Source organism: Giraffa tippelskirchi, chromosome 9 (assembly GCF_054371585.1).
Source record: "Giraffa tippelskirchi isolate mGirTip1 chromosome 9, T2T-mGirTip1v1.2.pri, whole genome shotgun sequence".
Taxonomy (NCBI): domain Eukaryota; kingdom Metazoa; phylum Chordata; class Mammalia; order Artiodactyla; family Giraffidae; genus Giraffa; species Giraffa tippelskirchi.
Window position 1 is genome coordinate 105,619,673 of NC_137283.1, and position 234,900 is coordinate 105,854,572.

The 234,900-nt window shown below is 43.8% G+C and overlaps 1 protein-coding gene across 27 annotated transcripts; it reads left to right on the forward strand.

The window, feature by feature from the left end:
- The first annotated feature begins 370 nt into the window (after positions 1–370).
- FYN (FYN proto-oncogene, Src family tyrosine kinase) lies at positions 371–209,786 on the forward strand. Of its 27 annotated transcripts, none has more exons than XM_081530554.1 (17): positions 371–822; positions 19,434–19,532; positions 29,059–29,098; positions 92,858–92,940; positions 93,975–94,145; positions 96,379–96,448; positions 156,182–156,439; positions 158,263–158,359; positions 165,470–165,568; positions 168,233–168,336; positions 169,337–169,486; positions 172,084–172,248; positions 175,603–175,782; positions 177,985–178,061; positions 178,146–178,299; positions 197,068–197,199; positions 209,119–209,786. In XM_081530554.1, exons 7-17 carry the CDS (start codon positions 156,193–156,195, stop codon positions 209,325–209,327), a joined length of 1,614 nt encoding a protein of 537 aa, XP_081386680.1. In that variant the 5' UTR covers positions 371–822; positions 19,434–19,532; positions 29,059–29,098; positions 92,858–92,940; positions 93,975–94,145; positions 96,379–96,448; positions 156,182–156,192; the 3' UTR covers positions 209,328–209,786. The 27 variants fall into 27 exon arrangements, with proteins under 27 accessions (XP_081386680.1, XP_081386695.1, XP_081386696.1 ...); XM_081530569.1 differs by lacking the exon at positions 172,084–172,248 and adding an exon at positions 172,626–172,781; XM_081530570.1 differs by lacking the exons at positions 92,858–92,940; positions 93,975–94,145; positions 172,084–172,248 and adding exons at positions 52,179–52,387; positions 172,626–172,781.
- The last annotated feature ends 25,114 nt before the right edge of the window (positions 209,787–234,900 follow it).

The following is a 234,900-nucleotide window of genomic DNA, read 5'->3' on the forward strand; positions in this document are numbered from 1 at the left end:
TGGCAGATGCCTTTCTGCAGTAGCGGCTGCAACCTTCTCCAAAGCAGAAACTGCAGCTCACACTCTTCTTTTCTTTCCTTACCCTAACCCACTACCTCAAGTCTACGTAAACCTTAAAAAACACACACGCACAACTCCTCCAATCTAGCATCCCCTCTCACACCCTTACACCGCACGCACGCCAGGATGCCCAAAGCCACGGGAACGTTCTGCCCACTCGGTGGCCCCACCCATCGCCGCCCCGCCCCCGCTCCAACCACCAATGGTCGCCGCCTGCTGCTCCCGAGGGGCTCGTTGATAGGACAGCGGAACCTGCCACTCTCGCAGTGCCTCCCGCCCTCCCTCACTCCCCGCTGGGGCTGGAGGGGCTGGAGCATCAGCGCGAGTAGCTCGGAGCAGCCGCGGCAGCGGCGGCGCGTCTTTGCAGTTGCGCCATCTGTCAGGAGCGGAGCCGGCGGGGAGGGGGCTGCCGCGGGAGAGAAGGAGGGGTCGCCGCGAGCCAAAGGCCGCCGAGACCCGCCCGCCGACCGGCCGCGGGAGCAGAGGAGAGGCTGCCCTCGGAGTCGCGCGTCCATCACCGCCCGGGCGCGCGGCGCTTCACCCCGGGCTCCGAGGGCTCCCCAGGCGCATACAAAGCCGCCGCCCGCGCCTGGGAGGGATCCGGTCGCCGGGCCGGGGACACCCGGCGCCGCCCCCTGGGCACTCTCAGAAGGCCCACCGGCTCCCGGGCCCGCCGAGCAACCACCGGAGCCGCTTCGGCCGCGCCGGAGGAGGCGGGGAGTGGACCATGTGAATGGGCTCCGGAGCCTGAGCGCAGCGCAGGTAAGCGGCCGGGGATGCGCCGCGGGGCCGCGGGGATGCTGCGGAGATGCGGGCCGCGGGCTCCTAGCTCAGCGCCGCCCCCGCCGCGGGGCCCGGCGCTGCAGTCTCTTGGCCATCGCCGCCTCTGGGGCTCCCCACGGGGCTGCCGGGGAATTGGCCTCGCTTGGAGTCTTCCTGTGGTCGCTCCGGAGGACACCCTTGCGGGCTGCAGCCCCGAGGTAGCGCAGGGCTGGGGGGGTCCATGTCCTCGGAGTGTGAATAGGAATTGGCTTGGGGGATGGCTAGGCTGGCCCAGACTCCGCCTCCGCCCTCTTTTCGGGGCCCCCCGCGGGGACCCGGGCTGTGTGTGTTGTTTTAATGTCAGGGATGATGTAATCACTTAATAATTGATGCCCCATGCTGCTTCCCTCCCCACCCCACTCCACCCCTGCCCCACTCCTCCACCTCTCGGCCTCCTCCTCCTGTGGCCGTCGCCTTCCCCATCGCATCCTCTAGCTTATTTCTGGCACCTCCCTTGCACTTCCCCCACCCTCCCCTCCACTCTTCCTGTGCCACCACCCACCCTTCTTCAGTTCCCCGAGCTGAAGCCTTAGCTCCTCTTCCTCTGACCCCTCCACCCTTCCAGCTCCCTCAGGCTCCTTTCTCCTCCCTTCTCAGCTCGCTGGATTTCCTTTCTACTTCCCTAGATCGATGACTGTTTTTGTTTGGTCGCCTCCCCTCTCTTATCTCTGCGGCCACAGGCGGAGGGGACTGAACCAGAAAGAGGCCACCAGACTTGGGCCCCGGCGGAGATTTGCTGGGACTGAGTGAGAAGAGGCATAATAAAATCACCCTTCTTGCCCCTCCTCCGACCAATAAATCACACAGACTCGCCGGGTATGTGTGTGTGTGTGTGTGTGTGTGTGTGTGTGTGACACAAAGAGCCCTTTCAGTGCACAGAGAGGAGACGCACAAAGTGCCCAAGGATGGGCGCGATGCTTCTTGTTTCTCTTCCCTCGGGCTTCCCTTTTGCTCAGATAAAGCAGTTGATCTTCTCTCTGAGAGTCTTTCCTGCCACATTTACCAAAAAATAAAAGGCCCCAGATGCAGGGTGGCAGGTGCTGGTGTTTTGCTGTATTCATGGACCGGTAGTGTTGACTGGCGGCTGCAGTACTTCTTAGATTTAAGGGGGAATTGATTTCTGCTGTCTGAAGAGTTGCTTTACTCTCAGGGTAGCACTTTCCCCTGCCCAGTTTTAACTCCCTTTCATGGTAGGGGGTAGGATACATGGATGTGTGAGAGGAAGAATTTTGTTTCCAAAAGAGAGTTACATTGATGTTTGCTAGGAGTGAGGCAGCCTAACTTGCTTCTCTCAAGTCTAAGGAGGACTGAAGTCATTTGAAATGAAGTCTTGTCTGCCCAGGGATTGTTGTTTCACCCTTGTATTTAAACAAGCTCCTGGGGACATTGCTAACACAGCATTAAGTTGGTATTTGGAAGACCACTGGGGACTGTGTCTCTCTTCCCTGCTTCAGGGTAGCCTTCAGACGGCCACATCCTTCCTCTCACCACCAAGCCACTGCCGTACTTACCACCCTTTGTACTTTCTCCCAAGTCCCTGCCCCTCTGCCCCTCAGGTCCTGTGCTTTCAGATGAAGGGACTCACAGATTTTTGGAGGAAGTGGTTTTGTTAACTGTCTCAGGTGTTGGAGGCACTTAGCTATGAGTGAAGGATGTAGAGAATCTTTTGCCTGATCTCTTAAACCATCTGCTTGATGTTCCTCTTGAAAAGGAAATATAAATGTAAATCTGGGGGCTTAATGTTCCATTCTGTAAGCCAGTGACGGTTACATGCTAAATCAATAATGTCAAAACTTAGGTCGAACCCATTGATTCCTAAGAGCATGGCTCTTTGACTATTATAAGTAATAGAACCATCTCAAGTTCTTCACGAATTTTATTAGAGAAGAATTGTTATGGTTCATTAAACATTTACTTCTGCACTTCCTAAGGATATTCATCTTGGAACTTTTTATATTAAAAAAAAAGCAAAAGGGTTATTGAGGGTAGTGTTAAAAACAAAACAAAACAAAGCGTTGTTTGTTTGATGCCAAACCCAGGAAAGAAAGTCAGTGCACAATAAGCTCACACTCTGTTGACCAAGTTCAAGAGAGTGATGAGGTTGAATGTGAACAAATGTGCATTCTGCTTTCTGTACTTTTATTCTCTGCTTTCTCCTGGGTCTGAAATCTCCTAACCCCATCTGATTTGCTTGAGTTCTGTTAAACCTAGGGCCCAGCTCAAAAGTCTCCTACTCTGGGAAGCTTTCTCCTCTTTTCCCCTTCAAGCAAATCACCATGCCTCCAATTTTGTTTTCACACTTCAGCAGCTGGCATTATGGTTGGCGCGTGTCTATTTCCATCATTAGTTGATCAGCACATTGAAAGAAGGAACCTGGTCTTGTTTCAACAAATGTGTTAGGTCTTTGGTATGTGCTAAGCACCTGGCTTAATTAGGCTAATATTAGCAGCTATAACAAATAGGCCTGAAAAAATATAATGACTCAAAAGTAATAGATGTTTATTATTCCTCATGTAATAGTTCAAAGTGGGTATTTCTGATCAGTGGGTGACTTTCCTCCATGCAGTGATTCTAGGCTCCAAATTCCACCATGCCTTGGCGTTCCATTGTAATCTGCTTTCAGCAGGCAGAAGCACAAAAGAGAGAGTAGAGGGGATGCACCCACTTTTTGATTGCCTTGGCCTGGAAATGACACCCATCACTTTTGCTTACATCCTTTACTTGAGGGCTAGTTAAATGGCCACATTAAACTGCAAGGGATCCTGGGAAATAGTTATCATATGACCAGAAAAAAAGTCAAGAAGATATATATTTGGGGCCAGCAACTTTGCTATATGCCACAACTCAGGTGGTGCGAGTGGGAAAGAATCTGCCTGCCATTGCAGAAGATGCAAGAGATTGAACCTGAGCTCAAACTCTGGGTCGGGAAGATCCCCTGGAGAAGGAAATGGCAACCCACTCCAGTATTCTTGCCAGGAAAATTCCACGAACAGAGGAGCCTGGTGGGCTACAGTCCATGGGTCGCAAAAAGTCAGAGCACACACACACACAACTTTGCTATATTGTGCTGCTCAACAAGGCATAGTCATTGCCTTCAAGGACTTTGTAGGTTGATGAGAATTAAATGGAAACCTAGAGCCTTTACCCATTATTGCCTTCATTCTTTTGATTTTACAAGTTCAGACCTTCACATTTTAAACATGTTTCCCAAAACCTTGGTTTTTTGTCAATTCTAGTAGCCACTTCCCACCCAGTTATTCCTTGTAATACAGTGATCTGATGGCTACGGTACTGACTTTGATGTGGCTCTCCAGTACCACTTTTGTTGGCCTAGATTGTTGTCTGCTGATTTTATAGACTTCCCGAATGGCCAGGAGAGTCTTTAGAAATCAGTCCTATTTTCTCTAATTGGAAGAGGAAATGAAAGAGACTCTAGAGGAGAAATTTCTTGCCCCAGGCCATGTTCATGGGAATGGAGCCTCACCTGCTCAGCTCTTCAGTCCTGACAGGGTCCCCTGCAACCCGCAGATGTCTTGAGTGGGTAGGTGACTGTGAGCCATGCATCTTCCATGGAATTGAGCTCCCAGAGCCAGGTGAATCACTAGTGTTTTGGATAGCCCCTGTTCTCCACAGACCTCCCTAGGAGCAGTTCTGTCCGTACTAGTCATCAGACTTAGTAATGCACATACTTTTGCTATGTTGTGGTTTAGTCACTAAATCGTGTCCGACTCTTTGGGACCCCATGAACTGTAGCCTGCCAGGCTCCTCTCTCCATGGAGTTTCCCAGGCAAGAATACTGGAGTGGGTTGCCATTTCCTTCTCCAGTTTTTTTTTTTTTCTCCCCTGTTTGTGTGCTATAAATAGTTCATTATATTCATCAGTTCTGTAGACATTAGCCCAATATCTTGTTGTGTGCAAGGCACTGGAAGATAGGATTGTGAAAATGAATACTTCTGCTGTCCTTGCTGTTTAGGAGCTTAGTCTCCTAGAGGAGATAAAAATAATACATAATAGCTAGTTTTATTGAGCATTTACTATATGCCAAACACTGTTTAAGCTCTAATCTTAAAAATAATGGTATGAACAGCTGAAACTAATATAATATCATAAATCAACTATTGCTGCTGTTGTTTAGTCGCTAAGTTGTGTCCAGCTGTCTTGAGACCCCCTGGACTGTAGCCTGCCAGGCTCCTCTGTCTATGAGATTTTCTAGGCAAGAATACTGGCGCAGGTTGCTATTTTCTACTCCAGGGGATCTTCCCAACCCAGGGAATGAACCTGTGTCTCCTGCATTGGCAGGGAGATTCTTTATCACTGAGCCACTTGGAAGCCTAACTATACTTCAGGCTTTTGTTTTTGTTTTTTTAAGAAAAAAAGATAACGATATGAAGTAGTTTTGCTTATAATCTCCATTTTGCATATGGAAAGTTAAGCAAAGGAGGTTAAATAACTCAAGATCATACACAGCTGGTAAGCAGTAGAGTCAGGATTCAGGTCCGAATACTGCCTCTTAGCCACGAGGCAATATGCAAGATAATACATATGGACATAATGATGATATTGATTAAAATGTGTTACATGCCATAAAGGAGGGTGGCATAAATACTTTGGAAATGGATTCTTTTGGTTGTTGGGAAACATAAGTTTATGTTTAAATAAAAAGAAGCTATCAATTCCTATTGCCATTCTTTCCATTTTAGACCCTTGTGCTAACCTAGGAAATAAAAAATATATATATATAAAAATGGGAAAGCAAAGCATGTTGATTCTGAAACTACTTTTACTCTGCGTGAATCTCTATTTTACGATGGATCCTTCTGTGGCCCACAGATAGGTCTGTAAGAGTTTGTGAATCGTCCTACATATTTAGTCATCAAGCAACATTCATTCATTGTATCTACCATTTGCCAGACATTGAACTAGATGCCTCAGGGACAGAGTTGTAATCCTGCCTAAGGAACTGCCTGAGGAAGGCTCTGACCACAGTGATAACTGCCATGATTCTGGGTCTACAAGGCAGCATGAACTCCACAGGAAGATGGAAAATTGAGGTGGCCAGGCAGAGAAAGCCAGAGGAGGAACTGGCCATTTGAGTGTTGTGTGAAGGCCATTGGCCTGGAAGGAGAAGCCAAGGATGCAGGTGCACAGACTTTAAGAAAGTGAAAGTGAAAGTCAATCAGTCATGTCCAACTCTTTGCACCCCCAAGGAATTCTCCAGGCCAAAATAGTGGGTAGCCTTTCCCTTCTCCAGGGGATCTTCCCAACTCAGGGATCAAACCCAGGTCTCCCACATTGCAGGCGGAGCCACAATGGCTCATTACCAGCTGAGCCACCAGGGAAGCCCAAGAATACTGGAGTGGGTTAGCCTATCCCTTCTCCGAGGGGTCTTCCCAACCCAGGAATCGAACTGGAGTCTCCTGCATTGCAGGCGGATTCTTTACCAACTGAGCTATCAGGGAAGCCTGACTTTTTAGGTAACTGCAAGTAATTTAAGGTGGGTGGGGGTGGTAGAGGGAGAAGATGAGACTGGTGGAAAAATTGAGAACGTTCTTAAAAGTACTTTGTCCAGAAATGCTGTTTAAGAGTTGCAAGTAGAGATGCCTCTTTGGTCTGATTTATTTTATGAAGATCTGTTTGGCCACAGTGTGGGCTGTTGACCAGAGGTGGTCAACGTCTATGCAGCTAAGGTAGTTATGGAAACTCAGATGAGCCATAGATGAAGTGCTGCACAGAATTGGGGATGGAACAAGAAAGACAGGATAAGAGAGGGTGAGACAGTATCTTGTGGGGCTGTGGAGAGGCAGAAGGGGGGTCCTTGAGAGTAGGTGGAGAAAGACCTGCAGACAAGCAGTGCAGTAAGAACAGGCAGCGGGTGTTTAAATGATGACTTTTATCATGGACACTTTGGACTTTCAGGTCAAAGTATCTTGTAGGCAGTTGAATAGATGGGTTTGGATTGAGGAGTAAGATATAAATCAGATAAAATCTATTAGCAGCATATTACAAAATACTGGGAGCTGTGGATATGGACAGTATCAGTGAGCAAGAGTGTGTTGAATGGAAGAGAGAGCTGGGGGAGCAGAGGCCCCCAGGCCCTGAATGAGAGAGGTGCCCCCAAAGGATTGGGCTGGCCAAGGAGGGAGGGGGCCCTGATCCACAGGAGGGGAGGTTAAGCAGGATTGAGAATGAAAAGTGCAGTTGGGTGTTGTATCCAGCCAGAGCAGTGTGACCATAGAAATCTAAAACTCTGCTGTTCCCCAGACTAAGGTAGAAACATGTTAGCAAAACCCAAAGAACATAGAACCATAAGGGACATAGAGATCATGTAGTCCAGCTTGTCCATTTCACTTGTGAGGGAAAATGCGAACCCAGAGTGGCTGACTGACTTGTCCAAGATGGCGAAGTCATCACTTAAAGCCAGGTTTCAGCCCTTTCAGCCCAGGTGAGGGGTGTTGGCCTGGTGCAACCCCTTCCAGCTGGGCCCAGTTACCTAAGCTATTTGTGCTTCCCTTTCTTCACCTTTAAAATGAGTTCCTACTTCAGAGGCTTGTTGGGAGGGGTCAACGAGTTGATCCATGTAAAGCACTAAGAACGGTATCCCACACATAGAAAAGCAATGTGTATGCTGCTGTTAATACCTATATAGATGTATATATCTATACAACTATGCATACACATATGTATATCTATACATACACATAACTCATGTACATCTAACTCATATGTCCCTTAGAGAAGGGATGAAAATGTATTGTGTACAGAAAAGGAGATTTTGAACATTTTAGAAAGATTTGAGTGATTGTCAGTTCTGAGTCAAGAATTATTGGAAAACATAGGAAACTGAAATAGTATGATGGGAAAACGGCATTTTTAGTAAGTCTTCTTAAGAAATGCAAAGCCTTTCTATTGTTGAGAATAAAAAACATAAAAGTGCTTTGAAGTTAGCCCTATAAAGGAATGTCTTTGTTTTAGTCAGATAACCAGAATTTTGCCCTATCGACAATATACAGGTGTGTCCCTTGAGTTTGACTGTAGAAGTCACCGTGACTTTCTGAAGGTAGAATAAACTTCAGAGTAGGAAAAAATCCCATGAGTTATGAATTTCATGCACTTGGTTCCTATGAAAAAAGGGTGATTTGGGTTATTTAGAGAAATATAATTTGTTTTTCAGTGATTCTAGTTGAGCAGATCTAATTTTTAGCTACTAAAACACACGAGAAGCCTGAACAGTATTATCCAAATGGACTTGGGTGACATGGAGTTCAGACAGCTTCCAAATAAGTGGCGCTCTGGACTTGATTAGAACACAGTAATCCTAGAAGGGTATAAATTGAATGGATTTATGGTCTAATAAAAACGTGGGAAGAAAAGATAATGCTTACTGACTCATGAAACTTTAACAGTGTTTGTAAGACTCTGAGTTGTAATATTTGGATGAGAGTGTTTTCCCATCTGTCTTGGCCTGCTTCCTGAATGACCTGCGTCATGCCTCACTCAGGGCGTGAAACAGACGCAGGAGATCTCGGGTGCAGAGGTCATCATTACCTGTTCTGCCCTGTCCCCCCGTGTCCTCAGGCTGCACCCTTTGGTTTAAGCAAATGTGTATTGAGCACCCATTAACTGTAAGTTTGAGGGAGGAAAAAAGAAGGTGTGGGAAAGTTTTAGCCTGTCGCTAATTTCAATTCAGAAGGCCTTTTCTGAGAACTGTGTTTTTCTGATCTGTATTCCTATCTCTGTGATAATATAAAAAAGCACACAGCACCCCACCACCACTCACCCTTCCCTAAATACACCAGAATAATAATCCTACCTGCCTTTAGTATTGAATCCCGGAGGCCTGAAATGCTTTACATACAGTAATTGACTTAGTCATCACAACTAGATGAGGCAGGTATTACCCCCATTGGTCAAATGGGAAGATTGAGGCTCAGAAAAGTAATTTGCCCATTGTCACACAGATAATTACTAGAGAAGCCAGGTCTGTCTGGCTCCTAAATTCACATCTGCTTTTGCTCCAAAACTATCCCTTGTTCCCTGTGTACTTTCAAACCTCATTGCTTTTGTCTTGCAGTTACTTCTGCATTAGGTTTTGGGAGATAGGAAAAGTACCTTTGCCCTCAGGGAAGCCCCGCTTCTTCTGATGACTCCATGAAGATTTACCTTCCGGGAAGCCCCTGTTGGTCCTATTTTGGGGCTCCGTGGCACTTGGTTACCACATCATCATCACCCTTGTCACAGCCTGACTTATAAAGCAGAGTGGGTCAGCTGGGTTGGACAGTAGGAAGATAACTGGCCTTTTTTCCAGCCTTGGGAGCTCTTTGGAAGTCAGAGTGTGTTTTGTTCGTGATTGACTTGCCAGCTTAACACCCAGCACAATTTCATGATGAACTAATATTATTCCCACTTAACAGATAGGGAAACTGAGGCCTGGAGGTGTGGGGATTTGGTCAGGGTCACACAACTAGTTAGCAGTGCTGGGCTCTGAACCCAGGCAGTCAGTCTGATCCAGAACCAATGTTCTTAATGCTAAATTTGTTCCATCTCTCCAAAGAGATTACAAACTGTGAGGCTAGAGGCAGCACCCACCACCTCCTAGCCCAGTACTTCACAGCTCATACACAGTAAAGATAGGCACTTTTCTTTCTTCCATCCACCCTGGCAGGGAGACAAACAGGAAACGTCAACCCAGGGCTTATCAAAAGGAAAGGGCTTTGGGTCATGGTTGCATGACTGTTCTCTGAGAATCTTGGAGGATGCATAGTCCCAGGCCCGGTTCTGACTCAGTAGGTATGTGGGGGTGAGCAGGGTTAACTCTGACATCTTTTCTATATATGAGAATGGCCCTGAGGATGGAACCCATCAGGGAGGCAGCTTCTGAAAGACGAGGAACGAAGAAGCAGAGTGACTCTGAGCCGCAGTGGTGGTAGCTGGCTGCTGAAGGGGTAGAAAATCATCCATCAGAGGCAGAGGGAAGTGAGCCCAGGGGAGGCTGGGGATCAGAAATCCACCACAGAAAGATTTCTTACCTTGTGTTTTTAAGATTTCTAAGTACCTGCTCCTTTTGAATGTGCTGGTAGGATTTCATCTGATGCAGTCAGTTTCATTTTCTTCAGAGCTTCCATCTTTGAGGTACCCAAAAATAGTAGGCTTTTCATGGAGTTGTATAAGGATTCCATCTGCTTTATACTGAAAAGTAGGGCTTTAATGGAAAATTAAAAATGAGTCAGATCGCCTTTCCCACAACAAAGCTCAGGGCGCTTTTCCCAACCTTTTCTTCTTCTAATCCCCAGAAAAAGTTACTGAATCTATATTTCTGTGACATTCTGCCCAATTTAAATTCTACTGAAAAGGCAAATAAACACCAGTGAGTTCCTTCATTGCCACACATTGTAGTATCTGTTTGGAAGCAATAACAATGTTGTCACGTATAAAATTTGATTTTTATTTTGGTTTCAATTTTATTCCAGAAATCGTGTGATATGTTGCACACGCACGCAAGGATATTTGAAAAACACTAATTTATGTTAAAGGTTTCTCTTGTTTGCTCTCAGGGTTTGGAGGGGTTCACCTTATTATTGTCTAGTTTATTGTCTGATCTCCTAGAAATATAAACAGCCCCTCCTCATCTTCAGATACAGGGCCTGAGTTGTCACACTCTGTCTTTCTGTATCTTTTATCACTGTTTCCTGCTTGAAAACGCCACTTCTGTGGCTTTATTTTGTGTGCACCTTTGCCCGATCGATATTCTCTTGATATGTCCTTCACTGTCTCCTGTGGTTTGCAAATAATGATTCCAGCTGCTTCATCCTATGCTTTCTAGTTGAGGAGGTGTCCCTGATGTGAGGAATCCAAGGAGGTGAGAATTTTTGTGACTTGCCCACGGTCAGTACATCCAGTTCCTCCTTTAGTTTAGACTAGAATCCAGGTCTCGCAGAAATCTGTATATGTGGGTCCCATCTTCTCAACAGACCATGGCCTCATGTGATGGGGTTTTTTGGTCCCCCTTTAGCTTGTAGCACACTGTCATTCATAGTGTAGATGCTCAGCAGGTGTCTATTCAGACAGACTCGGGGGCAGGGCACTGGAATCTGTAGCTAGTTTCCTGGCCATCTGCTGGCATCTTCTTGGACATTGAGCTTCTGTAGCCTCTGATGGCATCAGGTTCACTCTCTATGAACCCATGTGACTTAGGTTTGGGACTGTGCTATACTGTTTTAGGAACCACCACTGTCTTCTGAGAATGGTGTGTGTTTAAAGCTCTTTTGTCCATAATCTTTAGCTTTTTGTTAAAAATTTAGAGTGGTCAGGAAGACAGTTACTTCCTTGCTCTGTCATCGGGTTTTCATCAACAGGATTTTCACTAAAAAAAAAAAAAGGATGTTACCAACAGTGCACAATGACGTCCAAGACCAGGGGAAAATGCAGAATGTTTCAAAATCTGGAGGAAACTGGAAAAATACGACAGTGAGTGATGGAAGAGGAAAGAGGGGCAGAATGGACTACAGGGCTAGGCCTGAAAGTCTCTGGGGCCCAGGGGAAGGGGAGGACGTAGGCTCACTACTGTGCACCTGCCCGCATAAACCTGGACTTCTCACAGCAGCACTGAGCAGAGCTCCTCGGCTGCATGAAACTCAGCGCTGGCTTCGTGGGTGCCATCTCTCTATGCATTCATTTTGTTCACTTGGCATAGCTGAAGAATCTCTTTAGCTGGGAAGGAGGGTTCCATCTTAGACTTTAGATCCTGCAGAGTAATGATTTAACACTCTATCCCAACCACAGCCTCTGTATATCCTTCAAAAGAGTGATTGACAATAAGCCTTACAAAATGTTTTCCATGGTTGCGGGGAGCGATTGCTTGAGTCATTTCTGTAACATAAGACACAACAGCACAACAGGCGATGTTTGTCAGCCCCGCATTAAGAGTCTTCTCAGCTCCCTGTGAAAAGCTCTCTGTGATTCCTCATTAAAGGCTTCCCCTGCCTAGCCCTCACCTGAATGCCAGGTTTAATGTATCTGAGGGAGAGAGAGCCTTAAAAACACATTCTGTGGATATGGACCACTGCTGCAGCAAAGAGGGGAAGGGGCGGACCCCATGCTTCACTGTTGTTTGAAATGCCATTATGGTCTTTGGAAAGCTGTAGTGAACTTTTTTTCCTTCCTTCGCTATGTGCTATCTATGATTTCAGAGCTTTTCCTGCCCGCCTCTCCACTGCCACAACCACCACCTTAAATGTCGGAGATCACATACCACTAACAAAATGCACTTTCCCCTTGGCGAGCCTGTAATGTCACCACTTCATGTATTTATCCGGTTTGTTCATGTTTAGTCACTCTGGTACATGTCAGTGTCAATATTGTCTATTTTCAGTAGCAAGCTTCTAGAAGGCTGAAAGCACACCTCATTTAATTTGCTTTGTGCCATGAAACACTACACGGAACTGTGCATTTATTAAGTGCTTGTTGATTTTGATTCTCTGCTTCAAGTCTGGTAGGTCTTACAAATGTTCTCAGTACTTCTGGAATGAGATGTGTCTTGAGTAAATTTTCTTCTTGCAGATAACACATCATATCCAATGCATCCGTAGATCCTCAGAGTCCTGTGTTAGAATCCAGATTTGGGTTGCGCATAATGTTTTAGGTTCCATCTTTTATTTTACTGCCTTGGGTGAAGATGCAGTGATCCCAGTTTCTAATTCTGTTAGCAGGTGAGGGCCAAAGCACAGATAGTATGCCATACTACACCCTTCTTTTCATAGAAGTGTGGTTGACCATATAATTCTCAGTGTCTTATGGTTATTATTTCAACAGATTCTTGATTTTAAACTGCTGAGAGTTGGAGGTGGTTCTCTTTGGGGCTGGAAACTGCTCAGTGAAGGCTGATGAGGTGTGATTTAAGAACCTACAAGGACTATAGTGTCAGGAGAAGAACCACATACCTCTGTGGGTGTCAGTAGCTCCTGGGAGGTTTTGGTCAGTTTATGCATGCTTGTGTGCTCAGTTGCTTCAGTCGTGTCTGACTCTTTGTGACCCCATGGACTGTAGCCCACCAGGCTTCTCTGTCCATGGGATTCTCCAGGCAAGAATACTGGAGTGGGTTGTCAATCCCTCCTCCAGGGGATCTCCCTGACCCAGGGATCAAACCTGCGTCTCCTGTGTCTCCTGCGTTGCAGGTGGATTCTTTACTGCTGAGCCACCAAGGAACTGTGGTGTTGGAGAAGACTCTGGAGAGTCCCTTGGACTGCAAGGAGATCAAACCAGCCAGTCCTAAAGGAAATCAATCCTAAATATTCATTGGAAAGACTAATGCTGAAGCTGAAGCTCCAGTACTTTGCGAAGAGCCAACTCATTAGAAAAGATCCTGGTACTGGGAAAGATTGAAGGCAGGAGGAAAAGGGGATGACAGAGGACAAGATGGTTGGATGGCATCACTGACTTAATGGACATAAGTTTGAACAAGCTCCGGGAGATGGTGAAGGACAGGGAAGCCTGGTGTGCTGCAATCCATGGGGTCACAAAGAGTCGAACATGACTGAGTGACTGAACAACAGCAATCACCACCAGGGACGCCCCCCTGGTCAGTTTATACCTGAATGTAATACAGGGAAGATTGGCGCTTGGAAAATTACAGCCCCAAACGTTCTCTGATTGTACCTCAGTCCACCTATGCCACAGGAAGAAGAGTCCAGTGTAGCAAAGTATTAAGAGTCACCCATTTAGAGTGGCCCAAGGAGAGCCCCAGTACCCTCTCTTGATCTCACATCCCTGTTTGTGACAGACGTCATTTCCAGGGGTGAAAGACCCCAGCCTCCACCCCCACGGCAAGGTGCCCATGCACTTGAGATACAGAACGGTCACTGTGGGAGGAACCTTGCTTGTGCTCCCCACCAGGACTCTCGACCGGTCTCTCGGTGCCTCCTGGATGAGCCAGAACTTGCAGAAATGATCCACTAGAGAGGACCATTAAGCAGAGAAGGAGCCCTTGTATTAATTTCCTGTGGCTGCCATAACAATGTACCATGACCATGTACCGGGTGACTTAAAACAGTAGAATGTTTCCTCTATCAGTTCTGGGGGCCAGAGGTCTTGAAATTAAGGTGTCAGCAGGGAGACTCCGAGGAAGACTCTGAGTCCCATGCCTCTTTCCTAGCTCCCAGTGGCTGCCAGCAACTCTTGACTTTCTTTGGCTTGTAGACCCATTAGTACACTTTTTACCCTCATCTTCACATAGCTTCTCCTCTCTGTGTCTTTATGTGGCCTTCTCTTGTAAATAGGACACTTGTCACTAGTTTAGGTTCTACCCTAATCCAGGATGATCTCATCTAGAGATCCTTACCTTAATTACATCTCAAAGACCCTTTTCCCATATAAGGACACATTCCCAGGTTTCAGGTGGACATATTTTGGAGGCCATCATTCAACCCACCATAGCCCTCAAAGGGACAACTATTAGCAGTAACCTGGGAGGAGAAAGAAAGATAAGAAAGATATTGCAAGTTTGAATGCCTGCAAAAGAATAGGCACAGTACTTTACGTGTGTGATTTTAAACTATTGTTGTAAGATGGGTGAAGCTAACAGTGAAATTTTTTATGTGAAAAGAAGTTCAAAAGCTTGGAGTGTCCTGAAAAACTTTTCAGTAAAATTGAAGGCTGAGCCATCATCCAAGGTTGGAAGATTTGGAGATGGGAGGGAGACTTGGAGAATACAGAAAAAACCCAAACAGCCAGGAAAATATAGGATAAAGTGTTAATAGATTAAAAAGTATTGCAGAGAAGTAGGGAAGCCCCTTTGGAATTTGTGTTTTTAATGGATCCTTTTAGCCCAGTTTTATGACTTTGCTTAGTAGTACTTGTCACTTGGGAATGGAAAGTCTGACCTTGTGGTGACCTAGAGTTGAGAGTTGGTTTGAATAGTCAAATGAGGAGATTGCTGGAAGAGATTAAAGAAAGCGTCAGTTGAATTAGCTGAAAGGGCTTCCCAGGTGGTGCTAGTGGTAAAGAATCTGCCTGCCAAAGGAGGTGATGCAGAAGACATGGGTTCGATCTCTGGGTCGGGAAGATCCCCTGCAGTAGGAAATGGCAACTGCTCCAGTATTCTTGCCCGGAAAATTTCATGGACAAAGGAGCCTGGCGAACTACAGTCCATGGGGCTGCAAAGAGTTAGACGTAACTGAGCACCCAGAGAAGGTAATGGCTGGATAGGGGAGTCAGCTGGAACTGGGATGATGGATAAAGCAAGGAAGGGTCCAGGATTTTAGGGATGGGTGAACACAGTGGATATGGAGGAGATGCAAGGGCCTTCTCACCCTGGGAAGAAGAAACCTAGGAGGTGGAGAGTTCCGAATGATGCTGAACCAGGTGGCCTCCTGTTGAATGAATCTATTCAACAGTAGAATAGAGAGTAAGGACAATAACCCTTATATAAAGAATTTAAGAAAATGAAAGTCATAGTCCCCTTTTTGCCCTTGCTTCAAATTATGTATAAATGGTATCTCTAGAGAAATGGCATGTCAGTCTGTTGCACTTTTAACAAATCCTGGATGAGTGTTCTGGGACCCCTGAGACCTTGCATTATGACCAGCCGGCTTAGTGGGGATAATATTTTGAACTAGTATTCAATTTACTTTCCCTTCCTTTTAATTCTTGTTGCCCTGGGAGTCTCCCCCATTGAGCTGAAGGATTCCATTACTTCAGGGGGAGGACAGAGTATGGCCTAAGACAAAGAAGACATTGTTCGGCTTCTGACTTCCAAAACAGGACCTTGAAGCCTGTTTCAGCGACCAGTTAGCCCAGGCCTTCGTTTAAGAGAGGCAAGCTTTGTTAGCAGAAAATGATTTGTGGATTCCAAGGAGCCGGGTCTCAGAAGACGTGGCGTGTATTGTACAGAGGGGCTACCGGCAGGAGGATGGAGGTGGCAGAGGTTTGGAGGAGACTCGATGTCCCCCGCTTCAGGAGACTCTGCAGGGAGAGAGCACGTGTACCCTGCGCCCCTACCTGGAACTCTGGAAGGAAGCCACAATGGAGTGGACCCTGCCCTGGGGCACACTTAGGCAGAAACAGCCCTGAGCTGATACCCCTTCTCCCTGTTTCCCAAAGCTTGTACATGATGTAGGAGAAATCCCAACAATCCTTGGACAGCTGTGGAGGTGCTGTGAGAGCTGGGCGAGGGAGTCCCGGGGTCAGGACGAAGAGGGCACAGAATAAACTGGGTCAGTCCCACTGCTGAGGACTGGCTGGCATTGGGGCAGCAGATTTCCACCAATCATGTCAGCAGAACCAGGCCAGCATGCAGAACAAAGGGATGAGACATCCCAGGGTGGCCAATGAGGGCTTGGAGGGCAGGGGCGAGACCGGGTCCTCACCCCATCATGTAGGGGTCTGTAATCAGCCCCTCGGGGAAGGAGGGAAAGGGAAGGAACACAGCCCTGAGAGGCAGTCTGAGATGAGCTCAATTTGACTAATTACCCTGAAGGAGTGAAATTTTTAAATCTGAAGAGCAAGTTGTCTTGCAGTAGCAAGATGGTTGGTTTTTTTTTTTTTTTTTTCCCCTATGGTAAGCAGAAATGCAGTGGTCATGATCAAGTTGAAATCAACTATGAAAAATGTGCACAGCTGGGTAGTAATTATGAATTTCAAACCTTGCATATTGCATTTGAGCTATGTTTTAACAGGATGATGGTGGTGATGATGGTGACAATGGTGATGGTGGCAAATTTGCCTACTTGTATTCTTGTAGTATACTTTTCCCTTTGTGTAAATTGTGGCTTAGTCTACCTGTACTTGGTTCATTCTGGGCAAGAAGTGGAAAGATCTGTGCTCTCAAGGACAATCAGAGTTGTCCACTGGGTATTCCAAAGTTTAGTGAAGATTTGGACTTCCCGTGGTTTAACTAGTGGCACTTCTTCTCAGGGTCCAGGATGGAAGGGCCTCGGTTGCCATGGAGTCAGGTCAGTGGAAAGTATTAGAATTTCAGGCCTTTCTCGCATGAACTCGGCGGTGATGCTGGAGACTAGAAGATCATTTTTACTGGGTGTGATCCTTCATATCTTAAAGGTGTCAAGGTGAATACTGGAAATTACACTCTCTGACTGACTATAATGGGAGAAGCTCTTCATTTTTATTCAATCCTCATGTACTAAATAAAGCATGAGTTTATAAAGGGATTCATTTCCAAGTATAATTCATAAGTAGTTATCAGAACACTCAAATGAGGTGGGGGGGGCCAGTTAGCTCTTTTTAAATACATTTTAATCTCTCTTTGACATTCATAAGAGGATGATGCTGCATTTAAGAAGATGTTTTAAAACCTGCTGTTTCTTGAAATGCTTAGTAATTTTGGAAGGGAAAGCTTTAGTCTTGCTTTAAAAAGCATATGTTTGGTGGGGTGGAGTGAGGTGGGAAGTTGCCTGTTAAGATGCTGCTTATGTATTTTCCTACTCGAAAATCATGGTGACATATAAATACATCTCACATTTCCCTCATCTGTCAGGCGTTGCCAAGGGAGCAAGAGATGGGGAACTATAGCCACTTTTTGACAGGAGTCACTAAAATAGTTTAAATTATAGAACTTAAAAAAATGTTGATTGATTAACTGATACCATTTTCATAATATTTTTGACCTATGAAATAGTTTCCTTCAAAATCTCAAAATAGAATTTTTAAAAATTAAAAACATGTCCCAGATGTTAGAGAAAAAAAAAACTTTTTATACCGTTTATATAAACAACAAAAAGAACATAAGGCAGTAAACTATTCTTCGTACATGGGGCTTTCCAGGTGGCACAGTGGTAAAGAATATGCTTGCCAGTGCAGGAGACATGGGTTCGATCCCTGGGTCAGAAAGATTTCCTGGAAGAGGGCATGGCAATATCCTTTAAAGTTGTGTTTTATAGTTAATATTTGAAACTGTTGCTATCTTCAATTGGCATTTACGTATACATAATATTTTTAACAGAAAATAGCATTTTCTACAGATGCACGTAAGCTCAGAGCAAATTCTGCTAAATGGAGGCTTTTCTCAGAATAGCATTTTTCCCCCATACTGAAATGTGTAAGTATTTTAGCCCAAATATTTTCACAAGTCTTTTATCCCCATTCAGGATTCTTATCATCAATAAATATTTGTTATAAGGCAAAACTCATGAAAATATATTCCTCTATGGTACTTTTAAATGCTTTATCACATTTAGATGACACAAAATTATAGATCATTCCTAATTTCACTTCGTTGTAGTACAGAATATAAATGTATCTAATTAAAACCAGAAACATCATCAAAATATTGCCATAAGTTTAGATGCTCCAAAACGTCCATAACCCTATTTTAGAATTAAAGCTTGGACACTGAATTCTCTAATATGGTTAGTGCCTTCCTTTGCTCTTGTTGGGATAAATTTTAACATCTTCCTATTTGTAAGCCTTGTTTTCAGTAACTGCACTTGGTTAAAAGCTTTTTAAAATCTGAAAGTTTTGGCACTTTATTCCCTACTTTGAGCAAAGATTTCCAACTGTTTCAGAATAGAACACACCCCAACTTCACAGCATTCATCCACATACCGTCACAACACACTTAGGTTGATTTAGAGAATCATTTCTCAAACATTTCTAAAGCCTAGTTGATGGTGACAGGTAGCAAAATAGAATGTGTGTACTTATAATGCCGCAGTGTTTTTTGGATTCACAAAAACACTTGATCACAAAAATTTCATAGTTCAGCTTTTCTGTTTGCAAGAGAATCTGTAAATGTAACAATTGCAGTTTGTTAGGATATAGCCACTTGTTGAATGCAGTTATGAACTAGGTGTATGCCATACCCACTTCAAATAACTTTCTGCCCATAGGTTTCTTGATTTAGTAAGGACAATTATTTATAGCATCACAAAATTTGTATTCTGCAAAAACCACTTCATCTTGTGTTAAACTTTTGACCAGTTAACAGTTGTATTCACACTAGCATGAAATATTCCACCTGTGACAGAATGAACTTCTGCAAGCTTTATTTTGATCCCAGGAAATAGATAGGGGGAAAAAAATCAAACCATAATCGAAATTAATGGATTTTTCTGTTTAAAACACCTGTTAATACTAAGTTACCACTGGAATCATTTGTATATGTTTTTTTCTTCTGCTAATGAAGCCAACAAATTAAAGGTATCACTTCACTTTTCCAATGTGCATAAAAAAAAAAAAAAACTGAACTCAAAAATAAGCAGAATCAACATAGAATAGCAGGCCTTTGATCCAAAGGAAAAGTCATGCTTCCTAAAGTGCTATCAGTGAGCCTTCCATAGCTGTCTGTGTTAAATTGTCATCCTTGGGCACAGTCGTATTACAATAACTGTTATGTTAACATTTGAGGTAGTTACTGATGCTTCCTTAGCATCTGTATATTGTATTAGTATATATGGACTTGTAGAGTGTATAATATCAGTGAGGCTCCCATGCTAGATAATACCAGAGAACATTTTGTGCAAGCTCACATTCATCATCAACTTTCTTAAAAAAGCAAAAATGTGGTAAGTTTTCATTTAATTTGCTTTTTTTTTCTTTTTCAGCCCATTGTTGCTGAAGAGGATATTGCAAAGTAAAATGGAATAACAATCAATAAATGACAAAAACACTGTCATGAGCACGTTCACATCATTTTTGAAAAGGTCTGTTTCCTGCAAATATTTCACATACACCTAACCTGTAATTTTCTGTTTCCCATGGACGCTTCTGACCAGCGTTTTGTGCATCTGTGGCCGCAGCGTGGTTACCACAGCTGGTCAGTGCATCCGGTATGTGGAGGGGCTCTGCCAGGGGAGAGTGCAAGGAGTTAGCTGCTCTGGCTGCTCATGTCCAGGTGCTTTTTATTTTATTGGTGAGCATCCTACCTGTTTTCCTTGAAAGAGAGGTATTTACTGCAGCCAAGACTGGAAAAGGACAGGAAAACAGATGGATTGTCATTGGTTACCATTCCAACTTAATCACTTTAGGATGAAAATTCTCTTCCCCATGCAATTGTCTCATCACTGGTAGGCAAGACCATGGCTGAAGCTGGAAGAGCAAAGTGGAGGCTGCGTGCTCAGTCACGTCTGATTCTTTGTGACCCCATGGACTGCAGCCTGCCAGGCTCTTCTGTCCATAGGATTTTCCAGGCAAGAATACTGGAGTGGGTTGCCATTTCCTAGTTCAGGGGATCTTCCTGACCCAGGAATCGAACCTGCATCTCTTGGGTCTCCTGCATTGGCAGGTGGATTCTTTACCACTGTGCCACCAAAGTGGAAGGCAGGGCCTTCCAATCTTGGCACCCAATCTTGGTGCCTTTTAATGCAACTCTTAATAACAGTCCTTGGTTTAAACAAATGAAACATCTGGACAAAGCTTCATCTGATGGGCTGCAGGGGCAATGGTTATAATCTAGTGCTTTCACAAATAAGCCAGAACCTAAGGTCACCCGGGCTTCCTGATGGTTCAGTCAGTAAAGAGTCTGCCTGCAATGCAGAAGACTGCCTGCAATGCAGGAGGCCACCTACAATGCCGGAGACCTGGGTTTGATCCCTGGGTTGGGAAGATGACCTGGAGAAGGATATGGCAACCCACTGCAGTATTCTTGCCTGGGAAATCCCACGAACAGAGGAGCCTGGTGGGCTACAGTCCATGGGGTCGCGAAAAGTTGGACACGACTGAGCAACTAAACCACCTCAAGTCATCCTAGTCAGAGATCACATTTGTCAGTCTGTTTCATACTGTTCTCTTTTGGCCAGACTGTTCTGATAAGCCTGCCGCTCTGCCCTCCTGTATTGCTAGCTTCCAATCCCACTGCTGAGTGAGCTTTTAAAAGTCCTTGTGAGACCACGCTGCTGGGTAACACCCCTCAGTATTGTCCTCTTGAGCTGGAATAGTTGAACTCTTCACCGTGGCCCAGGGAGCCTCTTAAGCATCCACCCACCCCACTGGCCCTGTAGATTTTAAGTTTCCAGGTGCCACGTACCTTGCCTGTCTGTTCTCTTCGCCAGGGTGATTCGTGAGAGCCACTCAATACACTTTCTTGAAGGAGTGAATATGATTTGAGTCGATGAAAGGAAAACAGAGGAAGCGTCTTGCTAATCCATGGGGATAATGAATGCAAGTCTAAATCTCTACGACCTAAATATTATTTCTATCTCTGATAACAGAGTTGGACAGCAGAATGTAACAGGACTTCATCCTTCTCCTTCTCCACCATCAGAGGTGTTATGATGCCTACAAACCATTCTGATTCAGTCTCCCATCCCCCTCCTACCCCCTCTTCCGACCCAGGGAGAAAAGTGTGAATTCTAGTGCGTCTATTGTTTCCTCCAGCATTAGGCCAGAGATTTTGTTTGGCGTATACTTGGTGTATGTGGCAAGGAAAGGTGCTTTTCTGATTGATTTGGGGAAAACAGGGCCACATGATGGTGGTGGTGGAGGAGTACTTTGAAATCACAATTTTGAGATCTTGTGTTCTTACATGACTGCTTTCTGTTGGATCTCTTTTTAAAACATGCTGCCGTTCAGTTTCATCATGAATGCCTTTCCAAGGACAGTAAATGGTTTTACACACTATGACATCGTTTCCATGGCAACTAATGTATTTTAGCAAAGAGAGAGACTCTGCTAGAAGTAGGCTAAAAAGGACAAATACAGAAATGGCACAGTGTAAAATGTGGGACAATGTGTGTTGTAGTAAAGATTTTTTTTTCTGCCTTCTTGTTTAGGAAAACCTGTGTAAGTAGATCTTGGTTTCTTAACTCTTAGTAGTAAAATGTTTACTGCACCCAACATTATCTAGTATTCTGCTGACACATTATTTAGTACTTGGATTTTTTTTTTTTTGCTTGCTTGTCTGTTTGCTTTAACATGTTGTTTGTTCCATTAACATACAAACATTTGTAATTTCACCCATTTTTAAATGGTGAAACTTCATCTTCACCTTGAGTTCTCCTGCGGTAGCCACCTCACATCTCTGCTGTCCTTAATGACAGAGTCTCTGTGGAGGGCTGTCTCCACTACCTGCCTCCACATAGCATCTGTTAATAAAAAGAATCAAAGTCATTCCAAGCAAGATTTTACCCCACCACTTGCTCCAGTTACTCACCTCTCATCCTCTAAGGTTAAGACAATTTAGCTCTTGGATTTTTCAGAAGCTAACATGTAAGTATGACTGACTGACAGTCGCTCAGTTGTGTCTGACTCTTTGCAACCCCATGGACTGTAGCCCATCAGGCTCCTCCATCCATGTGATTTTCCAGGCAAGAACACTGGAGTGGGTTACCATTTCCTTCTCCAAGGGATCTTCCCAACCCAGGTATCAAACCCAGGTCTCCTGCACTGCAGGCAGACTCTTTATCATTTGAGCCACAGGGGTTATAAGTATACATTTCAAATAATTCCACAAAGCATCAAGCCCCATGTGTGAGCCTTTGTGTAAACCTCATTTTAAAAAAGTAAGGGATTGGGTTATCCTGCTTTGTGCACCTGAATGTACTTGGATTTTTTGTTATATGATAACAAAATGCTCCTAAGTAAACCCCAAATGGTGGGCAGGTAGCAGTCAGTTTCCTATTTAACAGAAAAAGAAGCCAAGGGAACGCTTTTATGACTTAGAAAGATAGCAAACCAGTCTCTGGGCTGGATGAGGGATGATGCCCTCATTTATCTTTTGTTGGACCACATGGTGCATTTAAAAAATTCAAATCAACATTTAAAAATTGAGCACTTTTGTATAAAAACTGAGATTTCCAGCTTCTCTTGAAAAAAAAAAAAAGGGAGGTCTGGCCAAGCCTGCCTTCCGTCCTGACAACAGCCTGCCCAGGCAGCATTGCAGCTGTCCTCTTGGAATGGAGCAGGGTTCTTCCGCTCACCCCAGCCCATCTCACATGTTCCATTCATTCCTTTTACCTGTCTGGCTGCTGTGGGTTGTGTAATATATGACTGTTACTGTACCCTCTCCTTTTGCCCAATCACAAAGCAAATAAATAGCAGAGCTAGGAGCAGAACTTGGTTTCCAAGCCAACTGCTTCCTCCCTGGCTGTGTACCAAAATTCTGTGAGTTGGAGCGTAATTCGTAGTTAGTGGTGAGAGGGATCATTGGGAAGCAGAGTCTATGCCTTGCACCTTACTGCTTGCAATCGAGCCTGTGGTTAATTGTACTAGGCACATTGTTCATATTTGGGGGGCTGTCCCCTTCTGTTTCTCTCTGAAGATTGTATGTGCTGTTGGTTGTGATGGGCAAGATGGCGGTGCTCCACTAGTGTTAACATTTCTGTGTGCATAGAAACATAGGCAAGAGGGGGAGAGCTCCCACATCATAACAGCCGTCCCAGAGTTTCTAGATTTTTCAATGAGGTGAGTGTATATTTATATAAAAGAAATAATAAGTGTGTCTGACATTGGCCAAGGATCATGACATCTTCCCAATGTGGGAGGTGCAAGGGTGTCCCCAGCCACCATTGCTGTCCTCTTCCAGACTCGCCTTTTCCTTTGAATTCCTTCTGGGTCCCCTTGATTTCAGGGAGCTGAAGACGCCCTTGAGGGTGGCATCCACTTGTCCCCAAGCTCTTCACTGCCCTATGCCCCTCACCACTTTGAACACACACTCATCACTATGCCCTTTCTAGGGGTGGGTAAGATGGGAGAAGAGTTGCAGGTGCCACCACCTCGAACCTTCTTAGAAGGTTCATGTGTGCAGGAAGACACAGGAGGAGAATGAGCTTGTCTGGGACTAGAAAGAATGGCCAGGGGGGGGAAATTTTTTTTTCCTGGGGAAATGGGGTAATGAGGAATACCCCACAACGAAAGGCGTTGTCTGAGCAGGGTCCTGTCCTGGGGCCAGCCCCAGCTGGGGGTTGCACAGCAGAGCAGGGTGCCCTTGCATGTCTGCGTGCAGCTGTGGAGGCCCTGGGCGCCCACTGTGAGAGTGGGCCTGTTCCTGGGTTGCAGGCAGGGAGCCAGGGACTGCCCCCTCGCCAGAGAACATTGAGGCGCTTCTGTGTGCACTCTGTATGTGTCTCAGCTTTCTTTGGAATTGTGGCAGAGTCTGGCCCTGCCTGGTCTTTTTTGTGCCTTGGATCCTAAGTTAAGAATAACCGAAGGAACACTGCCCCTGTTGACACGCTTGATATGGAAGCTGCTATCAAATGGCCATTTTATCCTTGGTGGCCACTGACATCATACCACGTACAGCTCTGAGTTCTCACTTGAGTTCTGATTGAATAGAGCTGTGATCGTTGGAGCAGAAAGAAGCCATTCAGACGTGAATATGTGGAGACGTGTCTAGTAACGTGCAGATGTTTTTTGGCAGGTCAATAAATATTTTAAGTCTTTTGCAAGTACTGAAAAGGGTTGAATTGGGAATAGAGGAGATTCTGTGGCAAGAGAAAAATATACCTCGTTTCTCTCAATCTTCCATTTCTTAAAATAATCAAACAAAAGCCCAAGCCACAGTTTAAGTCTTGGCTGCATCATGGCCCTTCCTTACATTGTTTCTTATTCAAGACGTGATTATGATTCTAATGTATTGAATCTTGGTTTCTCAGTCACATTTTTCAAGTAAAAAGGAAACACTGGGTAACGTTAAAAGTAACAGCCGAATCTTCAGATTGGATATTTGTCACTTATTTATAGCTAAAGACATGGGACTAAATTTAAAGAACAGGTCATCTTCTGGGTACATGAGTGTGTGTGGTATGTGGGTACACCCTGGATTTATAACCCCCTTCCTTCCCTAGCACCCTCCCAGCTCCTACGTGCAGGAGGTGGTGGGTCGGCCTGATTCAGTGCAGTTTCATTTCCTTCGTTTCCATTGTTGAGTTCTTCATTAGTCACCCTGCCCCTCTCCACCCTTCACGCCTCCATCCACAGAGATGGCACAGGTCCCCTCTGTGTTGCCGGCACGGTACTTACTCACTGCCATTCTGGCTGCAGACAAGCTGGTTGTTCCATTGGAGAGGCAGGGACCAAGTCCTACTTGAAGTGCTGTAGGCACACGGAGGAGAGGAAATCCAATTCTTCATAGAAGCGGGGCCAGAGGGAAACAGGAGCGGAAAGATGGTTCTGTCCTGAGCCCTGAAGGCCAATCAGGAGAGGATGCTACTTACCCAGCAGAGTGAGTGAGACTGGAATGAGGATCCTTAGTCCAGTGCCAGGAATATGCTGGGAGCTCTGTTTTTCTGCCCTTTCCTGTGAGAGAGGCGGGTTGAAAGTATACTGGTGGGTGCAGATGTGTGCCCCTCACTGCCCGACTTCTAAGCTGGTATACGCTGTCTCTCACCACCTGGCCTCTGCCTTAGCTTCCCACCTTTCTCCCTCTAGTCTCCCACTGTCTGCAGCTACCCCATGCCCTGTGCACTGTCAAGCCTCTTGCCATTCTTCAAACATGTGGCCAGTGTCCCTTTGCCAGGTCAGGGTATTCCTCTGCTGGCACTGTCCTCTCACAGGGTATACCGTAGGTGCCCATGGGAGAGGTCCCCTGGCATCTGAAATAGGAGAGCAGGAGGGGTGGGGCGGGGGTGGCTGTATCAAGAAGTAGCTCGAAGTTGAGGGCTTCTCAGTATTATTTTTGGAGTTTCCTCTAAAAATAAAAATCTTTGTATATTCCCCCAATGATGGAGGACTTGAGCTGATCTAGAGAGTGAGGAGGATTCATTTTGGGTCCAGGCCTCATCCTTCAGCTTCCTTTCCTGCAGTTGATCACACATTTGCAGAATTTATGGATCTGCCTTTTCCGCTAGGGGAATCTGGGTCACTTCAGTCATGTTCTCAAACAAAGTATCAGTACTGCTTCAGCAGGAAGAACAAAAGCATGGATCATGCCCTAATGCCCACAAGCCCACGACTGAATACATTTACATGGAAATAGTCAACTATTTGGGCTTCCCTGGTGGCTCAGATGGTAAAGAATCTGCCTGCAATGCTGGAGACCTGGGTTTGATCCCTGGGTCAGGAAGATCCCCTGGAGAAGGGAATGGCAACCCACTCCAATATTCTTGCCTGGAGAATTCCATGGACAGAGGAGCCTGGCAGGCTATATAGCCTGTGGGGTCGCAAAGAGTCAGACACGATTGAGCGAATAAGCCCAAAGGTGAATAATTAGTCAGTTTTTTAATGTGAAAGTGAAAGTGTTAGTTGCTCAGTCCTGTCTGACCCTGCAACTCCCTGGACTATAGCCCGCCATACTCCTCTGTCCATGTAATTCTCCAGGCAAGAATATTGGATGGGTTGCCATTTCCTTCTCCAGGGAATCTTCCCTACCCAGGGATTGAACCCGAGAGTCTCTGGCATTGCAGGCAGATTCTTTACCATCTGAGCTACCAGGGAAGCCCTTTTTAAATATAGGAGTCATTGAAATAAAATATTATCTCTATTTCATCTAAGTATTTGATGACCAAAATTTATTTGTTCTCTGCTTTTCAGAAACAGCCTTTATTTAACAGCGGTATAACTGGTTTTAAAAAAGCTAAAGCTACTCTTCATTCAAGATGGGTTGCCATATGAATTTTACTTTCAGGCAATTCTATTTCATCCACCCGTATTCTGTTTGAAACAATGGAGCTGGTGCCTAAAAATATCTCAGGCCGTGTGTGCTTGCTGTGAGTCTTTGAAGTTGACGCTGTGACATCCTTCTGGTTTCTGGCTGCGGGATGGTGCATATATGTATTGTCTTTGTTAATTAACTCCGTCTGTTTAGTAAGCCTGAAAAAGAAATTGGATGATGTCGCATGTATGTACGTATGGGTAAGATTCTTTGTGTAGTACTGAGCCAGCAGCTGCAAGTGGGTTTTCAGTTTTCCTTTTAGTACTGATTGTTAAAGAGCTGTGGAGTGAAGGCTCATTCTTTCAGAGCATGTTGCTGAACTTGGTACCCTCTGAGGTTGCTGTTTATGCTGTGTACATGGAAGAGGCCAAGTTTCCTCACTGCTTTGGACGAGGGTAATGATTCTCCACCTGCTTTTTCTGTGGCAGATGAAGGCAGCCCTCACCTGGCAAATTAGAACATTCTACTTTATAAATCAGAATGCTGCTGCTGTTGCTGCTGAGTCGCTTCAGTTGTGTCCAACTCTTTGCAACTCCATGGACCGTAGCCCACCAGGCTTCTCTGTCCATGAGATTCTCCAGGCAAGAATATTGGAGTGGGTTGCCATTCCCTTCTCCAGGGGATCGTCCCAACCCAGGGATCAAACCCTTGTCTCTTAGGTCTCCTGCTTTGGCAGGCAAGTTCTTTATCCCAGCACCACCTGGGAAGTCCATATATCAGAATGACCGCCTTCCTAAACCTCTTTGTAAGTATTTAAGAATGGAAGTCAGTGTTCTCTGTATAGATGTTCCCTTTGGTGAAAAGTTCTTATAGTACTGACTGACTGTTTGCAGGTTATAGAGAGGCCAGTTGAAATTTCAAGAAAGAGAGAATTCCCTTTTCTTTTTTCTTTAACAGCTCAACACTGTCTAGATCCCCAGTAGGGGAGCCAGAAGAGAAGGCTTGTATTGCCTAGTGGCGTTTGGTAGGATAACACAGCGTGTCTCAGAAGCCAGGAAGAGATGGGGCTGTGGGTTGCCCAGGCACGGAGTGTGGCGAGCTCATTAGCACGTTCTCTCCCTCCAGCCTCTGTGTGGCTTCTCTTGCGTGTCTGCAGTGAGTTCATGATTTGAATGCCCATCTGCAGAAGACAATATATCAGTTTCTAATTCTCTTCCCCATGGTCATTTTTTCTTCCCTTCATTCTGAGTCATCTTTGATTAAACAAAACAAAGATGTGACTGTAATTATGTAGTTTTCCAAATAGTGTAAAAATTCTCTTGTGTGTGTATGAAGGGGGGATGGTTTTGATGGGGTTGATAATTTATGATGGGGGTATTTTAAACCATGGGCCAGAAAGAAAGATGCTAAGAATCATACTAAAAGCAAGTTTGAGTCTCTACTAAGATAGGAAAAATTGTTTCTGCTTTTTTTTCCCCCAGATTTTTCAAACCTTTTACTTTCTACCCTGACATATTGTTGTCAACATAATTTCATTCAACTATTTTTATTGTTCTTTTTAGGCACCTTATTAAAACAGAAGCTTTGTTCAAGCAGCTAGAATCACAAAGAATAAATGAGGTATTGGAATACAGTATTGGCAGGTTGTAGGCAGAGTACTGATAAAGAATTCACCTGCAAAGCAGGAGACCCTGGTTTGATTCCTGGGTCGGGAAGATGCCCTGGAGAAGGGATAGGCTAACCCACTCCAGTATTCTTGGGCTTCCCTGTTGGCTCAGATGGTAAAGAACCCCCCTGCAATGCAGGAAACCTCAGTTTGATCCCTGGTTTGGAAGATCCCCTGGAGGAGGGCATGGCAACCCATTCCAGTATTCTTGCCTAGACAATCGCCATGGACAGAGGAGCCTGGTGGATTGCAGTCCATGGGGTCGCAAAGAGTCAGACAAGACTGAGTGGCTAAGCAGCAGCAGCAGACAGAGAGCATGAGAAATCTGGAGGTCCTGATCCTGGTATTTTAAAGATTCGTATGAAGTGGGCATGGGTGCCATCAGTCAGCATCAGCTGCGCCCAGGACTTCACACAAGGTTCTAAGGTGATCTCAGGACTAAGTTTCCATGCACAAGTTGTGCAGGCTGGTAGGTTGGCAAAGACTCTTGGAGAGGGTCTCCCAAGCTGATGGGAAAGCAGGCCCATGCCAAGAAGCCTATTTCTACAGTGAGGCTTGCCCACAGTCAGACAGGAAGTAGGACAGATAGGGTCTGGGGACTAAGGGGAAATTTAAGCCAAGAGGTACGTTGAACAAGACCTCGGGGACACATTTTTAACATGTCCCAGCTATGGATGACTTACAGGCACTCTGAAGAAGGAGTGTGTGTGTGTGTGTGTGTGTGTGTGTGAGTGTGTGTGTGCACGTGCGTGCTTGCACGCGCGCACATACTCAAGACCTCCATCCCTATTTTTCCTGGCTCTGGAAACTTAAGATCTCATGCTGGCTTCCTTTGGTTGTATAGGCCCAGGTCTTTGCAGTTGCAGGCAGGTATTTGTAGCAACTGTGACTTCACAACGATTGTGTGAACAACAAAAAAAATTGTGGGCAAATCGATTGTCTGCAGCAAATGAAAATTCTATGGTGGTACTTTGTGGGTGGTTTACAGGTGAAGAATGCTCAGTTCCTGTCTAATGATTTTTTTTTTCTTCTACAGTTTTTTGAAGAAGCAGGATGCTGATCTAGACGTGGAAGAAGTAAGTTGACAAGTTTTGCACTAAAAGCACGTGCCTTGTAAATTAGAAAGGGTTGTCCACCAGGAATCGGTCCACTTTGAACTTGGAATTGTGACTTTGAGCCCATGGGTTTCTGAGAGTGAGGTTGAATTGGAGGTGGAGCTGGTGTATGATATAGAAAGCCTTAGCTTTCTTAGGTGAACCTGTTACTTGCCCTTCTCCCCTTATTTGTAACACTCAATTTTGACAATTATGGGAACATATGTTTTAGCTCTAAGATACATCTCCCCAGCCCAGAAATAGAACAGAACAGCTGTCCTGTGGCTGCTGAGTCTTCAAGGGCTGGTGGGGGATGAGCAGCCTTCCAACTTCTGGTTAAGACTGGTTAAGGGAAGGTTCATTCATTGTTGGGTTTTCCTCTACTCTCAGATGGCTGCTGTTTACCGTTGCCCTAGTTGTACCTTCCTATTGCAGTCACTGTGTGACAGGTCATGCTTTCATTCACTTAACAATTTTTTGGTGCCCATTGGGTGCTGGACACCTTGCTAGACTCTGCCGAGACAAAAATTAAAAAGACAATACACAGATAATTATTGTACAGTCTGATAAAGCTGTGCAGAAAGGGTTCTGGAAGCTCCAGCTGAGGGCTGGGCATCCAGAGAAGCTGCTGAAGGGAGGGGACGTGTGAAGGAACCATGTGCTCATTCTTTCTGCAGACTGGGTGGGTCTTCTCTGCCTGTGCTTCCCTTGCCTCCCAGACCCCTTGGGTTCCCAGCAAAGGCTAGACTTACACAGGTCTCACCAGCCAGCTATAGGATCCTTTAATGCCCCAGACTCCGCTGACCAGTCACATGGCCTTGAGTGTAATCTTCTATTGGATCCCTGGTCAGTCAGGGACTGCCATCTCATCATTCTATAATGACTTAGATGTTATTTCTTATTTTGAATTCATGTGCAAGAGAGGTTCTTCTCCTGAACTAGAGCCATTCTGTCTGCAGACAGTGCACTTTTATTTTCGAGTCGAGGAAATACAACTCTCTTGAAACCTTGTTTGAGAACAATTATGAGTAACCCCAGATCTTTGACCCCGTGCAAACTCCCCAGCTTCTCCAGAATGATCTGTGATCTCCTTTCAACCTGGCCTTTTTAGCTCATACAAACCAAGGGACTCAAGGAAGTAAAAAGGCTCTAGTCAGGGCCAGCAGAAGGGAGCCTTTGTAGAAACCCCATGGGTTAGGTCTTGACTGTGGAGGCCAGAAGTCAGCAGGGACATCCCTATGGGGGTGAACCCTGTGGCCCTCCTGGGTCAGGCCAGACCCCCAGCAGCCAGAGTCTCTGGGTGTCAGGAGCCACCCCAGGGTGGTGTAGCATAGAACAGCAGAACACCCAGCAGAGATGGGGGCGGGGAGAGGGTCCAAGAAGTGCCTGGTGGTGCTCCAGGCTACAGAGCCTGCCTGGCCTCATGCAGCCCAGGCCACAGTGAATCCCACAACCACAAGGCTGGGAGATCCAACTTATGGATGGGGTGCATCTGTCTGTGCAAGCCCACAGGCAGACCAGAGGGCTTGGCAAATGGAGTGAGGAGCCCCGAGTGGAATGAATTAAATTTTTGCTTCAGCTCTGCTGTTCACGTGCTCTAAGATCTTAGGCAAATCTCTTTTCCTTTCTGAGCCTCATTTTTCTCATCAGTAGAGAGAAAATTCCTTTTCCAGGACCAAGTAAAATTCTTCATTTTTTAACTTAAAAACACAAAACATATTTTTTTATTGTTGTTTTTTAACTTGAGCCTTGTATCAAAAAGGAAAAGTGGTTGTTGGCCATAGTCTAAAGAAGACTTAATAAGGCTGGCCATGGGCTGAGAGCTCCTTGCAGGTGGAGCCCGATTGATCGTCCTGGCAGCAAGGTGTGTCTAACAGTGGGATGAACTGTGTGACTGACCCTGTTTTGTGCTTTGGACGTTTGTTAGTACTGAGGGAATTTAGACTAGAAGAAGCTATACCTGGGGTGGGAAATGCTTCTTGGGCCGAGTGAATTTGGGCTCCTCTGAAGGGTTCTGCCCACACCCTCTCAGTCAAGTAGTTAGTGACCTGAAAAACACTTAACCACTGGAGGGGAGTTCACTATTTCAAAAGCTCTGATTCAAAAGCTTCAATCCCAGAATCTTTTTCTAATGCTCAGAGAAGGCTACTGGGTACAGATATGCCAAATAATCTTTTTACCTGTGTTTATATACCTGCCAGGAAGAATCGAGTACAGGGTGTACCTCCATTGTTTAAGTAAATGATACCTGTTAGCCAACCCAAGTGAAAAAAATTCACTGATGTCAGAATGTCTTTGTTTCCTAATGGATTTTTGAGTTTTCTCTTTTAGTTGAATATTTTTGTAAGGATAGAATGAGGAAAGGAAATTAGCTTTGTTTTGACATGTCAAAACTCAGAGATACATCAGCATATATTCTATTATTATTGTCTGTAGTTTACTGGATTTCCACTACTTACTGAGTGCTTTTTATGTATGCTGCATTTCACCATTACAGCAATCTTGTGAGGTGACCATGTCCCTTACCATGAGTTGCTCAAGACACCATAGTAGTAGCAAGGATTCTAGTCATAGTTATCCAGTCCAAAGCCTTCTCTATCCCGTTCCCCATCTTACCTTGGAATTGATATAGTGTTCAATGTATCTTTTAATGTTTTCTATTGTGATAAAAGTCACATAATATAAAACATTACTATTTTAACTTATGTTTAACTATATAGTTCAGTGACACTAAGTACAACTCTCACCATCATCCATTTCCCAAATTTTTCACCTTCCTAAAATGAACTCTGTTCGCATTAAATACTAACTCCCCATCCTCTCTCCCCACCTCACTTCCATCCCCCAGATTCTGACATCTACCGGTATACTTCCAATTCTATGAATTTGACTATTGAGACAGTATATTTGTGTTATCTCCTTTTTAAAAGTTTTATGAGTAAGTAGAGAAAAGCAATGTTACTTTCTAGAGAAGTCTTCCTTGACTCTCAGTCTGGCTGGAGCCATAGTTGTTTGTACAGTAGCCATCTAATATCTGTTTCCTGCTGGAATGTAACTTTTGGTCTGAATTCTTCATGTATTAAGCCTAGAGCCTGCACCTAGTATGCCTTCTTAAGGTGTTGAATGCCACATGACCAAATTGAGGGGTAATGAGACCCAATGAAAGCTACCTTGGTAGGTAGAAAAGTTAAAAACTTTATTGTATACCCCAGAAACCATGTTTCTCTTCTCCAGCTATGGGTTTTATCTGTGGAAGTCATGCTTGTTAATAGCATTATATGGAGATAGGATGATCATTCCCTGACTTTCTCCCCAAAAGTACAGTTTCAAGCAGACAAACAAATAGATAATTCTTAGAATGAAGTCATCTGGGCAAGTAAAGCAAGTCTAAAGGGAGGAGCTGTAAGAACACAAGGGAAACATTAAACTTTTTTTTTTTTCCCACAGAATCTTATAGAATTATTGAGGAATATACTTCTGAGTATAGTTTCCATAAATCACTAATTTAAATATATAAGGTGTGTCTTCTAAAAGTGAAACCCATCCTCAAGTGAATTTTAAAGAATATGTAATTTGCTGGGAAAAATTGAAGGCGGGAGGAGAAGGGGACAACAGAGGATGAGATGGTTGGGTGGCATCACCAACTCAATGGACATGAGTTTGGGTAAACTCTGGGAGTTGGTGATGGACAGGGAAGCCTGGTATGCTGCAGTCCATGGGGTTGCAAAGAGTCGGACATGACTGAGCGACTGAACTGACTGAATGAATTTTGTTTTTATGTCAGAAAAACAAAAATGCACTTTTTAAAATAAAAAGCTGGTAAAATTGAGTCAACTTACTTAGTAATTTAAACCTTGATTTAAATGAATTTGATTAACATCTCTTTGGTCATAACTGCTCTCAAAGTTCTGAGGAGAGAGGTTTGATTTTCATGTACCCTACATGGCCTTGGTCCAACATGATTAAAGTGTTTTGGCGTCTGCCTTGAGAGAGGCCCCTGTTATATCTGTAGTTCCAGTGAGACCAAGAATTCCTTTACTGCTATTCCAGCTGTTTGCAGGGCTTAGATAGCTCCCTTCAGGCCTCAAATACGGCCAAAATACTACTCTCTTTGGTAGTAGGCCACCTCAACTAAAATCATCCTTGAGAAAGAAAAGTAAATTAAAAAATTACCTCCTGCTTTAGAGTTGTTTCCTTTCTCTCAGTGAATTCCCTTTTCTCAGTGAATAACTGAAAAATGGAGTAACTTCTGTGTTCATCTGTAAATGTAGAATGCACATAGAAGTTACTCCATTTTTCAGTCTGTCTTTTGTTTTAATAAGTCCCCAAAGAAATGATAAAAAAAAAAAAAATCCTAGATTCTTATTGTGAGGCAAATTGTCTTGTGGAAAAAAAAGATCTCTTTCTAAACAGTGAATGGTTCAAAATTCAAGACTGCATTAGAAAATAAGTTTTAAAGTCATGTATGATTCCTACACAGCCGGTTGAAAAGAGAAAAAAAATTAATTCGAATTTTTCTTTGCATGTGTGCCAAGTCTCTTCGGTCGTGTTTGACTCTTTGTGATCCAACGGACTGTATCCCGCCAGGCTTTTCTGTTCATTGGATTCTCCGGGCAAGAATACTGGAGTGGGTTGCCATGCCTTTCTCCAGGGAATCTTCCCAATCCAGGGATCAAACCCGTGTCTCCTGTGTTGTAGGCGGATTCTTTACCACTGAACCATCAGGGAAGCCTTTAGTGGGGGTAATATAATTTCCAGGGGTCAGAGGATCATCAGGACTTATATGGAATGTTCAAAGGCTTAAGAATGCTGGTCAGTGGGAAGGCATGTGGCTGTGTCTCCATGGGCATGTGGGGGGTTTGGTGTTGGGGGTACCACCTCCCTGGGTACACTGTTTGGTCTAAAGAGAAGGAGAGAGAGAGAAGAGGAGGAACAGAATGAGTATAATGCTCTGCTGTCTGTGGAAGCTGCTCTTCCTGAACGGAGGGAGAGGGCTCCCCGAGTGCTGTGGGTCCCTTAGGCCCTCTGACACATGTGCGTAGAATATTGCCAACTCCAGGACCTGTGAGATGCCCAGTTAGCTTCCTTTCTCCATGCCCTTGGCCCCAACCTCACACACAGACTGACCTAATCTACTGGTGACTGATCATCGGGAAAGACCAGCCTCTGTTTCACTTAGTGGAGGCCAAGTGTGACACAGCCTGCTCTCCTGGTGATTAGGGATCAAGAAAAAGGAATGGCTTTTGGTTGGGGATGGGGGAATGTCTGTGTTTAGGAGCAAGGAACGTTCACAGAATTCTGTTTTAGATTGAAGAGCAAACTTTTTAAAGTCCTGGACCAAATATTTTTGTTACGCATCACCCATAATAACTGACCAACTTTCTTTTACATAAATCTCTAGATTGTAAAACTAAGCACCACCACTGTCCAAGGAGAAAAAACATGCCCTCTGCCAATTTGAATTTCCAAGATAATAAGCGATCCCTCTTCCTAGATATTATAAACTCGGGCAGATATTGATGGCAGTTGGGAGAACTGCAGGTAACAGTATTAGATTGTGATTCAAGGAAAGAGCTGAAAGGTTGGGATGGATTGTCTGCTCCTGGATGCAGAAGAGTTCATTTATCCTTTCCTCAAACATTGACGAACTCAGGCAGGCCAACCACTGTGTAGACCACATGTCATCTTATTCAGTTGTCCTGTTTTGCATGTGGGGAAAATGAAGCTCAACAGAAATGAAGTGATTTACCCAAGGACTTGAGTCTAGGAAGCAGCAAGATCTAAATTAGGTCTCGGTCTCTTTCCACTCCATGGTGGAGATTCTGTCCTGAGGTTCTCTTGAGCAGAAGACAAATGAATCATCATCAGCCTCATGTCATCAAACTAGTAGTTTTATATGTACCTTTCATTTTCCCTTCCTTGATTTTAAAAGGACTTTCTCCCTTATGGTGTGGTTTTTTAAATAGTAAGATGTTTTTATCAGGGAGATGTTAGAAACTCAAAACGGGAACCATGTCCTGCAACCTGACCTGGTGCTACCAGACGGTCCCCTGGGTGACTTGGAGAGTTGACTTGGAGAGATGGTGGTGGTGGGAGTCTGGGCAGGCCTTTGAGACCTTCCTCCTCTTTCCGAGGCTGGTTCCTAGGCTGGAGGATCATGCTGTTGTATTGCTCATCTCAGCAGCATTCATCATTCTCCAAAGGCTGGATGTCGCCAGGCGAGGGTGGGGAGAAATGCTGCCCACATCACCACAGACAATCAAGACACGATCCTGCCTACGCTGGAGGCTCTCTCCGCCCATGTGTGCAGGCAGATTGCTGGATCATCTCCTCCGCAGCAGTGGAGAGGCCTGCTGGGTAGAGGTTAAATCAACTGGTTGTCTGCCCTGCTTGGACTTACTGTCTGCTGAATTTGTATGTGAAACAGAGAGTATTAGTAAAATGTGCACTCAGAATGGCTTAAAAGATGCCTTTTATCACTATCCCAAAACACTTTTAAAAGCAGAGCCGTACTTATTCTAAGTCTGGTTTGAAATAGGCCATAAAAACACATAGAGATTCAAACTTCTCCCTTGAAGAAGGTTATTCCTGCCCACTTTTGGCCCCAGCAAAATTTAACTAATCAGAAAACCTTCCTTTTAGTTTACTGTGACTGTCATCACAAATGAGTACAAACATGGTGTCTTAAAACAACAGAGATTTGGTCTCTCATGCTTTTGGAGTCTGAATCCATTGTTAAGGTATCAGCAGGAATACATGCCTTTTGGAGGCTTTCGTTGTTGGGGGAGAATCTCGGGGGAGATTCTTGGGGGAGAAATCAGTTGCTTGTTTCTTCTTTCCCAGTTTTTGGGGGCTCCAGATGCTCTGTGACTTATGGCCTCATCTCTCCAGTCCCTGCCTCTGCCTTCAGGTTACCTTCTTCCCTGTTCATCTCCGTCTCATCTCCCTCTGCAGCCCTCTTATAAGGATGCCTGTGATGGCTTTGAGCACCTGCTGGATAATCTAGAATCTCCTCCTCCTGTGGACATTCTTAGCTTTATCATATCACAGCATGCCATGTCAGATCATATTCACAGATTGCAGGAATTCAGAAGGGACTATCTTAGGGAGGGGGAGACATTTTTCTGTCTCTCATACCTTCTCTTGGGGGAATGTCTGTGTTTTTCATTTCCTGAAGCATAAAGCCTGTCACCATTTATTTTGCAAGTTACTTGACTGAATTTGATCTTCCTGGAAGCAACCGCTTGGAAGACCTAGGAACCAACCTGTCTCCCAGGCCTCACTCAGAAAAGGCAAGGCCAGGCCTGTATTCATGCTCAGATTGGGATTAATGTGAGAATGAAGAATTAGGGGCTCTGAGAGCAGGGAGGGGCCTAGGAAATCAGATCTTCCAGTCTGAGAGAGAAACGGGCTACAGAGACAGGGTTATGGAGACAAGGAGCGGAATGGGATGAGCAGTCACTGCATCAGCCCCTCTTCTAGTCTGTTCCTGCAGGCCCTCAAGCTGTTGCTCATCAGATGAGCCTCTTGGTCTTCCTTCAGATGAGAGCTCTTAACCTGAAAAACCATTCCCGCAAATCCATCTTTTCTCAGCCAACAGCCCTGGTTCTTACAAATCTTCTTACATTACCTGATATCAGGAATTCTATTATTCTGGTTACTTCCTCCTGGATGCATTCCCTTTATGTCATTGTCTCTTTGAAAGCATAGCACTCAGACATGAACAGTACTTCAGAGATGTCTCAACCAGTGTAGAATAAGGTCTCTACACCAAAGACTCCTAAGGCCTATGAGATACATGTTTTCTGCATCATTAAATGCTGAACCAGTGCGGACCAGGATCAGGTCTCTGATTCAGGGGCTCTGTGGCACTCTTAGCTTGCATTGAGCTTCTATTCAATAAAAATCCTTAAGACTTTAAAATATGAATTGCTTTAAACCCATCCCCTTTGCCCCTGCCACGTAAAAATGCTGAGCTTCTGTCTGGGCTTCAGGATGGGGTCAGCTGGGAATCCAGAATATTATCCAGATGAGAATCTGGAGAACTGACAGATCCATGGCCAGGGACACGTTCACTGGGACATATGAGCAGCATGTATGTAACAGTGAAAGGAGCTGGGAAGGTCTAGCACTGGGGGAGTCCTTCCACAGGTGGCAGTCTAGATGACATATGTTGTTGGGTAGCAGGATTGTATGGCCGAATGGGTCAAGGGGCCAGATGAAAGGAGTGGTGGAGGATGGGGACAAGACCACAGCAGGAAGCCGTAGAAAGTTTGGGTCCACAAGAATAACTTAGAGGATCAACTGCCAGAAAGGGATGGGGCCCGGAACAAGAGACTGAGCCCAGAGAGTAAAAGGCAGCCCCAGCTCAGAAGTCAGAGTTATAACATTGATGGGACTCTGAACATCAGTGTCCTGAAGCCTCTCCCACCCAGGGTCTGGGGTCAGGGACATGGGCAGAGCTTATGATCAGGATGAGCTATCCCAACACAGCAGGTTCAGGAGTCTGGAGCAGGCACCGACGTCATTCTGTATTTATGCAGTAGATTTCTTTTTTTTTGTTATTTTTTTGCAGTCAAAAGCAGGATTTTTATCTGTTAACTTGGGGGGGATTTTGCTATTGTTTTGGTCCAGCCTATTAACATCCTTTAAAATCTCTGGTCTTCCTTCCTTCCTTTCTTCCTTTTTGTTCTGTTTTATTTCTGTGTATTATCTTGGCTCTTCTACATTCTTTTCAAAATTTTTTATTGGAATATAGTTGATTTACAATGTTGTGTTAGTTTCAAGTGTACATTCTTTCTTCCAGTCAGTTAACTATCCCCTCTCATCTGAGAATTATTTGTGATCTCTGTAAGCACATCTTGATGAGAGCATCCTTAATAAGCGAGGAGACAGACCTCCCAGGCCCTGCAGACAAGGATCTCCCTCCAAGTCAGTGCTGCTCCCTGTGATGTTCGTGCCCTTGGGGGGGCTATGCAGTCAACTCTGAGTCCAACAAACCCAGCTGACACCTGGCCCAGGTTTTCATACCTTGCTCAGCTATGTTTTAGTGACTGTCCGGAACTTTGCTGACGTCAGGGTGCTCTCTGTCTGTAATCTGTCACTCAGACAGCCTGTGAAAGCACCGTGAGATGGAGGCAGTGCCACAGGAAGGGGGGTTGGAAGAGTACTTGGTTGTTTGCTACTTTGAGGGCAGAGATACCTGTTTGCTCTGAGCAAACGGCGCGCCCCACTTCCTGGAGCACACCCAGGGGCATCAGCTCACGGGGGGACTTTGAAGGAGGGACTAGAACCCTGTATTCAGATGTGCAGCCCTGATCTTTGTCTTAAGCGTTTGCCTCCACTGAAGACCGATCCTCCGTTGCGGGTTCCGTGTGGTCTGTGGAGAGCAGCCCCCACTGTCGAGTGAACACAGCTGCTTCTCGGAAGCCGTGGGGTGTTTGTGAAGTTGTGAAATGCACCACCACTGACAAAGTCAGGGTGTAAAGTGAAGGAAAGGAAGTGGACCATTTCTGTTAACACAAGAAGAGATGAAACAATGCGTCCATTTGCATAGTCCTTCCAACAAGGCTACCACGAGAGACCGAGATGGTTCCAGAGCCGAGCGCAGGCAGCGTGAAGCAGCAGAAAGAGTGTGAGGGCCCAGGGGCTTGAGTGAGTCCGGACGGGGCCTCCAAAGAGCTGTGTGGTGGTGACCGTGCGGGAAGCAGAGCATTATCACTTGTCAACTTGCAGCTGTGGTGAGTGTCTCAAGGAGAGGTGCAGGGTGCCCTGAAATCGGTGCAGTCACTAGAGGACCCCTAATGGGAGTCAGGGAAGAGATGCTGACGAAGGGAGGGCGTTGTAATAATTTACACCTCCTGTCTGTTGTCCTCTTTCTTTGGGCAATACTGTCCTAGGATTGACTGACTCCCGAGTGTGCTGTGGAATAGAGTCATACACAGGGTAGGATGTTGGGTCAAGGGAAGGTTCCTTTCCACAACATGATTGTATCTTTTGCTACAGTAATTTAATACAAACAAAACTTTTTTTGTGTGTATGTGTGGGAAGATTTTGTTCATTGTTAGAAGAAAAGTGGTCCTCCTAGACTAGGGGTGGCGGAAACAGTCATTTAAAAAACCAAGTAACTGCCACTTTGCCTATCATACTATTATCAGATGAAGGAATCTTTTTTTCCCCCTTATACCAGAGAGCTTGACCCATGCATCAACATGAGACTTATTGCAAAAAACAAAAAGTGAATTTGATAATGGGGACAAAATTTGAACAGCTCTTAGTTCTTATTAGTTAGTTCATTTTCTTTTTGTTAATTTTTTTAAACTTTTTATTTTGTACTGGGGGCTTCCTTGGTGGCTCAGGCTCCTTCCTGCAATGCAGGAAGACCTGCGTTCAATTCCTGGGTGGGGAAGATCCCCTGGGGAAGGGAATAGCTACCCACTCAGGATTCTTGCCTGGAGAATTCCATGGACAGAGGAGTCCGGCGGGCTACAGTCCATCGGGTCACAAAGAGTTGGATACAACTGAATGACTAACACTTTCATAGCCAATTAACAGATGATGTTGTGATAGTTTCAGGTGAACAGTGAAGAGACTCAGCCATACATATACATGTACCCATACTTTCCTAAACTCCCATTTTCAGTACCTATTCATGAAGTTTAGAAGTTGTTACAGCCATCATTCCCATGTGGCTCAGCTGGTAAAGAATCCACCTACGATGCAGGAGACCCTGGTTCGATTCCTGGGTCAGGAAGATCTGCTGGAGAAGGGATAGGCTACCCACTCCCGTATTCTTGGGCTTCCTTGGTGGCTCAGCTGGTAAAGAACCCCCTGCAGTGCAGGAGACCATGGGTTTGATCCATGGGTTGAGAAGATCCCCTGGAGAAGGGAATGGCTACCCACTCCAGTATTCTGACCTGGAGATTTCTATGGATATGGGGTCATAAAGAGTCGGACACAAGTGGGTGACTTTCACTTTCACTTTTCACAGCAATCATTAGTTAAGTTTTAGGTATGGGGGAGGCCTTATTGACATTGTGTCAGGGGTACTTTTTTTATTAATATGGTCCTCGAGCTGGTAGAACTAAAAACTTTTGACAGCCACTATAATATTTGCCATATCTTCTCATATTTGGTGTTACTGATATTGGCTACTAGCCAATCAAGTAACTTTTCTTTATTCTATTTTTACAGTGGCCCAGTGGAAAATATAATTAGGGTTCACTGTTTTCTAGATGGTAAATACAACAACAAGACACTGTATAGAGTTGATCCTTGAACAGAACGGGTTTGAAATGCAAGTGTCCACTTACATGCAGAGTTTTTTCAAAAAAGTATTACAGTACTGCATGATCTGCAGTTGGTTGAATCTACAAATGCAGAGCCAAGGATAAGGAGGGCTGACTGTAAAGTTACATGTAGATTTTTGACTGCCCGGAAGGTTGGCTTCCCAACCTCCCCTGTCTGTGCTGTTCAAGGGTCAACTGTAATGTTTTTTTGAAGGAAAAAGCAAAAAGCTTCAGAAACAATCATTTCAGACCCCACAGAGGAAGATGCGTCAAGGCAGGAAAAGTGCGTATTTGTTTTTTGTTTTCAAGTTTTTTTTTAATTGACTTCATTTTTTAGAGCAATTTTAGGTCCACAGAAAAACCAAGAGGAAGATACAGAGATTTCTTATGTACCCTCTGCCCCCACACATGCCTCGCCTCCACAAATATTTGTTACAAATGATGAACCTACACTGACACATCATTTTCACTCAGGGTCCACAGTTTACTTTAGGATTCATTCTTGATGTTGTACATTTTATGGGTTTGGACAAGTGCATAATGACATATATCAACCATTACAGTACCATACAAATTATATTCACTGCCCTAAAAACCCTCTGTGTTCTGCGTATTCATCCTTCTTTCATCCCTATCCTCTAGCAGCTAGTGATCTTTTTACTATCTCTATAGTTTTGCCTTTTCCAGAATGTCGTATTGGTGGAATCATACAGTATATAGCCTTACCTGATTGACTTCTTTTGACTAGTAATATGTATTTACGTTGTCTCCATATTTTTCATGGCTCGATAGCTCATTTCTTCTTAGAGCTGAATCATGTTTCATTGTCTGGATGTACTACAGTTTATTTATTCATTCGTCTCCTGAAGAACATCTTGGTTGCTACTAAGTTTTGGCAATTATGGAAAAACTACTATGAACATCTGTGTGCAGGTTTTTATGTGGATGTAAGTTTCATTTTCTTTGGGTAAATACCAAGGAGCACAATTAAAAGCATTCCTTTTTGTTGAAAATCTAGAAATTGTTTTTTTTTTTCTTTCGGGGTGGTGATGTAGAGCCCAAACCAATGTATGCCATAGGCCTGTTTGTATGTGAATTCTAAGCAGCCTTCATTTCACTGATGCTTTATCCATGAACATCCATCACTGTATTTCAGCTCAGATTTGAGATGATGAATGACTAATTTTTGCTTTTTCTCTTATATTACCATGTCCCCTGGCTCATAATCATTGAGAACTTTCTTCACTCAAATTGAAGGAACTGACCAACTTGGATGCCTTTCTCTAAGAGCCCTCCTTCTTTCCTTTCTCTTCCTACGACCATGTCCCTGAGTCAGGTTCTTGGCACCTCAGACTTTGGAATCATCTCCCCTGGCCTGGTGTTCAGGCATGTCTTTCAGTTTCTCCGATTATTGCTAAACTCTTGTCTGAATTCTGTTGAAGCTATGCACCCAGCCTGGCCCCCTTTCTGTGCCCCGCCATCCTGCTCCTCATGAGGCTAAAAAAGAGTTGTTCACAGTATCCTGTCACCTCTTTGCACCTCTTTCTTACTTTTCTTGTCATTTTTTTCATATTAATTCTTTAGTATATCTTCTGTGATCAAGTGAAAATAGGCCCATTAAAGTTAAAATGGGGCCATGATGTTTGGTTTTCATGTTATAATACAGGCAATAAGAAACATTTTTGAAAAAGAATCAAATTAACCAGACTCAGATCTCCAGGACATTTATGTATTTTTCCCACAAGAAGTCTACTACATAGAAGAAACAAACTGAAGTTAAAAAAAAAAACTATTTGCCAAATCCATTTGCTATTGAAAGACTTTATCAGTTTCCATTTCTGAGTAGGAAATAGAAGCTTTTAGAATCAACATTCCAGAAATAAAATAAATCCAATAAGAACTCTTATTTGGTCTAAATTAAGGCCATCATACCAAAATCAGGACTCCTGATATAACTGTATATATAATCCCAGCATAACTGAAATTAGAGCAAAAAGTAATCTCAGGGTCTACTGTTGAAAGAGGAGAAAGAAGGATGAAGAATTATGCCAGGGTTGGGAGTCTGGGTGTCTGAGAGCTGGGGGGCCTGAGATAACTCTATAGGAACAAAGGGGAAGTCAGGCCGGGTGGCAGTAATGCAGTGACGAGAACTTGACAAGCCTCTCAGGAGCAGTAGGAGACCCTGTGGTTGGGTCAGGCGTGGAAAGTCCGGGTCAGCACTGCCTCCTACAGCTCCACTCCATTGCACTCTGAGTAGCATTTCAGGTCCCCTTGCAACACGGTCACCACCATCTTCTGAGGGAGAAGTCACTGCAGAGTTTACCTTCCCTTCAGCGGTGGCCTGGATCCGTGCTCCAGGTGAGCGCATCTGGAAGGAAGAAGGAAGAGCATCATGCTGGGTCTTCAGTGATTCTCCTGTTTCAGTGGAGCAGGGAGTCAATGGAGCGAGCACGCAGTCTAAGACAGAGTCCCTGGCTGAGGGCTCCATGGAGGGTCAGAGTGCCAGGGAGGAGGCTCTGAGGGAGGCGGGCCCCTCAGTGTAACATGAAAAATTATGATGATGTATGCACAGGAATATATATGCAGGAGTGTGTCTGTATGTGTCAGATACATACCTATATACCTACATGAAGGGGGTGGGGAGGGAGAGAGAGAGGGAGGGGAGGAGAGGCAGAGAAAAACACAACACCCCTGTGCCATAATGCAGCTTGAAAACTAGAATATCGCCAGCACTTCAGAAGCCCCTGTGTTCCTCCTTGGCCATACCTCTCTCCTTCAAAGGAAACACTGTTCTGAATTTTGTGTTTGTCGTTTCCCGGCTTTTCTGTGTAAGTGTGTTTCCCTAAGCAATCTGTTATTAAGTCTTGTTTGCCTCAGGGTTGTATATAAATGGTATTCTTGTACCATTTGCTTTGTTCAATCAACGTTTATTTTTTAAGATTCATCCCCATCGATGCATGAAGTGTCATGCATGAAATTCATCTCTACCACTGTGTGGTCTTGCCTTGTATGAATACACCACAGTTTATTTATTCAGTCTCCTCTCAATGGACACGTGGATTATTTCCAGGTTTGTGCTATTTCAAACAGTGCTACTGTGACCATTCTTGTATGTGCATCTTGCTGCAGTTTCTCTAGGATAGGGACCTAAGAGAAGAATTTCTGGGTCTTAGAGTCTGTACATCTTCAGCTTTACTGGGTAATATTTTTCAAGGTGGTTATATTTGGACATTCCATCTGACATTCCCATGAGTAAACAGATTAACTTTTAAGAGAAGGGGAAGTCCGAAGGGAAGAAGAAATGCACAATTGGCTAAATATTGGTGAGGAAAAGGATGTCATTAGGGTTTGATGAAGTACAACTCCCCATCAAAGTGTGGAGTAGAAACAGCTGGGTTCATGAAGGGGAAGGGGACGTGTAGGGAATGGGGTCCTACACAACCATTATGGGAAGGGTGAACGCGTGTCTTGCATGGACTGTAGTCATATTGGCATCAGGGAGCAGATTCCATCTCAGTAGGAATGAAACACCCAGTTCACTCCATTTTCACTCAGTTTCCGCTGATCAGCAGCAACCTTCAGTTCTCTGTCTGGGGAGCAGATAGATGCTGCCAAGCATTTAAGGGTCTGTTTCCACATCAAACTGAGGATGGCATGGATTCTAGTCAAGCTTGTAAAACAGATATCCACCCAGAGGCACACAAAGATTTGGGAGATTACTTTCCTGCCAACACAGGGGGATTTTTCTTACAGCATGCATTGTATTTTACAAATTCAGTAGATGACACAGGGTTTGACAATGCTGTTTATCTGACTTCGGATGAGAACTCAGAGCTGCTGTGTGGTTTTAATTCACTTGACCTGAGAAATATGGGTCTGTGGCCTTTTGAATAGCACATTAACTGTGAAATATGACACAGTCCTAGGTGAACATTTTGACCGCATTTGCAAATCCTGACCACTGTGATACGTAAAACTGATAGAATTTGTTTTCAAAGAATTACCATTCTTCCAAATCGAGATATGAGTGAAGATAATGTGTTTTGTTGGCATTCCTGTGAAACTGAAAGTAGAGCATTAAACCATTAAAAGCACGTGCTCTCTGGAGTCTCAGAAGGGCAGCTTTTTTTAACTTGTTATTTTTGGGTCACCCTTTATTAATAGCATTCATCCAATTTATTTGATTCCAGGCCAGAGAGCTCCATGATGGTGGCATTTTCAAAATATTTCAATTGTAGTTTTTCATCATCTGTTGATTGGTATTGTCTTTCGATGGTGACATTACACACTTGGGAAAGCAGCATTGTATACTGGAAATAACACTTGTGCTTTGCCAAAAGTATGTAAAAGAACCTCAGTTTTCCATAAGTGAGATCTCATTATGTAAACTATGACACATCTCTTCAGTGTAACATTACATATTAGTTAAAATGATGATTATAAAAATTGTTAAATAAGTTGGACAGATGTTGAGTTTACGTTTTAAAGAACAGAATACAAAATTGTGGAATATAATCCTAATTTTGAAAGCAAAATGCATGGGTAGGAAAAGCCCACAAAAATTATACCAAAATGTTAGTTGTTGTACTTGGGTAAATGAGATTATAGGAGTTTTCTTCTCAGTGTGGTTATATTACTTTCATAATAAAATTAATTAAAAGAATGGAAAGAGATCAACCTGGATTCAGATTGCCCTGTACCACTAACCAGCTGTTTGCCCATGGTCAAGCTACTTAACTGGCTTCCTCAGGAGCTAAAGATGTTATGTTTACCTTCCTTGGGTTGTTGTCAAATGACGTGATATTCCAAAGACCCCCTTTGCAGGTAGATATTTAGGTGGTTCCTGTCCTCTTCTCCAGCTTTCCTTTTTCTGCTCAACGAGCCTCGCCCAGCACACACCCAACAGCTATGAGTGATGCTCTTTTATCGTCTGGTTTCTATTTTGTCTGGTTGGGGCCTCACTCTGATCTTAGTAAATACTTTTGACCTCTTGGAACTTCTTTTTTAGCAGTGACAACTGATGGTTATTTTAGAGAAGTGAGTTATGAGTAAGAATGCTTTTTGTCACAAGAGGGGAAATTTAAAGAACTGGACTTTCTAAAGTCCTAGAATTTCAGCTGTTCAAATACATGCATTTGATTGACAGAAATATGCTTGCTAATTTAAGGACATCCTTGTTAACCTTCCTTGGCCAGTGAAGAGGAAACATGTTAAATGCTTGCTAACCAGGCTGGTGATTTTCTTAGCTCTGCCAAGTTCTTCTAAGAGACAGGTACAAATAATATGTATGAGAAGAATTCAGCCAGGATCCCTAGGGACTGTGTGTGACCTCTAAGATGTTAAATGGAGCTTTGTAAACTTTGAGATTATATGCGACGATCATGTTCAACAGTTGATGTAAACAGGAGCCAGAGATACTCTATGAGATCATAGGTTCTAACTTATTTCAGAGTAAATTTACTGGGGGCGAGGAGAGGAAAGTTCATTTCTTAATAGTTATAGCCAGATGCAGATTGACTAGGCAGTGGAAAATATAATCTTGCCCAGAGTTCAAAAAAATATGCCCATATTCACATGGTCCCAAGTCGTTCCCTCTACTTGGACTAAGACCCAGAGTATCTGAGATCTCCCCTTGACTCATAGAGTCTGTTAGGGCAGAGGACCTTCCTGACCTACTCAAGGCTAGAATCCAGGTCTCTGAACTCTCAGTTCACATCCTGTCCAGAATAGCAGACTTGCCCTCGGCCTCTTGAGCTAGTCACTGAACCTCATTTTTGTTGTAAGATGAGAGGTTTAATCTCTAAGGGCTCTCCTAGCTCAAAATCTCCAAGATTCAGTAATTCCTTTCAGTATTTCTTTTTCTAACGTGTCAACATCTTGAGAGAGACAAGTAATTAAACCAGAGAAAATCAACTGTGAGTTCTTATCCCTTAAAGTTGGAGGCTCTGAATCAGGTACCTTATCTTCTGCAGATAGTGTGGTAGGATCAGGATCTTTCTGTCCAAGGCCACAGTTCCACACAACCCAATCTTCATGGCCCAACAAAGGGCCCAAATTGGCATAAGGCAAACCAGAGTGTCCCAGCGGGAACTTCCTATAGGCTGTTCAGTTCAGTTCAGTTCAGTTGCTCAGTCGTGTCCAACTCTGCGACCCCATGAACCACAGCACGCCAGACCTCCCTGTCCATCACCAACTCCTGGAGCCTACCCAAACTCATGTTCATCGAGTCAGTGATGCCATCCAACCATCTCACCCTCTGTCGTCCCCTTCTCCTCCTGCCCTCAATCTTTCCCAGCATCAGGGTCTTTTCAAATGAGTCAACTCTTCGCATCAGGCGGCCAAAGGATTGGAGTTTCAGCTTCAACATCAGTCCTTCCAGTGAACACCCGGGACTGATCTCCTTTAGTATGGACTGGTTGGATCTCCTTGCAGTCCAAGGGACTGTCAAGAGTCTTCTCCAACACCACAGTTCAAAGGCATCAATTCTTTGACCTCAGCTTTCTTCACAGTCCAACTCTTAGATCCATACATGACCACTGGAAAAACCATAGCCTCGACTAGACAGACCTTTGTTAACAAAGTAATGTCTCTGCTTTTTAATATGCTATCTAGGTTGGTCATAACTTTCCTTCCAAGGAGTAAGTGTCTTTTAATTTCATGGCTGCAGTCACCATCTGCGGTGATTTTGGAGCCCAGAAAAATAAAGTCAGCCACTGTTTCCACTGTTTCCCCATCTATTTGCCATGAAGTGATGGGACCAGATGCCATGATCTTAGTTTTCTGAATATTGAGCTTTAAGCCAACTTTTTCACTCTCCTCTTTCACTTTAATAGGCTGTTGTAGCTCTTTAGAAAAAGGAAGAGAGCAAGGACAAGAAGTAAAAGGTTCGAGATTGGATGGGAAGAAGTAAAGTTGTCTTTATTTGCAGGCAACATGCTAGTTTATGTAGACAAATCCTGGTGACTCAGATGGTATAGAATCTGCCTGCCAATGCCGGGAGACCCGGGTTCAATCCCTGGGTTGGGACGATCCCCTGGAGAAGGAAATGGCAACCCACTCCAGTATTCTTGCCTGGAGAATTCCATGGACAGGAGAGCCTGGCGGGCTACGGTCCATGGGTCGCAAAGAGTCAGACATGACTGAGCGACTAACACACACACACACACACACACACACACACGGAATGTATTAAACCTCCACTAGGAACAACAAATCCTTGAACTTTGTAAAGTCACAGGATACGAGATGACCAATATACAAAAATCAATTCTGTCTCCATAGATTAACACCTAATAGGTAGAAAATGAAGTTAAAGTTCTGTGTATATTAACTGAAAAGCATAAAAAACACCTAGGAATACATTTAACAAAAATCAGCCAATTTGTACTGTCTTTGGCAGGAACTTGAGGATAATGGGTGCTGACAGTCTAGACAATCCTGGGGGTGTGGACATTGTTTTGTAGCCCTTAGCATTTCTCAAGAGAGAAGCTTTATAAACTTGTATTGTTGTTTCGCATCATCATGACATGGATTGTAATGTCAGTTTGTATTCAACAAGCCAATCCGCACTCCTAAGATCGTGCTATTATCTGATACCAGACATATGTTCTTTGCAGTTATTGTGTTGGGTGAAGTCCTGAATGATTTTCAAAGTCAGATGAATTCTCAGGCATAAGATTTTCACTCAGAAAGTTGTGATTTTTCTTTATTCTTTATTCCTGCTTCTCTCCAGAGTGTGACGAGGCATTTAATCCATCAGACAGCAGGAGGATCTATGTAATGAATTTTTACATGCCCCGGTCATTTTAATGTAATTGTCCTTCTTTTAAAAGGCTTCATTAAGTCTGTTGTTAGGATTGTAAAACTACCTAAGAGAAATAGGAGGGCTTTTCCCATTTTCAGAATTTAACACAGTTTCTTAATTGCACTGCTTTAGGTGAACAGTAATTAAATGGGTTGGGAGAACATGCAATATTTATTTATAGTAACGCAGGCATGTCACGTATTTATAGTCATTACTGCACAGTCTACTTGATAACGTCCTTTTGGGAAAATTTTCTTGACTGTTAAAGTAGCTCCAATCAGTGTTTTTGGCAAGTCTTTGAATCTAACTGTGAAAATTAACAGATCCAGATACCCTTATATTAAGCTACCATACACAGTAAACTTTTTGCAAGAAACTTGTACTTGCAAAACCCTCAGTACACTTTTAACATTTTTAATTTAAAAGATTTGGGTTAAATATGTGTGCCAATGTCAGTAGTCTTTGGAGTATTATCATGTATCTTAATTATGACAAGATAACAGAATCACTATTCCTTGGTTCTTACATTTGGTAATAAATACAATATTAGCACCTTATTCTTGATGTGCTCTGATATGACACATTTGTCAAGTGGATAAGAGAAGTTTTCCATCCAATGTTGAGGATCTTAATACCAACTAAACCACTGTTTGGGGGTCTTTTTGCACACCAGATGAAAGCTAGGAATCCTCCATCCAGAAAAATGTATGCACACAAACACAGATACACTGTGCTACTCAGGAGCAGGTCTCTGGGCTCCCTGAATGTGCCCGGTCATGGGCCAAAGATATGACTCCTTGATCAAAATGCCACTTGTACAGATAGCCTCTCCGGATGTGCACACACACACAGCCCCACCCTTGGCCATGCCTCACCTCTCCCATGTCTGTGTGTCTGCAGAGATATTTTTATTTACACCTTTTCTCCATAGGACATTTTTACTCAGTATCTTCATTTAACAACTCAGTTTAATTGCGACAGGAACAGAGGTTCTGTTTCCATTACTACTGATTTCTCATGCTTCCTGTGATTTCCTCAGTCATTACAGGTACTGGTCGACTTCTCCCTTGGCCCCATCTCCCCAAAAGCTAGGAACAAGCCTCCTCTCTTCCTCCAGGCATCCAGTACATGGATAGCTTTTTATCCCATGTGTTTTCCACAAAGCCACTGCTTTCACCCCTTCTGTTGTTTATCAGCCACACCACAGAGCCAGCCTTCACAGCGGTCCTTGAAACTGTCCCAGCCCCTCTCCCCTGGGCGCCCCTCTCCCCTGGGCGCCCCTCTCCCCTGGACGCCCCTCTCCCCTGGACGCTCCTCCCAGGTTCACCCTGCCCTCCTTGGGGACTCAGTCTGTGGTGGACGTGGTCAGCCGCACGCAGCCACACCTTCTCTTGAGTCCCGCCCTGCTCAGCCACCTCTGGAGACTCTCTGTCACCATACACAGAAAATTCAAACCCGCCAGCTCCTTCACTCCGGGAGCCGCTGCCCCCAGGGACTCCTCCTTTGCCCGAGTCCCTTGTGAGTTCCTTTTCAGCCACTGCTCTCCCATCTTCCTGCACCAGGGACTCTCTGCCCCTCCACGAGAGAAGCTCGGACAGGTTGTCCATCTGCTGACAAGCAGTGGTTGTTCATCTCTCATTTTCTAGTCACTGAACCTATGGGAAAATGGGTCCCCAGGACTGGGCAGCCTTATTTCTGTTCATTCAGCAACACCCCTCTCTTCCTCCCACCATTTACCTGACTCAGTTGAGTCAATAGTTCAAGAAAGATACTTTGGAAACACTTTTTTTTTTAAGTGTTGGGGCAAGGGTCTAGAAGAATGTTGCAAATTATTATTAATAATAATTCACAGGTATATAAGTCCCTGCAACCCCACCCGCCATGTGCACAGCCTGATGCTGGTGGCTTCCTCTTTGCTCATCAGTGATCTACTCACCTCTGCACCCTAGTACAGGGCAGACATGCAATCAAGTGTCTGGCAAAGGAGCCGTACAGGGACCTGGCACACCTGTTTCAGACTCGTAGAGCTGGGGGTGACCTTTGAGGTGATCTCCTAGCATCTCATTTGACAGCTGAGCAAACTGAGAGTCAGGGCAGTTAGATGACTAGTCCAAGATCAGACAGCAATAAAATCAGCTTTTGAACCTGTGTTTTCTGACTGATTCCTGATCTCCCTTTTTGTTGCACTAGAAGGACTACTCAGCCTGTGGCTCTTCTCTCCCCATCTCTTTCATCTCTATTATTAGTGCCTGTTTGGTGCTAAGAGATACTCTGAGCTCTAATGCTGCCTGGTGTTGTCTGCTGCACCTCAGTGTACATAAGAACTTAGTAATGATCTTACTTTTTGAACAGAACTCGGTACTTTTCAGGATCTTTCACATATGTCTTCTCATTAGATTTTTCCACAGACTGGTGACATAGGTTGAACTTGTGTCAGAGGAGGAAAAGTAGAGCTTAGTTGAGGCCACGTGGCTAGTCAGTGACACAGTTGAGGCTAGGCTCTGGTTTTCCTCTCTCAGGATGTGGTGACTTACAACTGTTTTGAGAATCTGGCCTCAGGCCCTGGAATCTTGCCTTCCTTTATGTAAATATGAAAAATAGAATTTCCTATTTTCTAACGGTTTTCAGTGTTTTGTAAAGTGTATTCTGAAGCACTCTGGTCCCATGGGATGATCTGTTGAAAAAAAAAAATTAAAACCGGGTTTTGTGATCAGATAAGCCAGGAAAAACTGCTTGCTGGATGCCCCTCTGGGGGATTCCCAGCACACGTGAACATTTAAGGACTCTGTGAAGTTCCTCTCCAAAGACCATTGAGTGTATTTTAATTGTGGTGAAATACATGTGACAGAAAATCTACCATCTTCATCATTTTAAGTGTTTTAGTTCAATAGGGTTAAGTATATTCACATTGTTGCCCAATCAGTCTCCACAATTCTTCTCATCTTGAGAAATTGAAAGTCTGTATCCATTAAATAACCATTCCCCATACTCCCCTCCCTTAGCCCCTGGTAGCCACCATTTTACCTTCTGTCTCTGAATTCACCTGCTCTTGGCACCTCATAGAAGTGGAATCATACAGTATTTTTCTTTCAATGACTGGCTTATTTCACTTAGTATAATGTCCTCAAGGCCCACCCATGTTGTACCACATGTCAGAATTTCCTTCTTTTTTAAGCGAAAGTCTCTCAGTCGTGTCCAACTCTTTGCAACCCCATCAACTATACAGTCCATGGAATTCTCCAGGCCAAAATACTGGAGTGAGTAGCCTTTCCCTTCTCCAGGGGATCTTCCCAACCCAGGGATCAAACTAGGTCTCTCACATTGCTGGTAGATTCTTTACCAGCTGAGCCACAAGGGAAGCCCTTCCTTTTTTAAGGCAGAGTAATATTCCACTGTATGTATATACCACATAGTTTTATTGATGCAACTGAAGTTGACACTTGAGTTGCTTCTAACTTCTGTTTCCTGTGAATAGTGCTGTTTTTTTCTGTGGGTGTGCAAACATCTCTTTAAGACCCTGCTTTCAGTGTTTTGGGGTGTGTATGTGCTCAGTCATGTCTCACTCTTTGTGACACATGGACTATAGCCTGCCAGGCTCCTCTGTCCATGGAATTTTCCAGGCAAGAATACTAGAGCAGGTTGCAATTTCCTACTCCAGGAAATCTTCCTGACTCAGAGATCCAACCCATATCTTCTGCATTGGCAGGCAGATTCTTTACCATTGTGCCACTTGGGAAGCCATTTTGGGGTATATACTCAAAAGCAGAATTGCTGGATCACAAGGAAATTTCATTTTTTTTTTTTTTTATGGAACTGCCATTGTTTAAGATATTTTTCAACTCAAGTTTCACAGCTTTTTTGATCACAGAACTCCTTTTCCACATTATTCCTTTGAGTATCCCACAGAACATGGCACTTTCAGGAAACAGTGGGAAATCCTGAGCTCAGTAAGGATTTCCGTTTGTTCCAGGGGGCTAGCAGACCTCAGGATGCTGCCTGGCAGTTGGACCACAAAGCTCCCAGTCCAAGGGCAAGGTCAGCAGTGTGGTCCCAGGAGCTGCAGAAGGGGAGAAAGCTCACGGTACACAGCAAACCAGAACACGAGTCCTTCCACTGGAACTACCTCTGCACCTGTGGCAGGGTTATAGAGGCTGCTGTGGCTCTGATGTCATTCAATGAGTGAGTAAAGAAGGCTAAGGCTATCTGCCTACGTGCAATAAGGGACCTGGAGCAAGCTTTCCAGTGAGAAATTTTAGGATTCAGAATCCACTGTTTCCTCCTCCCCTTGAAATGGAGAGCATGCTGCCTGGTCACAATCTAGATGGGCTCCTCCCTGGGGCTTGTTGTGTTGACTCCATCTCATTGGCCCTTCATGTGGTTCCTCAGTAATTGAGGGGTGAGTGTAAACACTCTAATTGTGTGGATAGATTAATATTCCAACAGAGCTGATTTGCCTCACACAGATGGAAAGAACGTGTAGAGCAAGGGCAGTAAACTGAGGAAAAAAGCAAATTCCCCAGCCCCCAAAGCTGCTGGGTACCTCAGATGTCCTTGTGGTCAAGTTCCAACTGTTGGTGAGCTGGAAGGAGGCATTACATGATTGCATACCCGAATGCCCTGGGTTGTTTCTCTAAACATGGGCTTAAAAATTGAAATGGGCCTGAATGGTATGCTTGCTCCTTGGAAGAAAAGCTATGACAAACCTAGATAGCATATTAAAAAGCAGAGACATCACTTTGCTGACAAAAGTCCATGTAGTCAAAGCTATGGTTTTTCTAGTAGTCATGTATGGATGTGAGAATCAGACCACAAAGAAGGCCGAGTGCCAAAGAATTGATGTTTTGAATTGTGATGCTGGAGAAGACTCTTGAGAGTCCCTTGGACTGCAAGGAGATCAAACCAGTCAGTCCTAATGGAAATCAACCCTGAATATTCATTGGAAGGACTGATGCTGAAGCTCCAATGTTTTGCCCACCTGATGCGAAGCACCAACTCATTGGAAAAGACCCTGATGCTGGAAAAGGTTAAGGGTAGGAGGGGAAGGGGGCAACAGAGGATGAGATGGTTGGATGGCATCACCAGCTCAATGGACATGAATCTGAGAAAAACTCTGGGAGATAGTGAAGGACACAGAAACCTGGCCTGCTGCCGTCCCTGGGGTCACAAAGAATTGCACACGACTTAGCAACTGAGCAACAACAACAAAAGAAAACAAACCAGGAGGTTGTAGCTTTATCTAGCTGTTTTTGATGTTGATAAGGGTGAGGACATAAAATCATGGAGAGGCTTTGTAGTCCCAGAGAGCTTTGAGCCAGCCTGCAGGACGGCCGTAGCACACCCAGCTTCTTAGTTCCCTTGTCTGGGAGCTGATACTGATAATGATGCCACACATTGTAGGGAGAGAATTTCATAAGCTCTCTGAGAGTCTTAGATGAAAGTGGCTACTGATGTACAAATTATTATCATTATTTTAAGAGATTTTACTGTTCTATAAATAAATGCTGTACCTTATTCTCTCTGACTCTCTTGCTTTAAATGAGTTCAGATTTGGCTTCTCTCATTGGCTGCCTCCCACCCAGATTATTTCCCCAGGGTCACATTTCTGTTTGGAGGTGCAGAGGTAAAGTGGAAAAGGGCTTGGGAAATTCTGTGTATACCCTCAGGCAAGCCACCTACCCTCTTGGGGCCTTAATTTTTACATTTTTAAGGTTCCTGTCTGAGATCCTTACCAGCTCTGTAGATTTGTGATTTTATCAAAGATTAGAGAAATAATTCAGCTTCAAATTACCAATATTTATAGAGTACCAAGTCTAAACCAGGCACTGCTCTAGGTACTTGGGATAAGGTACCTTATTCTGGTTGGGGGAAAGGAGGTGAGACAGAAAACAATAAACAGTAAATGTTAATACCTGAACAAATTATATAGTTGTTAGAAGGTGATATGTTCTAGGCAAAATCAAAATAGAGTGGTAAAAGGAATTGGGAATGCAGGCAGCAGTGAAATTTTTTTAAAATGTAGCAGAGAAGAACTTACCCATATGAGAGTTTTTAGAAGATCAAGTACGTTAATAGGAGGCTGCAAACCTCTCCTATGGAGATTTTTAGGGAAAAAAGAAGTCTCGTCTTTTTAGAATGAGGTATATTCTTATTTGCATGGAGAGGGATTTGCCAGATGATCCTTTCAAAGGCTTTCTTTTTAAATGATTTAGTGGTTTGTTCAGGAGTGGACCCAGCATTTGTGTGAGGATGCGTGTGTTCATACATACACAAACAGACACATACTCACTCAGACATGTACGTGTACACCTGGCACACGCATATCTACTGCTTAAGGAGCAGGTACAAGCCAGCTGGGAGGCCCAGCTGCTGGCATGCATCCCAGCTCACTTTTAAAAGGCCAATTGGTGTGCCATAATAATATAGCCCTCCCAGCCTGCCATTTTATGAGGGGAGAACTGAAACACAGAGATGCTAGTGACTCGCCAGAATCAGGGTGAGTCAAGAGCGGGTCATAGGACCTGGCGTCACACTCTGCTTTCGGCCCCCCACCTTCTGGTGCCTCCCTGCACTCCTCTGCCCATGAGGTGGGCGGCTCAGCTGTTTTTACGTCCCCTTCCCTCAAGCTCAGGGACCACCTCCATTCCCAAGTCTGTGTAATTAAGTAGTAATAAAACCAGTACTTCCTCTAACCTGTATGTATCCAGACCCACACACTCCAGTTTTAATGATTCATGTTAGGGCCAAACAGGTAACAGTCATGTGACAATAATTTCTTTTTTAATTTTTTATTTATTTTTCTTTTCGAAATTAATGTATAGGTGACTTACAGTTTTGTGTTAGTTTCAGATGTACAACAAACTGATTCAGTTTTACGTTCATATCTGTTCTTTTTTGGGCTTCCCAGGTGGCGCCAGTAGTAAAGAATCCACCTGCCAATGCAGGAAATACAGGAGATGTGGGTTTGATCCCTGGGTCGGGAAGATCCCCTGGAGGAGGAAATGGCAACTCACTCTAGTATTCTTGCCTGGAAAATTCCATGGGCAGAGGAGCTTGGTAGGTTACAGTCCATGGAATTACAAAGAGTTGGACACAACTGAGCATGCATGCCACGCCATTCTTTTTTAGATTCTTTTCCCTCAAAGGCTATTACAAAATAAATTCATAGTTCCCTGTGCTATGTAGTAGGTCCTCGTTGGTTATCTATTTTATATATAGTAGTGTGTATTTGTTAATGCTGAATTCTCAATTTATCCCTCCCTCCCTCATTCCCCTTTGGAAGTTTGTTTTCTATGTCTGTGGGTCTATTTCTGTTTTGTAAACAAATTTATTTGTATCGTCTTTTTTAGATTCCACACACATGATGTCATGTAATATTTGTCTTTCTCTGTCTGACTTTAGTATGATCATCTCTAGGTCCATCCATTTTGCTGCAATTGGCATTATTTCATTGTTTTTTTATGGCTAATAGTCTACTGTACATGTGTACATCATCATCTTTATCCATTCATCTGTTGGTGGACATTTAGGTTGCTTCCATACTGTGACAATAATTTCAAAATAGCAAATGCTTTATTTACTTGTGTTGTTCAGTGCAACGGTGGGGTCATAGAATCCACAGCAGCACCTCGGGTCCCTCCTTCCCCACCAGCTGTCCTTACACCCTGCGGCCCGACAAACTAACAATGACCCACTGTTCTTCCACCTCTCCTCCTGATTCTGCATTGTAAAATATACCCCCCAACACTTTCCCAGTAGGCTGGACAAGGGGAAGAGCCAGGAAGGCTAAGCCAGGGTCCACTGCAGCAGCTGGGACAAGAGGCACCCTGGTCACATGTTCATTTCTGATCCCCACTCCACTGTTTGTTGTATGCTATGCCAGCCAGTCTCCTAGATTACCTCCTGTAATTTAGTCCTCACGGCAATCCTACATGGTAGGTATTGACATCTTTGCTTCACTAATTAAAAAAACCATAGTCAAAGAAATCGAGTAACTTGCCAGGTATCGTGCTGTAGAGAATGCTAGGCTTTGAGCCCAGGTGTATCTCATTATAAAAATTGTGCTTGGTCTCCAGGGCGCTGCCTCTAAGTCATGTACATCCCGAGGTTCCATGTTCTTTCAGTTGCCAAATTTGTTGGGTGGGAAACACAATGATAAAACTCATTGCTCTTTGCTTGAGGCAGTTACATCTGTTTTCAGCCAAGATCTTGAAAGCTTAGTAGCTAAATGAAAAAGAGTAGGTTCTCCCAAAGCTCTGTGGAGTGGAATCAGTTTTGTTTGGAAACACAGAGGCCAGTAAGTTCTATGGTCCGCTGTTTTAACACGTCAGACGCAATTGTTTTCTGACTCTTTCAGTCTTTTAGCAGCTTCATGGCCAAGGTAGTGCTCAAGTTAGGCCAGCCCGCAATCTAAGGAATTGAATAGAGCACAGAGATGGTAGCTGGGAGGAGCTTTCCCAGGATATGGGAGATTTTAAGCAGTTTCTTTGTCACAAATATAAGATAAAGATACTTTCTGACAAACATGTTGATTCAGCATGTGAATTTGTGAACCTGATAAAAGAACCTCAGGGGTAAGGTATCCAAGGATGCATTTTGTGGCGACCTAACACTAGCTCGCGGTTTATACCTTGGTTGAAAGCTAGTGTTAATTTAGGCAGGGAGGGGAAAGGGTCCCTGCAAGGACAGGAGACCAGAGAAGCAAAACGGTCACACTCAACAATTACAAAGAGAAAATCCAGAGTAATGAGTGAGAGAAGATGAGGCAAAATAGATGAGGCAGGATGAACAGGGACAGACAAGCGTGCGGGAGTACGTGAACTGAAGACATGGAATGCAAGAAGGAAAGACCAAGACACAGGGAGCCGTAGGCAAGAACGTCACCCAGGGTTAACAAGATGCTCTCTAACATATGGTGTTAAGGCTTTTCCCTAGGTTTCAGTAGGAACTTAAGCCTAACGTGCAAACGGCTTTCGTGTGAGTTCTCTTTCTACATGCCTGAGATTATATTTGTTCCATCAGGAGGAAAATCATTTGAAAGTAGAGACGCTAACATTTGTCACTATCCACATCGGTTCTTAGTAAACTATGAGAATCAGAGCAAAGCGAAATGAACTTGAAATAGATTCTATGACAGTGATCCACCCAATGATGTTATTGTATATGAGTCATTACCGAATAGATTCTTCACCTTTTGCAGTACGTGGTTTTCAGTTTTCAGAAGTGTATAATGAAGCTTTTTAAAAGCTTATGCACTCACTTGAGAGTAACAACTGTCACTATGCTTCCTTTGTGGCAGTGCTACACTTCCCCAGTTATTTTCCCAGTTAGGAATGTTATTTGACTTCTCAAAGTTCTGTATCCATAGTTTTTGTTTTTATATACTTCTTGCTTTCATTTCCTGAAGCATAGTGATATGATGAACTAATTAAAAATAGCATTCTAATGAAACTGTTGGGTGTGTTGTTGTAATATAAGTCGTCTGCAAATGGGAAGTTCTTTCCTGAGGAAATTGATAAACTGAAAGTCAGCTTGAATGCTCATATATTTTCTGTGAGAAATTTTGGTCCCTCCTTATTTTTGTCCTTTTAAAAATTTGTGCCAGTTAATTTGTGCTTCCCATCCAGACACGCATTTTAACACTTGTAACAGTTAGCTGAGGTCTGTTATGTGAACATGATATTAAGAGTTTGCATAAATGTTTACCAGCCGAGTATCTGAGGATGTAAACTCTTAAAGGGAAGTAGAGTGAATCCTTTTTAGTTCAAATACTGGGTATTTTTAAAAGTAAAAATAGAGGGTTGTTTTTTTATCTACCAGGTCTATGCCCTTAGCCTAGAGACAAAGGGCTCTTTCAAGGGAAACAGAAATTTTAGTTGACATTTTCCCCTCAATACCAGGCTTACAAAGAGTCACAATGCTATAGAGGTGGACTACAGGCTTGTTTTCCTGAGTCCAGTGTGTTGTAAAAGTCTGGGCCAGCATTTTTAAAGTCAGCATACTTCATACTTTAAAAAAAACCAAACTTATGACTTCGCTTTAAAAATAGCATGCTCTGGCCACAGTGGGCCAGCATCATCCCTTGACGGTCAATGCTGGGGCTGGAGCTGCCTAGCTACCCCACCTCCCACCCCCCGTAGATAGCTCCTGGGCCCTCTTTGTGGGTCTCTACACCTGAAGTCTATGGCCTCCAGTGCTGGTTGCCATTCATGATCACATTTGTAATGTTGATTTTTACAAAATGGACGAGTATTTTTCTATACCTGTTTGGGAACATGGAGAAAACAGGAGGGTGGGGACAGCCTAATTTTGCTTGTTCCCAGTTCACTTCGCTCGTGCAGGTTACCTGTGCTGTGGCATTTGAGCTACCCCTGCTGCTCACTTCCTCATACCACATTTTCACCTGTGCTGTATGGCACTTGGGGTCTTGGTTCCCCAACCAGGGATGGACCCGGTGCCCCCTGCAGTGGAAGCGTGGAGTCTTAACCACTGAAAGTCCCCACCCTGCTGCCTTCTATTTCCACTAAAAGAGCCATAGCCCAAACTGGGGATTCCTCCCCCTCCTTGATGTGTCCTTTCTTGGGTCCTCCCCCTCCTCCAGATGCCCTCTCAACACCATCCTCCCATACGGGCTCCACCCTCATCAGGATTTCCTTCTGCTTCCAGCTCATCCCTCTCAGCCTCCTTTGCTGCCTCCATTGTCGGCTTCATTTACTTTTACTTCTTCATTTTACAAGCGTTACCTGAATTATATAGATTATTTTAGAAATTCAGACAATAACAGAGGTATGTTAAAAGATAATCTTTTTTTTAAAACTATGTTCCTTTCCACTGCCTTTCTCAGAGAAAACTATGGTTAGTCCCTGGATGGATCTCTTCTCCTGGCCCTTTTCCATGTAATCTGGTATGTGTTGTGGTTTAACACAAATAAAATCATTTTATAGACGCTGCTTTTTAACTTGGAGAGGGCCCTGGGTCAGTGTAAACCGATCTCTGCCTTACCCATTTTATGATCTGCCAGTTCCTTAAATCTTGGTGCTTCCCAGCATAACCTACTGGATAATTGCATTACTTAATACATTGTTGTTTTTATGGTTGTGAGCTGCTAGGGACAGTACTTATCAAAGCACTTGTCGATACATATTCAGTGACTGAGTGAGTGAATGAATGAATGAATGTTGATATTTTTGCCCATTCAGTTAGATCATTGTAATTTATACTTTATGTATAATATTAAATTGCATTGAAATTTAAAATCAAACTAAAATATCCTAAGTTCTGTAGTAAATTATGTATTAGCATAATTATTGTAAGACACAGTTAACCTATTTCTCAAGTTATTTCCTAAAAGCAATATTTATTGATTTTACTTACCTCAGTAAGATCACCCTACTGTGATGTAAACTATTATATATAGGATGGATAAATATCAAGGTCCTACTGTATAGCACAAGGAACTATATTCAATATTCTGTGTTAAAGCATATTGGAAAAGAATATAAAAAAGAATATGTATGTGTTTAACTGAATCACTTTCCTGTAAGGCAGAAATTAATGCAACATTGTAAATCAATTATAGTTCAATAAAATTTTTTTAAAAAAGATCACCGTACTATGCAAAAGAGAATTCTGTATACTGCTTTTTTGTGTTCTTGGGAGAAGTATTGGTGGCTGGTGGTTTTTGTTTTGTGTATTTTTAAATGAGTTTTGGCATCTTTCCAAGGCAGATAGTATTCTGGGTACAATTCATCCTTCATAAAAGTTTCATTTTATCTTTAAAAAGATATAAATGCACAATGATTGTATAAACAGACTTGACTTAATAGAGCATCTCTTCAATAGAAAAGTAGTTGAGGTTTATGAAGGGAGCCTTGTCAGAACTATTGCAGAAGGTTCTTGTTCAGATTCATGCCGCTGTTAATAGCCCTGATTTAAGGAGAAACCAACGAAAACATCTATCATCTGATGGCTGTGGGTTGTCATCCAGGCTTGTGTCATGGTCGTGTCATGTCTCTGGGTTTGTGGGGTGAAGAAAATAACACTTGGATACTTGGAATTCATCCGTAAGCTGTTTTTGTCAGGAGTGGATGCATTTCTTGCTCCCAAGTGGAAATGAGACTTTTAAATACTGTTAATAACTCTCTCATCACCAGACTTTCTGGAGGAGACACCAAGGGTGAGTGTGTGGGAACGATAGTTTAAAAATGTATTCATGTATAAAGTGGGGGCGGTGGGACTAATTGATAATGAGCTGAAATCAGTTGGTCACTAACAACCCATAGCAAGACCTGATCCCTACTTGTGCATGTTTCAAAAATGAATAAACAAACACAAATTAGAAAATAAAGAAGAAAATGGAAACTATATAAAGACCTCTGCAATGCGCACAGGTCTGTTAAACTAATTAAAATTCTGCCCAAGGGGTTACTGAAGTGGCTAAAACTCAGCTTAATCTGGGTCAAGGTCTTGGGGAAGGTGGCTCAAGTGCTGTGTTTTTAAAGAGAGGAAAGAACATTTAATTACAAGGGACTGTCATAAAACAGTCCAAGCAAGCTCTGGCTGAAAACTTAGAATGTGCCCACATTACAGGATTGAAATACTGGAGTAAGAGTTGAATGCCTTTGACACGGGACAGAAATGAAGTGAAAGGATTGTGCCCATGCTGACATCTTGTATTTGTGTGTTATACTATAGTTTACAGACTCCTTTTGGGGATTTTTTTTTTTTGGATCTGTATTAAATGTTAATGAACTACAAGCCTGTTTGAAGACTGAATCTCCAGGGTTGATGGTATCAGCCTGCCTGGATGTAGGGGATGAAAGAAGAGAGATTAAGACAAGACCCACTCTGAGTTTCTGGACCTGGGATGATATCTGTACCCCCTGACCAAAATGAGCAAATATAGAAGGGCAGTTTGGGCAAGAGAAGATCAATCAGACAGCCAAGACCGATAGGGAAATCCACTGACAGTGTTCAGCTCTTGAGAACAAGGAAGGTTAACTTGCCGGTAAACTCTGTAGGAACACTTGTAGCCTGGTGACCTTGAGAGCCAGAGGCCCCGCGTGGGCATAGGCGCAAGGTTGGAGAGGACACATTAAGTGGGAGAGGGAGCTGATGGACATGGGTAAAAGCAGGGGCAAGAAGTCGCTGAAAGGGAAAAGCGAGTGTCAAATGACACTTGTAAATCAGGGAGCCGCCAGGATGCTACAGTTTAGAGAGACAGCGGCGTGACAGCATGAGATCATGTTTTGTATTGTTTATTTGCAGTTTGTTGAGTTTTATATCCCTCAGGAAATAGCTGTGGCTCAGATGCAGACAGCTCTGAGTAGACAAGGCACATGACAGCAGCATCAGAGAAAACTAGTCAGCGGTGGCAGGAGCCGGGCGAGAGAGCAAGTGCTTGTTCCCACAATGGAGCCGGGCCCCTGACACAAGCTGTCTCCTGGGCTCCTCTCTCAGGAGGCCCGTGGGCATCTGCACAGGCCCCAGGCTGGCCACGCATCTTGTAAATGAGTGGAACCAGCATCAAGCAGGTGTGATTACAGATTGTCACCACCCCTGGACATGTTAACTCAAAGCTCAAGTCAGGAGGTTCATCTTCATATACAATGCTTCCTTTTTAAAGAGGATTTGCAACCCTAAATCCATAATCAGCTTGATCCGATCAAGATCAAGCCAGCCACCCTCACGGCTGAGGCATTGAGAATGCTGTGCATGTTGGCTGCCTGCTGTTGCTGCTGGATGGATGCTGCACCCAGGAATTATAAGGAGGGAAGCAGTAGGTGTGTTTTCTTCCGGTGGTCTGTGTCTTTTCTCTCAGCCCTCCATCTTGCTGTCACTCTGCACATGATTATTTAGGGAAAATACTACAAGGCCAAAATATGTAGCTTATTCTTGACTTGGTGAACCCATGCATTGGCATGGCATGGGATACATTGCAGCAAATGTTTGTAATTCTGATAAATGACATCCAGAGGAGGAAAGTTATAGTCATCAGCTCATGTGTGTCCTCTCCATTGTTCTCAGAGTTGGCTGATTCTTCAGGGCACATGTGTAGATGCAGCATTTGTTGGCCCTGACTCCTGCTTTCAGAGGCTGGCCAGAATTGCAGCTGGGCCCTGTTGTCACCAGACAGGGCCTCAGTGGAGGAATCATGCTGCCCTTTTTTGAATCCAGAGACAGACACTTTGTCATTTGTGTATCAGCGATGCTTGTATTTTCTCCTGGATTGAAAACAAAAAATGACCAGAAACCATTAGTTATTAATACAAGCCATACACTTTTAATCTCAGTCTAGCATTCAAGAAAAGCAATGTTTGTTTGCCAGATAACTTGAGGTCTTTGTGTGTGGAGCTAACAGATGGAGTGCATTGATGATGACTGCACATGGATGCGCGCTGAGCCCAGGAGGGCATCCCTGGGCTAGGAGGGTTGTTCAGAAAGTTAACAAGGCTGGATTCAGAAGGGCTTTAGACAGAAAAAGCCAAAGTAGTGAAATAGCTTGCACAGAGATTCTCTCTTCAGTGTAATGGTTACCAGGGCACTGATTGCAACTGTTTTTAAACAGATGTGCCTTGTGTTCATTCTGTTTCAGGCATGTTATGGGAGTAGAAAAGAGAACTTCTAGCACAGCAGTGTTTGAGAAAGCAAGGAAAATCAAATTGTCTTAAATCTTATCCTCTGAATAACATCTATTACTTAGTGGTATTCTCCTCCTCCCTAGTAGGGTGGTTGGGATACAGATTTAAGTAGGATTCTCCTCAAGCCCCAAAAGGACTTCCCTGGTGACTCAGATGGTAAAGAATCTGCTTGCAATGCAGGAGACCCAGGTTCAATCCCTGGATTGGGAAGATCCCTTGGAGAAGGAAATGGCAAGTCACTCCAATATTCTTGCCTGGAGAATTCCATGGACAGAGGAGCCTAGTAGGCTACCATAGGGTAGGAGAGGTAGGTAGGAAGGATGGAAACCTGAACTCAGATGTGTCTGTCTCACAACCATTTTGCTACCATGGGGTCACAAAGAGTTGGACATGACTGAGCGACTCACACACACTTTCTTCTCAACCAAAAAGAAAATGTAGCTAATATTTTTAAATAAGTCCAAATAACACATAAAAGTATAAAGAAAAAGTGAAAAATTCCATATCCCACCTGTATTGTCCTTCTAGATATCTATACATATAGTGTAGTACACAGGTATACATATGATTTTATATGAATAGAATTGTACCAATAGACAACTCTGTAGTCTGTTTTGATCACTTAACAAAATGCTGTGGATGCCTTTCTATGTTGCTGAATATAGCTTTACATCAGAAGTATTATTGCTGGTCTAGAATTCAGTTATATAGCTGTATCCCATTAAGTTATTCGCTGTGCCATTCGTTCAGCAGATATTTATTTTTAGTTCTAGATGTAGTAAACAGATTTTGCAGATACAAAAGTAAACTCCCCTATGAGTGGATATGTAGATTACTGCTGGTTTTTCTATGTTATAAGCAATATTGCCTTGAACAAACAATACCACAACACACAGCATACTTAATTTTCTCCTTAGTATAAATCCCTAGGTAGAAAATTGGTTGATGAGTGGGTGTGTACATTTTGGAGTTTCATCCATATTTATTGTATAACCACTCTCTATTAAAAGTTTGCAATGGTGCCAGTTTTTCAATACTCTTATGGTGGTACTTTTCATTCATTATCATCTTTGTTAATGGGATAGGTAAAAAATGGTATTTGTAACTTACATTTCTTTGATTTGTAGTGTACTTGGGATGGGACTTTAAGCCACTAAGAAATCATGGCTTCCACATGATCTATGGGCTTCCCTGGTGGCTCAGACAGTAAAGAATCTGCCTGAAATGCAGGAGACCTGGGTTTGATCTCTGGGTCAAGAAGATACCCTGGAGAAGAAAATGGCCATCCATTCTAGTATTCTTGCCAGGGAAATCCCATGAACAGAGGAACTTGATGGGCTACAGTCCATGGGATCACAAAGAGTCGGACATGACTGAGCTACTAATTCTGTTTCACATGATTGACAGAGCACCATTTTCTCTGAGTCCTAAATTTATCCCTCACAAGGAAAGATTTTACTTTCTTCTTTGCAGTCAGATCAGGTAGGTTAGAATCAATAAGTGGTTGTCTGTTGGGTGACTGGATCTTCACTGAAAGAAGGTGTGTAAGTGTTAGTACTGATTTAAATCTATAGATTGTTGGTTTTAGTTCATATAAGATTTGATTAATTTCCTTTCATTTGCAAATAGATATCATACTTTTAAAAATATTTTAAAAATCATGGAGATATTTAAGGAGTACCTAATTAAAATCTTTGATATAAATGCCTAGAAGTATATTGCCTCCATATAGCTTTTCACTTGGGTTTGTAGTGTTTGTATTTAAGTGTTTTCTTTTTTCTTCCAGCTACAAATGAAATTTAGCTGTAGCAAAATGGTTGTGAGACAGACACGTCTGAGTTCAGGTTTCCATCCCTCAAGTACTAGTTGCCTTGGTCTCTGTTTCCACATCTTCAGGGATAATAATAATACCTATCTCATGAAGCATTAAAAAAAAAAAAACTTACATACTGCCTGGCATCTAATACATGATCAATAGATATTACATTTATTATTATGGGAAATTTTAGCAAAATTAGAAACCCTCAGGAAAGGATATAATTTCTTTACTGAAATTCCATCATCCAGAGACAACAAATGTCTCTCATTTTTAGATGTTTTATTCTAGTATTTTTCCCTCAAAGATACATATTTTACAAAAGTGAAACCATACTAAAACTGTACAGGATGTCAAATTTCAGCAAATGTGTGTACTTAATCATTCAACAATGGAAGAGAGTGGTTACCTAGATTTTTTAAAAATAGTGGTTTAGTGGAGAATTTTGTCCTGATATTTATTTGTAATGAATTTTTTATTAGAGTGAAGATTAAGTATAATTGAAAGGCACTTTGGACAATTAAAACCATAAACATTTCAATTCCTTCTAATTCAGCATTCAGATCTGTTTCTTATGCAATCAAAAATATACAACATTTTTCTCTGTTATTTGGGAAAGCATTTAAACAGTTGACAGACTGCAGGAGTCCAAGACTATGGTTTGTCTACACTGCTTCCGCTCCCAGGAGAACAGCAAGGCGAGCTGACACTGACCGAATGTGGACGGAAACTTTCTTAGCTTGCCATGCCTTATCCCATGGCCTGAGCTGGATTTCATGAGTAGTGTTTACCAAATCGAGTCCAAATTAAATTTTTGTTTATCAGGTTCCTTTTAAGGGAGGCCAACTCTTCAAAGAAGCCTCCTGGTGAATCTTTTTAAAGCATATACATAATACATACACACATGCAAAACTCACCAGATTACCTGCCTTGCATGTTGAGATTATCTAGGAACTGTATTTCAAACATTTTCTGCAAGTAAAGAGCACAAATATTCTTTGAACTCATGTTTTTGTGCTCAGCAGTCAAATCCTGACTTGCATTTCTGCCCCCAGGACTTCCATGTAAGTTCATTTTGGTTGAAAAATTGTCTGAATTTTCTTGCCATTTTCCTTTTTTTTTCCTTTTCTTCAATAAGTATGGGGTTATGACAAATATTCAAACCAAAGAGATATTTTTTAAATATTTATTTTGTTTAGCATTAATTCTCAAAAATATTCCTGTCACTGGGTAAAATTCATAATTTAAGTTTATATTTTCTTAATATGGTAAAGAATCTGCCTGCAGTGCAGGAGACTGGGGTTCGATCCGTGGGTTGGGAAGATCTCCTGCAGAAGGGAATGGCTACCCACTCCAGTATTCTTGCCTGGAGAATTCCACAGACAGAGGAGCCTGTCAGGCTACAGTCCATGGGGTGGCAGATAGTCAGATAGAGCCATTAACACTTTCACTTTTCTTAATTTAATTCTACACATAGTATAAATTTTATGTATTCAGTTCAGTTCAGTCGCTCAGTCGTGTCCGACTATTTGCGACCCCATGAATTGCAGCACACCAGGCCTCCCTGTCCATCACCAACTCCCGGAGTCTACCCAAACCCATGTCCATCGAGTCAGTGATGCCATCCAACCATCTCATCCTCTGTCGTCCCCTTCTCCTCCTGCCCCCAATCCTACCCAGCATTAGGGTCTTTTCCAATGAGTCAACTCTTCGCGTGAGGTGGCCAAAGTATTGGAGTTTCAGCTTCAACATCAGTCCTTCCAATGAACACCCAAGACTGATCTCCTTTAGGATGGATTGATTGGATCTCCTTGCAGTCCAAGGGACTCTCAAGAGTCTTCTCCAACACCACAGTTCAAAAGCATCAATTCTGCGGTGCTCAGCTTTCTTCACCGTCCAGCTCTTACATCTATACATGACCACTGGAAAAACCATAGCCTTGACTAGACAGACTTTTGTTGGGAAAGCAATGTCTCTGCTTTTAAATATGCTATCTAGGTTGGCCATAACCTTCCTTCCAAGGAGTAAGCGTCTTTTTATGTATTATGTGTATTAAAATGTTGCATAAACTTTTTATAAGCTATCTATATACAGAGTTTTGCATAAGCTTTTTTTCCATTTCAGGTTCTTAATTATTTTCAACCTTTTGTTAAAAGGGAAGATTAAATTTTACCTGCATTAAATTAGTTTTCTCTAGTTCTATCTTTATTCTTCTCCTGGGAAATTCCAAAAGCTTGCAGTGAAAAAAATCTTTACATGCTTCAGGCTTTTACTTTGTTTCATTTTAGATGAGAATCTGGGACCTTATCAATGAAATGTGGCTTTATCATTCTCTTTTGCACCTTTGTCTTTAGAATCAAAACTTCATTCATAAAACCAAAACCACTTATGAAAACGTATGGAATATTAAGGTTTGTTTTCTCCCCATCATTTTGACTGTTTTTAGTACAAATAGTGTTTTTAATAAGCATAGTGTTGGCATGGGATTTTCCCCTTAAGTTTTTGAACTCCTCCAGAGTAAGCAATGTGTTTCTCTTTACAGAGTTAACATAAATCCAGAGGGCATTGAAGCACTCCCATGTTGGGACGTGATGAGAAATTAAGGTTCACTAGTGCTGATTCCAGCGTGGCCTGCACTCTCTCCTTCAGCTTACATTTGCTGGGAGAATTGGAAGGATGATCCTCAAGTTTCTCTGCACCTTTGTGCTTTCTGTCTAGCAGGGGAAGCAGAGACTCCGTGGGAACTTAGAAGTAGCAGGTTCTCTCTTCCCATCCGCAACCCACTTTCCGGTTTCAGTAACACCTCTTTGCTGAAGCTTTGGCTTCCATGCAAATTCTGTTTCCACACAGTGAAGATCTTTGTCATATCTAAAATTAGTTGAGTCTTGACCACGTGCCAAGACCTTTTTACTCTTTCGCTGGCACTTCTTGCAAATCCTAGGAGATAGGTAGTAGTATTATCTCCATTTAGAGGATGACAAAACCAAGACCTAGAGAGGTTACGCTGCTCATCTAAGATCACAACTGTCATATATGGTGTGGGGCTTTGTGTCCAGAGCACTGACTCTAACCCTCACACTCTTTTATATACATTATATATATTTTAAATATATATATAAAATATATTTATTTATTTATGGCTCTGTTGGGTCTTTTCTCTAGTTGCGGCGAGTAGGGGTCACTCTTCTCAAGTTGTGATGTGTGGGTTCTTCATTCTGGTGGCTTCTCTTCTTGTGGAGCACAGATTCTAGGGCGTGCAGGCTTCAGTAGTTTGGGTTCCCCGGCTCTAGAGCACAGACTCAATAGCTGTGGCACATGGGCTTGCTTGCTCCATGGCATGGGGGATCTTTCTGAACCAGGGATCAAACCCATGTCGCCTCCACTGGCAGGCAGATTCTTTACCACTGAGCCACCAGGAAGATCCTTTTAAAAAATATTTATTTTATTTATTCGGCTGCACTGAGTCTTGGTTGCCACACGTGGGATCTTTAGTTGTGGCATGTGGGATCCTGTTTCCCGACCAGGTATCAAACCCAGGCCCCCTGCATTGGCAGCGTGGAGTCTTAGCCACTGGGCCACCAGGGAAGTCCCATTCCTCACACTCCTTACTACTTCTTTCTTTCAAGCAAACTCTGATCGAGTCACAGTTCGGTGTCATAAAACGTATTGAAGTAACCTTGGGTATTCATTGGGTCAGGATTTGTCCCACATTATATCTGGGGATTCTCTTAAGATAAGACATAGGTTGTGAATGAAGCTAACACAGAGTGGTTATTCCCTCAGAGTTGTATTTCATAAACTGCAGTGACTTGCTCATGCTGTTTCATAGTTTTCCTTAAGTTGTTGGGTTCTCTAGGGAGTTGCATGGTATCTCCCTAAAATTGCTGCTCTCTTAGGCCTTGGGAAAAGTTCATCCAGGTTAGGTGAGGGAGCTCTTTAAACGCTTGCAAATCACTGAACCGTTAGATAGTCACAGATCTAGTAGAGGGGAACACTGTTTAATTTCATAAGCTGTTTAATTGTGAAAGGACAGATCCAATGGTGTATTTTGGCAAATACTTGCAACATACTAAGTGTGTGATTTTAGAACCTAATTGTAGGTGTCTTACCTCTGATGAAGACTATTCCATGGTCAAGAACATAGTAAATGCTCAGTGAATAGTTGTTTAATGAATGAATGAATTACATTACTTATATAATTTTGAGGGAAAAAAGTGAGCAGTCTCAGTGTATATAGGAAGACAATAATGATCGTGTTTAACATATACGCTGCACTTGATAACATGTTGTTGCTGTTGTTCAGTCGCTTAAGTCGTGTCTGACTCTTTTGCAACCCAGTAGACTGTAGCCTGCCAGGCTCCTCTGTCCGTGGGATTTCCCAGGCAAGAATACCGGAGTGGGTTGCCATTTCCTTCTCCAGGGGATCTTCCTGACCCTGGGATCGAACCCACTTCTCCTGCTTGGCAGGCGGATACTTTACCACTGAGCCACCTGGGAAGCCCCCTAGAGGGCATGACCGTCTCCATAAAAACGTTCTGTATGTTGGTAATACCTTTTATCTAAAGAACTTCATGTTTTAGACGTTAGTTACTTCTCAAAGCACTCCTCTGAGGAAGATGAGTGACACACTCTTCATTTTTCGATGAAGAATTTGTGGTTCAGCCTGGTTCAGTGTGACTGACTCAAGATTGATTAACTCCAATTGTGGGAGCCTTGTCTTCAGCCCCAGTCTGTGCCCCCGACCTGCTCTTTGGCCTTTCAGCAGCTGTGTGGCCTCCTACTGTTCAGCACCCTCCCCCTCTTTTTTTTTTTTAAACAAAAGCATTTTTAATGTCATAACTCACTTTAAAGGAAATGTAATAATTAAGCTATGTAAGCATGTTTGGTGTCTAAGTCTACAGCGAAAATATTTGTAGCCATTTGGCCCCACACACTTTTTGTCTCTTCACACAGTTCCACAAAGTGCACACCAAGCAGATGGCGCCGACAAGCTCATGGTTTATTTACAGCCAGTACAGTAGACGGAGGCATGTGTGCTAAGCCCTCTTATACCCGCTCCACGGGAGCCATTAACATGTCCATTTAGATGAAAGAGTCTCAGGGCTTTGCTGTGGACATTTCAGTCCTCTCCCCTGAAGCATCACCATCTGCCCTGCCTGCACTCGGAGACCCTGGCACCCTCCTGTCTCGACCAGGCGGCCTCAGGACTGTTCTGAAGCACAGCCTCCGTTCCTTTAGATTCGGCGCTGGCGGCAGCTGTTCTCTGTTTCTCGCTCAGGCAAGCTTAACCCTAAGCCTGTTCTACTGCCCCCAAGGCTGTGCTTGGACCAGGTTCGTTCCCATACAGTTGCACAGACATACCTGAGCACCCTCCCCAGGCCAAGTGGGGGCCTGGGGTGGGGAGAGTCCTCAGACACGTGCCCTGGGACCTGGCACATGTCTTTCTTCCTTTGTGCTCTAATTTCAAGGCTCCAGCTCTCCTAGTCACCTGTGATACTTGGAGAACCAGCAGCTGATGGGCTGTAAGACTTCCTGCACCAGGTGGACCAAACCCTAGCCTCTACTTCCTACACCACTCACCAGGGATCTTATGTACATGCTTTTCTTCCTTCTCAAATATTCTTCCTGGGCGAGTAATTATTAATTATATTTAAAGAGCAGCGATTCAGAATGTTTTCTACCTAGAATATCTGGAGGGGTGGCAAAACACTTTGTTTCTATCTAGTCTAGCCATTTCTTAATCATTCCCCCCTCCCCACCAAGCTTTTTTTTTAAAGGCATTTCAGTTAAAATGACCTGTCAGTTTAGCAACCCACAACTAACTTGTAAAGCCACTCCATTTTGTAATTCCAGATTCCTGGCAGGGCAGTCTGATTGGCTTATCTTTTTCAGCCAAGCTGCAGAACTTGCAGGTTCCCAGCCAGCGTGTAGGCGGAGCCTCCTTCTGGTCTGTTGTTCTCTTCTGTCCAGTCATACCTTGCTGGACTAGCTCTGGTCACATGGCTTGTTGCTGAGCTGTTGGCAGGACAAATGCCCAGAGAAAGGAACAAAAACAGGCAGAAACCCAAAAACACGTATAGAGGACAGATAGGGTTTGAGAGACACTGAAATGTAAAACCACACTTTGCCCTTTGTCCTCAAACAAGTCTCTGTTAGAATGAGAAGCATAGAAGCACCTTGACCCCTATTGTCCAGTGTTCGTTATACTTATGCTTACAAGTCCAACTCTGCATTGTATGACCCCTCCCCCCAAATTAACTCTCTATTATGATATGTTTCAAACCATTCCATTTGAATCTCAACTTTAGGACTTAAGTAAAATTAAATTTGTTTATTTATTATAGCTCTAGCACCGAAGCTAAAAAGAAATAATAATCACCAATGAAATCCTACACCATGTAATAGGATTCCTCTGTCTTATGTGGCTAAAACTGAGGTCCCCAAATTAACAAGTAGTGACGCTTGCACATCCAGCCAGGGCAGGGGCTGAGGATTCTGAGTGTGCAACCTACAACATACATCAGCTGGTGCTGGGCAAGGTCTGCTGCCAGTGCCAACAACTCAATTATTGTTTGGTAAACACACTTTTATTCATTGAGGAGCAGTTGTTTGCCAATGTATCATACAATTATATAGTGAAGGGAGAACAATAGATGCATTGTAGAAATATTTTTTAAACAAGTCAGCAGCAGACAGCGCATAGGAAAAGGAGCCCAGCCCTAGAGTACCCGCTGCCATGTGGCATTTAACAAAGCAGAGCACTCTGTCTCAAACACCTCTTTCTGGCATGAGCCTGGCAGCACCTATTTCTGGCTCTTTCTGCTGGATAGGTTTGCCAGTGGGGACGTCAGGAGCATGGATGTGCAAATGTGCATAGAAGTGGGCATGAATACACCCAGACACTTGGCTTCTTCACATTCATGTTTGTAGGAAGAGAAAAAGGCTTGGTTGGTTGAGTGTCTCTTGAGGTCTTGACTTGAAAGGAACATGGACAAAAATGTAAATGCTTCAGGAGGTTAGGAATTGGGCTTTGGGGGCAACTTGAGAGTTGAACGAGCGTGTCTAAGAGATTTACAGTTCATGTAGGGGCTGACTGTTGACAGTGTTTCCTAATCAGTACCACGGAATATATAGTGGTTTTTTTTTTTTTTTTTACCAGACTGACATCAGAAGGATTCACGTACCGTGACAGATTGCTTTGTAATTTATTCTGCCCGAATGGCCCTGGAATACTCTCAATGAAGGTCTTGTGTGAATCAGAGAAGGTTTTGCTCTTCACATTACAGTGACTGCCAAAAACTCACTTGTCAGACCTGATGAGTAGAGTAGTATTTAGCTCTTTCTCCTGCTTCGTAATTCACGCTCCCATATTTTCATCCTACAACAGTATATTGCATATAAATCTTTAAGCTTTAATGTTGAATCATTTTTCACAGGCATCTCTGTTAAGAACAAGACAGAATTCAGATTACAAAGCAATTTTACTAAATTTTTATTAGTCTCTTTGAGCTTCAACGCTCTGACCAGAACTACTACTACCTTCAATGAAAGAATGTTTATTTACAAGACAATAAAATTAGTCATTATTGCCTATTTAATGGCAGTAAGAAATAAAACCTAGATCTCTCTGACTCAGGAGGTATACTTAGCATTAGATCACTGTTTCCCAAACTTTAGTCATTTGTATACACCTGTATGATTTCCTCCATATCTGTGTACTGCCTGTATTACTTAGATACTTTCCCTTAAATTGTTTTTATGCTTGTTGTTGTTCAGTCGCTAAGTCATGTCCAACTCTGTGACCCCCATGGACTGTAGCATGCCAGTCTCCTCTGTCCTCCACCATCTCCCAAAAGTGAACGTGAAAGTGAAAGTCGCTCAGTCATGTCCACCTCTTTGCAACCCCATGGACTATACAGTCCATGGAATTCTCCAGGCCAGAATACTGGAGTGGGTAGCCTTTCCCTTCTCCAGGGGATCTTCCCGACCCAAGAATCGAACTGAGGTCTCCCGCATTGCAGGTGGATTCTTTACCAACTGAGCTATCAGGGAAGCCCTGAACTATCTCCCGAAGTTTGCTCAAATTTATGTCCAGTGAGTCAGTGATACCATCTAACCATCTCATCCTCTGTTGCCCACTTCTCCTCCTGCCCTCAGTCTTTCCTAGCATCAGGTCTTTTCCGGTGAGTTGGCTCATCACATCAGGTGGCTAGAGTATTGGAGCTTCAGCTTCAGCATCAGTCCTTTCAATGAATATTAAGGTTGATTTCCTTTAGGATTGCCTAGTTTGATCTCCTTACAGTCCAAGGGACCCTCGAGAATCTTCTCCAGCACCACAGTTTGAAGTCATCAATTCTTCAGTGCTCAGCCTTCTTTATGATCCAGTTCTCACATCCATACATGACTACTGAAAAAACCATAGCTTTGACTGTATGGACTTTTGTCAGCAAAGTAATGTCTCTGCTTTTTAATATACTGTCTAGGTTTGTCATAACTTTTCTTCCAAGGAGTAAGCGTCTTTTAATTTCATGGCGACAGTTCTTTAGTTCTTCTTTACTTTCTGCCATAAGGGTGGTGTCATCTGCATATGTGAGGTTATTGATATTTCTCCTGCAATCTTGATTCCAGCTTGGGATTCATCCAGCCAAGAATTTTGCATGATGTACTCTGCATAGAATTTAAATAAGCATGGTGACAATATACAGCCTTATTGTGCTCCTTTCCCAGTTTTGAACCAATCCATTGTCCCATTTCTTGACCTGCCTACAGGTTTCTCAGGAGGCAGGTAAGGTGGTACGGTGGTCTGGTATTCCCATCTCTCCCCACAGTTTGTTGTGATCCACCCAACCAAATTTATTTTTACAAGATGCTTTATATGACCTCCTCATATAGAAAACCAGTATTTTTGATATGAATTGATGATAATCATGAAAATAAATCAACAAAAACCAGAGAGCCACTACAGTCTCATAGATTCTCTTGCTAGACAACTCCGTGCCTGAGACTGTACCTCTCTGGTGAAGAGGGGAATGAGTGGAGTTAGAGAGCTGTTGCAGACAGCTTTGGGGTTTGAGAAGGCTTGAAAAGAATAGAAAAAGGAATAAGCTTCTTGTTTTGTGATTCTATAATGTCCCTCTGGGATTACCTGGGGTCCTGAGGTAGCACATACCACTGACCACACAGCTAACCTGGAGAACCCAGGAGGCAAACCCAGGAGGAAGCGGAGAACCCATGCCAGTGAAACAGGTATGCACAGAGACAGGGAGGTGTAAAAGTCATTTATTGGGCACCCACTGAAGTGACCTTAGAGGATGGTGATCAAACGTGATGCTTCCTGAGCACTTAAGTTTAGTAGAACTAACATTAGTTGAGTAGAAGTTGAAAGATGGGATAAATCCATTCCTCAACCCACTAATTTCAGGTCACTTGGCAGCACATTATGCATGTAACTGCCTGCTAATATAGAGGCTGGAAAAACCATATATATTAAAAAGAAAAACATAGGTCACTTTTGCTATAGGTTATAGGCACATGCAGTCAATCCTAAAGAAAATCATCCCTGAATATTCATTGGAAGGACTGAAGCTGAAGCTCCAATACCTTGGCCACCTGATGCAAAGAGCCAAATCACTGGAAAAGACCCTGATGCTGGGAAAGACTGAGGGAAGGAGGAAAAGGAGGCGACAGAGGATGAGATGGTTGGATGGCATCAGTGACCCAATGGACATGAGTTTTAGCAAACTCTAGGAGATAGTGAAGGACAGGGAAGCCCTGGCATGCTGCAGTCTATGGGGTTGCAGAGTTGGACATGACTGAGCGATTGAATAACAGCATGAGTACGTACAATTCAAGCTAAATTATTTTCCACTTTAAAAATCCAAGATAGTTTTCTTTTCTGTAGTATTTTTATTTTGACTTCTTTTAGAAAAAAATAGTGACAGGGGCTTCACTAAACTCTATGAACACATTTAGCACAAAAGATGCCGAAAGCTTTACTACAAAGGCTAAAGTGAAGTATCATGTCTTTTATTAAATAGGTGCTCAGTAAATATTTGGTAAGTACATTTGTAGATGTATTTTTGAGATACTTCCCTGGACAGAGTTGTGTCCTTTCTGCAGTCACCTGAACTGTCAGGTGGCTTCACAGGCGGGCATGGTAGAAGCATCAGAGCTTCAGCTTTTGCATGTGGAATGCTTCTGTCTGGGGTGATGGGGACGGTTTGACACTCCCGAATACAGTTTCTTTAGAGACATAGTGCCAGACATCTTCCTTTTCCTCCTCTGGATCCAAACGCTATCCTCCTTTCCCCACTCTGTCTGTGCCCCAGAAAATGGACTTCTCTGCACTGGTGGGCTCTTTGCCTCTGGTTTCTAGTTTGGTTCAGCAACGGGACAGCCCGAGATAGGAGGAAGGGAGATAGTGGGAAGGGAGGTAGTGAAGTCAGGACACTTCTTCCCTATGGGGTTTCCCACACTGGCAGCAGCCCCTCAAGGATGGTCACAGCACCTGTCAGGCAACCAGGGGTCCCACCAGCATTTCTGCCCCAGTTCAGATGCCCACTCTCATCTGGCCCCTTCAGGCCTCAGGTGGGACAGAGCCTGCCCTACCTAATTCCTTCTTGTTCCTATCCCAGGGCACTGCATAAGACCTTGTGGCTTTCTTCCACCCTGCCCACTTCTTTGTAAATTGTCCCTTTATTAAATTCCCCTCAAATTATCATGGTTTGAGGATGCTACCTGTTTCCATCTGGTACCGCCACTCATAATTGGGGGTACATGCTGACTTCTTAGCAACACACAGCAACGCTGACTGGTTCCAGAGGGACTGACCTCTGACCTCAGCTTGGATAGCAGTGTGTTCTCTACCAGTGTGGTTCCCAAACTTGGGGGTGCTTCATGGTCACATGGGGAGGCTGTGAAAATTCAGGTCCCTGCCCCCTACCACCTACTGACTTAGGGGTGCTGAGGACAGTTCTAAGGCCCTTGTGATGACTGACCTTTTGTAGTTCACTAGACATGGAATATGATGATTCATAGCACCCCAAACCCCAGTGGCCTTCTGAACAGATAACTGGTTTCAGGGCACTAGACCCCTGTCTCGTGCCATGTTTAACTGTTAAATGTGAGTGAGTGACACACCTGAGAGTTGTAAAGATGACTTCTCCTACAAAAGTACAATTTAATGAGAAAGAAGACAACCCAAGAGAGGGAAGTAGCTGCTCTTTCAACTCCCATTAAAAGCAATGAGCTGATGCAGTGCAGGAGTGGCCAGACCCTTCCTGGCTCACTATGCAAAATTTAATAGAGACAAGACTGTCTCCTGTTACCTGTGGGAAAGCTTGGTGTCTGTTTTGCCGTGGAGTTCCTCACCATCACCTGTTTAGAAAAAGAATCTTATTGATAACCAAAGTGTCACTCAAGATATGAAATGTAATTATCTAAAGACTGGACACTGTTATCTTGCAAAAAAAGGTTTTTTAAGTTATAAGTCCCATGTTAAAGTAAATGCTTTTGGTGGATCCCTTGTCATAGGCTCATGGGGTGCTTATTAGTTCATTTCTGTGACCACACTCTGAAAAAGCATCAGTATTCACTCTGCCAAGGGAAAATTGTGACCAGCGTTCAAGATCCTGAATGAAACTGGGTAACGTGTCAAAAGGACATGAGTTCAAATCCTTCTTGCACCAAGGAGTCGGGTTCATTTTTCCTTGTCAGGATGTGGGGCATGTGAGATTTACAGAGAATGTTAACTCCCTGTTCCCCATCCCCACTGGAACTCTGTAATCATCTAAAAAAATCCACATCCCTCATCTCAGGGAAGAGCCACAAAGATACTATAAAGTTAGTTGGAAGGTGTATTCTGCTGAGTCAGTGGGACAGACCCCAGGTGCCTCCAGCCACCTTGCAGTGCCTTTTGCAAAATTGTAAGAGAGAAAGTCTCACTCCCACGTTAGTAGTAGTAACAATTCATCTCACTCAACTATGAGCCAGGACTCTGTCTTCCCAAAAGGCTGAGTGAGAGTCACTCTGCTGAGGGCTAATTGTTGGAGAATGATGACAAACTGTCTGTTACATGTTTTGCCGTTTAATGCATTTTCAGCCTTTTCCTTTCAATGGTTTGGTAAAGTGCTTTTAGCTGATGGGTTGTGGATGTTAAGATAAAGGGGTCTTCTTGGATGGGATAACCTGGGAACAGAGATCCTTTCCAAGAGGGTTAGGGTTGGGCCTGAAGGAATCCACTGATCCGGGTGGAGATTACTGAGGCCTGTCCCGCGCTCTCCTGTGGGTTAGCTTTCAGAGCCATCTAGACTGGTTTGCCCTGGAAAGAGAGAGGTGGTTCTTAACGGCCCCTGGGCTTGCTTGGACCAGCATCAGGGAGCCAGGAGTCACGAGCTTGTGCACTTGTGTTTCACCTCTGAACACAAAGTGCTCAAAAAGGGAGAAAGTTCAGTCAGGTTCTGTGGTTTCAACAATCTAAATACATTAACTGCTGGCACTGAAGGACCCTAGGAACTGTGCTGGTGTCCCAGAGGGCAGACTGCAGGTAGGGGCCAGAGTGACCCCTGGCTAGATGACCTGTTTACAGACCACCTCCTAGTCCACCCCATTCCACTCCACCCTTCCTTTCATCCCTTATCTATGTATGCGGTCTTCAGCTACCCTGAGAGCCATCATAGTCTCAGCAGACAAGAGGAAAAGGCTAGGAAGAGCAGAAAAACACTTTAGAGGAACTGTTGCAAGAGCCAGCAACTAGGTGGTGCCAACCCTCCCCCACCCCCACCCCCACCCCCACCATACCTTCCTGTCACACAGCCTACATTTTTTTTCACTTCAACTTTTTGGTAACCTACAATTCGATTATTTTCATTTGAGGTTATAAATGACCTTTTTTTTTTTTTTTAAAGGCAGTTTCAGAGGAAGTTGATGACTCATTAAATGATCGGTGACACATGTGTGCATTAATTAATTAAATTGCTCAGCCAGGGGGAAGGGGGCTGTGATTGGAAAGAAGGGGGCACCTTGGGAAGGGGCCTGGGTGGAATGTGAGGTGACAGGAAGCCAGTAGGAGGAATAGAGAACAGGGCAGTTGTAGGAGTGGGGAGAGGATTAGGTAGAAAAACACTGCAACCACAGAGACTCTTGCTCCTGAGATCCTGAAGTCAGTCAGTGGTGGTTTTCTTCTCCTTAAAGCTTGACTGATGGGGCAGCCTAGTACCACCAACAGCAGCATCTATCTTGTGGAAGGTTGCCAGATTTAGTGAACTAAAAAAAATACATGATGCTTGATTAAATTTGAATTTCAGATAAACAACAAATAATTTTGTAGTGTGTGTCCCAAACTGTTTATTCAAAATTTAAATTTAACCAGGCATCCTGAATTTTATCTGTCAGCTTGCAGAATGTCTGAGTGTCTGACATTCAGTGGTTCTTTGAAAAAGATGCTCTGGTGGGGAAACCAAGGATGAGAGAGGTCGTGATTTATAGCCTCTTGGGTGGTACAGAAGCCTCCAAAGCAGGTGCTCCTAAGTCCTGGATCATTATCCATGGCTGGCTTGTGGATCCACTTTGGGCCATCTGTTGTTTGTCTTGGGGTGGCAAAAAGGACCCTAGAGGGAGGTGAAGCCAATGGAGGGCTCCATGATAAGCCCTTCCAAAAGGCTTGGAAGGCCGGGAGGCTGAAGCAGGCTGACAGAGACTCCAGGAACCCTGGGTGGAGTCAGAGCAAAGGGTTGGGAGGGACAGAGAGTCATCTGGTCTACCTTCTTCCATATTATTGTTTTTTATTTTTTTTATGAAGAAACTGAGGGCTAGCAAGGTAAAGTGACAACTCAAGTCACGGAAAATCAGTGAAGCCTGTGGGAGAATCAGACTTCTTAAGTCCTCACTGAGTTCTTTCCACTGCATGGTGCTGACGGAGCAGATTCTTAGTCAAGCCTCCATTTCCACACAGTGCTACTTTGTACACAGTACCCACTTAGCTTAACCTTGTGGGAAAGATCGCCTGTGAGTCACCACCACCCTCATTTTCTTTTCTGTTGGTGTAAGAACCACCTCGGTAGCCCCTTATTACCAAGAGGCTGGGTTATGTTTTATATCCCAGTTAACAAAGACCGAGGACCAAGAGATCCAGGTTTCACCATTCATTTCTTTAGATGCTATTTGGGGCAGTTATGCAGGTTTCCCAAATCTGGCTACTCAGTAGAATGAAAGCAAAACATAAAGTTGTGCTTCCTTCTGGCTTAAGGATATATATGGGTGGTTTTGCAGTTTAGTAGTCCATTCCTGTTTAGGACAGAAATATGATAGGAGACTAGTCAGCAGCAGTCTGTAGAGAGCTCCCAGAGCCCTCTACGGCGCCCAGCTGGGCAGAAAGGAATGCTCAGGGTAGAATGAAAAAGGGAGGGACACTCCTGAAGTGGAGAAAACCACCGCCTCCATTTCCTCCAGAGGCTGAGTTTTATAGTAACAGGAAGAGTGGCTGTTTCCCAAAGCTGGTGGTTTTTTTTGTTTTTTTTTTTCTGAATCCTTAAACATGACCTTCTTATATTTTTAGGATCATGATACCTCTTCCTGGCTTTTCAACTTATGAGGATGACATGTTCTTTTTAAGTGGATTGGGTTTACTTTAGTGGCTTTTGATATAAACTGTGGATCTTTGAGGATAAGAATACTTCATTGAACCAGTGGCTGTGTCCACACTGTCCTGTCCCCTCAGTGAATTAGCACATGGGAAACTATTTAGAGGGGAGAAGGTCATTTGTGGGAAAGAAGACTCTTTACTTCTTCTCTATTCATGTGGTTTTCTCTCTTCCTGACATGATGGATATTAGTGATGTTTTCTTGGAAAGCAAAATATCCCACATTAACGTATCATGGCCTCTTTGGGAAGCTGAAATTCCACAAGCTCTTCCACAGATTATTTCTTCAGGTAATTCTACATTTACACTGTTTGCTGCAGAAATGCAATAATCCTAGGCAAATTGTTTCTGTATTATCTCAGGAGTGATAGTATTAAACATTAGCCAGCCAAAGTCATAGGCAAAGACGCCTGGTATTTGAATTCTTATATTACCTTCTTTATATTGCCCTGTATTACCCACCCCCCAGGAATCACTGGCTGGAAGCATTATGAAGTGATTACTTCCTTCCCTGACATTAACAATAATTATACTTGACTTCACAAATTGGAGAATGTGAAACTAAAAAACTGAAAATATTTGACGAATAAACTGACTGAGATCTGATCAGCATTGTGATGTGTGGTCAATTCACAGTAGCTTGAGAATAAAAAAACCTCTGTACATTTATTAATGTTATCTACTGACTCCAAAAAATGATCATTAGGGTGAAACTTCCTTTCAACTCCAAGCCATAAAAGTGGCATAGTTCAAAAAAACATTGAACTAAATGAAGCCCAAATATTTGAAGTGATTGAATTAATAGCTTTAAAAGAGCCAAATAAACATGTTCCCCTGAAAGGAAATCAATTTAGAAAATTTTTAAAAATAAAAAAGGCCTACCAGTTAGCCAAGAATAGTGCTCAGAGGGTGATATGGCAGCATACCTTTGGAACACCAATGGTCACTGGGGAGCTGCTGTTTTGAGGCAGATTGGAAGGAAGATCCTGGGAACAATTCTACAGGCGAGTGTAGGTAAACAGCTAAGCTGCTTAGTTTGTGCTTTTGTCACTTGGAAGAACTTCAGCTGAATTCTGGTCATCTTCTGGTCCCACATTTTCCTAGCAAGAAAAGCATGCATGACTGGGAACTGCAAGAGTTTTAGCCAGTTTTCTTTAAGACTCACTCTGCATCCATCTTGGTAAATAGTGCTTAAGTATCACATTGTTAGCTAGCTTGGCATGTGTATTTAAGTTATCAGGTGCTGCTGCTGCTAAGTCGCTTCAGTCGTGTCCGACTCTGTGCTGAATGAACTGCAAACGTCTTTGTAAAGTAATTACCCCCCAACTAAAATAAATAAATTTATTAAAAAAAAAAAAGATGGTGTCTGATACTTCTCTGTTCTCTTCACTAGCACCTAACCAGCACCTTGCACACTGTCCAGTTACCTGTTACACAGAAATCTTCCCCTGGTGCCCAGTGTAAGTCATGCCAGTCATCGTGAGTGCTAAGATGGGGCAAAGCTTTTTTTCTCAAAGGCTGTTCCCACATTTAGGAGTGTTTAAGCTGCCTACAGGGCACTCATATGTGTGTCTCACACCAGTGGAAGTGAGAGGAAGGAGTAATCCAAAAATTATACACAACCCAGGTGCCATTTTTATCAGTCACAGTCTCAGATGCACTTGCTATTTTTGTAATCAGCTTATGTTTTTCTGGTATGATTTGGACCCTGGGAGAGGCCCCTCAGTTTTCTGAAAATTCGTAGAGTGAATGATACATTCACAGATCTAAGTCTTAAGTGACTGGTATGGAAGTTCTGTTGAATTTTGGTATTCATTTCTCCAGCCAACAAATTTCTCTCCCTATAAATATTTGTTCAGTTAAACTACAGGTTGTAAGACTTCCCATGTATTCTGCTTCAGGGAGACTAGGCCGGTGTAACAGGAAAAATGGGGAACTTGTCCAAAAAGCCACCTGGTCCTAAAAAGCAGATAGATGCCCCCACACCTGCCGCTGTGCATCTAGTTTTTTATGATGCGGGGTCTTGTTATTTGATGGCAGACGTCTTCTTACTATCTGAGAAGCATTCGGCTAAAGTACAAGGAAGTATAAGGTGGTTGAGGATCAAACAGTAAACCCTGAGATTTTTTAGATTAAAATTTTGACCTGTTCTCTTTCTAAATCATGGTATTTAGGCATTTGCCATTCATCCTTGTCTCTGCTGCAACCCCCACACCATCCCACCCTGTCCTCTGAAGAGTTCAATGATCTGGCACTTGGTTTCCCACAAGAAGAGTTGAGGAGAGAACTGCAGGCCTGGGCAAGAGAGGGTTAAAACTAAAGCTGGGTTTCCAGAAATTGAGGCAGAGCTTTGTGCCACTGCAAAATAACCTACTTATTAGCAATTCTGCTGCATCATCATTTGAACTTAAATCCCCGTTTTTATCTTGGTGGGGATTTTCAGGAGTCAGTGAATAGTATTAACTTGTGCTCTGGAGAAATGGAAGGATCCTGTGGCAGAATTAAGAAGCGTGATTGCAGCCAGTCCCTCCCGTTTTAGATTATAGTAAATGCCTTCTGCATCAGGCTTGCTTTTTGTGCGTTTTCTTTTCCTCCCTTCATCACATTCGTTATCCCTTGGGCAAGTTGTGTCTGTCCCTCCTGCCACACTCCCCCGCACTCCAGGCTAGAAGCTCTCCTGCAGAGACTCCAACCAGCTGGAGAGCCTTCTTTCTCCCATCCCCCTGTCTTTCCCACCCCCGTGGTGAGACCCATGCCTAATTTTCAGCTCTTCTGGGGCAGTGTGTCATTACTTGGAAGAAAATTAGAAAGCATTTTACACGGCTTATTACAAATCATTAATTGAAGTGCCACGAAACCCAAGGAATTTATTCTCCCATTGATGTGTGCGTAACTCCTATTAACATTAATAAAGTTGTTTAGAATCAAAGAACCAGCAGGAACCCATAACAGAGGATCCATTTTGATCCTGCTTTACAAACTGACTCACACCCACAGGGCATCAACAAGCATTTTAAATATAATTTTTACAACTCCTTTTTTTTTTTAAAGAAAAGCGATTGCTGAGTATAACATCACAGCACACTCCCATCCCTCAGTGTGAAGGATGGCAGCTGTTGGTGTAGTCCTGCCCCACCTGGGTTGGAAGTGGGAAATGGCAAGCCTGGTCGGTGTGTATGCAGGAAAGATCCGTGCGAGAGGTTTCGCCTGGGGCCACCATGCATGCTCTTATCGTGGGGGAGCTGCCCAAACAGTGGGAAGGGTACCATGCCCCTGGGCACCCACAGACAGAAGTGAATAGAGGTATTTGCTTCACCTGAGCTGTTTCTGCCCTGTCCTACCTGTGCAATTATGACAGGTAACACTGATGAACAGTTGAAGGGTGGGGATAATTGTAAATCTTTTAGTCCAGATAATTATAAATCTTTTGAACACTCCAAGGACCCCAGAGAATCTGAAGATATAGAAACAAGTGGAAAGTACCCTTAACCTTTCAAGTAAAGTGCAAACACCAGTAGTTAGAGCTGCACTCTCTCTAACGGTGAGTGAATTTGTAGTGTTTGTTTATTCACCTTCTTAGCCAATAAAGGGAGACTTCTGAAGGGCCGGAATTTTAGATCTATGTCTTTACCCCACCCCTTCCCAGTTCCTTCTCTGTCTCCTCTTCTGTCCACTATAGGGCATTCATTTATACAGATGTTATTAATGTTTGGAAAATGACTTCAATGTGGGTGACAAAGAAGAGAGGTTTTCATTGAGAAAGATGGTCTTCTTTCAGTGTCCTGTAGTCTGTCTCAAAAATGTTAAATTTTATAACACTTAGATTAACATTTGTTTGTTTTTAAATGTTACTTTTAAAAAGAATCACTTCTCCTAAAACAGATGGAAAGCTAAATTGCTTTTATTAGGTTTCTGAAGTGCTAGTTATAATTGAATTATTTCCCTCAAGACTGGCAGCACCTCACCAAGGTTTGTCCTTGGAATGTTACCGAACCTTGTAAGAACTTTGAGTTCCCTCTGCTTTTGTCTGAGTTTGGGAAATAAGTATTCGTTTCTGAAATTGTTAATTTAGACACTCTGAGGAAGGAAAATACAGGATATCCCTTTAATCACTGAACCTTATTTCCAACCCTTTATTTTTTCTTAAGTTTAAGTGTAAAGTTTCCAAAAAAAGGAAGCAATGCTGGTTATAAACAGGTAGGATCCATCTGGCACTGTGCAGATAAAAAAAAGCCCAGAATTCTATTCACTTGTCCTTCACCATAGGGCTGTGATCTGGGTCAGGATTATCCTTGTTTTACAAATGAGGCAGCTGGAGCTGGAGAGGTGAAGCCAGCCTTTCTCAGGGCCACAGTCCCAGGGAGGATTAAGAGCCCAGATGAGGTGGGAGGGTTGAGGGCAGGGGCTGCATGATTACTTCCCAGCCTGCCTGCCCCTGGATCTTGTTAGAGTTGGGGTGCATAGGCTCACTGTTTACCCAATGGGTCGGTCATTCAGTCCCAGAGACCCAATTTGACTTACTGATAAGTCAGATTTGACTTACTTACCAGTACCTATCAGAGTGCTTGGAGCATGACAGGCACTCAGTATACGTTTGGAGAATGACTGTGTTGCCCAAACCAAAGAGTTTATTGTAATTCATAATCTCATCCTGGTCATTGCCCTGGCCACTGCCATATCTATTTTGAAACCTCTTTGCAAGTGAGTTTAGACACATGTGTGTATATACTTTATATATGTACTTTTAAAGTAACATTTCCAGAATTTGCCTCAAATGCCAGTGTGATCAAAGACCAGTAGCAAATCAGAGTTGTGTGTGGAGGTATTAGATGCATACTTCCTTTGATTTCAACATATTTCAAATGGTTGTTTCCTGACTTTAAAATATGCACTCATATTGGGTATTTGTCTTTCTCTTTCTGACTCACCTTACTTAGTTTGATAATCTCTGTTGCTGCTGCTAAGTCACTTCAGTTGTGTCCAACTCTGTGTGACCCCATAGACGGCAGCCCACCAGGCTCCCCTGTCCCTGGGATTCTCCAGGCAAGAACACTGGAGTGGGTTGCCATTTCCTTCTCCAGTGCATGCATGCATGCTAAGTCGCTTCAGTCATGTCTGACTCTGTGTGATCCTATGGACAGGAGCCCACCAGGCTCCTCTGTCCACGGGATTCTCTAGGCAAGAATACTGGAGTGGGTTGCCATTTCCTTAGCTGAATCCATATTGCTGCAAATGGCATTATTTCTTTTTTATGGCTGATTAGTATTCCATTGTATATATGTATCACATCTTCTTTATCCGCTTGTCTGTTGATGGGCATTTAGGTTGTTTCCATGTCTAGTCTATTGTGAATAGTTGTTTTATGTACATAGGGGTTCATGGATCTTTTTGAATTATAGTTTTGTCTGGATGGTATATTCCCAGGAGTGGAACTGCTGGATCATCTAGTAATTCTATTTTTAGTTTTCTGAGGAACCTCCACACTCTTTTCCTTAGTGGCTGTACCAGCTTACATCCCACCAACAGTGCAGAAGGTTCCCTTTTCTCTACACCCTCTCCAGGCCATTCTGACTTGAGTGTGGTGGCACCTCATTGTGGATCTGATCTGCATTTCTCTAATAATTAGTGACATTGAGCATCTTTTCATTGTGACTATTGGCCATCTATGTCTTCTTTGGAGAAATTTCTCTGTAAGTCTTCTGCTTGTTTTTTTAAGCTAGTTAAGATTTATTTAAACATTTCATGAATCAAACAAATCATATTTACTTATTGTACCTTAAGAAGAGGGCATGGTTTTTGTTTTTGTTCTTTTTAATTTTTAGTGGAATATAACTGATTTATAATGTTGTGTTAGTTCCAGGTGTACAGCAAAGTGAATCAATTATACATAGATCATTACAGAGTATTAATTAGAGTTCCCTGTGCTCTACAGGAGGTCCCTAGTAAAATGACTTTAAAAGCAAATACTATTTTCTTACCACAGGAAAGTTTAACTGGGGATATAGAAGCCTCCTTCAATGTGTTTTTCAAAAGAAGTATTATATTTTGGGGCTTTCTTACTCACTTTAAGTTGAAATATATTATAAGAGGTCGTGTAAAGGAGAACATAATACACAGTGTCCTATTTTATTACTGATGTTTTTAAATAGAGGGTACAGGATTAAAAAGCAATAAAATGTTATTCACACACACACAAAAATGATCCATAAAACCATTGTTGGTCAGATAGTGGAATTAAGTGTAAAATTAGGTCAGAAAGTCTGCAGAAAAATGAAGTGTTTGAATCTAAGGTGTCTCCTTTGGGAAGCTAATATTGGGGGAGTGGAATCTCCAAGGAAGGTCCTGGGTGTTCTTGATGAGTGAAGGAGAGCAGCTCAGCTTCTAAGGCCAGTCCCCATGCTCATCTCTGAGGGTGAGTGAGGTCTCCCTCATAGGAATTCTACACCCTCCACAGTCCCCTCACACACAATCCTCTCCCAGCTCAGAGAGGAGGCTGTAGTGAGACTCTTTCTCACTTCTCCTGGGGGCTCCCTGCACCCCAGGCTGCTGTATAAGTGCCCAAATAAATCTCCATAGCAGAGGGTCCAAGAAAACAAAGCATCTGAGAAGAACAGAGTCTGGCCGTATGGTTTCTATGTCCCCGGGGATGTATTTCAGTGGTGGCTGGAGCAGTTGTGTGAAGCCCATGTCTAATGGTGATGAGCCAGCCCTGCACAGACTCTGACCAGCTGCTGAGGTCAAGCTGCCCCCCCGAGACTGGGGACAGAATTCTCTCTCCATGTATGTGATGCTGGCTGCTCTGAGGAAGGTCAGGAGTCTGCCTCGTGACCATGTGTATCCACAATGGAAATCTGAAGAGCCTGGAAATGGACAAAGGCAGGAATGGTGTCCTGGGAGTTATCTTCAATATTCCATACTGTTGAGTGAAAACTATACATTAATCCACAGCAAGACTCAGGCGAGCTGAGCTGATGTCTTGGGGTAACTTTGAAGGGTGGGGATGTGGAGCACGAATTGTGTGCTACATAGAGAGACCACATTTTATGCTTAGGGCTTCCCCCTCCAGAGATGCTATAGACTATAAACCAAAACCCCAGGAAACTTTTTTAATAGGTGTGAAAAAATTAGGCTTGAATGTCTGAATTTTCACCTTAAAAATCAATCAGATCAAATTAAAATGATTTGTGTTACTTTATTTTGAAGCTGTTTACTTCATGCTGTCTTAACATACAATAAGAAAAATAACTTGGGCATGACAGTCATCTTAAGTGAATAAAAAAACCCCAGCGAAATGAAATGGTACTTTTAAGCTTTTAGCAAAGCAAATTTTTTAATTATCTTGCTTAAATTAAATTGCTGCACTCTTTTGCTTTCAGCGCTTATAAGAGTTCTGCTTTGTCTCTGCTTTCACTACAGTAACCACTGAGTGTTTTTTTTTAAATTGAAGTATTAACATTCATATAGAAAAGTGCACACTTTGTTAATTGCACTGAAAATGAATTTTCATAAGGTGAACACACCCCTGTAACCAGGAACCAGATGGAGAAAGAATGTCACCCAAGCTGCAAAGCCCCTTAGACCCCTTTCTAGTCCCAAAATCCCACCAAAGGTAACTATTGTACCATGATTTCTAACATAGGTTGAGTTGTCTGTCTTGAATTTTATATAAATAAAATCTTAAGGATGTATTTTTGTATTTCTCTCAAAATTACATTTGGGAAATTAATCCTTCTTGTTATTGAGTAGTAGTTTGTTCACCCTCATTGCCATGTAATATATTGTATAACTCTCCCAAAGTTTATTTAACCCTTCTGTTATACGTGGGCTTTGGGCTGGGTTCAGCACAGTGCTGCTAGGAACACTCCTGTATGTGCCAGTGAGTGAGTACCTTTAATGTTGCTGTAAGAGAGATTCCTTGATGGTGAGATCCTGGGTCATGAGACATAGGTGTGTCCAGCTCTGATATAGATCCTGCCAGGTTTCCACAGTGTCTGTATCAATTTACACTCTCATCAGTGTAGTATGAGAGTTCCAGTTGCTCCATGTTGTCACCAAGACTTTGCAGTTTTTGTCTCTGTCATTTTGTCATTTGTCTCTGCCTATCTGGTAGGTGTGTGTTTTGGTAAGGCATTGTGATTCTAATTTACTTTTTGATAACTAAACTAGTCCAACTAGTTTAGTCCATGGACTGCAGCACGCCAGGCTCCTCTGTCCTCCACTATCTCCTGACGTTTGCCCAAATTCATGTCCATTGAGTCGGTGATGCTATCTAACCATCTTATCCTTTGTCACCCTCTTCTGCTTTTGCCTTCAATCTCTCCTAGCATCAGGGTTTTTTCCAGTGAGTCAACTCTTTGAATCAGGTGGCCAAAGTATTGGAGCTTCAGTTTCAGCAACAGACCTTCCAATGAATAGTCAGGACTGATTTCCTTTAGGATTGACTGGTTTGATCTCCTTGCAGTCCAAAGGACTCTCAAGAGTCTTCTCCAACACCACAACTCAAAAGCATCAGTTCTTCGGGGCTCAGCCTTCTTTATGGTCCAACTCTCACATCCCTACATGACTCCTGGAAAAACCATAGCTTTGACCATACGGACCTTTGTCAGCAAAGTAATGTCTGCTTTTTAATACGCTGTCTAGGTTTGTCATAGCTTTTCTTCCAAGGAGCAAACGTCTTTAAATTTCATGGCTGCAGTGATTTTTGAAGTCCAAGGAAATCAAATCTTTCACTGTTTCCACTTTTTCCCCATCTACTTGCCATGAGGTGATGGGGCCAGATGCCATGATCTTAGTTTTTTGAATGTTGATTTTTAAACCAGCTTTTTCACTGTCCTCTTTCACCTTCATCAAGAGGCCCTTTAGTTCCTCTTCACTTTCTGCCATTAGAGTGGTATCACCTGCATATCTGAGAGCATCTTCTTATATGTTTATTGGCCATTTAGATTTCCTTTTTGTGAAATTTCTTCTCAAGTATTTGCCCATTTTTGTGTTGGGTAGTCTGCCTTTTCCTTATGGGCTTGTAGGAGTTCTTTGCTGGATATATATGTTGCAATTATTTTCTTCACTGTGTGGCCTACCTTGATCCTATTGAGGTGTTTTGATAAAGAATGCTTAAATTTAATACAGTCTAAATTATCATATTTTTTCTTCATGGTTAACACTTTCTTGTGTTTTATTTTTTGAAACTCTTTACCTGTCAGAAGATCTGAAGGTATTCTTTGTTTCCTTCTAAAAGTTTTATTATTTGACTTTTCACATTTATTTCCACCATCTGTCTGGTATGGACTTGCACATGTAAAGTAAAGATTAAGATTCATTTTTTCCTTACAGATAAACAATGTATTCATTTCCTAGGGCTGCCCTAAAAAAGTACCACAAACTGGGTGGCTTAAGACAACAGGAAGTGATCCTCTCAAGTTCTAGAGGCCAGACGCCTGAAATCAAGGTGTGGGTAGAGTCATGTTCCCTCTAAAGGCTCTGAGGACGATCCCTTCCTCGCCTCTTTCTAGCTTCTGGTGATGGCTAGAAATCCTTGACATTCCTTGCTTTGTGACTACATTGCTCTGACTGCTGCCTCCATTGTCACATTGACTTTTTCCCCTTGTATCTCTGTGTCTAAATTTCTTTCTTCTTAAAAAGGAATCAGTCATATTGAATTTAGGGTGCATGCTCATCTGCTATAACATCATTTTAACTAATTACATCTTCAGTGACCCTATGTCCAAATAATGTCACCTTCTGAGGTACTGGGGGGGTGGGGGGTCGGTTAGGACTTCAGTATATCTTTTGGGGGAACACAATCAACCCATAATACCCAGTGAACCCAGCTCCATTTATTGAACTTCAGTATCATCTTTGTCATAAATCAGGTGATTATCTGTAGGTCTATTTTTGAACCTTCTTCTTTGTTCCGTTGGTCTAATTGTCTATGATACAAATACCACACTGTCTTAATTACTGTTATTTTATAATGAAATTTGGTATCTGATGGAGTAAGTCTTCCAGCTTTGTGGTTGTTCTTGAAGATTATCTTGGTTTGGGGCACTTTGCATTTCCATGTGAATTATAGAATCTGCTTGTCAACTTCTGCCAGAAAAAGAAAACTTTTTTTTTTTTTTATCAAAATTGCACTCAAGATGCAATTTAGGGGAGAACTGACATCTTTAAAATACTGAGACTTTTAATCCATGTATACAGCATAACCCTTTATTATTTAGGTGTTTAATGTCTCTCAATAATGTTTTTAATGGTTTTCAGTGTTAAGGTCTTACACATTTTAAAATTTACTTTTAATTCTTTTTCTAAATTTATTTTTTCTTACACATCTTTTATTGGACTTATTCCTAGATATTTGATATTTTTGATGGAGATGTGTTTTGAAGTAAAAAGCAAAGGAAGAGAAGCAAAGCTTCTACTGGGTTTACTGCTTCACATTATTAAGGAATTTTCCCACATTTGCCAAGCTTAGCAGGGCTAAGGTTTAAGTTGAGGTCTCCCTGGGTCTAAGTAAGGGTCTGGCAAATAAATTAGTTAGTCCTTCAAAAATGCAAGTTTTAGAAGAGATGAAGTGGTTCAAAACATGGGATCCTCAGATTTAGGTAAAACAGGTCCTTGGTAGAGAAATATTAGAGGCATTGGCTTTGCCATGTTGCCACATGGAGAACCATGACTGGAAGAGATGTTGAGGACACGATGCAGATGTTGGATGGGATAGGAGTCTAGTTCTGGGGTCTCCAGTGTTCTTAGAGCTCTAAGTTCCCCAGAAGTACTGAGTGGGACAGGAGGATGGCCAAGGTGGTGGTGTTTTGAGTCCTTTCCTCCTTGAACCAGAGCTGTTCTGTTCTACTTTTGTCTAATATGTTGGGAGTGTAGCATAAGTGTTGAAAATGCACATGTACACACATCTGCATGTGATTGCACAAGGTTTTATACTAAAAAAAAAAAAAAAAAAATAGCTTAAAGACTACCAGACTAGATATTCTTTAACATTCCATTCAGCCCCAGGATTCTGGGATTTTAATATTCTAGCCAGCCTACATTTCAGGGACTCTGCAGACATCATTATTAACCTTGATCTTGGCAGCATGGTGATACTGTGTGCATATCCAGGGCCTTCTCAGGAGCCACTGCAGAATGTCTGTTTTAGAGGGTCTTGAGAGTGGTTATCAGGTTGGAAGAGAGCTTGGGGACTTGTCCAGCTGCATCATAGCAAAGCAGTGTTTTTGTTCAGACTCAGGATTGCAAATCACTAGAAATAGCTTCTTTACCGGGGAAATCAGAAGTAAGTATACCACGAAACAGAGTTTCTGTTTTATTTTTACCTGATACCTAAGGACTGTGGTCACCTGATAGAAACTCCTTGCCCAAAAGAAAAGAAAGACATAATTCTTATATATACTTCATTCTCTTATACCTTATGGAAGCAGAATCTTTTTCCTCCTGACAGTCAACTATTTATTGCAGTGGCATTTACTTCATTTCTTTCTTTCCCAAATAAACCTTCAGCATTGGGGTTTAAATATAACAATAATCATTATCATAAATAATAATTATTAATAATGTATTACAAATTAATGGCGTATAATAAATTGTTATTATGTGAAGGAGGAGAAGAAATTATATCACTACTACTCTTTTTTTTTTTTTTTTTTACTACTACTACTCTTACTGCTGGGGTTGATAGAGGTTACGGGGAGCCCTACCCAGGCCCTCGGACCACTCCTTTGCATGACTCAGCCCAACCATTGGTGCCCAGGAGCCCAAAATATGTACCTGAGAGCCACCTCCTGGGAGGCAAGGATAAGCTCATTTGCTGGTTTGGGGGTGCCCTGCTGCTCCATGAGCTTTAGTGCCCCTCATCCTGGCAACGGCTAGTGAGAGAGAAGCAGCGGCCCCTTCCAGTCCGACCTTCCTGCCCTCTCATCCTGGGGTCGGTAACCCCTTTGTGCTGCTGAGGGCCCTCCACGCTCATCTCTTTGTCTACCCATCACTCTTTTCTTCCACCCTTTACTCCCGCTCCAGCAAATAATAAAGCAAACAGCCACCACAGCCTCGCTTGAGTCTCCCCAACTTGTGGTGGTAAAGCCAGAAGGACCAGGGCCCCTGCAGACAGGGAGAGCAGGCAGGCCAGCGTCGCCTGCTCGGATCACCCCTCTGCCTCCCCCATGAAGCAGGCCCGTTTCCTAGGGAACTCTGTTTTTTGCTTCCCATCCTCCTCCTTGCGATTGGGCCTTGTTTGCTCACTTGCTCGTTTAATGCATCATCCTGCCGATTGTAACTCCTTAGTTTTGCAGACCGTTGACTTTGGACTTGCAGGGAACACTGCCACATGCCCAGCTTGCACCTCACACCACACAGGACAGCCGTAGCCACAGGAGAACAATGGAGGGGAGGGGAAGTCACCCTCTCCAGCCCTTGTCCCCTTTCCTTTGCTTTTGAAAATAAGACAGCAGAGACTCAAAACAGCTGCTCCTTAATGGGTGGGCCCTGCAAGCATGCTGGCTTTATCAGCCCGCACCAGCTAGAGGAAGACTTGGGATCCCCGTTCCAAAACTAGCTAATGTGGTCACAGAGGTGAACTAAAAAAGGATCAAGCCCTGTGAATGCAACAAAATGACTAGAAGTGCCTCCTCTGTGTGAGGCAGTGGGCCAGGCAAGGTGTCAGCGATTCAAAGATAGATTTAGAGTAAGTTCCTGGCTCAAGGATCTGGCTCATTTCTGGTAGAGGTGTAAACGGTGAGATGAATTCCAGTGTATTTGACAAGAACTTCAGGGAGGGATTTATGTTTCAGTTGGGCTCGAGGGGTAGGTTGGGTCACCATTCTTGCAGGTGGAGATAAGTGTTCGTGGGAGGGAAGAACAGGGCAGGTGAAGGCCCAGAGGAGGCACAGGTGCTGGGAACAGTAAATGCTTTGGTAAGGCTGGGCATGAGGGAGAAAAAAGAAATGGGCGATAAGGCTGAGTTGGGTCTGAAATGATGATGGTTGACTTGGAGTGCAAAGCTGAAGAGTGTGAGTCTGTGTAAGCCTTTCTAACCGTGTCACTACCCTAAGGTTCCTAGGGGGTGGCTAAGAGGTGCTGCAGGGGCCAAAGGTTCAGAGCCCTTCCTTGCTCATTGTACTGGGGTGTTACCTTTCACTTAAGAAGGTTCCCATTGGCCTGTGCCAAGCACCCATTCACTTATCTAGTCCATCAGTCTGCAAATACTGAGAACTTCCTGTATGTCTAGCCCTGTGCTCCGTTCTGCTGAAAGACTGTGGAAGGTTTTTTGGTTTTTGTTTGTGTGTTTCTTTGTGTTTGTTTGTTTTTGTTTTCTGTACAGAGGGTTTTGACCCAGTGGCAGACTAGCAAGAGCTGTGGGTCAGCAGGCTGAGTTATATATCTGTCTCTGCCACCCACTCCTCATAAATCCTTAAGCAAGTCTCCTGACCTCACTGGGAGTAGTTTATCACCTGTAAAGTGTAGAACTAGACTGGTAAATCGTTCCCAACTGAGTCATTCTAGGACTGACATGATCAGTGCATGATCTATAATCCAAAACTTTGCTTTCTGTCAACAGAGTTAGAAAAGGAGAGACCAGAGGCAGAGAGGCCAGGTAGAAGGTGATGGCAAGAACATCTGTGGGGCACCTTAAGGATCTGAGTAAGGCCTTTCACTTATTCATTCAACAATCATTCAACAAATGCGATACTTAGTGCCAGCCATTGCCCTGAGCATGGAAATATATCAGTGACCAATACAGAGCCTCTGCTTTCAAGGTACTTTCTGTATAGAGCGCAGTGGTGGGACTGGGAACAGGAGTGACAGCTTGAGAGATGTAGTTTGAAACTAAGAACAAAGGGTGTTAGTTGGAGCTGTGGAAATGTATGAGGTACCAGAGAAGAGAAAGGACAAAGGTTTAGAGGGAAAGAGAAACTTGGGATGATGGAACCTGAGGACCCTTCTGTGGAAAGACAACTAGTGTTCACTCCATGATAGAAAACACATTCTGTGTCACGCCAAAACAACAACCTTGTCCCCCAAAATATCCTGGTGTGGCTGCGAAGCTATGATACTAAAGAGAAAACGTCTGTTTAGACACTCAGTTCTCCTTGACTACATAATTCCTATATATGAAGCAAAATGACACCAGAGCCATGTAAGGGTTTCTATTTTATAATGTGAAGTGTTAGTCACTCAGTTGTGTTTGACTCTTTCTGACCCCATGGACTGTAGCCCACCAGGCTCCCCTGTCCATGGAATTCCCCAGGCAAGAATACTAGAGTGGGTTGCTATTCCCTTCTCTGGAGAATCTTCCCGACCCAAGAATGAAACCTGGGTCCTGCATTGCAGGCAGTCTCTTTACCAGCTGATTCACCAGGGAAACCCTGGGTTTATATAATAACAGATCTATTTGCTTTCCTCAGAAAGGTCTCTAATAAGTACCAATGATATATAAAAGTAGTGTGGGCAGCTGCCTAAGTTGCTAGCCCTTTAAATCTTTTCCCAGAGCAGCTGTCTCTCTCCCATTCATTCATTCATTCATTCTCTATCTCTCCAAGTTATTGGCGTGCATCCAGAGCAGATTCTGAGAGCCTCAAGCTTTTCCTTATTTACCCTTCAGTAATTACATATCACAGGTTGTTTGCTCTATGAGAGTCTGGGGCTGAGCAATTAGTTTCCCATTGTCTTTGCAGGAAATGACATCCATGTGACTTCTGCAGAAGGCAACTGTTGACCACTCTGGTTAAAAGAATTTGGAAAGCATTCAGCACTTCCTCTGGTTGATCATTCAGACTGGCTGATTGGGAAAGCTTTTGGAAATGTGCAGAGCGAATAATGCTTGACAGAACCAGAAATACTACTGGGTCAGTTCCTGAACAAAAGAGGCCTCTGAACTGTTGCTCTGGTCTCTCGATGCACTGACTTGTCTGGGGCCCTTCACTGTGTGGCTCAGCATGGTGCCTTGGCATTCTATTCCTTTTATAATACTTACTGGGGAATGTTCAGTCAGGATGCTTTCCAGCTGCAGACAATTGACTATCCAATTTAAGGAGGTCTGTGCAATATGAAATCTATTGAAAGTCCAGTAGCTTTGCAGACTTTAGGGTTGACTGAATGCAAACACCCCAACTCTACTTTCCTGTGTTTCTTCTGTCTTTGTGTCCTCTGTGGGCCAACTTTATCTTGTTGGAGCAAGATAGCTACAGAAGTCCCAGACATCACCTCCCACACGGCATTCAGAAGGAGGGACTTTCTCCCAGAAGAATGAGGAAAAGCTCCCAGCAAAACATTCTGCATCTGTTGTTGGCCTGGATAGGATCACATGCCCAGTCTTGAACCAGTCACTGGCAACAGGAATGAGTTTCCCTTAGATCAGTGGATCTCAAACTGTAGCATGCTCACAGGTCACTTGGGATCTTGCAAAACAGCTTCTGGTTCAGTAGGTTAGGGGCAAGACCTCAGAGCTGACATTTCTCAGAAGCTCCCAGGTGATGCTGACATTGCTGCTGGGCACACTGCAAAGCCTTAGACCATGCAGGCCCCCACCCCACCCCAGCTGGGAGTGCTGTCACCTGCCCCCAAGGACTGTGGCTGGAGATCTGTTAGGAAGAAGGAAGAGGAAATGGCCCCATGCAAATAAAAACTGTATCAGAGATACTTGTATCCAGTGCATAACAAGAATGTTACCTTTAAAGCAGGAGCTGAGGGAAGTCTATGATACAGCAGTGGAAACAAAAAGTACTTGCAGTACTAGGTGTGGTGTGGGAGCACCTACAAACCACCTTATTGTTTATTTATTTATTCTTGAGGTTGTTTACATTGCCATTTTTGAAACAAAAGATTAAAGTCATGCTGCCTTCTGGATTCTCATTCAGCTATTTTTATTTAATGCCGTATACCTAATGTGACTCAAAGAGAACGAGTTCACATGAAGTGGGTTTACATGTCCTTAAGTATAGAAGAGTGTGCCAAGTCTAGCCATCGTTCTTTGAGTGGCTGTCTGATCACTGTCTTAGTTACTGGGGAGGGAGGGTACACCCCCACTCATCCTGCAAGTCACTTGACATGACGTCAGGGCATGGAAGATGCTATCTGTCGGCGGTGAATTTCTGCCAATGCAAATGGTCACAGTGCCCTTATACATGGTGTTCAGTGGAGAAAATCATTATGCTGTCTACATTGAAAAGGAAGAACTATTTTGTTATCTTGTGTGTGGGTGGGTGGGCAGTTCTTGGCAAAAGACACACAGGAATCCTGAAGTGCTGTAATTCGGAGAAGAAGGCTGTTAAGACTGAAGGACCAGAGTTCCTCCTGATCACAGACTCAGGAGGGCCCAGAGTGGAATATGCTGCCAGGTATTGAGTAAACCCCCCTGGGTGGTACCCAGAGGGGCTGACATCTCCAAAATCACATGCAAAGACATCACTCTGTGAGGGAGATGGAGTTTTACTGCTCTATCTGCTTGACCCACCCACTCCGAAACCACAGCTTCACATCTGTGAGACCTCTGGGAGGGCAGAGCAACTCTTACTATAACTGTCCTCACCTACACAGGTCACCCAAGTGCCTGTACTTAGGGAATTACCGGCCCTGACACCTTCAGAGATTCTCGGCTCCTCTGGACCAGCTGGGGAAAGCTGCTGGGCTCCAAGCTCCAGCAAGGCAGGAACTGTGCTCGTATCACATCAGTCCCCCGTGGATAGACAGGATGACTGAATAGGAAGGTGGTCAGCCCCACTGACTGAGCATTCACTCTTTGAGGAGAAATAAAAGAGGGGAACATTTCTTTGTGTAACTTCAGTAATTCATCAGCTGAATATACAATGTTTAGGTGTCCTGTCCACATATTTAGAACCCCAAAGACTGCCAGTTAGAGATGAAATAATATTAGCTGATCCTGTGTTCTACAAGCAAGGTGGCACTATGATTCATCAATTGGTTCAAACGATGTTGACTGAATGTCTTCCTACTGTGTGCACTGTGAGGCATGGCAACAAGAGTTTGGTCCATGGATGGGTGCCCAGAAGGGAAACACAATATATACGTAATTGCTTCTGCCTAATGATGCATTTTTCCTTTTGTTGTGGTATTTTTCAGGACCAGTCCAGCAGATGTATTAGAAGACATGTGGTATATATAAAGTTTGTGATCGTTGGGGGAAATTTTGGTAAGTGTCGCTGCCTTTATCTCTGATGCCTTGTGAAGTACGTGGTGCTCATAAAGGGAAGCCATGGCTTTGTCTCTGCATCTTTTAAATCTGCTCTACACTTGAAAAACTGGATTTTATAATTAAACATGACACTCAATTGGTGTTTTCTGACAATATGACATTTTTTCTTGTCATTGCTGGTGTTATTAAGCAGTATGGGGTTTTCTAAGATATAATAAATCTAGATTTTAGGAAACCTTCCAGATGCAGGATTAAGAGTACCCTGGACCATTTAGCTTATGTTCTAAGCCACCCATGGAATATGAGAGTAATTAACTTGCAAACCAAAAGAAGTGAAAATAAATGTTTTTAGGTTTCCAGAGCAGAGAGATCCTTCTGGTCTATTTGTTGAAATGAGACAGAAACAAGCAGTTAGCTGCTTGGGGAATGGGACATGAAAGGGAATTAAGAATCCAGCCTGCCTCGTCCCAGCCTGGGACCAGCAGAGCAGTGGTCTGAGACCAGGAACATTAAACTCAGCAATCAGCCAGAAGACCTTGCTAGCAGTAGTCAAAAGGACAGGAGACATGGGTTAAAACCCAAGTTCTACACTTACCATTTGTTATATAACCTCACTGAGCCTCAATCTCCTCATCTGTAAAATAAGGCTTATAATATTACCTACCTCCTAGGGTTGTTGTGAGAATAAAGCAAGCTAGGTAGTGCAGGGACGCTCAGTAAAGCAGTTTTTTTAAATTTATTTTATTGAAGTATAATTAATTTACTGTGTTGTGTTAATTTCTGCCATACAGCAAAGTGATTCATATATATATTCACATATATATACATTCATATATTTTTTCACATATATACATATTCATATATATTTTCATGTATATGTATACACACATTCATATATATTTTCATGTATATGTATACACACATTCATATATATTTTCATGTATATATATATATATATATGCACATTCTTTTTCAAATTCCTTTCCATTATGATTTATCACAGGATATTGAATTTAGTTCCTTAGGCTATACAGTAGGACCTTGTTGTTTATCCATCCTATGCATAATAATTAAATCTACTAATCCAATCTCCCGACCCCTCCCTCCGCCTTGGCAACCACAAGTCTATGTCTGTGAAAAGCAGTTATTCTGGATAACAGAACACCCTTGTTTGGAAACTGGATATTTGCCATTGAGATTAAGCCAGCAAAAGGTGTGCGTATCTTCCAGAAGAAGGGACGTTGAAGAGGGGCTAGTCACCCCCTGTTTGCTGTCACAAGGGACATGACAGCTGGTCACCACAGTCCCTTCTCCAGCATCCGCTGCATAGCAAGCAGGGGGAAGCCTCGAGACATTTGCCTTCTTCTCTCACCCTGTCAACCCGTTCTTAAACCTTAACTCCCCTTCCTGCCACCTTTGCAGCCAGGTGTGATCACATTGTTTTAGCTTTGGTTGGTTTGAGAGTTAATGTTATTTTGAATCAAAACGATGGGAAGAGAAAGATCAGAAGGAGATGGTACCCTTGGTTTAGATCTCAGTTACCATGTTAAGGCTCTCATTTCCAAACCTTTCTTTGGACTTTTTTGTCTATGCTTATTATTCAGGCTTCACAGAGATTCAGTTACTGGACAGAATTTTTTTTTTAACTGAAGTCCGTATTTATTCACATTTCCTACACATGTTTTTTAAATTTAGTTTAAAAATTTAGTTTTTTAAATTTATTTATTTTTTAATTGAAAAATAATTACAGAATTTTGTTGGTTTCTGCCAAACATCATCATGAAGGGCAGAAATTTTCGAGCTTTGACTAAAAGAATTTGGCTTTAGGGTGAGGCCCTTTATCGTAAGTTGGAGAAAATCAAGCATGTCACTGAGATGAACTAATGGTTAAGATTGGGTGTCCGGAGGTGACAGCCCTCCAGTTTCAGGGCCTCAAAGAGATGGACATGGCCTCAGGAGTTGTCTGGTCGAGTCTTCCATTAACCAAAAAAAAATAAAACTCTTCATAATTCTTGACAGAGGGGAGTTCACATTCTTTCAGAGGTGGGGTTTGCTACTGCACAGAGGAGCTTTCTCCAATTAAAAAGCAATTCAGGGCAAAGGAAAATTTAAAGGGGTGAGAAAACTGCTAGCTTTGACTGTACTGGTATTTATACAACTGTCGGCTTTTGTGAAAACTCGCACGGCTATACAACAGAAAGGGTGAGTTTTGCTATAGGTAACTAAACCTTAATTTTTTTAATAGGGAAAAGAACAAGCAACTAGACAAATACCTGGACATTAGCTCAAATTATTAGAAAGAAAAAGGGAAGGAGAAGAGGAGGGAGGGAAGAAAAGCTATCTAGACCTTCTATTGAGCTACAGTGTGTGCTCAAGGGAACAGGACTTGGTCTTCTTCCTTCTTTTTTTTCAGTGTCTGGGCAGTACCTGGCCTGCAGAAGGCGTGTGCTGAGTATTTATTAAATCATCGAGGGCCTTGAGTCACTCTCTAAGCAGATGGAGACAAGCTCACTTACTTTCCCACACACCACCCACTGGATATCTGAAGATGCTCTCCTTCCTCATTCTTCTTCTCTGGGCTGAATTTAAGCCACCTTTGTTCTTTGACTCTTCATCTCCTGATGTGATTTTCCTTTCTCACCCTGCCCGGTGCCTCTCCTGATTTGCTCCCTCTGAGTCGTCTGGGGCTAGAAATGCAGCTTCTGAGGGAATCTAGCCCCCAGAAGGAATATAGTGGGTCCCCGCTTCTGTAGACGGTGTTAATACACAGCAAGCCTTACCCCCTTCCTTACTAAGGGCTTGGTAGCTGGATCAGGAAGGATTTCTCACCAGTAGTCTTCTAAGAATGGAGCTCCTAAAAGTGGGGAGGCTAGTGGTGCATCCAAGAGATCAGGTGGCAGCAAACCCAGCCTCATCAGTGTCTTGACTGAAATGAAGCCAGGTCCTGCCCCTGGTTTGAGACAGCAGTGGTGCTGTTTATAAGTCTTTCTGGGCAGTACTGTATTACAGGTCCCACTTCTTCACCATGAGTCATAGCAAGTTAGAAATTCTGAAAATTAAATTTATAGGTGCCTTGAAAAATCTAGACTTTTTTTTTTCCTGGCAATGCCAGGGGAAGATGTATAAATAGATAAATGGAGAGCAGTAGTTCTCAACCAGGGTTGTTTTTGTCCTTGCAAAGGACATTTAGCAATATATGAAGACATTTTTTGTTGCCACAATGGGGGAGGGTGGGTGTGTACTATTGGCGTCTAATGGATGGAAGCCAGAGATACTGCTAAAGACCCTAAAATGCACAGGACACCCCCCTCCATACACACACACACACACACACACACACACACACACACACACACAGAAATGATCCTGCCCAAGATGTTAGTAGCGCTGAGGCTGTGAAACCTATATGGACATAATAATAATTTTTAAAAAATCAATGTCTGAGATACTCATTATTTTGAAGGTTTAAATTTTTTAATGTTTTGACATACAATTAAATGTAAATATATAACTAGAAAACATAAAGAAGTTTGTTCAAAGAATCACAAATCTGAAAGGGCTCCTAAGAGGCTATATCACCACAAACTCCAAGCCAGAAATGATCTAAATGAATTCAGACAGATGGATGTCTGAAGACATATACTGAGGACTGTCAGCTAAAGCTGAAAACAAGACTCACACAACTTGGTCCCGGCATTCACACAAAAGAGATTGGCTCATGTTTTAAATTTCAGCCCCAGCTTCTTCAGATGTGTTTGTCTTCAGATGACCTCTGAGATGAGGCGGTATTTCAATCTGGGTTAGCCCATCCTTTTGAATCAAGGGTGTGATTCTGGTGTGATGAGAATGTGCTTAGGGAGGAGAGAGATCTCATTACAGATGATTGAGATTGGGTATTTTGGTACACAGGGCTGTTTATTTGCATCAATTTCCTAGTGACAGTACAATCTGGTTTAACTGGGAGTTGTTGTGAGCTTGTGTAGCCCGATATGGCTACATTTGCAGAAGTAGGGAGATTAAAGCAACATATGTCAAGTTGTGATATAGGACAATCCACTTGAAAAGACTTTAATTATAGGGCCTATTTCGGGAGAGTAACTGTGCTTTTGTGAGGTGTATTTTGGGATCCTCTAACCCAACTTCAAGGCCAGTAATATCTTCCCAGAAAGGGTGTGGTTGTGTGCTTGTTGCCTAAATATTTTGTTACCAAAAGCTTTGGTATTTGGTACTTTCCTTCGACTTTACTCCCCTTCATTTTTCTTTTCCTGATAATCTTTCCTCTTGCAAGAATGCTATGAAAATGCATTCTGGGAAGCTGAAGAAGAGAAGGATGGAAGATCTCATTTAGATGGCCACGTCCAGAGATTTAGGGACGTTACGTTATCAGTCTGCTGTTTTTAAGACAAATAGAATTTGGAGGAATGTCCCAAAAGTAATAGTAAGCAGAATCACAGGAGACTATAAAAACGACACGCTGGGGGAAAATATTTTAATGTATGTGTCTATAGCAGAACTACATACTTAAAGCTACTTGCTTCCAGCACCCCTTTTCCAACCCATGGGTAATTCTTGTGGGCCATTTCAGTGTTCTTTGGCTAATGACCCGGAGTGAGTTATCTGGTTTCACTTTTGTTCTTTGAGATTCTTGCTTTTTCCCAGCCCTATGGTGCCTCAGGTGAATCCCTGTGTGTGTGTGTGTGTGTGTGTGTGTGTGTGTGTGTGTGTGTTCGGAGGGGGTGGGGCATTGTCTTCCTGCCTAGCTCTTCAGGTGGCTCCCACACACTAACCTATGTGAACCACAGTTCCATTCTCCCCTTTATCAGGGCGTACAGATTGCGTGCAGCAGCCCTGCCCAGCCTCTCAGATGCCCTTTTGTGAGCATCACTGGAAGCTTTAAAGAACAGAGCGGTGTGACATGTTGAAAGCCAGCCCTGTGCGTGCTGCTCTCGTGTGCATGAGAGCAGGTGCACAAGCTGCATTGAGGCTGCCCTCCCGCTTGTCTGCCCCAAAAGCTCATGTACTTAGAATCCACTCTGAAATTCACACTGTTTTGTGGTTGTTACCTCCAGCAACACTTGTAAACCAGAATTTGCCACTTATGGAGGGAAAAGGTTTTCAGAATAAGTAGCTGACAAGTATTCTAGTACATGACTGGAGAGCTGACATTGTGTCATACATCTCACCTAGGACCAGGTGATGGGACCCACCCACCCCCCAGCTCTGCCCCTAATTGGCAGGCTGCCCACATGTGAATGCACGTGATGATACCATTTGTATAACCCACTTAGGTTCATAAGAAGCTGCCACGCATTTGCTCCTCCCAAACCACTTCTTAGGTGGAGGAGCAGGTGCCATGCCCAGATAAAATCTGATGCTCAGAGACTTATAGCCTGAGTCTCAGGCAGGGGGCATCTGGGAGTGCGGACATGTTTGTTGTCCTGCTCTCAAAGAGAAAATCACTGCTGGCATGTGGAGAGATGGCTGGGGCAGGGGTGGTATGTGTCCTGCCGTGTCTGGGACAGCCTGCCCAGTGAAGAATTGTCCCTGATGCAGCATGCACTGCAGCCCTGCTGAGAAGCACTGCTCTGAGGTTGAGTGGCTGCTGTACAGCAGAGCGGGACTCATACCCACTCTCTCAATCCAAGGTCTCTATGTCCCTCTCCACATTAGAGGCATCACAGAATTCATTCCCACTTCTTTCGGAGCACGCACTGCAGTGAAATTGAACTCAGAGTAGCTGTTCCTTGGATTGTACCATTGCTGCTATAGTGCCAGACCTCTGCTGCAGCATCCTGCAGGGGAAGCAGCCTCTCTGGGACCTCAGTGGCCCAGCAGAGCCACACCCTGTGCCTGGCATTCCTCTGTCTATGCCCAGCGCAGGTGGAGAGAGAGTATATGTGTATTCTCTTTGGAAGAGATCAAAGAGGATGCTCCACCCAAAGCCTTTGATCTAGTCTTACTGGCTTACAAACCGTCCACAGGGGCAATTAGGTTTCAGTGTTAGGAGTTTTTGATATGATAGCTTAGGCTTCCTATCTACCTGCTGCACTTCTACAGCCTGTTGGAGCTTTGTTTAAAGTTTGGTTTTGATGTCGGCCGACAAAGAAGCCAAGACTGTGGCTACATCAGTTTGAATGAGCACACATGAAAGTTGATTAACATGGTAAAAATAAAACCATGTTGAATGAAAAGGCACACAGTGAAGCTGACTTGAATATAAATGTTGAAGGGGTTATGTAAAGGGGAGGAAGTGATAGTATCTGCTCTTTTTTTTTCTTCTTTCCTGGCTTTCCCCCCCTTCTCTCTCTTCCAGATTCTATCTCAATTTTTTATTTTGAAAATTTTCAAACGTACTGGCTTGGGAGAATGATAAATACCTGTATATCCTTTATTTAGATTCACACGTTAGTCTATGTTTGCCATATTTACCTTCTTTATCCCAATATATGTAATATATATAATTATATGTAACATGAAATATATGATATATAATGTATATTATATGTAGTATACGTTATATAAATTTTGCAAAACCATTTGAAAGTTGCAAACATCTTGACCCTTTGCCTCTGAATAGTTCACCATGTATCTCCTAAGTATAAGGACTTTCTTCTACATAACCACAATACTATTAGATAATAAATAAAACAATAATTCCATATTATCTAATACTCAGTCCATATTCAAACTTTCCCAGTTGTCCCTGGCTGGCTGTGGTATAGATTGTCTTGCCTTCTGAGCTTGTCTGTTTTCTTCACAGGATTATTTAACTTTCTCCTCACTTCCTGAAAATTGTTGAGTCTAGAGGCTTGATATTAGAATCAGGTGAAACCTCTTTTGGCAAGAATTCTTCATAGGCGGTATTCCATCCTTGATGTTACATCACGTCAGGAGGCAGATGATGTCAACTTGTCCATCATCCACTGTGCTCAGTCTGATCTCATGGATCAGGTGGTAACCAGACCTCACCCATGTCCAGAAGCACTTAGAGTCAGTAAGGCATCTGTGGGCTGGTACCTGGGTCCTTTGTCAGCATCCTGTCCCCCACCTACCTTTCATCCAGAGATTTGAGTATCAATGAATAATCCTAGCTTACATCGATTACCACACTGGGATAGTGCCTGATAGTTTTTATCCTTTGATTTCACTTCCTCAGTTCTTTATAGTGAATGATGTGGGCCTTCATATTTTTCAGTGATGACTTTTAAGCCACTTCGTTGGTAGTCAGCTCGATTTTGCTGTGATAATAGATTATGCTAAACATTTTCCTTTCTCATCTTCAGAATAGGGAGTAACTTGAGCAGAGCATTTACAGCGCACCAGGACCACACAGACCCCTTACCTAATAGAACTCCTCTCACTTTCTTCCCTCACAACAGCTCAGACTAGCAAGTGACTTGCTCAGGGTCATCCAGCTCCCACAGTGGAGCCAAGATCAAGCAGATTTGTCAGAGTTTCCCACTCATTCATGTTCCCTCTGACCCCCAACCCTGGCTGTGTCTCCCACCCTACAGTTCTTGCCTTAGGTGAATGCCTGCCTGACTGGTGGGTCCATGAACAGGGAAGGTCAGTGAGAGAGGTGCTAGAGAAACACATGCCACCCTAAAAGGGCCAGGAGCCGCTGGGTTTCTGATAGATGTGGCTCAGTACCACCAGAGATCTCCATCTGTGTGTTAACCATTCCAACTTTTTAATATTGGCAACTAATTTATATATTCTGATACTTTTTCAGCCAAGTCGTCCGTTTTCCCCACCAGCATGGCTGCTGGCTGAGACTGTCTTGACTCAGCCTGGCTTTGCTTAGAAATGGAATTCATGGTTTGTTTGTTACCCTTTTTAAAACAGGTATTACTGTTCTTGAGATGGGATGGTTTTTTGATTGGGGGGCAATGTTGGATTTTTGAAGAGGGAAAGTCGGGCTTCAGGGAAGTTTTCTTTAATTGATACATTATTATGAAACCATCATTTTATAGGATTTTCTTTTTCACTGAATCAACACAGTTTATTATTGAACTGCACTTTCACACAGATAGTTTCAGAGAGCTAGAACAGATATGGGGTGGGGGTTGGGGAAGGGACAGGTGCCCCCCCAACAGGCAGGACCGCTGGCTGGCTTCCCTGGACCAGGACAGGGGAGATTGGGCTGTTCAGTTTCTGGGGATCAGCCCTCCACGTGTACACACACAGCAAGCGCCCTCCACGTGTACACACACAGCAAACGCCCTCCACGTGTACACACACAGCAAGCGCCCTCCACGTGTACACACACACCAAGCGCCCTCCACGTGTACACACACACCAAGCGCCCTCCACGTGTACACACACACCAAGCGCCCTCCACGTGTACACACACACCAAGCGCCCTCCACGTGTACACACACACCAAGTGCCCTCCACGTGTACACACACAGCAAGCCAGTAGCTCCTCAGACATAAACACAGACGCACTGAACAAAAATGGGATTTCTTAACTAGTAGGTTAATAGCACAATAATAGACGTTTTATTTGTAGCTTTGAAGGAAAGCAAATACACTTCCCTCTGAATATCATCTGTAGAATTTTTTTTTTTTTCCAAAATGTTCTCCGAGTCCTTGCAGGGCAACAAAGTCTGTCTGTTTCACCCATCATGTACTCCTTGTTCTTGTATATATTTAACTGTGTTAAGGAGTCACAAAAGAACCTGCAAACTTGTTCCTATGAGAAGAACTGAAGCAGAACTGACAGTTAAACGGCAGCACTTCTCAGGATGGGCCGCAGTTGTTGGAGTACTGCTGAAGATAAAGACCTATTAGGTTAATTCCAACTGTTTCTAGCAGAATGACTCCTGAGTTGGGGGTGATGGGGAATGATTGCAGGTAAAGACCTTCTCTGGTCTTACTTCCTCATGCGGGAGCTTATTCTTGCCCTCCCATTTTACCAGATTAATAACCTCAGGCGCAGAGAGGTTGAGTCGTGTCCGGGTCAAACCAAATTAGCCTGGGTCTTTTGTGATTGTGCCTCAGGTTTCCTAAAGCTAAAAATTTCAGTCAAGTAGTGCTTCAGCCCAGGTGTCATCTTACTGTCAGCAATGTTTATTTCCATCCAAACCCTCCATGACCCAGCTTACCACCACCAATGATGTTTAACAGGTGAAGAAATGAAAGTCCAAATCAGTGTTGTTCAGACGCAGAAATAGAAGACAAGGAGCGTGTGTAATTATAATTTTCCAGTAGCCGTGTTGAAAGAAAGTAAAAAGAAACAGGTGGAATTAATTTTGATAGTGTACTTTAACCTAATAGATATCTAAAATATTATCATATCACCACGTAATCAATGTTCAAAATTACTGGAATTTTTTTGTACCAAGTCTTTGAGATCTCAGTGTGTACTTTAGACTTTAAACAGTACATCTCAGCTTAGCCATATTTCAAGTATCCAGCATGGCTAGAGGCTCCCAGTATTGGGCAGCAAGGCAGTGTGGTGGCCCAAGGTCATACCTAACTAGATTCTTTAACTTAAATCTGTTAAGAAAAACTTCAGCAGCTTTTTTACTCTCCCCCTAATCTGAGGGCACATATTTCTGTCCTCTTTGTGTCACTTTTTCCCCAGTTAACTCTAATTACAGGGGTTGCTTGGTTTGGCCATAACCACAAGCTCAGCAGTTTTCCACCAGTCCTGGCGGCTGGTGAGACCAGCACACTTTGCCTTGTAAATGATAGTGTGAAGCATTCTTCCAAATTTCTCCACAGCACTTTCCATGATTTCCTTTCTCTTAGGAATAGCTCAGTGGAATTTTGCAAAGCCAGGGTGATTTTTTTCAGTGCATCCTTTCTTAAAGACCCATTCTAATCAATGAAGGATTCTTAAAATACTTGCTACCTAGTAGGCACCCCACGACCTCAGCAGACCACAAAAGCATTACACATTTTTTATCTGTTTTTATAGTGAGATACCTCTATGTTAATTCATGATGGCTTATTTTATTTTTGAACTAATCATATATTTCCCCACTATATCAGTCCCATTTTGAGCATTATTTACAAAGACACTGAAAGCATTATTTGCGATGAAACATTAGTAAAAGTCAGATTCCATTTCCACTCAATATCAAGTCTCTGGCCATTGACCCCATTACTTGAAATGGGGTAATACATCCCAGAAACAGAAATGTCAGAAGAATGGTGACAGGCTCCTGGAGTTTGTAATGATGGACTTCCCCCAGATAGAAATCCTGATTTGTAAAAATTTAAATCATAATGCAGGAGATCCAGGTTCGATCCCTGGGTCAGGAAGATCTACTGCAGAAGGGAATGGCTATCCACTCCAGTATTTCTTGCCTGGAGAATTCCATGCACAGAGGAGCCTAGTGGGCTATAGTCCATGGGGTCGCACAGAGTTGGACACAACTAAGCAACTAACATTTTCCCTTTTTTTTTCCAGGAAAAAGATTGTCCCCTGTTCTTAATTAGAGGCCAGCCCTCCACATCTTCCAAAATTCTCAGTTAAGAATAGAGAAAATAATATGTTATCCTGTGGCCTTGTCCACTAATTGAAGAATGGCCCCATAAAACCAGATAAGTGCATTTCCCCAGATTTCCTGCATGCTGTCTTCTTTAGATTTTGGCTTGGTGTCCATATCTCTTATTCACAGACCCCCTGAAATCTGTCATTTAAAACACTGTAGGTGTAAGGTTGCATTTAGAATCAGAACAATAAGTTGCAAGGACTGTTTCTTCTCATTCAACTACTCTCCTGTAGTGATGCTCACTTTGACTCCCAAATCACAGTCCTCTTATTCCCTCTGATTTGAAAGTATTTTTATGTCTTTGAGTGGATATCTCATGTTCATTTCAGAATGTCATTTAGTAGCTACATTTCTGCTAAATAACCAGAAATTATAGTTGACCCTAGCCAAGAAGCTGAGTACCTAGATTTTGCTTCCAAGTACGGTGCTGAGTAGAAATGTTTTCATTTCATCTTCAATATTAATAGTAGACTGAGAGTGATGGATGGGCCTGGATATGAGAAGAAGAAAGGAAATGTAGATTGCAGTGGCAGACCGTCATCTACTGAAGGGATTCTTGACCTGGGGTTTTTATCAGAACCACCTGAGAAGCTTTTAAAAATCCTGGTGCCCAGGCCCCGCTGTCAGAGCCCCTGAGGACATGACCCAGGCAAGTGTACAAGGACCATGTGCTCTTCCTCAACTGCATTTGTTGTGAAAATTAAGGGAGAAATTTACTATATGAAAATTATACCTCATTGAACTTTGTTGTTGTTCAGTTGCTCAGTCCTGTTCGACTCTCGCGAGCCGATGGACTGCAGCACGCCAGGCTTCCCTGTCCTTCGCTATCTCCCAGAGCTTACTCAAATTCATGTCCATTGAGTTGATGATGCCATCCAACCATCTCATCCTCTGTCACCCCTTTCTCTCCTCCTGCCCTCAATCTGTCCCGGCATTAGGGTCTTTTCCAATGAGTCGGCTCTTCGCATCAGGTGGCCAAACTTACTAACCTAAAATACATTCATACATTGAAACTTTTGATACATACCATGGAGAATATTTTGACTGTCACATGCTCTGGGGTCTGAAGATAAAGCTCACAGTTGAAACAATCATTCATCCACTCAGTCAGCATTTAAAGGTTAGTGCCAAGTGTTGTTCCCACCCTGGGGAAACAGACACAGCACTTGTCCCAAAGGGTTTTGTTTTATGGATGAGATCAATATGCAATATCCGGCATCATCAACTTGATGGACATGAGTTTAAGCAAGCTCCAGGATTTGGAAAGGACAGTTGGATGGACAGGAAAGCCTGGTGTGCTGCAGTCCATGGGGTCGCAAAGAATCAGATGCAGCTGAGCGACTGAACTGAATGTCCAACAATTATGATGCAGAGTAAAGTGTAATGAGTGTATTTGCAGAGCAAAAAGAGAGAAGGAGACCCCCAACAAACATATACACGCATTCCCAGTCCGACCCCATTGCCTTCTTGAAGGTAGAAGGTGGTAGGCAGTGTGGGAAGGATTCACAGAAAGGCCAGAGAGCATGAGTCCTGAGGCTTGAGTAAAGAAGTAAAGAATATTCTGCCTGTTTTGCAAAGGAATGGCTCTCAAAATTTGGTTCTAAAGTAAAACAAGGTCTTTATGACATCATTTGTCTTTTAAGGTGATTCAACAGCCTTTGATGTAATTCAGTTTGTTTATCCTGATCTATGTTGTCCCAGCCCAAGTCACATGGCTGACACATGGTAGGCACAGTGGGTGTGCTGGGTTGAATTGATGCTTCTAGTAGTTTAGCCTTTCCTCTGGCAAATTGTTAAGACACAGTAGTATCCTAGGGATGGTAATAATGCCAGTATATAATTTTCAAAATAGCACCCAAGTTACTTATCCAAGTATTATTTCTAAAAGACTAAAAAAAAATTGCCCTTAAAGGAGAGCACATTAAGAACATGTGAGCAGTTGCTGCTGGTACATGTCATGATGTGATTTGATTTTTATATTTTGGGAACATTCACTCTTCTTTCTAACCTAATTTTTACTCTCTCTCATGCTTAAATGTATCTGAGGTTTTGGAAGAGCAACTGGGCCAAAAAGTCGATTGATCATGACATTCCTTACTAAGTCTGTCATTAGTGTAAACATAGAAAACAGCATTGTATTTTCCTAGATATTGAATACTTTTTCAGGATTTGGGGGGCAGAAAGTATTTGAGAGTAGCTGTTGACACTGCATTGAAAAAAATACAGCTAGTGCTGAGGAACCTACTTACCCAGAGCAACTGTTCCCCTGCACATTTTTGCAGCTTACGTGCATGCGTGAAGCCACTTCAGTTGTGTCCGACTCTTTTGCAACCCTATGGTCAGGCTCCTCTGTCCATGGGATTCTCCAGGCATGAATACCAGAGTGGGTTGCCATGCCCTTCTCCAGAGGATCTTCCCTACCCAGGGCCCGAATCCGCATCTCTTATGTGTTCTGCATTGGCAGACAAGTTCTTTACCATTAGTGCCACCTGAAAAGTCCCTTTTGCAGCTTATGTGCCAGTTACCACCACTGATTACTTTGATGCTGCAGAGCATAACAGGGAAATCTCTGACCTGACCTTGCACATGGAAGGGCAAGATTCAGCTCATATACTGCTTTGCTCAGAAGGCAGTATTTCTAGAGGTGCCCTGTGTGTTGGAATTTTTTACTGTTAGTCTACCTGCTTCCCAAGCCTAAAAACAATGTACACTCCAGCCCTGTTCCATTAAATAACCATTCTGGTTGGAAAGAAAGTAGATGATGCCATGGAAGCTGGGCCTGGGGTTTAAAATGGCAGGATGGGGTTTAAAATTGCCTCAGCTTGTGATGAAATTGAATCGCTCCACTGCTGACCAGCTGTAGAGTCTTGGGCAAGTCACTCCACCTCTGGGAACCTCACTTTCTCATTTCCAAAATGGCAGTTAAAGATGAAAGCAGGTAAGAAGCATGATACTAACACGATGCCTGGCGCTAATACCTGCTTACTCTCTGTCAGGTCTCTTTACTTCCCCTTGTTAACATGCATATCAGTTTGATCATTCTCTTGTTTAAAAACTTCAAGACTCGCCTTACCCTCTGATAAAGACCTCAACACTGTAGCCTGGCATTCATGGCCTTTTACCATCTGTCTGTCCCACCTTTCTACCACTTCTCGTCATCTCATAGCAAAATCAAACCATCTCTGTGCCCTCAGTGGATCTCAGGCACTCATTCTCTTCTTCTTGGAATGCCCTCTGCCCACCTTTTAAATCAAAATCCAGTCTGCTGCAAAGCTCATCTTTTTTTTTTTTAATTGAAGTATAGTTGCTTTACTGAATGTTGTGCCATCTCTGCTGTACAGCAGAGTAACTCAGTTGTACACATATATATTCTTTTTTTAATATTCCTTTCCATTGTGATTTATCCCAGGAGACTGAGTATACTTCCCTGTGTTATACAGTGGAACCTTGTAGTGTATCCATTCTAGATGTAATAGTTTTGCATCTATGCAAGGCTCATCTTAAATGCCACTTCCTCCTAGTCCTCAGACTGGAAAATTCACCTCTTTGTCCAACCTTGTCTTTCTCATCACAGGTGCTCAGAGGGGTTTTTTCTCTGGTGAGGCTTCTCTTCTTTTTCACAAGGCCTGCAGATGGCCATCTTCTCTGTGCACACGCATCCCTCATGTGTCTTCCTGTTATAAGGACACCAGTTCCACTGGACTAGGGCCCTACCTTTAGGACCTCAGTTAACCTTAATGAAAGAAAAGACCCTGGTGCTGGGAAAGATTGAAGGCGGGAAGAGAAAGGGGAGACAGAGCATGAGATGGTTGCATGGCATCATTGACTCAATGGACATGAGTTTGAGCAAACTCTGGGGGATTTGAAGGACAGGGAAGCCTGGCGTGCTGCAGTCCATGGAGTCGCAAAGAGTTGGACACAACCGGGCAACTGAACAGCAACAACTGCTGTATAAGCTCTATCTCCAAGTACAGACATGTTGGAGATTCGGACTTCAACATGTGAATTTTGAAGGGAAAGGACTCAGTTAGTTACACATGGGTATAAAAGTCCAGCTGGAGCCTCTGAGGGAGTGTGTGTGGGGGTGGTGTGGGTGTGTGTAATTTCCCTCTGCTACTAGCATTTTTCTTCTTCTCTACCCTCATTGCGGAGTACCACAGAGAGGCAGCCACTGTGTTGTTCCCCTGGGTCTCTAGGCTTGGCCAGCCCGGTACAGCTGCTCCCCCGCCATCTCGCCCACAAAGAGCCCACTTCCGCCCCCACCGAGGGCTCCTGGGGACCTGCACTGCCTCCCGCAGCGGTCCCATCACAGCCGCCTCCTGGCTACCAGCAGCCAGCCAAGCAGAACAAGAGAGAATGAGCCCCAGCAGGAAAGGGAAGGAATTAAGGGACTGAAACCGAAGGGTGACTCTTTTGTCTTAAAGGAAACAAGTGAAGCCTTCCTTTCACTTTTCTGTTAAACCTTGTTCAAGGGCTTTTTTTTCCTCCACATTTCTCAGGTCTGAAAACCACTGAGGCACCCCTTAGCTCTACAAGTTTAGACAGTTGATAAGCGATGTGAGAGAATGCAGTCTAATTGGGTCCTTCGTTAACCCACCCCTGACTTACAGAGGGAGGTGATTTGGTTACAAACCGTTTTTACTCTGCTAAATCAGGGGTTCCACGTGCTGTCATCTGCTTGCAAATTAGCTAGAGGCACAAGCTTTGCATAATGCAAAGTATTTATTCGTGCAGTTAATATGCTGAAAAGTGTGGTTTCACACTTTTCTTCTGATACAAAGGTTCTCACCCAGTAGCAAACCAGTCACCTGGGGAGCGTGTACAAAGTGCCAAGTCTATCCTGCCTCCTCCCCACCCCCACCTCATGAGAGTGTAAGTGTGAGAATGAGAGGTCGGGGCCTCCCTAATCCTACCCTGGAAACCCCAGAGTCATTGCTTCTTCCTTTATTGCTTCCTCAGAAATTTCTTACTAATTTTTTTCAAATATAGGATTCTTTTTTTTAATTCTTGACAAAACCCAGGAACTAGTTTGTTTTTTATTGTTTTATGATGGAAAGCTTCAAATCTATAGAAAGTAGACAGTGTCACATAATGGACCCCCATGATCCCCCAGCTCCAGTGATTATCTACGTTCTGCTATTCTTGTTCTTCTGTGCCTGGATTATTATTACTTTCTGACTAATTCAATTTTATTTCCTAGATAAGAAAAAGAGTGTAATCTGTGAACTAAAAGTTGGTTACATGTCCCTACAAGCGTTTCCCCCACTTTTCTGCATTTACTCCTCACAGCAGTCCCAGGCATTGTTACCCGCATTTTATAACCATGGAAATTGAAGCTCTCAGAAATCACACACCTGCCCAGACTCTCAGCTAGTAAGTGCTCAAGTAGGGTTCACTGCCAGAGGTGTCTGAGAAGTCTGCTTTTCCCCCTAAGCTACACCTTAAAAGAATAAGGACCATAAAAAATAAGTAGGTCCAGGTTTCACATATGGACAGATGTACAACTGTATAATAAAGCGAATACCATTTAATGTTAATATCAGAAGCTAGATGGTGTTTGGACATTCAGTGTAAAATCATTTAAACTTTGTGTTTGAAGTTTTTCACAATAAAATATTGGTGGGGGCGGATTTCAGCAGAAGCAGACTTTGTCTTTCTCATCAAGCAGAACATAAACAAGCTAGTTTCAGATACCCATTCTATGGATATCTGTTCAAAAGACACAGATTGGAAACTTCCTTGAATTTTAATCTTAAAAATAGCAAGCCAGTGATAGAAATTACCTGAAAATGACCTAATCAACATTCCCTGGTGAGGTCTTAGAGAACTCAGAAAACTAGATGCCTCAGCTGTGAGAGGGACATGATGATAGACAGTTCTCCAGTTCTGGTCACTTAGGTGAGATTCTATCATTTACCCAAAGTGATATTTTACATAGTAACGTACACCCTGCATGTTGAGGCTGTTCTTTAGTGCAGAAGGACTTAACTTTTTTACACTACTTCACAAACACAACCACCCACACCACTCCATTGTGTGGTACAGGCCCTGCTTTGATTGGGGCCCACTCCTCCAGGGGGCACTGTGTGTCCAAGCAGCCAAGGCTTGGCTGCCATTTGCATTACCCAACCTGCCCGTTAGCACTCGAGGCCACGTGCTCCAAGTCCAGGGAGAGCTCTGCCCTTCTAGTTTTAGCCTGCTGTGGAGGAGGGAGCTGCTTAGTTATACAAAAGCTACGTACCCAGAATCTTCACACACTGCAAAACTATGATCACATCAGGGAACCAGGAAATTTCCAGTAACAACCTAACTCACTGATTTCCAAAATTCCAGTTGAATCTTGGAGTTGATAAGACTCACTGATGTTCATACCATCATACCATTCTCTTTTGATTATACCCTGAGTAGAATTGAAAGCCCTCAAGAGGTAACTACTCTTGTATTAAGTACTCCATCAGTGTCCATCCTGAGGTGTCCAGACAGTACAGGCTACAAGGAAGAGCAATGTTTGTAATCAGACCTGGACGTGGATCCCAGCTTCCACCATTACTGGCTGTGAGACTTGGAGAAAGTTGCTTAACTCCTCTGAGCTCAGCTCATAGGACTATTGTAAGGTTTGAACTCAGATACAGGTATGTGAAAGGGCTTCCCAGGTGGCTCAGTGATAAAGAATCTGCCTGCCAATGTAGGAGATACAAAAGATGTGGTTTTGATCCCTGGGTCAGGAAAATCCCCTGGAAAAGGAAATGGTAACCCACTCCAGTATTGTTGCCTGGAGAATTCCATGGACAGTGGAAACTGGCAGGCTGCAGTCCATGAGGTCTCACAAGAGTCGGACACGACTTAGTGACTGAGCGCACACTTGTATGTGAAGTCACCCAGCATGGTCTTGGGCCCACTGAGCACTGGTTTCCCTTTGCTCTCATCTGTATGATATATTGTGAGTATGAGATGAGAGCTCACATCCCTGCTGCTCACTGCTGGTGCGAATACATTGTGTCCCTTCCCATCCGTGCTTTCATCATCTAAAAATGGACTGCCTGTTCTCCAGGATGCTGCAAGTGTGTGTACTATCTTAACTGCCCCTTGGGGTGCTCCATCACACTCTGGGGCACAGGACGGTCCTGAGCATGCAGCCCAGAAAGGGTAAAGGCTGGCAGCAGACTGGAGTCTGTGGGATCAGGTAGGGAGGGCAGCGGAGAAATGATCGAAGTGAGTCTAGAATCAAAGGTTGGCATTTCTGAAAACAAAGATTACAGCTTGAGAGCTTTGCCAAGGGTGACCCCCATGGGGTGTTAGTTATAGCACACCAAGAGGTGGATGCTTGGACGTCCAGTCACTTCCCCACAGAAAGCCTAATTGCAGCTTGGATCCCTTGTGACTCCTTGGCGGGGGGCAGGGAGTGGAGGGGGGCTTCTAGGCTAGGGATGGGGAGACCGCTACAGTGTTCCTGCCTGCACTACTGCCTTTCTCCTGAGAATGATTGCCATTATTATTTCATGTGGTCTTACAACTGAGAATGAGAGATTGCTCAGTTGTGCATAACAGACATTAAATCTGTTGCCCGATTTGCAGTCTAAACTTGCTTGTGGACCTTCCCTCCTTGCTGGTTCCTGCCTGCTACAGCCATCCAAGCACTTGGGACGCATTTCCTTTCTTCCCCAAAGCTTCAAGGGCCCCAGGAGTTGGGCTTCCTTAAATGTAAGCAGATGGAAGCGAGCAGGAGTGTGGAGGCAATTAGAGGGTTTCTTCCTCCAAGCAGTACGGGCTTGCTCTCTTTGGTGTGTGGCTGTTCTTGCTCATTTTTATTTTTCATTTGGGTTTTGTCAGCCTGTCAGCTCTTTTTTTCCAAGCTGTGTGTTTTGCTGCTGGTTGTAGGCGCGTGCAAGATGGGGTGACTTGGTTGCTTATTGTTTGAAATCAAACTTTCCACACCGAGGTATGGATAATGCATGATCATGATGGTGATGCCTATGCTTCATATTTGTAAAATATTCTGCAGCTTAAAGAGTGCTTTCACATACATCACCATTTCGTTTGGCCTGGGCAGAAACTCAGATTGAAATGACGGCTGTGCTCACCCCGCTGGAGTTTTTCTTTGTCTCTTTGCTATCTTGCTAGTCATACACAAAGAGGAGGGGAGTAGATTGAAAATTGAAGTCTTTTGCTTTGTTTTCTTTTTCTAGCTTCAGTCAATCAGTTACAGATTTTTCAAGCGCTTTATGAGCACACCACTAGATTCTCTGGTGACATTTAAATAACTGTAGCAGACAGCCATTGCCATCAGGGGATTTCCAGTTGAGTTGAGGAAAGAAGACCTACAACCATGAATTTAAGTGACAGTGCCCAGCACACAGAGGGTACTGAATAACTAGGTGTTGGATATGTGAGTGAATAAATGAATGAATGGATGATGCAACCCACCAAAGTCCCGAAGCGCAAAAAGAGCTAGGGAGGAGGGAATGAGGTTAGCGGTCTTCAGTGGGACGGGACATGGAGGGTACAGCAGACTCAGAATACCTGGCTGCCAGGGCGAGAGAATGGGATCACCTGCATTCTGAATTGCCACCCTTAGTGTAGCTAAATGAGAGCTGAAGATGCTAAAGAAAACCATAGAGATACAGACTGTGAAGAGTGAGCAAGGAAAATGTAATATGGGACAAGCAGGAAGGAGGGAAAGAGGGAAGGAGGCCAGGAAACAAACTGGAAGAAAGATGTTGCTCATCAATTGTTGTCAGGAAAAGGGCTAGGGAAGTCACCTCACCTTAAAAGTCTGTCTCCTGGTTTTAAGAACCTAACTTATTGCAGCCCTCTAGTAGGAACTAGGAGAAGGTGATGGAAGAATTGAGAGAATCAAAGAGATACAGGATTTGGCCCTATCCCTTAAGAGAGCCTGCCATGCACAGGAAATAGTGAAACAAGGTGAATACCCCACCCACAGATGCTGGGGACAAGCCACAGAAGGGAGAGACTTGGAGACTAGTATAGCTTGAGGAGCTGAGGAAGACTCCTTGAAGGGGGAAGATGGGCCGAAGCCTGGCTCTTGGAGATGCAGAAACTTCACGGGCAGTTTTGTGGAGATGTGTACCATCACGGGTGGAGCTCATGTTGGGCCAGTGGGAGATGCTGGAAGAGGGGCAGGGGCCCTGGTGTGGAAGGCTTGGAAGCCAGGCTGGGAAAACTGCTGAGCAAGAGAGTGACCTAGAGGCAGTAAGTGGAATTTTCTTCATGCCCAGAATTCTCATTAGTGTCCTGCTGCCCCAGATGCTGGGCTGAGTTCTGCACTGTCCCCTGCTGATGGTATAAGAGTAAGCTAAGGGAAGGAAATGCCTCCTTAGGATGGCCATCAAAGCCTCCCAGAGTCTCCTAGGCCAAATACTACCTCTCCAGTGGTAGAACAGGAGTCATCTCTAGTAGAGCTGTCATTCAGACACTCTTTTTAGTGGCTATTTTAGCTGCCGTGGAACTGGACTTAGTTTGTGTTTTAGACCTTTATGAAGTCTATGTAGTTTCATTATGATGAAATTTTTAAAAATAATATCCATTCATACATACCCCTGGTATAGAGGACTTAGGAAATAAATTACAAAGGACAAAGGTCACCTTTTATTCCATCACAGAGACAGTCATGCACATTGTTCATATGTTGCTCAATGTCCTTTCCTGTTACAAATTTGGAAATTATTAAAAATAATTTATTTTTAAAAATAATTTATATCTAATTTTTTAACTTGACAATAGACCATGAATATTTTTCTAGTTCAGTATTTTTCAATATGATTCTAGTGCTGTATCCTATTCCATTGTAGGAATGTACCATAATTTATTTGATCAATCAAATAGGAAACCATTCTCCTATTTTTGCTCATTTTGGTTGTTTCCAGCAAAGTAGGTTGTTACGTATTTTTAAAAACAACATCATAATGTGATATTTCCAGATAACCTGTTTTCATTAAATGAATTGAGCAGACAAATGCAAATGAATATAGAATGTTCCTTATGAAGTTTTATCTTACTTTCAGTGTCACTGCATCAAAAATAGTTAATCAACCCCTGAGTGGAAGAGAATTACATGTGCTATAGCATACTTCTCTAAGACTGTAAAAACATGAGCTAACCAAGCCCCAGGCTGACAGATATACCTGAATATAGAGTAAGAGTTTAGGGGTCCCAGTTGGGTCAGGTAGTTCTTAGAATTTAAATTCCTCCCATGCTTGATTATAGTGAAATTACAGCAACAACAAAATTTTTAAGTAACCCTCAATATTATCTTCACATAGATGAAGAGCCAAGCATTAAAGAACTTTAACCCCCTCTCTGTACCTACCTCTTGACCAGTGTTTAAGACACTGATCTTCTTCCTGATATGGGATACCGTTTGGAGGGCTGGTTCCTGCTGACTTGATTATAAGCTGTATAGAAGAGAAGTTGCCAGCTTTATTTTTTCTCTGAGGCAGAGTTTGATTTACAGCGATCTGAAACTTCCTGCTTGTGTTTCTTTTCCAGTAATATGTGTGATTCACCACAGTTCAAGGTAACCGCGTCTTATAATGCCTCACTTTTTTCCAGTGATATTTTTCTGTGGGAACCCTAGAATAGAGAAGAATCCTATATGTCTTCCATGATCTCATATTCCCTGCCTCTCAGAGTTTTGCAGTATAATTAGGTTACTTGTTTTTCTTAATTATTTTTAATCATCCAGTGCTGAAGAGGAGGAGGTGAAGGTCAAGAAAAAATAAGCTGCGTTCTATTTTTTAAACATTACTTTGTATGTTGCTGGTGCATAGGAACAGCATTTTTCATATTGGACAAATACCTGTCAATTTGCTAAAGCCTTTTATCAATTCTAGTAATTGACCTGTAATTCTCTTAGATTTTCTGTGTAACCAGTCACATCCATAAATAATTTCAAATTTTTCCTTTGCAATCTTTTATTTTTTATTTATTTTATCATTATTATTATTATTATTATTATTATTTTGCCTTACTGCTCTGGTTGGGACCTGTAGCACAGTGTTAAAAAGAAAGAGGGTAAACACACATCCTTAGTTTATTCCAGATTTAAAGAGCAGGCTGCTAGCATTTCACCATTGAGTGTGATGCTTACTCTTGGGAATTGGTTAATTCTTCTTATTAGGTTAAGAAAGTTCCCTTTTGATCCTAGTTTGCTAACAGTTTCTATTTTTTTAAGTCACCAGTAATTGTTGGATTTTATTCAGTGCTTTTTCTGTGTCTATTGATAAGATTATCAGGGTTTTCTCTTTTAATCTGATAACAGCGAGATCACTGTTGTCAATTTTCTAAAGTTAAACCATCCTTGCATTATTGGTAAAAATCCAATAGCCATGATATATTTTATAGACTGTTCGGTTGAGTTGGCTCAATTTTTTTTAGGATTTTTTTGTTTGTGTTTATATCTGAGATTGGCGTGTAATTTTCCTTTTTTTCTACTGTCCTTGTCTGCTTTGGATACAAAGGTTATACTAGTGCTTTTCTGTTTTCTATCTTTGAAACTTGCCTCTTTTTTTCTGTAAAACCATCTGAACCTAGTGTTTATTGGCTTTGTTTTCTTTGGCAGAGGGATGCGTAGATTTTTAAATGATGAGTCAAAGAATTTCTCTGAAATTTTTTATTTCTGAAACTTAATGACATGCAATTGTTCATAGAATGTTGTTATTTTTAATCTCTGCTGAACCTGTAGTTACATTCTCTCTTTCATTCCTATTTCATTTCATTCTCTATTTCATTCTTTTCTATGTTTTTCTTGATCAATTTTGGTGATTTGTCTATTTTATTAATTTTTCAAAGAAACATCTTTTCCTTTGTTAATCCTTCCTAGTGTATCTATATTTTCTGATTTTATTAATTTTATCCTTTGTTATTCCCTTTGTCCAGTTTCCTTGGATTTACTCTTACTGACTTTCTTACTTCTGGAGCTGGATACTCATTAATTATCTATCTTTTTTCCTTTTTAGGATAAGATTTAAGTATTTTCCTCTAAATACAACTTTATTAGAATCTGACAAGTTTTATTATGGAATATTTTCATCATCACTAAGTTCTAAGAATGTTATAATTACCATAGTTGTTTATTCTTTGATTCATGAATTATTAGCAGTGTCATTTTAAATCCTCAAACAAATGAAAGTTTTTAGTAATCATCTTGTTTTGGCATCTAACTTAAAAAATGTTCTTGTTGTCAGAGAATGTTGTTAGTATGATACTAGTTGCACAAATTTTTTTGAGACTTGGTCATAGTCTAGTATGTGATCAATTTTTTTTGAAACATTCCATGAAATGTTTTTTAAAAATACATATTCTCTGATGTGACTAGGGGAGATAAAGTTCTAAATATACCCATTAGATTATGCCTCTTAATTGTATAGTTCAAAATTTTTATATACTTAATCAATCACTAAGAGAGGTATTGTTAAAAATCTCTCACTGTGTTTATAACTTTGTCCTTTTGATTCTGATGATTTGCTTTATACATGGTTATATCCATTTCCCAGAAAGAGTATTGAAGAACTTTTCACTGGCATTGTCCTCTTTGTCTCAGAACACAGATTCCTTCCTTAAGCTTCTAGGTTAATCCAGCTTCTCAGAAGCCTTGCCCCCCAGGCATTCATCCTCTGATTACTTTCTTAGCTTCAACACTGGGATATTTCAAGGGGATAAAGTATCATAAAACCATAAAGCGGCTATGCTTGAAGGAGACTTAAAGTTCCTCTAGTTCAACCAATATCTTTATCCAAATTCTTCCAAAAATCTCTAGTGTCAAGATACCCTCTACCAACTTTGGAAAGTTCTCATTATTAAAATGAGTCATAAGAAAATATTCCTTCTTATAACCACCCATCAGGTTTTTAAAGACTGCTTAAAATGTCTTCTTCTCTAAGCAAAGCAATTTTCATTTTTTTATTAGTTTTTCCCCATATAATTCCCCATCCATCCAATATCTTAAGTTATTGTTTTATGGACAAGTTCTGGATTCTATGTAGTCATGGCTTGAGAGATTTTCAGATTTCACACACACACATATACATGGGTATGTGTGTACATGTGTTTTTAAGGAATATTTTATTGGATAATTTCTAAGGAAGCCCCTCAAGAAAACCCCTTACATGGAGGTCAAAACCCACTGACCTCAGTATGTAATGATTTCTCTCTCTCTCTCAAGGGAGGGCATTGTGATGAGAGACCGTGGCTCTTGCATATTGTTCCAAGCATGTGCTTAATGCAAGAGTGTGTCCTTAGAATCAAGGCCCATGTGGTCCTTTTCTGAAGGCCACACTGCATAAGGAAGGAGAATAACACACAGAAGCAAATTTCCTGTTTAAAAAAAAAAGATCCAACTTTGTTTAGAAATTAGCTGGCATGATTTCTGTGTCTCTAATGGAGAACCTTTCCTCTCCCTTTCTAAGGGAGAAGGAAATGGCAACCCAATCCAGTATTCTTGCCTGGAGAACCCCCGTGGACAGAGGAGCTTGGTGGGCTACAGTCCATAGGGTTGCAAAAGTGTCAGACACGACTGAGGGACTAAACAACAGCAATGGAGAACAGGGGGAAACTTGCCCTTCATTTGCTGACATAAAGTAAGTGTTGGTTTGGAAGTCCAAGTCCACAGTTTATACACTGAGGGAAGGTCGTAAGAGGTGTCAGAAAATCTCCCTGTGGGAACAGTACCTTGTTGTGCTTGCAGGAGTTGGCTGTAAGTCATGAGCACTCACCCGCTTGCCCTCAGCATCCTCTCCAACCACCAAGAAAGCACACTCCTCTTGGGGCCCAGGACTATTCAGGAGGTTGAAGAGTTCCACCTTCAGACAGACAGTGCAGGTAGTACCTTAACCTTGCTTAGCATTGTATTTAAGAAGGAATAGCGGGACAATATTGCCCTTTTAACTTGGTCTCTTGTGGTACCAAGTATTTCATTATCACTGCAATTTAAATACTCCAAGTTCAGACTTGCTCAGAATGGGTAACAGCAGCCTCTGGTTTAGCAGCCCCTTAATTGTGGTCTGTTAACCTCCTTAGCTCAGCCTCACTAAGGGAGGACCTTCTCGGTAACCAGCAAAACCTCTCTCCTTGGTTAAGTCAAGCTAAGTCTGTGAAGCAACATTACCCAACATACTTATATCAAAAGCACCCACATTTCTAAATATTCTTGGAACCTTAACTTAAGTACAACCAGATCTAATGCTATTTTTCAGTAAATACCTCATGAGGTCACACTGGCTTTTAAGCAGGCATATCAAACAATTGACTCAAATTGAAATTCCTTTCAGCACATACCACCTCCTCAATCTTTTTCACACATGCTGCTGCTAAACCATATCCCCCATCCTGCACTATGCAAAATTTTTTCCTTCACCAATTATATCATCTCAGTTCTGGCCTATTACTTACTCTAACCCATCAAGATATTTTTGTGTCTTGAGTTCGTCACCCTCAGCATTTCTATCCCTCCCAAAGTTCATTTCATCTGAATGTTTTATCAAGCAAATTTTCCCTCTCTTCATCTAAGATGTTGACAAGGTTGTTAAAGATCTCAGGCCCTGTGTTATTTCCCCGAGGTCATCTTCTAGGTAGACGTGGACTCCCTGATCAACACCATTAGCTGTCCTGATACCCAGCCCACATTTTTCTATCTTGTTCCCCAAGGATTATGAAAGGTCTTTTGGATGTTAGATTGTTGAGGTTCATAAAGAACCACATTTCTCTGATTCCTGTCAAAACAGGAAGTGGACTGACTATGTATGCATCCTCTGAAATCATCCTATATGAAGGGTCAGATCAGACCAAATGCTGAAACACTTTAGTAGCATTACCCAACTGGCTTTTTTTTTTTTTTTTTTTACATCTAGCATTCCTTGACACTTTTTCCATAGGACCAGTTTTTTCATAAGATCAGTCGAGGTTGAGATTTCAGATATGGAAATGGGATTGAATTTCACCCAAAGCTATTTTTGCTGGCATTCAGGTTAACAATTTCGCTCACTTATGCTTAACTGTAAAATACTGGAATGTGTCAGCTAGAATGTTAGAAATGAACTACACTCCCCAATCCCATTCTACCAGTCATCAGCTCTGTCTACTCCTCCATCCCACCCTCACCGCCAGCCTCCTAAATCAAGATCAAGATTCATTAACATGGCCTAGACCACTAAAACCTCCTCCTAGCTGTGTGTCCCTCGTCCAGGAGCTCCCTGGACTGAGCCACCCTGCAGAGAGCTATCAGACCAAGTCAGTCTAGCTCAGAGCTCTTCAGGGTTTGTCTTTCACACTCTGAATTGAGTCCATCCCTCTCCCTTGGCTGGAGATCTGCTCATGGCAGCCGCCTCCCCATTCCTCAGACCCTGTGCCACCTAGTGGGTCCATCACTCTTGCCTAATAAATGTCTTTCATGCCCCTCTGACTCCCTGACGCCCATCTTTGCTCTGAAAATCCCAGAGGCCAGGAATGTTCCAATCCATTTCTATATTTATAAATCTTGATTCTTTCTCAAGTGATAATTTAATTGCTTTTCTCAATAAAGCCTTGACTGATTCCTTCACTGAAAGTAATTTTTTTTCTCTACTTCCCTGGTGGCTCAGATGGTAAAGAATCTGCCTGCAATGCTGGAGACCCGAGTTCAATCCCTGGGTCAGGAAGAGCCCCTGAAGAAGGGAATGGCAACCCACTCCAGTATTTGTGCCTGGAGAATTCCATGGACAGAGGAGCCTGGCAGGCTACAGTCCACAGGATCACAAAGAGTCAGACACGACTGAGTGACTGACACACACACACACACAAGCTCCTGTGAGCACTGTGTAACTTCCAAGTGACATTATCTTGCATAGAATTGTTTGTGTACTTGTTTTATCAAAAGCTGCTCCAGTGCTGAGACAATAGCTTATTTGCCTTTTCAGTTCAGTGAGGTCCAGGCACCTAGTAGATAGTCAGCACGTACTTGTTGGATGGATGGGTGGTGTTGAGACTCTGGAAAGGATAAATAACTTACCAAGATCACAGAGTTTTGACTAATAGAATTAATAACAGTTCCCAAATTCAATAATAAGATATTCGGCCAACACTATGCTACATTCTATTTCACGGTTTTGCTTTGATCTTTTTGTGGAAGTATAAGTAATTTTAATAATTAAGCCAAAAGTCTGAATTTGATTGTTTGCTTCATTATACCCCTCAGTTTTGCACGCTTAGGAATGTGTATTTGGGAAAGGGGCATAATAAGCTTTTCCTACCACATTCCTCAAGCTTCAGAAATAACTTGAAAGGAGGAGATGCTGCCACTTTGGAACATTTGTCCTTCATAATTTAAAATGCTTGTGAACACACTTGGAAGAATTGTTCTTTTCAACTCTAAAAATCATAATTCTGTCAATAGAAAAATGCACTTGAGCTGTACTGTGTCAGCAGTTTGGGGCTTTTGTTTGTTTTTATTTAGAGTGAGGAGTGGGCTAGAGATCTAATGTTAAAAATGGAGAGTAAACCCCAGGATGAAATGGTTACCCTAACCTAGAGAAGGTGGTTCTGGCTTTCTCCAACTTGTATAACAAAAGCACGATGTTGTCAACCTGACCGAGGGCTGATCAGCCTCATTTGAATCTGAAAGGGAGCCCACATCCTTCCTGTTGCCATGCAAAGATGCTGAAAAAAATTCACAGGGAAGACAGCTGGAGTAATATATGCTGTGTTTCCCAGACGTCCTGTCCCCAGTGCCCCTAAAACGGTGCAATAATTGAGAATGAGGTTGAACAAGAAAAGAACAAAGGAATAAAAGTATAAAATGCTGACGAAAAGCCAGTCAGAAGCTCTTCTTTTTAATCTGCTTCTCTTCGTCTTTTTTCAAGTGTGGTTCTGTAGATAGGAGCAAAGGAAAGAAATTCAGGGTCATTTTTTAAATTTTCAAGTAAAATTTTGTTATCTCGCACAATAAACTCACCGAGACTTGCGTTCATTCATGATGGACTCCTGCTCCACCAATTTCAAAAGCAAAGGTGGCCAGTGTATTCTTTTGTTGCTCTGTGACATTGGAGTCCATTTTTTGATTTTTGCAGTAAGTTCCCTGAGTTGGAATGGCTGAAGGACAAGCCATTTATCTCAGCAATTCAGTGAAAATTTCCAACTTTAAAAAAAAACAAAACATGGATTGTATTGGCATGATATGGATAGACTAATCAAGAAAGGAAAGAAGGAAGGAGAGGAGAGGAGAATTAGAGAGGAGTGGAGCCTAACACTTCTTTTCTCACCAGATGTTTCTTGGCTTCAGCAACCCACTCCAGTATTCTTGCCTGGAGAATCCCATGGACAGAGGAGCCTGGTGGGCTATGGTCCATAGGGTCACATAGAGTCGGACACGACCGAAGTGACCTAGCAGGAATGCACATTTCTTGGCTTACCTCCAGTACAGGCGAGGCTTATCAGTTTTGTGATAAGGTGGTCCTGTTACAGAAAGTCCCAATTGAAGGCATCTGGAGCCGCATAAACAAAGGCCAGGACAGCTTCAAAGTGGACAAGTATATTAAGTCGCATTTGAACATGATATCGCTACACAGTCAGACATTAAAGATTTAAATTAGATCTAACAGAGGAATTCCACAGAAATGAGGATATAAATTTTGAGATTCTTTCCAGGGGAGATCATGCACTATTTCTGGAGGTCTTCATCATAAGCAAGATTCCCATCCCTACGGTAGAGGCATTTATCCATATGCTTTCTTAATTCCAAGTTGATTTCTACACATAGATTTCAAGCACATATTTATTTAAAATATTTATGGCCCCATGAATGCTATTTGTCTTGTGCTGAAATTTTACCCTATTAGTTATAATTGAGTTCCCTAAATTGAAATTTTTTACCATTTTAGGAAAAACTCTGAAATCATATAAAAAGTGTGTAATTTTCCTAGGAGATGCAGAATAACTTCCAGAAGATAATTAGATGTTTTGAAAATACAAAGAAACAGGGTAGAACCTGAACGAGAAGAATAACTTGTTCAATTTGCCTTCCTTCAGGCTATTTTAGAACATTTTGGCTTTATCTCTTAATAAGGATTTATGGGATTATTAAGGAGCTTTTAAGTTTTCTTCCATGTTAGACATGTAACCCTAGCATCTAAAACCAAGTTATTTGCATACACAGAACAAATGGCAGCATCCTTTCTTTAGAGTAGCCCAGTCTTTATGTCATAAACATGATATTATTGCCATTGCATTTTAGCTGTTGCTCCCAAAAGACTTCATCAAAAGTATATCATCACATGTAAGAGATTAGCAGGCAACATTTGGGCTGCAGATACTGAGAGAGTATTCAAACTCAAATTCAAATATTAAAAATTAAAGTTCACCTTCACCCATTGGTTCTTAGTCCTTAGGAATTTGCCATAAACTCAAAATGCGAGAGCTAGAAGGAATATTCAAGCTTCTCTGGATCAAAGCATTGCAGAGGCTAGGCCCAGGAGGGTGAGTGGCTTACCGGAGGTCACCAGTGAATCCGGAAAGGATAGCAGTACCAGTGTTTGCTTTCTACCAAATCATCTTATTCACCTCTTAGGGAACATATTTCACTGCAGATAGTTCACCACTTTTGATCAGATACATCAAATCTTCAACTTGGGTTAATTTTTTCGATTATGAGTACCTATCCGCACTGTCTGATCGACATATAATGAAACTGCAAATGCAGGCATACAGATAATTTTAAATTTTCAAGTAGCCGCATTAAAAAAGCAAAAAGAAACAGATGAAAGTAATTTTAATAATGTATTTTATTTAAGACAACATATCCAAAACATTCCTATTTCAACATGCAATCAATGTATATAAAATTTGTTAATGAGGTACTTTACATCCTTTTCTTCATACCAAGTCTTTGAGATCTGGTTATATGCTTTACACTTACATCACATCTCAGCTCACACCAGCTACAGGTACCATATTGGACAGTGCAGGTCTGCAGGCTGAGGAGGCCCAAGCTTCGCACCAAACCACAGACCCCCTGACCCTTGAAATTGTACGTGTCTATAAATCTAGTTCACATTTCCTTTCATTTTTGCTCTTAATATTTCATGCTTGTCTGCTGAAGATCCAGAGAGAAGTAAGCAAGTATGAACTGCTGTAAAAGGAGTTTATCTGTTAAAAACACGGTCCAGCTCTTGCTGAGATAGTGTTACTGTGTGATATATTACTCCTGCCTTCCTCTAATTCCATGAAGTCTTCCATTTCCTTAATGTCAAAAGTTTCCTTACCAGCTGCAGCTGTTTCCTGTGGATAATGTTCTAAATGGTTTTTATTTATGAGATGTCTTGTACTGTAACTGCTGTCAGAATGAGTATGTATACCAAAGCCTGTATCTCAAGTCAGTCTAATTAACTGGCTTCTAAGAAATAATTGTTAAACCTTAGCTGCAGCTCTCAACAGTGATAGTTCTCACTTTGACTTAATTACAGAATCTAATGTTAAAATATGTAAGGAGGGAGATCAAAGAAGAGGATCATTTTGCTTTCTGTTTGTTCACGCATCATCTTTCACATCTCCTAGCCCCCACCTCCAACCAGCCAGGCAGAGGCACCACATGGAATAGTAATGAATGACTAGACACTGAGGTTGTTTTGTTTTGCTCATCATTGAAGTAGGAATAATAATAGTGCTACTTCAAAGGCTTGTGAGAGTAAAGCCGAAAGCACTATATCTGACACGGTTAGACCTCAACAAAAAATGATAACCACTGTTATTATTTGCTTTGCAATGACTTCATAAAACTCAGATGGACAAAATAGAGAGCAAGTAGGTGTAAGTTGTCTGAATAACAGAAAGGAAGCCTGCCACCTCTTTTTAAGGACATTATCCATATGATTCTTGGAACCAAATCCCGCTTCAGCCCAGAGTTGAGATTGCTTTCTGTTTCCATCGTGTCTTCAGCATGACTGTGTGAACCTACATTGCTTCCAACAGCAATGGGAGTGTTGGAGCCAAAATGATCAATTCGAAGGACAGGCCATGTGCAGTGACAAGAGAGGAGCTGACCCACGTAGGGTGTGTCAAGTCATCAGAACAATATTCATACCTGGTTTTCATAGTGAAATGTGATGGCTGTACAGGAGAAGACAATCCATGTTTGGGTTGTCATTTAGGATCTTTTGTGATACTTCTTTAAACAATTTCACAGAGTAAGAAAATAGAGTTTTTAGAATATAAGACTATCAGGATAACTTCCTTCTTTCCTTGCTTTTGCCTCTGCTGCCCAGGAAACCTTTTCACTGGAGACCTGTTCAACTCTCTTTGAAGCTTCCAAGTATCACCTCTTGGTTGAACACAACTAAAATCACACCGAGTTGTTCCTTGGCATCCTTGGATGCAGTTCACTCTTTGAAAACCAGTGAATTCTCACAATACTTTCCAGTCCCTTCTGCCGAACTACCTCCCTCTGCTTACTCAAGGCTGCTTGTGACAGGAAAGCATTGATGACAAGAGGGAAAACGGTATAGACTCTTAGGCTGTGTGCAGGCCTCTGTGGACACCTTTTGATGTTCTTAAGAATATTTTAGTATCTAAATTATTTGTCTAACCATTCATCCTGAGTACCTGAATTCTCCGTGAGTTGGCATCTCTCTTTTGGGGGCCATTTTTCATCTGCTCCTGTGATCTGAACATAGAGCACTGAGACAGTTGACAAGCGGTGGTCTCTTTTGTTCTTCTTGTTTTGTCTGAAGTTCTAACCCCTGTTGCTGATAGAGGTTCTGAAGATAAAGCCGACTTACAGCACCCAATAGCGAGAGAGCAGCAGCCACGTTGCCTGACCTGCACACCCACACCTGTCCTTTACTCTTTGCCTCAGGTAGGCAATTGCATCTCTGTTTAGCAAAAGAAGGGGCTACTAAACACATGCCAAAGAGTGGTATCTTCATACCTTAGAATACTGTTCACTATTGAAAACTACAATGAATAAAGCAATAAAAACTACTATACTACCCAGGTGGTACAGTGGTAAAGAATCTACCTGCCAATGCAGGAGACTCGAGATCTGGATTCAACCCCTGGGTTGGGTAGAACCTCCGGAGTAGAAAATAGCAGCCCACTCCAGTATTTTTGCCTGTAGTCTGGCAGGCTACAGTCCATGGGGTTGCAAAGAGTTGAACATGACTGAGCACACACACAACACAACTTGTAAGATTACACTTCCATGAACTCCTGGACCAGACAAAACTTGTCTATGGTGGTAAAAGTTACATCTGTGTTTGCCTAAGATGGGACTGTCTGTCTAGGGGCATAGATGGTTCTTTTTTGGGTGATAAAAATGTTTTCTGTCTTGTTCAGGGTTTGGTTACACAGATATATACATTTGTCAGAACTCATTGAGCTGTATGTACATGTATGATCCAAACATTGAACTGTGTGTGAAATATACTGAAACTTAAAAAAGAAACTATGAAGAGAAAGGGTGGGGGGTACTGAAAATTTCATCCTACTTGCTAAACCTCCCCCAGTTACTAGAAAATCTTTGTTCATTTCTGAGACATTTTCTTCCAGGCTGGCTACTGGATAACTGCTCATCACCCCTTTTTTGTATCTCACACTTAATAGGTAGCAGTTTCCTGTTTGGTCTCGATCCTACACGCAAAAATGGACAGCCATACCTCAGAAGCATAGAGAGACTTCCTTTTCACAAAGATTGTCTGTCCTAGGTTATGTGGGAAAAGTTGTGCAAGGGAGATTTATTACTTGAAGACTAGTTTTTGGAAAGCATGTGTTCTCTCCCTGATTTCTGATAGGTTGCATTAATTCGGAATTTGGACGTACGCCTTGAACCAAAACTCTTTGTCAAGTTTCCTGTGTTGTGAAATGCAGATGTTTACATTAAAATTTAAACCTTTTATTCACCCCTCACCCTCTCCCTCTGATGCATCCTCCCTGCCTCTTAAGTAATATTTCTGAAATGCAAATCTATGGTGCAAGCCTTGCTCAGAAGCCCTGACAACCTGCTCCCTCTCACGATGGGACCCCTGCCTAACTTTCCAGTTGCCCGCCTAGGCTCTTGGCTTTTGTCCCACCAAACAAAGCTGATCCCTGGAATGCTCCTTTCTGGATCTGTGCCTTGTGAGAACTATTCCTCATCCTAGGGAGCATTTAACCCACCCTCTCCTCTACCTGTCCTTCCTGGAGGCCCAGTTTGGAGACCCCCATTCTTTGAGAACCTGTCCTAGCTTCCTCGGAGTAGGAGTGACCCGCACACCCAAGCTCACAGGGCACCATGTGTGTTTCTCCAGATCAGCACACTTGCTACATTAGAAAAGAGCAGTTTCTTTCTATATCCGCCTTCTACTGGTTGGATGCTCTTCAGTGATGGGGGTGCCTTTTACATCTTTGTGTTCTGTGCACCCTGCTGGGTGCATAGTCTTGATCCAGAAATGGTGGATAGGTGGCTGGATTGATTCACTCATTCATTCATTCATTCATTTACTCATTCAGCAGGGTAGAAGTTCCCTTCTTTGTGAGACCTCGGAAGAAGAGACAAACAAGGACCAGAATGTCCCTAGCAAAATCAGGGTTTCTGGGACAATGTTACAATATTCTGGTCCTGCTCTCTGCTTACTTTTCCAAGTAGAAACAGGAACCTTCTGATGCTTTCTGCCTGGGTTGTACTTTCTACCTCTACTTCCCTGCATGAGGGACCTTCTGCCCAGTTACAAGAAAGAAAATAAAAATACACCACTAATAATTAAAACAGTCATCCACCAAGGGCTCAGTGAGTAAAGAATCTGCCTGCAGTGCAGAAGACATGGGTTCGATCCCTGGGTCAGAAAGATCCCCTAGAGAAGGAAACAGCAACCCACTCCAGTATTCTTGCCTGGAAAATCCCACAGAGAGAAGAGCCTGGTGGGCTACAGTCCATGGGGTCGCAAAGAGTTGAACATGACTAAGCACATAAACTCAACTCAATAGTTAAACCAGAGCTGGAAAAAAAAAAAATGAAAAACAAAATACAAATACCACCTAACAATAAATTCACTTTTTACAATTTCTAAATACCTTAGTTTTATCCTCACAGAAATCCAACGAATGAAGCAGGCAAGGGGTCATTGTCCCAGCAGGCAAATGAGAAGACTGAGGTGAAGTAAAGGCCAGATAATTTGCCCAAAGTCACACGTCTGGTTAGTGATAATGCCGAGACCAGAATAGAAGTCCATGTGTTCCCACCAGGCTGGGAGAGTGTTCAGAAGTACGAGTTCCCAGGAAGATCAAATAATTGCTGGAAAAGCACTTCCGATCTCCAAAGAAAACAGATCTTTCCAGCTGAGTGCCCTCCCTAAGGCCTGAAGAGCATCATCTGCCAAGTAGCTGCTCTTTCGTCTTCTGCATGAACTACCCAAGGCTGAGGGCCACGGTGACATCCGGCAGAGTCAGGAATGGCCGCGCGCTGCCAAAACACATTTGAAACTTATAGAATCAGAAACTGTCCAAGTCAAGAGAAATTAGAGAATATTTGTTTTTAAATTCTTGCCAGGACACGGATATGGGAACTGATGCAGGTGGGGAGCTTTGTCACTCATGCTTCTCTGCGTGTTCATGTGTATATGTGACAAGACAGCTATTTCTGTGAGGCCAGTTTAAATTTAAGAGCAAACATTTCACAGTAGGATAATGGCTGCTGAGCCTGCGTTTGCAGCTGCAGCTGCATCATTGCTCTGGGGAAGGCAGGATGGCTGTTCTCCAACTATTCACAGGGATGAGAGTCAGAAACAAAAAGAAGACGTGGTCGTATTTAATACTGCAAGTCCCAGCTCATGTCCCACGTTAGAGGCTTAACTCAGAAGCTGACCACAGGGACAGCTTATTGGCTTTGAGACCCAGGGTTTGTTCCATGAGATCTTTCAGACCTTCTCTTTTCTATAATAAATAAAATCCTATGCATTTAACTGGGAGTGAAAGAGCCAGCTCTTTTCAGACATTAACAAATGAATGGCTGTGATTTTTGTCTGCCTCATTGATTTGCTGCACAGAGGAGATTGCAGTCACTCCAATCTGAAACATATTCAAATTGTGTTAGAGCAAAGTTGCCTTTGATATAAAATTTTAATTGCTCTTAGGTATCCAGCTCTGGGATCCTCTTGTCTTTTTTTCCCCTATATCCACCCTACCCTGTTCCCTCTTTCCCACTCATTTTTCCTTCAGCATCTCCACTGACCAGCTTTGCTAGCCAAAATGTACTGATAATTTCATTGGTCACAGTTAGAAAATGAGCCTCTGAAAAAAAGACACCTAGGGCCTGTAGAGGGGACCCGGGCAGGGACTGATCCTGTGAGCTGACTTGACCGAAGCCCTCATTCATCTGGTCCTACAGGCAGAATTACATGGAAAGTTTTTATTTTCATGTAAAGCCTATTTAAGCAGCTGCTTCAGGGATCTGGAATAGAACACATGGGGGGAAATTATGAAGCAAAATAAAAAATACAGGGAGACAGATAGAACTACATTTTTTGTTGTCAATCCTGAAATAACCCACTAATACTTAACCTTCATTTGGGATTCTGGCCAAAACTTTGATATTAAAGAATATCATCAAGTCCCTTTGCAATCACAGTGTTTACAAAGCCTTGTCAAGCTTGGATCAAGTATGGCCACAAGGCAGGACAAATTGTAACTTGTTGATTGTTGGTTGGGCTTCACTGGTGGCTCTCAGCTGGTAAAGAATCCACCTGCATTGCAGGAAACCTGGGTTTGATCCCTGGGCTGGGAAGATCCGCTGGAGAAGAGAACCCACTCCAGTATTCTGGCCTGGAGAATTCCATGGACTATATAGTCCATGGGGTTGCAAAGAGTCGAACACGACTGAGCGACTTTCACTTTCACTTTGGTTGTGTAGATATTTGTAGGTGTTGTGACCTTTTTCACCAAGACTTTCTTGTCCCTCATTCATTTCTTCATTAATAAAAAGAAAGGGAGCAGTTACTAATTTCTAGTTAACTTTTGACCTAAAATGGTAAATGGTACATTCCCATATTTGTATCTAGTTCTTGGCGTTCGATTTCAAATCTGATTCCTCATTTAGTAGGACAGCTCTGTTCAGCCACAAAGTCTGTTAGATTCTTGCACCACAGAGCATGTGTGAACTTTTCCCTTGGTTAGAAGCTGAGATTGATGATAAATTCTGCCTCTGCCACTTATTTCACAGATGACTTGTCATGAGCCAGGCATCAACTCAAATCAGCTTTACTCTAGTGTTCTGGGTTTGGAAGTTCCCGAATATCATGTAAATGAATAAACCCTGGCTTCAGGCCCATATGAAGGGTTGACTCTTAATACTGGTGCATACACCTTCTATAATGCTGGGAGAGTGACGTCATGTTACTGTTGCTTGGGGGTATTTGTTTCTACATTGGGAAGCGTTGATTTGCCGCTTTGAACGCGGTAAGCGACAGCTTTTCGTTCTATCCTGGAGGCTGATGAATAAGCATGGACTTTATAGTCAGAGAGTCGTGGTTTTGAAATCTGACCCTAGCACTCCTAGCTGTGTGCTCTTAGGCTCATTCCTTCATCTCCTTGAGTTTAGGCTTTCTACGGTAAAATGGATTACACAAACAAAATGTAGATACCTAGCACAATGCCTGGTGTAGAGTAGGCTCTCAAAATTGTTTCCTTTTCTTTTTGTAGAAACTTCTGGGAGGAAGCCTAAAAGATAGGGTTTCCTATGAATTCTTTGGCTGAAGGTATTGTTTTAATTAGTACCATTTCTACAAAAAGAATGACACATTTCTAAGGGGGTCATGAGAAACAACATGGCACGGCCTCGTGGTTCTCAGTGCAGCCCCAGGCCAGTCGTTCCGGAATCATCTTAGCACTTGTCAGAAATGCAGGTTCCCAGGCCCCACCCAAAGTCACGGATGCAGGAACTTGGCGATGAGGCCCCTCAGCCTATGTGTGCGCAAGCATTGCAGACCATTCTCATGTGAAGTTGGAGAACCACTGGTGTTGTGAAAAGAATACCAGACTAGCGTTTTACATGTTCTGCTGTGTAAACCAGCAGCCGTTTCTCCACATTGGGCCTCAGCCGCTCCATCTCTGGGATGAGAAGTGAGATTGACCCAAATAACCTCTGAGAGCTCTTCCAGTTCTGGCATGCTGTGGTTCTGGTCTCAATCCAGTTATAGTCAGGCAGCATTTTCTTAGTGACCGTATTCTAAAAAACAAACAGAGAGAAAATAACTTGGCTCAGACAGTAAAGAATCCGCCTGCAATGTGGGAGATCTGGGTTCGATCCCTGGGTTGGAAAGATCCCCTGGAGGAGGGAATGGCAACCCACTCCAGGATTCTGGCCTATAGAATCCCCATGGACAGAGGAGCCTGGCTGGCTACAGTCCATGGGTTGCAAAGAGTCAGACATGACTGAGCATCTAAAAGCACAGCACATTATTTCCAAAGTAGCACGTTATTATTGTTACAAAATGAAAAAAAGCAAAATGGAGAAATTTAGAACCATTTAGAATCTCAGTATCCAGAGATTTCTTTTGTACTATGCTCTCCCTGTACATTTTTTGGTAAACTATATCCATAGGCATGTGAATGCAAGTGTATATGTATTAATCTATGTGTACACATATGCACATGTATATGTATATAATCTATGTGTACACGTATAAACATCTCCTCATGGTCATTCAGCATCTATCTGCTAGGTGTCTGTCCTGTGCCAGGCATATCTGGGGGCCCTGTGGGTACACAGTGAACGAACAGTCAGGAAAAGCCTCCATGGGGCTCTCATTCTCACTGAGGGAGGTAGACAGTAAATAAGAAAATAAGTAAATAAGGTCATTACTGACAATCTTAAGTGCTATGAAGGAGACAGAACAGAGTGATATGATAGAGTGACAAGGCAGTGGCCAGTTGAGAGTTGATACCAGGAAGGAGCCAACTCTGGGAATTTTGGGGAGAGCATTTTAGACAAAGGGAAAAGCTTGTTCAGAGGCCCTGAAGGCAGCCCCAAGAGGCATGAAAGGGAGGCTGTAGCAGAGGAGGCCAGACAGATAGGGACCAAGCAGGGATGGCTATATAGTTTTAAATTTACTCTAAATGTACTAGGATTTCATTTTAAGACTAACTTAAAAAAATATGTATCACTGCAATTGCCGTGTAGAGGATGGATTATAGAGGATGAGAATGAAAGTAGGAGAGATAGGAGTGTATGTCTATCTAGTGTTTTGTAACATGTGTGTTTCCCTCGACTTTGAATCATGAACATTTCCCAAGTTTATCGATATTTTGCCACATTATCATTTTTAATGGCTGCATAGAAATCTAGTGTGATACTGTATTTTGTTAATCACCTGTGGTAGTGAATAGCTAGATTGTCCAATTTTTTATTATCATGAATAACTCTGTGAGTATTGTGAAACCTCTGTGTGCATCCTTGTTCTTTGCTTAGGGTAACTCCTAGAAGTGCAAATCTTTGGCCAACAGTAGACTCATCTGAAAAGACCCTGATGCTGGGAAGGATTGAAGGCGGGAGGAGAAGGGGACGACAGAGGATGAGATGGTTGGGTGGCATCACCGACTCAATGGACATGAGTTTGAGTAAACTCTGGGAGTTGGTGATGGACAGGGAGGCCTGGCGTGCTGCAGTCCATGGGGTCCTGGAGAGTCGGACATGATTGAGCAACTGAACTGAACTGAACTGAGCTGAGACTGCATTTGAAGAATCTTTCTTCAATCTATTGGTTAGTTTCCCCTATAATTTTGTAACTGGGCTTCCCCGGTAGCTCAGCGGGAAAGAATCCACCTGCAGTGCAGGAGACGTAGGTGATACAAGTTTGATCCCTGTGTCAGAAAGATCCCCTGGAGCAGGGAATGGCAACCCACTCAAGTATTCTTGCCTGAAGAATTCCATGAACAGAGGAGCCTGGCGGGCTACAGTCCATAGTGTCGCAAAGAGAAACCACTGAAATGACTTAGCACATATGCACCCTCTAGTCACTTAACACGTTCGCTGATGAACTTCAACAGACTAGGACCAGAGAGAGGCAAATGAGGCAACATCCTAGGGCACATAATTTAAGTGTGCCCCCCTACCCCCGCAAAAAAACCTCAGTAATCAAAATAAATAATACTTCAATGCAGTCTTATTTATCCTGACTGCTGAGCTTTTTGACATCTCTTTACACTTCCCCCCCAGGTCAAGTGCCTCACTCTTAGACCTGACCCTGGCACTTTTTATAGGAAAAAAATATAAAAAAAGAATGATTTGCCTCTAGATTTGAATCTGTTTTTACTTATTCTGTTACAAAGTGACATCACTAACTTAATTGTTAGCTACATAGTAACACTGTGTGTGTGTCCATTGTTTTCTCAAGTAAATGAGAAAATGAGAAATACATGGGTCTGAGACCCATGTCCTTCACTTAGGAGGCCTGGCGGGGTGGGGTGGGGGGTTGTCTTAAACTCCCTGCTCATGATTGGCTGTGATCAGTTTGCATTTCCTGGTCCTGCTCAGTCGCCCTGCTGGTTGTAACCAGGAGGGTGGCCTGGGTCTGATGCAGGATTTGCCAGGAGCCTGGTGGGGGTCTAAGTGGCCTAATCTTGTGTGCCCAACAGTGGCCATTTATTCTCTCTGATCTGCTCAGACTCTTTTCATTCTTTCTACCTTCTCAGGAGAACTGGAGGACTCCAAGTTAGCATTGGAGTTCTGTGGTTTTTGTTTTTATCTCAAATTAAAGAACCATTGGCCAGAATCCAAAAGTGAAAATTCAAGTGACAAGTAAGTTTTCAGTTTCATCTTTTGGTTTCCTTACTCCCAGCCAGCCCCTGGTCTCTACTCAGAAGTCAGGAGCTAGTTGAGGACAAGAGGGAACCTCTGTGTGTTGTAGGAGCCACTGTCCTCCCACCTCTCAAATGCAGGGCCGTGTGCTCATGACATCGCTGGCCTTGGATGCACAGACCTCCCCCACAGCTGGTGTCAGCCTCCCACAGTTCCTGGGCTGGGCAGCCCATCACGCCATGGAGCTGGGGCCACCGTCTGCGCTCCAGAGAGTCTGCAGGTGCTGCCAAGCAAAGTGTCTTTTTCCTCTGTCATTTCCTCCTTTTCATTGAGCCTATTTGCAGCAAACAAGAGTGGAGCATATAGAACAATAGGTACATGATTAGCAAGAAAGATCACCATCACCAAAAGCCACAAGTCCAAAAACAGTCAACCCAAAATGTTGCAAAGCTACATCCCCCCAGATCACCCAGTTCTGGTCAGAGGGTTCCTGTCTAATCTGGCTGGCAGAGTCCCTTGCCCTTATGTCAGCATGGGTAAAGGAGAAGGCCCAGGTGACTCTGAGATGGTAGCCCTCCTAGCATCCAGCATCTGATTGGATCCAGCAGCCCCACTGGTCCAGAATGTCCCTGTGTGTTAGAGGAGATCCTGCAGTCAGGAGACTCAGGCCCTGTGGCCCAATGATCTTATGAGAGATGCTGATGATGATTCACGGAGCCATGGAAGTGATCCATAGAATGGAATGTAGGAATTGGAATGTGGCCACCATAAACCCACCTGTTCCTTATTCCCTTTGAGATGATTTCATGGCAGTCCAGGCCAAGAAGATTGGTGAGAATGCCAGGGCTTTCAGAACTGTCCCTTCATGGTTTTGAGAAAGTCATGGAGCTAAATATAGCCTCTTTTGTTCTGAGATCCATGTACTCTTCCCTGTGTTATCTGTCATCAGAGTAAGACTTCGGAAAAGTCTGTGCTAGAATATTTTATTTAGGTGAAAATTAGCTTATTGCATGCCAAAATGCTTTTCAACTGAAGTGTCTTTGTTTTAGTGACCCCTGAAATTGCCCCTTTGATGGTGAGATTCAGACTGAGAGTTTTAACCCAAGAGTTGCTCTAAAAGCTCCTTTTTCTCTCTAAAAGAAAAGTAACCCACCATCTCCACCTTCCAGCTAACATTAAATAATGTGAGTATTATATGACTGTTGTCATGCCTTTTGAAAACTGTAGGCAGTAGAGTCTTTCCTGAGTTAAAACCAAAGAAAGATCAGGCAGAAATTCAGCTTTCTCCCTAATTCATTTTCTTTTTTATTTATCAGAATAACTCATTTTGTTGGCTATTCAGTTAAGCTCATCAAGTGTTATCCCTAATCCATGTGCTGCTGCTGCTGCTAAGTCGCTTCAGTCGTGTCCAACTCTGTGCGACCCCACAGACGGCAGCCCACCAGGCTCCGCCGTCCCTGGGATTCTCCAGGCAAGAATACTGGAGTGGGTTGCCATTTCCTTCTCCAGTGCATGAAAGGGAAAAGTGAAAGTGAAGTTGCTCAGTCGTGTCCAACTCTTAGCAACCCCATGGACTGTAGCCTACCAGGCTCCTCCGTCCATAGGATTTTTCCAGGCAAGAGTACTGGAGTGGGGTGCCATTGCCTTCTCTGTAATCCATGTGACTGATCTCCAATCACAGCAGACTGACCATCTGTCTCCTAGGCTGCCAGGAAGTCAGAGCTGTCATTTGTGCCTGGGCTAGAAAGCCCAGTCATGACCCCGAGAGAACCCTCGGGGTCCAGCATGCCTCCTGTCCTCACATACATGTGCCTGTTACATCTGTATCTTATTGAGCATCTATTTTGTGGGCAAATAATGGTCTGGGTGCTTTCTACTAATCTGAACCATATGAAACTGATGTTTCCTATCTTTAGAACAAAAGATGGTCAGGTATCAGTATACTTCCTATTAGTAATTAATAGTAGGGTGCGTTTATTCTTATTTTTTTAATTGACATAATTATATTTTACAGGTTTTGGGCTCCCCTTGTGGCTGAGTAGTAAAGAATCCACCTCTGGGTTGGGAAGAGCCCCTGGAGAAGGAAATGGCAACCCACTCCAGTATTCTTGCCTGGAGAATCCTCACGGACAGAGGAGCCTGGCGGGCTCCAGTCCATGGGGTCACAAAGAGTCAGACATGACTTAGCAACTGAGCATGCATGCACCTTTTACAAGGTATCAGTTCAGTTCAGTCACTCAGTCATAAAGCAGAATAATTTTAGTGACCTACACAAAATACAAACTCTTCCCTCACTCATGGCTTTCTACACTGATACCCTGAGGTGATGAGGCATGAGGAGGAGGAAGAAGAGGAGAAGAATGAGGAAACCATCTCAGAACTGAAGGAGTGGAATTAAAACCGTTACCAGAAGAATCACTCCTGTTTCTCTCCCACATGCCCGAGTAATGAACTGCCTAGTCTGGGCCTCCCTTGAGACGGTCATCTGGGTGGGCAGCAGGCAGCTCCACTAGGGACCACACACCCACGTGAGACAGAATCCTGACAGGGCCGTGGAAATTAGGCCCTGTCCTGTGGAGATGGGCTCTGTGTGGCCTCCTGGAAACCCAGTCCAAACCCCACTTACATTTACATCAGATCATCCCTTTGGTTTCCTTCCGACAGAACACTGTCTCCCACACCTGCGCATCTTGCTAGAACATAATTATGAGCTAGTAATTTAAGTGAAATAAATTGCTTCCACCCTCAGTACCTAACTGATGTTGAATAACAGGGCAGGTTTCAGGTGCCCAGAGAAATCTATAGAACTGTTGACACCGTGAAGATAGTTTTAAATCTAAAAGAACAATAGGCTCCATGGTAATCAGGACTTTGGCCTCAGGACATTTCAGTTTCAAAATTGGAAGATTATGGGAAGAAACCTTCTAGCCGGTCTGTGCACTTTCCCCGTTTGTCTTTAGAGACGGTGGAAGCCGTTCTTGGCATCAAGGGGAGGAATGAACAGAGGTGAGGTTGACAGAGGCACCATCACACAGGAAGGTAGAAAGTTCCCTTCGCTTCTTTAGGAGAGGTTCATTATCTCATGTCTTGTTTATCGTCATTCGAAAGTGTTGATTAAGGGCCAGGTTGCACCAGACATTGTACTTGTGTTGGCCTCAGTCTACCAAGGATCGCAAACATGATGCCCACGGAGAGAGAGTTCACAGAGAGGACACACCACCTGTGTGTGAAGGGAAAACCGGGGCTCTTTACCAGGGCTCACACTTAAGCCTTACCTCCTGAGTCACCCCGGGGTTTCCTCATTGCAGAAAGCACACATCCAGGGCAGCCTCCTGACGGGGTGGACAGCTCTGGGCCTTCTGCTGAAGATGAAGATGATGAGGCCAATGATGCTGATTCCAAGCACCTTATAAGCTAAAGCTCACTCAGGCAACCAGAGAAGGAAGAGGAGGATGCAACAGTGAATTTGCCCAGATCTTGGACTCTAGCGGTCTTTGACCAGGGATCAGCACCCCAAGGATGGCCACATAAACCTCAGGCTTGCTGTGCCTTTCCCATCACTCCTCCCCTGGGAGGCCTCCTGTGGCTGCAGACATAGGTCTTAGGGGGACCAGGCTCCAAAGACAGGTTTGAGCTGAAATTGTGAACCTTCAATCCCAGACCCTTTCAGTGGAGTGAGGCCCATACATCACCTGCGGAGCTATAAAGACACAGATTCCTGGGCTTCCCAGACCTGCGGAGCGCACATAATCCCAAGTTCAGTGGGCATGTTTCTTTAGGCATACATGCCTAAGAGTGGAATTACTGCTTATCAGATAGATTCATTTTCATCTTCACTAAATAATGCAAAATTGTTTTTCCAGAATAGTTGTAACCAGTTTACATTCCACCAGCAGTATATGTGAATTCAGTTGTTCTTCAGTTTCACTAGTAGTTGGTATTGGCAGACTGAAATTTCTGCCAATAGTTTTACTCCTTTGTGTTGGAATTACAGTATAGAAAAGGAGTTTGGGGGTAGGTGAGGTTTGGTCTGGTTTGGAAATGAATGATACTTTTGTCACCTGGCCTAAGTGAGAAAGCAAAAATGCTCCGGTACCAGTAAAGTGGTAAAATTGCTTATTTTCCAGGGGGAAGCAGGGTCAAAAAAGAGAGAAATTTATTCGAACTCTCATTTTAAGCTGAAGAAGAGTCAGATGCTTGAGGCACAAAAGAAAGAAGAATGGCAGGAAGGATTAACCAGCAAGATTTGAGAAGAGAAACAGACTTAAAACCATTGAAGTAAAATTAAGAAAAATAAAGTTATTAAACAGCATAGCAGGTGTGGAAGGCAGGAAATAGTCTATATAATCACTAATGTTTTTTAGCAACATTTTAATTTTAGCAATGGGACCTACATAGAAAATGCAAATCTTAGAAGAAAAGCAGGATGGTTAGGAAATGGGGTGGGATATAGAGGGGAGGGCATTCAGGTAATGGTTGTCCAAATTAAAGAAACTTGATGGGACAGAGAATACCCAGGGGGTATAGGCCTCTATTGGGGCTTCCCAGGTGGTGCTAGTGGTAAAGAACCCACCTAACAGCGCAGGAGATGTAAGAGATGTGGGTTCGATTCCTGGGTCAGAAAGATCCCCTGGAGAAGGGAATGACAACCCACTCCAGTATTCTTGTCTGGAGAATCCCATGGACAGAGGAGCCTGTGGGCTACAGTCCATGGGGTCGTGAAGAGTTGGACACGACTGAAGCGACTTAGCACGCGCGCATGCATAGGCTGCTTATACCCAGGACTATTCTTTTTTCACGTGGGCTGCTTTTGCTAATCAGCATGTTGGGTCAGTCTTTGTCAAAAAGAATTATGCAAGGCAGTTGTCTGGGCTCACTCCAAGAACGTACTGTTGTGACTCACTGAGTCCAAATGAGTTGTATTGAACCAGAACTGGGACCGAGTATGAAACCACACTCGTCATCGTTACCTGGAGTCTGTAAGGCAGCTCCCCAGGGGCTCAGCGTGAATGCTGGCGACAGGCCAGCCCTGCTTGGCGCCAGGACAGTTCACCACAGCTCAGAGCTGCCCATGGGTGACGATCGCTGGTGGACGAGCAGGAGTTTCCATCCTCTGACCGTGGTGAGCCTGTAGATGTAAGCAGAGCTATCGTGGCTAAAACATGGGCCGTCTTCTGACACTGGCCCAAAGAATTTGTTCATAGTACAAATTCTTTGGGGACAGAGAGGCCTGGCGTGCTGCAATTCATGGGGTCGCAAAGAGTCGGACACAACTGAGCGACTGAACTGAACTGAACCAATATCATACAAAACTGAGATAGAACTGCTGCTTCTGCATCATGATGAAAATGATCATATTTGACTTGATGGAGTAAACTATGCAAAATCGGAGGCTTTGGTGTGCCCCTGTTTACTTTACACTGCCCTGCACTGCTAACCTTAGCACCTTCTTCAGGCTTCTCTTGTGGATGTTGGAGGGCATTGTTGGATATTAGCTGTATCATCCTCTTTTTAGTGGGCAGTTGTTGTCTTTCTTCAGATGTCCTGTATTGCAGATGTCTGTCTCTTTTGTCTGTTTTCCATCTCCCACTCCTACCAGCCCCTAGAGATCTTGGGATTCTTTCTATGACAGGGCTCTCAGAAAACGTAACTTACACAGTCCCGTAGAAATTGCCTCTGCTGCAATATGCATTCAGGTCTTTATTCTCACATGCAACAAAAGCTGCAGCTTTGCTACAGTTGGAGATGATTTATGAGGTATGAATTATGCATAGGCAGGTAGCTAGAATGGATAGAGTTATTTGTCCAGCTGAGAAAGTCAAATGTTATACTCAGATGCCTCTCCGTCCCACCTGTGTGCACTCCCTTCCCACTGTGGTCTGGCTCGCTGGTTCCCCTGCACTGCCCTTTTCTCTTCCCCATTTCACTCTGTCTATCAAGACCCAGTTTCACTCCCACTAACTACCGGATAGCTGGATAATGTACAAATGCTTTAGCCTGCTAGCACATGGCTAGGGGTATGTATCTTAGATTCAGTCAGGTGTGGGTTAAAATCGAAGTCAATTGAGCTATGAGTCCTTGGGCAAGTAGCTTGACGTTCCTGTACTTATTCCTGCATCTGTAAAACAGTGCCAATGATGATAATTCCCAGTTCACAGGCTGTTGATGGATCAAATGAGATAATTTTCTTATTGCACATAGCAATGCTTTGGGCACCATAGTGAACACGCCATAGAACAGACAGGTAGTTGTTTATGATCTGGCTTCATTTCCAGCCACCTTTTGAGCTGCGCACATCCATTCCATTAAGCTATAAGCTTTTTTTTAGCAGGAGGTACCTTCATTCTGTAGCCCAGAGCCTCACAATATGCCCGGCGCATGTTCCAGTGCTCTGTAAATATGGGACAAAGTCAAGTTAGCCACTTAGAGCTGTGCCATAACACACCTCTGCTCTCCATGAGCAGCCCACCCCCTCCTCACCTGGGCCAGTGTCCAGTCACCTTCATAGCTGCCAACCTGGCTGATTTGGGGCTCCCTCTGCACTCACTCCCCAACCTGAGTCCATTGATTCAGTGGCTTATCTCCCTCCTAAGTATATACAAGCACCTCGAAGGCAGGGCCTTGTATACTTGACTTTATATCCACAGGTCCTTGCACAGCTCCTGTCATGTAGAGGGAATCAGAATGTGTCTGCTGAACAAAGGCTGGAGGTAGGGCTGAGTGTAGATAAAAGGATGTGTGCAAAGCGACGAGAATGCAAGGGACTTGAGACAGTTGGAAACTGGTGATTTGTTACTATGGTGATTTCCGAGTAACTTTTGTTTAGGAGGATGGGAGGTTTGTTCTTATGTTTGTTTTCTTATTAACTTCCTCATCTCTAGCAGTTCGGGAGGAGAACAGCTGTACCTAGCAACCCTAGGGTAGAGCAGGAGAGGAATGGAGCTGAGGTGTGGTGAGAGAGGAGGTGGCTCAAGACCAAAGCAGGTTATAAATGCCTGGGCTGGTTGAGCCAGATCATAAGTTACTCTTCATTTTAGCAACAGAGGGAAGTGGAGGACATAGTCAAGTCTTCTGAAAAGCACAGTAAGAAAGAGTGCTTTAAGCCATAGTGTAAAAAAATAAAAAACTGTAGGATATAGCAATGCCCGGCTCCCATTACATTGGTAAAACTCTCATAATATTCATGATGCAGGCTCTGGCCATGGCGGGGGACATCTGAGCATTCAAAGCCAAACCTGACCACATATCAAGGTCCCTCTATGAGTCCCCATGATTGATAAGGTTCAGCCTAGGGCTGAGGAGAGTGGAGAGCTGTCTGGGGACTCAGCTCTACCTGAATATGTGCAGAAGGGCTCTGGGCCCCTTCAGGAATGTGAGGCTTGGAACGAACCCTGAAAGCTGCTTGTCAAAGACTACTGCTTGATTGATGAGAAAACCGGGCTGCACAGTGTTGGAGTGACATACTCCACACCACATGGCTGCTCAGCAGCCTTGTTAAGGCTATGCCACTGCTTCCAGACCTTCTCTAGACCAAGTGCCTGGGACCAAGATGTCCTAGAAACTTGGAATCTAGCCCTAAACTAGATTACTTCAAGAAAAGAACACTGTAAGCCATAGTGTAAAAAATAAAACCTGTAGGACATAGCATTGCCCAGCTCCTATCACATCACTAACATTTTCACATCATTAAATCTGTCTTCTTATGAGGAACAGAACATTCTTCTCAAAAGGCAGAATGGGATAGTCAGGTCCAGGTCTACTAACTGGGTGACTCTGGACAAGTTACTTAAATTCTGTGAGCCCAAGGTCCCTGGTGGTTCAGTGGTAAAGAATCTGCCTGCCAAGCAGGAGATGCAAGTTTGATCCCTGGGTCAGGAAGATCTGCTAGAGGAGGGCATGGCAAACCACCCCAGTATTCTTGCCTGGGAAATCCCATGGACAGAGGAGCCTGGTGGGCTAAAGTCCATGGGGTCACTAAAGAGTCAGACATGAAAAAACAAAAAACAAAAAAAAAGAGTCAGACATGACTTAGCAACTAAACAACAAAGGTTTCTTAACAATATAATATCCTACTGTGCAGATTGAATGAAATGCCATATGTGAAGTACTAAGCAGAAAATAAGTTCTTTATAAATGGTAGCTTTTGTTACTATTCATTATGCTTGTTATTCTACTAACCCACCTTAATCCAAGTTTAACTGTCAGTGTCAAAGGAGGTTAGAAGCTCTTCTTGGTTCTCGAGTCTGGGGAAAAAGCAAACAGGTGGCCAGCAGAGCCCCGCCCCCTTGACGTCTGTGTTAGATTTACTTCCTCCTTGTGTTGGGGTACAGACTACCTGTTTAACAAAAAGCCCCCATTTCGCTCCCCTGGAGAACTAGCGGCTCACGCAGGATAGGTGTTCCTGCCGCTCATGGTATGGTCAGAGCTTTGGGTGGTAAAGCTGCGTTCCACAAGGCCACCCGGGCCCAGGTTCCTTCTGGCGTGCTGCTCTGCTCTTCCCTGGTAGGTTGGCATCCTCTGCCTGGTTCATGCCAGTTTACCAGCACCACGTTCACTTCCCAGCCCACAGGAAGTGGGAAAGAGAATGGAGGGCAGCCCACTCTCTCTTGAGGAATGCAAGAGTTGAGTATATCACACCCACTCTCAACCAGTTGTCCAGAATTAAGTGACAAGGCCACACCTAGCTGCAAGGGAGTCTGAAAATGTGGTCTCTAGCTGTCTAGCCGCATACCTAGCTAAAATTCTGTTACTGTGGAAGAAGCGGGGTGGATTTGGTGGGACAGCTGTCAGTCTGCCCCACCCCTCACCAGCTTCCATCCACCCACTACTCCTTTCTGTTCAGTGATGTGGATTTGGACTTCTGACCCTTCAGGCCCAGGGCAACCATATCTGATACCAGAATCCTGCAAGCTCTCAGAAAAAGGCAAGATAAACAGCTGTGCTGTCTTTATGGAGATAATCTCAGATTCAGTAACTCCACAAGACAACACTCTGGGGGGAAAAAAAAAATTCTGCCTTTTGTATATGCCAAGTGAAAAGTCAATATTGAATTGCTTTTACCATAAAATGTATGGTGGTATGTAAACTAAGTCTTCCCTTTTTTGGATTTGCTAACATAAATCTGACTGGATTTTGCCTGCCAAGTAAATCAATGAGTGGTCCAGCCCACATAACCCAAGTTCCTTCCACACAATGTGGCCACAATTTGTCATCCCAAATCCCAGTTTAATACCTCCTGGGGAAAGCATCACTGATTGCTTTCGTTGAGTTCCATGTTCTCTTTCTCCTACTTATTATCTCCCTCCTTTAATTTCCTTGTGTCTGTGTTGGCATTCAACTTTGTGTTCATGAGTGAGACCTCTTGAGAAAGCGTCACTGAAGCAGGTACCACATAATCAAGCTCACTGGGCTCACCAAGAGTGAGGAAATTAAACTCAAGGGGAAGGCAGAGGCTGTTCTCATTTCCTTTAGGCGAGGAGATGGCAGGAGGAGGCTGCCCAGAGGCAGTTGGCCTCTATGCTCTCTTTGTTCCCATCACCACCCTCACAGTTGTTCCCTGTCCCAGTGGAGGCCATGGAATTAGGGACCTGTTTTCTGATAGCCACTTTATCAGCATTCACACCAAAACAGCTGCCAAGAAGCTTTGAAATTCTAAACCACTGCGAGGGATGCAAAAGTTATGACTGCTGGTGTTGCTGATTCCTTGCAACTTGAGAAAGTGCCAACATAAAGATCCAGGGGAGGAGGGACCAGGCTTCAAGTCCTTCTTCAAAGAAAAGGCCTCAGCCTCAATTCCAGAAACACAATGCAAATGACCCCACCACCAGATTCTCAGGGAAAGAGATTTTGACAGGCTCTGACTTCATAAACCAGATACATAATCAGTGGAAAGGGAAGTTGCGGTCAACACAGACACGTGCTCAAGGGTAAAAAAGAAGAAAGTAAAATATGCTTACTCAGAGTCCATTCTGTTTCTTGAAAGGAATGGATCTTCCTGGCTGGAACTGGTGAATTAAAGGAAAAAAGAATTCACTGTATTTTGAAAGGAGGAGGCCCCATTTGCAGAATCATCTGGCAAGGAACCTCTATAGACCCTGGAAAGATTGGCAGAGCTAGTTTTTGTCCAGCCTTGGAGAGCGAGCCCCCTCGGGTTGGCAGGGAGGGGACATTGATGACGCCTGTTCAAGCAGCTGCTTTGTGCTAGTGTGCTTTCTTGTGGCTCTGCCAGGTGACAGCCTGACCCTCGGGCCCTCGGCCAGTTCAGCCCAGAAAGCCAGTGTCTGCCACCATGGCCCAGATGTGACACTGACTTTCCTGTTTCTCTTTGCTGATTCACAAATAGAAGCCTACATTTTTGTTTTTATTTTTGTTTTCCTGTAATTGTTTTTCGATAACAGGGCCAAGGAGAGTGGAAAGAGGCTTGACCCCAAAGATCTACATTAGGAAGAAACCTCTCTGTTGGAACTTTTGTGTTTCTGAAAAACTTCACGTCAAATAAACCTCTGTTGGTTATTGTTCCATGCCCTGCTTGGATTGCCCCAGATTCTAGGGCTTGTGGCTCAAAAGTCAAGGCCTCAGAAGGCTGAACATCCCAACAAGAAAGGGTGAAGGCAACAAGAGGACAAGTGAGAGCAAAATTCGGAACTTTCCTGTCTGGTGCCCCAAGCAAGTCCCTTTGCCTGTAACAAGCATCCCAAGAACAGCAGTACTTTACTTCATCCTCCACCCTCTTGGATCTGTATCCATGTGGGGTCTTCAGGCCTACACTCACAGAGAGGTCCTACAGATTCTCCATAACCAGAGCCCCTTGGTTGGGTTTCAAGGGTGACTTAAGTATTATCATCTGAGTTTCCTGGGTTTCCCCAGCCACCTAGGAACTTGGGACCTAGAGATTCTCGAGAACTCACTCAGCCAACCACCCCACTCCTGGTTCTGTTAGCACAGATTCTGCCACTCACCATCTCCATGGTCCTCTGAGTCAGTTGTATATCACAGCTTTGCTTAATCTGTGCCCCTAATTAGATTTCTCTGGGGGCTCTATGTCCGTTTGCCACCCGCTCTCAGTTCTGCTCCCTCTCTGCCCACTTCCCAGCACAGATGTGATGAAAACACACTCAGAAGTCTCTCTGTCCTTTGATACCTTTTATCTTGACAACTTCTGGAAGGAGTGGTTGCCTCTTAGTAGCCTTGGGAATCAATCACTGTCTCTCCCTCTCTTAATTTTTCAGCTCACAATGCATACATCATCATTTTATGGTTGTTATCCACTTATACACAAATTAAGTCAGTTATTGATGAGAGTAAAAGGACCTTTCTTATTAACAAGTCAAGATGATTTATTCTCATTTTTAAAAATGGTGGATTCTCAGTATAGAAAGTCTGAGAAACAAAGAAACCAAGAAGAAAGAATATTGCCCATAACGTTATCCCCTGCACACAACCAGCAAGCATCTTGGTATCTTTCCTTCCAAAGATTTCTCTAGGCATTTGTTACCTACTTGCAATCGTGTAAGCCTTCTTATTATAGCAGGAGCATTTTTTCCATGTTAGTAATAATCTTCTTTAAGCATAAGTTTTAACTTCTGTTTAACTTTACATTATGGCCCTACAATATACTTAGCTATTGTCTTCTTATTAAATAATTAGCACACTTTATAATTGTTTGAATTATAAGTAACACCTCATAGGATCTCTTCATGTCATTTTTTTAAAAAGTGTCTCTCTAGCACAGATTCAGAGGTTAAAGAGAAGACCCATTTTTAAGTTTTGTTGTTTTGTTCTTTTTTTTTTTAATAATATTGCCCAGTTGGTTTACAAAAAGTTACACGCTAACTCCTGGTCTTCTGTCAGCAGTGTATGAGAATAGTCATCACTATTGGGCAAACATCTTCTTAAAATTTCATTAACTTAGAGGTGAAAATAACTCACCAATCTAAATTGTGTTGCTTTGATTACCACTGAAGGGAAATATATTTTAAGGTTGTTTTTTACTTTCTTTGAATTGCCAGTTCACATGCTTTCCTATTTACCTAATCTTAGAGTTTTCTTATCTGTATATTCCTTATATGTTAAAATGTTAACCCTAGAGAATTGAAAGCATATGTCCACACAAAAGCTTGTTCATGAATGTTTACAGCAGCATTATTCATAATAGCCAAAAGTGGGAACAACCCACATGTCTATCAGCTGATGATCAATAAACAAGTGATATATACATACAATAGAGTACCTTCAGCCATAAAAAGGAATGAAGTACTAAGTCACCTATGAATGTTATGTCAAGTAGCAAGTCAGAAAAGCCACATATTGTACAGAAGAGGCAAATCCATAGAGACATAAAGTAGATTAGTGGTTGCCAAGGGCTAGGCTGAGAATGGGATGGGAAGTAATTGCTTAATGGGTACACGTTTCTTTTTGGGGTGATGAAAATGTTGGAATTAGATAGTGGTAATGGTTCCTTTGCAAATATGTTAAAAACCACTAAACCGTAAACTTCAAGAGGGTGATTTTATGGCATATGAATTATATCTCAATAAAAATAAGACAAAATTTTAAAGTGCTAACCACAAGGAATTTTTCAGTGGTCCAAGAAGTGGTGGGGGAAGGTCTGAAGAACAATCAGTGCTCTGTTTCTTTCTGAACCCTTTGTTAGGCATAGACAGTTTAAATCTACCTTTATTTTTATCACCATTCACTCTTCTCTTAACCTTGACATCCAAAAGTGAAGTGGATATAAGAAGAAAGTGTTCTTCACTCCTTTTGGAGCTTTTCCACAGTTTGCTATTAAAACCTCATTTGTCCATTTGGGTTTGGGAATGGTTCCAGCAGTTAGTTGACTGCAGTGTTAAATCTCACCATTGGGGTCTAATGCTTCCATTTCTTTTTATTAAGTGCTTGTGGGTCCCTGGGCGTCAGGGAGTGGAAGGTTGTACAGAGGGAAAGAGAATGTGCTGCCAGGGTATAAGCTGCTGCCTAGCAGCCTGAGGGTCATTTGAACAGGACAAGCCAGAAAGAGGAAGCCAGCAGATATTCTAGGTCAGGAATGTGGCTTTTTCTTACAGTAATGTGACATTTTAAGAGTGATTTCTGTTAGTTCGGTTCCCTTGCTGTGTGGTATGGAACAAGGTCCTTCCTCCTCACCCTCCAAAGGCCGTTGTTGCAAAGCCGAGCATCAGTGATCCGATGAGTCCAACTCCACCTCTTATTGTTTCTGAATCAAAGTTTTAATTTGATTTTTCAACAGGCTCTGGTTCTGCCATTGTTGCATGTGGCAAGTGTCTGCCTTGTAGATGTTCCTCCTTTCACTTCTTCTCACCACAAAGATGTAGTATTATTTTATCACCTGTGTTTGGTGGGGGGCTGTCACTCTCAGGGCTCCCCAGAGTAGAAATCTGTTATTGTTGTGCTTGGGAGAAGCATTACATGTGTATAGCTCAGTTTATGCAGTAAACATGTTCCAGAAAGATTACATGATGTAAAGCGCATCATGTTTTCAATGCAGTAGGACAGCTCTGTTTTACCCTAAGGAGCCCAATGCTGACTCCTTTCTGGTATCTATAAATATCCTGCCACGTCTAGGAAGTATCAGGAAACTAAGGGCTGCTCTAATGTCATTGGCACAAGTGTTCATTAAGATGCCAAACCACATCAAGGAAGCTGGTGACTCACCACACCTGGCGTGGTCCCAGCACCCTTGCCAAGCCCGCTGTCTCGGGGAGTGGGCTGGGAATCTGGAGGAGCGGGGCCCAGTCCCTGAAATCGAGGCGTCCATTAGTCATGCACACGAAGTTGGGTTCTGTGGAGTCAGGGACCTTCTCCACTGGTCTCTCCCTCCCCTCCTCCCACCCTGGTGCCCACACCCTTGCATGGACTGACCCAGATTCCAGGGGGCAGGAGGCAAGGCTAGTGTAGAGGCTCCGTGGACTGGCCATGAAATCAGCCTGTCTGGCTTCAAATCCCGTCTCCACCCCTGACTGAGCTGTGGACAAATTCCCAAACCTCTCTGATCCTCCATCGTACAGTGAAAGCAAATAGCAATCCCCCGTCTTAGGGCTGTCATGAAAATTTAGTGAGAAGACACATTCCAGTACATACATAGCACAGCACCTGGCTTGCAGTGCACCTTCACTTGATAATGGTCATCATTGCTGAGATTGGGAGCCTTCATCTCTGTGATGCCCCATCCCACCATAATATAAGTATTTGTTTTCTGTTGCCCTGTAACAAATTATGACAGACTTCCTGATTTAAAACAACACCCATTTATCAGCTAACAGTTCTGAGTCACAAGTCCAGACACAATGTGGCTGCTCTCTCTGCTTGCAAGGCTGAAATCAGTGTATTGGCTAATAGCATTCTCATCTGGAAGCTTGAATGGGAAAGAATTCATTTCCAGGTTTTTTAGGCTTCTTGACCCAACTCAGTAGTTCCTTGTGTTTGGACTGAGGTCCCAGTTTCTTTGCAGTCTGCCAGGTGGGGTCTGTTCTTAGCTCCTAGAGTCCACCCATATCCCTGGCTACATAACTTCTGTCTTCAAAGCCAGCAGTGGAAAATATCCCTCCCATGAAATGCCTTTCACACTTTGAATCTACTCCTCCAAAAAAAAGCCAGTTCCTTACAAGGGCTCACATGATGATGTCAGGTCTATCTAGGATAATCCCTCTTCAATTAAAATCAACTGTGCCAAATAAGAGACCCTAAACACAGGAGCCATGATCCCATCATCCACAAGCCCCAGGGACTATCCGGGGCTTATCTACAGGAGGTGGGAATCTTGGGCACACCTTAGAGTTCTACACCACCTTTTCAGCAAGGCATGTACCTCACACCTGCCTTCCAGTTGGCACCAAAAAGAGGATTTTCCCTCACTGGCATGGTCTTTTGTGTTCGTTTTTCATAACTGGGCTGCAGCCACTGGCTGGACCCAGCACCAATGCTGTGTGTGGTTCACATCTCAAAATACCATCCCAGTTGTGACCTTTTCCCTGCTTTGGGGAGTGTTTGTGCTTCAAAAAGAGTCGAGCGTGGTCCTGGTCTCTCTCCAGCCTCCCCAGTCATCCCTGGTCCCTCTGTCCTGGCTGTCCCCATAAGATAGCACTGCCTGTACTGCCTGCAGGGGGCTGAGACACTGGAGTGACAGATACTGTGGCCCAACTACCACTGCTACCAGTGAGGCCCTCCTCTGTCTCCAAATGTCCTGCTTCCAGCTGTTCCATGGGGAAAGCTAAGGAAAGCCTTCCCCATACTCTCAGGGGATTAGTTTCCCCATCGAGGACACAGAAATATACCTCAGGTTGATTCTTGTGGGTATTTCCGGTCTTACAAGGATCAAGAGTTCCCTGCCATGAAATGAGTCTTCTGTCCTGAAGTCAGTCCATTTCTCATGTGACTCTGCCACATCTCATCCATTTGCCTTACTACTACTGTTGCCTAGAAAAGGGTGTTTGGTTGTGAAGCTGCCAGTTTTTGCTTTTCCCCAGAGAAGTTGATGCAGCTGTGTAGTCAATCCACAGTTGAGCTTTGAGTGCCTTTCCAGCTGTCCCCAGCTCAGTTACTTGTGTTTGGTTTCCAGGTTCTCAGTTTAGTTCCCTTTCCCGTTCTTTTACTTTCATCGTGATACCCAGCCAGGTAGAGCAGAGACCAGCTAAAGGGATGGCGATTGAGAGCCCCGGGAATCATGCCACATCAGCGCCCAGGCCAGTGTGGTCTCCCTGTTACTCTCCAGAGTCTGGGCTTTCAAGAGCCTTGATGCCACTTATGTCTGAGAGCTCTTCTCTTCTCCACACCCACCTCAGTTGGTTTCTGAGGCAAAGGGCTTACATTGTTGAAATTGTTTGTTGTCGGTTTCACCTTCCTCCTCCTGCTATCCTATTTGTGTGTCTCAAGAGAAAATAATTTGCTTTTTGCAGAAGACCGCCAGTGGCTATTTTCCTTTTCTGGTACTTAGCTCTCACACATGCCTGAAATCTCACAAGTCCTGCTGTGGTATAACCTGGGCATACAGGTGTTGCTTCATTGATTGGCATATGAGGAAATGTGGGCAAATCTGTGTTTAATGTGCATCTAGCCGACCAGACCGGATTCTGTGGCATCAGCAGAAGGAATGTACATTCCACCAGACTCATGCTAGACCAAAGTAGCCTGTGCCCAGAGTAGCAGATAGAGTCCATCCTTTACGTCAACTTCCATCAACCACTCAAGGCCTACGTGAAAAAGGATTCTGAGGCCGCCCATGTGATGGATGGATGATGTCCATCACTCTCATAGGAAGGGGGCGTGGAAGTCCTGGGATGATTCTTTCTTTAGAGATTTCTGCCCATTGTTTCATGCTCTTATGGCACATATGAGAGCACCCACAAGACTAAGGAAATTTTAAGTAAATCAGGTTTCACTTACATGGTAGAAGCAGAGCCCCTCTGTTTGCAGAAGGATTGGAGAATAGGGGTCTTCATAGCTCTAATCTATACCTTGACTACAGGTACAGGATCCTGCTGGTCAAAGTGCTTTGCATCAGTTTTTTATAGGCATGGTAATGTGCAGAGGAGAATGGTCATGATGTATGATTTACTGCTCAGAGTACTCCCAGGGCCCCACTTTTGAATGGCATTATTCAGCATTTCCCAGTGCCGCACAGATCTTGAGCTAGTGTATTAGTGTGTTATATGTTCACGATGGATGTACAGCATGGGCCATAAAAGCCACACTACAAAACTGAACATAATAAGGATGTTTTTATTTTAACCTGAATGCTCAGAACTTTTCTCCATGGCAAGGAGCCTGAAGTCACACTCAGTACAACTCATAGCGTCTTCTGACCCTTTCATCAGGAAATGGTTAGTCTGACCACTTCAAGTGGGAGGAAGACCACAAGTTCTTATACAAATATTTTCATTGAAATTAGCTTTTAATGACTTGAGCCTGCATTTCCTGATTTGTTTCCTTTTCTTCATGTTTGTCAACGAAGTGAAGAGGGTAAGCAAGATCCGCGCAGAAACATTTCTTACGCAAAATTGCAAGCACATGAAGGGGTAACGGAGCTGTCCCTTCTAGAAAAGAGAATTGTTTTCTCCAAAACGATTCTGATTGAGTTTGAGGTTTCTGCATTTAATCATGTAAAACATAACTTATTGAGCACCTGCTGTGTTTCAGACACTGTTCTGGGCACTGGGGATTCAATAATGAAACAAAAACTGAGGAATTATCAGTGCTTCCAAGGAGCTTACTATTTGTTTCCTTCCATTATTTCATAGAATTATATAAAAGCTGTAAAGCACTTATTACAGTGGTAATACTTTTTTTAGTAGATTTTTTTCTTCTTGGATATTTGTGAGTTACATTTTATTTGGGGCAAAATGAAGACTGCAGCCGCGGAGGCAGCACCTTAGATAGCTCTGGGAGACTGGTCCCAGTAGACTCTTGAAAGATTTTTTTTCTTAGTTTGGTTAGATGTAGGGTTCCGTTTTCAATAGGTTTCTGATGTAGGGTTTTGTTTTGATGGAATTGAAAGAGTAGTTTGTAATGAGAGTTCTCAGTGGTTTTAGATTGTTTACTCTGTCACAAGGAATGAACTTCTTGAGAAAAAACAGCACTTTTATGTCAGTTTTTTAAATTGCCTTTTTCGCCCCAGCATACCAGTTCTCCTTAAGGAAGGCATTCTGGATTGCAGTGTTAATCACATGCGTATAAGGAAAACAGCTCTTATACTGTTCCAAAGATACAGCTATAAATTCTTTCTTCTTCATAAATCAGGATTTCTCAACCTTCATGCATTCACATTTGGGGCCAGGTAATTCTTTGTTGTTAGAGGCTGTCCTGTTTGCCGAGGAGGCTTTGCAGTACCCTTGGTCTCTTGCTACTGGATACCAGCAGTCCTCCTTACCCTCAAGTTGTGCAGCCAGACATGTCCCTTGGTCATGGGCCACAAAGTCACCCCCAGCTGAGAACCACTGGCATAAATGATATGATTCTGTGATTCAGGTCACACGTCCTCTAATTACAGCAGATCAGGGGAATCCCTGAGAAAAGCACCTAGGACAAGCAGTGTTTTCTGTTGGCCTTTGTAAAAAGCTCAGGGCAATGTTCCACCATGGAAGAGTTAATATGAAGTGAGCAAGATATTTACCAGTCTTGTGAAATAACACCAACAACAAATGATGAAAATCCTTCAGCCAATCATGCCTTGGAGATACTTTGCATTTCCTATTGGAAACTTGTTAAAAATCATATTCGTTTACCATAAGTTAGAGAGCATGTTGGACAGAGTACACTGTAAGTTAATCTGGAATGATTTACGTGTAAATGTGTTCCAGATTTGGTGAGCTCAGCTCGAGCAGCAGGCGGCTTGTTTCCAAACATTTCCATTCTCAGGAACTGACATTCAGTTCAGTAAGTATTTATTGAAACGTGTAATGTGAGAGGGCCTTAAACAGTCTGATATTGATTCCATGACCCCAACCGGCAAGAAAGCAGTGCTCAGAAAAGTGCCCCCCCCAGAGTCTCTGTGTCTGATATGGCACCCCCATTTTGGTTTGCAAGATATAGAGAGATGCTAGCTCTTTCCTTGCCCTTCACCGCCTCGTGTCCCTTCTTGTCCTGTACCAGCTGTACTCTCCCCAATGGATACATGTAATTACACATGATGTCATGTGTTTCTTATTTGGTTCTTTGGTCCCAAATGGGCCACTTTTCAGAGCTTTGGCAGGGACATCCATTGCATTTTCTACCTCCCCGCTGTCAGCTGGACAGGGTGTTAAGGGTATTGCAGTCCAAAGTGGGGTCATTTAACCAACTCATCTTCCGTTTTTGAATCCTCTTCACTTCTCACACATGCCAGTAGATTCTAAAACACAGGGCACGCTGCTGATAAAAGTTGCTGGAAGAAGGATTAGCTTTGAGGCAGAAAGGATAAAAGAGAAACAGTGGGTTAGAGAATTTCCGCTCATTCAATTGCTCTTTATTGAGCACCCACCATGTGCCAGCCACTAGCAATATAGCAATGACAAAAATGGACAGGACCCTGCTTTCCTGGAACTCAGAGTCTATTGAGCAATGAGACAAGTGGACAGGCCATGTTTACATATGGCGCAATAGATGCTGTAATGAGAGAAACCAAGATGCCATATGAACACTGAGGAAGAGCAGCACCCCAGCCTGGGGGATGGCAGGGAATCAGAGAAGGCTTTGCAGAGGAAGTGGTGTCTTAACTGAGACATAAAGGATATCTTGTGTATCACAGAGGGAGAGGGAGGGACTTACTTCCCCCCGGCGGTCCAGTGGTTAAGATTTCACCTTCCAATGGAGGGAGTGTGGGTTCAACCCCCGGTCAGGAAGCTAAGATCCCACATGTCTCCTTGGCCAAAAAACCAAAATACAAAACAGAAACAATATTGTAACAAATATAGACTTTTTTTAAATGGTCCATATCAAAAAAAAAAACAAACAGAGAGGAGAGGACAAAAGGGTTCAAAGCCATGTACCAAGGATGAAAGGTGAGTGGAAGGATAGAATCTTAAGCACTGAGAAGTTAGGCATGTTTGGATGGTAGAGTGAGAGACAGGAGGACTGAGAAGTAAACGAAGAGGAGCCAGTGACGGAAGAGCTTCAGGACTTTTACGAGAACATGTGGGTCTTGGCTGATGCCCTTTACTGAGACCAGCACAGACACAGTAGGTTTGGTTGGAAGGAGGAGCGGGTGACAGTGACTCAAGTTTTAATTCACCACTAATTCTAGAACATGCGAATGAGCTTTTAAGTGTTTCTGAAAGATGTCAAAAGCTAATGGAAATTTTAAAAGTTAATTAGCCTGTTTAAATGATTTTGTGACTGTAGGCTATCATGACATCCTGCAAATACACTCAGACCTCTTAGTTTCTGCCAACTGTATTTTTTTCATCCAGTGATTATTTCTTAATTTTGATACTTATCATCTTATTGCTTAAAATTTACCAAATGTGTGTCTGTGAATGAGTACCCATGAATGAAGAAGTACAGTGAGCTCTTTAAGGGCTATATTCTGGCTTTTCCAACACTCCTGTATTCTCTTTAGATTTCCTTTGCTGTGATGGAGGTTTTTATTCTAATGTTTTATTCTAATACTGCACAGACTCATTTTTGAGAGCATACACTGTTTTTTAAGGTGACTAGAGAAAAGCAAGTTATAGTATTGGACAGTCTTTAGGCAGGTATCTGATATTACAGGATTGTAAGGGTGCAGATCTCATGTGAAGGAAAATACTGCATGGTGAACATCATGCTCTGTGTGGATCCCATCGCCCAGAGCATATGAGGAATAAATGTGATGGTCAAGTTAAGGGCACTGAGATTGCTTCCAGCCATCAGCCCCAGCCACTGCTTTCCATGGCCCTCTAGGCCTGAAATACCGCATGGCGAGCTTTGTAAAAGATTCCCCTTTATAGTCAAGCAACCCAGCCACTAGGGGGCATCCAACTTCACGTGCCTCTTTCTGTTTGTTTTCGACAGGAATTTAGATAATGGGCTGTGTGCAATGTAAGGATAAAGAAGCAACAAAACTGACGGAGGAGAGGGATGGCAGTCTGAACCAGAGCTCCGGGTACCGCTATGGTACAGACCCCACTCCTCAGCACTACCCCAGCTTCGGCGTGACCTCCATCCCGAACTACAACAACTTCCACGGGGCCGGGGGCCAAGGACTCACCGTCTTTGGGGGTGTGAACTCTTCGTCTCATACTGGGACCTTGCGAACGAGAGGAGGAACAGGTCAGGATGAAGCTGCTCTTAAATCTTTTGGCAACTGAACATTTGTGCTCCTTTGACATTTAAGTTTTTAATCCCTCTGCAGCTCACCGCTACCAGATGAAAGGCTCTTAAAAATCACCAGAGCTTGATGGACAAATCTAGATACTGACAACAGCGGCGTGGGGGTCCCGCAGCTGCTGCCCTGTGAGGATTCTGTGAGGGTTACGAGGCACAACTTTCTGCTGAGTCACTTGAGGCCAGTGGCTCTCAACCTTGGCTGGCTGGCTCGGAATAACTAGGCAGCTTTTTCAAAATATAGATACCTGAGCCCCGCCCCCCTCCCATCCCAGATCTGTTGAATCAGAAGTTTCAGGACTGGATCTGAGCGTGGATGTTTTGAGTTCTCCAGCTATGAAAGCACTCCTTCCCCACAACCCCCAGTTCAGAGCGTTTCCAGGGGAGTACCTGCCCTTTCAGCTTCCTAATTAACCTCCATCCTGCCCGTCACTTCCCAGCTGGTGGGGTCATTTGGCTACATTATTTTTTGACAATTTGTCTTCAGTGATTCTCTCTCTCTGATCCTCCCATTGTCTTCTATATGACAGAGTTTATCAGCCCTCAATTATTTTCATCACTTTTGTATTTTAAAATTGAATCTTGTGTATCCTTAAGGGATCGTCTCATTTTTTTTTTAACTTTTCCTTCTCTTTCCCTAGGCTGTGTTTCACTGCTATGTGCATTTGCTGACTTAGCTAATACTTTGTGAAATATCTGGCATGTGTTCTCAGACATATGTTTTCTGAAATATTTGTAAGATATCTCATGCATCCTTAGTCTTCCAAAGCCTCTCCCAGTATGTGAACCATGGTAACTAGATATGTGACATAACTTGTTCCAAAACTGTCTTATTTATTATCAGAGTTTTTTAAATATATATATATGTATTTATATAAAATACATCAGTCCTTATGTTCTCAGTTCAGCTGGGAGCAGAGGTCTTATAAAATAGCCTGGTATGACCTTTTACTTGGGGAATTGGCACTACCAAGGCCTCTCTTCCCTCTGCACCCAACAGAGTAGTGTAGTTACATCCAGGGCACCTGACCCAGAGCTTTGGGCAACTAGCTACTTCTGTCCTGCCAACATTTCACACTCCGTTCAGTAGAAAAAATATTTATGTTCATCCTTATGGTACATGTAGCTTTCCCTTGAGAGCAGAACTTACATGGGTGACTGGAAGCTGAGCACACTTACTTATCCTTCCAGTCTTCCTGGAATGCACCTGGAATGGAGGGCTGAAGGAAAGAAGTCATCAGGCAGTCTAGGGACGTCTGTCTCCGGAGGATGCGGGGGGGGGGAAGCGAGCCAGAGATGCACCCAGCACACACACCCCATGCCTGCTGGGAGAAGGCGAGTGCTCTGCTGTCTTTCCCAGGGCCTGATGTGGGCTCCTCATGGGAGTAAATGTGTGTCAGGTAAAGGGTGTCTTGTCAGTCCTGCAGAGCTCTGCCCATCTGAACCGTAATGTTGCTACTTGTTGCCGTTGGTTGTGGCCATGATATAATATTAATATCTGTCTCTTCCTGAAGACTCACTCCAAGTGTGCAGAGAGAAGTCTTTTAGCCCTGGGTTTTAGTCAGCTCAAATAATGCTTCCTTTCACAAAGACTGAGGCATAAATTCAGCTCGTGACCAGTTTCACGCATTAATTACAACGCTGCCTGATGTTATCAGTGCTGATTAGATGTAAATTTTGAGAATGAGGCTTTAGTGGAGATTTAATTTCTTGGAATTAATTTCCCCTGGTGTAATAATCTCTCCCATTTTGATTTTGTTTTTTGTCAGGAGTGACCCTGTTTGTGGCCCTTTATGACTATGAAGCACGGACGGAAGATGACCTGAGTTTTCACAAAGGAGAAAAATTTCAAATATTGAACAGCTCGTAAGTTTGGAGAGGGAGAAGAAAGCAGGCATGCCTTTCAGGCCGGGAAGTGACTCTTGTGTTAGCAGTCTGCACCTTTTTTCATATCTCTGAATTGCTAAGAGAGCACTTGCTCATCAATTCATTAATTCTTAGCAATTTAACTTGAGGAAAGAAGAGTCGATGAACCAGTGTGGTATTCTATGGTGCTGTGTGTCCAGGGAGCTTTTTGGGAGCACAGAAGCAGAGTCAATGGTTTTGGTTTAAAGGCTGTGAAAGCACCAGGATCTCCCTCTACAAATCTACAGTTTCAGATGATTGGCATGGGGCTTGCCTGTCCACATTACCCTCTCTCTGCCCTGAGATTTTCTTCAAATTTCACGTGTCACCCTGGCCTCATGTAAGGCTGGCAACATGTTCCATTTTCAAAATTGCTAGATGTTCTAATTGGTGAAGCCTGTGGAGGCATTTTGCCACAATGAAAATTTGCAACTGACTGAAACCTTTGTAAGGTGGAAGGAGAACCGATTTGGCCCACCTGAGAATGACTGCAGTGCATGCCTTTTCAATGTGGCCGGTAGGAACAGCCCGTTATGCAGGCAGTGGGGAAATGTCAAGGGCGAGAATCACTCATTTTTCAAATCCTCCATTTAATACTTCCTTTAGGGAGAGTAAAATATGAGTCAGATTTCCCTTCAGTTTTTAAATATTGCATCTGTTAGGTTCAGGCAAGGTGCACAGGTCAGGGCCCTCCAGAAAATTCAGGCTCAGAAGAAAATGATGTCCCATGTGTCTAAGTCAGGCCCCCTCCCCCACTCCTCATGTTTCCCTCATGAGCGCCCCCTAGTGTCTGGGAAAAATAAGTGCGGAGAGCCCGTTAGGAAGGTCCAGTTAATCTGCCCTCTGCCCCCTGAGCAAACTGGATTGTGTGATGGTGGAAGGGCCGGAAGCCTGGCACTTCTGCTTCCGCACAGCCTTGCTCACCCTGCACATCCCAGGAAAGAGGAGTGGTCATTGGAGCAAGGAACTCCCCCAGGACCTGAACACTGCCTCCTTGTAAAGCCCTCCCCTCCCTTCAGATGCCCCCAACTCAGGACCACCTTTCAAGGGCAGGAATGGAATTCCTCCCATATTAGGCCAGTGACTCTTCCACACATCAAAAGGCACTGTCTCTATAGTTATAAGATTGTTTTTTTTTTTAATTTATTATTGTCACCATTAACAGGGGGGTGGATGGGATTTTTTTTTAACTTTTTATTTAAATTACATATGGTCAAGTGCACAGATCAAAGTGTGCATGGTGGTGCTTGCACAGTAACACCGCTCAACTGGAAAATAGTTCGGGTAGTACCTTGTATATCATACATATTTTACCACAGTTTTTTAAAGGTGTACCATTCGCAGAATTTTCACAAACCAAACATACCTATGTAACGTGTACCGGGATCAAGACGAACATCACCTGCCCACCCCACCCCCCAGCCCTCCTCCTGTAGCCACAGGAATTTTTCTTTAACTAGTGAACAGCTGCTATTTATTGAGGGCTCTTAGGTGCCAGCCATGTGCTAAGTTGCAGAGGTTCTCATTTGCCCTTCACAGCAACTGAGGTGTGTCTCTTAGTCATCTTTTGACATAGGAGGAGCCAGAGGCTGAGGTTAGAGAGCTGCCCAGGTACGTGGAGCTAGCAGGTGGCAGAGCCGAGGGTGAGATGTGGGGATGGCATACTGAGTGCAGCGTCAGGTTTGGGGCTGGAAAGGCCCAAGTCAGAGGAAACTGAACTATTGGAGTTACATACAGGTTTGAGGGGAAGTGGGGTAGGGGGCATTTGGCTTTGATCTCTTCTGATTTCTGATTCCTTGTTGTTAATTCGATGCTCAGATGAATGCTTCTTGTCAGAGGCTGCTAATTTCGAATTCTGAAATATCACCCTCCTTCCCCTCCCTGTTTTATTCAATATTTCCTAAATGCCAGCAGCAAATGCCAAAGTTGGTTAGAACTTTTCAATTAATTTGTAACTTCTAAAAGGTAAGAATTCAGAAATATAGGAAGTACCTTAAGTGAGTCTCTTAGGTCTCCTCCACACTGCACATGGATCTACACGTTGGATTTGCAGGGCGCTTGGAAAGCCAGTCATTGCCAAAATCTAATTTGTGACTTCCTCTTTTGTTAAGCTGGGTCAGATCTGGAATGGCTTCTGATGGGAATTTTTGAGGAACATTTAAGGAAGATCCGATCTACCTCAATCTATAGTTCGTGATTTGCATGCATGGTCTTTCATGTTTACAGAAGGCATTTGAGGCTCTGACCCTGTTCGCTTAGAAGACAATGTTACAAAGGATTTTTTCCCCCTTTAATGTTCTTCCTTCTTGCCAGTGGAATTTCTCATCCTACGTGCCATTTAAATGCCCTTTTTCAAGGTTATGGAGGGTGGGAAATAGTTTTTGTAACAAACACAATATCCTGAAGTCAAGGGTAATAACAGGGAAGGGAAAATGGTGCAGGAAAAACAAAGCAGTGTACAGAACCAGATGGCGTGCGTCTCCCCCCCCCTTCCCCCAGCCTCTCCTGGGCCCCTGGCTCCCACCCCTGGAAAGAGAGGGAGGGACAGGGCTGTGTTCTCCCTGGGGCAGCTGCCACACCTCCCAGTGTGGGTCCTCCCACTCCTTTCCTGGTCTGGAGGCAGAAACTGAAGGCCTCAGGGCAGGCTTTTGTGTTTTAAGGTGCAGCATAAACCATGTGATGTGCTTGTAAGTCTGTGCCCGTGGCCCAAGCTGCAGCACTGCTTCCCACCACCGGGAGGAGAGGTCCCTCCCTGACCCGGTGTAAGTGCTCAGTGCAGGGTATTCGGACATTACTAAACTTGATCCATTTTTGAATACATAATTCATCTGTTTTATTCCTATTTTTGCATTTCATGACTACTGCTGTACCACCAGGAACAGCAACTCTAAAATATCATCAATGTTTTACAGAGTGGAACAGTGCTGATGGCCTAGGGTGCTGTCAGTAGTTGTGTCAACTCTTTGCAACCCCATGGACTGTAGCCCGCCAGGCTCCTCTGTCCAGGGAATTTTTCAGGCAAGAATACCGGAGTGGGTTGCCATTTCCTCCTCCAGGGGATCTTCCCAACCCAGGGATCAAACCCACTTCTCCTGCATTGGCAGGCGGATTCTTTATCACTGACCCACCTGGGAAGCCCCATGGCCTAGGGTAGTGACTCCTTTAAAGTTCTTTTCATTGTAATAAGAAGAAATCTGGTTTAGAGCCCATGTAAGCTTTTGACCAAATTGTTATGGATATGCTCTGTGAGAGTAAGATGGGTGGTGACCAAATTTAGAAAGAATCTAACATTTATAATAATAATGTGCCAAAGCTCCATAGATCAAGGCTGACTTCTGTTTGCAACTGTCATTTCCTGGCTCCATCAGGGCTCCAAACTCCCAGCTCCTTGGGACCACAAGCCCTCTGAGCAGCTCTGGGGAATAGGAAGAGGCTCTTTTAATACGTGTTTAAACTAGAGCAAGAGGGGAAGCTGTGATGGAAACCTCTATTCTAAACCAGAGCCAAGGCTTAAATCATGTATTTGAATCAGAGCAAGATAACAATTGAAAAAAAACCTCACCAACTCTTAAATGAATGAAATAACTAGACTATAAGAACTGTTTAAAGAAATGCAACTTTAATAATACTAATTACTCATGATAACTCAAAGAAAAAGTAACCTAGTAAAGATCCTGTTTTCCTAAATCAAGCTGAATAATTTGTATAGAGTATGTTATTTATTTGTAGGTGAATTGGGCTTCCAGTGTATTAAAAAGTGATTTATTAATCTTCTCAGAAGGGTCTTTTTACTATCTTGAGTCTATACCAGCCTGTCTGGGCACAACATGTGAGTTACTACATTGTGTCCTTGTCACCTCCTTTGGTGGAGAAAGTGACCCTAGATGGCCTCGAAAAGAGAAAAGGATTTTATCTTTCTCAGCCTCTCATGAGTAACTGAAAACCTTTGTGAGATTAATGGAGTCATTCAGGAGAAAATCGTGAATTCCTGATACATGACTTTAGAATGATCTGATAGTTGGATTCTAATCAGTGCCAAACTATTTAGGTGCCAAAACAAAAATGAGATAGTTAATGCTCAATTTGAAATGGAAAGAACTTGATCACCTGGATAAGGCTGTGCTTGTCACAACTTGCAGCAAAGTATATTGGTTTCCTGTCCCAGGTGACATTTCCATGTAACTGAAAATTGATAGTATCGACTTTTTTTTTTTTTTCTAAATTCAAATCAGTTAGAGCTAACTCAACGAAGGTTATTTTGCAGTAAAAAATAAATAAGCCTCTGCTGCAAGTACTTAATATTTTCCTTACCGTTTGGGAGATTTCCCAGGTGTGTGTGTGGTGGGCGGGACAGGGAGAGAGAAAGAGAAGCAAGTCTGGAAGTGATATGTACTGTTATTTTCTACAATGAAATGTCTCCATCTAGTGGAGGTTCAGAGCAGTAAATGTTGTCACCACATTAAAATAATGGCTCCAAAGCAGTTTCCTTAAACACGTGCAGTGTGCAAAGAAAAAAATAAACTTCCACATATGTTCTTGGATGATGTCCTTACAACTGCACCTATTTCCCTTGACAGATGTAGAAATGAAACCAATACAAACTGTTACAATGTTAACATTTGTAATGTCCTAATTTAAACCTGAAAGGTAGAGGGACAAGCTCTGGGAGCTATACAGGGTAGATTCCACCCAGCCAGTATCAATCTAGTTCTTAAGTTGGGTGGTGGGTTCACAGGTGTTCATATGTACCTATAGTCTTTGGTATGCATAAATTACTCCATGAACTAAATTTAAGATGATTAATAAAGGAATTTCTGGGTGAAACTATCTCCCTCTTTTGATTGATTTGTTTAAATTTAGTAGAGTAATGAAAGACTGAAAAGCTAATTAGAACAGCAGTTTTTTAAAGCGTTTCCCAGCACCCTGTTTCCCTGTGAGCTCTTCTGTGTTGCTTGTACCACCTGACACTTTCCCGTAGCTGCACCTGCTGCACCAGTGAGCTTGTCACCGTTTGTCTGTTGTTGTGTGAAATCCTGTCTGGAGAGGCTGCTCATAATCACCTTGCTCAGGGTCAGGCTTTAGAGGATGGGTCACAGAGTGAGGCTTGCGTTTCACACGGAGGCTGGTCATCTTCCACCTAATTGCATCCATCTGGGGAGGATCCTGACTAGAGTCCAAAGCCAACATTTCTCTTCCCTGTTGGAGGGCTTTGACACACAGGTCAGTGAAAAAGTGATTTAAAAAAAAAAAAAACAGCCTGGAATTGCTCTTGCTGCCTCCAAGGACCAAAAAAGGCAAGAGAGAAGGTGCTGGGCATCTGGTGATCAAAAGTCTGGGAGGCCTCCATCCACTCAGGGGCAGCTGGGTCCTCCCCTGCCCCTCACGCCCTTGACCGCAGCCCGGTGGAGGGCTCTGGGACACTGTCAGTGTCAGAGCCACAGCCCCATGTACACACTGACCTTTGTTGATGGGGGAGGAGGCACGCACTCCGCTCCACCCATGCTTTCTGTCATGTGCAGCTGTGTGAGTCTGATTATATGAACTCTAACCATTTCATCTATTCATTTGTTTCAACTTGAGTCATGTTTTAAGTCCCCCTTCCCATCCGTCTGCCAACAGCACTGAGCGCCCAACACATGAGGCCATGCTGTGGCTGAAACACTGGGCTGAAGTGGCGAGACTAAGACTCTCATCCTCTTAGCGAGGTCTTTTCCTCCCCCTGCACCCACCCTTCCTCTCCTGCCCCCCAGACTCAGGCCAGTGCTGTCAATACTGGATGAAATAACCTCAGAGTGAAAATGTATGAGCAAGTTATAACCCATTGTAAGCTTTATTCTTCTATCCATTTTCTTGAAAGCAAACAAGGCAGATACTTAGAGCACCTGCATCCTTTATTGGGCCTCCTAACAGGCTGCCTTTCTCAAATGATATGCAACTATGAAGGGCTTCCCAGGTGATACAGTGGTAAAGAATTCACTTGCCAATTCAGGAGACTCAAGAGACACAGGTTCAATCCCTGGGTCGGGAAGATCCCCTGGAGTAGAAAATGGTAACCCACTCCAGTACTCTTGCCTGGAGAATCCCATGGACAGAGGAGCCTGGTGGGCTACAGTCCACAGGGTCACAAAGAGTCAGACAGGACTGAGCCACTAAACACAGGCACACATATGCAACTACAGTGTCTGTCTGCTGTCTGTCTCTCCCTTTCTCCCTTTTTTCTTTCTTTCTTTCAAATCATTTACTAGCTGACAAAATAACGTTAAAGCCAATGGCCTGCATAGAGGGACCAGGACGCTGGGAATGAAGTAGAGACTGTTGGCCAAATTAGCACAATCAGTACATCCTTTGTTTTCTCCCAGCTTTATTGAGATATAATTGGAAATATGACATTGTATAAGTTTAAGGTGTACAATGTGATGGGTTGACACATGTATGTTGTGAAACGTTTACTGCAAGAAGGTTGGTTAACACATCCCTCACTTCACATAATTACGATTTTGTTGTTGGTACAATGTTTTCCTTAAGTAGGCAGTGATTGAATTCCCTTCCGCTCTAAGTTGGAGACACTTACCAAGCCAAAGGGACTTCCAGGGTGGAACTAGTGGTAATAAAAAAAAAACCTGCCTGCCACTGCAGGAGACATAAGCCACAGAGGTTCGATCCCTGCATCAGGAAGATCCCCTGGAGTAGGAAATGGCAACTCACTCTAGCATTCTTGCCTGGAGAGTCCCATGGACCGAGGAGCCTGGTGGGCTACAGTCCATAGGGTTGCAGAGAGTCGGACACGACTGAAATAACTTAGCACGTACCGAGCCAAACGCCCTCTTCCCCATCAATGCCCCCTCATGAAGGGTCCTACATTCTGAATTCATAAATAAAGCGAGAGATGAGAGACAAAGCTGGACTCTTCTCCCAGCTAATGTGGATTGCACCCATTTGACCCTCACAGAAAGCTGTGTGGGAGTTTGGAGAAGTCAGGTAGTCATGTGCTCCCACTACACCAAGTCTGTGACTGCAGAACACTGAAACGGTCGACATATTCACTTCTTTTTCCTTTTTTTTTTCTTCCAGGGAAGGAGATTGGTGGGAAGCTCGCTCCTTGACAACTGGAGAGACAGGTTACATTCCCAGCAATTATGTGGCTCCAGTTGACTCCATCCAGGCAGAAGAGTACGTTTTGCTGTTTTCCCTTAACTACTTGCTTTTCCAAGTTAGTTGCCCTGATAAATGCATTAACATTGTGCAAGAGGAAGAAGTAGTTCCCTGGAGCCATTAAGGGGGGAGAAGGTGTGGCAATGCTGTGACCCCCAGGCTCTGTGCCATGGTTTTTGCCATATCTGCGTAATGCTTGTACCCTTATTAACTTAATGTTTTTTTTAAAGCCTGCTCAGTTTTTAAAAACATTTATCTTGAGAAGAAACTTTAGAGTAGCACCTCAAATGAAAACCCAATATTACTTGCCATAAATAGAAATAACCATAAGAATGTGATGAAATTCTGCCTAGAGACTGTACTACTGGCCACTCCAGGATCTAAGCCTGCAGTCTGCTGAAGGGGGGGGGGGGGAAGATGGGAGGGATGGAGACAGAAAGGGAGGTGTAAGTAATCGTTAAAGATCAATTTGAGATTTTTCTCCTCCGCGTATACGGGAGTGTTAAAGGGGTGCTGAAAAGGCATACCGTCCACATCCCAGGTAGGAATAACTCACGAGCAGAGCAGTGCCTCTTGCCACTCAGGAAGCCCTGTGGTGATGCACTTCAAATGGTCCTTTCCTTTGATATGGAGTCTCGGGTGGCTTCTTTCTTAGCAAATTGTGACTAGCAGTGAGTGCAAGGATTTCGCTGATAGTGGTTTCAGAAGATAGCCGATGGGCTGAGGGAGTATTCTAGAAGGAATGACCATGGTTCCTCCCCCCGGCCTGGGCATTTCCAAAGCAGAGAGCTGTCAGGATGGCTCGTGTGGCGGCCCTCCCCTCTGAACTGAGGGCAAGGGAGGTGGAACAGCATCTCCCGAACGTGGGAGCCGGGCCTTCCCCCACCACCCACCCATTGCCCTGATACCTAGGGAACCTGCCTCTGCTGCTGGAGGCAGTTCTGACTTTCCAGCAAGGTTGCTGAGAAGAGTCGGCCCCAGAGTCCACGCTTCAGCTCTGGTATTTAACATGCCCAGCGTTTATGTCCGCGCTGCAGGGACAGTTAGACTCCCCTGTGGGATGGCTTGCTTGTCTTTAATTCCCCTGTATCTCCTCTAGGAAGATCTGTTCTGTTTTCACTCTCGAACACTCGGTGACTTGAGCTCCTTTTTGCTCTCAGTGAGTGTGTTTCATCATCAGTGAATAAAGGAATCTGCACTGAATTGTTATTTTAGGGCAGGTTTGCAAACATGTCTGTGTTCTTTCAGAAGAAAAGATGCCACCAAAATATACCATTACTTTGACTGAACTGGGAACCTGCCCACAATACATTTAAGTTATATTTTTAATAGTTTTTTAAAGAATAAAATAACATTTAAAAAATAATACCCATTGTTTTACATGTGCAGTTAATTACCATTATCTTAAAATACGATTGCCTTAGTACACTCTATTGTTCTAATGGTTCCCTTTTCACCACTGTTCATGTTCACACTGCGTTTTAATTGGGTTATTGATACAAATCTGGAAAATCATTTCCCACTAATCACTGGTGTAGTTCCCTTTTTAACCCCTAGCACAAGGTTAGGATTGTTGCAGTCTTGTGCCTTTAAAAGTCACGAAGGAGCTGGCATGCAGTGTGTCTTTTCTTATCTTCAGGGAAGCTCACTCATTCACAAAAGAACTTGACAGTGAACACATAATAGCTGTGTTCATGTATAATGAATTGAAATTTCATTTTAGAAACTGGATCCTTTCACAGTCAAACATTCTAAAAATTGTCCCTGTGCACAGATTCCAATGGAATGCTACCAAGTTCTCCCTGGGGCTCTAGAAGCACCTGCTGCTCACTCAGCACCTAGTGCGGAAACATTACCCAATTGTCAGGCTGGGCTTACGGCTGGAGGGTGCAGGGGGAGGTGAAAGATGAAGAAGGAAGGCCAGGAGGCGACTTGATGCAGTGCTTCCTAAAGTGGCACAGGAGTGACATTACAGGGAGAGTATGAACACCTCTGTGACACCGAGTCATTTTTAAGGATGTGCTGGTTGACTGTGCCAGAGGTCACGTGTGGCAGGTCACAGCACCACCACTCAGCAGATGCCTTTTACCAGGTCCTTCCCATTGCTGAACAGGAAGACAAGAGTCACAAGCATCCAGGGACAGCAGTCGTCTCAAATTAGGGATAGTCTTGACCTCTTTCTTTCAGAGCTCCTATAGGTAGGAAGCTACTGACAATACTGTTTATCCATTCCAATGGACTTTTTTTTAATGCTCGATTAATGATCTTTATGTACACTAAGACTGTGTTTTGTTATTTGCCAAGGGTTGTAATAATGCTCAAAAATCCAGGGTCTTGTAGAAGCTCATGGGCAGGGTGTCCTGCAGTTGCCATTTCAAAACAAGGTCTGGGTTTTTTCCTTTTTGTGCATGCAAGTGATACTTGCAACACAAACCACTGGTTTCCCATCATCTCTGGAAGGAAGAAAAATAACCTGCAATTCAAATCTGATTTTTTTCAGGAGTGAAAGGGATGGATTAGGGATGGAATCAGGAATAGATTGAAAGGGAACTAGATGAAGCTAGGAAAAATACACAGGGGGAGGCTAAGGAGGGACTTGGAGGTAAGGAAGAAGCACAGGCACCGTTCTACTTTGGCAAATGATCATTAGACAATGACTCCTTCCCTTGATCTCATTTACAGGTGGTACTTTGGAAAACTCGGCCGGAAAGATGCTGAGCGACAGCTTTTGTCCTTTGGAAACCCACGGGGTACCTTTCTTATCCGTGAGAGTGAAACCACCAAAGGTAAGATAACGAGTTGAAGACGTTGGCTTGTCATTCAAATCTGTGGATTAGTCAGAGGGGATGAAAGGCTTATCTCTAATGTACAAGGATTTTTAAATGGCACATATCCTCTCTGCCTCGTGAGCAGAGTCCTATTTTCAGTTTCCCCTCCAGGCTCTAGAACTGCAGACAGTTCCAAAAGGACTACAGAGGCTCGAAACCAAGACCTTCCTCCCGAAACAGGGGCTGGGCCTCTTCTCCCCTCCAGGCACACAAGATCACAGAATGTTCAGAAGTCCTTTAGAATTAGGATTTTCTGAAACTCTTAGTTCCTCAGGCACCCATCACACAGGTTGTTTTTTGGGGTGGTTTTTTTTTTTTTTTTGCATTTCTTTTGTTTTTTTCCACAAGCATGGACTTCTCTTCCTCCATCTGCTGGCCTTCTCATTATTTAACAACTCAGTAGAGCCCATGAGAGGAGCTGGGCCAAGAAAACAGCAGTGGCCTTCTAGCTTGAACAACCAGACTACTGGTTATCTGCTCCTGTGAAAAGTGTGGTGAAGCAAGAATCGGAAGCTCAGTTCTAGAGAAACAGCCCTTAGATTTCTTTCAGTACATGCCACCCCTGACTTGGAGATGCTCTGTGGGTAAACCAGACTAGGACAGCAATCTCGGCAGTGAGCATCTGTGCTTCCCTCATCTTACCCTGGGGGAGCTGGGCCTACACTGAGTTCACCAGTACAAGTATACTGAATAGACTTATTGTAGGAAAAAAAATCCAGGGAGCTTTCATTCCCAATGGTAGAATCATTTTATTACTAATATCTTCTGACATTAACAGGAAAAAATTATTTTCTTCCTACGTTGCTGAGTGTGTGTGTGTGTGTGTGTGTGTGTGTGTGTGTTGTGTGTATGTCTCCTCTTGATAATTATCTATCAGAATACCCAGGTAAATGAGTCCCCCAAAAAGAAATTGGTTTTCAAAATGATTGGAGCTGCTAATGCTTTGCACGTTTCCCAGGTGCCTATTCACTTTCTATCCGTGACTGGGATGATATGAAAGGAGACCACGTCAAACATTATAAAATTCGCAAACTTGACAACGGTGGATACTATATTACCACCCGGGCCCAGTTTGAAACCCTTCAGCAGCTTGTACAACATTACTCAGGTAAGGTGAATTCTAACTGGCCACTAACCATTTGGATGCTGGAGGGAGGGAGTGGGCATAGAGTGGGAAAGGGGAAAGTGGTACAGCAAATATATTGCAAAGGCACTAGGAAAACAGTCTTCTTTGCTAGGCTCTCAAGATGAGGCTTGGCCGAATAGATTCTGTCTCTATTTTTACCTTCACAGTTATTGTTAGTTCCATATGTTTGTCAAAACACAAATCATTCTCGTTCCCCAACTAGAAAGCAATAGGTTAAGTTCTAAAAGCTGTTTGTTTTCTCGTCTTAGTCTTTAAATCCTTGGAAGTTATCTCTTCCTGCCCCCCTGCAGTATATATAGTTTGGAAGCTGTGAAAGGAAGAGGGTGTGATCTCCGGGGGGAACTCCGTCCATGGGGCCTCCTAGAGGGGGTGGTGTGTTCCTACCATCTCTTGCCACTCAGCACTGCAGTGGGAAGGGCTGCACATACATACACTGGATGACTTTCGCCATCCATTTATCGTGTTCTACTTACCTGCCAATGCTTCCATTTCCTATAGACTTAGACGTTTATGACCCACAGCTCCTAAAGCTGTTACAGCTATTGTATTAAATTAAACTTTTAAACAGTAGATCAATCTCTGTCCTAACACCCAGACATCACCATTAGTCTGTTGTTCCTAGAAACATATAATTATTAGGCATTTAGGTGTGTGATTTGTACATTTTATTAAAGAGGGTGATTGTACGTGCAGTTGTTAAAATGGTTGCTTTCTTTCCTAGATTAACAAGTCAGCCCAACTATATCAATATATACACACCAATGGATAGACATATGCATGTCCAGATACAGGTCTATAACCCAGTAGTTTTTATGTGACCCATATGTACATTTTCTGTTTTTCTTCAGGATAGTGACAAGACTCCAAAATACTACATGGCTTGACTTCCACTATTGCTCTATGCTCATTCATTTAAAAATATGTGTGTATAATTTTTTAGCACCGAAAAAGGCAGTTTTTTGAAAATGGCACTAAGAAATATCTGTCTATTGATCCTGGCCACTAAAGAGCAAATGAAAAAACAATAACAACACTTGGCAAGCTTGTTGATTAGGGCAGAGGGTCACTTTCATTGGTGTGGGTTCTAATGAAATAGGAGAAATGAAGCAAAATATCTCCCTGAAATTAAATGATGTGCTCAAAATGCCTGCATGTTGTAAGGATCTCTCAAATGCCTAAATATATTTCATTACAGCCAGACATCAGCTGGATCCCCAGGGCTTAGAACATTTGAAAATATTGTGTTGGAAAGGGCACCTTAATAACATCATAAAGCTGGAAGGAGAGAAGGGATGTGAGGAGCAATAGACACTTTTTAATCTCAAAAAAAAAAAAAAAATCCATCTCGAGACAGATTTGTTTTTATATTGGCTTCTCCCCTTGCCTCTTTCTCTCCCTCACACAATAAAATGTCTTTGAAATATTGACACATAAATAATTTCCTGCCTAAATGTCTGAGAACCTGATTCTATCAAAAAGAAAGGAATAAAAAGGAACTTGCAGCTGGTTCCTGGGCCAAAGGCGACAGCAGTACACTCTATGTCCCTGGAGTAGAGGGACCTCCAGTGGGGTGTGGCCAGCGGGGCTCCGTCCCACCTCAAGCCAAGCTCTCTGCAGCTTTTGTCACTGCCCTGAGTCCCTGTCCATTGTCACCTTTCTCACCTGACTGATGTTTAGCTTGGCATTTAGACAGTTTCCCCTTACCACTGCTAGAGTCTGAAAGGCTTTTTCTTTAAAGAGAGAAGAAAAGGGAAAAATCCTCCAAATAACCTATAAGTGATAATGACTTTTTTCCTTCCTCTTTTTCATAGGAAATAGAGTTCTCTCACATCCTTGAGTTTCTGCAAATTTTAGTTCCCATTCTTTCTCCTTTCAAACCAGACTCCTAAATTATACATCGGAGACTGTTATAAAGAATTTTTTAATGGAAGATTTCAAAGAAGCAAGAGTAGCTGACTGGTAGAATAGAGTCAGTTCAAATTATCAGAGAAGTCACTAGAGAAATAGGACCTCTTTTTATCCCTCTCCGGGTGTAATCTCCAGCCTTACTAGTTTATAACAGTCTAACGTTCTATATGAGAAGCCTGTACCTAAGCTACAATTTTAAGTATATTCATAGCAAAGAGAGTCCCCACACCCTTGATATGAGACGGCAGCAATAGATAGTTGTGCTGACATTCTGTGGTCCAAATGTACCTTTTGAAATCAGCAGAGGTTATTTGCAGTTTCAGGAGACATGTTATTAGCACACTGGGCTGAAAACATTTTTCTTATTTCGTAAGCACAGACACCAAAGCAGCCTGAATCTGTATCTATGTATAGACTCTACTAGACCTGGGTGTACGCAGTCACCGAAATCCAAAACGTCTTCTGTTCTGCCTCCAGCGAACACGTTTCAGTGTGTGGTGTCTAATCTTCCAACACGTGTGTAGTTCTCTGCTGACACAGCACTGCTCTCAGTAACACTGCGCGCTGGCGCGGTTTGTGCCCCTGTAAGTGTTGTCGTTTCACATGTTTGCTTTTCTCTTCCTCTCCCGCCGCTGTCCTCTCTCCATCAGAGAGAGCCGCAGGTCTCTGCTGTCGCCTAGTAGTTCCCTGTCACAAAGGGATGCCACGGCTTACCGATCTGTCTGTCAAAACCAAAGATGTCTGGGAAATCCCTCGAGAATCCCTGCAGTTGATCAAGAGACTGGGAAATGGGCAGTTTGGGGAAGTATGGATGGGTATGCCGAGACTCGATTACTTTATTACTAGCTTTCTCGTTTGGGAAGTCCCAAACATGAAAGATGGAAGGTGAAAATAAAGACTTTTTGGCCAGGAAGAGAGTATGAATTACGGTTAATTTGGATTTTTATTTCAAAATTCTGGTTAAGATTGGCAGATGGCTCAAATGATACTATTATATGAGCCTCAATTCATAAACCAGGAAATGGTACAAGGAATATTCTAGCCTGCACCAAATGCCTTCATTTCCAACTGCAAATGTTGGTAGAATGAACAGTGTCGCCCTAAAGGGCCCGTCACCTCCCATCTTTTCTAGTGCATGCATGATTATGGATTATAAGGACTGTGTTTTCTTTATTAATTCCCTTTCCTGTAGAGAAAGCTGATGGTTTGTGTTTTAACTTAACTGTGATTGCATCGAGTTGTACCCCACAAACTTCTGGATTGTCTAAAGATGCTTGGGAAGTTGCACGTGATTCCCTGTATCTGGAGAAGAAGCTGGGTCAGGGGTGTTTCGCTGAAGTGTGGCTTGGTAAGGCAGAGGGCACATTTTGTTTTGGCTGCATCTCAAAGCCAACTAAAAGGCGATTTTGAACACACACACATAGCTGGTGGGACCGAGATGCTTGACCTGGATGGCTAGATGGGCACAGGCCATTCAGGTTATTCCCTTCCATCCTGCTTCGTGGTTAATTAAGGCACACAGAACAGAAAACCAGTACAGTAAGAATCTGATGTTTCCTCTTCCTAAGACGTGGGAAGGTAAGATTCTATAGGTGGGCTGATGTAGGAAAAGACCATGGGCTTTTTTCCTCAGTAGCCTGAATTTGAATCTTTTCCAACTGATTAACCATGGGCACAGGGCTAATTTCATCTCTTTGAACCTCAGTTACCTCATCTGTAAAACTGAAATAATACCTACTTCATAGGATTACCTTGAGGGTGATATGGCATAGTATATTTAGATGGCATATGGCAGGTACTCAGTAGACACACGTTCTTCTCTCTTAATTTGGTTGTCTTTGGTCAGGCCAACTGCACTGGCCTTCCCCACTGCTTTAAAACACCCTGAAACATCTGTCAGTAAGGTCATGTTGGGGCTATGGAATCCTGCTTCTTACTTTCTTAGATTCAATTAAAAGCAACATTATTTAAAAGCAAAAGCATAGGTTGGTACATGTTGATTTGTGTGGGTGTAGGTACTTAGGTGTGATCTGCATTAAAAGATTTAGTGCAGTTAAAGCGCTTAGAATGGAACCTGACAACTAGTAAGTACTACATATATGTATAGAGAGAGAGAGACACACACACACTCAGATATACACATGGATGTGTGTATGCATATGCCATTATAGTAATTATTATCATTATTAATATAATCGCTTTCCGAGTCAACTTATTGTGTCTGTCCCTATCTGGAATCTAACTCTTTTGTTGTATTTATATGGCTTTACACTCCTTTATCCACCCAATTTATAATTAGATTTGTGGGTCCTAAGGATTTCAATAGTCATTCATAAAATCAGGAAAAATTAAACTCTGTACAAAAATTTATTTTCAAATATTATAGTTACCAATTTTAAATCATTACACATGCTGTTGTGTTTTTCCCTGAATGTGAAACATGTTGAGGTAGTTCAGGATCAGGATGGAAGATTATCTGGGTAACCAGGTGATATTAGAGAGGATGATCTCACTGTTAAAATTTCAGGGGTGTTGAAACACTCACACAGACCACTTACTAGTTGCCAGATTTCCCATTTATGTTTAGTGGTCAGTTTTCTATAAGATTTCAATGAACTCTTTTTTAAGCCACTTATCCTTTGATAATTTACATTTTTATAGGTTGCATGTTGTGATTATATGAACCATGTTTTTAACAGGGTAACAAGACTTGTTCCAATTTATAGAATTTTTTAGTTCTAGGATTAATTATATTAAGTATAAAGTTACTTTAAACCAGCCTTCTTTTGCAAATAGAAAACAATATAATCTAACTTAGTAGATTTTTCTGTTTACCTTATAGTTTTAATTCAAAGTCATAGGACTAATAATGGATACACATAGGATTTAGTGGGTTTTTTTTTTTTTTAATTTTGGTGCTAAAAGAGACTGGAAAGATAATCCAGTTCCATTTCTATATTTTACAGATGAGGTAAATGATGAGGATCATAAACCAGGCCTGCCTGTGAAACTCTTAGATTATTTTACACATGTGAAGTTTTAAATATTTCTTTTCCCTCTTAGCTGCTGTTTAATTTTTCCAGTCTAATAGAAATCATTGTTCTTGTGGTTGACCATCAGTAAACTTGAGGAATTTCTTTTCCTGGTTGAAGTATTGGCAAGTAGACTGAGAGCTTCTTGCCGATGCTTCTCAGCACTTTTAGCTCAACTTCTCAAGGACTCAGTCAAGTAGCTCATCCCTTGCTGACAACTGAAAGTCTAGAGGTAATTTCCAAACTTCCTTAGTGTGATGTCATATATTTTTAAATGGCACACCCCAGAAAATAGGACTTAATGTCATTTCTTCCATGCTCATCCTCCTGTCTAAGGGACAGCTATTGGATGCCCATTGAAGGCCAGTCCTGTTCTATCCCCTAGATGTTCATCCTTATAAAGAAGTATCCAGAAAGTACTAGTGATCTAATGTACTACATGATAAGTAAATATAATTAACATCCTGTATACTATCTATGGAAATTGTTTAGGGATAAATCCCAAGAGTTCTCATCACAAGAAAAAAATTTATTTCTATTTAATTTTGTATCTATCTGAGATGATGGATTTCACTAAACTTAACTGTGATAGTCACTCCATGATGTATGTAAATTAAATTATTATGCTTTACACCTTAAACTTATACAGTGCCATATGTCAATCATATCTCAAAAACTACTAGAAGGAAAAAAAAATGAAGTATCCAGAGCTTTTGATACAAATTTGTAATCATGTGGATGAACCAGAAAAGGAAAGTGATACGGGGGTTCTGGAAGGGGAAAACATGTACACCCACGGTGTATTCATGTCAGTGTATGGCAAAACAAAAAAATATATATATATAAAAAAATAATAAAGTTTATCTATCAAAGAAAAACAAAAAACAAAATACAAGAACTTTTAAAGAATTGTAAACCATGATATAGCCTGTAAGTAAACACATTTTTTCCTGTTGAAAATACTTGACAGAGTCCTTGCATTTGATTGTCTTTGTTCAACAACAACAACAAAAACTCTATTAAGTTTTTTTTAAACTTACAATTTAACTTTATGCAAATAGCTATTCATTAAAAAAGTTTTTTTTTCCCATCCAAAGAGGATCTTTGGTTTGACTTAATATTGTGGGGTGTCTTCAGGTACCTGGAATGGAAACACAAAAGTAGCCATAAAGACTCTGAAACCAGGCACAATGTCCCCTGAATCATTCCTTGAGGAGGCGCAGATCATGAAGAAGTTGAAGCACGACAAACTGGTCCAGCTCTACGCCGTGGTGTCGGAAGAGCCCATCTACATCGTCACCGAGTACATGAATAAAGGTTGGACTGGGCCTCTCGGGCTCCCCCTCACAGGGACCTGCAGGCTTGTCTCAGGGAGGGGAATGGAGCTGCCTGCCTGCTCTTTCCCTCCTTCCTCCATGAGTCAAGCATTCTTTGTCAGGAAGCACAAACTATGTACTCACTGGTGAAAACGTTGTACGAACAGACAATGAACTTGAGTTTGACCCCCCGATTCCTTTGCATGCTTTTGCACCTGTCAGGATTCCCAGCTCCTCTCCATAATTAAAGTAATTCATTTTTAGTATGGGAGTGATCAGTGCATGCGTGTGGAGTCGTGTCCAACTCTTTGCAACCCTATGGATTGTAGCCCACCAGGCTCCTCTGTCCATGGGCTTTTCCAGGCAAGAATACTGGAGTGGGTTGCCATTGATATAGAGAGCTATTAAAGTTTGCTGTTATTTGGAATGCTACAGCTTATGTTAAAAATTAAATTTTTTTCAAACAAAGATATGAGGCTATACAGTTACCAGGTATTCATCTCTCCTGCCTCATTCCCACCACCTTTGTCTGTCTTGAGTCTCCCACTCTAGACACCACAACCTTGACCATGTTTGAAACCCTTATCAAGGGTGAGGTGTTTTTTAATCACATCAGTTCAAAACTTATTTGTTTTACAGATAAAATTTTGTTTGAAAATGCCTTTTTGTGTACAGAAACATAAAAGTAAGAAATTGTGTTATGAAAGGTTTTGTGGCATACATAGCTTAACCATCTTAATAATAAATTACTTTCTTACAAATTTTAAAAAAATTAAATGTCTTTGCAAGGCTGAACAATTAACATCAGACACTGAGCTCTGGGTTAAGTTTCGCCTCCATCTTTTCAACATCTTTTTTTTTTGTTCAGCTCTCTTCTTAAACATCCGATGTAGAAAGACATGCTTTTAAAGAGCACATTCTTTAAAGAGCACATCTCATTCTTTTTCTCTCTCTGTCTTTCTAATCAAAGCAGTATTGTTAGGGATAAGACCACAGATCACTTTGTTTTGGAAAAATAGATGAACCAAACAAGAAACAGCCTTAAAAGGCAACGCATTGTACATCAGATGACACCAGTACGATTTTTCCCTTTCCATGTACTTTCTATTAAAATATATTTGGAATTATTCCCTGGCAGATTGTTTGTCCTTTGTATTTGGTTATTTGGTAAATAACTTTGTGATTAAAGCATGAAAGAAAATACCAGTGATCACATGAACCTCCAGCCTCTGCCCATGATTGCTTCAGCCCCAGAGTTCATTCTGAGCTCCTTAGGTGGAGTCATCACTCTGGCTCTGAAGCTCCAGCATTTGGTTTCAGGTATCTTTCAAGGCCTGATTGGCCATGATCTAATGTTGGAAGCTACCTACCCCAACCCTATATTCCTCAGATACCCTTTTCTTGATTTAAAAATCTGTCAATAAGCTGAGCCACTGATTGTACACTTTACTATATGTTGGAATCACCTAATACAGGGATCCGCAACCTTTGAGAGTTAATGCCTCATGATCTGAGGTGGAACTGATGTAATAATAATAGAAATAAAGTACACAATAAATGTAATGTGCTTGAATCATCCCTAAACCATCTACCACCCCCAAGTCCATGGAAAAATTGTCTTCAAAGAAGCTGGTCCCTGGTACCAAAAAGACTGGGAACCACTGATCTAATGGGCTTCTCAAAATACAAGTTTCTGGGCCAGAACTCCCAAGCTTCTGATTCTGTAGATGTGGGGTGTGTTCTGAGAGTTTGTGTTTCCAGCTGGTTCCCCAGGGGTTGCCATTCTTGCTGGTCTGGGACCACATTTTGGGAACCACTCAGCTGGGCATTGTTTTCTCCACATCACTCTTGTGCGGGACTCATTGGGAATGAGATTGAAATGGCGCAGCTTCTAATCTCATTTAAGGCTGCTTCTTATGACATGAAGTCCCATTTCTTCTAGCTTCATTCCATTTTTGTTGTCCTTAGAATTGGAGTCACCATTGTTTACTTTTAAAAGGTAAAACTGCAGCCTCCAATGCATAGTTTTTTTTCTGCCAAGTTTTTATGTGTGAACCTTTTTTTCACACAAAAATGATGTGAAATGATAGCCTCATTTCATCTGATTACCTCAGTAATTCTAGTAAGAAAACCAAATACAGCCCTTCATTGGGAATTTTGACCTTTCAAAGGAAATCAAAATGACTGTATGTTTTGTTCATAGGAAGTTTACTTGATTTCTTAAAAGATGGAGAAGGAAGAGCTCTGAAATTACCAAACCTTGTGGACATGGCAGCACAGGTAGGCCCTTGATTCCTGCCTTAAATTTACCAGTGAGTGAGTATGTGGAGCCATGTGTAATGTGCATTTCCTCGGTCTACGCAGGTTGCTGCGGGAATGGCGTACATCGAGCGCATGAATTACATCCACAGAGACCTGCGGTCAGCAAACATTCTTGTGGGGAATGGACTAATTTGCAAGATCGCCGACTTCGGATTGGCCAGGTTGATCGAGGACAATGAGTACACGGCTAGACAAGGTGGGCACTTGAATGAGGAAGGCTCGTGATCCTATCCTGCACGGCCCTTCCTCCTCCTTCCCTCCCTTCCTCCAGAAAATATTCAGAATGTCATTCTTCAGCTGAGTTTTTCCTTCTTGATCTGGCAGGAACCTGGCCACACTGCAGATGGGAGACTGTAGTGGGTTCAGTTGGTGGATGAGATGTTGCTTTTTTCATGCACGAGTGTCCACTGATGTCCTCCTGGATTGTGCCACCCTCGTGCCTGCATCCAGGCTTGGGACCCTCTGCCTTTCGAGGAGAGAGTGCGGAAGGCCAGGAGGGCAATCAGGAAGCCGCTCATCATTCCATCAGAATCTCGGCCAAAACAGAAGGCACTGTCATTGGAGAATTTAATAAAAGAGTTATTTGCGACAGCACAGGCAGGGTTTAAGAAAACCAGCAGGGCATGATGTGGCCTCCCAGAACTTGTAACAACACCAGAACTAAGAACGAGCAGCTGTGCGCGGAGACCACCGCTGGCTGAGACAGGCCTCTGGGGAAGTCCCAGGCTCACTCTTCAGCCCTCCTACAGGTCTCCTGCCAAGCCCAACTAGAGCCAGCGGTCAGAGGAGCCACTGACAGTCCAGATGGGCCCCGAGAAGGGAGAAGACAGGTAGAGAGGGGATCTAGAGGGCCAACAGGAGAGGACAAGAGTCACTCGAAAAGCTCCACCTCCTTGAATCATCCCCCTCCATTCCACCCTCTCAGAAGATTTATAGAAATCAGCCTCCAGATAAAATACATCTCAAACCAGCAGCCACTCCAGTGGGACAACTTTTCAGGTTCTTCTTCTGCTGCTGCTGCTGCTGCTAAGTCACTTCAGTCGTGTCTGACTCTGTGCAACCCCATAGACAGCAGCCCACCAGGCTCCCCTGTCCCTGGGATTCTCCAGGCAAGGACACTGGAGTGGCTTGCCATTTCCTTCTCCAATGCACGAAAGTGAAAAGTGAAAGTGAAATCGCTCAGTCGTGTCCGACTCTGTGCGACCCCATAGACGGCAGCCCACCAGGCTCCCCAGTCCCTGGGATTCTCCAGGCAAGAACACTGGAGTGGGTTGCCATTTCCTTCTCCAATGCATGAAAGTGAAGTCGCTCAGTCGTGTCTGACTCATTGCGACCCCATGGACTGCAGCCTACCAGGCTTCTCTGTCCATGGGATTTTCCAGGCAGGAGTACTGGAGTGGGTTGCCATTGCCTTCTCCATCAGGTTCTTCTAGAGTACTAGATATGGGAGAGGGAATTCCCAGGGTTACTTCCTTTCTTCCTAGAACTTTACACAGTGGTCAAAGGTAAACGTGTGGAATTAAGTGTGCAGTTTGCAATCGAACGTAGGCTCCTCATGGCAAACATAATACATCTGAAGGAAGGAAGGGGGTCAGCTTCATTGTTGTTGTTCTTAACCAAAGCCCAGTCATTCTGAGCAAGGCTGAGCAATGACTGGAATAGGTGACAGGGCAGTGTTATTTCCTGGAGGTTATAATGGTTAGCTCTGCAGTTCTTTCTCGCCTTCTTCTTTAATTCTTTCATTTCATGCCAGTTCTTCCCTCCTTTTATCCTTCTTGGCAGTCTCAAGTGATGAGGGAAAAAAAATGCTAAACTAAGACCCTGCCTCGTACAGATACTGTCCAAAGGCTAAATTATATGTCGGTCAGACAGCTCAGCTATTTGAATTTCCCCAACATGTGGCAGTTCTTGTCCTGGAGCCAAAGGCCGACACATTGAGCATGCCCATTCATCACACACATGCACACGTGCATATGCACGCACGCACACACACACACACACAGTGCAGGGCCAGATGGTATGCCGTATCGCTAATCAAAGGCACGTGGGCAGCTTTGATTGGCGCCGCAGTCCAGAGAGGACTGTGGGCACAACTTTGAGTCAAGGTGAGCTGAGAGGGTCTGAAGTGCCCTCAGATCTGAGACCTGGCCCTAAATGAGAGAGTTTACCCTGAGGCAAACCTGTCAGATCCCAGCTCACAGACCCAGAAGGAGAGGCGAGTGGGTGAAGGTTGAGAGACATGAATCTTTGGTTTAGGAAGGGGTGAGTCATGTCAGCATCCTTCCGTGTGTGAGTGTTTTGGGGCTGGAGGGAGCAGTTCAGGATTTGTTTCTCCCATTCCCCCCAGGCTCTGGACTGTCTGGAATTTGTCGTTAGCACCCTTGAGTCATCAATAAATGAGAACATTGCAGGGCCTGAAGCCCGAGCATGCTGGCAGGGGTGCTGTTGACAGGGCTGGGTATTTAGTTCATGGGGTGAGATGCCCAGGCTCTGGCCCTGGGTGATTGGCGTTTGGGGGAAGGCACGTCAGGAGCCCTCGCTGTGGTCCCCTCAAAGCATGCTGCTGCTGTGAAACAGGGCTGTGCGGCCGCCCTCAACCCCAGCCCTCCGGTCCTGCCTTCCTCCTGATTGTCTTTCTGGTGGTGTCCTCACCACCTCCATCACCTTCCCAGATGCTGTCCTGATGCCCTTCAGAGGGTCAGCTTCACACACCCTTAATTTCCAAATAGAATACTCCACCCTTGCCTCTTCCAATTCGTTTTTCTTCTCTCTTCCCTTTTACAAGTATCTTCTGTGTGCTAAGTCGCTTCAGTCATGTCTGACTCTTTGTAACCCTATGGACTAGAGAATTAAACTGGGGAGAAAAAAACAAAGACCAGGGCTCCCGGATTTGCAAAGAGAATAAAAGAAATGTTGCAACAGAGGACAAAGAAGGAGCAGGGGTGTTTATAGGAAACCTACCCAGTGCAAGGCCCAAGCGGGCAAATGTGAGGAGTAGAGTGGGAAAGATAGATACAGGCTCAGAGAGGTTGAGTAACAGACAAAGTCACACAGCTAGTAAAAGGGCAGAGGCAGGATTTGTATTCAGGCAGGGCTGGTCCTGTTGCATCCACCCTCTTATGCTATGCTGACTGCCTCTCATCAGGACAGTGATTAAAAGAAGAGAAAAATTAAAAATTGAGAGGATTAGTCATAAGCTCCTTTTCCCCTTTATTTTATAGAAGAGCTTTTAAGAGGCACCTTCTAAAGTGCATGTGAAGGGAGTTGGAAGACCTTCATCTGCCAGCTCCAGGTCAGCCCAGCTGTTTACAGAACACCTCCGGAGGGTCTGCCCTGTGCCCAGTCCGCTTTATGAGGCAGGAAGGGCCCATTGTGTATCCGCTGGTGTGCTCTGCAGATGGCATGCGTGCTTCATGCTGAAGTTTCTGCAGGGAATTAGTCAGTTCTTCCAGACAGCTGCTGCATGTGCCTGAAAATATTTACAAGTCCGGTTTTATGTTCCCCACAGGCCTCAGCCAGGCCGCATCTTGTTTATGGAAGTGTGGGCAGTGTTGAGAAGCGTGTGCCAATCACAGGTATTTTCAGACAGTGGGTGACTGTTGCTTCTCAACACAGTGGTGAGGTTCCCATCTAAGGGCGTGCTGAAATGTCTCTCCCTCCTCCTATCTGGTGGATGATCTGGCATTTCCCCAGGCACCTGCAGAACTGGATTTGGGACCTGAGTTAAACAGCTGCTCCTGAGTTCCTTTGTCCTCTCCTCCCTGCCCCACTGGATTGTAAGTGGCAGCCCCGTGTCAGGGAGAAAGTCAACACCAGGCCCAGAGCTGGGGAGGGTGGTCCTCTGCCAATAGCATTCTGGAGGCAACTAGCAATCATTTGGTATCACTCATTTTCTTATCTCTGCATGTCCTCCAGTGACAGCAGTCCAATCTTCTGTCCAATCTGGATCTCCAAGTAATGGCAACTGTCATTATTCGAGTGCCCTTCAAAGTGAAGGGGCTTTGATAGGAGCTCCTGAGCGAAAGAAGCCAAAAACTAAACCGGGGCAAGCTGCAAGCATGGAGTCAGATGAGATCTGAAACCCACCCCTATCACCTACCAGCTCTGGGGCCTTGGGCACATTACCTAACTTTTCCACACCTTTGCTTGCTTATCTGTAAAGTGGAAACATACTTTCCCTGTTTTGTGCTTTCGTTTTTGCAAAGATTAAGTGAAACAGCACATGTAAATTGTTTAGCACAGTACCTGGCATGGAGCGACTGGTAAACAAAAAGGACTCTTATTATTCTGTCCTGGACAAGGCTAAGTTCTTGGGGAATAAACAAATTCCAGATTGGCCACAGACACGTGGAACAGCTCAGCCACCATCCGAGAAAGGGAGAGAGGGATCAGAGCTAATTCCCTGTGGTCAGATATGAGTGGTCATGAGGATGAAGTTGCCAGCAACAGGCGTGAGTGAGTCAGGAAGAAGGTCTTCTTTTCCAAGAACGAGGGTGAGTTTGGTTTGGGATTTGTTGAGCTTAAAGTAGTTGTGGTGGTACGTCTGAGTTTGATGTCCAAGCCCAGAGAGGTCAGTGGGGGGGCCCTCACCTGGTGCCACGGGTCCTCACCTCCGAGCACTCCTCCTCACGTCACCACCCCTCAGCCAACCATGGCTTCTCACCCCCAAGCTGCCTGCACCCTCCCCTGAGGTCTGATCACAGCCTCCCCTGCCACTAAGTCCCCAGAGGTCACACACAGACAGACTATGTGAGAATTCTTGAAAAAAATTTTCTTGAAGAAAAGTTTCTTCCTGAGCCTTTAGGAAGCTCAGTGCTGACTAATACTGATTTAAACCTAACAAGCTCAGATAGACCTGGCTTATGTATCAGAATGATTTGCTTTTGTGGATAACTTTTTTTTTTATATTGAGTCATATGTACAATAAAATGAATAAGTCTAAAGTGTACAACTCAGGGAATTTTTACAAAAGGGAGTGCCCTTGAAATTACCCACAGATGAAGACACAAACATTGCCAGCCCCCTAACGACCTCCTCATCCCCTTCCAGACAGTCAGCACTCCCAAAAGTAGCCACTGTTTTACCTTTGTCACCAGAGATTCCTTTTCGCTGTAACTGAACTTCATATAAACAAATCATTCAGTATCAGTCTTTTGTGTCTAGTTCTTTTGCATCATTAGTGAGATTCATCCATGTTGCTGCATAGAACAGTAGGTCTTTCCTTTTCTTTGCTGAGTAGTATTCCATTTACAGATAGATCCAGGTATCCATTCTCCTGGTATTTCTAACTGGGAGTCTTTATGAAATTAGCTGCTGTGGTGGTGGTCATGTTCTCCTATCTCCTAGGTATAGTGGAATTGTTGGTCTTAGGGCAGACCTCTACTGCCCGGCAGGTTTTGTGGCCATATCTTTAAAGATAGAATACAGTCAGTGTGTTGTATAGATGTTTTACTTCTCCTTAGGCCGCTAAGGCAGCCTGGTGAGGCTGTGGAGGCTGTGGCTGGCAGTCAGGAAGCCCGAGTTTGAACTAGCTGTTTCTTACAAGGTTGGTGTGTCCCCAGGCAAATCAGTTAACCTTTCTCAGCCTCATTTTTTAGCATCTGTAAAATGGAGATAATAAAAATAATTACCTTACATAATTAGTGTGAGAATTAAATGGGCTCTCTATAAAAGCTGTTGGAGGGTTGTGAAATATAAACCATTCTTGTAACCTGAACTTTTTGTGTGTGGTGTACATTTGCCTTGAAAGTGGTCTTTATTTTCTTACCTAAAAATTCTTTTTAAGGAAAAGGCTAGTAAGGAATAGTAAAGAATAATTATTCTTGTAAGAAAAATAATATATTTCATTATTTTACAGCCAATTCTATTGATCTGGGCAGGTGCCATTTGGTTTATCTGCATGCCCAAGGGCCCCTCTGCACACAGCTAGGAGCTGGTGGTCTACTCACCAGCCTCTGCAGCAGAGTTTCGTTTTTTCTCAGATTTGCCTTCTCTGTTGAGAACTGTCCCTACCTCCGTTATTTTTGATCTTGTCAAGTCTGAACATCTGATGGACACTCTCAGCAGTGTCACTGATGGTTGTGCATGTGTGTGTGCAAACATGCATTCCAAAGACGGGTGGATTGGTTAAGAGTATGACCCATGAAATCAGGTTATCCTCATATGAGTATTAGCACCACTGCTAATGAGTTGTGAGGCCTTGGATGAGTTATTTAACCTCTCTGAGCCTTTATTTCCTCCTCTAAAAACAGGGATGATAATAGTTATCTACATCAGAGAATTGTTGTATGGCTTCCCTGAAAACATACAGAAAACACTTAGCACAAAGCAGATGCTGAGCTGACAGTTGTATAATTTTAGTTTCTAGTAGTAGCAATAGTAACATCACTACTGTTGATCCACTGGGGTGTTAATAGCGTTCTTTCTCCCTTTCTCCCTTCTCCACCCAGCCTCTCTTTCTCACACACACACACAGACACACACACATCTCTTGGTCTTTCCCTACCCACTGCATCAGGGTCTCCCGCAAAAAGGACCTGCCTATTTAACCCTTTCTTCTCCTGATTTGAATCATCACAAAGATGGGAACTTAGAGTTGCTCTGTGTTTTAGGTTTATTTGGGGTTTGGGGGTTTTCTGGGGTTTTTTAAGGTCTAAGCTAATGACAAGATCATTGCTGAGAAAGCAACTATCAAAGCCCCATTTAATCTTTGGATCTTTGGAATGTATGGAAACTGGCATTTAGGACTTTGTATAAAACCTGCTGTAGGTTTAGGTTTATGTATTAAATAGAAGAAAAATACGTCTGTTCAAATGAGGGTTTAGGTTGAATAGATTATTATCTGGAGGAAAATTCCCATATAAATTAGACTGCAAAGAATTCATAATTGTTGCAGTTTTCATGTTAATTATTTCATGTTAAAAAATTGTTGCTGCATAAATTAACACATTCTTTCATGGAGAACATATTTTAGAAAGATTTGTTACTTTAATAACTCTTTGTGTATTAGAAATCCCAGATGCCTGTACTAATTAAATATAATCAGATTTTGGATTCAAAAAGCACAGTAGCCATTTAACACAAACAAGCAGGCAGCTAGGTTGACAAACACAGTCAGGAAGAAGCAGATCCCTGTTTCTTTCAGATTTTGTATTTCACCATTCAGAACTGTGAATTCAATTCCTGTCCTTCCTTTGTACTGCCACAACTGGGGATTATCAGACTCAGAACGCCAGCTTTCCAGCTCAAGGGCTCCTGCAGAATTATTAATCAGCCTCTTCTGAGGCCCCTGTAATCCGGTGGCAGATCAAGGCTGATCTCGCCACGAGATGCCCTCCCTGCTCCCGCCGGCACATGCGTTTCTTGTTCTCTGTCAACAACAGCATTGCCATTCCCACACAGTATGCTGTGACCTGAACAGCAAATGTCAGGGGAGGAGGAGGGGGAGAAAAAACCCTTTTAATTATTGAATTTAATCTAATTCTTCCCATGCTAGAGAAGCAAATCATACTTTGACAAAAAGCAAACCCTTTCCAGCTCAGCTATTGTTTTAAGCACGGAGCAGGAAGCTCATTTGTTTGAACTGACCATGCCGCAGGGCCTCGGTCAGGGTCGCCGGTCCCGGGGGTGTCTGCTGAGAGCCCAGGGTTCTCCCCGCAGAACTCCCTGCCCTCGGCCAGGCCCTCCCAGCCCTCCCTCCTGCTGTTGCTGAGAGAGCTGCGTGCCGGAGCCCGGCCTGGTTCCAATCAAGCCTCCCAGATCCCGAGTTTGGTGCACTTCCCGTCACAGGCAGAGAGCGCCTTCATTTGTATTCTGCCCCGGCCGCCGGGCTTCCACCGGCTTTTCTGAGAGGGGCGCTTTGTTATCTGCACAGCCACCGCGGAGCCCCGGGGCCAGGTTCAGCGCTGTGGGGAGCGGTCAGGCTGCCTGGGAGAGGCAGATGGGTGGGGCAAACCGTGTTTTCCTCGGAGAAGGGACGCGGGGCAAGCCGAAAACTAAAAGGAAAGGAAAACTCACCCCTGCCTCCCCCACTGTCTCTTTTAAAATTAAAACTGTTTGCTGAGTGGACATGGATTCATTCCTTCCATGCGCATAGCCTGGCTGCCCCCTGACTCTGCACCTGGGGGGCAGAACGGAGGGGACAGATGGGCCTGCTGTAAGCCCCAGTCACCGAGAGCCCAGCTCGTCTGAATATCTTTCCTCTTCTCTCTGCACTGGGCCGTCATGTTTTGTATTCCATATGGGTCTCTCTCTCTCTCTCTCTCTCCTTTGTGCTGTCTTGAGCAGAGCAATTTGGCAGTTGTTTCTGAATGGTCAAAGCAAGTCCTTGGTTTGTGCACCCACGTTCCTTACTAATCATCAAGAAGGAAGCAGATGGTCACCCTCTGTGATTTTAAAGTGTGTAAATAGGAACTACAGACTGCCATCAAACATCAAGAATGTCACTTGGCTTCCTTGTCTTGCTTTGCTGACAGAGGAACTCCTGCGTTTGCATCATCCTGATAATCGGGGACAGACAGTGCATGTGAAAGCTGTCCCGTGTTTTGGAGGAGGGTGCACAGCAGCACGGGGCTGGTCTCCCCAAAGGCACAGGCGGGGGCTGGGGGAGCGGTGTGGAAAAGCACCCCAAAGTGGTTATCGTCTTCTGTACATCCTCTCTTCCTTCTGTTTCTTCCTGACTCCCACCCAGACCCTTGGTATGACCACCAGCCGTTTCTGAGCAGTATCTCCAATCCCAGTGTCCCTTGCCGCCTAGCAGGCTTTGTGACATGATGTCAGACTGACCCAGGCCCACTGCCCCTGCTAGGGGTGACCAAATTCTTGAGATGACTTCTGTGTTGAGCTCAATTTCAGACGTGTGTTTTGACTTCAGTCTGAATTCTCACCACCCTGAACGGCAGCATACAGTTGCTTCCAGAGCACTACACGCAGCTTTCTTGCCTTTTGTTCTGGAAAAAAGACCACAGATACAGTGTCCATCATACCCAGAGTGTGAATCAGAGATTTGGTTCTATCTTTGCCTTCCTTGCAGTTCTTGGAAAATTGGAGGGATCATTGGAGTTACTCAGCATTCTGGTGTTCTAGAACAGCAAGCAGGGGCCCTCCTTTCTTCAGTTCCACCCAAGATAATCACTTCCACAAGTCCCAGCCACCTCCCCCACACACACACACAAACATACACACACGTTCAGCACTTCAGGCAAGTCTTTGTTTGTTTTTTGGCCATGCTGGTGGTATGCAGGATCTTAGTTCCCCAACCAGGGATTGAACCTGTGCCCCCTGCAGTGGAAGCACAGAGTCTTAACCCCTGGACCACCAGGGAAGTCCCAGGCAAAGTGTTCCTAATGAATCTTAGATCTCCTCCCTGAGAGAACAGGGACCAAACACCCATGATTTCAGGAGATGCTGATTAATTTCATTCTTTGCTTTTGTGTTGCCATTGAAAGTTATCCTGGGTTGTCATTGGTCATCAACAGGAAGGTGATGGGGGAAGGCGAGTGTCCGTCCCTCCCCTTCTGGCTCCCCCGTAGGTTTGTAGAAGAAATGTTACTGCCTCCTTTCTGTTCTCCTCCATGTAAGGCACTCCCGCCCTTCCACAGTTCACTTGCCTTCCCATCCTTCCTCAACTGCAAGACGCCAGGACCTGTGCCTTGCCTCCAGCCTCATCCACCATCCTCCCGGTAGCTGGGCTTGCCCCCCAGTGTCCTCTAATTGTCCTGATTAGGCTTTTAAACACGCTGATGGATGTTCTACTCCTTCTTGTCTGGTCCTTGGCCTGGGGCTCTTCTTGGAACTTTGTTCATGCCTCTCAGTGTGAATATTCCTTCCTGGATTCAGCCACACCAGACCTGGGTTCAGTGCCTGGCTAAGCAGCTCTTGTGTTTACAGCATGTTCAGGCCCTGCCTCTGGTCCTGGGTTCTTGTTTGCCTCTGCCAAACTTGGTCCTCCTCCACCCACAACCTGGGGAGGATGGCACTCCCTTCTCCCCACCTCCTTCCTTCTCTAACGCCCCACTGACCGTTATGCATTTCAAATAGAATAGCATCTCAGCCCATTGTACCATTTACTTTTCCTTTATGTTTTTTACACATGGTGCTAAAAACCTTACGAACCTAAAGTAGAAATTACAACAGACTGTGTCACCAGGAATAACTGGAAAACATACAGTTGTATTACTCCAAACATGTTTGGGAAATTTCAAAGTCGTTCCTATGGCCTGGTGTGAAAATTCTAAATTTTGCTTTGGCATGTTTTATTGGGTTTGAAATAATCGTTTTGTTTGAATCACCACAAAGTTCCAGGTCAGATCAGCTTTGATTTTACCTCTTTCACAAGATATCCTGTCCAGGTCCCACCTTGCTACCACCACCCCCCGCCAACCATGTAATCAGCTTCCTGTTATTGGCATAGATCGTGCTTTCTTTTCTTCTCCAGGGTAACTTTAATGTTGAAGTACTCCACATTATTTAATATTGGATATAATAGTTTGCAGAGTTTGCTGCTTTATAACTAAAGAGGGTTCTGGATAGATCTTTGGTTCAGAAAAACTGTGTCTGTTATTGATACAAATGCCTTTCTTCCTTATAGATGCTTCTAGGGCACAATTCGTATTCTCTGGAGGGAGGGTTTGGCTGCTTTCATTCGCCACTGGCTTTGCCTTCTCCACCTAAGCCCAAGTTTTTAGCCAGAGGAGATATTTTCAAGGCTATGGAATTGGCCTGGTCACCACAAAAAAAAAAAGCTTGAGAGTCCAGCTCTCCAGTAGAGCCGGTAACGTGAGCTGGGCCCCACCCAGGCCTGTCCTGGTCCCTGCCTGGAGCTCCAAGAAGAATAGAGAGTACCATCGCAGCATCCCATGTGGCCGCCCTGTGTGTGTCCTCTTTCTCTTGCTGCTGAGCCCTCTTCTGCCTGAAGCCAGAGCCACAATTAGCTCTGTTGGGTTTCCCGTGAGCTCTGTCCCCAGCTGCCTGGAATGTCCTAGGGCAGGAGGTGGCTCCTTCTTGGTTTCCCAGGAGTGCCTCCCGCTGTGCTGGGGACTCCCCGAGGCTGAGTGAGTTCTCAGTGATTGACTGCTGAGTATATGGGCTTTTCTTCATCCTCTTTCCCTCTCATGAAGTTTGGAGAGCTTTGGCTGGCCTGATGCAACTCTGCCTTTGCATTAAGATCCAAGGAAGATAATAGCTAGCATTTATTTGAATATTGTGAGGTGCCAGATGCTGTGCTGAGCCCTTTGCATTATTTGTAATTCTCATCACAGTCTTGTGAGATCCCAGTTTACAGACAAGGAGACTGATACTTAGCAGGCTTTTAAATGGTCACCCAGCAAAACCAGTGTGCACACCCAGGTCTGCCTAACTCTGGGGCCCCTTTCCCTAATGACTGCCTTGAGCCCTCCAGAAATGACCACTCCAGCCCAGGCCACAATTGGGCCTCTTTGCATTGTCACAAAGAATATTTGCTCCCTGTTTTCTGGGCAATAGTGCAGGGGGCAGACGGGAAAGTGAAAGTCTCTGCAGCCTTCATTTGAGCATCTGAAATGCCGCCACCAAGGACCTTAATGTACCAAGATACATAAAGTACTGTAACCGAATCAAGTAAGAACTGTTTCTTTTTAAGATGGAAGAAAGCAGATTGACTAGCCCGAAAGGACCTTCAGTCACTTGATCGGGGCCTGGAAGATTGGGATGAGCCATCCTGACCCAATGAAATTTAGCTGGTTGTCCTGTTTTCACTTAAAAACCAAGAGCCTTCGGTCAGACTGTCCTGGAGTGCAGTGAGGAGGATCTTATTCCTGTAACTCTAAGGGTGAAAATAATTATTTGTTCCACAGCTGTATTGTGTCACTGTTTTTTGTTTGGTTTGATTAAATTTTTGTAAAGGAAGAGAATCTCTGTGGCCATCAGAGTGTTGGAGAAATTGCTAGGTTGACCCTTTAACCAATTAAAGCATTTATTGAGCAGTTGCTGTTTAACCAGCCTTAGGCAAGGTACTGTGAAGAAAGATCACCATAAAACATGGGCTCTAGCATCAAATGATTTACATTCTATTTAAGGAAAGACAAAATAACTACGAGAGAGATGTGTTGAAAACAGGATGTAGCAGTAGTGGTTGAGTGTTTGGGCTCTGGAGCCAGACTACCTTGGTTCAAATCCCAGTTCCACCATTTATATGCGTCCGTTCAGTTTTCTTGTCTGTAGAACAGGACTGTAATTGGTATCTGCCTCATATGGGTAAAGCACTTAGCATGATGCTTGACACTTACCAAGCACTCAATATACGCTTAGCTGTTGTGGGAGCTTCTATCGTCAAGCATTATTAAACTTGTTTATCACACTGGCTCCAGGAGCATGGGTGAGCTCAGTGAAGAATGGAGTAGTCACAGGTGACTTGATGAAGGAGGTGGGGCTTGAGCTGAGCAAGCTTTAGCTAAGCAGGTAGAAGGAGAGACAATGTTTAGAATACGTTAGTGTAGAAGAGGCAAGTTCATGATTATGCCAAGTGCAGGGTACAGGTTACAGGAAAGCAAACTAGACTGGATTTAACTATGGGTTTGGGGCAGAAAGAACCAAAGTTGAATAGATATGTGGGTCCTAGAAAACTGGGTGGGAGATTTTGACTTAATGCAGTAGGGAACCCACTGTGTGGTTGTGGGGGAGGCTGGTGTGGACATTATGAAGCTGAGGCTTAAAATGATTAATTGGAAAAACAATGAGCTGAAGGCTGGACACCATGGCTCAAGGTCTAAACAGAGGGATGAGGACCTAAATTGAGTTTTGGCAGAGAACTTAAACAGGAAAGGGAAAGTTTGAGAGGCTTGTCAGAGAGGGAAGGAAGAGGCCTTAGTGATGGGTTAGATATTGGGTTTAAGGAGAAGGAGAAGTCCCAGCCGGCTTTCAAGTTTGTTCATCTTGAAGCCTGGCAGAGTGGGGTCTGACTCCCAAAAAAGGGATAGTTAAAAAAAAGAGCCTCTGTTTGCTTCCTAGAATATTAAAGTGAGAATCAACTTTGTCAGCCATCTAGGAAAATTTTCCACCTACAAGAATTTCTTTTATAACAAACTGTCTTATTCATAGTAAAATGATTTAATGAAAAATAAATTTAGATTCATAGTTGCCACATTTGAGATAAAGTCGGGGCATCCTAGAGGCTTTGTCCCTTAGACATTTGCAAATCGGGAACCAAGGCTTCAGATGAGACACAAAGATTCTCCAGTGTTTCCCCCCTGTTCACACAGAGACGCTGGGCAAGGTTAATCCTGAGAGAGGTGTGTTTCCCCGGGGAATGAGGAGAGAGAAGGGTCTGTAGCACTGAGACCTCTGAGACTCGTAGAGAGAGGGAAACTGAGGAGGAACCTACATCAGAGACAATGCCTAGAAAGAAAGGAAGAGCATCAGGGAAGAATAAACTCAGAAAAGATTGCTCATTTCTCATAGGAATGTGTGAGCTTTACCAAGTGTTGGAGCATGCCAAGTTCTACTCCTTTGTTCCTGAGATGATTCGTATTACTCAAATGTGAAAAGTGTACTAAAACAGCACAAATGTGACTAGAGCCACAGGCGAAGCAAACATGGTGACAGACATGACAATAGACACGTCATCAACCTGATTGTTGATTGCTAACAGACAGCCACGGGCCTTGAAATGTCATGATGCTTTTCAAGAGTTTTGAAAAGTCAAAGTGCTTTTCACATTCTGGCTCATCTTAGATCGTTCTCTAGGTAATGATGTGTGACTTATGTGTTTTAAAGACAAGCAGAGGATGGGGGGTAGCTCACGGCCCCCAGTGGGTCCCCACCACACTAGATGGAATCCAGAGTCCTTAGCGTAACCTGCAGCGCCCCATGGCATCTGTCTTTATGGCCCATCTTATTCTTCTTTATGGCCCTGGTCGCAGTCTGACATATAAACGTCATTGGTTTATTTTATGTCCTTCCCAAGCTAACCCGCAAGCCCCCTGAGAGTAGGAGATTGCATTCACTATGGTCTCCCCAGCACTACAGACCGTGCCAGGGACATGGTAGACTCCAGAAGAGAGAGAACAAAACTAGTCCATCAAGGGTGGGGTCTTTGGTTGTCTTGCTGATAAACTTTGATAACTGAATAAATCCACAGCTCTCTCCTTTCTTACTTAAAGCATGGATGGTTATTAACCATATTCTGAAGATGAGTGAGGTTGAATGATTGCTATCCAGTCACCTGCTTCCATCCCAGTCTATTGAAAAATTGATTTTTTACTTTCTTTTGCTGTGATCGCTCCAAGGCCTCTGGCTACCTTGCCTCTCTGTGGGTCTAACCTCCCAGCTGTAGCCGTAGGTCCATCAGAGAGCCAAATCCAAGATTCCTGCCATCTCAGACAGCTTTACTCCGACCCAAAGGTTTCTGAACACACTTCATTTGGGAATAAAAATCTGGGTTTTCCAGGTGTTTTTGTTTTCTTAGCATGTGACAGATGCTTTTCTACTGTAGTTGACAGTTATTAAACCCTTCAAAGGGGATCCAGGTGGTGACAGACAGTGACACTGGTCACTGAGAACAAGGCGAGGACTCGCCAAAGAGGGGGAAACTGATTATAAGCCCTATAAGGAACCATGGTTGTTCCACCAGGAAGGGAATTCTGAACAGGTTAATCAGTGTCCAGTTACTCATTCATTCAGCACCTCCTTAACCAGTGCCTTCTGTAGAGCTGGCACTGGGCTCAGTACTGCACACATGGTGGCGGTCCACAGAGACATGTACCAGCCCCCAAGGACAGTCTCTGTCCATGGAGAGAAATGCACTTTCTGACAACTCACATGTTCACTGCACTTGAGTAGTAACAGCCACAATGAGCCAGACACCCTGGCAGCACAGAGCTAGGGAACCTGCCCCAGTCTTTGTGCTCAGGCCAGGGCTCCCGAGCCAGAAACACTCAGGCCAGAAACAAAGGAGGAGTGGGAGTTGGCCACGGGCAGGAGTGGGGTGGGACTTGCAGCAAAGGAAACAGCCTGACCCAAGGCCCTGCAGCAGGAAGGATAGTCAGAAGGGACCTGGGGGAGCAGAGGAGGGGAGGCCCAGGGTTACAGGAGGCTGGGGAGTGGGGAGGAGGGGCCAGATTGTGGGGGGAGACAACTAGAAGGAATTGCGGGGGGAGGCCAGTGGCAGGGAACCAGTGAGGACTGGAGTGCAAGTAGTGAAGATGAAGAGGGATGGACACCTTCACCGGTGTGAGGTCAACTCAGTATGGATGGTGATAAGACAGCAGAGGCCAGAGATGACTCTGTGAAGATCTGTGAAGTTCCTTCTCTAAGTAGGCTCCATGCTGGGCTCTCCAGGTGGCACTAGTGGTAAAGAATCCACCTGCCAATGCAAGAGACGCAATTTCGATCCCTGGATTGGGAAGATCCCCTGGAGAAGGGAATGGCTACCCACTCCACTGTTTTTGCCAGGAGAATCCATCTTGGACAGAGGAGCCTGGTAGGCTGCAGACCATGGGGTCTCAAAGAGTCGGACACAACTGAGCAACACAGCACAAACATTGAACAAGTACAGTGAGAGTTTCTGGGCCCCCCATAGCCCATGGTATTACTGACACAGATTGTCATACCTGCATCAGCTGCTTGATTTCCTCCAGTGAGGTGCAGAGGAGAGGACATTGTCTTGGTGTCTAATCCTGGTCCCAAAGGGGAATTCCAAGAAGAGTGAATCAGCTAGTTATATGGCAGCACCACGCTTGTTGTGGCATAGGTCTCCTGACATCATCCCCTTTTTTTTACAAATCCATCCAATTAGAACTTTGGTCTTGGCTTTATGCCTACCATGATACCTGTGAAAAAAATCTGAGGGGGCAGAACTCTATTTTGAAGGAAAAGTCAGTGTTTACACCCAGGAGGTCCTTCCTTCCAGGTTTCTGAGCTTTCCTAACTTTACCCGAGGAGCAACCCCATCCAGCCCCAGCAGGGTTGTATCCATGGCAACCTTAGGGACCCCATTCTCATAGATGGGGTTTGCAGTGTGCAACTTCAGGGCCATTTTCAAAGACCCTGCCCAAGCCTGGCGTGAACTCTCCCTGATGTGGAGCTGCTGTGTCTGTACCCTTAGGAGGCAGGAGACCAAAATGAGGAGAAATTGAGGTAGCGAGATGAGTAGAAGAGTGAGCATTGATTCATTCTTTTCCATTGAAACCTCACTTGATCACTAACAGTTCATCTCTGCTTTAATTTAACCTTCTGTCTTCCTTGAAACTGAGAGTTATCTTTAGAGAAGTCAAGAGCGGCTGCTGTTTTGAGACCAAAACAAAGACAAAGGCATTCTTCAATTTTTCCCCTCCAACACATATTAAATGTAAATACGTTGCTTATCTTAGAAAGAAAACTAATGCAAAATAAATGTATGTAAGTAAGCTGCTACTAGTAAGTCAGAGCACACACCTACAAATGGTTTCTTATCAGAGATCCATTACAGCCTTTGTTTCAGCTTCTCTTTTGAAGGTTTATATAATTCTTGTTGTAGATGATAGAATGAAAAAACAATAAAGTAGACTACTGCAACTGGCTGATATATTGACATTTGCTTTTTAAAACAATCTGAAATTATGAAATCTTCTCTCAGAAAATCCAAAATGACTTTATCCCAATTTTAACTAGTTTACTTTCAGCAACACTCACATCTTGAGCAACATGGAATGATTCCAAGAAGGGAAGAAAGGCTTCTTTTGCTCGTCATTTTATTTACAGGATTTGTGTCTGCACAGTGGAGAAAAATGTTCTATTTGCTTCAGAGATGGACATAGATTTCCAAGCCATTTGGCTCGAGAGCTGGTTTAAATGGGAATGAATTTAATATACCTTTAATTCTCTGAAATAAGAGAACTCCAGCTGAGGTTTGGTCCAGGGCAAAGTCAGCTCTCGACACTGAAGAGAATCTATCGCATTAATCCCAGAGGCTCAGAGTCCAAAGCTGCGTGAACAGAATGCTGGAGGATAGGAAGTGTGAGAAGAATGCTTTGAAAGAAACTTTAAAAACAGAATGACTGTTCAGAGAATACCAGACTTTGTGTGGAATCATGCAGCACTTAAGCAAAGATATAAGTAATTATGCTTGAGAAACATAGCTAATTAAAAATAACTTGATGCATAAAAGGGAAGAAAAACTAGAGAATCATTTCTCTGCTCCAGTGTTAATATGAGATGCCACAGAATGAAATAGTAGGATTTTTTTAAAATTTCATTTCACACGGGCATAGACGAGATGGAGAGGAAAATTATATTGCCCGAAAATGCCAGGGTAGATTTGCTGAAGATGTTATCATGTACTGTATTTAAAACAAAAATCTAATTGCTGTAATTTATCATACCTCTGGTTATTAAAACCATGCTAATTCAAAGATTTTAATCATTTGCCAGTTTTACACATAATGGCTTTTCCTAGAAGATACTATGAAAATTTCTGATTTTGTCAGCCTTTGTGTGACTTTTTTAGGCGTTCCTAAGTAAAATTAACATGCTTTAAACATATAATTGTGTTTACATCAGTAATAAAAATTGCTTGTGTTTCCCTTTTAGTCTGTTCAATGAAATATCTGAAACTGCTTTATAATTGCTGAGCCTAATGTGTGAGAGCACAGGCTGCTGAATCAATTTTAATTCCCTGTATACACATCTAGCTTTGTAAGGAGCAGGGTGGACCCCACCCTTCCTTTTTGATTGGAGAAAGGATTCTTTTAACAGGAGACATTTGCAAGAAAAGATTTGGCACAAAATTTGCTTCTTGGTCTTGAGAAATCAGACTCATAAGATAGTCATTGAGATAAAACCACTCTTTAAAAATTTTAGATAGTACCCTGTCTGGCTCGTAGGAGAAAGACAGGGAGGTAAGCAAGGGATGATACAGTGCAGAAGAAAAACATTCCCCAGAATTAAAGGTGGCTACTATCAGGGAAAAGGGTGGAAGGAAAAAGGAGAGTGTAGTGGGGAAAGTGTTGTTTTGCTAAGTCTGTCTGATTCTTTTGCAACCCCATGGACTATAGCCCCTCCAGGCTCCTCTGTCCAGTGGGATTTTCCCAGGCAAGAATATTGGAGTGGGTTGCCATTTCCTTCTCTCTCCAGGGGGTCTTCCCAACCCAGGGATTGAACCTGCATCTCCTGCATTGCAGGCAAATTCTTCACCACTGAGCCACCTGGGAAGCCCTGTAGTGGGAAGTAGCTTGAGAAAAAATCATTTCTCTGCTGTGGGTGTGGAGGCATTGGGGAAATACAGCCCATCTCCACATAATACATGTGTTGTGTTTTCAGCTGCTCAGTCACATCACACTCTTTGTGGCCCCATGGACTGTAGCCTGCCCGGCTCCTCTGTCTATGGTATTCTCCAGACAAGAATACTAGAGTGGGTTGCCGTTTCCTCCTCCAGGGGATCTTCCTGACCCAGGGTTCCAACCTGCGCCTCTTGCATCTCCTGTGTTGGTAGGCGGGTTCTTTACCACTAGCGCCACCTGGGAAGTCCCACATAATGCATGGGCTACAGCAAATTGTCTCCACCCTTGGGAGAAGCATGGTGGTTTGATCTGGTTTTTATGTACCTCAATAAGAGGAGACTATGGTCTTTTATACTAAAGGATTCTTGAGGGTAACATTATGATTTACAATATTATTTGAAAGTGAAAGAAAAAAATATAAAAGTTTCCTAAATCATAAGTTAGCCCTACCCTACCTCCAGACCAAACCCATGACATTCAATAGGTTTGTAGAATCAAGTTCAAAAGCCAGAATGTGAAGGGGCTTTGAAGCCCGTATGGGACTTGCTTAGGGTCACAGAGGCAGGAACACACCCCATAGCTGCTCAGTCCTAGCCCACGTCTAGTTTCCCCTCCTACGAATCCTCCTCTCTGAACCTGATCCCATGAACACACTTCCGCCTGCTATCTTTCCCCAGCCCCATGCCCAGAGCCATGATCTCTGCCTGAGGAGTAACCAGGTGTTCTTCCTGCAGGTGCCAAGTTCCCCATTAAGTGGACGGCCCCCGAAGCAGCCCTGTATGGGAGGTTCACAATCAAGTCTGACGTGTGGTCTTTTGGAATCTTACTCACAGAGCTGGTCACCAAAGGAAGAGTTCCGTACCCAGGTAAGAGCCAGACACAGCAGAAATGGGCTTGAGTGGATGTTCTCCCAACACTATTTGGGGAGTCCTCACCCTGGTTGCCTTCTCAGTCCCATTGTCAGCTTGCTGCCAAGTGTGGGAATTTGAAGAACATGGACAGGTATTTAGCCAGGGAAAAGCAGAAGTGGGAGCCCCCGTGGTATGTAGACAAGCAGCCATTGTGAATTGTGTGCCAGGATTAATGCAGTTAGCAGCTGGTGAATGCTTCAGTCCACCCCAGTCCATGGGCTCTCTCCTCTCCCCTCTCAGTAGGAGTGTGTGTCCCTGGCTCCCAAGACGGAAATGTCACTGGCAGAACTGTACAGATGGAGTTTGTAGACCCTTCTGGGAAAGAGACGGAGAAAAGCCCCCACTGCTTTTTAATTATGCCATAGCACTGACCCATGGCGTGAACCTGGTGGGAAGATGCCAGTACCTGCCCTCTCTGCAGGCCCTGCTCCAGGTGGCTGGAGAGAGCAGAGGCACAGAGGAAATGCAATGTAGAAGCCATTCACTACACGTTTCTTGGGTTTCTTGGGGATTAGGAGGTTGTTTTAGGGGGAGAGAGGGTTGACTGCTCTACACAGCTAATTGGATCTCAGTTCCTGGACTAGGGATTGAACCTGACCCCCCAAAGTGAGAGCCTGGAATCCTAACCACTAGGCCACCAGGGAACTCCTTCACTGCAGGTTTCTGAATGATTGAAATATGCTCTACAAAAGTAAATATATGTACATGCTAAATCTCTTCAGTCAGGTCCAACTCTTTGAGACCCCATGGACTGTAACCTAAGAGGCTCCTCTGTCCATGGGATTCTCCAGGCAAGAATACTGGAGTGGGTTTGCTGTGCACTCCTCCAGAGGATCTTCCTGACCCAAGGATCAAACCCCTGTCTGTTATGTCTCCTGCACTGGCAGGCAGGTTCTGTACCACTAGTGCCTCCTGAAAGTGAAAGTGTTAGTCACTCAGTCGTGTCTGACTCTTTGCGACCCTCTGGACTCTACTGTCCATGGAATTCTCTAGGAGTGGGTTGCCATTTCCTTCTCCAGGGGATCTTCCCAACTCAGGGATTGAATCTGGGTCTCCTGCATTGTAGGCACATTCTTTACCATCTGAGCCACTGGGGAAGCCCAAAAGCAAGTGTAGTGTCAAGAAATTGGAGATTGTTAAGCCCTGGAGTTTTTCTGGATTATCAGAGTCATGCTCTCCAAAGAAACCACGGGTTGAGGTGATTTGGGCTTAAATTCATTAACTTAGACAGATACTGATGTAAAGGACACTTGTGCCGTTTCACCTCCATGCTTTAATGGTTATAGCACAGGGACGATCTGCTTTCTGAAATGTTAAGGACATATTGTTCTGTTACTGTTGAGTGAAGAAAGAGCATAGCTCCCCATCATGCCCTGCCTAAGAGAGGAGCTTTTAAAAATTAAAAAAAAGAATCATAAACACAGTGATAGAAATGATAGCGGAGATTACTGGGGAATTGAGAGCTCTTGCAAATCCTGGGTTTGTAATCGTATCTTTGCAGTCAGAGGAGCCGGTGAGGGCAGATTAATTTGTAGTCCCTTTGTTCCTTTTTTATGATTGTTTCTGGTCATCTTTGGAGAATGCAGAGAAGTAAAGAAGATCTCTTCCTGGGTTGGTCATAAGCCTCAAGACTCCTCTAAGAGAGCCGGGTTGGCACAGAGGCAAAATTTGACAAATTCCCTATCTGTGAACTACCAGCACTGGGTGGTTAGAGATGTGGGCGGAAGTCAGTTTTATTGATGCTGCTGCAGCGGCTGCTGCTCCCTGTGCACACGAGTGGGCAGCTGCCCTGGGAGTAGCCAGCCAGAAGAAAGGGCTGCCCTGGAGGGGCCTGGAACCCAGCACAGGCATTTCTGAATCGCTTCTCAAGGGGGAGAATTTTGTCAGTGCTTGGCATTTTGAAGATGTGAAGGCACCTCTTTTTTTCATTGTTTGAATTTTGAATGAATTTCTTCCTGAACCCCCCAGGTTTAGCCACCCGATGTGTTGTGGGGTGGGGGAAGGTTAATGTCTTGCATTTCTGTGAAACCTTTACTTCCAAGAAGACAAAGCCACTTTTTGTTTCTCAGGGTCACACACAGGAGCCAAGACAAAGGTCTGGAGGCGGGGGCCTGGGAGGAGGAAGGCAGGTGTGCGTTTCTGAGGGAGAGTCTTTTGTCAGGTTTGGTTTAGGCATAAAGAAAGCAGTCTCCTTTTACAACTGAGGCAGGATTTTCATTCATTCAGTTTAGCATCAGTCAGTGTGATCGTGCCTGGCTTGATTACCTGGGAAGTAAGTACTGTGAATAAGACATTCATACTCTCAGCAAACATTGATGAGAACAGGCCTGAAGGAGACACTGTTTTAGTTCCTGGGGGATAGAACAGTGAGCGGAGAAATAAATTCAGTCCCTGCACTCATAGAGCTTACAGTCAGATGGATGAAATATACATCTGATCCAGGTAGAAAGCAGCCCTTTTTTATTACTTCTCTATAATTAGAGGAAATCATCTTTGGAGGATGCAATACTTGAACTCACTCACTGTGGGCCCCCAGTCTTAATCCTGATAATGAGGCAAGGGCTCCGGATTCAGGTGTCTGCACACAGCAGGTCCTGAGAAGGGCTTTTCGCTCAGAATCCTGTGAGGATGGCCAAGGAGTTTGACAAGAGAACTCAGTCCACTTTATCATGCTTAGTTATACACTTGGAACAACCGCTGATGTGCTGGGGGCTTTGGTAGCCACCCGGATTCTGTGAGGGTGGCCGAGCAAAGGGGCCGTGTCTGGGAAGCTTCATGCAGCAGAAGGTACATAGGGTTTCCCCTTCACATTGAGGAGGAATGATCCCAGACAAGGATGGATGTGTGGGAAGGCGCCAAGGCCTGGGTGGAGGCCACCAGGATATGAACCTGCAGAGAAGGCTGTGAGGTGGGGTTACCTGGCCGGACCCTGTGGAGAGGGCCTGGTGCAGCCACAGGGAGGCCTGGCCCGTCTGTAGCAGGGGCCTGGAGCTGTGTCAGCGGGGAGTGACAGGAGCCACAGAAAGTTGTTCCCAAACCTATTGCTCGCCAAGGATGCTGCTTGTTTTTGTTCTCAGTGTAACTGTAATCATATTTAATTGTGCCTCGAATTTCACAGTACACTTTTCTTGAGGGAGAGGCTTTTACAGAAGGATTCCAATTACAGGATGATTGCCTTAACGAAGGGGAACAATTTCTAAGGAACAGTTTCTTTCAGCCTCATCCAATGGCACCATAGAAGGAAGGCCCTTCCTGTCCTCATTCTCACTGTCTCTTGGAGGCCAGGTGGGCAGTGTGTGCCGAGGGGCTGTGTCTCCACTGACCAGAGTCCTTGTGCCTGGGGGTAGCACCCAGGACAGACTCTCAGATCTGTCCACTGTGATTCCCATCCTAACTTCTTAATGCAGTTATTTCTCAGTTGGCTAGAGGGTATTTTGAAGTAATTCTTGTTTCAAGAGCAGTAGGCAGCAATACATTTTTCTTTCATACCTGAGAATGGCCTTCTGTCCTCTTCACGCACAGAAAAGGTACTTTGGCTAGTGGTGAGGATGAGGGTCAAGGGAGAGATGAAAGTGACTTCTAAATGGATTTTATGAAAGCTTTCCAGGCAGTTTTGCCCAGTGTGAAAGAAGGTCTAGAAAAAGAATCAGAGAAGGAACTTGGAGTAGTATTTGGAAGGTGTAACTGAATGAAGGGCTAAAGGAAGGAGGCAAAAATAAAATGTTGGGTTGGTTGGTTATTTAGCAAGTTTTACAAAACGGATGGTTGGAAAGTAAAGGAAGAATGAGAATCTCAAATTGAGTGAAAGCCTGGAAGCCAAATTAAAAATACTGAAATGTGATTCTGAGATTAACAGGGAGGTAGTGGAGAGGAGTCCCATCACCCTACCAGACAAAGAAGGCTGCTTCCAAGATGTGTAACAGAGATGCTCTGAAGAACAGCTCTGTTTTCCAGATTCCCACAGCCTGACCTGAGTGCCTCCTCAGCCGAGCTGTACAGCTTGCTTTACTATTAGCCCAGGCTCAGAACCATTCTTTGCATCAAGATTATACCTGATTTTGTGCCGATAAATTGTTACATATGAGAATTGAAAGTACTTAAAACTGTTTTCTAGGATTGATGCATAAAATCTGAGTAATGCATTTTAACCTATTTTTTTTTCACCTCCAAATCCTTCTTTTCTTCTTTGTCTCCACTGCCGCTGCCCTGCGGCGGGCTGTCATCCTGTGCTGCAGGAACCCCCTTCATGGAACTTCCTACTTCCTGTCTCTCCCCCACCACCACCCCACCATCTATCATTGTCACCATCAGAGTTATCCTAGAAACAGATCCACTTATCCTACCTCTGCTAGTTAAAAAGTCCATGGCTTCCCCTTGCCTTTCAGATAAACTCCAGAAGCCTTTGTCTGGCATAGTCCTTCTTAACTCTTTCCTTCAATCATTCCACAGATATTTGTTGAGTACCTGCTATATGCCAGATACTGTTTAGGTCCCCAGGAGTGTAGCATTAAACCAACAGACAAAAATTATCCTCCAAAACTTTTCACTCCTCAGAGGAGAGAGACAATCAACAAAGACAAATAAGCAAAATACATTCCTCATTGGCTGGTGGTAATGGGTAGGGAGGAGAATAAAATGGGGAAGGGCAGAGAGGGTGGCAGGGGAGGACATCACCAGGAAGGTGACATCTGAGGAAGAAGGCTCAGGTTAACTGGGGGAGGAGCCACCCTTCAGAGGGAACCAGAGCACAGAGGCTCTGAAGAAGCGGTGTGGCTGGAGCAGGAGGGCCCAGAGGCCCCAGACAGATCAGTGGGGCCTTCTGAGGCCATGGTTAGGGCATTTGCTCTCAGCGAGATGAGGACTGACTGAGGGGCTTCGACCGGGTGACATCATCAGACACGATTTCTCTCGTGCTGCTCCTGACCCTTGTCACCAAGAGATTTCTTTCAAACGTGCAAGTCTGTCTTCTCAGCTCCACTCTCTGCCTCAGAATCCGTCCAGTCTTAACCCAAAGGCCCCCTCCTTTGTGTCTCCTTCTCCATATCTCTTCCTTGGTTGCTCCTTCTGCTCGCTGCCATGCCACTGGGTACCTCTCTGTTGAAGCCCTTATCTGTGTGTCTCTGTTTCTCAGTAGCTCTGAACCCTGAGAAGGGGGCTCCTTTAGTAGACTCTCAGTAAGTCGAAGCGGATGGATGGAAGAATGGGTGGAGGGATAGAGGGCTGAATTGGATGGGTGGGCAGAGGGGAAAGAAAGATTAGCCCAAGAGGCTTTTGAAATAAGACTTTGCTCATAGCCTGCAAAACCTTTCAACTCTATTTCATCATCTCCAAACATAAATAAGGCGTGTTTTTCCCAGCCGCAGAGTAGCCTCTGTCCTCAAAGTTGTTCTGGGAAATTGACCCCATGGTCAGTTCAAACACCACGTCCCAGCACCATTCTAGGTGGAATGTCCTGGCCGTTCTGGGCCCTGGCTCTCCACTGAACACCTGCTTTGGGAATTTGTCAGGATCTGGCAAAGCAGGAACATTCTCTTAAACATATCACATTTATTCATGCATTTGCAGTGCTTTCAACTCTTTTAACAACTGACAGCTGCCTGACTTTTGTGAATGCATCTAGTCATTTGATAATGACTTGAAGAGGAAGATAAATTAGTGAATAGCACTTTCCTTGAAGAATTACAAGTCTCCACCTTCATCGTCCCTCCGCCGCACTCAGATGCCTTCTGACAGAGCCTGAACTGTAGATCTAAATTCCTCTGTGTTCAGCAGCCCATCATTGTCACCTGTACTCTTATCCCCACTGTGCCCAGCATGATAACGGGGGCAGGTTTCTCCTGGGAGAGGAAGAGGTCAGGACTCTCCAGCCAGGAGAATGGGAATTGGGATGAAACTTCAAATCTCAGCCAAGAGTGCTTAGTCTTCTGCCTTCCCTGCTCCCATGCACAGTCCTCAGGCTTTTCTTTTTTGGTTCCTGTTGTTCTCTCCAGAGGAGTCCTGCCTGGAATGCCCAGGAGTCGTGTTGTTACCTCCCCCGATAAGGTTTCTCTTGGCCCATGTGACCGCTGGAGGAGAGTGCAGGAGAAGGGGGCAGACAGGGAGGGGCTCTCTGCTCCCCTGTCCTACCCTCTGCTGCTCCTCTGTACCCCTGTGCATTTCCATGGCCTGCCCAGTGGGCACCCTCACCCTCTCTGTCACTTTTTCACTGTTACTGGGACGAAGGAGCTGTTGATGATACTGTATTATCAACTTTAACTTTTGTGTGTTATGGGACCTGAGTAACTGTCATTTCTGTGTTTATTAATAGAGTGGGCTTCATAAAAACAGGTGTCCTAAGCTTATCTGGTTAAGATGCAGAAAGAGAAACAAGTCATCGTTGCGCTGCCTCAAGGTCACTCCTTTATTTTCAGCTCTCCTCTTTGAGCAACATCTATCTGCCCAGAGTCTGTACTTTGATCTCATAACCAAAACCAAACTTGAAGTGTCCCAGTTGTAGCCCAGTAAGATAACTAGAGCACATGGGCATCTGATAGCACGCGCTCGTGCTGAGCAAGCACCATTAACGGCACCCTCCTTCCTTCCGCCCTCCCTGCGCTCCCAGCACAGCTCAGCAGACAAGTAAACAGAAGGGCTTTTTACAGAGTTTGTGTAGAGAAGCCAGGGGGAGCCTCTGACAAAAAGCCTGATGCACAATAGCGTCTAATTTCCTTTCAACAGAAAGCTCGGTTTGCAGAAGTAAGCTGCATATCTGAGAACCTGAGCGTCATTCCCATTGTCAAAGGGCCTAATTATTCACATGACACAATAATCTAGGCTCTTGCAACCCCTAGTCCAATCCAGATACAAACCTGGATGGGTAACAGCAAAAATCCCCACTTGTATAGCCACAGCCCCTGGGAGATCCGCATTAGGAAACTGAAATGGTGAGCTGTCAGGCCCAACTCTCCGTTCGTAGAAGACACTTCAGAGAGCTGAAAGCACAGTGAGTGTGGAGATATTCCGTTGACAATTAGAGAAACTGAGGCAGGGAAAGTCAATCACCTGCTGAGACGCAGAGTTGAAAAAGTCAAGTGGCTCCGCAATGAAAATGGTTTTCTTAACTGTGAAAGTCGCTCAGTCGTGTTCAACTCTTTGCAACCCCGTGGACTCTGCAGTCTGTGGAATCCTCCAGGCCAGAATACTGGAGTGGGTAGACTTTTACATCTCCAGGGGATCTTCCCTGGAGATCAAAAAAAAAAAGCAAGGAAACACCACTGAATTAATAGCTACCTCAAGGAAGAGGCATAGGAAAGTGTAAAATAAAAAGAGGGAGGAGAAAAAGGAGAGAAGGGACGGAAAATACACACATGTGAAAGCAGACACTATTGGCAACCATACGTGGTAAGGATTGGAAAGTGAGAGCTGGAAACTTGACCTTAATTCAGGAACCAAGAGGAAGCCAGCAGCATGATTTGGAAGGATAATACGGTCATAATGGCAGGAAGTGAAATCAGTCCACTTGGCCAGAGAATCTCAACTGCAGGGTGTGGGGCAGACCCACTGGAAATGAGGCTACCAGTGACCATGTTTGAGAGCCTGAAATGCAGGGTGACAGGAGACCCCCTGTGGAAGGTGCAGGAAGAGGTATCTGAAAGTAAACCCCGGCACAGCAGACTCCACAGGTGTTCTGTGAACTGAGTCTCACTGGGTTATGTACCCTGTGAGAGTGACCTGTGGAAATGGTCCATTTTCCTGACTGACCCCAAGGAGAGCAGAAAGGTAAGGAACCACTGAGGTGGGGGCAGAGGAGGACAGGCTGGAGTGAAAACAGCCAGTGTGTCTGCTCGCTGGTCACCAAGCCCTGTGCCTCTTCTCTGACGTGGAGGCTGGGAACCAGGCAACATGCCCTGGGGAGCTTTGTGACCATAACACAGTTAGATGCCACAGGCTGGCATAGAGCACCCTCCTGTTGAAAAACACTCTCTATTGTAGCTTCCACTAAGAACTGTTGGTGACAAAGTTTTCCTAAAACATACAACCATGTTTTAAAGTTTCTCCCTAAGAAGGACAAAATAGGCAGAGCATTCCTGGGCAGCCTCCTCCCCACCCCCACCCACTTCCTCAGTTGGAAGTAAGATACAAAGATTCTTCCCTTTCCCCACGTCCCTCAGGACTCCGCTGACCTCCCTAAACTCAATGTCGTGTATGTTCCCTTCCCAGTCCCTGGCCCTTACCCTCCCTGGTGGCTCAGATGGTAAAGAATCTGCCTATAATCCAGGAGACCTGGGTTCGATCCCTGGGTTGGGAAAATCCCCTGGAGAAGGGAATGGCTACCCACTCCAGTATTCTTGCCTGGAGAATTCCATGGACAGAGGAGCCTGGCGGGCTACAGTGCATGGGGTCGCCAAGAGTCAGACATGACTGAAGCAACTAACACTTTCACTTTTCACTTTCAAAAAGAGCTCATGAAATAGTAGTATGAAGAGGAAAATCCATTTTTACTAAAAAGCAATTCTTAAATATGATTTTTCAAAGTTCTTATAGCCAAGAATGCGCCTTTTTGAAAAAAATATGAACACAGCCCACTTACTTGGGCTATTGTTTGTTAAGTGAAAAGTGACCCAAGCCTTGCTGAGTGAGCATCTCTTGGTTGTGCAGTTCACACTGCCAGGGACCATCATGAAGGTGCTGGGTCCACTTCTGGCTTATGGATGCTTGGAAAAGAGCCAGTCCCATTCAGACTGTCATTGTCAGCCAAGTGCATGGTCTTATATCCCACTTTTCTGGCAAAACTGATGTTGGTATGTTTCTTGTTGGCCTGGTGCATCGAATTGGTTGTGTGTGCTCTCCATGCTGGGAGAACCTGGGGAGTGGCATGAGAAGAGGGAGAGGAGAAGCAAGAAGAGGATGCAGGCAGAAGGGAGGTGGAGGGCATGGACAGGAGCTGCCGGCGAGGCCAGCTGGTGCCCTATACCATAAGGGCCAAGGCCCAGCTCCATCCCTGGTCCCAGCTGCTCAGGAAGCAGGCTGCTTCCCTAGATGCTACATGTTGAGGGTTGAGCTGTGTCCCTGACTCAGGCAGAGCACTGGAAAAACAGGCTTGACCCAAGTGGCCAATTAAACTTTCCATTGGTGGAGACTGGATCAAGACTTAAAAAAAAAAAAAAATACATGAAATCTTTCCACTTGAGTAGTTTGTTTTTTAATGACATGAATCCTGTAATGACATAAGGTCTGCAGAGCAATAGGAGAATGATTAGCTAAGCTCTGTGGTGTGGTTTTGGATGATTCCAGTGCCGTAATAAAGCATTAGAAGGAGGCATTTGGGTTTGGGCAGGGGGGTGTAACCACCTCCAGCAGGGCCTGTCGGACCTTCTGAGGTTCAGGTCGTCCACCTCTCTCTCCTCCAGTCCTCACAGGCTCCTGGCAGGACCAGGGACAAGGGGGACTTCTGCAGGTTCAGGCATGTGTCTTCTGAGATGTTATGAAACCAAGGACTGTACTGAAATACAAAGCACACACTTTGGAGAAGGCCAGTCCTGGTATGGGCTCATGCTCTCTTCCTAACCTTTCTGGGCTCCTGGAATGTGGTGGCTGCTCTCCTCTCATGCCAGAGCTTCACAGCCAAAACCCTTGGGACTGGACGTGCTTCACAGTCAGACTTGGTTTTCTTTTTCAAAAGTCCATATAGTGCTTAGACCATAATTTATATGACACCTTAGGAGGGTCTGGGGCTGCACTCTGTTCAGACACATCCTTAATTTTTCAGCAGTATGTATAAATGAAGAAAAACAGTCGAGCACCTCACACCAGGTCAGGTTTTATGGCCGAGTAAGGTGAGCTCAGATCAGTTTGCTGTCAGGGAAGTTCCTAGAACTTGTGCTTTGCAGAGCTTGTTGGATTAGGGGTTGTGGATGAGGAAATGCTGCTCCTTGTCCCTTGCCCTGTTTGTCCAGAGCACTGCGGGGCACTTCAGTGGCAACCCCAGCATCTCCCCTTGCTTCCAGCGCCCCCACCCGTCCTCGCTCCACCCTGACTTATCAAAATGAATTTTCAGTGGTCGGAAGAGGACATAAGGTAATTAACTACAGAGCTGACCAATCATCCAACTGAAGAGAGCCCCTGTGAAGTCACGCATGGTGTGGAGGAAGGGGACCCAGATTCAACTACTGAGCCTCTCTCACTAAAATAAGGGGCACCGCCAAAATATGAGCAATTATGTTAGAATAATTAAATTGAAGGCCTACTTCAACACAACAGGAACAATACACAGATTTTATCACCTCAAGGAATTACAGTGGCAGAGAATAAGAAAGCATCCTGAAAGGATTTGGATAAGCATGTGGCTGACAGTCACGGGAGCTGGAATCAGCCCAACTCCAAAAGCAACACCAAAGAGAGCTGGCAACAGATCCCAGAATCTGAGGGATTCTGGGGGACAGGGGGACAGGGTTGTGACCTGGCCCTGCTGCTCTGGCTGGGTGGTTCTACTCAGTGGGTTGCCGTCTCCTCCAGAAGTTGCTACATGTATGCACTGTGTCCTGCTGATCAGAGTCCTGAGAGCCAGGGGAAGAGTTCTGGGTTTCTGAGTGGCTGAAACTTGGGTTTTTGCTTTTACAAATTAACTGGGTCAGAAGTTGGAGAGGATTCCAGATTATAGGCTCAGGGCCAAGGAGCAGCCAAAACATACAAGGGCTTGGCAGGCGATGGCAGAACACGATACGGCTGAAAAGGGAAGCAAACCAGAGAAGAGAGCCTGGCAGTGACTGAAAAAGGGGTCAGAGCATTCGGCTCCCCCGTCCACCCCTCATGTGGTATTTCCTGTTCTGTTGAGAAGGCCAGTGTGCAGGAAACCTGCACTCCCCAGAGGGCTGGCAGTCTCCCAGAATGTCTCCTGTTAGCTCCAGGCATCCCGATGTCTCTGTATCGGGCAGCTCCCCCAGAGGGTCACAGAGGTCTCCATGATAGATGGCCTGTCCGAGGTCATCAGTAAACAGTGCCCTGTCTCCCTGTCAGAGTCATCTTAACCCAGGGCACCTGGGGGTCACTGGGCCGGACGGTGCCCAGAGTGATGGCGTGATGTCAGATCTCAAATGGCACAATTCTGAGAGTTTGTCCAGGGACGAGGACAGCCAGTTTATGAAATACACCAATGGAGCTTATAGGTCCTCAGAACAAAGGACAGTTTAGTTTTCATTCCCTGGATTTGTTTTTATCTGCTTCATTCATACTTTTGTCAGCGTAATTGAGGTATAATTTACATACAATAGAATTCTACAGTTTTAAGATTCAGTGAGTTGTGACAAACATAAACAGTCACACCTCCACACTCAGGATATAGAACATGGGTTGGCAGCCTACAGTTTCTAGGCCAGATCTGGCTCCCACCGTGTCTTTGTTTTCTGCATTTTCAGAGTTGTAGAAAAATAAATAAAATGAAGGATATGAGGCAGAGATAGTATGCAACCTAAAATCTTTACTGCCTGGCCTTTACAAGGAGGGTTTGCTGATACAGAACGTTTCCATCACCCTCGTGTTCCCTGCGGCCTCTTTGCAGGATTGCCCTCCCCGTCACCCCTGGCAACCACTGATCTGCTTTCTATCACTATAGTTTTTGCCTTTTCTAGAATTTCATATAAATGAAATCATGCAGTACGTTGCCTTTTGTGTCTGGCTTCTTTCACTTCTAATGCTTTTGAGATTCATCCTCTGGGGCTTCACGTGTGTCAGTAGGGGAGTCCTTTTTTATTTCTGAGTGGTGAGATAGTCCATTGAAGACAGGGTTCGCCTCTGGGTGAGGTGGGGGCACTCAACATGTTTTAACCACCTGTAGGCTCCAGAGAAAAGAAAGAGAAGACGCAGGGGCACCCACTCTCATGGCCCTTGTCTTTGCAGGCATGAACAACCGGGAGGTGCTGGAGCAGGTGGAGCGCGGCTACAGGATGCCCTGTCCGCAGGACTGCCCCATCTCCCTCCACGAGCTCATGATACACTGCTGGAAAAAGGACCCCGAAGAGCGGCCCACTTTCGAGTACCTGCAGGGCTTCCTGGAAGACTACTTCACCGCGACAGAGCCTCAGTATCAACCCGGGGAAAACCTGTAAGACCTGGGTCTGCAGAGAGAGGCCTGGTCCCAGAGGCTTCCCCGCCCCCTCCCCATTAGCTTTCAATTCCATAGCCAGCTGCTCCGAGCAGAGCAGCCAGAACCGTCCAGGATCAGATTGCATGTGACTCTGAAGCTGACGAACTTCCATGGCCCTCATTCATGACACTTACCCCCAAATCTGAACCTCCTCTGTGAAGCATTCGAGACAGAACCTTGTTATTTCTCAGACTTTGGAAATGCGTTGTATCGATGTTACGTAAAAGGCCAAACCTCTGTTCAGTGTAAATAGTTACTCCAGTGCCAACGATCCTAGTGCTTTCCTTTTTTTAAAATGCAAATCCTTTGTGATTTTAACTCTGTCTTCACCTGATTCAACTAAAAAAAAAGTATTATTTTCCAAAAGTGGCCTCTTTGTCTAAAACAATAAAATTTTTTTTCATGTTTTAACAAAAACCAATCAGGACAGGTGTTTGGTTTTTTTTTCTTTTTTTTATAAATATGAATATATATCATCTATATATCCCTGTGCATACACCATGTGGGTGCTAATGTGGAGACCATGGCCAACGTGGGCCACAAAGCTTCAGGACCCAGAATGAGGATTTGACTGGAAAATCAACATAAAAGCACTGGTGTTATTCTGAAAACCAGTGGCCTTGCTTTTTGGCTTTTGCAAAACATGTTTGTTTGTTTGTTTAATTTGGATTGTACTTTTTTGGTTCATGACTGTGCCTGTAGATGGCTGTTACTTTGATTCTTTTCATCAGGGCCCAAGCCGAATTCACAATTTCTTTTTCCAGCATTTGCTTCAACTTACTATGGTTTGTTCTTGAAACTTAAAAGTGAGCCTCTTTAAAGCAAGCAAGTGGCCAGTACCACCAGGGAAACTAGAGGATGGATACCACATAAACTTCTTGTATAAAAACATGAATGCTGAAATGTTTCCAACTTTTTTTATTTAATAAACCTTGTAACCACATTTAAATGGTCTAAAATCCATAGCATTGTAGTCATGGCAACATGCTAAATTTTCTCATGCAACTAAACCTTACAGGAAGATGAGGGAGAGGTTGTACATTTCCCATTGTAAAATAAGTGTTTGAATGTTCTGTACTGCTAACGAAATGACTTTCTCTATGTCCAGGAGTCCTCCAGTGAAATAACTATGCACTACTTAACATTTCATGAGGATGCACACAAAAAAAAAGTATTACGTTTTTAGTTGCTGTTTGTACCAACCTTGAATTACAAATGTTTAACAACAACAAATCAAAAACCCTATTTCTATTTGAGTTTTTAATACTGAGTAGCAACTCTGAAGTTTTAATTCCTTTTTTGTTATTTCTTTGTGAGTTGACATTTTTAAATTGTTTAACTCTCTTAATTTAGTAATTAAAAAGAAAGCATTTTACATTTGAATTTTTTTTTTTTTGGTTCATTTGTTTAAATCATGGAAGGTACTCTAGGAGTGACATATGTGTTCCACACCAAGTGGTAAGGACTCACCTGGAAATTAACCATTGTGCAATGATTTCCAAATGACAGAAACATTCAAAACACCTGGAGTGAGGTTTTTTTTCACCCAGAAAGGCTATAGACCATTGTCTAGTTAATTTAGAGGATCGTTAAAGCAGGAGTAGACGTACAGTGACATTTTAATTTGTCAGACATTTTCTCTTAACTGGAATTTCCTGTGTCCCCATTGCAGGAGAAGAATCTTTCTTGTCCTGGAGTCATTGCATGTTTCCCAATGCCCCTCCACCCCTGTAATGAAGTTGCTAAGCAGGGAAACAGCCTGGTGTGGTAGATAGGGCAGCGGGTGGATGGGGCCAACAGGCCAGGCCTGGGTCTGCCCTCATTCAGCGGCTTTCATTCAACAGTCACCTAAAGTCGCTCCCTTTCAGGTCCTGTCTGTAGCAATGAGGGAGCTGGATGAGATTTGCTATAGGTTCCTATATCTGAGATCCTGGGATTCTAAGATCACTGATGTCATGTGGAATTATACAAAGAGGACAGCTTTCTTGCTGATGTAGCCTGTATATGTTTAGAAAGTTTCCAACGTTTTCTAAGTGCAACAGGGATTTTCTGACTAACCAAGTTTTTATGGCATTGGTTTGGTATTAATACAATTGCTAAATTGATGAAATTTAATAAAAATTTCAAAGATCTTGTTACATACAATTATTATCACAGTACTGGGCAGTTTTTTAATACTGTTCTAGATATGTTTAAAGATGTAACTGTGTTCTTCATCTTTACATGCCCATAGGTTGGATAATTTTCAAGTACTCTCTGGGGGATTTTTGTGTATGTTTCTGACTCAGTCATTCAAAAAAGATCTGAAAAAGTCACAACAGCCTGTTTTAGACAGATTTTTAAAGGAAAACAGTCTCTTCAAAGTATAGCCTTTAATTCATCCATTGAGTTAATTGTGAGTTCTCTTATATGAAGCAAAACTTAAGACTTTGGCTAACTCGGGGACACACTTATGAAATGCATCTCGCTGGAACTGTTCTGATACAGAGTAAGGTTGCAGAATAAAGGTAAAAGTAGCTATGAAGATGAAGAAATCAGAGACATTTCAGGTTTTTTCTTCCAAGCAGCTTATAAGTTGTCAAGAGATCTCCCTGATGCAGACTAGTCCAGGCAAATGAGACATCACTTCCAGGAAGTCCCCACACCTCTCAAACGTTTTAGAAGTTTGGGGAGAGGAAACTGAACATAATGACCCAAAATGTTCTCTTGTATCTTGAAAGGTGCCTTAGTGGCAAGTGATGATGAAATGCTTTTTTTTTTTTGTCTTTCATGGCCTGGCAGTGAGTAAGGACTTGCTCTGTTCTCTGAGGAGAGCTGGCATCTGGCATTCCTGGGCTGCATAGGGAGGCTACCTAATAATCTAGCTGTTTTTACTTCCTTAAAATCAAATTGTAAACCTGCCGGAGAAGACGACTTGACAAAGCTCAGATGCTGTAAATGAGACAGAATGATTTCTGTTCGGCTATGCTCATGCCTTGCTTTCTCCTCTGAGTCTGCCTTGTTTCACATGTACTGATGGGCCAGAAGGACCTGAGGGAGGACCAGTAGAGGCTGGGCCTCCCCTGTGGTAGAGCATTAAGGGGTAGACTGAAGCCACGATGCATTTGGCTCTGCCTCGTTCACAGCAAAGAAAGGTGTATGAGGATCAAGGCACTTCCACAAGAAAAGTTAAGGGTGTTCATAATCCTTCCAATACAACCACACAACTGAATATTCCCCAACAAGCACAAGAGGGTGTTTACCTGCCTTGAGAAAGACAGGAATCCTCCTGTGGCTAAATCTTGGCACCAGAGGATTTTTCTAGTAGCACTGGAGCTGCAAAATCTTACCTGAAATTTCCTATGGGACTTTAAGAATGTATACTGTATTAAATGGCATGGTTCTTTCATGAGTGCTGGAAAAAGGTAAGGTTTTCCGCAAGATTCAGAGGAGACTGGCGCTGAAGCCGACAGCATGAGGTATGTCACCTGCTGTTTTGTCACAGCTCTGGACAAGAGACCTCACTTGACAAAATAAAAATTTTCTAACAAGTTGCATTGGTATAAAATGGCGTTCGTTCAGTTCGGTTCTGAAAGGTATTTTAATAGGTTTAGATAAGTTTTGTTGGCTTTCTTATCACTATATATGATTGAAATTCAATTCGGTGATTAAAATATTTGCTGGAAAGGAGGGAGAGAATAAGCAGGAAGGGAGGGAGGGGGGAAGTAATTGGGGGGCACAGAATGGGGAGTGAAGAGAAAGGAAATTCAAACAAATTCTCACTCTAAAAATGATATTGTAGGGTAAGAATTTACTAAGGCAGGTACCAATAGGATGTTTATTTCATTCCTCAAAAATAGATTGCAACTCCAGAGAAGAAAACAATGAAAAATTATCTTTGCGATATCAAATGAAGCTTCACAGTTTATGTATACCTAGATTCTCAGAAGTTTTTCACAATAAATTCCTAAAGCATACCTCTTTCTTTCCAAACATGCAAAATATTCAGAATCCCACGGGTGGTGATGGAGATATACCTTATTTTTAAAATTAATTCTGGGGACTAGAAATAAAAATAAGTGGCTTTCCAGTGTGACGGACAATTCTGTAGAGACTGTGATCAGTGAAAAATGACTGCTCCCCCCAGCAGCCAGAACACTATGCTCCTTTCCAGAATACTTCTCTTTAGTAATGTGTTTAATAATGTGACTCTTCTCTTAATGCATTTTCCCTGCCAGATTATGAGCTCCTTGAGAACAGAAACTGCCTAACTTGTTCATCACTCTACTCCTGCACCAAGGGCAGTGACAAGCTGATGGTAGATGTTGGCTGAGTGGGTGGATGGCTAGATGGATGATGCCATCCTGTGGGGTGAAAGGTACATCAGCAAATAACATAGTTACCTTAGGGCCTGCTAGGCACCGTGGGATTTGCTGTGAGCTGCCCAAGGCACTAGCGTTGCCATCGTGAATGTGTGCTCGTGACTTGAAGACCCAGTCTGTAGCTTGAAGTGAACACCATTAGTGTTTCCTGAACCTTCCCCCAGAACTCATCCCCACTTCAATGGAAATAAACCTGTACCCCCTGGGACCTGGGGCCTTCAAAATCTCATTTTACATTTGTGCATTTTATGAAAAAATTGATATTTCCCTAAGATACCCATTTTTTGTCTTCATATAAAATTCTTTCCCCATCCTTCAGATTGTGCACTGTTAACAAGTCTATGGCTTGTAGTATGCTTGGCAAAGCTCTGCCATGACCTAGGGAGTCCCTATACCCTGCTTGAGAATCACAGGATGCAGATCTTGTCCATAAGATACTACTGCTAACATGGAAATATTGTAGTTGGGAGAGGTCATCTTAACCACCACTAATATAGATTCTCTATATTTGATTCCCATTTTTCACCCAGCAAAGAACAGCCCCCTGACTGAGAATGGGACAGAAGATGGGAGGGTTTGATCATAGGAAGAGGAAAATCATCCAGAACTGCCTATAAGTGAAGGTCTGATCAGGTCAGCCTGCTGGTCCAAGACGGCAGCAAATTGGGGAAGACAAGATGGAGACATTGGACAAAGAGGAAGAAACCAGAATTGGGATGAAAGGAGCCCTTTGCTGAGGCTATTCAAGGCAATGGGATGACCACCAAAGAGATGACTTTGGTTATGTGTAAGGACTTAACCATTCATTTCTTCTGCAGACATTTTTTGAGTACTTATTATGGGTTAGACCCTGTGCTTAGCACTAGAAAGCTAAGGAGACAATTAATATTCCCAGTCTAGTTGCTCAGTTGTGTCCGACTCTTTGCAACCCCATGAACTGTAGCCTACCAGGCTCCTCCATCCATAGGATTTCCCAGGCAAGAATATTGGAGTGGGTCGCCATTACCTTCTCCAGTGAGATGGAGATCCATAAAAGATAGTTGCAACAAGCTCTCTGTTAGGAGGAAACACAAAGGGGCAGCAAAGGGGTGCCAAATGGCCCAGAATGGGGAATTCAAGGGAGGCTTCCTGGAGGAGTGGGTGCCTAAAGGACAAGCAGAGGTGGATTATGTAATGCATAATGGTAGGCGCAGCATTTTTTGCATTCAGTTGTATATTCTTCTAATCCGCAACCTCAATTGGGGCCAGCTCTAAATATAGAATGTGCTTTGAATATAGAAGGTATTCAACAAATGCATCTAAATGAAGAGAAACCAAAACTAAGCAAAGAAAATCTAAATCTCTTTCTCCTTCCTCCCCCTCCCCAAACACAGACATTAAAAGTTATGTAGGTAACATCAGTTATTCTGATATTGTGCTGCTAACTACCTGAATGGGAGATAATACCATACAAGGACAGAGTAAGGTTTCAGGCAGGTTTCTGACTCCAGCATCCTAGTTGGAATGTGGTTTTAACTATATTTATAGAGCATGAGACTAAGAGAATTGCAGGACTTGTACACTTCCTCTCCTAAGAACAATTAGTAGGGGGTTTTCTGCCACTGGTGACCCCGTTGTCATTCATTTCTTCCCTCCCACTTAAGAGGCTATTTTGCTTGAATCATCAGGTAATACGTAAACTCATGAAAGCAGGTATATATTAGCAGATGCAAGGCATTCTGGTTGTTTTGTTTTGAAGTTTTTTTCCTTTAGTTAATTATCAAGTGCTTGCTATGTAATAATCAATGAGCAGCTAATTGGAAGTAAGAGGGAATGAAATGGGTATTATTCAGATAGTGTTTTTAACAGAAGGCATACATGTAATGCTGTGGGGAAATATTACTAAATAGCAAGAGATTTTATCGTGTGTGTGTACGTGTGTGTGTATGTGTGTGTGTGTGTTTACAAAAGGACTCATTTAAAGCCACTCAGAAACTAAATCCAGATATGTGAATCCTTCCATTTTCAGACTCCTCCCAAGGGGTAAGCGCTGGAAGATGACAAGAGGGAAGTGGAGCCCCTAGAGATCACCCTGGAACCAAACTACCCTAAATGGAGCCGGGAGGTCTGTCAATTCCCAGAGAGCAACGAGGAAATGGTAAGCAAATGGCAGCAGTTGCCTAGAGAATTAGGGAATGAATAACAATGCTATATGGTAAATTAACCATGTTACATTGTGCACAGCAAAGTGATGGAAAAACCCTGTTAAAAATTGAATAATAATTTGCCCACATCATTTATGTAAAATGCATAATTTTCCTACTTCAGTGGACTTTAGTTTGATTTAAAATATGAACGACTCCAGTCCTGTTCACCCAAGCATAATTTTTGAGATAATTGGTAAGGGGGAAAGGAATCAGACCATAATCAGCACAATCCTATGTGAACCACTTCACTTTGCCCCTCACCTGTACATTTCAGAAAATATTTGTTTATACGTTCCTGAAGGTCTCTAAGTGAAAGTGCAAGGCATCCATCACTGTCACCACTATCACTAAACCATGACCTCACCATGTTTGAGAGGGGGAAAGCAATGCTTCATTCTATTCAATATTTTTCTGCTCTAATTCAAATAAGTACTTGTTTCTGGATATTAGGAAAAATGGAAACGTAGCAAAACTGTACTTAAAACAGCAAGCCAAGAACAAAAGCAACGTGCGCAGCCAAAGGAGACCTTGGAAGATGCGTAGATAAAACAAAAAGCTGTGCTTGGCTGGGACTCTCTTTTGGAATCAGAGGCAAAATGGAGAACATTGTTCCAATTGTAAAGATTTTGCGATCTGTAATATCTGGAATAGAAAGGCATCATGTCATCTACCTTGACATTCAGAAGCTGTGCTATTGCTATGAGTTATGATACTTGTTCCTGAACTAGAGTGGTCAGAGGTGGGGTGGAATTCCTGTGGTGGACCAGAATTTAAGCTCCACTTAAACAGTGCTTTCCCATGGCAATCACTGTCCATTTTCCTTCCCCCACCCGCCCCCGCTCCTCACCCCCACCAGAACCATAGAATTTGTATTTAGATATTCACTCATTCTCTTCATCCCCATCTCTCTACAAAGGGTCATTATTTACATTATACTCAGCCCTTAAATGTCAACTTTTTAGGACAAGTGTATAGCTGATTCTCTCTGCTTCTCATGAAGACTCCTTTTGTTGGCCAAATCCTATCATCTTTAAAGCCCCAAGAAGTTGAATCTTGAACTCCACAAATTTCAATACTTTTTATCTCTTGGGTGCCTATTTTGGTTGAGCAAAGGGGCCTCCCTCAATCCTAAGACTCCTCCCCACTTCCTCCTTTTCTCCTAGTAACTCTTGCCACTGGCCTAAGATTTATTAGACCCTAGTTTTGTCCCTGTGCCTCTTGCCACTAGGTATAAATTGCCTTTTTGCAAATTAGAAAAATCTACCCTACCTCAAGACACTTTGCTGCCATCTGCCAGAAAACTATTGTAATAAATATGCCAATAGATCATGACTAGAATGTTAATGGTGCCCCCTAGAATTGTGCGGTATACAACTGGCACAACTGTATGTGACAACCCTGTACTTGGAAATCACCTGAGCTATCCTGGAAGCTGGTTATATAAATAAGATCAGTCTTGCCTTTTTATGTCAGTTGGCAGTTTCAAAATCTAAATCACTTGGCCGTGATCAAAAATTGCTGAGAGGCAATTTCTGGAAAAGACCAAGAGCCCCCAGGTAGCAATACTCATAAGAATAAAGGGTTCTTATTCAGCCCAAGACTTGGCCTACTGGCTGGGTGTATACAGCCCAAACCACCTTGGCTTGATTTTCAGGAAGCATCACTTAGAAAGCTGGTAAGTCTCAGTGTTGAGGGTAAAGGAGGAGAGTGAACTTGGCTTATATTTAAGTCAACCCTTCCCTCTCCCTGGCACTGGCTGCTTCATTCTTGCTGATTGCTCCATCTGTTCCCCTCCCTCCTTCACATTCAGTACAACCTGCATGTTCTAGTGATCTTTTGTCACAAAACAAACTACCCCAAAACTTAGTGGCAGAGATAGAAACAGTCATTTATTTTGCACACAAGTCTGCAATTTGGACAAAATTTGTCAGGGACATCTCTGCTCCACATGGCATCAACTGGGGGGCATCCCTGTGTGGCTGGAGGACCCGCCTTCCCAATGGAGTACACACGGCCGCTGAGTTGATGCTGGCTCCTGCCCGGGAGTTTGGCTGCACCTCTTGCCAAGGGCTTTGGTTCCTTTCCACTTGGGCTCCCAGGTGGCTGTGGGGGCTTGCTCACACCATGGAGCTCATGCTAAATCACCAGTTGAACCACCCCAATTAACTCCTCATGAAGCAGAGACAAGCTGCTCCTACCAAAAGTAAAGTGAAAGTGAAAGTGTTAGTCGCTCAGTCCTGTCTGATTTTAGCAACCCCATGGACTGTAGCCCGCCAGGCTTCCCTGTCCGTGGAATTCTCCTGGCAAAGATACTGAAGAAGATTGCCATTTCCTTCTCCAAGGGCTCTTGCCCACACCACACCCTGCCCAAATTTCCAATTTCTGAAAAAAAATAAATGACTGGTTTTAAGCCACTAAAGTTTGGAGTGGTTTGTTTTGCAGCAATAGATCACCAGAATGCACAGGTGGAATGCGATGTGGATCCATTCCTACATCTTCCTATGATGCCTGTGGGTGCATGGAGTAAAGGAAGCTAAAAACAAAACGAAACAAAAACTACATTTCCCAGACTCCCTTACCATGAGGGTCATGAGTCAGGCCATCCTTGTTAGACATATCAGCACAGAGTTTGGAAGGCAAAAGTGAGACAGAAGCCAAGTTCCTACAGATTTTGTGTGTTTTCTGTTGGAAAGCAAGGCCATGGGGCCACCGACTTCCCATCTCCAGCTTCATGGGTGTCAGCAGTCAGTTGAGGAGGTGGCAGTGGCTCCTCCGTGTCCCAGCATGCAGGCAGATGTTCCCAGCTGTCTGACCAAATGCTGTGGTATCGCAGCTACCATGTTCTCGGGGTCAACAGTGGCAGCGGCAGCCCCCTGAGTCCCCTCTTCCTGAAGGTGAGAGAGGTGGCAGTGCTGCTACCACTCCTGGCAGGTCAGCTCTGCCACATTCTGGGAATTATTCCTAGAAATCCAGCATAGAGCCTTCTCTTCCAGCCATTCAGCAACTTTGTAATGCCACCTTTTTGCTTAAAAACCCTAGTCTGGTTCCTCTTTCCTGTTTTACTCCTGCAGCTTATGAGTCCTGCATGCAGATCCTCACTGTGCTGTCCTTTCTCAGCCACCAGTGTTCTTGCTTGCTTTCTCTCATGTACTCACTCCTTTGAAGAATATTTATGGCATACCTACTCCACCTAGACAGCATATTAAAAAGTAGAGACATCACTTTGCCAACAAAGTTCCATATGGTCAAAGCTATGGTTTTTCCAGTAGTCACGTACGGATGTGAGAGTTGAACCTAAAGGAGGCTGAGCGCTGAAGAACTGATGCTTTTGTACTGTGGTGCTGGAGAAGATTCTTGAGAGTCCCTTTGACAGCAGGGAGCTCAAACCAGTCAATCCTAAAGGAGTTCAAGCCAGTCAGTCCTAAAAAGAAATCAACCCTGAATATTCATTGGAAGTTCTGATGCTGAAGCTGAAGCTCCAATACTTTGGCCACCTGATGCAAAGAGCCAACTCATTGGAAAAGACCCTGAAGCTGGGAAAGACTGAAGGCAATAGGAGAAGGGGAAGACAGAGGATGAGATGGTTGGATGGCATCATCAACTCAAAGGACACGAGTTTGAGCAAACTCCAGGAGATGGTGAAGGACAGGGAGGCCTGGCGTGCTGCAGTCCGTGAGGTCCCAAAGAGTCAAATACAACTGAGTGACTGAACAACAACTCCACTGCCAGGCACTGTGCTAGACCCTGGAGAAGAATCTGTGAACTAAACAAACATTGGCACCACCCTCATGGAGGGAGCCAAGACACAGACCAGGAGACAGCGAACTACAACCCTCAGGCCAAGTCAGCCCCTGCCCATTTTTGTGGAAAAGTTTTCTTAGCACGCAGCCACGCCCATTCACTTCTGTCTTGGCTCTGGCCTGTGTTTCGCTACAATGGCAAAGTTGAACAGTTGCAACAGAGACTGTATGACCCACAGAGCTGAAAATATTTACCACCTAGCCTTTCGCAGAAAAAGTTTGCCAACTCCTGCATTAAACAAATAAAACTCCAAGTCAGGCTTCCTGCTGTCCCCACATCCAATCAATCACTCTGTCAGTTCTGCAGACACACAAGCCAAGCTCAGCTCTGAGCACTCCATGAGAACCATCTTACTTAATTCTCACAACAGCCTTTAGAATATGCTGTTAAAATCGGAAAGCATGGCAAAAGACTGGGGTCGGGATGACTGGGTAGTTGGTAAAGCTTTAATGGCGATGAAAGTCCCGGGAGGAGGAGCTAAGAGTAGGTAGGAGCTGGTGGACTCGGTGTAGACTCGGGTGGGTGAGGCCCCCACGGACCCCTGTGAGAAATTGTCCTGGCCAATTTTTGGCGTAGTGTGGTGGGGAAGCATGATTTCAAGTCTGGCTTGATTTCAGGGTCAAATCACAACTCTTCCACTATTAACTGTGTGCCTTTAGTTACTTCACATCTCTAAGCCTCTTAGCTTCCATCTCCTCATGAGTGAAATGGGCTCTTGTCAAACTGAAGTAAGGGAATATGCATGCAGCATCAGTCATAGGGCTTGGTCTGTGGAAGATGTCGGATCTGTGTGGGCACTTCCCCTTCATCTGCAGTCTATCCTGCATCTGGTGGAAAACTACCCTAAAATCTCAGCTGAGATTGTGTTATTCTCCTAGTTAGAAAATATGAGGGCTTCCACTGGCCCCCACTAGTGGAAGGAGACACTAGTTTAGAGGGGCTGCCCAGCACACACCTCTTTCTTTAAACTCCTCCCCACCCCTTGCATTGCCTTTTCTATTGAAAGTCAAGTTTTTATCATGTAACCCTCCTGACTACCAAAACAGCTGATGATACTGGGGACAGGTGCCTGACAGGGGAACCAGTCCATTGACTGGCCACTAGCTAATGGAACTATGTCCAAGAATCAAGAGGCTCTGGTGATGGTTGCTGGGTCTACAGGTTAGGTTGAGTCAGGATCAGAGATGCCCCCATGGAGAGGAGAGCAAAGCAGTGGCTAGAGACCACAGGCCACCAAAGAGCAAATGGCTGGGAACAGCTGCTGCTCAGCTCCTCCATCTGCCGGTCTAACACTACTTCTATCAAAACACACCTTTTCTCTGAGATTCCTCAAGCCCCCGCAGACACCATTTTGTCCCTTGAGCTATTTCCAGGGAGCGTAGGCCCCTGCAGTCCTGCTCCACTGTTTGCCAGCCTCATCTCTTTTGTCCCTCTTCCATCACTCCTGCCCTTGATCCTGGCTACCCTGAACTACCCACAACTCCTCAACTCTGCACTGTTCGAGTCTTTCCCTCTTGCCTGGAATGTTCTTTTGCCCTCTCTTCTCTTCTTAACCCCCCATCCATCCTTGGTGGCCTCACTCAAACGTCTGCTCCTTCCTCTCTGATCCCTCAGTCATAAATGGTGGCTCCTCCCAAGAGCTCCCCACATTGGGCTCTGGTCTCCCCAGGCCCTCCTGCACCCTTCTCCCTGAGCGCTCCTCCTCGCCTCTGTGCTCGCTGCCAGTAGGAAGTTGGCCCGTGCTAAACACTCAGATATAACAGTGAATTTACTTCAAGGGTTAGAAAACCTCAAATACTATCCGAGTTTCTTCCATAAAGACTATTATGTCAATATAAGGCATTGTTCATTAAAATGGAAATGCATTTAGAGAATGCTTCAGATTAAAGGGATAAAGATCAAAGGGTGCATTTTTGGCCAGGAGTTCTGAGTCTTACAGACCCAAATAAATTGTAGACATTTTATTTCCTGAACTGATTGGAACCATAACACTGGATTTGGTGCTGGAATATAAAACTCGCTGAAACCTTTAGCCTGGTGGAAAATTTGTCGCCTCTTTATGGTAAGTGGATGTTCTCATCTGACATTAAAGTGCCCATGTCTCCTGCTGAAACTAGCTAGTCAATCCGGAAGGCCTGACTTGGAAGAAGCCTCCATCATTGATGGGGAACCTGCAGAGCCCTGCCCTTAGTTAGAGTTTCAGCGCACCCGGCTCCCAGCAGATCAGGAAAAGGTGTGTCTGTTGCATGTGGACACATGTCCACTCGGGTTCAAGATCCTGCAGATCTGTGTTGAGAATAGAAAACAGCTGTTCATGCAGACGACACTTGAGACGCTGGCTGAGTTTTACAAACATGCAAGAATCTGTTCACCAGAATCCTGACCGCTGCTGTGGCCTGGCTGCTCCTCCGGGTCTCTCTGCCCAGGGCTCATCCCTGGGCTTGCCCTCCCTGCCACACTCCCACCCCGGCTGCCCAGGTTCCCTCTGGACCAGGGGTTGGGTTGGAGAGTTCTGGGTCATGAGGTGAGTCAAACCCCTGCCCCTGAGCCCAGGGAGGGAAGGACACTCTGCTGGGAGGAGGGCCACCAAAAGGGCTCGTGAGGGGAGCCCTCAGGACTCAGCACGGGGTGCCCTGCTCCAGATAGGGCAGCAGGGCGGTCTCGGGCATGGGCCTTCAGCTTTTGCAGAAGCCAATCGGGCCAGGCAGACTTGGCCTGACTCAACTCCTGAGAAAAGCAGGCTCCTGCCACAACAGGGACAGTGACCTGCAGGCAGTCTTGTGGGGGCTGCTGAGAGGTTGGACTGGGATTTTGGGAGCAGGATAACCTGACTCCTGTCCCACTAGGTGAGAAGCGGCTCACATCTCATCTCCTACCTGATCTGGGGCTGCAGAACAGGGCCTCTGCCTGGACCTCAAACCCAGCGCTTCAAAGAGATGCTGTTCTATTGGATTTGATGAACCTGACCTCTAGCAGAGCATCCCGGAAGATCACTGACTTACATGGCACAAGGGACAGGTTTTTCAAAGCAAACCCCTGATTTTATAGATGAAACCAAAAGAATACATTGAAACTCCTGTGTGCTTTATCCCCCACACCCTGACCTTGCTCTTCTTAATAAGAGAATCTCCCTTCAGAGACTCAAGTATGCTCCCCCCAGAGGTGGGATGGAGAACACTGTGTATAGGGAATGCTAGCAACTGACAGGAACCTCCTCCAGAAGCTGAAAGACTCCAGAGCTTTGTGCCCCACCTGACCTCCTAAAAACTGAGAAATCCTTGGGTACAGTTGTCCGGCTCACAGGGGACATCCTACAGTTCATCTCTGGCCCCGCCTCGTTCAGTGAGCAGCTCTTACCCTGGCTGGCCGCTTCCTTGCAAGGTAGTTGCTGACTCGGACAGCTAAGAGAACAGGGTCTGAAATTTCCATTAAATGCAAATCCCTAGACTCTTCTGATCTTGGGGCAAGATGCAAAAATGTCCGTTTTCTTTTAATACATAACAATTTTCATTTTGATGGCACAAGTAGTATGTGTGATACAGGTAACAGCTACTCTTAGGGTAAAACCAATAAGCATTCTGGAGAAAGAGATGGCAACCCACTCCGGTATTCTTGCCTTAAAAAATCCCATGGATAGAGGAGCCTGGTGGGCTACAACCCATGGGGTCGCAAAGAATCAGACACGACTGAGCGACTGAGCACAATAAACATTCACACAAAGCAATCCGCCCCCACCCGCACCGACCCACCCCTTTCCAATGCCATACCTTCCACAGGTTATCACTTACCATCTTTGTTTGTATCTTTGCAATCGTCTTGGAACACATTTACATGGGCAGGGCTTTTTCTTTGCACGAGTGAAACACATGCTGCACCTTGACTTTTCACTGAGTCATCCGTCTCAGAGAACTCTCCATGTCTACACATTGAGATTTACTTTCTTCTTTTTAACAAATGGTGTTCAACAGGATTCCATAGAATGAAAACAGCATCATTCATTTAACCATTCTCCCATTGACAGATAGTTATTTCCAGATTTTCACTGTTACAAACAACCTATATCCTTGCACCATTTTTGGTGGACATCAGCAAGGATTTCTCTTGGAGAACTATCTAGAAGTGGAATTGCTTCAGTATTCATTTTAATACATTCTTAAGTCTAATATATGCTGCTGAATTGTCCCATCAAACCATTTAATCAGTGTAATATACAAATAAGTTACCATTTTCCTGGAATCTTCATTTTTTTAACAAGTGCCCAGATGATTTGGATGCAGGTGTCTAAGGACCACACTTTGAGGACATAGTGGTTATATCAACTGACCATTCAATAACACTACACTTAACAGAAGTTTTCCCAAACCCAGTGGCTTAAAATAACAAGTTTGGGGGCTTTTTTCTCAGTGTGATCTATAGTTGGACCACAGCCCAGCGAGATTTAGCTGGACTGCAGGCTCAGAGTTCCAAGTTACCCACTGCAGGACTTGAATCCAGGCTTCAGGTCAAATTCTGTGTGCAGGCGTCCCTAATGTCTCTTTGTCCTCATCTTTTTCAGTCAGATTGGATTATGGCCTCATTTTAACTTATTCACCTCTTAAAGATCTTATCTCCAAATACGGTCACATTCTGAGGCACTGGGGGTAATATGAATCTTGTTGTTGTTGAGTCACTAAGTCCTGTCCGACTCTTTGCCACCTCATGGACTGTAGCACACCAGGATTTCCTCTCTTCCACTGTCTCCCAAAGTTTGCTAAAATTCATGTCCATTGAGTTGGTGATGCTATCTAACCATCTTATCCTCTGCCATCCACTTCTCCTTTTGCTTTCAATCTTTCCCAGCATCAGGGTCTTTTCCAGTGAGGTGGCTTTTTGCATCACGTGACCAAAATATTGCAGCTTCAGCTTCAGCAATAGTCCTTCCAATGAATATTCAGGATTTCTTTCCCTTAGGATCGACTGGTTTGATCTCCTTGTGGCCAAAGGGACTCTCAAGAGTCTTCTCCAGCACCACAATTCAGAAACATCACACACAATTCTTCTGCCCTCAGCCTTCTTTATGGTCCAACTCTCACATCTGCACATGACTACTGGAAAAACCATAACTTGACTATATGGATCTTTTTTGGCAAAGTGATGTCTCTGCTTTTTAATACGCTAAGTTTGTCAGAGCTTTCCTTCCAAGGAGCAAGCATCTTTGGATTTCATGGCTGCAGTCACCATCCACAGTAATTTTGGAGCCTAAGAAAATAAAATCTGCCACTGCTTCCACTAGGGACACAATTCAGCCTATAACAATAGATTATGGACAAAATAACTTTAAAAAATTTTTAAACAGCTTTATTGAGATATACTTTGAGTCACTCATTTATATGTCTCATGCATCTGATTCATACAATTAAATGGCTTTTTGTAGATTCACAGAGTTGTGTAATCATCACGACTACCAATTTTAGAACTTTTTCATTACCCCAAACAAAACCTCAAGCCCCTTAACCATCACTCACTCATTTCCTTCCCATCTCCTCAGTGCTAGGCAACCACTATTTTCTATCTCTATAGATTTGCCCATTCTGTACATTTCATTTAAATAGTATCATATAATACACAGTCATTTGTGACTGGCCTTTTTCATTTAGCATAATGTTTTCAAGGTGTATGCATGTTGGATCTTTTTAAAAGAAAAATAAGAAAATAATACATTGGACCTTTTTAAACATAAGAACTCATGTTCATCAAAAACACCATGAAGCAAGTGAATAAGCAAGTCATAGCCTTGGAGAAGATATCTGCAACACATAATTCTTTACAAGCACTCAAACCAGAATGTATAAGAACTATAGGTCTGTAAGAAAAATACAAATAATTCATTTATAACTGGGCAAAAGACTTGAACAGACCCTTCACAAATGAGGCTATCCAGATGACCAATAAGCTTTGGAAAAGGTACTTTACAATATTACTCATCAAGGAAATGCAAATTAAAGTCACAGTGGGATAGCATGGATCGGTTAACAGCAAAAGGACTGACAATATCAACGCTGGGTGAGTATGTGGAGCAACTGAAAGGTCATTTATTGCTGGTGGGAGTATAAATTTGTTCCACCACTTTGGAAAATTGACAGCGAAGTTGTGTGTGCTTACTACCCTGTGTCCCAGCAATTTCACTCCAGGTCTATATCCATGAGAAATTAGTGCATATGCCTACTTGTATATGAATATTCATGGCAACTTTGTTTGTAATAGCCAAAAACTGGAAACAGTTGAAATGATCATCAACAGAAGAACGGATCAATAAAACTGGATAAATTCATGCAAATGAATATACTACATAGCAATAAAAAAGAATGAACTATTAATACATGCCAAAATATGAGTGAAATCTCAAACTTATTATGTTAAGTGAAAGAAACCATGCATAAAAGAGTACATTTTATATGCGTCCATTTATATGAAGTTTAAAAGCAGACAGAACTAATCAATGGTGATAGAAGTTAACCTAGAACTTGATTGAGGTCAGGAGGGTGTTAACTGGGAGAAGGCACAAGGAATGAGGCACACTTCCTTCTGGAGTGAAGGAAATATTCTAAATCTTGATAAGGTTGTGGTTCCACTGGTGTATACATAAAATCTGCTAAGCTACACGCTTAAGACTAGCCCACATTATTAAGTGTAAGTTGTTCCTTGATAAAAAATAAATAATTGAGAGACTTCCCTGGTGGTCGGGTGGTTAAGACTCCAGCACCCCTGTGGCAGGGGCACAGGTTTGATCCCTGGTAACTAGGAGCCAGATGCTGAAGGGCGCAGCCAAAAAGAAGAACAAAAGAATTGAGAAAGACTGCTCTTATTGAAAGAGACTTTATAAGGATTTAAATTTAAGTCTACTCTCTCTTTTCGGAACAAGAGGACTGTTTAAATTCTCTGAGCCTCAGTTTCTCATCTGTGAAAGTGTTAGTTGCTTGGTCGTGTCCAATTCTTTGAGACCCCATGGACTATAACCCACCGGACTCCTCTGTCCATGGAATTCTCCAGGCAAGAATACTGGAGTGGGCTGCCATTCCCTCCTCCAGAAGATCTTCCCGACCCAGGGATCAAACCCAGGTCTCCTGCATTTCAGGCAGATTCTTTACCATCTGAGTTACCAGGGAAATAAAGATAATACCTCATCTCTATTAATTTGATAATAAGCTAATGTATATAAAATATATTCTCTAACTTTCTCCCTCAGTTTTCCCATCTGTAAAATGAGGATAAAAGTAGTAACTGCCTCAATAATTCTGAGCTACTTCACGTAAAGCATTAAGTACAGTGTGTGACAGAGGAAGCTTTCAATACATGCTCATAGTGGCAGCTGTTACTGTTATTGTTGATATTATAAATATGGACCAGATTAACTTCGAGGCCCAGTCAGCTGCTGGAGGCCTCTAGAAACAAATGGAAACCAGGAAGTTTGGGCATATGGACTCTGATTCCTGTGACAAGGCTGAGATGAAACCCCAGGTCTTTGATGCCCTACCCCGAGGTCTTTCCGCCATCCGAAGCTGCCTGAATAAAAGGGAGCAATGGGGAAAGTGTGAATTCTGTGTTGATTTTCATGTGTCTGCCCTCCGTGTCTGCCAACAGAGTGTCTGTGGTCTTGTGAAGCATAAGGTCGGGAGAGGAGAGGCACCTCGGCCTCCTTCTCTGCCCCTGTGGGTACCTGGACTACTGTTGCTCCTAAATTATCCCTGATGTGCCAGGTGAAGCCTATTATCCCCACATCACAGCTGAGGAAACCAGCAAACAGTGGCTAAGTGACTTGCCTGGGGTCACACAGCTGAGAAGTGGGGGAAGCCAGGACTGAGTGCACTCTCCTAACCTCTGCACTGTGCTGCCTGATCAGCGCGGACTCAGCTTCTGTGGGAGCTTTTCTGGGTCATGAATCATTCCTTGAAGCACCTCGCCTGCGCTCTTCTCTACCTCACCTTCACTGAGGCTTAAGGAGCTATGGCTGCCTTTGTGAGTCAGGCTCCCCCAGGGCAGAGGTCACCGCTGCCAGGGGCATCCGGCTTCCTCTATAGCCCCTATCCTGCTCCAAACCTGCACAGCTGCCTCTAATGACCTGACACTTGGGGATGCCCCAGGGCTAACCTAGCCATGCCACTTGATGTTTTTTGAAGACGGCACTCCCTTACTCCAACACCCACCTCCCTTTTGGAGAGCAGTGATTTATAACACGTGGGCAGCTGGGCCGTTGCTGTAAGCAAGTCTGTCAGGGCTAATGTGGTTTGGGGCTTAGGTGTATGAAAAGCTCTCAACTCTGTAGACTCCAGTGTCCCTTGTGTTCCCGAATGTCAACCTGTGCAACCCTGTTAAATCAGCTGAAAAGGTGGATCCTGCCACAGTGCTGGGGGACGGATACAGATTTCATGTAAAAAGCCCCACAGATGTTTGGTTCAGCAAGTGTTTCTGGAGATCCTTTGTCCCTAACCAGAATCCTCAAGTAGAACCAGCTAACCATGTGTCAGAGAATAAAACTGTTGTCACCCAGCCCCATCTTTCTAATTCTTTGGTTTCTCTGGAGTTCATCAAAACGTCCACAAAGGTGACTGTCTGGGGTTAGAGGGACTGCCCTCAGGGTAATAGACTTCCCACACCAAGCAAACCTCACAATATGGAAAGCTTTTCCAAGTTTGGGTTCAGATATCCTTTACCAGTGACCCCCCGCCCCTTCCCCAGACCCTCGTTTTGTGTTCTGTTTGGCTCCGGCTCCGAAGGTCTCCAGCTGATATAATTTGCAGTCTAATAAAGGAGCGAGCGGGTGTTAAAGCACACCAGCCTCGCTGCCTGTCACCACATGAAACTGTGCTCTTTCCAGACCCAAATTTATGTCCATCCTACATAAACTTTATACGGTGCCACGCTGCTGTTAAAAGTGATTTACTCACAAGACGTTGGCTCGCAGGAGGCTGACCTTCGGGAGATTTGTGCTAACCCTGCTGGAGTCACATAAAGTCACCAGCTGAGGGTCACAGTTCTCCTGAGGACCGCAGATGACAGGGGTCTGGGGTGATGCTCCTCCAAGGCTGAGGTGGTGGTTGGCTTTAAAGCCTGACAGCCATAAAACAGAGGAGGCGGCCCAAGTAAATCTCTGGTGGGTTTGGCAGATGGCAGAAAATCCATGTACAATATCCTTCATTACCAATACACACTCAAAAAGAGTCTGTACATGTTGAAAGGAAAGAAATTGAAGGGAGATATGTATATAGACATATTTAACATACATCCATTTAAATATAGGAAACAATGTGTTTTTGAAATATTTGCAGTGGGAAACTAAATCTGCCCGTGCTGTTTAGTGACTAATAGAAGAGGGGAACCCAGAGCTCCGGGCATGGGTGTGGCCTAGGAGTGGAGTCACCTGAAGTGGCAGAGGCTGAACTTTGGCAGGTAAGGACTCCTTTCCTGCACCAGGACAAGTTCTCCTGGGCACGGAGATCAACCGTGGGACTCCAGGTCAAGCCTTTCTGGGCCAACCACCAACTCCCAGAAGTGAGAAAAGAACGGCCCTGGTGTTCACCTTCAAGGAGTCTTTGCTGTGCTCAGTAAGGAAACCTAGTTGCCATGCTTTGCCCTCCACAGTGGGCCATGGAAAACTATCTGGGGACTCTGATATTCCACATTTCTGAGACACAGAATGGAAGGGAATACACGATCTACCTTCCCGGCTCTAACGAGCTCAAACAAAAGGAATGATCCCATCTCTCTTCTATTTAAGGTTGAGTCTGTCCTGAGGGTCTTAATTTACCCAGGGAAATTAAAACTAGTTGCAATAACAAAAACCCCAGAAGTCTCAGAAGCTTAACACAATTTAGTCCCATTCTAATCCAATGTGGCTATCTCTCCTCTGAGCTGTGACTCAGGCTCTTTCCATCTTACAGAACCACCATCCCCAAGAGTGTCTCTGAAGCCTCTGCTGGCTCCTTGGCCTTCACCTAGCCATCAATGAAGGACAATGAGCTGACAGTCCAATGGGACATGGTAGGGGCTAAGTCTGGAGTAGCCTTTATTACTTCTCACATTCCATCAGCTAGAACATGTTGCATACTGTGGGGAAGGCCATCTCTGCATGTTCTTGAAAGAAGAAATAAAATATGTGGGAATCTAGCTGTTTTCTGCTTCATCCAGAAATGGAGGTGAACCTGAACTAAGAGTTCAAGGCCTGACCGCATCCCTGGTCTACCTAGAAGCAGCATATAATAATCCCACTCAATCCTGATATACATTTATGTCACCTACATAGTGTGATTTCTGGACCATTAGAAAGCTCTCCTGGGAATTCCCTGGCAGTCCAGTGATTAGGACTCCATGCTCTCACTGCCGTGAGCCTAAGTTCAATCCCTGGTCAGGGAACTAAGATCCCACAAGCAATATGGCCAAAATTTAAAAAAGAAAGAAAGCTCTCCTGCTCCAAAATACCTTCTCTAGATTGCCTATTCTGGAGCTTTGCCGGTGGAGAATCATACGTCTGGGCTCAACATCATCTTGATCTTTTCTTTCCTTTTTAGATTGTGTGCCAGTTATCAATTTATCACTTCCTCAGCTACATATTCCAGAGAAGGCAATGGCACCCCACTCCAGTACTCTTGCCTGGAAAATCCCATGGATGGAGGAGCCTGGTAGGCTGCAGTCCATGGGGTCGCTACGAGTCGGACATGACTGAGCGACTTCCCTTTCACTTTTCACTTTCATGCATTGGACAAGGAAATGGCAACCCACTCCAGTGTTCTTGCCTGGAGAATCCCAGGGACGGCGGAGCCTGGTGGGCTGCCGTCTATGGGGTCTCACAGAGTCGGACACGACTGAGGTGACTTAGCAGCAGCTACATATTCATCCTTCATTGCCTGCGCTTCAAAAATGGACCAGTACCCTGTAGCTGTCCCCATGGTAAGTTTTATCAATAGAGGATGCTGGACAGACACTGAAGGAGAAAGGGGACTTCTGCCCTGGCTCCCTTATGCTTGTTCAGCAGACTCCTGCAGCTTACCAGGCTCCCGGAGCACCAGTAGCTTCACCAGTGCCCAGCTCCTGCAGTGCACGGCGGCCAGCAGCTTCTCTGGCACTTCCCTCACGTCTGGTGGTTTTATAGTAGAGTACCTCTAGTGAGATATTGGCCTGTGACCAGCTTTTCCTGCACCCTAGGAAGCTGATTTCCAGTAAGTTCCACCAGTGCGGCATCCCAGAGTCTTCTCTGCCCTCCAGGGAGCCACATCTGTGCCCTCTTCCAGAAGATCTGAATCTCAGCCCTGGAGGCCTCTGCCTCAAGAACTCTATCTCATTCCTATGGGTTGCTGTTCCTCATCTGCCATCCCTAAATTCTTTAGAGTTCCCTTTACTTCTTACTACTTTAATCTCCTGTTACAGTTAATCATTTTTATATTATACTTTCTCTATCCAAATTACTGTATAGATTCTCCCTTTTGATTGGATCCAGAGTGATAGGGGTTGCAGATGTCCTTGGGTCAAATTCACAAGAAGTCAATGACACTTTAGTGTAAAATAGCTTATTTTGTTTCCCTAGCATCTAGAGAGCAGTAGGTGCCTTGGAGCTGAGAGAAAAGACAGTAAGAAGAAAGACCCAGAGTGGATATTGGAAAAATCCTAGTGACAGACTTTACCTGTTTCACAGTTTTGCCATGGGCTGGCTATAGCTGTTAAGTGTTAATCTTCATTTCAGTGCAAAACATCTTTGGATTCCTAGGGTCAGCCTAACCACACCAGAAAGAGAATGAAAGCACAGTTTTTCTGGTGAAGCAGCAACTATTGCACTTTGATAAGCTCCATACATTTCCCCTCTTTGTTGTTTTGTTTCTTAATCACCCTTAAAAGTGTGTTGCCATATAAAGCAAAAAGAGAACAGCTCTGGACATTTTATTTCATTGAACAGAGCCAGGCTACTCCCTAGATGTACATTAACTCTTTCAGACAGGACATTATCGCCTTCAGGCTGCAAGGAAAACATGAATCAAAACCAGGAAGACTGTCAGACAGTGAAATGGCTCAGTTAAGGAGAGGCTGGCATTTCTCTGGGGATTGTTAAAACTAGGATGGCAGTTCATGTCTTTAGGATGGTATAAGTGTGGTTTTGATTAAAAGTGGGAGTAGAAACAACAACCAAGCTCTCGTCCAACTTAAACAAAAAAAATCTTGTTTATTAAAAGTAATGTATCTACACAATTTAAAAAACAAATGATAGAGATGACTTATTTAGAAAATCAACTGTCCTCTTACCTTCTCCCACCATCCACTGATTCCTGCTCCTCAATTCTCTTCATGTTGTGGGTTATATCTACTTCATTTTCTTTCTTTATCACTCTAATGGGTTCTTGAAAGGGAGCAAATAGAAACACATGTGTGCGGCCTGCCATCTTGAAAAATAAGCCTTCCTCTCAACTTTCACTAGTTTTTTCTTAGGGAAAAACTTAAGAAACAGAATCCAGTGCTCTGAAAATTCTCTGCTTACCAATCAAAATGTATATATATGTGTATCATTTAAGCCTGTAATGGAAACGTACTTCTTCCATCTAGTCTCATCTTTTTGACCACCTAGATATTTCTCTGTTCTATTGACCACTTGAGTTCAGAACCCAGAGCTTTTTGACCTCATCCATCTGATGCTCTTTGGACAAGCATTACCTTGAACATCTACACTTAAATTAAAAATTTCCATGTAAGTCAGCTGTTACAAGAGCAGATTGTAGTATTATTATCAGGATGAAAACAGCAATGTTGCAAACAGTGGATATAGAACTATGCCCTGTAAAGAGAGACACAGGAGCTAGAGTGAAAATGGCTGAAGCGTTGGACTCTCCCACCATGTCCTTCTCCTCTCCCGAGGGTGGGTGTTCCCCTCACAATCACTCTCTTCTCCGCTGGGGCCTCCTGCTGTATACCCACCATCTCTGCCCTTTCTGACAGAAAGATGGAGGGCTGGCCAGTGCATAGGAAAAGAGAAATTAGGCTAAACTGATCTTTATCCAACCTACTGTTAGTGAATCCATCTATACCTCACATTTCACAATTCCACTTCTCTTCAACTGTCACCAACACCACAGAAGGGCCTGCCCAACAGGCTCAGATAAGCTAAAACTGTGTTTTAATCAGTCAGGAACACCGTGTTTAAGCTCCTTTATGCTCATGGCCATTAGTCCATCATCTTTGTTTATTGACAGTTGTTTTAAAGGCAGCTAAGTGAGGCTTCCCATGTGTTGTGGTGGTAAAGAATCCACCTGCCAATGCAAGAGACAAAAGAGACACGGGTTCAACCCCTGGGTCAGGAAGACCCCCTAGAGAAGGAAATGACAACTCACTCCAGTATTCTTGCCTGGAGAATCCCATGGACAGAGGAGCCTGGCAGGCTACAGTCCATGCAATCACAAAGAGTCAGACACAGAGGAGCACACACACAAATATCCAAGTAGATAACACTGGTGGAAGGCACATTTATCTAGGTTGGTGTCAGTCCTGGGGAAAGAGCTGAGATGTCTGTTTTGCGAAAAAAAAAAGCCATCAAAGCTCCTTAGCACATAATACATTTCAGCAATCAGAGCCAGCATCCAAAAGCATAATAAAGAAAGGCGAGTGAAAAATGCTTCTAATCGTCATATTTTAAATGCCTTATTTCCTGCCAATCTTATATCTGTTTCCAGAGAAGCGAAAGTTGCCCACTCTGCCAGCGCCTTTGTCAGCTGCCAGCTGTTACTTCCCCAGGAAGGGGGTCAGAAGGCTGCTGGTAGCTAATAGCCAGCCAGAAGCTGTGAGGAAGAACTGTCCCTCGTGGGGTTTAGCTGCTGGCTGATTGTCAGCTGAGAGCTACAAGTTCTGGTTTGATAAAAGCCAGCTATAGATTTCAAACCTTCTTTTTTTTTTCTTTTTCCATTTGTGCTCTGAAATTGTTGCACACTCCAAATGGAACTCAGCGAGCACGCGGGCCTTTGTTCTGCCTTGTTAGGCGCCGGCAGTAGACTCCTCTGCAGTCACTTTGCAGGGTGGCCAGTCCGGGTGAGGCGCAGTGGGGGGGAGGGGGGGCCTGGAGAAGCTACACCATGCCCGCTGGCCCGTGTGTGACCCTGGGCGAGGATGGACCCAGCACAGAGGGCTTCCTGAGTGCTCCGATAGGCAGGCTCAGACTCTGCTGGGTTTTTTGTGACAGTAGGGTAGGATGCACTTGTCAGAGTCAGAATTTATTGACTGAAGCCCTCTGAAATGAAATAAGCCACAAGATCCCTGCACCAGGCATGGTATCCAAATCTTAAACCCTCCCAGGGCTCCAGTTCTTCCCAGAGGCCAACAGTCTAGGATTCTTGGAGACACAGTAAAACTCAGAGTTCTGTGGATTTCAGGGGGTCAGGCAAGAGGAAGGGGGGCAGCAAGAATTCTGCACAACAGTGTGCTTTAAATTCAGATGCTTAGGGGCTGTCATGTGCAATGCATCAATGATGAAAAATAAACACCCAGCAGAAGCTGGCTTGGAGTTAAGGCGAGTGCACAATAAATTTCAACTGGTTAAATTAATCGCTCACTGCTTGTTGTGAATATTAATCCCAGGAAGGGAGCTGGCTTCAACCCAATCAAAAGACAGGTGAAAACTGCAAACAGCAAAACATTTGGGATCTCTAGAAGGAAGGCTTACCTGTGAGCCAGGTGCTGATGCTGAATTCCAAAGAGAAGCAGAGTCTGTGAAACAGCCCCACCTATTTCACAGGCCCAGCTGTGCTGCAACAACCAGCCCACCCTGCCCTCGCCCTCACCTGTCCCCTCCGGGGCTCTTCTGGGACTTGTATGAGAAACGCCTAGCCTGAGGCTGTGGAAGATGAAAGAGCCAAGATGCTAATTTGCTTTTTTTTTTTTTTTATTGTAGTAAAATATACATAACATAAAATTTATTATTTTAACCATTTCCAGTTCAGTGGCATTAAGTACATTCACAACATTCTACAACCGTCACCACTGCCAATTTCCAGAATTTTTTCATCATCCCAAACAGAAACTCGGTACCCATTAAACAATAGTTCCTCATTCTCCCCACTCCCAACCCCTGGTAACCTCTATTCTACTGTCTGTCTCTATGAAATTGAGTACTCTAGGCATCTCATATCAGTGGAATCATGTAATATTTGTCCTTTTGTGTCTGGCTTAATTCACTTAGCAT

Excerpts from the sequence above, each read along its gene's own strand:
- FYN (XM_081530554.1), top strand. The coding sequence starts at position 156,193 with ATGGGCTGTGTGCAATGTAAGGATAAAGAAGCAACAAAACTGACGGAG. Across the intron at positions 175,783-177,984 it reads CACCGAGTACATGAATAAAG|GAAGTTTACTTGATTTCTTA; the intron begins GTTGGACTGGGC and ends TTTTGTTCATAG. Across the intron at positions 178,300-197,067 it reads TGAGTACACGGCTAGACAAG|GTGCCAAGTTCCCCATTAAG; the intron begins GTGGGCACTTGA and ends TTCTTCCTGCAG.